The sequence below is a fragment of the Podarcis melisellensis genome, assembly GCF_964234715.1.
Source record: "Podarcis melisellensis genome assembly, chromosome: 13".
Taxonomy (NCBI): Eukaryota; Metazoa; Chordata; class Lepidosauria; order Squamata; family Lacertidae; genus Podarcis; species Podarcis melisellensis.
This window is the reverse complement of record NC_138545.1, coordinates 6,233,985-6,484,451: the sequence shown is the minus strand read 5'-3', so window position 1 is coordinate 6,484,451 and position 250,467 is coordinate 6,233,985. Positions and strand designations below refer to the sequence as shown.

At 48.4% G+C, this 250,467-nt stretch overlaps 11 protein-coding genes across 16 annotated transcripts; 5 read left to right on the top strand and 6 right to left on the bottom strand.

Moving 5' to 3' along the window:
• Nucleotides 1-2,360: 2,360 nt before the first annotated feature.
• Nucleotides 2,361-22,835, top strand: PSME1 (proteasome activator subunit 1). Its single transcript, XM_081887024.1, has 11 exons — nt 2,361-2,625; nt 3,698-3,730; nt 4,440-4,502; nt 7,575-7,676; nt 10,063-10,126; nt 11,772-11,869; nt 13,205-13,273; nt 15,262-15,329; nt 20,988-21,042; nt 21,286-21,372; nt 22,558-22,835. The coding sequence occupies exons 1-11, from the start codon at nt 2,587-2,589 to the stop codon at nt 22,636-22,638; spliced, it is 759 nt and encodes a 252-aa protein (XP_081743150.1). The 5' UTR covers nt 2,361-2,586; the 3' UTR covers nt 22,639-22,835.
• LOC309355894 (ER membrane protein complex subunit 9-like) lies at nt 22,836-24,592 on the bottom strand. The gene is made up of 4 exons (XM_081887120.1): nt 24,505-24,592; nt 23,992-24,061; nt 23,658-23,752; nt 22,836-23,371 (listed from the first exon to the last, which is right to left on the bottom strand). The coding sequence occupies exons 2-4, from the start codon at nt 23,992-23,994 to the stop codon at nt 23,191-23,193; spliced, it is 279 nt and encodes a 92-aa protein (XP_081743246.1). The 5' UTR covers nt 23,995-24,061; nt 24,505-24,592; the 3' UTR covers nt 22,836-23,190.
• Nucleotides 24,593-32,632: 8,040 nt separating this feature from the next.
• On the bottom strand, nt 32,633-37,631 carry EMC9 (ER membrane protein complex subunit 9). 3 transcript variants are annotated; one of them, XM_081886918.1, is made up of 6 exons: nt 37,478-37,631; nt 35,433-35,643; nt 34,301-34,377; nt 33,788-33,857; nt 33,454-33,548; nt 32,633-33,167 (listed from the first exon to the last, which is right to left on the bottom strand). In XM_081886918.1, the coding sequence occupies exons 1-6, from the start codon at nt 37,483-37,485 to the stop codon at nt 32,987-32,989; spliced, it is 642 nt and encodes a 213-aa protein (XP_081743044.1). In that variant the 5' UTR covers nt 37,486-37,631; the 3' UTR covers nt 32,633-32,986. The 3 variants fall into 3 exon arrangements, with proteins under 3 accessions (XP_081743044.1, XP_081743043.1, XP_081743042.1); XM_081886917.1 differs by having other exon boundaries at nt 35,433-35,675; nt 37,478-37,549; XM_081886916.1 differs by lacking the exon at nt 37,478-37,631 and adding an exon at nt 35,909-36,104.
• Nucleotides 37,632-39,601: 1,970 nt separating this feature from the next.
• On the bottom strand, nt 39,602-48,753 carry PSME2 (proteasome activator subunit 2). 2 transcript variants are annotated; one of them, XM_081887041.1, is made up of 11 exons: nt 48,543-48,744; nt 46,488-46,520; nt 46,319-46,381; nt 44,695-44,781; nt 44,199-44,229; nt 43,992-44,089; nt 43,453-43,521; nt 42,559-42,626; nt 42,318-42,372; nt 40,944-41,030; nt 39,602-40,339 (listed from the first exon to the last, which is right to left on the bottom strand). In XM_081887041.1, the coding sequence occupies exons 1-11, from the start codon at nt 48,588-48,590 to the stop codon at nt 40,259-40,261; spliced, it is 720 nt and encodes a 239-aa protein (XP_081743167.1). In that variant the 5' UTR covers nt 48,591-48,744; the 3' UTR covers nt 39,602-40,258. The 2 variants fall into 2 exon arrangements, with proteins under 2 accessions (XP_081743167.1, XP_081743168.1); XM_081887042.1 differs by lacking the exon at nt 39,602-40,339 and adding an exon at nt 40,417-40,438 and having other exon boundaries at nt 40,924-41,030; nt 48,543-48,753.
• Nucleotides 48,754-50,980: 2,227 nt separating this feature from the next.
• Nucleotides 50,981-92,777, top strand: RNF31 (ring finger protein 31). The gene is made up of 22 exons (XM_081887124.1): nt 50,981-51,099; nt 53,785-53,976; nt 54,769-54,915; nt 55,675-55,830; nt 64,299-64,358; nt 66,706-66,781; nt 68,849-69,029; nt 71,110-71,497; nt 72,439-72,720; nt 74,471-74,734; nt 75,823-76,005; nt 77,036-77,248; nt 81,817-81,990; nt 83,519-83,617; nt 85,080-85,169; nt 86,101-86,215; nt 87,033-87,151; nt 87,632-87,745; nt 87,877-87,934; nt 88,667-88,763; nt 90,604-90,778; nt 92,404-92,777. Exons 2-22 carry the CDS (start codon nt 53,794-53,796, stop codon nt 92,455-92,457), a joined length of 3,228 nt encoding a protein of 1,075 aa, XP_081743250.1. The 5' UTR covers nt 50,981-51,099; nt 53,785-53,793; the 3' UTR covers nt 92,458-92,777.
• Nucleotides 92,778-97,211: 4,434 nt separating this feature from the next.
• Nucleotides 97,212-114,597, top strand: IRF9 (interferon regulatory factor 9). Its single transcript, XM_081887126.1, has 9 exons — nt 97,212-97,318; nt 103,418-103,607; nt 104,617-104,803; nt 106,107-106,231; nt 108,698-108,800; nt 110,817-110,897; nt 112,484-112,858; nt 113,382-113,494; nt 114,459-114,597. The coding sequence occupies exons 2-9, from the start codon at nt 103,419-103,421 to the stop codon at nt 114,585-114,587; spliced, it is 1,302 nt and encodes a 433-aa protein (XP_081743252.1). The 5' UTR covers nt 97,212-97,318; nt 103,418; the 3' UTR covers nt 114,588-114,597.
• Nucleotides 114,598-122,577: 7,980 nt separating this feature from the next.
• On the top strand, nt 122,578-146,546 carry REC8 (REC8 meiotic recombination protein). The gene is made up of 19 exons (XM_081886842.1): nt 122,578-123,223; nt 123,327-123,395; nt 125,262-125,404; nt 126,326-126,401; nt 127,317-127,431; nt 127,679-127,760; nt 129,626-129,702; nt 132,141-132,267; nt 133,913-133,976; nt 135,459-135,553; nt 136,819-136,916; nt 137,879-138,022; nt 138,872-138,938; nt 140,118-140,269; nt 142,175-142,223; nt 142,674-142,734; nt 143,357-143,467; nt 143,959-144,065; nt 146,260-146,546. The coding sequence occupies exons 1-19, from the start codon at nt 123,168-123,170 to the stop codon at nt 146,349-146,351; spliced, it is 1,785 nt and encodes a 594-aa protein (XP_081742968.1). The 5' UTR covers nt 122,578-123,167; the 3' UTR covers nt 146,352-146,546.
• Nucleotides 146,547-147,841: 1,295 nt separating this feature from the next.
• Nucleotides 147,842-200,752, bottom strand: IPO4 (importin 4). Its single transcript, XM_081886736.1, has 30 exons — nt 200,362-200,752; nt 196,363-196,449; nt 195,842-195,921; nt 195,656-195,697; nt 194,952-195,081; nt 193,783-193,962; nt 192,806-192,871; nt 191,132-191,233; nt 190,925-191,008; nt 189,334-189,495; nt 186,380-186,433; nt 185,119-185,228; nt 178,556-178,664; nt 175,373-175,502; nt 172,974-173,087; nt 170,994-171,107; nt 169,482-169,605; nt 168,123-168,234; nt 166,958-167,076; nt 165,195-165,272; nt 163,148-163,205; nt 161,133-161,238; nt 158,468-158,661; nt 157,517-157,573; nt 155,730-155,855; nt 153,830-154,038; nt 152,076-152,208; nt 149,711-149,815; nt 148,853-148,922; nt 147,842-148,391 (listed from the first exon to the last, which is right to left on the bottom strand). Exons 1-30 carry the CDS (start codon nt 200,428-200,430, stop codon nt 148,261-148,263), a joined length of 3,255 nt encoding a protein of 1,084 aa, XP_081742862.1. The 5' UTR covers nt 200,431-200,752; the 3' UTR covers nt 147,842-148,260.
• Nucleotides 200,753-202,777: 2,025 nt separating this feature from the next.
• TM9SF1 (transmembrane 9 superfamily member 1) lies at nt 202,778-219,090 on the bottom strand. Of its 3 annotated transcripts, none has more exons than XM_081886833.1 (5): nt 218,783-219,090; nt 213,537-213,899; nt 209,776-210,583; nt 206,629-206,902; nt 202,778-204,639 (listed from the first exon to the last, which is right to left on the bottom strand). In XM_081886833.1, exons 1-5 carry the CDS (start codon nt 218,813-218,815, stop codon nt 204,246-204,248), a joined length of 1,872 nt encoding a protein of 623 aa, XP_081742959.1. In that variant the 5' UTR covers nt 218,816-219,090; the 3' UTR covers nt 202,778-204,245. The 3 variants fall into 3 exon arrangements, with proteins under 3 accessions (XP_081742959.1, XP_081742960.1, XP_081742961.1); XM_081886834.1 differs by having other exon boundaries at nt 218,792-219,090; XM_081886835.1 differs by lacking the exon at nt 218,783-219,090 and adding an exon at nt 217,572-217,671.
• Nucleotides 219,091-219,195: 105 nt separating this feature from the next.
• On the top strand, nt 219,196-238,591 carry TSSK4 (testis specific serine kinase 4). The gene is made up of 4 exons (XM_081886972.1): nt 219,196-219,774; nt 225,824-226,038; nt 228,291-228,654; nt 238,010-238,591. Exons 1-4 carry the CDS (start codon nt 219,568-219,570, stop codon nt 238,295-238,297), a joined length of 1,074 nt encoding a protein of 357 aa, XP_081743098.1. The 5' UTR covers nt 219,196-219,567; the 3' UTR covers nt 238,298-238,591.
• Nucleotides 238,592-240,782: 2,191 nt separating this feature from the next.
• Nucleotides 240,783-248,169, bottom strand: CHMP4A (charged multivesicular body protein 4A). The gene is made up of 6 exons (XM_081887046.1): nt 248,026-248,169; nt 247,322-247,471; nt 246,513-246,690; nt 244,907-245,021; nt 243,138-243,261; nt 240,783-241,925 (listed from the first exon to the last, which is right to left on the bottom strand). The coding sequence occupies exons 1-6, from the start codon at nt 248,054-248,056 to the stop codon at nt 241,858-241,860; spliced, it is 666 nt and encodes a 221-aa protein (XP_081743172.1). The 5' UTR covers nt 248,057-248,169; the 3' UTR covers nt 240,783-241,857.
• Nucleotides 248,170-250,467: the final 2,298 nt, after the last annotated feature.

The following is a 250,467-nucleotide window of genomic DNA, read 5'->3' as shown; positions in this document are numbered from 1 at the left end:
CTACTTGCACTGGTGTGCTTTCGAACTGCTAGGTTGGCAGGAGCAGGGACCGAGCAACGGGAGCTCACCCTGTCACAGGGATTCGAACCGCCGACCTGATCGGCAAGCCCTAGGCTCTGTGGTTTAACCCACAGCACCACCCGCGTCCCTAGACTACCAATGTAGCGGGTGCTTAAGTTTAAAAACTTAATCCCGCGTGCAGGTGGCAGACCCAAACTGTACCACTTCCCATGATGGGACCCCAGGGTCATCTAGTCCAACCGCCTCCAACGTAGGATTTTTTGGGACTCGAACCCACAGCCCTGAGATGTAGGAGTCTCATGTTCTGCCGACCTATCCCAGCTTTAAATAGCCCCCCCCTTACATCTAAAATAGTTTTCCTCTTTTTGTATGCTACATGTTTGTTTTGATTTGTTTTTAATATAGTGGTACCCCGGGTTACAGGGTTACCCAGGCTAACCCAGAAATAGTACCTCGGGTTAAGAACTTTGCTTCAGGATGAGAACAGAAATGGCGCGGCGGTGGTGTGGCGGCAGCAATGGGAGGCCCCATTAGCTAAAGTGGCGCTTCAGGTTAAGAACAGTTTCAGGTTCAGAACAGACCTCCGGAATGAATTAAGTACTTAACCTGAGGTACCACTGTATAGTGTAGAGCAGGAAAGGAAACTGGTGTGTGAGGAGATAATCTAGGCTCAGGAATAAATTTTGTGCGCGTGAGCATATGTCTTTAATCGGAGTTCCTAATCCTATGCTCTTCTACCACCTCACTGAGGACTAGATCCCTGTCAGCCCTCCATTTCCAGTGTTTCCACTGCACAGTGTGCATGCTCGAGTAGTTGCTGAGCATGTACAGAGTTCCATTTGCTTCCCAGTGATCCAGTTTTCACCATTTTAATAAATGATGGAAATGCCAGACCTGGAGCGATGCGCTCAGAAAACCACGTCAACCTGCTAAGAGTCTGCCTGTAGACGTGTCTTAAAAGCTGACTTGGCTAAGTTGTACCAATTTCACACAATGCACACACAGCCTGTGGAACTCGGTGTACCAGGACGTTGTTCAGTGTTAGCATAATTGGGCTTTAATTTTTTTTTTAGAAAACCCAGCCCGCGATATACATTGTTTTAATGTTGGTGGCTAATGTCCCACAACCGGCTGAAAAGCACAGTCCCTGCTGGTTCAAGACAGCTGTGTTTATCAGAAATCAAGCCGCTTCTCTCTCTCTACTGCTGGGAAAAGACACTGGCTGAAAGTGCAAGGTCCCAGCGTGGCAATTTTTAAGGCAGCTGATGCTCATTCACAAGCAGAGGGAGAAAGGCAGGTCCCATACCACCACCAAAATAATAATAATAATAATAATAATAATAATAATAATAATAATAATTCTATTTTTTAAATGGCTTGTTTGTTTTCCCTTCTTTGGCTGGTTGGATTATCTCAAATCAGGAATTATACATCGTTCCTCCTCCTCCTCCACCTCCTCCTTTTTCTCCTCCAGGCCTAAAATACTCCAGAGAGTGAATGTGAGGACCATGGGGTGCAGAAAACCCCCCTAAACTTCATAGAGGCGGGACAAACGCACCCCACAACCTCTCATTTTGAAAGGCAACATCAGCTGGAAAACGCCACAAAGTTTGAGGTGCATCAGACAGCTGCAGAAACTGGTGCATGCTGCAAAGAAGCAGGGGGAGCTCTATACTCGGGAGGCAGTGTGGGCTAGTGGTCGGATCGGGCTGTGCCAAAGGGCCAGAGAAACTGATTCAAACCCCGCACCTTCCAGTCCTCCTCTCTGGGGCTAACCTACCTCACAGTGATCTTAAAATGAAAGCTGGAGACAGAAGAACCATGTTTGTAGCCCTGAACTCCTTGGGGGGTGTAGGTGTGTTAAAAAGTCATTTTTTAAAAGAGTAAAATATATTCCCTGCTGACATTCTTACACAGGATTTTAGGGGGGGCACCTTCCCGTTTCATGCAACCTCTAGGCATGTTCTGCGCCTCACCCTCACCCCCTTTTAAGACATTGCATTAAATATATTAAATATTAAATATATATGTATATTAGCCCAGCAAGCGTTGCCTGCACTGGCTGGCAGCATCTCAGGATTTCAATTGACGACTGAACTTCAGGGGTCCGCCTGCACTGCCCAGCTGATGCTCTCCCCGTCCAATAATAATAATATTATAATAATATTACTATTTATATCCCCCCGCCCATCTGTGTGGCTTTCCCCAAAACGAGCCTTGCTGCCGGCTGAGTTTCTTCGAACCCCGGACGGAGATGTAACAGGCAGGAGGAGAAGCTGCCCCTGTTGAATGGCTGCCTGCCGGGCCCTCCCGCGCCTCCCCTTCCAGCAGTGGGAAGTCCCTGCCTCCTCCTCCTCCTCCTCCGCGCGGGTTGCATCTCCCCATGTCTCTTCTCCTCCCCTTCCCTTTCATTTTCGCTTTGATGCATGACTTGCCCCGGCCGCTCCCAGCCTCCCGCGCCACTTTGCAACTTCGCCTCCCGGGGTTTTTTTCGGGGTTCGGCCCTTCGCTGTTGCAACCCCAAAAAGCCGCCACTCCGGTTTTGCGCAGCCTGAACCCGACGCCATGGCGACTTTGGAGGTTTCCCCGGAGTGCGAGGCAAAGGTAAAGTGGAATAAATTGGGGGGGGGGTCATGGAGAGGCTGGTGTGTTTGTGGGGGGGTCTCAATTTTAGGGGTGTGCTTTTTTTAAAAAAGGGGGGACTACTACAAGAGCAGAGGTAGAATCTGCCCGGAGGAAGCCTCCTTTCGCTTTTCAGAACGCGGCAGGCGGAAATCCAACAGGTGTCCCCCTCACTTTCGCTTTTTTGCGGGGGAAGCCTGGGAAGGAAGAAAGTTCTCTGTTGGGGTTTCTAACCTGCCCATCTTAGGCAAAGGTACCTTTCCCCTGTCTAATGGAGACGGGGGGGCTCTAGGGGGGTTGCCTGAAATGGGGAGCGCAGGGGGGAGAGATTTGGGGGTACTTAAAATCCAAATTGGGAATGAGGTTTGAGTCCTGTCCCCGAACAACACACAGGACGGCAGCTTTGGAGGAAGGGGGGAAAGTGGGTTGGTTTGAATGGGGGGGGGTGCTTGACACCTGCTTGGGAACCAGCACCCTGTTTTTTTCTCTTTTTAAATAATTTTTTAATTAGATTTTCCGCAATGAAAACACAAACCACAAAGCAAAATGATACACAAAAACAGAAAAAAGGGAACAATAAACAGATAAACAATAACAACAAACTTCGCAAACCCAACCTTTTAAACATCTCGGTTGACTTCCTCAAATCCCTCCCTTCTGAGTTTCCTTTTAATTAAAATTAACAGCTTTCCAATATCATTATTCAACCAAAACAATTTCCAGCTATAGTCCATCTGGGTCGCTTTTCTGAACATTCTAAAGCCCATTTATTTCATTATAACTTCGTTTAATCCTAGGCCTGTTTGTTTCTTTCAAGGAATTTCTACTTTTTTATATTACAATATTGATTCAAATAGACCTTAAATTTCCCCGGCACCCTGTTTTCTGCCTCGTCAGGCGGTAGACCAAGCGGTGAGGCCAACAGGTGCAGGGCGAGATCAGGTGACGCTGCCCCAGAGGGTCTGGCATGGGGCCCAGACGCGTCTGGCCATTGTCCTGACTCTACATTTTTTCAATCCATAGTTTCATTTTTTTCTCTTTTTCCACTGTGCAGGTGAACTCCTTCAAGAAGGAGCTGTGTACCCAGGTAAGAGGCTCTCTTTTTTCCCTTTACTATCCCCCAGCACCCCAAAACCCTGTGGCTTTTACTACAGAGACACCCCCAAAGCTTATTCCTTTAGGAAGGGGAATAGGGAAGGCTAAACCAAACTGGATCTCTGTCCCAGAGCCTACCTCTCTGTTGACATGGTTGAACCCCTCACTTAGCCCCTGAGCACGTGCAGAGTAAAATTCCCACATGCTTGGGATTTTGGGGGCCACAGTCCCGTTTCAAAGTGTGTTACCTCTAGGCAAGTTCTGAGCCCACTGCCATGCCTTTCATTTTACATTCCATTTTTAAAAAAATATTTTAAATTGATTTTCAGTGGTTTAACATAGAATTAAAGCAGGAGGAGGAGCTAACACCATCTTCGGTACTTTTCGGTTTCCGAACGATTCTGTTTTTGATTTTGCAACAAAACTGCACAAGATTCTAGTTCCTTTTGAGTAAGCAGAGATCAGCCACCATAATATTGGATATAATAAGCTTTGCTGCTAAGATTTTAGGCCTCCACAGAGTGGAGCTGCTTCCTGTGACTTTGCATTTTATTTTATTTTGGACGGTTGTGCGAATGTGCATCTGTTTCCCTCCCCGCTTCTCTTTTAATCTGCCAGAGTTTTCATTCCAATTATCCTCTGATATTTCTCTTGTCTAAAGCCTTTTTCTCACTCCTCCACAACCTCTTATCTTCCCCAAGGCTGAAGAACTTGTCGCCAGACGCTTCCCAGAAAAGATTGTGGAGCTCAGTAATTTTCTCAAGGTAAAACTTCCTTGCCGGTTTTGGAATGCAGGCAGCGAGGGGGTTGCAAATGGTTTTCTGCAGCCAGCATTTAAAAGAAAAATACTGTAGGAAATTGCTGGAGGCGAAGGGAATTGTCTCAAATGATCAGCTGAGATTTCTCCCCAAGATTTGGGAGAACCAAATGGGATTTTGGACGCTAGAGAGTTAACGGTTCTGAAATCTAAAGGGCTTGGATTGGAACAATGTGAGGGAAGACAAGAAAAAAAAATCAGAATGGTGTTCTATAATTTTATGAAGGGATCAAAACTAATATTTCAAACGGAGGAATGCTTGCTACTGAAAGATTGGGCTTAAATTGACTCCAGCTTGCAATTCTAGACATGCTTTTGTTGTAAACAAAAATGGCCCTTTTCCCTTATGGGGTATCCAAGAGCCCATATAGAGTCTTTACATAGGTTCCCTATTGGTAGGAGAAAATAACAGAGCCAACCAGAGAATATTGAGAAGCAAAGCAGCTAGTAAACCTGATCTTTATTGATCTGTTGCAACAGGGTGCTCCCCTCACACGCAGGAAAGGAGGAGGGACCCAGAAAAATGGCATGCAAGGCCTTATAAAGACTTTTGAAATTCCCACCCTGTAGATCAAGACCACCCCCAGAAACATCACACCTACATCACAGAAAAGGCGGTCTAAAACAGAAATTTGAATATTGTTTTTCTCCTGTAGTTGTTTATCTCCTGTCTGGCAGGTTACTTGATTGGATTGCCTGGGGAGCCTGGCCAGTCTTTTTTAATGATAAATACTTATTTTCTGGGCCAGGTCACAGGCTCACACCCTATTCATATCTTAAATGTGTGAGGATTTGCGAGGAAAGAGACAGTGGGGAGGTTTCCCACTTTGACCTTGCAGAGAAAACATTTGCTCAGTTTAGGAATCAAAATGGTTCCAGGTTGGCCTTCCTGTGCTGATCTATGTATGTGCTTGGTTGGTACACTTATGAACATTACCATATATCTAAGACCATAAAATTCCTATCACACTTTTCCTGGGAGGAGGTCCTGAGGAACTCATTGCGACTTGACTTCTTGGTTGACCTACATAGGATTGGGGTACTAGACCTCATGAAGGAAGCTGCATGGGAAGAGAAGACCAGGAAAATGGCCTCCCTGCGTGAACTGCAGGTTCAAGCTGTGTAGCTCGGATGACTTTGGGTGAATTGGGGGTCAATTACAAATGGTAGCCGGTTAAACCAGATCCCAAACAGCAGATCTTCCTATTTGCCTTCTGTTTGGCAGGAAAAGTGGCGTGGAAATCAAATAAATAATATTAAATGCCGTATTTTTCGCACCATAGGACGCACCGGACAATAGGACGCACCTTGTTTTAGAGGGGGGAGAACAAGGGGAAAAAATTCTTCCGCTCTCTGACCAGTGCCCCTTCAGCAAAGCGGCAGGAAGCACTGCGCAGAGAGTGGGAGAATTTTCCCCCTCTTGTTTTCCCGCTCTAAAACAAGGTGCCATTTAAGGTGCGTTCAGGTGGCTACCTTGGAAGCCTGGAGAGCTAGAGGGGTCAGTGCGCACCGACCCCTCTCGCTCTCCTGGCTTCAGGTTCCTTTCGACCTGCTCTTTGGGGCTGGCGGGGGGAAGCCCACCACCAGCCCCAAAGAGCAGGTCTGGGAACAGTGGAAAGGCGCAGCGGAGAGGCTGCTGCCATACTCACGCGTCACTTCTCCAGCTGGGAGAGGGTCGCGGGGCTATGGCTTCTTTATCCCCGTCCGCGCTCTCCCGGCTGGAGAGGTGACGCACGGCTATTGAGGCTCCTGCCATAGCCGCGCGTCACCTCTCCAGCCGGGAGAGGGTCGCGAGGGGCTGCTTTAGTCCCGCGCGCGCTCTCCCGGCTGGAGAGGTGATGCGCGGCTATGGAGGCTCCTGCCATAGCCGCGCGTCACCTCTCCAGCCGGGAGAGGGTCGCGAGGGGCTGCTTTAGCTCCGCGCGCGCTCTCCGGGCTGGAGAGGTGACGCGCGGTTATGGAGGCTCCTGCCATAGCCGCGCGTCGCCTCTCCAGCCGGGAGAGGGTCGCGGGGGGCTGCTTTAGCTCCGCGCGCGCTCTCCGGGCTGGAGAGGTGACGCGCGGTTATGGAGGCTCCTGCCATAGCCGCGCGTCACCTCTCCAGCCGGGAGAGGGTCGCGAGGGGCTGCTTTAGCTCCGCGCGCGCTCTCCGGGCTGGAGAGGTGACGCGCGGTTATGGAGGCTCCTGCCATAGCCGCGCGTCGCCTCTCCAGCCGGGAGAGGGTCGCGGGGGGCTGCTTTAGCTCCGCGCACGCTCTCCGGGTTGGAGAGGTGACGCGCGGTTATGGAGGCTCCTGCCATAGCCGCGCGTCACCTCTCCAGCCGGGAGAGGGTCGCGAGGGGCTGCTTTAGCTCCGCGCGAGCTCTCCCGGCTGAAGAGGTGACGCGCGGCTATGGAGGCACCTGCCTGAGCCGCGCGTCACCTCTCCAACCGGGAGAGGGTCGCGGGGCTATGGTGTCTTCGCTCCATAGGACGCACACACATTTCCCCTTCATTTTTGAAGGGGAAAAAGTGCGTCCTATAGAGCGAAAAATACGGTAATAATAAGTAGAATGTTGCCCTTGCTCTTTCCTTATCATGTTTCTGACACCTGACCTGTTTTTCCAGGTATTTGGTGATGATGGCTTGCTGTTGACTGGTTGATTTCACAGCTGTTTTTCCCTTGGGGTTCTGTCCGAGGATTCCTTATGAATTCTATTAAATCACCATATTTCCCCGTCTATAAGACGCCCCCATGTATAAGACGCCTCCTATTTTGGGGGACTCCAATTTAAGAAAATGGTGGGGGGGAAATCTATCCGTGTATAAGACGCCCCCAAATTTCAGACTTTATTTTTTAGGGGGGGGGAACCAAGTCTTATACACGGAAAAATACGGTATATAAAGTCCTCCCTTTCTTTTATTTGTGAGGCTAAGGAACACCCCGCTCCAAGACTCGGATGTTGGGGTCAGCAACGAGAAGTGGGGATTTGCAAAGCCTGTTCTTTCATCTCTCTGTCTCTCCCCCCCCCCCCCCAGTCTCCCGAACTGAATGTCTCGGACCTGATTTCGCTCCGCGTCGAGTTGGACATCCCTATCCCTGACCCCAAGAAAGACGAGGAGCGTCGCAAGCAGCGGGAGGTGAGTGGGGCAAGAGATTTGGGTCATAGCTGTCAACTGTCCCGTATTTGGCGAGAAAGTCCCTTATCCCAGTGCTGTGTCCCGCTGCCGTCCCTTACTGATGATGTCCCTTAAATTTCCTGGCTTTCAAAGGAAGCAGCTCCTCTCCCTCCCTCCCTGCCAGGGAGGAGGGAGGCTCCAACTGGGTTGCTTGGCTGCGTTGCTCACCCAATAAGGAGTCTAAGAACGACTGGGGGGGGTGGAGCTTGCATGCCTTGTGCCAATCAAATCGGCCGCGTTGCCTGGGGACTCGCCTTTGCTCAGCGCTTCCCAGCGGAGAGGGGACAGTGGTTTTCCTTGCTGCATCCCCTTTGCCGGGTTGCTGCGCTGTGGGAACCACCGCTTGAGGCTTCGTTTGGCTGCTGGCTGGGCTTTCTGCCTTTGGCTCGGAGGGGCTCAGAAGTTGAACATACCTGTGTTCAGAAAATCCCTTATTTTGGCTGCTGATCCCTTATTCTGGAGGCTGTTGGTCCCTTATTTTCAAATCTGTAAGTTGACAGCTATGATTTGGGTTGGGGGTCTGGACCTCGGGATCGTGGGGCAGCAACAGATCAGATCCCGGCAAATTGCAGATTCCCCCCATTTCTGGTCCTACACAGAAGTTCTTTCCATGTGCAGTATTTTTGCCGCGTTCGAAACCTACTGTATTTTTCACTCTATAAGACGCACCAGACCACAAGACCCACTGAGTTTTTGGAGGAGGAAAACAAGAAAAAAAATATTCTGAATCTCAGAAGCCAGAACAGCAAGAGGGATCGCTGCGCAGTGAAAGCAGCAATCCCTCTTGCTGTTCTGGCTTCTGGGAGAGCTGCGCAGCCTGCATTTGCTCCATAAGACGCAGACACACTTCCCCTTACTTTTTAGGAGGGAAAAAGTGAGTCTTATAGAGCAAAAAATATGGTACGTGCCTCAAACCTTTGCCTTCCTGCCTTCGTTTTTCCAAACTTTCCCATTAAGGCTGCTCTCACAACGACCCTGCGAGGTGAATCAACCTCCATCCTTCATCTCCAGACGTGGCGCCACTTTTCGCCCTAGTTTCCCACATCCAGATTTTATTTTTTGCGCAACTGGACTATCCCAGTTGAGAGGGCGGTTGTGGGTGGGTGACCTCAATATTACGCCTCTCATTTAATTTGTACCTTCCTCTCTTGCCCGGAGGGCTGGAAGGATCCGATCTTAACAGCTGCAATTCCTTCCTTCCTTGCGAAGCAGTTCTTTGAATTTCGTCCTCCCTGCCCAGGGGGCCGTGGGGGTATTTATATCTCTGCCTTCCCCATTCCTTTTGTCACAAAGAGCATAATCTCTAGGTAGATCAACCATCCCTGTAATTACGTTTCTTTGGGTGTCTTCTAGTGTGTGTTAGTTTAGATGCCCTTTGTTGGTGGCTTAAATTAAGATTTTTTTGCTTCTGCCAACTCTGTCGTTCTCTGTTCAGGCGATCCGAAGGGAAGTTATAATAATTTATAATAATAATAATTTATTATTTATACCCCACCCATCTGGCTGTGCTTCCCCAGCCACTCTGGGCGGCTTCCAACAAAATATTAAAATACTGTAATTCATGAAACATTACAGTTGGGACGCTTTCTTGAGAGAAAGGGATATATTTCCTTTGCAGGTCGCTTTTCCCCTTTCCTTCTTCCGCCCAAGGAAATCAGTAAACTCTCAGGCGACAGGGAAACAGTTGTGGACTGGCGGGTGACGGGTTCAGATTCCGCTACCTGTGATGGGCTGGAGGAGGACCTTTTCTCTCCGTTCTGTTGCTAAAAAGAAGGAGGAAGTTCCGTTTCTGTGGCCACATTCGCACCATGCACTGTGGTATCACAGCCATGGCTTCCCCCGAAGCATTCTGGGAGTTGTAGTTTGTTAAGGGTGCTGAGCGACTCCTGTTTCCCACGGATAGCTGCAATTCCCAGTCCGTCGCTCTTCACAAGGAACTCTGGGAATTGTAGTTCTGTGAGGGGGATGGGGTGTGTGTCTTCTAACAGCTCTCAGCACCCTTAGCAGACTACAACTCCCAGAATTCTTTGGGAGGGGAGCCATGACAGTTTGGTACAGCTCTTAACATGTCAACCTGCAACCTCTGGCATTTCCTACAAGGGCATGTGGCCTTCAGGCTGTAAAAAGTCACCCCTCTGTGCTGGGGTAGCTCAGTCGGTGCAGTGCGAGTCTCTTAACTTCGGGGTCACGGGTTCGAATCCTGTGTCGGGCAAAAGATTCCTTCATTGCAGCGGGTTGGACTAGATGACCCTCGAGATCCCTTCCAATGCTTTGCGTACTGGCGGGTGGCTCTCTTTCTGCCTTCTCCTTGTGCATTTTGTGATCTTGTTCCTTTATTCCCGCGCAGAAAGAAGAGAAGGATTCCAAAAAGGAAGAGAAGGACTCGAAAAAATCGGAGGACGAGGATAAAGGTATGCAGGATTCCCTGTGACGTCTGGCAGGGAGACGTTTTGAAGCCTTTCCGTGGAAATGGGGTGGTGAAATGAGAGGTGTCCCGCCTTGAATTGTCCCAGCGGGCCGCATTCTGCGATGTTTTACTAGCCAGGCCCCGTCCGCACTGTGCATTTAGAGCAGTGTCGCTCCACTTTGAACAGCCGCAAAGGATTCTGGGAACTGTAGTTTCTTCAGGGCGCCGAGGAGCCCCCCCCCGTTCCCCTTCGCAGAGGGGTTTAACGGTCAACCCACCTTCCCAGGGAACTCTGGGAAATAGCAGCTCTCTGAGGGAAATGTTTTTAATTTTATTTTATTCATTAAATTTGCTGTTTTATCAAACAGAGGCGGTGGCTTTGGACAATAGGCCTCCGTTGAAAGATGAGGCTAACGATAAAAAGAATGTTTATATTACAACAACAATCTTTATTACGGTCCAGAGACCCTACAAATCAATACACAGTTCATACAGCCTACCTCCAGGTTAATCAAGCATTTTGTTTAGAATATAGGGCTCATTTGTTCTTGCAGCCACCGATAAAAACTTTGCCACTGCTAACGTTCTAGCGTTTGTCCGGTCTTCCAATAGGAACCTGACATAGTGAGCCTCTGATTTTCCTGGGAAAGGTACCGGCAATGGTAGTATCAGTTCAGCCCTGGCTGAACTGTAAAGTCATAGCACATAATGTAAAGTCATAGCACATAATGTTTGTATAGATATGTGTATTTTTAATCAATAAAGAATAATAAGAAAGAGAGAAAGATGAGCCTAAGGAAAGATAATTGGGTTGTATCCAAGTAAACCCATTGAAATGAATGGGCATGGCTGACGTAGGTTCATTCACTTCAGTGGAGAACTTGGTTGGCCACAAGCCACAGTTACCAGCTGAGTAGGCCTGTCCCAGTCCGATTTAATCGAGGTTACCGTATTTTTCGCACCATAGGGCGCACCGGACCATAGGGCGCACCCAGTTTTTTGGGGGGGAAATAAAGGGGAAAAAATTATTTCCCCCCCAGGCGCGGGGCTGGGGCGGGGGAAGCTCGAGCTTCCCCCGACCCCAGCCCCCAAACAGGCAGCTCTCTGCAAGCCGTGGGAGCACTCCCGCTGCTTGCGGAGAGGTCCGCGAAGCCTGGGCGCGCTGAGCTCAGCGCGCGCAGGCTTCGGCATGCAGGCAAGTCTCCGCAAGCAGCGGGAGCCCAGCGCTGGGCTCCTGCAGCTTGAGGAGAGGTGTGCGAAGCCTGGAGAGCGTGAGGGGTCGGTGCGCACCGACCCCTCTCACTCTCCAAGCTTCAGCGAAAGCCTGCATTCGCACCATAGGACGCACACACATTTCCACTTCATTTTTGGAGGGGAAAAAGTGTGTCCTATGGTGCGAAAAATATGCTATTTAAAAAATAAATAAATGCAATTACTCATGGCTGGCAGCCATCTTGGAAGAGCTCTGCCCACCTCCCATTTCTTTTTTACACAAGGGAAAATGCCTCTTCTGCTACTGCTTGAGAGAGGAGGCTTATTTCCATGCTTTCCTCTCTTCTAAGATGGCGGCCGTTGGCATATGTGCCAAGCGCCACTTTGAGGGTGTGACACCTCTGACGTTCTCCTCCTCTTCCTCCTTCTCTCCCCAGCGCCCCCCTGCGGTCCCGTTTGCCACAACGAGAAGATCACCGCCCTGCTGAACCGCGTGAAGCCCGAAATCCAGGGCACGAAGGAGAAGCTGAATTTGGTGAGGGGTCCGGAGGAAACGGGTCTCATGCTCGCCCCTTTGCACAACCAGACGTGCTGACCTAGCGCACTGCTCAGTGTTGGAAGGGACCCCCAAGGGTCATCCAGCCTAATATTATAACTGTTAAGTTGTGGGTGAACATATCAGACGACACAGCGATTCTTCAAACAGCTCTTGTTTATTCACAGGCCAGGACAGAACTGAACTGAAGGGTTCAGCCAGCCTGCTTATATAGAGCTCCACTACAACGCAACAGTAACCATTTTCTGTAACTATCCAATCACTGAACGTCACTTTCGATCCCGTATTTGCATAACTATCTACAGTATCCCCCTGCTGGCCCAGGGTGAGAACTCCAGTACATAACAATTTTTATTTATACCCCGCCCTCCCCAGCCCAGGTCGGGCTCAGGGCGGCTAACAAGCAATAATAAAAACAAGTTGAATGAATACAACTTAAAAACAAGATTAAAATGCAACAATTAAAATATTGGAACATTAAAATATTAAAATGCAGCCTCATTACAGGAGGAGAAAGGAAAAAGAAAAAAGAAAGAGGGGGAGGGAATCGAATTGGCTCCAAGCTAAAGGCCAGGTGGAACAACTCTGTCTTACAGGCCCTGTGGAAAGAAATCAGATTCTGCAGGGCCCTGGTCTCATGAGGCAGAGTGTTCCACCAGGCTGGGGCCAGAGTTGAAAAGGCCCTGCCTCTGGTTGAGGCTAATCTGACTTCCTTAGGGCCCGGGACCACTAGGGTGTTGCTATTTATGGACCTTGAGGCTCTCCGTGGGGCAGATCGGGAGAGGCGGTCCCGTAGGTACGAGGGTCCTAGGCCGTGAAGGGCTTTAAAAGTCAAAAGCAGACCTTAAACCTTAATAATAATAATAATAATAATAATAATAATAATAATAAAGAGTCTCTGGACTATGCAGAATTAGATAAATTAACAAGGAAGGATTCGAAACCTGTGGGATCAGAGATTCTTAGAGGACCGGAGTAAATATATGAAGTATTTGAAAAGTAGCTGTGATGAACAGGCAATGCTAGTAGGTCTGCCAGAAGTTTTGTAAGGTGGATTATCTGAAATATTACAAGAAAGACTATGAAAAGAATGATCAGTTATTACATGCAATATATAAATTAAAAACGCAGAATAAGTGATAAAGAACGAAAAATCATCAAGGTGTTGACGGAAGTCCAAAACATTGTATAAGATGAGAATATATGTTGTATGACTGCTGGAATTGATATGGTAAAAAATTAATAAAAATGTGTATTTATATATATATAAAGAGATTAAGAGTCGCATTCTCTCTTCCCTCCCTCTCTGCCCAGATCTCGCTGTGGCTACAACTCCTGGTCCCGCGCATTGAGGACGGCAATAATTTCGGGGTTGCTGTCCAGGTGAGTTTTGGCCCACCGGTCTCCCAGCTCTCCCTGAACACCTTTTCTCTCTCTCTCTCTCTCTCTCTCTCTCTCTCTCTCTCTCTCTCTCTCTCTCTCTCTCTCTCTGTGTGTGTGTGTTTGTTGACAGTGTTGAAACATGAAGGAAAGGACTGCCAGGGAAAGGACATGAAGGAAAGGACTACCAATAATATAATTATGATGATTCTTCTGAAGACCAGTTTCTGGAAACTGCAGAAGAGGAGAGCGTTCTTGTTTTCGGGTCCCGCTTATGGGTCTCACAGAATGGGAATCTGTTTGGCTGCTGTGAGAACAGGATGTTCTTACGTTTGTGTGGCGTAGCGGACTTTTCTCGGCCCAAATGGGATGTTACCTCTAGCCATAGCTGTCAACTTACAGATTTGAAAATAAGGGACCAGCAGCCTCGAAAATAAGGGATCAGCAGCCAAAATAAGGGATTTTCTGGGCACAGGTATGTTCAACTTTTGAGCCCTTCCGAGCCAAAGGCAGAAAGCCCAGCCAGCAGTCAAACGAAGCCTCAAGCGGTGGTTCCCACAGCGCAGCAACCCAGGAAAGGGGATGCAGCAAGGAAAACCACCGTCCCCTCTCCGCTGGGAAGCGCTGAGCAAAGGGGAGTCCCCAGGCAACGCGGACGATTTGATCAGCACAAGGCATGCAAGCTCCACCCTCCCCAGTCGTTCTTAGACTCCTTATTGGGTGAGCAACGCAACCAAGCAACACAGTTGGAGCCTCCCTCCTCCCTGGCCGGCAGGGAGGGAGGGAGAGGAGCTGCTTCCTTTGAAAGCCGGGAAATTTAAGGGACATCATCAATAAGGGACGGCAGTGGGACACGGCGCTGGGATAAGGGACTTTCCCGCCAAATAAGGAACGGTTGACAGCTATGCCTCTAGCACATCTTGCAACTCCTCAGTGTTACACGGCCAGGTCTTAGTTTTAGTATAGGCACACTGGTGTACAGTGGTACCTCGGGTTAAGTACTTAATTCATTCCGGAGGTCCGTTCTTAACCTGAAACTGTTCTTAACCTGAAGCACCACTTTAGCTAATGGGGGCCTCCTGCTGCTGCCGTGCCACCGGAGCACGATTTCTGTTCTCATCCTGAAGCAAAGTTCTTAACCTGAAGCACTATTTCTGGGTTAGCGGAGTCTGTAAGCTGAAGGATATGTAACCTGAAGCGTATGTAACCCGAGGTACCACTGTATAGCTATGGAATGGGGTTTTCAGTGGCAGACCTCAGCAGTGCCGCCCCAAATTATATAATAATAATAATAATAATAATAATAATTTTTATTTATACCCCGCTCTCCCCAGCGAAGACGGCTAACGCCAAATATAAAAACAATTGATTGAAATACAGCTTAAAAAACAAGATTAAAATACAATGTTAAAATGCAGCCTCATTTCAGTGGAAACTCAATCAAAGTTCCCTCTAAACCAGAGGAGCGGAGGGATTTGAGGCCCTGGATTGCATTGAGCCATTTGGCTCTTTCTGACACACCTGATTTGTAAGTCCAGAAAAAGAGAGAGCTCAGAAGAGACCCTGCCGTCCTTCGGCTCTGCTTCCACCCACCACTGGCTCTGACTCTACCTGCTAGGCAGTACAGCCCCCAAATGATTTTCCTTCAAAGGAAAAAAAATGCTCCCAACTCATCTTCTGCACTATCAAGAGAGCTCGCATTTGGTGCACCACGTACCCCAAGAGATCAGTGGGAGAATCTGAAAGCGGTGGGGTGTGCCACTGAGCATGTGCAGAGTGCATTGCCCTCCTCCACTTAACTGCAGCTACACCCGGGATTAAGAAGACCCACTTTGCTAGCAAAGATGTCATGTAGATGTTCAATCTGTTTTGGGCCCAGAAATTATTCTTGTTCAGCCAAGACTTCCTTGCCATGTTTCCCGTTCCCTTTTCCTTGGACCCTGTCATCGCACTTCCTGCGTTATAACCCTCATCTTTCTCTCCTCTTCCAGGAAAAAGTGTACGAACTGCTGACCTCAGCTCGGACAAAACTGGAAACTTTCCAGACTCAGATTGCCAAGTGAGTCTGAAATCGGAGGCAGACAACTTCCAACTTACCCTTTTCCCTATATTTGGTTTAAAAGGGGAGAAAATACTGAGGAAGAGGGAAATTTGGTGAATTTTCTCCAAAGAGCTCCTCACTCAATCCACACAACAACCCAGCGAGGTAGACTGAGAGGCTGTGACTGGCCCAAGTTCACCCCGTGAGAGCCAGTGTGGTGTAGTGGTTAAGAGCGGTAGACTCGTAATCTGGTGAACCGGGTTCGCGTCTCCGCTCCTCCACATGCAGCTGCTGGGTGACTTTGGGCCAGTCACACTTCTCTGAAGTCTCTCAGCCCCACTCACCTCACAGAGTGTTTGTTGTGGGGGAGGAAGGGAAAGGAGAATGTTAGCTGCTTTGAGACTCCTTAGGGTAGTGATCAGGCGGATACCAAATCCAAACTCCTCTTCTTCTTCATGGCTGAGTGGGGATTCGAACCCTGGTCTCCCAGGTCCTGGTCAGACACTCTAACCCAGGCTTCCTCAACCTTGGCCCTCCAGATGTTTTTGGCCTACAACTCCCATGATCCCTAGCTAGCAGGACCAGCGGTCAGGGATGATGGGGATTGTAGTATCTAAACATCTGGAGGGCCGAGGTTGGGGAAGCCTGCTCGAACCACAACACCACGCGGGCTGCTGGTGCTTGTCTGAGGTTTAGGACTACAAGTTCCATCGGCCTTGGCCAGTAGCCTAGGACAAGGAAGGCGAGAATACAACGTACCGTCATCCACATGGTCGCAAAATTCACAGCTGCAGCACATTCTTAACGCTTTTTTAAAATGCTTTTAAAACAAGAGTAGACGATACGATAATCTTTATTGTCATTGTCCCATACAGAACAACGAAATTGAAAAAATCTACACCAGACATTCAAAAACCAAGCCGCCTGCTATCCCAGCCTAGTTAGCCCCCTAAAAACTCTGATACCCTATAATTAAATACAATATACTCCCACAGAGACTACCTTATACTGCGTTTAAAACCAAAATCACATTTGAGTAGCACCTGTTTCTCAGGCGGCTAGTCCTGGCCTTTATAACCCTGTCCCTTCTTCCAGAAGGCAGAAGCTGAAAGAGATCATTTCCGGGGTGCGCACTACCTGCGCTATCTCTGCAGCTTTCTTACGGCACCTGGAAGCATAGATTTGATCCAAGGTGGGAAGAGTGCACCCAATTATTCTCTCCGCAGTCTTTACAACCCTGGACAGCATTGTTTTTTCCCTGACCGTGCAGCTCCCAAACCACACACAGAGACCATAAGACCATAGAATGTTGTACTTCCTACATGTTTCAGGCTGAAACTCCCCTCACATCCTAGACCTGAGAGGGACTGATTTATTTCTTTATTATCAGCAAGGGGACAGATTGATTCCCCTAGGAGGAAAGGTTACATACAGCATTTGGGGTCTTTTTCAAGTTTAAGGAATATGCAAGTAAGAGATGTTTTGTAAGATTGTGCGTGGGATACAAAAAGTAGATAGGGGGGAAATTCCCTCCCCCCTCAATATGGCTAGAAATCTTGGACAGCCAATCAAGCTGAGTGTTGGAAGTTTGGGGGCAGATTAAAGAAAGGACTTATTCACGCAGGATGTTGTTAAACTGCGGAACTCCCTCCCACAAGAACCAACGGTGGCTGCCAAAATGGATGGCTTAAAAAGGGGATTGGACAAATGGATGGATCCACCAGGTTCTCGTTAGCTTCTTATTGAACAGCATTTATATACTGCTTGGTTGCAGTAAAACCTCTGAGCGTATTGTAATAAATAATAAGATTATCAATTGAAAACAGGCCACACAGGTCAGCGGCCTGGGCCAGCTAAAGAGGCTCACTGAGGGAACTCATTTTACTGCTGAGTTGAGGCACGTTGGTTTCCTCCTTCCCTCCCCCATCTGATGAATGGAGCGGCGCTTCAGAAGAAACTAATTCCTCTTCCACGCAGCTTAAGCTCCCTGACCCGAGATCCAAAGATTGCACGGGTCCCTCCCACGTGAACCAGGTCCTCTAAGCAACAGCCGGTCCTTAAGGAGGTGCTTGTGGGGAGGAGAAGAGGAGGAAACTCTTTCCATCTCATACAAAGGGCGAAAATCCTTCCTTTTGCTAGTTACCGTATTTTTCGCTCTATAAGACGCACCTAGTTTTTGGGAGGAGGAAAACAAGAAAAAAAATATTCTGAATCCCAGAGGCCAGAACAGCAAGAGGGATCGCTGCGCAGTGAAAGCAGCGATCCCTCTTGCTGTTCTGGCTTCTGGGATAGCTGCGCAGCCTGCATTCGCTCCATAAGACGCACACACATTTCCCCTTACTTTTTAGGAGGGAAAAAGTAAGTCTTATACAGTGGCGTAGCGTGGGTTGTCAGCACCCGGGGCAAGGCAAGTAATTTGTGCCCCCTAACCCGTGGATTTGCGCCCCCTAACCCTAACCCCCAGATGTTGCGCCCGGTGCGGCCGGCCCCCCCTGCACCCCCCACGCTACGGCACTGGTCTTATAGAGCAAAAAATACAATATTTTACAGTACTGTGTGTGTGTGTTGTGATGAGGAAAGCTTCACCTGTTGGTTTTCTGCCTGCCCTCCCAGAAGACGGGGAAGCCGTGCCGGAAAACGAGGCAGCATTTTGGCTACTCTTGCTGGACCTAAAACGCTGACCTTGCTTTCCTATGTATAAAATGTCCGAAATGTTCAGATGAAGCCGCCTTCATCTGATCGCCGGGGTCTTATTCAGAGACCTTTCCCATCTCCTGATGTTCCTTTCAACTGGAGATGTTGAGGACTGAATTGGGGGCCATCTGCCCTGCTCCTAGTTTGCAGTTTGTTAAGGCTGCTGGGAATTGTAGTGCTCCGAGGGGTACACTATAGTTCCCAAGTGCTGGTGGTTGGGGGGTGGCAAGAGATTGTGATTTAAATGTAGGGTGTGTCGGATGCAGCTAATTGCTGTGGAGCTGAGCAGATTCCTGGCAGAGAGAGCAAAGGCGAACTCAGCCTGTAAATGTGGGAGCGGCCGAGAACTCGCACTGTGGACTTTGCATGGATGCCCTAAATTGCTTGGTTGCTCAGCAGGGGTGTGAGCAAGCCCAACGATGGAGAGCGTGGATGCAAACACACCCAGAACTCGTTAATTCAAAATCTAGGTCACAGTGCTGCGGACAATCCTTGCAATGCATAATTGAGGTTTTCCCCGTTTTTGAGACCCGAGAAGCAACAGAAATCTTTCGGTGCTCCCTAGCGTGCCGATTTGAAAAGTTTAATTGAAAGTTCCCACCTGTTTGGCTTTCCAACACCCTCCCTAACTTCCTCTCCTCCCCCAAGCCTTTTCACGGGTGCCACCCCCCTCTCACACACACCTGGAGCTGTGCGCTGTCACCACCGCAGGGAAACAGGTGTATAAACAGGTGTTTTGAATCATCAGTTTTTGGGAAAAGGTGCTGTGTCGGAAAATTGGGGGGTTGGTTGGTCCGTCCATTTACGTTTCTTGTCCTGGGGATGGGTTTTGTTTTGGGGTGGGGTTTTTTTTTGGCACGTAAATGTTATTTTGAGTATAATTTTTTTCACACCCCCAAAAAGTCCTTCTGATTCCTGTCTCCCCGCCATTCTTTGTTACCTTTAAAAAGGAAACGATGAATTTCCCTTGTGTGCCCTTTCTCTGCAAATTCTCTTCGTTCCATCCGCCGATTTAGCATAGCAAATTGAAAAGCAGTGGTTTTGCCTTGGGGAGGCGAGGTTGTTCTGAGTCTGCGATTTTGGGAGATTGATAGCATATGACCTAGAAAGGCCTGAGGATCAGGACGGGGAGGACTTAAAGGAGACCTGAAAAGTGATCCGGGCTTCAGGGCAGGGAAGGTGACCTGTGAAATTTGGCCTCTCGTGCAGTTGGTCAGTTCTGGGGTGGGGTGTGTGTGGAGATTTCCTACCGCACTCATAAGGCAGTAAATTGAAATTTACTACCATCGGTGAATCGAAAGCCACCGTTAACAGCCGAACAAAAGGGGGTGACTCTTTCTGCATCTTTGGAGCACAAAACCCCAAACCATCCCACCTTGTGGGGGAAATGAGATGCTTCTAAAGAATAGTTGCTGGAAACGAAAGCAACCATAGTCCACAGCAAGTAGGGTGGGGGGGCGATAAGGTTTTGGACCGCTGACCAGATCCAGATCCAGTTCTCTCCTGGGTCAGCACTGCAAGCAACAGTGTGGAGGATTACACAGGTCAAGGGTGTGTGATTGGGTCTCTCCTCTGCTACAGACCCCCAACAGGTAAAGGGACCCCTGACCATTAGGTCCAGTTGTGGCCACTCTGGGGTTGTGGCGCTCATCTTGCTTTATTGGCCGAGGGAGCCGGCATACAGCTTCCGGGTCATGTGGCCAGCAGGACTAAGCCGCTTCTGGCGAACCAGAGCAGCGCACGGAAACGCCGTTTACCTTCCCGCCGGAGTGGTACCTATTTATCTACTTGCACTTTGACGTGCTTTCGAACTGCTAGGTTGGCAGGAGCAGGGACCGAGCAACGGGAGCTCACCCCGTCGCAGGGATTCAAACCGCTGACCTTCTGATCGGCGAGTCCTAGGCTGTGTGGTTTAACCCACAGCGCCACCCGCGTCCCTGACCCCCCCATAGCTGTCCCCCAAACTCCCCAGAGTGTTCAGGTGATCTGAGCGCAGGGCCACGAACACAGTCTCAACCGTAAAAGCCTCTCCATTTGCTTCCTGACTTGCAACAGCCTGCCAAATACCTAAAGTTCATAGAATCACGGAATGGTTGCGAGGGAAGGGGGGCCCTGGGGTTCATCTAGTCCAGCCCCCTGCGATGCAGGAATCTCAACTAAGGCATCCAGGATGGGTGACCATCCAAACTCTGCTGAAAGGCCTCCAAGGCAGGAGAATTCCACCACTTTCCAAGCGAGTCCGTTCCTCTGTCGGAACAGCTCTTACTGTCAGAAAGTTCTTCCAGATGTTGAGTCGGAATCTCCTTCCTTGTCACTTGAGAGCCAGTGTGGTGTAGTGGTTAAGAGTGATAGACTCGTAATCTGGTGAACCGGGTTCGCTTCCCCGCTCCTCCACCTGCAGCTGCTGGGTGACCTTGGGCCAGTCACACTTCTCTGAAGTCTCTCAGCCCCACTCACCTCACCGAGTGTTTGTTGTGGGGGAGGAAGGGAAAGGAGAATGTGAGCCTATTTGAGACTCCTTAGGGTAGTGATAAAGCGGGATATCAAATCCAAACTCCTCTTCCTCTTCTTCTTTGTTCTGCCCGGACACTGAGGTCCAGCGCCGAGGGCCTTCTGGCAGTTCCCTCGCTGCGAGAAGCCAAGTTACAGGGAACCAGGCAGAGGGCCTTCTCGGTGGCGGCACCCGCCCTGTGGAACGCCCTCCCACCAGATGTCAAAGAGAAAAATAACTACCAAACTTTTAGAAGACGTCTAAAGGCAGCCCTGTTTAGGGAAGCTTTTAATGTTTAATAGGTTATTGCATTTTAGTGTTTCGTTGGAAGCTGCCCAGAGTGGCTGGGGAAACCCAGCCAGAGGGGCAGGGTATAAAAAATAAATTTTATTATTATTATTATTAAAGACATTGGTTTTGGTCCTAGCCTCGAGAGAGGAGACCTTCATTATCTGTATAAACTCATTCCTGCTCTGCCTTCTGTTTCCCAGGTATTACTCTGAACGGGGCGACGCGGTGTCAAAGGCAGCCAAAAGTCCACACGTGGTAAGTTCCTTCCTGCCTTAGTCATGTGGCGGGAACAGCTCAAGGGTTATGTAACCTAGGAAGAGGCCGTTGGGATCCGCACAGTGCCCCATCTCATCCAGCCTCGTGTCCTCACAGTAGCCTGCGGGAGACCTGAGCATGGGCAGGACCTGAGCACGAGAGCACCCACTCCCTCCCTCGCTACTGGTATTCGGGAACGTTCTCTGAATCTCTCGCGTTGACTTTCCCTCCTGTCACTCGCAGGGCGACTACCGCCAACTCGTGCACGAAATCGACGAGGCGGAATATGCCGAAATCCGATACATGATCAACGAGCTGAGAAACATCTATGTGAGTGGTGGCGCTGCGGGGCTATGGGGCAGAGGGGAGCATCTGTGTTGCTGCTGGGCTTTTTGCCACCCGTATCCAAGGAATAAGCAGAACAATGATGCACAGGAAGGAACATGAATGTGCAACGCTCGATTCATTGCGTTGTACAGGCCGACTCACAATCGGTGAGTAGGCACCAGCTAGCCTGCTCTCCACGTAACCTGTCTCTATCGAAAAGTCTGGGCAGGTTTCAGCACAAATAGTTCCAGCCCCCTTCTTGTGCTCATCTCCCATGGTAAAAAGGTAAAGGGACCCCTGACCATTAGGTCCAGTCGTGGCCGACTCTGGGGTTGCGGCGCTCATCTCGCTTTATTGGCCGAGGGAGCCGGCATACAGCTTCCGGGTCATGTGGCCAGCATGACTAAGCCGCTTCTGGTGAACCAGAGCAGCGCACTTTGACATGCTTTCGAACTGCTAGGTTGACAGGAGCAGGGACCAAACAACGGGAGCTCACCCCTCGTGAGGATTCAAGCCGTCGACCTTCTGATTGGCAAGTCCTAGGCTCTGTGGTTTAACCCACAGCGCCACCCGCGTCCCATGGACTGTACCACAAATGACATTTCTTTAAAAAGACAGGCACATCCTGTGACTCTGAGTTCTAGAGGTTAACGGCGCCTCCGATGAAGTTGTGCTCCTGTTTGCTCCGTGTTAAGGTTTTGCAGTGGCTAACTTTTGAGTTAATGGTAATTTGAATGTAGTGATTTATTTACAAACACGGAATTGCAGTACAGTGGGCCCTCTAGTTATGTACCACTCTGGATACGTAACTTTCGGGTTACGAGCGTGGCAAACCCAGAAGTGAATAGTTCTGGGTTTCGCCACGTGCGCATGCAGAAACGCTCAATTGTGCCATGCGCAGAAGCGGCACCTCTGCCTGCAGACTTTTCGGGTTGCAGATGGACCCCCGAAACGAATTTAATTCGTATCCAGAGTGTCCACTGTGTAGCCAATTCCTGTTGCGCTTGCTTTCCTGGATCCAGAGAATATGCTAGCGTGGAAGAGGTTTTTGGGTGGGTGTGCTCAAATGTCTACCTCCTCCTCAGCTTCATGTAGGTGCTCCTTAGTTTTACGCACCTCATGCGGCTGAAGTAGGCCGTTCGCCCCCCCACCCCCAAATACTAGGTTTCAAAATATCTTTCTTCCTAGGCTGTGGTCTACGACATCACCCTGAAGAACTACGAGAAGATTAAGAAGCCTCGCGATGACAACAAAGGAATGATCTACTAAGTCAACTCACCAGGATCAGGCTGGAAGAAGAAGAAAAAACAACTCCTTTCGCCAAGAACAGCCTTGATTTCACACAAGCTGTTCTGGGTTTGTTGTTGTTTTTTTAAATGCTCTAATAAATGATATCCAGTTAACTGGCACTTCCTGCCCACCAGCTTCATTCACTTTCAAAATAAAGAGGTTTTTAAATTTGACAAGTTGTTTTTTTTTATTATTATTATGTTACGAAACTAAATAAATGCAGCAACAACTTTTCATCTCCTACAAGTGCAGGATCTCTCAAGGGGGGTGGAATAAATCCAGGTCTGTATCTAGAAGCAACATGTTTCCAAAATTATCAATTGGACAAAAAAAAAAAAGTTTGAGGGTCCCCCCCCCCTTTTTTTTGCACAACCGTGAATAGTTTTGGCCAGTTCCTTTTCTGCAGGAATTTCAAAAATCCCACCAGCTGCAAATCCAGTTTCTTTACAGCCGTCTCGGAAACAGTCTGAGATTAGCCTCTGATCATCCGACGGCCCTTTTCTTAACTGCTGCGGATGAGCTACGATTCCTTCACGCATTGCCATTGGCCACTGATACCAACTGGGCAATTTTTGTGTTGAGTTGCTGATTGGTCCAGTCCTCTCTGATGTCATCCAGGTGGGCATCAAAATCCACCAATTGGGAGTAAGCTTTGTCTTCTAGGAGGGTCTTGCAGATGTGACGAGAGGATTCCCAGTCGCTCCACATGACCCTAGAAACATAAGCAGAAGAGGGGCATTAAAAATCTTGATACAGACAATTCTCTCTCACTGACACTTCGGGTAAAGAGCTGAGGAGAGCCAGTGTCTTTGCACAGACAGAGTCGGGGAGATCCTGTCCCACCTCTGGACTTGGGCATGTCGCTGTCCCTGCAAGCTCATTCCCAAACCGCAAGATGGAAAAAATAGCAACCAGCTTGTTTTGGGAGGGCAAATGCAAACTGAAATGGTGTTGAGGTTTTTGCAAATAAGAGAAATTATAGACAGCGGTTAACTCACAGGTTCTTGTCTTTGGGGATCCATTGCCGATCCTTCTGCTCCAGAACGATCACCGGAGGGACCCGGGGGTTTATCGTGAACTTGCGGTTATCCAACTGGAGGGAGTAAGCAGATGGTGAAAGCAGTCAGGTTTCTGGAGTTCTGGGAAGAGACATCCCTGCCTTGTCTTTAAGTAAAGCTAGGTGGTAAGAGGCAGAATGTGGAAGGAGTGCTGGATACAGACGGGAAAGTCTAGAAATTTTGAAAGGGGCATCTGGTGGGGGCAGGGACACACAGATTGCCCAGCTCTGCCCTACATAGTCCAGACCCAGTTGGCCCCGATCCCAGCTCTCACCATGATAAGAACGGCATCCTCATACAGCTCAGCAATGCGTCCAACAGTCTTTTGTGCGAGGAAAGAAGCGCTTCAGGGGAACACAGAAAAGAGGGAGAGAACAGGTTAAAGGAGGAGAGATGCCTCTAACCAGTACGTTTCCGAGCACAATTCAAAGTGTTGGTGATGACCTTGAAAGCCCTAAACGGCCTCGGCCCTGTATACCTGAAGGAGCGTCTCCACCCCCATATTCAGCCCGGACGCTGAGGTCCAGCTCCGAGGGCCTTCTGGCAGTTCCCTCCCTGCGAGAAGTGAGGTTACAAGGAACCATGCCCTGTGGAACGCCCTCCCATCAGATGTCAAGGAAATAGACAACTACCTGACTTTTAGAAGACAGCTCTGTTTAGGGAAGTTTATAATGTTTGATGTTTTATCGTGTTGGGAGCCGCCCAGAGTGGCTGGGGAGGCCCGGCCAGATGGGTGGGGTATAATTAATTAATAACTAATAAACCAAACTCTGTTCCCCAGATTTACCTCTTGTCGTCCAGCCCAGAGTTGGCTTGGTAATAGCCAGCAAGGAGCAAATTCAGCTCCGAACTCCAGATGTCAACCTGCAAAAGACATAGAAATTCATAGGAACACGGGAAGCTGTTCAAACCATTGGGGTCCACCTAGCACAATTAATGGACCTAAGGTAACTGCGTCCTTTCATTTCAGTGGATCTGTTCCAAGAATGAGTAGCACTCTGGTACTTTGCTTTTAATTAGCTAACATCCCATTTAAGCATTGTGCATATTGCATCATTCTAGAAAGGTACAAATTGGGACCTGGGGGGGGGAAGGGATTGTGTCTCCTATAAGTGCAAGACACCTTTTGCTTCTAAGAATAAACAGCTGCTTTTATCTCTTGCAACCCTCTTTGAGTCTCTCTTTTTTCATCTGAGCTAGGACTAGTCCTCATTGCACACCTGAGATGCAATCGCTTTTTTAAAAAAATGTCCTGAAAAGCAATCTGGAAAGAAAAAAGAAGCCAGTTCTATGACCTTACATCATAAGGTAAAGGGACCCCTGACCATTAGGTCCAGTCGTGGCCGACTCTGGGGTTGCGGCGCTCATCTCGCTTTACTGGCCAAGGGAGCCGGCGTACAGCTTCCGGGTCATGTGGCCGGCATGACTAAGCCGCTTCTGGCGAACCAGAGCAGTGCATGGAAACGCCGTTTGCCTTCCCACCAGAGCTGTACCTATTTATCTACTTGCACTTGTTTTCAAACTGCTAGGTTGGCAGGAGCAGGGACCGAGCAACGGGAGCTCACCCCGTTGCGAGGATTCGAACCGCCAACCTTCTGACCAGCAAGTCCTAGGCTCTGTGGTTTAACCCACAGCACCACCTGCATCCCTCCTGTAAGGATTTTTTTTTTGGGTGGGGGAGATATTTAGTGTGAGGTTACACTGGGGGGGAGAGACCTATGGCCTTCTACTGTTGCTAGGTTCAACACCCGCCAGTCCCAGCCAGCCTGGCTTCTTTTTTTTTTTTTATAAATATTTTATTAGGTTTTTAATAAACAAATTTCCACTTTCAAATACATACTTCCATAGATCCAATGGACTCCCCCCATCTCCCGAGCACTGCATTCCCTGTGTAACCAAAACCTCAGCAATTTGTTAACTTATTTTATACATAACAATATATCTTCCATTTTATCGTGTTATCTGATGTAAACATTTCAGTACAATTGCATTAATTTTTAATTTCCACACAATAAAAATATTTCATTATCTCACTTCTGTCTTATAGTGTCTTATTTATCAATTCAGAAATTTGCCGATACTGAAGCTATACCTTCCTAGAAAGGAGCATTTTTTAACATTCATACAACTTATAATGCTTTTTCAAATAGTCCTTAAAATTTTCCCAAACTTCCTCCGTTTCTTCTTCTCCCGAGTCTCGAATTCTGCCAGTCATTTCAGCCAACTCCATATAGTCCATCAGCTGCGTCTGCCATTCTTCCAATGTGGGTAGATTTTGTGTCTTCCAGTGCTTTGCCAACAAAATCCTCGCTGCTGTAGTAGCGTACATAAAGAAAGTTCTATCTTTCTTGACCATCCTCTGGTCTACCATGCCCAGAAGGAAGGCCTCCGGTTTCTTAGGTAAGGTGAATCTCAGCACCTTTTTTAGTTCATTATATATCATTTCCCAGAAGGCCTTCACTTTCGGGCAGGTCCACCAGAGGTGTAAAAATGTCCCTTCCTCTTCCTTACATTTCCAACATTTATTATCGGACAGGTGATATATCTTTGCAAGCTTGACTGGGGTCATGTACCACCGGTATATCATTTTCATAATGTTTTCCTTCAAGGCAGTACATGCCGTGAATTTCATTCCGGTGTTCCATAACCTTTCCCAGTCTTCAAACATAATGTTATGCCCCAAGTCCTGTGCCCACTTTATCATAGAGGATTTGACAATCTCATCCTGTGTGTTCCATTTAAGCAGCAAGTTATACATTCTCGAAATTAGCTTAGATTTTGGCTCAAGCAACTCTGTTTCTAGTTTCGATTTTTCCTCCTGAAAACCCACTTTTTTGTCTGCTTTAAAAACTTCCTGGATTTGAGCATAATGCAACCAATCTCGCACCTTGTTTTTTAACTTTTCCATACTCTGTAACCTCCATTTATCTCCAATTTTTTCAATTATTTCCCAATATTTAGGCCAGTGGGCCTCCATATTAAGTCTTTTACGTGCTTTGGCCTCCATCGGTGAGAGCCACCTCGGAGTTTTACTCTCCAATAAGTCTTTATATTTTGACCAGACCATGAAAATTGCCCTTCTGACAATATGGTTTTTGAACAATTTATGAACTTTAACCTTGTCATACCACAAATATGCATGCCACCCAAAAGCATTATCAAATCCCTCCAAGTCAAGGACATCGGTGTTCTCCAATAAAATCCAATCCTTCAACCAGCAGAGGGCTGCAGCTTCATAATATAACCTCAAGTCCGGCAGGGCAAACCCCCCTCTTTCTTTCGCATCTGTTAGTATTTTAAACTTTATTCGGGGCTTTTTGCCCTGCCAGACAAATTTAGATAAATCCCTCTGCCATTTTCCAAAACATTCCACCTTATCCACGATCTGGAGGGCCTGAAACAAAAATAGCATTTTCGGCAATACATTCATCTTTATAGCAGCTATTCTGCCCAGCAAGGAAAGTTTTAATCTTGACCATATTTCCAGATCTCTTTTGATCTCTGACCAACATTTCTCATAGTTGTCCTTAAACAAATTCAAATTTTTGGAGGTCAAATGGACCCCTAGGTACTTTACTTTTTTGACCACATTTAGTTCTGTTTCTTTTCTGAACTCCTCTATTTCAGTAGTTGTCAAGTTTTTTGCTAAAACTTTAGTTTTTTGTTTATTCAGCTTGAATCCCGCCACCCGACCAAAGTCAGAAATTAATTCTAACGCTCTTTTAGTACTAGAGGCTGGCTCCTGTAATGTTAATACCAAGTCATCTGCAAAAGCTTTCAGTTTATATTGTTTCTCTCCGACCACAATTCCCTGTGTCAACCGGTCATTTCTAATCATGTTCAATAGCACCTCCAGGACTGAAATAAACAACAGAGGAGATAGAGGGCACCCCTGTCGTGTCCCTTTTTCAATTTTGAACTCCTCTGTCACCACGTTGTTTACTATCAATTTAGCTTTTTGTTCTGAATAAATTGCTTCTATTCCATTTTCAAACCCCCGCCCTACTCCCATCCTTTCCAAATTTTTCTTCATAAACAGCCAAGAAATGTTGTCAAAGGCCTTCTCCGCATCAATAAAAATCAACACCGCTCTTGTGTTTGAATTAATCTGTAAAAACTCCAAAATGTCAATGATGTTTCTTGTGTTGTCAAATAAATGCCTACCAGGGAGAAAGCCTGCTTGGTCCTTATGAATCACTTCATTTAAGACTTTCTTAAACCTACTTGCCAAAATGTCTGCAAAAATTTTGTAATCCACATTTAGGAGTGAGATAGGACGGTAGTTTTTAAGTTGAGTTTTTTCAGATTCTAGTTTTGGGATCAACGTGATGAAAGCTTCTTTCCACGTTTCCGGTGCCTTCCTCCCCTCCATAATCTGGTTGCAAACTTCCAGCAATGGTTGTATCAATGAATCCTTCAGTACCTTATAATATTTGGAAGTAAGCCCATCCGGTCCCGGAGATTTGCCCAGTTGAAGGTTCTGAATGGCGCATTCAATTTCTTGAGTTGTAATATTACAGTTCAGGATTGCTCTCATTTCCTGGGGTATTTTTTGTAATCCATTAGTTATAACAAATTGGTCCACCTCTGAGCTTTTTTGTGGCCTTTGAGAATAAAGTTCTTTGAAATATCTCTGGAAGGACTTTCTAATTTCGTCGGGTTTCTGAACCATTCTCCCTTCAATCTCTAGATTTGTAACTGTGTTAAGTTTTTGTCTCTTTTTCAACTGCCAAGCCAACAATTTTCCACATTTGTTAGCAGATTCAAAGGATCTTTGTTTCATTTGTTTAATTTTCCATTCCACCTCTTGATTTATCAGTTTCGAATATTGTGCCTGGAAAAACTTCACTTCTCTCAATACTTCCTTTGATTTAGGCCTGGATCTCAGTTTTCTCTCTCCTTCTCTTATTTTCTCCAAGATCTTCTCCTTCTTTTCATTCCAGAGTCTTTTTTTAATCGTGTTCTGTTGTATTAGAAACCCTCTTATAACTGCTTTGCTTGCGTCCCAGATTATTCTTTTTTCCACATTTGTCTTTAAGTTTATTTCAAAATAGTCCTTTAAAACTTTTTGGGCCTTCTTAACAATCTCCTGATCTCTTAACAAAGCGTCATTCATTCTCCATCTGAACGATCCGGTTGTATTTAGTCTCAATTCCATTCTCAAGGCGTTGTGGTCGGAGCAGGTTTTTGGGCAGATTTCCACTTTTCTGGTCTTAGGTGCCAGCCCTCTAGTTATCCATATTTGGTCGATTCGCGTCCATGTCATATGGGCCTCAGAAAAAAAAAGTTCCTTCTTTCCCTAGAGGGTTCTTGATCCTCCATATGTCAATCAAATCCAAATTGTCAGTCATTTCAAAAAAGGTTTTTGGTAGTCTGCCATCTTTCGTTATATTGGCACTTTGTGACTTATCCATATTCACTGAGGCGACACCGTTCATATCTCCCAACATGATAATGTTGTTATAGTCCAAATAGTCCAGCATAATCTCGTGCAGCTTCTTAAAAAATTCCGATTTTCCATCATTTGGGGCGTAGATTCCTAGAATTAAAAACTTTTCTCCTTGTGTCTGGATTTCAATTGCCAAAATTCTGCCCTGTTCATCTTTAAATACAAATTTTGGGGACAAGTTCTCCTTTGCATAAATCACCACTCCTCTTTTCTTAACTTTATCCGATGAAATAAATTCTTGGCCTAACCTTTTATTGATTAACACTTTTCTGTGGAGTCTTGTCACATGCGTTTCTTGCAGGCAAATAATGTCCAATTGTTCTTTTTTCAAAATATGAAATACTTTTCTGCGTTTTTCTGGAGAATTCCCGCCATTTATATTCCAACTAAGAAGCTGTAGAGACATCCCGGCCTACTTCTTGGGTATCACAGTTGGGTATCTAATTTGTCGTCCTTTTCCGGAAGCTGTGGTGCCGGGCCGCCTCCAGATGGTATGGATCCTGGTGGTAATCCCGGTGGTGGAGGCCAGGAATCTGCAGCTCTCTTTTGGAGGTCCTCCTCGTTGTCGTGTAGGAACTTCTGGTGGTCTTCTGGTGTTTTAATTCTTACCTTCTTTCCTCTATAGGTGAATGACAGACCTTGGGGAAATTCCCACCTATAAGGGATTGCGTTGTATCTTAACAATTTGGCCAAGTCTGTGTATGTGGCTCTAAGGTCCAACAAATATTTAGGAATGTCTCTATAAATTTCTGCCCTTTTGCCTTCAACTTCCAGGGATTTTTTAAAATGTTGGCCTAATATCTTGTCTCTTTCCTCTCTTGTTCTCAAACAAACCAAACAGTCTCTGGACTTATCTTTCTTAACCGATCTTCCCAGTCTGAAGGCCGTCACAATCCTGAAATCTTTATCTTCTTCAACCCCCCAAAATTTAGAAAACAACTCCGTCAAGAATTTCTCTAGGTTGCCCCGTTCCAACTCTGGGACAGCCCTCAGCCTAAGATTACATTCCTTACTTTTCAGTTCCACCATTGACAGGTAGGCTTGCTGTTCTCCTACCTGTCTTTTCAAAGGTCTTACTTCCCCTTTGATCTCTTCCACCTTCTTGCACGCTTGCTCAGCTTTTTGATTGGCTTCCGCAGCTAGTTTGTAGTTCTCCGCCGTAGCTCCTTGCAGTTTCTCAATAGCCTGAGTGTGCTGCGAAACCTGATCTGTTAACTTGCTGATAGTAGATGTAGCTCTATCAATTTTAGATGACTGATCGTCCACCTTCTTATTCAGAAGTGCCAGTTGTTCCAAAATTTGTTTCAAGACTGGATCAGTTCCTCCAGCTGCCATTTCTTCTGTAGCAGGCGTTTCAACTTCTTCCTCCTGCGCCGTCAGCACAGTTGGCACCGAGGATCTACGATGATGAATCAAGGTTGTTTGGACAAGCTGCCCAGCTCTCTTATCTTTTTTCTTTTCTTTAGCTTCCTCAGCTAAAGCTTCCTTAGCTTTAGCTGCTCTTGTTTTCGCTGGGCCACTCATTCCCCAGCTGCTGTTCAAGGTCAAATAGTCTTTCAATCCATGAGAAAGGCAAGCCCAGAGTATAAACAATTAAACCACAAAAAATCCCAATAGGATACAGTTCCCAGACCTCAATGCCTCCGCAAATCCACTAGGGGGGGTTTTCATAGGAAAGAAAGTTTCTTTTCCACCATCAAAGCTCCTATTTCAACTGAAGTCCCCAAGTTCAGAAAGGAGGCTTTCAGAAAGTTCTGTTTCAAATTAGTGCCACAAGGTAACGGAGAGGTTTCAATGACAGTATTAAAGCGATAGTGTATCCATCAATGCAACAGTTTATGTTAAGAAAAAAGTTTCAGCAGCCTGACAGTACTCCTTTACAACACTGGCAGTCCAATAACTCGGTTATCCCCTTCAATTCCACATCTTTTCACAGTAAGAGGAGGATTCTCTAACACAATGAACCAAAAAATTTACTTCTTCACTCTTTTCAATTTCTAGAAACACACAGTCTATTAATGCCCCTACTTACTTCTTTCAAAGTCTCTTTTTAGCGCTTCAGCCCGCATCGGGTTCTTTTGCTTTGCTCTGATTAGCAGGACCGGAAGGCGGACTTCCTGTTACTCGCCTCCCGTTTTCAGCCGAAATAGACAAATTTAAATTAATCCTTAATCAGTTCTTTGGTACCCCTTACTCACGGGTAGATTGCAGCCGATTTCGATGTTTTTCAAGAAGAAAGGTCGGCGCTCATCAGCAACAGCAGCGCGGCTTCACTTCCGCGAAAAGAGCGATGAACTCACAGCGCCGCTCCCCCGTTCACGATCCGGAGCCTCTTACGAGGTCCCTTCCTCGCTTCTGGGGGGGCTTCTGGCACCCGCCGAGTCCCACGGCCACAGGCTCGCTCTGCCTGCGGTTTATCTGAATGGGTCTCCGCTTCGCCGTAGCGGACGACCCTTTTTCGCGGAGCCCCTCTTCACTGAGTAAAGAGGACCGCCATTGCCGTTTTGCGCCGCCTCCTCGACCTTCTGATTGGCAAGTCCTAGGCTCTGTGGTTTAACCCACAGCGCCACCCGCGTCCCATGGACTGTACCACAAATGACATTTCTTTAAAAAGACAGGCACATCCTGTGACTCTGAGTTCTAGAGGTTAACGGCGCCTCCGATGAAGTTGTGCTCCTGTTTGCTCCGTGTTAAGGTTTTGCAGTGGCTAACTTTTGAGTTAATGGTAATTTGAATGTAGTGATTTATTTACAAACACGGAATTGCAGTACAGTGGGCCCTCTAGTTATGTACCACTCTGGATACGTAACTTTCGGGTTACGAGCGTGGCAAACCCAGAAGTGAATAGTTCTGGGTTTCGCCACGTGCGCATGCAGAAACGCTCAATTGTGCCATGCGCAGAAGCGGCACCTCTGCCTGCAGACTTTTCGGGTTGCAGATGGACCCCCGAAACGAATTTAATTCGTATCCAGAGTGTCCACTGTGTAGCCAATTCCTGTTGCGCTTGCTTTCCTGGATCCAGAGAATATGCTAGCGTGGAAGAGGTTTTTGGGTGGGTGTGCTCAAATGTCTACCTCCTCCTCAGCTTCATGTAGGTGCTCCTTAGTTTTACGCACCTCATGCGGCTGAAGTAGGCCGTTCGCCCCCCCACCCCCAAATACTAGGTTTCAAAATATCTTTCTTCCTAGGCTGTGGTCTACGACATCACCCTGATGAACTACGAGAAGATTAAGAAGCCTCGCGATGACAACAAAGGAATGATCTACTAAGTCAACTCACCAGGATCAGGCTGGAAGAAGAAGAAAAAACAACTCCTTTCGCCAAGAACAGCCTTGATTTCACACAAGCTGTTCTGGGTTTGTTGTTGTTTTTTTAAATGCTCTAATAAATGATATCCAGTTAACTGGCACTTCCTGCCCACCAGCTTCATTCACTTTCGAAATAAAGAGGTTTTTAAATTTGACAAGTTGTTTTTTTTTATTATTATTATGTTACGAAACTAAATAAATGCAGCAACAACTTTTCATCTCCTACAAGTGCAGGATCTCTCAAGGGGGGTGGAATAAATCCAGGTCTGTATCTAGAAGCAACATGTTTCCAAAATTATCAATTGGACAAAAAAAAAAAAGTTTGAGGGTCCCCCCCCCTTTTTTTTGCACAACCGTGAATAGTTTTGGCCAGTTCCTTTTCTGCAGGAATTTCAAAAATCCCACCAGCTGCAAATCCAGTTTCTTTACAGCCGTCTCGGAAACAGTCTGAGATTAGCCTCTGATCATCCGACGGCCCTTTTCTTAACTGCTGCGGATGAGCTACGATTCCTTCACGCATTGCCATTGGCCACTGATACCAACTGGGCAATTTTTGTGTTGAGTTGCTGATTGGTCCAGTCCTCTCTGATGTCATCCAGGTGGGCATCAAAATCCACCAATTGGGAGTAAGCTTTGTCTTCTAGGAGGGTCTTGCAGATGTGACGAGAGGATTCCCAGTCGCTCCACATGACCCTAGAAACATAAGCAGAAGAGGGGCATTAAAAATCTTGATACAGACAATTCTCTCTCACTGACACTTCGGGTAAAGAGCTGAGGAGAGCCAGTGTCTTTGCACAGACAGAGTCGGGGAGATCCTGTCCCACCTCTGGACTTGGGCATGTCGCTGTCCCTGCAAGCTCATTCCCAAACCGCAAGATGGAAAAAATAGCAACCAGCTTGTTTTGGGAGGGCAAATGCAAACTGAAATGGTGTTGAGGTTTTTGCAAATAAGAGAAATTATAGACAGCGGTTAACTCACAGGTTCTTGTCTTTGGGGATCCATTGCCGATCCTTCTGCTCCAGAACGATCACCGGAGGGACCCGGGGGTTTATCGTGAACTTGCGGTTATCCAACTGGAGGGAGTAAGCAGATGGTGAAAGCAGTCAGGTTTCTGGAGTTCTGGGAAGAGACATCCCTGCCTTGTCTTTAAGTAAAGCTAGGTGGTAAGAGGCAGAATGTGGAAGGAGTGCTGGATACAGACGGGAAAGTCTAGAAATTTTGAAAGGGGCATCTGGTGGGGGCAGGGACACACAGATTGCCCAGCTCTGCCCTACATAGTCCAGACCCAGTTGGCCCCGATCCCAGCTCTCACCATGATAAGAACGGCATCCTCATACAGCTCAGCAATGCGTCCAACAGTCTTTTGTGCGAGGAAAGAAGCGCTTCAGGGGAACACAGAAAAGAGGGAGAGAACAGGTTAAAGGAGGAGAGATGCCTCTAACCAGTACGTTTCCGAGCACAATTCAAAGTGTTGGTGATGACCTTGAAAGCCCTAAACGGCCTCGGCCCTGTATACCTGAAGGAGCGTCTCCACCCCCATATTCAGCCCGGACGCTGAGGTCCAGCTCCGAGGGCCTTCTGGCAGTTCCCTCCCTGCGAGAAGTGAGGTTACAAGGAACCATGCCCTGTGGAACGCCCTCCCATCAGATGTCAAGGAAATAGACAACTACCTGACTTTTAGAAGACAGCTCTGTTTAGGGAAGTTTATAATGTTTGATGTTTTATCGTGTTGGGAGCCGCCCAGAGTGGCTGGGGAGGCCCGGCCAGATGGGTGGGGTATAATTAATTAATAACTAATAAACCAAACTCTGTTCCCCAGATTTACCTCTTGTCGTCCAGCCCAGAGTTGGCTTGGTAATAGCCAGCAAGGAGCAAATTCAGCTCCGAACTCCAGATGTCAACCTGCAAAAGACATAGAAATTCATAGGAACACGGGAAGCTGTTCAAACCATTGGGGTCCACCTAGCACAATTAATGGACCTAAGGTAACTGCGTCCTTTCATTTCAGTGGATCTGTTCCAAGAATGAGTAGCACTCTGGTACTTTGCTTTTAATTAGCTAACATCCCATTTAAGCATTGTGCATATTGCATCATTCTAGAAAGGTACAAATTGGGACCTGGGGGGGGGGAAAGGGATTGTGTCTCCTATAAGTGCAAGACACCTTTTGCTTCTAAGAATAAACAGCTGCTTTTATCTCTTGCAACCCTCTTTGAGTCTCTCTTTTTTCATCTGAGCTAGGACTAGTCCTCATTGCACACCTGAGATGCAATCGCTTTTTTAAAAAAATGTCCTGAAAAGCAATCTGGAAAGAAAAAAGAAGCCAGTTCTATGACCTTACATCATAAGGTAAAGGGACCCCTGACCATTAGGTCCAGTCGTGGCCGACTCTGGGGTTGCGGCGCTCATCTCGCTTTACTGGCCAAGGGAGCCGGCGTACAGCTTCCGGGTCATGTGGCCGGCATGACTAAGCCGCTTCTGGCGAACCAGAGCAGTGCATGGAAACGCCGTTTGCCTTCCCACCAGAGCTGTACCTATTTATCTACTTGCACTTGTTTTCAAACTGCTAGGTTGGCAGGAGCAGGGACCGAGCAACGGGAGCTCACCCCGTTGCGAGGATTCGAACCGCCAACCTTCTGACCAGCAAGTCCTAGGCTCTGTGGTTTAACCCACAGCACCACCTGCATCCCTCCTGTAAGGATTTTTTTTTTGGGTGGGGGAGATATTTAGTGTGAGGTTACACTGGGGGGGAGAGACCTATGGCCTTCTACTGTTGCTAGGTTCAACACCCGCCAGTCCCAGCCAGCCTGGCTTCTGATCAGGAATGCGGGGAGTTGTAGCCCAGAAAATCTGGACAAACAGAGGTTCCCGACCCCTGGGTTGCCCGGTTGGTTCATTCCTTGGTTAAAGTGGCCTGCTGGTCCCCCTTCTGCTATCTGCGTCCCTCCAAGGGCATACCTGGTTGAGAGCCACCTCCAGCATGACTGTGAGCGACAGGTGGCTGTGGAAGAGGGGGATGCAGTCTGCAATACAGAGGCATTCTGGCTGGCCGGCTGTTGCCTGGCGCCTCTGAGCCAAAAGCAGTCCGTTCACAGCAGCGTGGGGGTAGCGGGCAGCATGGAGACACATCTTGACATACGCCCGGGCAGAGATCTCCACTTCACCCATCCTGCCAAGCAAAGGAGCAGTCAGTTCCGCATCCTGAAACTCAGCTGCTCCCTAATACACCGTTATCCCACATACTGGTTAACCCCATCTTTTTCTCCATTCATCGCCTTCTCCCGCAATATCTGAGGATCTCATCTGCCCTTCCCTCAGCTCCCTGCTACCCGCAACATCCAGATCCTGCCCCTGCCCAATCATCTCCAATCTACACACCCCAATGCCCTCCCAAACCCCAATATTTCTTCCACGCAGAGGGCAGGGGCCTGTACCTTTCAGAAATGCCTAGTGGAAGTTCTGGCAAATGCGACATGTCACACACACAAGTGCTAGAGGAAAAGTGGGAAGCTGGGGAGGGCAAGTTCCCTCTGTCACAAAATGATGTCAGCCTGGTGAAGAGAGACCTGATAATTGGCTGTGCTGGCTTCAGTTGATATAGAGCCTCAGCAACACCTGGGGGCCACAGAGTCTCTCCACCTGTGCCCCCCCCCGAAATCTCTGACAAAGGCATCCTGATGCAAGTGAGAACTGCCGCTGCTATTGTACTACTACAACTCTCATCGTCCCTGAGCACTGGTCCTGCTAGCCAAGGACGATGGGAGTTGTAGTTCAACAACAGCTGGGGACCCAAGCTTGAGAGTGTCAGACCGAGGCCTAGAGCAGAGCTTTCCAAACTGCGTGTTGCGACACTCCAGCATGTCAGCTGCAGTGTGTAGTTGCGCAAACACAACACACCTACACACTGTGCTTCTCCCGGGGCTGGAAAGGGGTTAGTTGAACCCCCAGATTGCTGGTAAAACTGAATCGCTGTTTCGCAAAATGATGCGCGTCTAAAACATGCAAAGTTTGGAAAGCTCTGACCTAGAAACTCAGCCATGAAACTCGCCTGGAGACCGGTCCTTGCCTCTCAGCCTAGCCTGCCACGCAGGGCTGTTGTGGGGATTAAATGACGGGTGGGGGAGAGAAGAATCATATCCGCCACCTTGAGGCCCTTGGAGTAAAAGTGGGGTAAAAGGTAAAGGGACCCCTGACCATTAAGTCCAGTCGTGGCCGACTCTGGGGTTGCCATTTCACAGACGTTAAAAAGTTTCTCCTGGCCAAGATCGAGTTCTTGAACTTGAACCCTTTCGAGGCCGAAAAGGCCTAAGGTAAAGGTAAAGGGACCCCTGACCATTAGGTCCAGTTGTGGCCGACTCTGGGGTTGTGGCGCTCATCTCGCTTTACTGGCCGAGGGAGCCGGCGTACAGCTTCCGGGTCATGTGGCCAGCAGGACTCAGACGCTTCTGGCAAACCAGAGCAGCGCACGGAAACGCCGTTTACCTTCCCGCCAGAGTGGTACCTATTTATCTACTTGCGCTGGCGTGCTTTCGAACTGCTAGGTTGGCAGGAGCAGGGACCGAGCAACGGGAGCTCACCCCGTCGCGGGGATTCGAACCGCCGACCTTCTGATCAGCAAGTCCTAGGCTCTGTGGTTTAACCCACAGCGCCAGCCCCGTCCCTAAAAGTGGGGCATAAATGCAATAATCGGAATAATGATGATCACTGAGCCTGTGTCCTCCGTCCCCACTGCTCCCTCTGCCCCAGCCTCCTAAGCTGTGTCTCCGGGGGCCCGGGGCCTGATCCTGCGCTGCTCCCCTCACCAGCCCCATAACCCCCGGGCCCCCTTCTCCGAGTGCCCTCAGCCCCTGCGCAGCTCCCCTCCAGCCCTGAGCCCCACTTCCCCAGGGCTGCCCCTCAGGCTGCAAGGGGGCTCGGAGGAACGAAGTGTGGGGAGGAAGGCGACCCCTGGGAGGGCGCCCCCCCTGCGCCCCCCCCAGCCCCGCGAGCCCCTCTTCACCCACCTTTCCATGCCTGCCCAGGCGGTTGCTGCTCAAAGACCCCCTCCTACAACACCCCATCCATTCCCAGCTCCCCCATTGGCCGCGCCCGCGACCAATCACCGCGCGCTCTTCGCCTACGTCCACTTCTACGCTTCCGATTGGTCGCCGCCCTCCGGCGAGTGCGTTCCCATTGGCCAGGCCTTTTCCTGAATTGAGGGGGAGGAGCCACACTACTGAATTAAACTCCTCCCACTCGGCGCCTTGTGAAATCAGCCGGCTTCCTTCCCCCCCACAGCAGCCTGTGGCGCTTCCGGTCTCGTGTCGAACTAGGCCTCTCCCGCCTTTCGGCAACTCGCGCCTCTATGGTTCCGCCTTCTCCTGTGATTTCCAATGCAGAGGGACTGCCAACCACAGAGTTGCCACGGTTTCTAGAGCGTCGCCGCTCGTCGCCCATAGAGAAGGACTGTATGCCCAATGGCAGCTTTCATCGTTTACCGGAAGCTCGGCTTGTGCCTCTCTAGACTTTTTCCGGCGTCATTGAGCTCGCTGTCCCAGGATCATAAAATAATATGCTAGAGTGGCTCCTGAACTCCCCAAACCCGGAAGTTAGACATAAAATAGTCTCTCATAAGCCTAAAATATATTATAGGGGGTCACATACAAAGCTGCCTCTCCCCCCATCCCTATAGACAGCCTATGCCTTTGATAGTACACAGCCAGAAACTCAACAGATGCAGCTTTCCCATCAGTACCACCAAACTAGGAAAAGCTGCACCTGTTGAATTTCTAGCAGCTCCCAGACAAATACTGGTTACGTGGGAGCTGGTTAAAGTTAAATCCTCCGAAGACAGAGGTCCTTTGGCTGGATCAGGACGATATGGGATTGGGGGGCAACTCCCATCTCTTGCGGGGGCGCAATTAGTGCCAGCATCGTCCGTTAAGAGTTTGGGTGTAATCTCCAACACCTCCCTTTCCATGGAGGCACAGATTACAGCTATAACAAAGGCGGCATTTTTTCATCTCCGCCAAGCTAAGCAGTTGGCTCCTTAACTCTCTCGCCCTGACCTCGCCACTGTGATCCATGCGACGGTCACCTCCAGACTGGATTATTGTAACTCGCTCTACGTGGGGCTGCCCTTGAGACTGACCCAGAAACTCCAGCGGGTGCAGAATGCCGTGGCGAGACTCCTTACGGGGTCCTTGCCACGGGATCACATTCACCCAGTGCTATACCAGCTGCACTGGCTCCCGGTGGGGTACAGGATCAGGTTTAAGGTGCTGGTTTTAACCTTTAAAACCCTATACGGCCTAGGACCCTCGTACCTGTGGGACTGCCTCTCCTGGTATGTCCCACGGAGGACCTTACGGTCTTCAAACAAAAACAAAAACATCTTGGAGGTCCCGGGCCACAGAGAGGTTAGGCTGGCCTCAACCACGGCATTTTCGGCTGTGGCTCCGATCTAGTGGAACGCTCTGTCACAAGAGACTAGGGCCCTGCGGGACTTGACATCTTTCCGCAGGGCCTGCAAGACAGAGCTGTTCCACCTGGCCTTTGGCCAGGGCACAGCCTGACCCCCTCCTTTGGCAATCCTCACAGAACTCTAGCTCAATGGTTGCCATTAATCTGATTTGAACTGATTTTATAATGAACTGATTTTAGAATGTAGTATCATTTTACTGTTGTTAGCCGCTCTGAGCCCGGCTTCGGCTGGGGAGGGCGGGATATAAATAAAATGTTATTATTATTATTATTATTACTGATCCATTATGTTCAGGTGTAACAGCAAAGGAAACCAGTGTGGCGTTGTGGTGTCAGGAACGCCTGGGTTCAAATCCCCAAGTAGCCAAGAACCTTACTAGGTGATCTTGGGCCAGGAAACATGGGTTATTAAAAGCAGGGCTATTAGCATCTGGGGGAGCATTCAGATTGGGGGGTAAAACAACAGCCTATGGGGAAGGTTTCGACATCCCATCAAAACTGGAACACCCAGTAGCTGCTTTAATGGGAATAAAATAAAACTGGGAGATCATTTCAAGGATTGGCCACTCAATTACTGTTTTGCCTCTGATTCAGTTCCAGGATCAAACTGCGAAGAAGCTGGTTTTAATTTCCCAAGTCCCAAAGAAAGAGACGCAGACAGAAAATTAAACAAGGCATGTTTTTATTATTATTATTATTATTATTATGAGACAAAGTAGTCATTTCCAAAGTATCACAAGCTTTCAAATGGCAGAAAACAGCCACCAGGCACAGAAATTCAGAGCACAAAAATGAAAAATATGTTTAAAGGCTCTGCTATATGATTTTCTTAGATGAGTGTGATGATCTTAACAGAGGCTGCAGCAGGCTAAATTAATCTGATTACAAAGCGAGAACTTGGTGCTCTCCAGTCATTGTGGACTACAAGTCCCATCAGCCTCAGCCAGCATGTTTGTAGTGGGTGATGGGAGCTGTAGTTCACAAGATCTGGAAGGAAACCAGCTTGGTGGTGGCTGTGCTAAAGTGAGAGGGTTCACAGTGGTTCTAGATTCAAGCAATTAAAAAAACCATAGCTAGTGAAAACTTGGATTTCTCCAGCTCTTATTATGTTCCATTTCACAGAACTTTTGTAAGAAAGAAAAGGCCACATATTAAGGCATTGTTCAGCCACAGACATTTGTGAATCCACTTTTACTCTCTCTCCACCCCCCAAAAAAATCTTTTTCTTTTTACCCCTATATTGCTCTGGTTTCCCCATGACAGCAAAACACCCAAAGAAAGATAGGAGAACTTGGCAGAGGTGGTTGTCACAGATTCCAGAATCAGTACATGGACGGCTTCTCTTCACCTTTGGGGTTGGTCAATTTCTCCAGGTTTTTGCTCAAGATGTGGTAGAGCTCAGCCTGCAGCGGACGGCAAAACACTTGTAAGTGCTAAGAGATTTTTCTCGGTTGCGCTCCGCTATTTCCCTCTCTTTTTCGACTGCTGTACTTGTTCAGTTTCTGTTAATTGATTCTCATGAAAACTTACAGATTCTGGCTTCACACAATTAACTCAAGGCAGTGTCAATTTACTCTTGGCAGAAAGCCAAGGTCTGCTTGACCTAGAAACTACTTACTCTGATTGGTTAACGACCAGCACTCAACGCTGTTATCTAGGAATGCTAGCACAGTTTGTGTAGAGGGTGTGTTAGGAGTAGGAGTGCTGTGTATGGTAGAGAGAGAGAGAGAGAGAGAGAGAGAGAGAGAGAGAGAGAGAGAGAGAGAGAGAGAAAGGATTTATTTTGCTTTGTTTTGTATGCAGAAACTCTGCTGGTTTTATTTTTCCTTTTAATAAATCCTGTAAATAGTTATTCTGAGTCTAGCTGACTAGTCATTACCACCTCAACTAGCTTCTTCGCTGTGCAGGAAAAACTCTGCTACGTTTGGGCTAAAGCCATTAGAGCTATGCCTGGCACTTCCAAGTTCCATGAGTACTAACTCTTCACCTCCCTCCTAGCATACTCACATAGAACCCACGGATATCGAGCAGCATTGTCTGGATCTCCCTGTACACGGCCTCATCCCGCTCATGAACGAGACACCGGTAATCCATCTGCAAGGGGATCAGTCAGATCACAACCAGGGACACCATTTCAAGGACGTTAAAAAGTTTCTCCTGGCCAAGATCGAGTTCTTGAGCTTGAACCCTTTCGAGGCTGAAAAAGCCTAAGGTAAAGGTAAAGGGACCCCTGACCATTAGGTCCAGTCGTGGCTGACTCTGGGGTTGCGGCGCTCATCTCGCTTTATTGGCCAAGGGAGCCGGCGTACAGCTTCCAGGTCCTGTGGCCAGCATGACTAAGCCGCTTCTGGCGAACCAGAGTAGCGCATGGAAATGTCATTGACCTTCCCGCCAGAGTGGTACCTATTTATCTACTTGCACTTTGGTGTGCTTTCGAACTGCTAGGTTGGCAGGAGCAGGGACCGAGCATCAGGAGCTCACCCCGTCGCGGGGATTCAAGCCACCAACCTTCTGATTGGCAAGTCCTAGACTCTGTGGATTAACCCAAAGCGCCACCCGCGTCCCTCTGAAAAAGCCTAAAGGAAGGCTTAAATCACTCAGCCTGAAGAGCTCAGCTGGTTATTTTGGGTGAGAGTCATTCATTCTCAGAAACAACAATATGTGAGGCGTGAGAAGCTAAGTTGTTTACAACAGGTACAAGGCTATTCTGAAGAATGATTTCCACACATGTGCTGCTTCCGGGCTGGACAGAGAGAGATGTTTAGTTTCAATTCTGCTATCACAGTGGGAAGATGTATATAGATTGGTTTGGCAGCTTTTCGGGTGAGGCTCAGAGCGTTAAGATGAAGCTGAACCTCCATCAGGGATCTGATAAATGAATGTAGAGTTTGTAACTGTGACGCTTAAGAACGACAGTAAAGACTCCTGTTGTACATAGCTGTCAACGTTTCCCTTTTTTTTAAGGGAAATTCCCTTATTCTGAATAGGATTCCTCGCAAGAAAAGGGAAAAGTTGACAGCTATGCTGTTGTACCAAAACACTTCCTGCGATTGATTTCTACACTCCATGCAGGACTTGGGACTCCTACATGCTTGGAAGCTGCATGTTAATCTGCTAAAAAAAGGGGCCCGGTCCTTGGACCCAAGGAAAGGAGTTTTGGTTGCCTTAAAAATTCCAACAGGTTAGAGCGTGGTGCTGATAATGCCAAGGTTGCAGGTTTAGTCCCCATAGGGGACAGATGAATATTCCTCCATTGCAAGGGGTTGGACTAAATGATCCTCAAGGGTCTCTTCCAACTCTACAATTCTATTAACTCTATGATGCTCCTCAACCGATCCCTCCAAGTCAGAGTAGAAGGACTTCTGTTTTTCTGTTACTCACCACATGGGTATCCTTGGAAGCCTTTGCGACGGCATCTCCACGCTCTAAAAAATACCTGGAATGAAGAATGATGCCGATGGTCAGAATGTGTGTTGCCTGCTCTGCGGCTAGACTGTCACCCAGTTAAATGAAGTGAAATGAAACAAAAAGTGCTCCAGAACAAAGTGCGAATACGCAGAACGGTCCTGAGGACAAATTACCCAGAATACCCTGTGGTTACCCTCTCATCTTTTACTCTTACTTGGCAAGGGTGGTCTGGAAAGCCTCTGCCTTGGTCTTCAGGGCTGTGATCCGTTCCAGAACCTTCTCCTGTCAAGAGGAAAGAAACAAGACTAGTTGTGCTTTTGGGGTGGCAAGGGGCGGGCTGTGATCATTTTGATCGTGACTATTTTGTCTGAGAGAGTGGAATTCATGTTGTTCCATCTTTTTAGGTCTTTGTTTATTTATCGCCACAGGGGCTTGTAGTTGTGGAGGTACAATTTATTGGGGTTTCTGGTTATTTGTACCCCTAAGTATCTGAACTTAGTGTGGCAAAGTTTTATCTTGGTGACCTTCGTGAATTCTTTTTGGGTGTGAGGAGGGGTGTGGAAGCACATAGCTTCTGACTTTGCAAAATTTACCTGCAGGCCCGACACCAATGCAAATGTGTTGAGTTCTCTGATTAGGGAGTTTGCTGTGCTTAAGGGGTCTGTTGTTGTGACCATTAGGTCGTCTGCAAAGAGCCCTAATTTGTAGGTTCTGCCTTTTATTTCCACTCCATTGATGTCTGTGGCTGCTCGAATTCGGATTGCTAAGGGTTCAAGAGCCAGGATAAATAAGAAGGGAGACAGTGGGCATCCGTGTTTTGTGCCTCTTTGGATTGCTATAGTGTTAAGAGTCCATATCGTTAGTTCTGCATTTTGCTGAGGCTTGGGAGTATATTTGTTTGAAGATCTGTAGGAAGTTAGGGCCAAATTTCACGCTAGTTAATACTGCTAATAGGTAATTCCATTCTAAGCAATCAAAGGCTTTGAGGATGTCTAGGGACATAATTGTCAGTGGAAGTTGGGTTGCCTTGCTGTGTTCGATGAGGGGGCAGGGTGTGGATCGGGGCCAGGTGAGGGGCGGATTCTCTGAGTGCCTCGCTTCCTCTTACCTGAACTGCTACGCCAAAATCGTTGCCGTCCTCGATTTTGGGAATCATGTATTGAATCCAGGTTGTCACCTGAGGGGAACGAGGAGAAAGGAAGCTGAGGGAGCATCGAGTGAAGGGCTCATTTTTGCCAGCTAGCCCAGATGCACTTCTGGGAAAAAGCACATGTAATTTATGATTTTTAACAGACTAGAGCCTCCAGGCACTTTTTATACAATTTGGCCCTTCCTTTGTTATGTATATCTTCCCCAAGACAAGCCTTGCAAATCTTGAACTACCCGTGGCAACCAAATAACGCTGATATTCTATCTGAAGACAATTTTTATCCTCACCTTTTCCTTTCCTTTCACGATCTGGGCTTTCTGTTGCTTAAGCCACAGGTAACCGCAGGTTTTTAAAAAATTTCGTCTTTTTACAAGCTTTCCCAAACCGATGTGATTTTAGAGTTTCGCTTTTTACGTTTTAATTTCCGCCCATCGCTAGGACCGCGCTTTCTGCGTTGTGCATGTCGTAAAAAAGGAAAAGGGGAACAAAATATTTACCAGTATGCATTTCTCTTTGAACTCCCGGACTTCGGGTTTGACGCGATCCAAAAGCGAAATGATTGCTTCGTTGGCCTTCAGGTAACCGCATTTCGGAGCTACAGGGGGCAGAAAGTGAAAGTCAGTCTCCAAAATGCAATGAAATATTATTTGCGCTCATCCCAAAATCTTATTTCCCTTCCTTCCGACTGAGGACCCCTCTCTCACCTTCCTTGTCCTTCTCCTTTTCTGTTTCCATCTGTATGACAAAAACAAACACCAGCAAATGCTATTACATCCTTAATCAGTGCCGGATTTACATATAAGCTAAACAAACTATAGCTTAGGGCCCCACTCTCTTGGGGGCCCCAAAAAAATTTAAAGGAAAAAAACCACCTGGATGTATATTTCCAAAATATAAGATAAAAAACAAATAAAATAAAACCTACATACAGCAATAGTGTTTTGTGTTGTGTAGGCTCCTATTATGTGCAAATGGCTTTAGATACCTATTAGGTCCATAAATGACCATATGGCATATATTCAACCCCAAAAACAGCGACAATTTGTTGTTGACAAAGGACAGCTGGACATATAAAGGGCCCCATTGCCTTCAGTAGCTGAGGGCCTCATCAGACCTAAATCCGGCCCTGATCCTTATCCTTGCAGGTGGATCTTGGGTTTTCTTGGGGGGGGGTAGAGAAAGACCCCTCAAACAACTCACCTCATCATCTTTGGGAGGGGGGTCTGGAATGGGGATGTCCAGCGGGGCACGGAGGGTCGTCAAATCTTTAACGTTCAGCGCCCCTTCCTGAAAAGAGAACTATGGTTACAGGGCAGCTATGTAAAGGCAGTGTGGTACAGTGGTTGGAGCACCGGACTAGGACTTGGGAAGGCCCCATAACTGCTCACTGGGGCCTAATCTACACTACAGATCTGAAGCAGCGTCTGGTTTCACCCCAGAGTCGTGGAGACCCAGAGCTGGAATTTGCAGAGGGGTTTAACAATTGATCCCTCTCCCCAAGGAACTCTGGGACTTGTAGTTCTCCCAGGGGAATAGGAAGGAAGGAATTGGTTTTAGAGAAAGAAAGGAAAACAGGAAAAAAGTCAGTGTGGCTCAAGTATCCCATCAGGACCTGGGAGTTTGGGGTTCAAGTCCTCACACAGCTATGAAGCTCACTGGACGACCTCGGACCAGACACGGACTCTCACTGTGGCCTACCTCACAGGGTTGTTGTGAGGTTATAATGAGGAAAGGAGAAAAAACATGGACGCCACCTTGACATAGCTGTCAACTTACAGATTTGAAAATAAGGGACCAGCCGTCTTGAAAATAAGGGACCAGCAGCCAAAATAAGGGATTTTAGTCAACTAGCTGAAATATGAAGTTAAAAGGGACCAGATAATTTTGGAGAGCAGCATCGGTTTTTAGCCCTTTGTTTCCAGAGGTTGCTGCTCAAGATACCAGCTGATGAAACACTGCAATTAAAGAACTACAAGCATCAACCACTTTTCGCGCAAAACGAAGTTCAAGCTACGAAGATGCTGCTGCAGTTCTGTATCTTTTCTCTCGTGCTCCATCTGCAGCTCTCAGTTCCATCAGGCGGGGCGGGAGGAAGGGGGGGGGAATAGCGCCCGAAGTAAACCCGCAGATTAGACCATCTATGCTAGTCTACCACTACAAATCTATGGGAGAAGCGCTTGCGGTCCTTCCCTTGTAGCCCTTGGAACACCTGCCCTCGCCTCCTCCTCCTCCTCTTCCTCCTCTCTCTGAACTGCTTTCTCTATGGTTTCCCTCGCTCTCCTCTCAAGGCTCCTCAGCAATTCATAGGCCATGCCAGGCTGCCCATCTCATTCGGGTCCTTCGGTGGCGCAGCCATAGTACGGCCTAGCGGGAGCGAGAGCGGTGGCGACGGGCAAAGGGGAGGCCCCAGTTTGGCGGACGATGGCGGCAGAAGGGCCCGAGGCTCCCGCCAGTCCCGGCATGGAGGGGCTCCCAGGGGCCGAGGCTGGTGAGAGGAGGCCGGAGGGGGGCAGGCTGGGCAGCCAAGCAACCCAGTTGGAGCCTCCCTCCTCCCTGGCCGGCAGGGAGGGAGGGAGAGTAGCTGCTTCCTTTGAAACCTGGGAAACTTAAGGGACATCATCAAAAAGGGACAGCAGCGGGACACGGCACTGGGATAAGGGACTTTCCCGCCAAATAAGGAACGGTTGACAGCTATGCACCTTGAGCTCCTTGGTGGGGTGCAATGTAAGCAAGAAAATAAATAAGGGGACAGGGATGAAGAGAGAAGGGAGAGTTATATAAATTGGTCTGGCCATCCTGAGGGGTCCTGCCGGTGTTCTCTTACCTTCAGGAACTGATCCAACTGCAGTATTTTCCTGGGCAAAAATGTGCAGAGAAATTCTTCGCCCTGCAAGGTGAGCAAGGGGGGTGGGAATTAAAAGAAACAAATTACCTTTTGGAAGAGGAGTATTTTGAGAGATTTGAGGAGCGGGATTATAAAGTGAGAGGCTTACCTCTTGCAAAAGGGATGCTCTGAAAACAGCCATCTAAGGGAGAGAAAGAGAGATTGTGAAATGCAGCCGCTTCTGGGGCTCAGCACAAACATTACGGAACAGCAGCACATAACACACAAGTTCTCTGGAATAGCAATGTTTCCCTGGATAAAAAAAGTCCATATTTTAGGAATCCTGCCAGAAAAATTCCACAAAGCAGTGCATAGACCCCCATCTATACAGATATGTCCAAATATGTTTTAATATTGACTTCAACATGTTTTGTGCAGGCTTTAAAAAAACCCACACACATTCATTTAAACCATATACTGTACCTCCGAGAAACTTGGGAACTGTAGTTCAAAACACCACCCACTGAGCTATAATTCCCAGCACCCTGAACAAACTTCATTTCCCAGGATTCTTGAGAAGCGGAGTGTATTAATATGATTTCATTCTATGGTGTATACATAGCCCAAATAAAATAGCAAGTTATGTAAATCAGGTGTGGCTAACCCTCTCTGATCCGCCACCAAGTGGGTTCCCTTTTCTGCTGTTCCCCAAGATTTGGGCATCAACAAAAAGGGGGGGGGGCAGAATTAAAAGCGGACGTGGCAGATTTTCCAAACTAGATTCCCCCTGCACAGATCATCAAAGGGACTGTTTGCCTTTGTGCATGGAAACCTAGCCAGATGGGTGGGCTATAAACAAAACAAAACAAAAATAAAAATAATTATTATTACTATTATTATGTGAGAGAGTCTGTGTATGTGTGGCCAAACCCATTTTCGGCATGTGGCCCTCGAACATTTTGGAATTTGGCCCTCAAGGCGGAAAACCACCCTTAGCCATGCCTGAGGTAAATAATTAGCAGAAGTGCAGACACGTCCCTCTAAGAATAAACAGGGGATTTCTATAGCAGGGGTGGAGGCTGAAATAAAATACGAAGGACAAGAACGCCGCCCACCAGATGTCAAAGAGAAACACAACCACCAGACTTTTAGAAGACATCTGAAGGCAGCCCTGTTCAGGGAAGCTTTTAATGTTTAATAGATTATTGTATTTTAATATTTTGCTGGAAGCCGCCCAGAGTGGCTAGGGAAACCCAGCCAGATGGGCGGGATATAAATAATAAATTTATTATTATTATTATTATGGTGCCAGTAGAGTTACACCCACCCTTGCAACAAATAGATTCCTCTCCTATTACTGGATTCCTATAGATCCCAGGAGGCACACAGAATTGTATATTTGCAAGCGACCCCCATGGGTCTGCAGTGTGTGAATCTTTTGTCCAATGTGTGTCTCAGACCCACAACCCTGAGATTATAAATCTGGTGCTTTACCAACTCAGCTATCGAGTCTCTGACAACATAGCTATAAATTATAACTGACTCACAAGCTGAAAATAATGGAAATAAGCCTGCCGTCCTCACCCTGCTGATTTGAAAGCTAACCCCCACCAATGTCAACGGGAATGCAGTCCTATGTCTTGTTTTCCTAGGAGAATATAACTGAAGACGCCCCCAAGCATGTGCAGAGGGCCTTTCCGCCCAGCAGTAAGCAGAGGGCCTCTCCAAATCTGGGATGAGAAAGAGGGGGTGTGGCCTAGTGGTTAAGTGTCAAACGAGAACCTGTCAGAGCTGGGTTCGAATCCCCGCTCAGCCAATGGGGTGTGGCCTTGCGCCAGTCACTGCCTAACCTACCTCCCTAACCTACCTACCTTGCAAGGTTGTTGTGGGGGATTAAACGAGGAGGGGGAGAAGAACCACAGAGACCACCTTGAGCTCCTGGGAGAAAAGGGTGGCATAGAAACTATGCAAATAAATGCATTTGTAGGAACTGAAGGTCTGTTCCCCCGGTTGGTCCGTGCCTGAAAACGAGCAATGGTGGTGGGAGGAACGGGCTGCTTAGTTATAACCACTAGCCCTCAGCACATGCTCAGAGGCACTCTCGTTTCTCAGAAGCCACCAGATCCTTAGTCCCCGCACCCTATTTTTAGAGAGCACCTTCCATTTGACCCCCTGCCAGACTTCACCCCGATTTATACCCAGTTTTTGCCCCCCAACTCCGCACCTTTTCACGGGACTCCTTGCTGACTTGGATGGTGCAGGATTTGGCCATCGTGGCGTTGTTGGGGGGTCTCGTTCAGGCAGGGAGGGAAAGAATCCGAACAGAAGCAGCGGAGAACAGCCTCGCCGATCGCCCCTTCCCGCAAGCAGCTCGGCTCCGCACCTTCACTTTCGCTTTCGCATTCACACGTTCCGCCCGCGCGGCCGCCCCCTTTCCCTTTCCCTCCCCCGCCCCCCGCGCATCCACAGGGTCGCCTTTCCTCGCGTTGCACAGAAATAGCCCCGGGAAGGACGAAACCCAACTTCCCAAGGAATGCGAACATTTCGCAAGAGAGAACTTTGCAGGGTCGACGGCGCCCTCGCAGCCACGTAGCTCAGCATCGCGGCACCCCTACTTTAAAAAAATCCCCTAGTGTAATAAGTACAGATCTGAAATTGTTGTTTATGGTGAACACTTTTCTATTTTCTAAATTTCTATTTTTAACTTTTCTTTCTTCTTTTATTCTCTTTTCCCCCCTCTTTTCAAATATTGCTTTACAGATGTGTAAATAATTATGTTCATGTGTATATGTATGAGATTTGTTTATTTCTTTTCTTATTTGATATTCTTTTTTGTATTTAATAAAATTTAATTAAATAAGAAATCCAAAAATAAATAAATTAAGGTCTAAGATATATAATAAATGTTCATAAATGTACCAAGCAAACACGTTCATAAATATATAAACCACATGTCTGGAGCAGTGCAGGAAGACAGTCCTGAAGCCATTTTGACTCCCAAGCTGACCAAATGTTTCTCTGCAAGGAGGGAGGAGGTGGAAAAAACACACCTTCCTTGTTACAGGAATTTAGTAATCACCATTTCAAAGGAGTGGGCAGACTACCAGGAAAGGGAATCAGATGGGGCATTATCAGATAACCTGGAAGACAGGAAAAACAACAACATTCAGATTTCTGTTGTAGACCACCTTTTCTGTGATGTAGGGATGATGTTTGTGGGGGGTGGTCTTGGGTTACACCCCTTCCACTATGTATGTATGATGTATGGAGGGGTGGTCTGGAGCTCCAGGGCAGGGAATTTAAAATTTAAAATAAGGGCAGGCACACCTTGGTTCTGGGTCCTCCTTCTCCTGCCTGTTGCAACAGATCAATAAAGATCAGGCTTACTAGCTGCTTTGCTTCTCAATGTTCTCTGGTTGGCCTCTGTTATTCTCTCCCACCAATAGGGAACCCACGTAAGGACTCTATACGAACCAGAGCAGTGCACGGAAGCGCCGTTTACTTTCCTGCCGGAGTCGTACCTATTTATCTACTTGCACTGGCGGGCTTTCGAACTGCTAGGTTGGCAGGAGCAAGGACCAAGCAATGGGAGCTCACCCCGTCACAGGGATTCGAACCGCCGACCTTCTGATTGGCAAGCTTTGTGGTTTAACCCACAGTGCCACTCACGTCCCTAGCATTGGGATTTGTTGTTGTTGTTGAGTCGTTTAGTCGTGTCCGACTCTTCGTGACCCCCTGGACCAGAGCACGCCAGGCACTCCTGTCTTCCACTGCCTCCCACAGTTTGGTCAAACTCATGCTGGTCGCTTTGAGAGCACTGTCCCACCATCTCGTCCTCCATCGTCCCCTTCTCCTTGTGCCCTCCATCTTTCCCAACATCAGGGTCTTTTCCAGGGAGTCTTCTCTTCTCATGAGGTGGCCAAAGTCTTGGAGTCTCAGCTTCAGGATCTGTCCTTCCAGTGAGCACTCAGGGCTGATTTCCTTCTGAATAGAGAGGTTTGATCTCCTTGCAGTCCCTGGGACTCTCAAGAGTCTCCTCCAGCACCAGAATCCAAAAGCATCCATTCTTCAGCGATCAGCCTTCTTTATGGTCCAGCTCTCACTTCCATACATCACTACTGGGAAAACCAGAGCTTTCACTATACGGACCTTTGTCAGCAAAGTGATGTCTCTGCTTTTTTGAGATGCTGTCTAGGTTTGTCATCGCTTTTCTCCCAAGAAGCAGGCGTCTTTTAATTTTGTGACTGCTGTCACCATCTGCAGTGATCACGGAGCCCAAGAAAGTAAAAACATGGGGATTAGCAGCTAATAAAAGTTTGGGTTCTCTTTTGTAGGGGCTTCCATCTTGTTCCACCTGGTGGCAGGTGGGAGTCCTGTCTCGACAGTCTTCAATAAAGACCAAGCCTACTGGCTGCTGTTTTGCTCTGGTATGCCTGGCTGGTGTCCTTGTTTTTTGTCCAAGGGAGCCCTCGGATTTCTCCGTTAAGAGAGGCGGGGCAGGCTGTTGGTTGGCCAGAGGCGCTCTGCAGATGCTCAGAGGCACGCCGGCCATTCTTTCTTCTTCTTCTTTTTTTGCAATTCCTGGAGAAAGGCGGCTTGTAGTTCTTCCTCCCGGTCTCCTGGGGTCCCCCTCGGCTCCTCCCGGCCTTCCCTTTGCCTTCCAGCCTCGTTTCCTGCTCTCCTCCGCCTTCCTCCTCTGCAACCAGCTGTTGGGCTTTCGCATGACAAGTGAGTGACGCGCCTGGATTTCTCCCTCCTCCCCCCGCCGCCCCCCAAACAAGGTAAGATCCTGCCCCCCACTCCCCCCACACACACTTTCCAAGGGGGCAGGAGGATCCCCTTGAAACCCAACCCGCAAACCCCCTTTGCAACTTTTATTTCCCCCCTTCCCGGGTTGGGGAGGGAGTCAGGATTGTGCAAAAGTGGAAGCTGCAAATGACCTGCTCCCAGCCGCCCCCCCAAATCTGAGATCCTGCACCCCCTCTTCGCCAGCCCCACTGAAATCGGAGGGGCTTTCTCCCGGGTCAGCTTGCACCATGCGAAACGCTGCTTGCAAACCAGGGTTGGAGGGCTGCCCCCCACTATTCTTATTTTTTGCTTTCGATTTGCAAGCTTCTGAGAAGGGCAAGGAGCCGCCCCCTGGTTTCCCACAAAATCGTATCATCGGAGGAATACCCTCCAACAATTTTCGGATGAAAATGGGGGTGTCCTATTCCATCATAATACTGTAATAGTAATAACAATAATTTTATTATTTGTACCCCACCGATCTGACTGGGTTGCTGCTCTGGACGGCTTCCCACATATATAAAAACATAAGATTTTTTCAAAAAAAACCTTCCCTGTACAGGGCTGCCTTCTAAAGGCTGTGTGATTACTTGTCTCTTTGGCTCGGGGTGCATAATTCCATACCCTCCAACATTTCTCCAATGAAAAGAGGGGCGTCTTAAGGAAAAGCGGGACATTTTTATGTTCTTATGTTCTTTGTATACTGTGTTAGTTTTATGATGTTAGCCGCCCTGAGCTTGGCTCCGGCCGGGGAGGACGGGGTACAAATAAAAAGTTGTTGTTGTTGTTGTTGTTGTTATTATGGGATCAAATCAAAAACATGATGGGTGGCCAGATACCCCATAATGGAAAGGGAGCAATATTTTTCTTATAACAGCCATCAAGCCTTTGCTTAAAAACTTCCACCACCTCTTGGTGTCTGCCATTATTATTATTATTATTATTTAGTTAGTTAAACTTATGAGTTACTTGTCACCCGAATGTCTCCAAGCGACTTACAGCAAAGAAAAATATACAATACTTAAAACCATGAGAGTTTGTGTGTGCAATCTGATGGTGGGTAAATGTTAAAATTATTATTACTACTATTACTTTACAACAGATTATCCTTGATGCCAGGCTGGTGGTTAGGATCCATTCTTTGTGAATTTCTTAGCTTTAAGGAACTCCAGCGAGCCCTTCCACTCTTTCTCACCCTGATCACTTGTAAGCATTTCATTCATAATTTAATTCAACAAAAATATTAATGCGGTGCCTGAATGTGGCAACAGTTTTATACCACTCAGTGGGGTTTGCCTGCTTCTGAGTAGGATTTTACTGTAAAATATTAGCAAGTCTTGGCGACTAGAGCCTTGCTCCCTTGGATGTGTGAAGAATTACCCTCAAACTGACAATTATATATTCATATAACGCAAATTGTAGAGGGGAGAGAAAAATCTGGAAGGTGTCAAGGTTAGAGGCTGGTGAAATTTTCAAAAGGCAGCCTATCACAGTTCAGTATTGAAGTTTATTTGTATTCAAAATTCACACCACGATCCTTCGTAACAGCCCTAACAATAATCCTAACATGGTTTTGCTAAATTAAACACTTGTAGGAGAGGGAACCGATGTTTTTATTCATGGCCAAATGGATAGCAGTTCTTTCTTTTTCAAAACCAAAACCAAAACCCTCTTAATTCAGTGACAACTGCTTCTTAAAACATACTCAAGCCGGCTCACAAGAATTTTTTTAAAATGGCAATTGAAAAGTGCATAAAAGTGAACGGTATTGTAACAGAATTCTAAAAGCAGGTGTTAAAAGGTCAGGATGGAGGAAATGATCTCCTTAGAACTCTTCATCTGCCCTTAAAAGGCATTGTCAAAACAAGATTAAGTTTGTATATATGGTTTTTCATGGGCGGCTAAATACTTCCTCATATTTTTCTGAGCTGCATCCAGCAGCGGAAAAAATAGGCAGGTCAAGAATTAACATGTCTCTTGGTAACCGCTCACTCTGGAATAGAGCTGCGATGGAGAAAATTGCGGATAATTTGAGATTTCAACAAGGACTAAAACTTCCAGACGCTTTGTGTATGATTTGCCATTCCTTTATGACATATACAGCAGAACCATCATTTTCAAGACACCCTTCGTCACAAGCCTGGAACTATACTTGACGATACGATAAAGTTGATAATCTTTGCTTGGACTTTGATATTTTAACTCATGTGCAAGCACTCAATTCTACATGCATGTTTTATCATTTTGTTTTTCACCTTTCACTTTTTGCCCATTGATAAAATTGTTTTCTCTGTTTTATATGCATTGTAAAATGGAATACTAATTGGGGGGGGGGACTTTTAAAAAAAAGAATTAACATTGTGATGGTGTGGTAGGATAGAGAATTTGACTTTGATTAAATTCTCAGCAGCGACCTTATCCTACCTCTCAGGGCTTTTTGTGAAGACAAAACAGATTTTCCCCTCTCCCCACCATTAACTCTGCCTTTAGTTCCTTGAAGGAAAGTTGCCGTGTGAATCTGGTAATGCGTGCATGAATAAAAATAAATACATTTTTCGCCCTGATCTGAGGTTATTTTCCCCCTTTGGTGGGTGACGGGAATACTTGGTTAAACCCAACAGATATCGTAGGAGAGAATCTTTCTTTTCTCTTGCATATTTCCTTCTCCTCTTCCTTAGGTAGCAGCCATGGAGGAAGTGGAGCGCAAATTCATGGCTCTCCGGGACGAACTGGTAGCTGCTTTGATCGAGAATCCCTTAGAGCAGAACCCAGAGACAGTACAGCGTCTGCTAGAGATGCCGTTCCCCCCTGCACAGAAATACCTGGAGATCGATGCCAAGGGTATTATACGAGCCAATACCCAGGGGCAGGTAAGGGGACAGTGTTTTGTTTATGTGTGTGTGTGCAATGGCAGGGGTGGGGTGGGGGTCTGGAAAACCAGGGTGGGGATTGAAATTTGGGAGGGGAAAATGGAAAGATTCAGAAGTCAGGCGGGTAAAACTAGTGTGCTTCTCTCCCTGCAAGAGGTCTGATGCTATGGGCAGGTGGGAGCTTCACCTGTGGAATGTCTGCCTGCAATGCAGCTTCCACACAAGGAAGGGAGGGCGGAAAGGAAACAAGGCCTTTTCTAGGTGCATCAGCAAAACTAGCTGTTATGTAAATCGAGCATAGTAAACACAAAGTTTTGTTTTGAGGTGCTGGGATTTCGCCTGGTAGCGGGGCTGGGTCGCGGTGGCGTTTATCGTTTTGCAGTGTGATTCCCTCGCACTGATTTAGAATTGAATAGTTCCTGCCTCATGATCCTCAGGGTCTCCACTGTTTATTTAAAAAGGCCCCCCAGGAACAAGGTTCTAGTCCCTAAGATAAGAGGTAAAGTTTGTGATATGCGTAAGGCGGTGTGAATGCACTGTGAACCCTGCTCATCCTTATGAACACTTGAGAGATGGCAGTGCCAACCGGGGTCTGGAAGGGTCAGAGCCTAGCAAATGAAAACCCCAAAGGAAGGGGATTCTTAGAAGAGTTTAGTACAGTGGTACCTCGGGCTGGGACGCGGGTGGCGCTGTGGCTTAAACCACAGAGCCTAGGACTTGCCGATCAGAAGGTCGGCGGTTCGAATCCCCACGTTGCAAAGAGACAATGGCAATTTTTGAACCCTTCCCCAGCCTCAAAAGGACCTCCGCACCATCTCCACTGCTCTGAACATCTTGGAGAAATATGGCCGCAACCTGTTGAACCCCCACAAGCCCCGCTTCTGGAGGACCGTCAAGTTCAACAACCCCGTTTTCCGGGACACGGTGGACACCATCCAGGTGAGAGAAACATTCCTTACCTGTCTGCCCACCCCTTCCTTTGGCATAGCTGACAACTTACAGATTTGAAAATAAGGGATTAGCAGCCAAAATAAGGGATCGGCAGCCAAAATAAGGGATTTTAGTCGACCAGCAGCCAAACGAAGCCTCAAGCGGTGGTTCCCACAGCGCAGCAACCCGGCAAAGGGGATGCAGCAAGGGAAACCACCGTCACCTCTCCGCTGGGAAGCGCTGAGCAAAGGCGAGTCCCCAGGCAACGCGACCGATTTGATCGGCACAAGGCATGCAAGCTCCACCCCCCCAGTCGTTCTCAGACTCCTTATTGGGTGAGCAACGCAGCCAAGCAACACAGCTGGAGCCTTCCTCCTCCCTGGCTGGCAGGGAGGGAGAGGAGCTGCTTACTTTGTAACCCGGGAAATTTAAGGGACATCATCAATAAGGGACAGCAGCGGGACACGGCGCTGGGATAAGGGACTTTCCCGCCAAATAAGGGAAGGTTGACAGCTATGTCCTTTGGTATCTTTTCAGCACCGGGCTCAATCACTCGGCTCTTCCCTGCTTTTCTATCCTTCTGAGTTTCTATTTTTATTTTGTTTACAACTAATAGCAGGAGCCTGGCGAAAGATATTCCATTGAGAAGGGGGCCCACACAGATAAGGCCCTGTTCCTAGCAGAGGCCGAGCTAAGCTGTGTCCCAGCTGAGCCCCTCCTCCTGTTGTCACCCCAACCCATTTATTGTGTGCTCCACGTTCCTGGCAGGGCGGGCGGGACGTCCTTCGCCTCTACGGATATTCGGAGGAACAGACGGACGGACTTTGCTTCCCAGAGCATCTGCTGGAGCCAGATATCCCTCATGTGGCCTCGATCACCGTGGATGTCATGGTGCTACGGGCTGAACTGAATCTCCTTATATCGGTATGGTGGAACCATGAGACCCGGAAACACTTAAATGTGCCGGAGAAATAATAATAATAATAATAATAATAATAATAATAATAATAATAATAATAATTGTCACGGCCACCCAGGTCTGGTCCCAGCTCACAAGAGACCTCACTCCGTTGCAGCTTATTTACAGGAAAAGTTTATTGAAGATTTCTGCTTCTCATACAGTTCAGCATTGTGGCCGTACGTCTGCCACGTTAGACCGCTGAAGTCCCCTCTGACTCCTCCCCTCTTCCGCACCAACTTAATAGCCTGGCTCTAGACCACCTCTTCCTCTCCTTTCTTTTCCGCAGGGTCTTCCTGCCCCCCTGGGTTCCCTCTCTCCGTGACTCGCCTGAGGCTGAATCCTCTGCCGCCTCTTCCCCCCTCTTTCTGGCTTTAGGGCCGGGCTCCTCCCCTGAGCTCTCTCCACTTCCGCGCGCCTCTACGTTTGAACTTGGCGCGCGTACGTTGCTGCTGACCTTTCTTTCGACCGCTACACCACCCCCTGCTCTGCTCTCCACCCTTTCCGGCTGAACACCCTGCTCCAACCCCCTCTCTCTGTTCTCTCCTAATCCTGCTCCCTCCGAGAGGCTGACGACTCCACCCCCTTTACTCCGTTCCGGCTGAGACGTCTCTTGCTTCCTCTGTCTTCCACTGGGCTCCTCTCCGCTTCTCCCTTCTCCTCCCCTTTGCTTGATTAAGGTAACCCCCTTTTGAGAATCCTCTGACTCGCTGCTCAGACTCGTGGATTCCCTCAGAATTCCGTCATCTTCTTCCTCATCCTTCTGCCCCTCCTCCCACTCGCTCTCCGTCTCCTCTGTCATCTCCTCCTCTCTCCCAGAAACCCTGACATCCATCCCCCCCTCGAAGCCCCCCCTTCCCCCCTCCCGCTCGCCGGGGACCGGTTGTGGAAACTGCGGCTCTTCGGGGGTAGGCTCAGGATACAGGTCGTCTACGTCAATGTTCTCTGCTGGCAGTTCTGTGTAAGTGTATTCGAAGTCGGGTTCTTCCCCCAAATGCTTCTCAGTCTCTGCTTCCATCGCTACTTCCTCCGGTGCTGCCCGCCAAGGACCTATCAGCCACCTCTTACGCCATTCCTCCTCTGGCTGCTCCTCCCACCAATAAGGGGTTTCCGTGTCCACCCCCGAGCACGATCCCCTGGGCGGGCTTGATTCTGGTGTTCTTTCCTCGGGGGAAGAGAAACCCCTGAACGTGCTATCTGACAATGTGGGTGTGAAAAGCCAGTCATCAAAGTACTCAGCTGGCATGGGTCTATGTGGGAAAAGTGCATGGAACTCTTCTTTCAAAAGGGGTTCGTCTAACTCGTAGCCTGGCACCCAACTATTAACAGCGGCTGGTGTGCCCTCCCTGGCGAGAAAATATTCAACTCCCTCCTCCCCCCATCTCGAGTCCAGTATCTCTGTGACCTCGTTAAGAGGTTCTGGTCTTGGCGATTCCCCCCTCTCAGGCGCCCTCCTACGTGGCTCTGGGGGTGCTCCTGACTCTTGAAACCTGTGTGGGGTTTTGTAGGGAGTGAGCACCGACCTATGAAAGACCGGGTGCACCCTGGAACCTTCCGGAAGGGCTATACGAAAAGCCACCGGATTGATCTTAGCCTCAACTTGATATGGCCCTAGCTGCCTGTGTCCTAACTTCTTCTTGGCCAATGACCTGGCCGGCATCGCGTGGGCTGCTAACCACACCCAGTCCCCAACCTGGATGTCCTCTCCCGCCCTCCTGTGCTTATCGGCCTGCACCTTATACGCCTGTTTTGCCAGCTCCAAATGTCTCCGCAGCTCCTCGTGCACCTCTTGCAACTCCGCTGCAAACTGGTCGGCATCTTGAGGCCCCCCCCCTCCTGGTGCCGCAAATCTCGGGAAGGTTCTGGGATGACGGCCATTGTTCGCGAAGAAAGGCGTCACCCCGGTGGAAGCGTGTTTCGTGTTGTTGTAGGCGAATTCAGCCATCGGCAGATAGTCCACCCACGCCGCAGGTCGCTGGTTGGCGTAGCACCGCAGGTACTGCTGCATGATCGCGTTGACCCTCTCCGCTTGACCGTTGGTTTGTGGATGCCTCGCCGATGTCAGGTTGATTTTGACGTGCAAGATGCCCAGAAGCTTTCGCCAGAAAGTGGAAACAAACTGGCGCCCCCTGTCGGACAAGACGGACTGCGGAAGTCCATGCACTCTGAAGACGTGATCGATGAAGAGCTTTGCGGTCTGTTCTGCCGTCGCCACCTTGGCACAAGGGATGAAGTGCGCCATCTTGGTGAACAAGTCCACCACCACTAACACCGCCGTCTTACCTCTGGAGCTGGGCAGGTCTGTAACAAAGTCCAACGCTACCCTCTCCCATGGTTGCTGCGGTGTCTCCAGCGGTTCTAGCAATCCCGCCTGCTTCTGGTGCACTGGTTTGGACCTCTGGCAGATATCACACCTGGCGACGTAGTCCGCCACCTCTCCTCTCATCTGGGGCCACCAAAAGTCTCTAGCCACCAACTCCATCGTCTTTTCTTTGCCGAAATGGCCTGCACTAGGGGCGTCATGCAACTGTTGCAGAACCTTGGCTCGAAGATCGTCGGTGGGCACGTAAAGGGCACCCTTACGAGTCAAAAGTCCATCTTGTAATTGAAACTCATCGTTGTGTCGCGACCCTCCGCGTAGCTCCTCCATCTTAGACTGTGCAAACTGATCCCTTTGCAACGCGCGTCGCACCGCGTCCAGGTCGACTGCGATGGTAGCGCACGTCCACGCCTGCGGTGCGAAAATGTGCTTTGCTGCGATTGGAGCTGCTTCCTCCAAGTATTGCGGCTTTCGGGACAGCGCGTCTGCAATAACATTGGAGTCTCCTGGGATGTATTCTATTTTGAAGTCGAAATCCGCAAAGAACTCCGCCCAGCGCATGTGTCGCTGGGTCTGCAACTTAGCCGTCCGCCAATACTCTAAGTTCTTGTGATCCGTGCGGACCTGCACCGTGTGCTTGGCTCCTATTAAGAAGTGTCGCCACGCTTTGAAAGCTGCATGAATGGCCAACAACTCCCTGTCCCATATGGTATAATTGCGCTCCGTCTTGCTGAGCTTCCGGGAGTAGAACGCACCCGGTCGCCAGTTGCCTTGTGAATCCTCTTGCAAAAGAACGGCCCCAACCGCTCTATCCGACGCATCGGTCTCTACCCGCATGGGTCTGCCGGGATTCACGTGGAGCAGCTGCTCTTCGGAGGCGAAAAGACCCTTAAGCGTCCGGAAGGACCGCTCCGCTTGTTCGGTCCAGACGAACTTCTTCTTCTTGGAACTGAGGGTGTCAGTGATCGCCGCCGTCGCGTTCGCAAAACCTTTAATAAACTTGCGGTAAAAATTGGCAAAGCCGATGAACCTCTGGACCTCTTTCCGATTTCGAGGGCTTTTCCAGTCCAACAGCGCTTGAACCTTAGCCCTGTCCATGGCCAGTCCCTCGTCGGACAACTTGTAGCCAAGGAAATCAACCTCTCTGACATCAAACTGGCACTTTTCCAACTTGGCGTACAGCCTGTGTTCCTTCAGCCTCTGCAGGACCTCCCTCACGTCCTTATCGTGATCCTCCGGCGATTCCGAGAAAATCAGGATATCGTCGAGAAAGCAGACACACTTCTTGTAGAGGAGACCTGCTAGCACGTGGTGCATAAATGCTTGAAAAACGTGGCTGCCATTTTGGAGGCCGAAAGGCATGACTCTGTATTCGTATGTGCCCAGAGGGGTGAACATGGCGGTCTTCCACTCATCTCCTTTCCGGATGCGGATGAGATTGTAAGCTCCACGTAGGTCCAGCTTGGTGAAAATCTTGCCCCTCCTGACGGTCGCTAAAAGGTCGTCAATCTTGGGCATGGGGAAAGCTTTGGGCTTAGTCAAGCTGTTGATGAACCTGTAATCCACTATAAGCCTTTTTTGGGGCGTGTCCTTCTTCTTCACAAAGAAAACAGGGCTGCCTCCCGCTGCTTTAGATTCCTGGATGAAACCGCGCTTGAGGTTATGGTCTATGAACTCCCGAAGCTCTTGCATTTCGTCCTCCGACATGGAGTACAGCTTGGCAGCAGGCAATTGCGCCCCTGGCACTAAATCAATCGCGCAGTCGTAAGGTCTATGAGGCGGCAACTTGTCAGCTTCCTTCTCACAGAAAACCTCCAAGAAGTCCTGGTACTTGTGAGGCACTGTTTGCACCATACCCAGATGCAATGGCTGCTCAGCTTCTCCTCCCTGATCGGTCTGAAAGCAATGCTGAGCACAATACGATGAACAAAAGTTGATCTGCCTCTGGTACCACGCAACCGCGGGACTGTGCCTCTCCAGCCAACTCATGCCTAACACGATGGGTGTGTCCGATAAGTGGGTGACATTGAAACTAATAAGCTCTCGATGGTTGCCAATCTGCATCATCATGGGAGGGGTTTGCTGCACCACTTGCCCCCCCAGCAACTTCCTGCCGTCCACCGTGACCACGTTCAGAGGCGTCGTTGCAGGCAGGAGCGCCATGTTGTGCTGCTTAACGAACTGCAGTCCCATGAAGTCGGCGTTGCTTCCCGAATCGATCGTTATTGGAACCTCGAGGAGTCTCCCATCAGGCAACTGGAGTGTTGCTGTGAGCAGAACTGCCGGTTTGGGAGGCAAAGGGTCCACGCTCTGCAGTGATGCTGGGGGCTTGTCTACAGATCCGCCTGGCTGAGCCCCAGTAGCTCTGCTTCCAGCCAGGCACTGTCGTTTCCCTGAAGCTGCTCCCCTGGTTGCACCTCTGCTGTTACAGTTGCCAGCGCTGCAGTGTGCTTCTGGAGCCTCTGGGGGCACTCTTTCGCCATATGGTGCGCACTGTCACAGATGTAACACTTCCTGGTTCCTCTAGGAGGCTTCGCTTTGGCTGCACCAGGGACAGGGCTCTGGGATGGCTTCTGAGCCCTAGCACCACCAATCTCCATTGGCTCCTCTCTGTCCTTCCCCATTGGCGAGGGGTGCGCACGGCTGAAGTCCCTGTGCCCAAAAGGGAGAGTCCTTGCTTGCGCACGCGCTTGGGGCCCGTCCTCCTCATGCCACGGACGCCCCTCATGTCGAATTCCAAGAGCTAAAGCCCGTTGCACCACGTCTTCTAGGGTCTGGGGTCTGTCCCCCCTAGCGATCTCATCCTTGATGGGGGGGCTCAATCCCTCCCAAAAAAGATCTCTGACCGGTTTACTGTCCTTTGGCCAATCTAAGGCGGTGAGCAATGCAAAAAATTTAGAGTGGTATTGGCGCACAGTCGCTTTCCCCTGCCTCAGCCCGTGCATTTGACGGCGCGCAATGTCCACATCCACAGAGGATTGAAAACAAGAATCCATCGCTTTGATGAACGCAGTTGAATCGCGACGGGCCGGTCCATCTTCGCGCCACAAATTGCGTAGCCAAGCCCTGGCCTCCCCATGCAGGTGCGAAACAATGAACCCCACTCTCTCCTCCTCATCTTTAAAATCGTGACGGAGTAAGTGCAGTGCATATACAACGTCCGCTCTGAAATTGGGATAGTCTTGCAAGTTGCCATTAAAATGCGGAACTAGGGCACCCCCCCTCCGTCCAAGCGCAATGCCCTCCGCTCTGGATCCTGGGGCCCCCGCCTTGTCCGCGCGCTCCCACCTTGCCTGCAAATCCTGGCACGTCTTCTCCAAGTCGTCATTCTTCTTCTGCGAAGCAATGACTGCCGATGTGAGAGCGGTAACCTGATTCCGCAATGCAACCAGCTGCTCCTCAGCGCTCATGGCTGCTCCCGTTCGTGAGCTTCGCAAAAAAAAAAATTTTTGCTTTCAGAGAGGGGACTTACTGTCACGGCCACCCAGGTCTGGTCCCAGCTCACAAGAGACCTCACTCCGTTGCAGCTTATTTACAGGAAAAGTTTATTGAAGATTTCTGCTTCTCATACAGTTCAGCATTGTGGCCGTACGTCTGCCACGTTAGACCGCTGAAGTCCCCTCTGACTCCTCCCCTCTTCCGCACCAACTTAATAGCCTGGCTCTAGACCACCTCTTCCTCTCCTTTCTTTTCCGCAGGGTCTTCCTGCCCCCCTGGGTTCCCTCTCTCCGTGACTCGCCTGAGGCTGAATCCTCTGCCGCCTCTTCCCCCCTCTTTCTGGCTTTAGGGCCGGGCTCCTCCCCTGAGCTCTCTCCACTTCCGCGCGCCTCTACGTTTGAACTTGGCGCGCGTACGTTGCTGCTGACCTTTCTTTCGACCGCTACACCACCCCCTGCTCTGCTCTCCACCCTTTCCGGCTGAACACCCTGCTCCAACCCCCTCTCTCTGTTCTCTCCTAATCCTGCTCCCTCCGAGAGGCTGACGACTCCACCCCCTTTACTCCGTTCCGGCTGAGACGTCTCTTGCTTCCTCTGTCTTCCACTGGGCTCCTCTCCGCTTCTCCCTTCTCCTCCCCTTTGCTTGATTAAGGTAACCCCCTTTTGAGAATCCTCTGACTCGCTGCTCAGACTCGTGGATTCCCTCAGAATTCCGTCATCTTCTTCCTCATCCTTCTGCCCCTCCTCCCACTCGCTCTCCGTCTCCTCTGTCATCTCCTCCTCTCTCCCAGAAACCCTGACAATAATAAAAAAAAATAACAACAACTTATTACTTGTACCCCACCCATCTGACAGGGTTTTCCAGCCACTCTGGGTGGCTTCCAACAGAATATAAAAGAAAACACGATACATCAGACATTAATAGCTTCCCTATACAGAGTTGCTTTCAGATGTCTTCAGAAAGTTGTGTAGTTGTTTGTTTCCTTGACATCTGGTAGGAGGGCGTTCCACAAGGTGGGTCCCACCACCGAGAAGGCCCTCTGCCTGGTTCCCTGTAACCTCACTTCTCGCAGGGAGGGAACTGCCAGAAGGCTCTTGGAGCTGGACCACAGTGTCAGGGCTGAATGATGGGGGTGGAGACGCTCCTTCAGGTACACAGGATCGAGGCCGTTTAGGGCTTTAAAGATCAACACCAACACTTTGAATTGTGAGCCAATGCAGGTCTCTTACGACTGGTGTTATATGGTCCCAGCAGCAGCTCCCAGTCACCAGTCTAGCTGCCACATTCTGGATTAGTTGTAGTTTCCAGGTCACCTTCAAAGGCAGGTGCATAGAGCGCATGGCAGTAGTCCAAGCAGGAGATAACTAGAGCATGTACCACTCTGGCAAGACAGTCTGCCGGCAGGGAGGGTCTCATCCTGTGTACCAGATGGAGCTGGTAGACAGCTGCCCTGGACACAGAACTGACCTGCGCCTCCATGGACAGCTGTGAGCCCAAAATTACTCCCAGGCTGCGCATATGGTCCTTCAGAGGCACAGTTACCCCATTCAGAAAGATAGTGATGGATGAGCTTCGGAGAATGAGTTTTTTCATTTATGTTTAATTTGGTCAGTTCGTTTGTCAACATAAATCTCTAAGCGGCTTACAGATTGCAGCGAAAAGGACTCCATACAAGCAACAAAAAGTATGAAACCTTACGTTGCTATTGCTGCTAATGATAACCGTAATTCCATATTTTAAGTAGCAGAATTAAATAAATCTCTCTAGACATGAGCAAAACACCCAAATAATATGCAAAGCGCTGAAATATATTGGGATACATCAAAATGCAACATAACTACAATATATCATTTTAAAAAATCATAAATCTTAAAACACACCCAATAATACAACCACCGAAAAACATCATTCACTTCCATGTTCACACTACACAAAGGAAGTCTAAATACACAACGTCAACATCACTCAGCAGTTTTCTTACATCAGTTCTCACTTCAACAAAACACCCCAGGACTCAAAATAATAGGGCGTGTCATTTTAGAGAGTGACGCTTAATTTCTGCAAATTTATTCAGTGAGCAGTCTTTAAAATATGTGAGGAATTCAAATGTGCTATTATTTTTGTGACTGGACAACATTTAGGCTGGTAAGTCTACATTTAATGAAGAAGCTTTTGGAAAATCAAAGAATTTTAACTTCTGGAAATATCAGGTAGTGCTAATTATAAGCAAATAAGTAGCAATATAATACAACAGCAAGTACTTGGCAATCATTTTTAACGAATTCCATACAATTTTGCACACATCCTATCAAGCAAAGCTTAAATTATATTAATGTAACCTAATATCTTTTGAATTCCCTAGTCACGTTGCAACTTTTTAGCACCCATCGTTTTTGGAATTGGAAAGTTGAAAAAAAAAAAAACAACCAGGCAGAGGGCCTTCTCGGTGGTGGCGCCTGCCCTGTGGAACGCCCTCCCACCAGATGTCAAGGAAACAGGCAGCCCTGTTTAGGGAAGCTTTTAATGTTTGATGTTCTATCGTGTTTTTAATATTCTGCTGGGAGCCGCCCAGAGTGGCTGGGGAAACCCAGCCAGATGGGCGGGATATAAATAATAAATTATCATAAATTCAACACACCACATACCCTCATGGTTCTTTTTTTTTTTCCTTTTTAGGACAACCACCCCAATCCTCAGGTGTTGCGGGAACTCATGCAGGGCGGGGACAATTTACAGGTGAGTCAGGTGAGGGGACATAAAGCCCCAGGAGCTTAGCTAGCAGAGAGAGAGCTGAGAAGATCTTTGTGTTTTCATCCATTTGAGTTTCAGACGGGCGTTAATGAAGCTGTGGGGCCACCCCAGCCCCACTGGCTGCCTCAGAACCATTTGTGTGTTGGTGTATCATTCCCTCTGTTGTGGTTCTGACAGCAGTCCTCAGATTACCCTGGCCTAATCCTGTTCCCGGGGTGTGGCCAATGTTGCAGGCTGACAATTGCAGGCTGACATCCCGCATGGATCACGTTCGCAACCTGAGCATCCACTGTAGATTAAGGAGGCGCTGGCCGGGGTGTGAGTCATCCCTGAGAATTTTTCTCGCTCTCCTAAGGCAACGATCCCTTGCGATGTCACCTAGCGGACTCAAGGGACAGCCCATGATATCATGTGCTGTATTCACCACCCTCCGTAGAGACTTTCTGTCCGTGGCTGTCAGGCCAGCATACCACACTGTGATACAATATGAAAGGACACTTTCTATTGTGGACGGGTAAAAGGAGTTCATCAGTTGTTCTTTCACATTATTCTTTCGCAAGACCCTGAGGAAATGGACTCTCTGTTGGGCCTTTCTGACCACCTGAGTTATGTTGATTTTCCAAGTGAGATCCTCACTAAGGTAAACTCCCAGGAATTTAAATGAGAAGACTCTCCACACCCCCCCCCCCTGATATACAACAGACAAGTTCCCCTCTCTTCCTCCAGAAGTCCAACACCATCTCCTTTGTCTTACTAATATTTAGGTGCAAGTTATTCTCTAAGCACCATGTCGATACTTTTTGAACCTCCCCCCTGTACGCTGTTTCATCTCCGCCTGCAATTAGGCCCATTATGGTAGTACAGTGGTGCCTCGCAAGACGAAAAGAATCCGTTCCGCGAGTCTCTTCGTCTTGCGGTTTTTTCGTCTTGCGAAGCAAGCCCATTAGCGGCTTAGCGGATTAGTGCTATTAGCAGCTTAGCGGGCTTAGCGGATCAGCGGCTTAGCAGATCAGCTGTTAAGCGGCTTAGTGGATCAGCTGATAAGCAGCTTAGCGGCTTAGCGGATCAGCTGTTAAACGGCTTAGCGGATCAGCTGATAAGCGGCTTAGCGGCTTGGGAAAAAGGGGGGGAGGAAAAAAACCCCGCAGGAACTCGCAAGACATTTTCGTCTTGCGAAGCAAGCCCATAGGAAATTCGTTTTGTGAAGCACCTCCAAAACGGAAAACCCTTTCGTCTAGCGGGTTTTCCGTCTTGTGAGGCGTTCGTCTTGCGGGGCACCACTGTATCATCTGCAAACTTAATAATAACTGTAGATGGATCAGGTGATATGCAGTCATATGTGTACAATGAGTACAGGGAGGGACTTAGCACACATCCCTGTGGGGTCCCAGTGCTAAGTTTCAGGGAGGTAGATGTAACAGTCCCAATCCTCACTGTTTGTGTCCGATCCCTCAAAAAGTCTTTAATCCAGTCACAGATGGGAGAAGAAAGGTCCAGATCCATCAGCTTTTTTTTTTTTTAAATTATTAGGAATTTTAACATAACAAATTGATACACATCATCCTCATTCCCCCTCATTCCCCCCCCCCGAAAAGGAAAAACCCACCCTCCCACCTCAGACTTCCCTCAGCTCCCATCTCTGGTTTTTCAGCGCATGTTATTCTCTGCATATTATAAAATTGTAAAGATCCTTAATTTCTCTATCTATATATTATCAACAAAAAAATTGTGTGTGTTTATTCAAAACCTGCCAAGGAGTCCAGTTCATTTTGTTGTTTCTTTTAGTACTTTGTGAACGGTTCCCGTTCTTCTTTAAAGTCACAGTTGCCCTTGTCACGTAGTTAATTCCGCCAATTCCGCATAGTCCATTAGTTTCCCTTGCCACAGTTCTTTGGTCGGGATTTCTTCATTCTTCCATCCTTGTGCTATTAAGACTCTTGCCGCCGTTGTCGCGTACGTGAATATGTTTTTCAATTTCCTTGGCAGCCCTTTTCCTACAATCCCTAACAAAAGTGCTTCGGGCAGATTTAATAAGAATGTCAAAAAGCTGACGGATCTGGACCTTCCTTCTACCATGGGTCTGAAACTGTAGTTCCCCAACCATTTAAGACATGGATGGGGGATATTTTTCTCTATCCAATGGCTATTTGATCTTCAAGCGGGGGGGAGATGATGTCTTACCAGGCCCTCCTGCTACTCCCGTCAGGAGGTAGGTGCCCGAGTTTCGCACTCGCGACAGCTTCCTAGCTTTCCTCGAAGACGGCTGCAGGTGGAACGTATTGCGGTGTGTCCTTGAGGTCACGAGGGCACAATGTCCTTTTCTCTTTCCCAGGCTGGCCTCATCGCAGACGCCTTCCCTGTTCAAGAAGCGATCCCGCCACCCGCCGTTTCGGCATTATCGCCCACAGGTAAAGGGGTTCCAAGAGGTTGGCGGTGGAAATAGCGTGGGGCTTTTCCAGTTGAATACCTTCCTGTCGGGCGTCGACGTGATTGTTCATGAATTTGGTTCACCATCTTTATTTGTTCTGTAAAGTAGTTTTCGTTTTGTAACGTGCATGGAACAGAGAAGATGGTTATGCCCTGCCACTGGTTCGAATCCTGTCCCGCTCTGGAGGGTAGGACTCGAACCAATGGCTTCAAGTTACAAGAAATGAGTTTGTGACGAAACCTCAGGAAGAACTTTCTGACACAAAGAGCTGTTCCAACAGTGGAACAGTCTCTCTTCGGAGGTTATGGACTCTCCTTCCTTGAAGGTTTTAAGCAGAGGTTGGGTGGCCGTCTGTCTTGGTTGCTTTCGTTGAGAGTCCTGCATTCTATGATCCTGTGACAACAGTTTTTAAAATGAAGAGCAAAGGCATGAAATGGGCTAGTGGAATGAGTCGTTGCAAGTTCTTTAGCTTCCTGAAAACCCAGCGTTCAAGATGTTAGCAAAAGAATAATACAGTGGAACTTCGGTTTCTTTCAAGCGTCTCGAAAGCCGAACGATTTGGAACCCAAACGCCCCAAACCGGAAGTGAATGCTTCCGTTTTTGAACAGCTTCCAAAGCGTGTTTCTCCCATTTTCTCAATGGAATTTGCCGGCCACCCCTTGAGCCTCGGTTGTGGAACGTTTCGGAAGTCGAACGGTCTTCTTGAACAGATTGCGTTTGACAGCCGAGGTTCCACTGTAATAAGCGTATTTCTAGAGCTTGTGGCTGTAGAGAGAAACATTGGCTGTGTGAAATGGTGCTTTTGTCTCCTCCTCAGGTCTAGTAGAGGTACAGCAGATTTTGCAGGCATATATATCAATTGGTGTCTTTTGGGGGGGTAGTTTACTTAGGGGACGCAGGTGGCGCTGTGGGTTAAACCACAGAGCCTAGGGCTTGCCGATCAGAAGGTCGCGGTTCAAATCCCCGCGACGGGGTGAGCTCCCGTTGCTTAGTCCCTGCTCCTGCCAACCTAGCAGTTCGAAAGCACGTCAAAGTGCAAGTAGATAAATAGGTACCGCTCCGGCGGAAAGGTAAACATTATTTCCGTGTGTTGCTCTGGTTTCGCCAGAAGGAAAAACTGTCTGTGGACAAACGCAGGCTCCCTTGGACAGTATAGTGGTACCTCAGGTTAAGTACCGTATTTTTTGCTCTATAAGACTCACTTTTTCCCTCCTAAAAAGTAAGGGGAAATGTGTGTGCGTCTTATGGAGCGAATGCAGACTGCGCAACTATCCCAGGAGCCAGAACAGCAAGAGGGATTGCTGCTTTCACTGCGCAGCGATCCCTCTTGCTGTTCTGGCTTATGGGATTCAGAATATTTTTTCCTTGTTTTCCTCCTCCAAAAACTAGGTGCGTCTTATGGTCTGGTGCGTCTTATAGAGCGAAAAATACGGTACTTAATTCGTTCCGGAGGTCCATACTTAACCTGAAACTGTTCTTAACCTGAAGCAACACTTTAGCTAATGAGGCCTCCTGCTACTGCTTTGCTGCCGGAGCACAATTTCTGTTCTCATCCTGAAGCAAAGTTCTTAACCTGAAGCACTATTTCTGGGTTAGCAGAGTCTGTAACCTGAAGTGTATGTAACCTGAAGCGTATGTAACCTGAGGTACCACTGTAAACCGAGATGAGCGCCGCAACCCCAGAGTCGTCTGTGACTGGACTTAACTGTCAGGGGTCCTTTACCTTTACCTTTTTAAAACAAAAAAAATTCCTTCCAGTAGCACCTTAAAGACCAACTAAGTTAGTTCTTGGTATGAGCTTTCGTGTGCATGCATTCTCCGTATCTGAAGAAGTGTGCATGCACACGAAAGCTCATACCAAGAACTAACTTAGTTGGTCTTTAAGGTGCTACTGGAAGGAATTTTTTTTGTTTTGACTATGGCAGACCAACACGGCTACCTATCTGTAACTTTACCTTTTTAGTTTACTTAGCCTGTAAAGTTCAGGTTTTCTTGGCCTAAAAAGACAGAGGGGCGTTCCTGATTCTCTCTCCCCCTCCCACCCAGGTTACCTGCCCCCAGAATCCTGCTTGCTGTGTGGTTTGGAGCCCCCCTTGCTACACTGCCCCGCTTGTGCCCAGTCTCTGTGCCCAGACTGTGACTGCCTCTTCCACAAGCACCCCTCGCGGACCCATCACAGCCGGGTGCCCATGAAGGAGCAACCATGGCGTAGCCCCCCGGCACCCAGGTTAGCAGAATCGACCCCCGCTTTGACTCCGCTTCCGTCTTTCCATCTTTCTGCCCCCAAACTGCGTTCATAAAGGCTAATGATTTGGCCCCTTTCCTGGGATGGTTTTACTTGGGGTGGACATTTTCTGCCTCTGTTCTGCTCGCTTCATGAGGAGGAAATGGTACTGGACGTGTCAGGGTGTCCTAAAGCCGCTTTGTGTTTTTAAAACAAAAAAAAATCCTTCCAGTAGCACCTTAAAGACCAACTAAGTTAGTTCTTGGTATGAGCTTTCGTGTGCATGCACACTTCTTCAGATACTTTGTGTTTTTAGTCAAGGAAGTGGCAGTTTTGTTTCTGGTGGGCAGAAGCATCATAGGAACGGCAACCTTGACCGTTTCCCTCACAGTTCTGAAATAATAATAATAATAATAATAATAATAATAATAATAATAATAATAATTTATTTATACCCCACCCTCCCCGGCCAGAGCTGGGCTCAGGGCGGCTAACACCAATAAAATTACAATAGAACACAATGGGGGAGAACCAGTTTATTAAAATACAGGTTAAAATATAATTTAAAATGCAGCCTCCTTTGAATAGTAGCCCATAAATCAAATAGTCCACTCCCAAAAGGTGCCTCTTGGCTTAGAATATGTTGTCATCCTGGTCCCGTCAATACCCATTCCTGCAGAATGTGCGCATGTAGTCGAAAAATAGCCTTGAAATGAACCTTGCTTAGTTTTGCCCGGAAAAACAAGATTTCTCCCAGCATCAGCCAGGGTTCCCTTGGCAACAGGCTTCTTTATGAGACATGCTCTGAAGGAGAAGTGAGGCTGTTACTCTGGCCACATGGCTAAAGAGCAAAGAGGAGGAAGAGTTTACCTTACTTCCCTTAGACAACAGTAGTTGTCATGTTAAGTCTTCAATAAATACTTTAAACAGAACTGGAACGGGATGTCCAGGGGTGATTTGCCTTTACCTTTACCTTATTCCCATGTGGGAATTCGCCCACAGATGAGCTAAACTATGAAATAATAAAAATAAATTTATTATTCATACCCCACTCATCTGACTGGGTTTCCCCAGCCGCTCTCGGCGGCTCCCAATGGAGTATTAAAAAGTCAGATAGTTGTTTTTATTTCCTTGACATCTGAGGGAAGGGTGTTCCACAGTGCGGGTGCCACCACCGAGAAGGCCCTGTGCCTGGTTCCCTGTAACCTCACTTCTCGTAGTGAGGGAACTGCCAGAAGGCCCTCGGAGCTGGACCTCAGTGTCCGGACTGAACGATGGGGGTGGAGACGCTTCTTCAGGTATAAGAAGATTCTGGAAGATTTTCTGTGCAACTCTGCTGACTCAAAAGGAACAAATTGCATCAATAGTTTACAGGGCTGGCCTGAGGCATTTTGCCCCCACCAGGGCAAAACAGAAAACGGCGCCATCCCCTGAGGCGACTCGTTGGATCATTTTTTAATTTGCGGGCCGGCCTCCATATGTTTCGCTCGCTGCTGACCAGCGTTTTTCTTTAAAAAAAAAAAGGTTTTTTATTCAAAATTAAAACAAGACATATTATCCTATAACATATCATCCTTGTTTTCGCCCCATTTTTCCTCCCTCCCACACAAAACCCACCTAGCCCCACCCCCCAACTTCCCTCAGTTCCAGTCTTTGATTTCTCTGAGACTGCTGTTTTCTGCATGTTACGAAGTTGTATAGCTCCTCAAACTATTTTGCTGATTATTATCAATGAAAAGTTTGTGAATGTTTATTCAAAGCCAGCCAAGGAGTCCAGTTCGCTTTGCTGCGTCTTCAGATACTTTGTAAAGGGTTCCCATTCATCCTTAAAGTCACAGTTATCCTTGTCCCATAGTTTATATGTCAGTTTTGCCAGTTCTGCATAGTCCGTCAATTTTTCTTGCCATGATTCTTTAGTTGGGGTTTCTTCCGTCTTCCATCCTTGTGCTACCAGAATTTTCGCGGCTGTTGTCGCATGCATGAAGATGTTTTTCAGCTTTTTTGGCAGGTCTTTCCCTACAATCCCCAACAAAAATGCCTCACCAGCGCTTCTCTTTTGCCTCGGTTTCTGCTCTCTTTTCAGCGTGACCCTGGTGACCTCCGACGCCAGCTCCCTGAGGCCTCCGACGGAGCCCCTGATGCCGCCCTGGCACAGCCTGACCACCCAGCGGCTCCCTTGGTGCTGCGCCGCCTGCCGCATGAACAACGACGCCCGCTCCGTCCTGTGCGTGGCCTGCGACCGGCCCCGCGGCTGCAAGACGCCCGTCAACCCGTCGCCCGAGGACGAGCCGGCCAGCTTGGGGCAGCTGGCCCGGGGACGCTGGGCCTGCCAGTCGTGCACCTTCGAGAACGAGCCGGCCACGGTCCTTTGCGCCATGTGCGACAGACCCCGTTTGGCGGGGAAGCCTGGAACGGGAGACGCAAAGCCCCTCATCGCCTGGGGGAAAGAGCCGGGGCCACAGGAGGAAGACGTAAGTGTACCTCTGGGCCAGAGGGCGATTTGGGATTCCTTTAAAAAAAAATTTCCCCTTATACATACTTTTACAATGCAGTACAGTAAATCACGGGGCGCGGATGGCGCTGTGGGTTAAACCACAGAGCCTAGGACTTGCTGATCAGATGGTCAGCGGTTCGAATCCCCGCAACAGGGTGAGCTCCTGTGGCTCGGTCCCTGCTCCTGCCAACCTAGCAGTTCAAAAGCACACCAGTGCAAGTAGATCAATAGGTATCGCTCCGGCGGGGAGGTAAACGGCTTTATTGGCTGAGGGAGCCGGCATACAGCTTCCGGGTCATGTGGCCGGCATGACTAAGCTGCTTCTGGCGAACCAGAGCAGTGCACGGAAACGCCGTTTACCTTCCCGCTGCAGCAGTACCTATTTATTGACTTGCACTTTGACGTGCTTTTGAACTGCAAGGTTGGCAGGAGCAGGGACTGAGCAACGGGAGCTCACCCCGTCGCGGGGATTCGAACTGCTGACCTTCTGATCGGCAAGTCCTAGGCTCTGTGGTTTAACCCCCAGCGCCCCCCGCATCTCTGGTACATGGGTAGATGAGTCTAAAAAGCCCAGGACACAGATTTTTATGGTCCTCTAGCAGCTATATACCAGAAACGATGTATTTAGCGTTTACCTCTGGAAGTGTACACTCAATTCTGACCAAACTAAGCCCCTGGTGTATATTTTGCTCACAAAGTGGGTTCTGTGCAGGGAATTTCCTTTTGCAACCGATCCCAGCCAGCTTTTGCTCTTCTGTCCATCCGCTGACGGGGTGGTGCTGCGTGTCGACCTGCATCTTAACCTTAGGGTCGTGGGTTTGAGCCCCACGTCGGGCAAAAGGATCCTGCATTGCCGAGGGTTGGACTAGATGACCCTCGGGTCCCAGCTCTACGATTCTGCGATTCCTTCCCCTCCAGGTCTCTGGCTGGCAGTGTGAGCACTGCACCTTCTGGAACAAGTGCCCCGGGCGGGTGTGCGAGATGTGCAACTGCACGAGCCAGCGAGGGGGCCCCGAGCCCTCGCGCCCCCACGCCAAGCCAGAGAAGGAAGAGGACGAAAGGTCAAGGAAGGGGATGGCGGAGGTCAAAGCCGATCTGAGGAGTCTGCGGAAGGCTCTGCCCATCTCCCAGGAGGAGGCGGAGCAGCGGAGGCAGGAGAAACTGCGGGAGGACGGGCAGAAGATGGTGGCCATGATCCGGGTGAGAATTCTACCCCCCCCAGGGGGAAATCATCTGACTGTCCAGGTTTGCAAGGGGTGGCTGGGTAAAGTGGACCTGCAGGACTCCCTGCCTGGCCCTCTCCTCAGGCCACACCCCTCACACCCTTATTTACATTCAATGCTCCGCCCACTTTTTGCCCCAGGCACCCAGGAAGAAGGGAACTTTCTCCCCAGGCTCCACTCCCTGTGGGTTAAACCACAGAGCCTAGGACTTGCTGATCAGAAGGTCAGAGGTTTGAATCCTCGCTGAGCTCCAGTTGCTCGGTCCCTGCTCCTGCCAACCTAGCAGTTTGAAAGCACGTCAAAGTGCAAGTAGATAAACAGGTACCGCTCTGGCGGGAAGGTAAACGGCATTTCCGTGTGCTGCTCTGGTTTGCCAGAAGTGGCTTAGTCATGCTGGCCACATGACCCGGAAGCTGTACGCCGGTTCCCTCGGCCAGTAAAGTGAGGTGAGCGCCGCAACCCCAGAGTCGGCCACGACTGGGCTGAATGGTCAGGGGTCCCTTTACCTTTACCCCTACTCCTGGTTTAGATGGTTTTAATGTCGGCATCCCAGACCAAAATGTTTCTACACCTCTGCCCTAATTCTAAAATGGCATTCTGCATTTTCAGCTTGAAAACGGCGGATTATTTTTACACCATGGTGGGGAGCAGGGAGGGTGTATTCCAAAAAGCAGTGTTTAATTTCACAGAGAGAGAGAGAGAGAGAATAATTCAGAGTGCTTTTTGAAGGACTTTTTGGTACAAGGCAAAGTAGTTTTGTGTGTGTGGATTTTCAGCTGAGGAATTGGGACGCGGGTGGCGCTGTGGGTAAAACCTCAGCGCCTAGGACTTGCCGATCGCATGGTCGGCGGTTCGAATCCCCGCGGCGGGGTGAGCTCCCATCGTTCGGTCCCAGCTCCTGCCCACCTAGCAGTTCGAAAGCATTCTTAAGTGCAAGTAGATAAATAGGAACCGCTTTATAGCGGGAAGGTAAACGGCGTTCCGTGTGCTGTGCTGGTGCCGGTTCGCCAGAGCAGCTTCGTCACGCTGGCCACGTGACCCGGAAGTGTCTGCGGACAGCGCTGGCCCCCGGCCTTTAGAGTGAGATGAGCGCACAACCCTAGAGTCTGTCAAGACTGGCCCGTACGGGCAGGGGTACCTTTACCTTTACCTTACACCAAATGGGGGTTCTGCGTATGTCCCCCTCTTTCAGCTGAGACCCCCAAGGTGGCAATTGGGGGCACCACAGTGCTCTCAGACCCCCTTGTTTGCCCATCAAATTCCAAGAACCTTTATTTATTCAGATTTTTTGTGTGGACGTAGTTGTTCATTTGAGGAGGGGCAGTTGCCTCCTTCCCCCTGCCTTGATTTACTTATTTTGAAGTGTTTTACTTGCGGGGTGGGCTTGTTTCTGAGAATCGTCGGTTTTCCTTCTGCAAAATGGGCATGTCTTAGGTTTCCCCTGGGGCCTAAAACGTTTGGGGACCTCCTTCCTTTTCAGCATTTGCTGTTAGCACGATCGAATTTGGGGCAGGGAGGAAGAGAGATCAGAATTGCAGGGGGGGCTGCGGAGACCCCTTTTTCAGGCGCAAGTATCAGGCCTTCCTTCTCCCTCCCGACTCGTGCTCCTGACCCGGCCGACAGAGTTGCTGACCAGCTTGAAAAGCCCCTTGCTGGATTTGACCCAGGCTCGGACCTCCTGCTCTTTTGGACCCGGGCCTCGAACCCTTCCTTCCTTTTCCCCGCAGGAAGCGGAAAAAGTCGGCGTGGCCCCCGAATTGGTGGCGGCCGCCTTGCGCTACTCTGGGGCCGAGCTTCCCCTGGCGTGGCTGAATTCGGAGCTGCCTGGGGTGCTGGAAGGTGTGGCTGAGCTGGCCACACAGCGAGGCGAGCAGGAGCCCGGCGGAGGCCTGGGGGTCTTGACCCGCCAGGAAGTCCAGGCGGCCTGGACAGAGAGCCTGGGGGACGTGGACGAAGCCGTCAGCCGATGCCTCAGCGCGCGGCGCAGGAAGGTCAGCCGGGACGGGACGGGCCTCTGGAGAAAGGGGTTGTGTTGTAGGGGGGAAATATTTTGGGAGAACACACAGCATGGGCTGTCGAGGGTTGTTCCAGGATGTGGGCGGAGCTTGGAAAATGGGGGTGGGCTTGAAGGATGCTCTGGGAAGTGGGGGGGGCCAGGTCAGCCAATCAGGATAGGTTCTGGAGAAAGGGGAGGTGCTTGTGAATTGGGGGAATGGGAGGAGATGATGGACTTTTTGGAGCTGGCCAACCTGACTGGAAGAATTCATGAACAGAAAGAGGAGGAACATTAAGAAGAATGGGAGAAATTCAAGGATTATTTAGCTAGATATTCTAAGATAATATAAGCAGAATTACTTGTCAGTACCAAACTGGACTAGGAGTAAGATATGTTGAATTGTATAACATTATGGATTGGAAACATTAAGAGAAGAAAGAAAGATGTTAATTGAATAAGTTAATTTTATTGGAAAACTGCTACAATGAGTTCTATGGAAACTCTAGGGAGCGATTTGAGGAAGTGATTTAATAATGATAATTAAATTGGGATTTTAGCAGTTAGGATATATGTTTGTTTGCTTGTCTTTTTTATATTGTGTTGTTTTTCTTTTATGTTTGTTATAAATTTGGAAAATTAATAAAATATTTGGGGGGGAAGAGGGGGAATGGGAGGGGCCTATATTTTGTGGGTGGAGCCTCGGGGCAGAATTCGCACCTGAGCCAATGTCTGGAAGAAGTTGGGGAGGCCCGGAGAAATGGGCAGTGAAGGAGCCTGGGATTCATTAAGAATAGGAACAATTTACGGGTGAGAAAGGAAAGAGGGAGGGAAACTGTGCTGAGTTTGGAAAGGGAACGGGCTGCTGGGCTGGAAGGGGCAGGGATAATGCTTGAGGCATTAATGCTTGAGGGATAATGCTTTATTTGAGCTCCCTCAATCTTAGTCCCTGGATGTGCCCCTCCAGGAAAAAAAATGGTAAAAGAGCTCCTCTGAGCATATGCAGAGTGCTTTTGGAAGCCGAGCTCTGCGCTGCGGGCCACCGGAAGGGTGGGATCCGGCTGAATACGCCCTTTTTCCGTGCAGTTGCGGGAGCTGAAGGCGCTGGGCTTTGAGGAGCGTGGCCCCGTGCTGCAGGCCCTGTACCAAAACAACGGGGATCTGTGGCGAGCCTTGACGCAGTTGCAGTGCGAGCGGTTGGAGCCCTTTCTTCAGCGCATGTGGGAATACGAAGACCCTCCCTTCGACTTCCACAGCCCCGACCGACAGGTGAGTGAGTGAGAGTGAGAGAGAGAGATTAAGGCAGGGGTGCCCAAACTTTTTCCAGAGAGGGCCAGATTTGAAGAAGTGAACATGCGTGAGGGCCAACTGCAGATGTTGAGCTTTTTTGAGGATTTAACCCCAAAGTTGTTGAGCTTTATTTTAAAATTTTACTCCAAAGTTGTTGAGCTTATTTTAGGATTGAAGTTGCTTCAATCCCTAGCGCATATATTCATCATCAACAACCTTTATTATGGTCCAGAGACCCAACAAATCGTTACAAAGCAATACACAATTCAGACAGCCTACCTCCAGGTTAAACAGGCATTTTGTTCAGAATACAGGGATCATTGGTTCTTTCAACCACCGATAAAAGCTTTGCCACTGCTAATGTTCTGGCATTTGTCCGGTCTTCCAATAGGAAACTGACATAGTGAGCCTCTGATTTTCCCGGGAAAGGTACCAGCAAGGGTAATATCAGTTCAGCCCTGGCTTGCTTATATTGTGCAACAAAATATGTTTTATGGAATCGATGTCTTGAGCACACGAGCAAAGATTGTCCTGGTAGGGAACTCCTCTCAACCTGCCATCCAACACTGCAGAAGGAAAGACGTTTAGTCTGGCTTTGGTGAAAAGCCTTTGATAATTTGGTACTGTCAGGTTTTTAATGTAAGATGTTAACTTAAAGACATGCCCATATTGCACTCCTACTGCCTGCGGACTACAGACTGCGTGTGATCGAGATCGCAAGTCACTGTGGGCATTGTCCCATAATCTTTGCTTTAACGTCTTTAGGGCGCCTTCATAACCCAGGTAATATAGTTGGGGGGGGGGGTGACAGACCAATAGACGTGGCTTAGCCATGGTTTTGTGTGCATATACTGCCACAGGGGCCAGATTAAATCGACCAGCAGTCCGGTTTAGGCCCCCAAAATGGACTTTGGACATGCCTGGATTAAGGTCTTTCGGAGGTGGCTGGAGGGGGGACACCGCCATTATCTTTCCTGTTGCACTGTCTAACTCGTTCTCCTCCTTTCAGGCTCTCCTCCGCCGCCTGCTGGCCTCCCTTTCCCTGCCCAGCTGGGGCCGAGCGGAGCTGGTGGTCTCCTTGATGCTTGAGCAGCCGAGCGAAGGCGGATGGGAGCTGGCTGACATCGTGGAGGCCGTCAAGGCCTCGCCTAGCCGGGACTTCATCAGGCGTCTCTTGAGCTGGGAGTGCGCTGTCTGCAGTCTGGCCTTGCCCCGGAACAAGGTACGAGACGCGGCTCCTTTGCTGGGTCCTGGGAGAAGGTTCACTCTCTCATCCTGCAGCTCAGGCGGTGTTGCTCTTTAGGAATTACAGTGGTACCTTGGTTCTCAAACTTAATCCGTTCCAAAACCAAGGCACGCTTTCCCATCGAAAGTAATGCAAAATGGATTAATCCTTTCCAGACTTAAACCCCTAAAACAGCAACTTAACATGAATTTTGCTATCTAACGAGACCATTGATCCATAAAATGAAAGCAATAAACAATGTACTGTACTATAAAATAGATAAGACAGTACAGTGGTGCCTCAGGTTAAGAACTTAATTCGTTCTGGAGGTCCGTTCTTAACCTGAAACTGTTCTTAACCTGAGGTACCACTTTAGCTAATGGGGCCTCCCCCTGCTGCGTGATTTCTGTTCTCATCCTGAAGCAAAGTTCTTAACCCGAGGTACTATTTGTGGGTTAGCGGAGTCTGTAACCTGAAGCGTCTGTAACCCGAGGTACCACTGTATTGTAGATAATAAAAATAAAAAATAAATAAATTTCTTACCAGCACTGATGATAGTCATTGTTTGGATGGGGGGCTTTTATCCATTTCTGCAGTCACACAATCAATCAATGAGGTTCCACACAGTCCCAACAACAAATGAACCGAAAAGGCCTCAAAAACAGAAACACAAAATAAATAGCATAAACAAAAGCACCTAACGTAATCCGTTCCAGAAGTCCATTTGTGTTGGGTTGGAATAAACGACAGACGAGGGGTGGTGTCATCTGGGAGGCATGCTCTCGAGCATGTCTCGAGGAGTCTCTTTTATTGAATATTACAGCATTGCTACATATGTGCTCGTTGCTGATTGGTTAACAGAAGTACAAAGCAAGCACAAGGCAAAGGTTATATATAGGTATTAATCACTGATAGACTAAAGGCTGAGAAAGGGAACACAGAACTAGACAGGCATGAAAACCTCCTAATTAAATTATAACTGGTGATTAATAGAACAAGACCTAAAACAATTACTTAATGATTGATAATGTAAGACTTAAAAGGACATATCAATCACGTTCCATAGATGTGATCAACTATGCATTAAGAACAGGTCAGAATGCCATGTTTGTATGAACTAAGTGTGAGCTTGAACATTCTAGGGTGATGAGAAAATGTCTCAAACTAGAACGGTTTGTACAGAAGCAGAAACATTCCTACAGAAGCAAAACCTTCCTACACATTTGACTTCCGAAATGCCCAAAAACCAAGGCGCAGCTTCTGATTGGTGCAGGCGCCCCAGAAACAATAGCCAACAGCTGCATTGGATGTTCGGCTTCTGAAAAACATTCGAAAACCGGAACACTTACTTCCAGGTTTTCGGCGTTTGAGAACCAAGGTACCACTGTATTCCAGAGTCTGAAATACAGAGCACAAAATAGAGTTGGTATACGATCACAGAGCATCAGAACCTTGATTACATCTTAATAGCAAAGCTCGTCATAATTGCGGCTTAATAGCCTGCTGCCTGGTTCTGGTTAGGAGCTCGAAGGGACCCAAAAAATTAGGGTGGTTTTAAAAGGTACAGTCCGGCATCTTCCGTCCGGTTGTGTCCTAGCATAAACTAAAACCTCCTTGATCTCAGGAACTGCCATGCAAAATTTGGTTATGGTACCTTAAGAGGTGTTCAGATGCAGAGAGAGACAGACTTTCCGAAATACAGTGAAATATAAGAATCGCTCTTCAAACTATGATGGCTTACTAGATCTACTGTCACGCAAGTGTAAAGAAAACCTCACCTTTATATTGGCAATTTGTGCATCCTTTTATAACAGTAAGGTAAAGCTGAATCATTATTCTCTCTCTTATGTTCTAGCTTAGTTATAATTAATGCAACAGCCTGCAATAGATTTTGGATAAACTTGCATTTATGTCATCAATGTAGCGCAGTTTTTGCAATGGCTATCAAAGGAGCTCAAATGCAAACAATTGCCTTTTTTTTTTTAAGCATATTTGGATAGAAATTAAACAGTCGTTCTCAAAACCTTGGTTGCTGATTAATTTGTACCTTCTGGTATGTGTCTTTGGAATGTAATGGGATTTTATATTTGGCTCTGGTTTAGGAGACTTTGAGTTTTAAAAATCCTCCCAACTTGCTTATCTGTGGAGGCAGAACTTTCTGTCTGGCGTGAACTGTTTCTCTTTAGTCAAGGTCAGGTCAACTAGCCTGAGACATTCTTATTTCTGCAGAAATAAAAGCTGCACCTTTGTTTGTGTGGATCATCTGCTCTGAGATGATCTCCCATTGCCTGTGCCAAGTGAGTGGGGGTGTCAGTTGCAGTTGCAGCTGCAGTATTTAAATTTTAATTGGATTGGTCTGTTTAAGTCTGGTATAATTGAGTTATGTAGAGCAACTGGGAAATTCTTTGACGCTTTTGGAGGGGGTTGGGGGTCTTAATTGTCAGCCACGTTACTTAAAAGACATCAAATTTGTCCTGTTCAGTTAATTTTCATTTGCAGTATTTTACTTCCTGGGGCTCGGAGGATATTTCGTTTACTTCTTTACTATGTTTGTTATTAATTTTCCTTGTATTTTTGCAACTGGCTTTTGCGTGCAGCAGTTATTTTGATCCTAAAGAGGATGGTGCTCTGTTTAGTTGTTGATTGCGTTTTGTAGAATGCAGAAATTCATTGGCTTTTGGGGGGTACTGTTTGCTGTTTAACCTGTGCTGTAAACCGCTAGAGGTTTGCTTGAACATAAGCAGTATATAAATTGCCCGTTAATAATGCTTAATAGCCAGTGTGGTGTAGTGGTTAAGAGCGGTAGACTCGTAATCTGGTGAACCGGGTTCGCGTCTCCGCTCCTCCACATGCAGCTGCTGGGTGAGCTTGGGCCAGTCACACTTCTCTGAAGTCTCTCAGCCCCACTCACCTCACAGAGTGTTTGTTGTGGGAGAGGAAGGGAAAGGAGAATGTGAGCCGCTTTGAGATTCCTTTGGGTAGTGATCAAGCGGGATATCAAATCCAAACTCTTCTTCTTCTTCTTCTAAATATTAGGGACGCGGGTGGCGCTGTGGGTTAAACCACAGAGCCTAGGACTTGCCGATCAGAAGGTCGGCGGTTCGAATCCCCTCAACGGGGGCCCCTGCTCCTGCCCACCTAGCAGTTCGAAAGCACGTCAAAGTGCAAGTAGATAAATAGGTACCACTCCAGCGGGAAGGTAAACGGTGTTTCCGTGCGCTGCTCTGGTTCGCCAGAAGCGCCTTAGTCATTCTGGCCACATGACCCAGAAGCTGAACGCCGGCTCCCTTGGCAAATAAAGTGAGATGAGCGCTGCAACCCCAGAGTCGGCCACGACTGGACCTAATGGTCAGGGGTCCCTTTACCCTTTACTTTAATGCTAAATATTAGTCTCATATGCACATAAAAAGAGCCTTCAGGATCAGGCCAATGGGCCATCTGGCCCAGCATCCTGTTCTCCCATTGGCCAAGCAGATGCCCCAATGGGAAGGATTGATCCTGAATTCAACAGTGCAATTCCCCCCTCCTCTGGCCTTCAGCAACAGGAACTCAAAAGCATTGCTGCCTCTAGCCAGTGCCCGATTTATGTATAAGCTAAACAAGCTATAGCTTAGGGCCCCGCTATCTTGGGGCCCCCCAAAAGATGTAAAGGAAAAAAGACCTGGATGTACATTTCCAAAATATAAGATAAAAAACAAATAAAATAAAACTGACATACAGCAACAGTGTTTTGTGTTGTGCAGGCTCCTATGATGTAAGTCATGGGTTCCGCTTGCTAGCCTGCTCCCTAAAATATCACTGGTTTGCTGCTATTATTTCATGTTATAGCAAGACTAGATTATAAATCTTTGTAAAATCTGTTTCTAAAGGAACTTTTGTTTTTGCCAAATGCCAATGTGTTTGCATTATTAAGTTTGTTATGAATAAAAAATCATTTTAAGTTAGAGATTAATAATTATTTCACTATTAATATACTTATTCTTAATTGTATTTCACTATTAATATACTTCTTAATTGCATTTCAGTTCAACAATTACTTTGATAGAATACCGGTACATATTTTGTTATGTGCAGATGGCTTGAGATACCTATAAGGTCCATAAATGACCATATAGCATGTATTCAACCCAAAAAACAGTGACAGTTTGTTGTTGACAAAGGACAGCTGGACATATAAAGGCCCCATTACCTTCAGTAGTTTAGGGTCTCATCAAACCTAAATGCGGCCCTGCCTCTAGCTATGGAATCAGAGCACAGCCATCGTAGCTAATAGCCATCGATAGCCCTCTTCCCCTCCAGGATTTTTGCCCAGTCCTCTTTTAAAGCCGTCCAAATCAGTGGCCACCCCTGTCTCCTGTGGCAGAGAGTTCCGCAGTTTAACTAAACACTTGCGTCAAGAAGTAATTTCTTGTTTTTGCTTAAAATATAATTTTTATTAACAGGCCAATCAAATCACATTAATTCCAAATCACATTATCGGTCCTGAGTCTTCCTTCGTTCACCTTTGTGGGATGCACACAGTAGAGTCTCACTCAGCCAGGCTGTTCTTGTGTGTGTTTTTTCAGATGCAGTCTCTGACGTCGTGCGAGTGCACGATTTGCCCGGAATGCTTTGCCCTGCACTTCACCATCGCTGTGAAGGAAAAGCACATCACAGACCTGGTGTGTCCGGCCTGCTCAGAGCCTGAGATCAGCGACGAAGGGGAGCTCATCAACTATTTCTCCACCCTTGATATCCAGGCATGTCCTCTCTGCGCACTCCTACATCCTAGATTGTTGTTGGTGTTTAGTCATTTAGTCGTGTCCGCCTCTTCGTGACCCCCTGGACCAGAGCACGCCAGGCACTCCTGTCTTCCACTGCCTCCCGCAGTTTGGTCAAACTCATGCTGGTAGCTTTGAGAACACTGTCCCACCATCTCATCCTCTGCCGTCCCCTTCTCCTTGTGCCCTCCATCTTTCCCAACATCAGGGTCTTTTCCAGGGAGTCTTCTCTTCTCATGAGGTGGCCAAAGTCTTGGAGCCTCAGCTTCAGGATCTGTCCTTCCAGTGAGCACTCAGGGCTGATTTCCTTCAGAATGGAGAGGTTTGCAGTCCATGGGACTCTCAAGAGTCTCCTCCAGCGCCATAATTCAAAAGCATCAATTCTTGGATGATCAGCCTTCTTTATGGTCCATCTGGAGCAGGAACCAGCAAGCCACTCCAGTATCCCTGCCAAGAAAACTCCATGGACAAAGACAACAGGCATCCTAGATACATTCCCCAAATGCCAAATTTCCACTCCGTGCTAACGTCTCCTTCTCCGTAGAAACGCAGCCTACGTTTTAACAAATGGCGACGTCCCTTTCAACAGGTCCTTGGTGCCCCTATTAATTTTAATTTTTTAAAGCAAGGAGGGAGGAAAAGTGTAGATTGAACTGGAGGTGTACCTGACCTTTTCTTACTTGCCAGCCCTCCTTTTCGTGTAAGGGTTGGGCCCAGCTAGGAGGGGGAGTTTACAAGGACCTTCCTTCCAGCCCACCTCTAGGGGGAAAATAGTTGCCATGTACAGAATCAAGGACGCGGGTGGCGCTGTGGGTTAAACCACAGAGCCTAGGAGCCTGCGCCTCTCCTCAGGCCACACCCCTCACACCCTTATTTACATGCGATGCTCCGCCCACTTTTGCCCCAGGCACCCAGGAAGAAGGGAACTTTCCCCCCAGGCTGAAAACAAGGCTTCTCCACTTCCTGTGGGTTAAACCACAGAGCCTAGGACTTGCCAATCAGAAGGTCGGGTTCGAATCCCCGCGACGGAGTTAGCTCCCGTTGCTCAGTCCCTGCTCCTGCCAACCTAGCAGTTCAAAAGCACGTCAAAGTGCAAGTAGATGAATAGGTACCGCTCCGGCAGGAAGGTAAACGGCGTTTCCGTGCGCTGCTCTGGTTCGCCAGAAGCGGCTTAGTCATGCTGGCCACGTGACCCGGAAGCTGTACGCCGGCTCCCTTTGCCAATAAAGCGAGATGAGCGCCACAACCCCAGAGTGGCCACAACTGGACCTAATGGTCAGGGGTCCCTTTACCCTTTACCTTTACAGAATCAGACCATTGGCCCACCCTCCTCACTACCTACCACGCAGACTGAATGTCAAAACAGAAAGAATTTTATTGGGGAGGAAAGTTGGCCAAAGGAAGAGAAAGGGAGGGCTGTAAACACAGACTAGGAAATAAAAATTGTATAGCCAATCCAACACCATTTGTCTGTTTCCCATATTCTGCTTCCTTTACCTCCCCACAGCTACGCGGCTGCCTGGACCCCGAGACCTATGAGCTCTTCAACAAGAAGCTGATGGAGCGCGTTCTCATGCGCGATTCCAAGTTTCAGTGGTGCACGCATGTGAGTAAAGGACTGATTGGGGGAGGGGAAGAGTTTATCAGAGAGGGAGAGGCTCGATGTAAAAAAGGGCCTTCTCCCGAAAGAGAAACAATGAATCGTCTGGACTTGGAAACAAGTTGAAGTGTTTCATATATTAAAAGTCTGCCGCCTTGGTCACACTCTAGCGCGACTGAGAGACGAGGTGGGGCTTTGGCGGTGCCTTAAGGGAGAGGTGAAATCGCTGAAAACCTGTCCCCCTCCCCACCTTCAAGTTCATTTTTGTGCATTTAGGTCTCGCCCACCTCTGAGGTGCTGAAGATGATGTTCTCGGCTATTCTTAGTTACAAGAAGCTGCCCAAGGGGTAGCCTTGGGCTGTCTAGCTCAGGACTGCCTGCACTGACCGCCAGCAGCTCTCCAGGATTTGGGTCAGGGAATTTCTCCCACCCCTACCTGGAGATGGCAGGATTTGAACCCGGGACATTCTGCGCTTAGAGCAGATTGCTCTACCCCAGAACTACGACCCTTCTCACTACAGTGGTACCTCTGGTTGCGAACGGGATCCGTTCCGGAGGCCCGTTGGCAACATGAAAAGAACACAACTCGCAGTGGCGCATTTGCGCATGCGCGTGTTGCGATTCGCCGCTTCTGTGCATGCGCGTGACGTCGTTTTGCGCTTCTGTGCATGCACGAGCGGCGAAACCCGGAAGTAACTACTGCAACGCACTCTACTTGGGGCTACCTTTGAAGGTGACCCGGAAACTGCAATTAATCCAGAATGTGGCAGCTAGACTGGTGACTGGGCGTGGCTGCCAGGACCACATAACACCGGTCCTGAGAGATCTTCACTGGCTCCCAGTACGTTTCCGAGCACAATTCCAAGTGTTGATGCTGACCTTTAAAGCCCTAAACGGCCTCGGTCCTGTATACCTGAAGGAGCGAGCCCACCCCCATCGTTCAGCCCGGACACTGAGATCCAGCGCCAAGGACCTTCTGGCGATTCCCTCCCTGCGAGAAGTGAGGTTGCAGGGAACCAGACAGAGGGCCTTCTTGGTGGTGACGCCCGCCCTGTGGAACACCCTCCCTTCAGATGTGAAGGAAATAAGCAGCTATCCTATCTTTAAAAGACATCTGAAGGCTTTTAGGGAAGTTTTTAATATTTAACGCTCTACTGTTTTTAACACTTGATTGGGAGCCGCCCAGAGTGGCTGGGGAGACTCAGCCAGATGGGCGGGGTATAAATTATAAATTATTATTATTATTCTGCATCGCCACGAGGCGTACCCTGAAAGAACGTAACATGAAGCGGGCGTAACATGAGGTATGACTGTAATAGGCTTGTTTATTCCCCACCTGTCACCACCTCCTCAATTGTGACAAGTGTCCAGCTCTTCTAAGAGCCTGGGGTCGGGAGAAGGGACTCCCAGGATGCCTTGCGATCGCTTCTCCTCTTCGCTTCTCCCTTTCTTTTCCTCCTCTCTCTAGTGCTCCTTCGGCTTCATCTATGAGTCTGAGCAGTTGGAGGCCAAATGTCCACAGTGTCGCAAGAGCTTCTGCGTCCAGTGCAAGCGTCAGGTGGGTGAGGCCGCTTCCTGCGGGGTGGTTGTGGAGCAGCGAAGGGGCTGCCATCGTGCTGGGAGCTGTTGTCCCTTGTGAGCATAGCTGTCAACCGCCCCTTATTTGGCGGGAAAGTCCCTTATCCCAGCGCTGTGTCCCGCTGCCGTCCCTTATTGATGATATCCCGTAAATTTCCCGGGTTTCAAAGGAAGCAGATCCTCTCCCTCCCTCCCTGCCGGCCCCATTTTACCTCCTTTGCTTCTCACTCTACGTGGGGCTGCCCTTAAACTGACCCAGAAACTCCAGCGGGTGCAGAATGCCGCAGCGAGACTCCTTACGGGGTCCTCGCCGCAGGATCACATTCACCCGGTGCTATACCAGCTGCACTAGCTCCCGGTGGAGTACAGGATCAGGTTTAAGGTGCTGGTTTTAACCTTTAAATCCCTATATGGCCTAGGACCCTCGTACCTACGGGCCCGCCTCTCCTGGTATGTCCCACGGAGGACCTTACGGTCTTCAAACAAAAACATCTTGGAGGTCCCGGGCCACAGGGAGGTTAGGCTGGCCTTGACCAGAGCCAGGGCTTTTTCGGCCATGGCCCCGATCTGGTGGAATGCTCTGTCACAAGACACTAGGGCCCTGCGGGACTTGACATCTTTCCGCAGGGCCTGCAAGACAGAGCTGTTCCACCAGGCCTTTGGCCAAGGCACAGTCTGACCCCCTCCTTTGGTAATTCTCACAGAACTCTAGCCCAATGGTTGCCATTAATTTGATTGTGAATTGATTTTAGAATGCTGTGTTACTTTTATTGCTGTTAGCCGCTCTGAGCCCAGCTTCGGCTGGGGAGGGCGGGATATAAATAAAATTTTATTTATTGTTTTAAGGAAGAGAGGGCAAATGTTGGCGCCCTCCTCAATTCTTCCTCCTCTTTTTCCCTTTCCTGGGCCAGTGGGAGCCTCAGCACCAGGGTCTGACTTGCGACGAGTTCCTGGAGTGGAAGCGGACCAACGACCCCGAGTACCAGGCCCAGGGCTTGGCAGTCTACCTGCAGGAGAATGGAATTGGTAAGGGTTCCTGTTTACTGGAAGGTTGGCTGTTCAAGCCCACCCAGGGGCACCTGTGGGCAGGATTCCTCCATTCTGAGGAAACCAAAGCACTAGGAAGCCCTAGAGTCTCCCACCGCATGGAGATCAGAGTGGCATGTATCAATAGATCAGAATCATAGAATCGGAAGGGACCCTGTGGGTCATCTAGTCCAACCCCTTGCGATTCAGGAATCCTTTGACCAACATGAGACTCGAACCCAGGACCCTGAGATTAAGAGTTTTGGTTGCTGCGTCCTGGCAGCGGCAGAGCCTTTCGTTATCACCCAAAAAACCCACCAGCCGGCAGACAGAGAGCGAATAAAGTCTAAAAAGGTAAAGGGACCCCTGACCATTAGGTCAAGACGACTCTGGGGTTGCGGCGCTCATCTCGCTTTGTTGGCCGAGGGAGCCGGCGTACACCTTCCGGGTCATGTAGCCAGCATGACTAAGCCGCTTCTGGCAAACCAGAGCAGCGCACGGAAACGCCTTTTACCTTCCTGCCAGAGCAGTACCTATTTATCTACTTGCACTTGTGTGCTTTCGAACTGCTAGGTTGGCAGGAGCAGGGACCCAGCAACAGGAGCTCACCTTGTCGCGGGGATTCGAACCGCCAACCTTCTGATCAGCAAGTCCTAGGCTCTGTGGCTTAACCCACAGCGCCACCCGCGTTTAGCCCTCATTAAAAGATTGGCCAACGTCATAATTCTGGTGACCTTCAGCAGAAGGGACGAGAGCAGCAAATCTCCATTTCTCTCTTCCTCCTAACCCTCCTTCTTCCCTTTCTTCCTCCTTCCAGCGTGTCCCAAATGCAAGTTCTCCTACGCTTTGGCCCGCGGAGGCTGCATGCATTTCCAGTGCTCCCAGTGCAGACATCATTTCTGCAGCGGCTGCTACAGCGCTTTCTATGCCATGAACGTAAGGGAGCGCCGAAGGGTACTTGTCGAGGGGTTGCTAACTGGGGGGAAGGCAGGCCGGATTCGACTCATGGACTTCTCGTTGCCGATCCCCTGGACCCAAACGCTCGTCCTTGTTAGAGGACCAGGGCTAAGGAAACATCTTGGGTACATTTATTTGTGGTGTCTCATGTTAACGGAAAAATCCGAGGGCTCCCTTGGACAAAAACAAAGACACCAACCAGGATAACTTGGAGCAAAACAGCAGCCTGTAGACTTGGCCTTTATTGATCTGTTGCAACAGGGTGCTCCCCTCACTTGCAGGAGAGAGAAAGGACCCAGAAAAATGGTGTGCAAGACCTAAGAAAGACTTTTGAAATTGCCACCCTGTAGATCACCCCCAGAAACATCATACATACATCACAGAAGGGGTGTACCCTAAGACCACCCCTCAGGTACATCACATCACCCACACTTTCTCTCGCCCTCCCGTCTCCAGCAGAAATGCCCCATCGCCGAGTGCCCTATAAGGCGGTCCCTCCACGGCCACCACCCTCGCGACTGCCTCTTCTACCTCCGCGACTGGGATGTGCCTCGCCTGCAGCGCCTCCTACAGGTCAGTGTAAGAGCAATGATGGGTCAGGCGCAGGAGGGAAAAGCAGAGGGCGGGGGGGGGAATATTTGTGGGTGGGGAAGGCCGCGCGAGGTGTCCCTTTGGAGTTCACGCTTGACATCTCCCCATCGCAGGACAACAACATCGTGTTCAACACAGATCCTCCAGCCGGGACCCGCGCCACCCCTGGAGGTGAGTGCTAAAGGGCTCCTGCATTGCCGGGGTAGGACTAGATAGCCGCCAGGGGTCCCTTCCAACTCTATAGCTTCTCTGACTGGTAGAGAAGCCTGGCTTGCTGAGAGCATGTCTGCGTTCCCCGTCCTTACTTGCTGATCGATAGATTTTTTGATAACCTAATTTGCTGGGGGGGGGGTTTGCAAAGGCTTGTGGGTAATGTGGCATGTCAAGGAGGGAAGTGGTTTCCTGTGTGGCGGAGACAAGAGACGAGGGCCCTGCGGGACTTGACATCTTTCCCTAGGGCCTGCAAGACAGAGCTGTTCCACCAGGCCTTTGGCCAAGGCACAGTCTGACCCCCTCTTTTGGTAATCCTCACATAACTCTCGCCCAATGGTTGCCATTAATTTGATTTTGAATTTAGAATGCGTTTCAATTAATTGATTTTATGTAAACTGCATTACTTTTATTGTTGTTAGCTGCTCTGAGCCCGGCTTCGGCTGGGGAGGGCGGGATATAAATAAATTATTATTATTATTATTAGTCTTCTCTTGGTGTGAGTTTTTATCTCCCGCTATATTTTGCTTCTTAGTTTGGGGTTCCCTTTTTTTAAAACTCATTTTCTCCTGTATCGCTTACACATTGTTGTCGGTGTCAACCCCCTTGGTTATTTCTGCGAAATGGCAGGGATGGACAAACAAACGCTAAACTTAATACGGCGATACCGTCTTCCCCCTCCTCGAATTTCAGGCGGATGTCGTGTGATGGAGCAGAAGGAGACCATGAACGGGCTGAAGGACGAGCCTTGCGGGAAGGAGACCCAAGCTGGCTACGCTGGCCTTTGCCAGTGAGTGATGCCATTTTCGTGATGCGCTGTGGGAAACTGTAGGCGGGTTTCTGTAGTTGCACATCCCTCTCTGGGAGAGTGTGGGGTGTTGGGGGGGATAGTCCCTCTGGTGGGGGGGACACATGGTGCTCCTTCTGGGATATTTTGTCCACTTTTGGTCCCTACCCTGCACTCGTGTCTCACCTGTGGCTCCTAAAAGCTGTCAGGATGCGACAGCAGCCACATCCCTGAAACGGCTTCGACTGGCCGGCTTAACCAGATGTGGGGAGCCGGTGGGTCTCAAACCCTCGGGGAGTTAGGGGCTTCCCCTACACGCAAAGACAGGCTCTGGGAGATTGGGTCTAATGGTCAAGATGGCCGTTTCTGCACGTAGAGCAGGCTGCCTCAGCCTCAGCCCTCCAGATGTTTTGGGACTACAACTCCCATCATCCTTAGCTAGCAGGACCAGTGCTCAGGGATGATGGGAATTGTAGTCTCAAAACATCTGGAGGGCCGAGGTTGAGGAAGCCTGATTTAGAGGAAAGTGAGGGGCAGATGGGGCTCGTCCACCTGGGAAGGGAGTTTATCTAGGAGAAGAAAAGCTCTGATCCTAAACCTCTTATCACTTCGTTGCTGCTAATGCAGCCTTTTAAGTTGTTTTTAAGTTGTATTTTAATTAACTGTTTTTATATCTGGTGTTAGCCGCCCTGAGTCCGGTCTTGGCTGGCGAGGGCGGGGTATAAATAAAATTATTATTATTATTATTATTATTATTATTATTATTATTATTATGACTTCACCCCCAGAGGTGCAACTCACTGTCTCTCTTATCCTCCGTCTGGGCAAGTGAGAGGAATTGTCACAGGCCCAAGGACAGATTCATTACCATATTTTTCGCTCTATAAGACGCACCAGACCACAAGACGCAGCTAGTTTTTGGAGGAGGAAAACAAGAACAAAAATATTCTGAATCTTAGAAGCCAGAACAGCAAGAGGGATCGCTGCGCAGTGAAAGCAGCAATCCCTCTTGCTGTTCTGGCTTCTGAGATAGCTGCGCAGCCTGCATTCGCTCCATAAGACGCACACACATTTCCCCTTACTTTTTAGGAGGGAAAAAGTGTGTCTTATAGAGCAAAAAAGACAGTAATTGTTTTTATATCTGGTGTTAGCTGCCCTGAGCCCGTCTTGGCTGGCGAGGGTGGGGTATAAATAAATTTATTACTATTATTATTATTATTATTATTTTGACTTCACCCCCAGAGGCGCACTCCATTGTCTCGCGAGACAAACGGATGCCAACAACGTCCCTCTCTTATCCTCCGTCTGGGCAAGTGAGAGGAATTGTCACAGGCCCAAGGACAGATTCATTACCGTATTTTTCGCTCTATAAGACGCACCAGACCACAAGACGCAGCTAGTTTTTGGAGGAGGAAAACAAGAACAAAAATATTCTGAATCTCAGAAGCCCGAACAGCAAGAGGGATCGCTGCGCAGTGAAAGCAGCAATCCCTCTTGCTGTTCTGGCTTCTGGGATAGCTGCGCAGCCTGCATTCGCTCCATAAGACGCACACACATTTCCCCTTACTTTTTAGGAGGGAAAAAGTGAATCTTATAGAGCAAAAAATACGGTAACACTTTGGGCCCAAAGCGAGACGGTGTGACATGGGGGGGGAACCTCTCGGGGCCAGATAGAGAAGATCGTAAGCATTAACGTTCCCAGTTCCCGTGTTACGTGATCGTCGAGGGACTTGGGGGGGGGTGGACACGGAGGGGTGGTGTGGCAGAGAGAAAGGGGCCGATTCATTGTGCGGCGTTAGCGTGGCCGGAGCGCCGCAGTGATTGACGTCCCCCCTGCTCCTAGGGCACACTATAAGGAGTACCTGGTCAGCCTCATCAACAGCCACTCCCTGGACCCAGCTGTCCTCTACACCTTGCAAGAAGTAGAGAATGTCTGCCGGCGACACTCCCCTGCTGCGACGCTGCCACCTCGGGCGCCGGCCGAGGATGACGAAGCTTATCGAGGGCGTTTGGTCAAGGTGAAAGGAAATTATCTGAGGCTGGGAGGGGAGTGGATCCCTGGAGTTTGTGCGGGAAAAGCTTGAGAGTTCCTTTCTTGTTGTAACTGACTCATTTTTATTACAGTGGTACCTCAGGTTAAGTACTTAATTCGTTCCGGAGGTCCGTTCTTAACCTGAAACTGTTCTTAACCTGAAGCACCACTTTAGCTAATGGGGTCTCCAGCTGCCACCGCGCAGCCAGAGCATGATTTCTGTTCTCATCCTGAAGCAAAGTTCTTAGCCCGAGGTACTATTTCTGGGTTAGCGGAGTGTGTAACCTGAAGCGTATGTAACCTGAAGCGTATGTAACCCGAGGTACCATTGTATTTGTAAAATTATATCCCACTTGATTATCAGAATTATAGGGTTTAAAGGGACATCCAGGTTATTCTAAGCCAACCCCTTGCAGGGCGGGAATCTCTACTAAAGTGGTACTTCGGGTTACATACGCTTCAGGTTACAGACTCCGCTAACTCAGAAATAGTACCTTGAGTTAAGAACTTTGCTTCAGGATGAGAACAGAAATCGCATGGTGCAGCGGCAGCAGGAGGCCCCATTAGCTAAAGTGGTGCTTCAGATTAAGAACAGTTTCAGGTTAAGAGCGGACCTCCGGAATGAATCAAGTACTTAACCCGAGGTACCACTGTATTAGAATTACCCCCCCCCCCCCCAAAAAAATAAGAGTTGGAAAGGGACCTGGGGGTCATTTAGTCCAACCTGCTACAGTGCAGAAATGTCAACAGGCAGGGAGTTCCATCTACACATGAAATCTATTTCTTACAAACGAGCGGGTATTATGCGGCACTTGCCGGTTCTGCAGATCGAAGCGGTCGAGGGGGAATATTGGGGTTCGGCAATCTCAAAGGGGAACTGGCCCCAAGTGGCTTTAGATACTAATCGTGACACCATGAACTCGAACCCAGTACATCTAAAGCGCCAAAGGCCAGGGCCAAGAGCTTGGGCGCCAGCATAGGGTGAGACCTGCGTCGCCAAGGTTCCTGACCCACCTCTGTGGGGAGGGAGCCCCACAACTTAGGGGCTCCTTTACCTTTTTTTTTTGTATAATAATTTTTATTAAGTTTTCCATTTAACAATCCAATCATATCACATTGATTATTCCAAATTATACCAATACATATCATAAAGTCCAAATATTTTGCCAAATTATAAATTTTTGTTGGGAGTTCCCATGTTTTGAGTTCAGTAAGGGTCCAATCATCTCATATTTCTGCTGCTTTTAGTGTTTGCCAGTCCCATCTTTCAATCTTCTTGTTGTTATCCTTTTTCTTCTTAATAGCCTCTGAGTTGTTTCCACAGGCGAGTTAAAGTAAGCCAATATTATGCTTCTGTTTGAACTTTGTAAGGCTCTCCCTTTTTTAAAGTCTTTTGTTTGCAACAAATCCTCAAACGCGGATCCAAAAGTCCTCCTCGGGTGGCAGACGCCATCTTTCTCAGTTCCGATGAAATAAAATCTAGGCGTTTGCTCATTAATTTTCCCAGACAAGTTGCACCATAAATTAGCCTTTCCAGGGAAGAATTGCCGAGTCGAACTTAGAAGAGCCTTTACCTAACCTCCCCTCCCTTTTGTTTCCAACCTGCTACAGATTCTGATGGAGCAGGAGCCTCTGGGGCCCCAAATCCCGCGCCGGAGGAAGTAGGCGGCCCTTGCCGGCGCTGAGAAGAATCGGGAGGCGTGCGGCTGCAATCTGGCTCCCTTTTGGGGAGAGTTTGTCTGGGGAAAGCAGGCCTTGCGTCTTCCGGAAAAGCCTCCTCGCAGGGCAGGAGGAGAAATGTTAATATTTCTTAAAAGTTTTTTCATTTGGAGTTTCCGAGGTGCCTTTCTCAACGCTGTCTTCCTACTGCTCAGGGATGGGACCGGCCGCGTCTCCTTGTGGTCCGAGACCCGACCCCTTCCCCTTCTCTCCTTCTCTCCCCCATCGCGACTCCGAATAAACCGTTCTGTGTTTTAAAAGAACAATTGCAGTGTGACGCTCCTTTTTTTTGTGGATCCGGGCACTGCCCTTCTCGGTGCCATCCTTAATGCTTTCCCAGTTCCCTTAGTTTATGTACCGTATTTTTTGCTCTATAAGACTTACTTTTTCCCTCCTAAAAAGTAAGGGGAAATGTGTGTGCGTCTTATGGAGCGAATGCAGGCTGCGCAGCTATCCCAGAAGCCAGAACAGCAAAAGGGATCGCTGCTTTTGCTGTGCAGTGATCCCTCTTGCTCTTCTGGCTTCTGAGATTCAGAATATTTTTTTTCTTGTTTTCCTCCCCCAAAAACTAGGTGCGTCTTATGGTCTGTATTTACTACAGTGGTGCCTCGCTAGACGAAAATAATCCGTTCCGCGATTCTCTTTGTCTAGCGGTTTTTTCGTCTTGCGAAGCAAGCCCATTGACAGCTTAGTGGATTAGCGCTACAGCTGTCTAGCGGCTTCTAGCGACCAGCTGTTAAGCGGCTTATCAGCGGAACAGCTGATAAGCAGCTTAGCGGCTTAGGAAAAGGGCGAAAAAATCGAAAAAAACCCGCGGGGGGATGCAAGATTTTTTCGTCTTGCGAAGCAACCCCATAGGGAAATTCGTTTTGCGAAGCGCCTCCAAAACGGAAAACCCTTTCGTCTAGCGGGTTTTCCGTCTTGCGAGGCGTTCGTCTTGCGGGGCACCACTGTATTCCTTTAGAGCAGCACATCCAACTCCCAAAAGATAGCAATCTACTCACAGTATTCAAATCCTGACTGTGATCTACCCATTGTCCTTGCCAGGCAAACTTGTTGAGCTGATTTTCTTGCTTAATAAAGTTTATTAAAACAATAGTAATCTTAAAACACACACACAAAAAACATACAGTACAAGCATTCTAAAAGAAAAAAAGAACTTAATTACATACAGAATAAAAAATAGTAAAAGAAAATAAACTCTCAACTAAACCCATTGTACTATTTTGCATTCAATTTTTAAATACAGAGTTTCTTATTAATATTTTTCTATATCTTAGTTTAAACTTTTTCTAACACTTCCCTTTTTTCTAGGGGAACCAATGTTGTTGAGATGTTGTTGTTTTTTGCATATCTTGGGACGATCGTTCAGGATTGCCCCGCAATCGACCGGTAGATCGCGATCGACCTGTTGGACATGCCTGCTTTATAGCATTTGTATGTCGCTCTTCGGCCAAAATGAGGCTCCCAGAGCATAGCTGTCAATGTTTCTCCTTTTTAAAGGGAAATTCCCTTATTCCAAATAGGATTCCTCGCAAGAAAAGGGAAAAGTTGACAGCTATGTCCCAGAGCAGCTTACGCACAGTCAGTTGAGACAAGAGGGTCCCTGAAAATCTGAGAAACCACGACACGCAAGGAAAAACGGACAGGGAGGGAAGAGGAAAACAAATCAAACTTGGTCCCCGATTCTTAAAACAACCATTCTTATAAAGGGCAGCCGGCACAATTCAGGGACAGGAGGCGCCTGACGGAACTGGTCTGTCTCTCCCCCTGAGACAGCAACTGATTTTCAGAAGCACTGTCTCTAACAGGGGAGGTATATTTCACTATTGGCCCCCGACGCTCGAGGAAGCTCCGTCCTGTGTTTCTAGAGGGTCGGTTTGGTATTCGGCAGGAGGGTCTCTTAAGAACAGGACAGTCTCGGGCGGGAAACGGTCTCATTCCGGTTGCCGCACTTCAATAAGGATATCACAGAGCTGGGAAGGGTTCAGATATCACAGAGCTGGGAATGGTACAGAGCTACAAATTGATCAAGGGGCTGGAAGCGGCTCCTCCCTGAGGAAAGATGATAACATTTGGCACTTTTTAGCTAAAGCTAAATACGTTCCCCCCCCCAATTTTTTTTATTGATTTTCCACATTTTTCACACAAGAAAAAGCAAAAACAAACAAAACACGCAAGAAAGACAATAAACTAAACACGCCAAAAATTATTACTTCAAATACTTAAATCTCTTAACATTGTTAAAAGCTATGTTAAACAATGTTAAAAGCTAAATACATTTAAGGCACATGGCTCCCCCCTCAAAAAAAATAATTGTGGGAACTGTCATTTGCCCCTCGCAGAGCTACAATTCCCAGCACCCATATTGAACTACAGTTCCCAAGATTGTTTGGCAGGAGTTACGTGGTTTCAATGTACAGTGTGTATGGAGGCTTAGGAAAGATGCATTTAAGGGGAGGTGGGGACATGACAGAGGGATATAAAATTTGGTGTAGTGAAAGTGGCTAGAGAGATATTTTTCTCTCATAGTTTTGAGATTCAGTGGGGTCATCCAGTGAAGATCAATGTTGGAAGAGTAAAGGGAGGCAAAAAGCAGAACTTATTCACACACACACAAATCTACAGGTGAAACTCGGAAAATTAGAATATCGTGGAAAAGTTCGTTTATTTCAGTAATTCAGCTTAAAAGGTTAAACTAATATGTGAGATAGACTCATGACATGCAAAGCGAGATATATCAAGCCTTTATTGGTTATAATTGTGATGATCATGGCGTACAGCTAATGAAAACCCCAAATTAGCAATCTCAGAAAATTAGAATATTAAATGAAATCAGCAAAAGAAGGATTGCAAATAGAGCAATATTGGACCTCTGAGAAGTAGAAGCATGCAGTACTTGGTTTGGGTTCCTTTTGCATCAGTTACTTTTTCATCATATTCTAATTTTCCGAGTTTCACCTGTACACACACGACGTTAACTGGTGCAATTCCCTACCACAAGCTGTTGGGGTGGCCGCTAACTTTGGCCGCCAGACATTCGAAGCAATGTTATACAACATTAAAGAGCTATGGATCCCGCCCCCCATAGAATCCTGGGAACTGTAGTTTTGTTACAGGTGCTGAGCTACAATTCCCAGAGTGCTTTAGCAGTCATTAAAATTCAGAGACGACAGTACATGAAAACTGCCACATTACTGCAGCAGTGCAGTTTCAATGTGGCTTTGGGAAGGTTTGTCCCTCACAGGGCGACAATTCCCGGCACCCTCAACTGAAACTACAGTTCCCAGCATTCTTTTTTCAGGGTGGGGATGAACTTTGAAGCATGCAAACTCCATCAATTAACATCTATATGAAGCCACTGGGAGAGATCATCAGGGGTTATGGGCTGGGTGTTCATCAGTATGCAGATGACACCCAGCTCTACCTCTCCTTTAAATCAGAACCAGTGAAGGCGGTGAAGGTCCTGTGTGAGTGCCTGGAGGCGGTTGGAGGATGGATGGCGGCTAACAGATTGAGGTTGAATCCTGACAAGACAGAAGTACTGTTTTTAGGGGACAGGAGGCGGGCAGGTGTGGAGGATTCCCTGGTCCTGAATGGGGTAACTGTGCCCCTGAAGGACCAGGTGCGCAGCCTGGGAATCATTTTGGACTCACAGCTGTCCATGGAGGCGCAGGTCAATTCTGTGTCCAGGGCAGCTGTTTACCAGCTCCATCTGGTACGCAGGATGAGACCCTCCCTGCCTGTGGACTATCTCACCAGAATGCGGCAGCTAGACTGGTGACTGGGATTGGCCGCCGGGACTACATAACACCAGTCCTGAGAGATCTGCATTGGCTCCCAGTACGTTTCCGAGCACAATTCAAAGTGTTGGTGCTGATCTTTAAAGCCCTAAACGGCCTCAAAGGCCCCGTATACCTGAAGGAGTGTCTCCACCCCCATCATTCAGCCCGGACGCTGAGGTCCAGCTCCAATGCCCTTCTGGCGGTTCCCTCCCTGCGAGAAGTGAGGTTACAGGGAACCAGACAGAGGGCCTTCTTGGTGGTGGCGCCCGTCCTGTGGAACGCCCTTCCTTCAGATGTGAAAGAAATAAGCAGCTATCCTATCTTTAAAAGACATCTGAAGGCAGCCCTGTTCAGGGAAGTTTTTAATATTTAATGCTGTACTGTTTTTAACACTTGATTTGAGCTGCCCAGAGTGGCTGGGGAAACTCAGCCGGATGGGCGGGGTATAAATAATAAATTATTATTATTATTATTATCCACCGCCATGCATTTAAAACAGATCTCCCTCCCCCAATAATCCTGGGAGCTGTAGTTTGTCAGAGGTGCTGAGGATCCTAACTGGGTGGGGTGAACTATAGTTCCCGCACAATTTATTCACTTTTCTGGAACAGGAGGGAGGCATTTGCTGTAAGGGTGCTTTAAAAAATTGGGGGTGTGCATGTTCCCTCTCTCGTGGATCTCTCCGTCTCTCGATAACTAGAGATCTCTCCCAGAGATCAACGTTATGAAACTAGATCTGCTTTTCCCCTGTTTGTTTTGGCGGCGGCGGAGCCTGAAACCGGCGCGCCCTCCTCTCTGCTGCCCCCTGGAGGCCGGAGAGGCGGCGGCAGCGATCACGTGATTTACGGGAAAAGAAACGGACCCGGGAGAAATGGGCGAGGGAGGGCGGGGCAGAAGGAAAGGGGGCGTGGCGAAGCCCAGAGGGGGCGTGGCGAAGTCCAGCTCAGCTGGAAGGTGAAAGCGCTGCTCGGTGTGTTTTGCGAAGAGGACTTCGCTGCAGGAGGGAGACTTGGAGATCAGAGGTGGGACATATATATATATATATATCACATTATATATATAAAAATAATAATATTTTCCTTTCCTTTATCATTCAACTTCCCTGCCTTAATTTTCTCCTGCCGCCTCCCCGAGCGCGTTTACTCGGGAGTAAGCCCCCGTTGAGTCCAGTGGGGCTTTACTCCCGTGCAAAAGTGCTGGCGGAGGATCGCAGCCTTCCTCGCTACTCCGCTGCTGCAGAGAAGAGTCTTTGCAGCACCCAAAAGTGCTTTATTCTTGCTATTATTGTTACTGATCGTGCCGTAATCCGGGCGTTGGAGCCGATTTGATTTGATTATTTGTCTTACTTTCAAGGAGGCCCATTGCAATCGACGGGGCTTAACGGGAGCCGTGGCCAATTTTTAAGTTCCGAGGGAGGCGAGGTCTGGATTCCCTTTAGTGAGCAATCCTGCGCGCCGCTGTTAATTGCGTTCAACTATTGTTTTTATTAACAAAACTAACCAAGGAAGAATAAGGAAAAAGAGAGGGGGAAAGAAGGGATAATAGAGAAGGACACCCTCTTCTGCCAGCCCAGTCTCTTAATCTCAGGGTGCAGAGTTCGAGTCCTACTTTGGGCAAAATATTCCTGCACTGCCGGGGGTTGGACTAGATGACACCCTGGGTTCCCTTCCAACTCTATGATTCTGTGAAAAGGCAATAAATAGCCAGTGATCCATCTATCTTAATTTAAACATGTTGTCGCACGCCACCCCAGTCTCTGAGAGGCAGTGGCGTAGCATGGGTTGTCAGCACCCGGGGCAAGGCAAGTAATTTGCACCCCCTAACCCGTGGATTTGCGCCCCCTAACCCGTGGATTTGCGCCCCCTAACCCCCAGATGTTGCGCCCGGTGCAGCCGGCCCCCCCTGCACCCCCCACGCTACGCCACTGCTGAGAGGTGCAAGAATCCGGGTGTTCCAGGTACACATATATATATACAACCTGAGCCTACGATGGAGGGGTTCACAGCCCTGGCGGATCCCAGAGAATCTTGCTTCAACAGCCTTGGATCCCAGCAGAGATCAGGCATTGATAGCTCTCTCTCTCTCAGCTGGCCAGCTGCCTTCTAGCACAACTCTGGCTTTTGCCTTTCTAAGTAACAGAGAGTTGAGAGAGGGGGACCAATCCGTTCGCCCTGTGGCACAGAGCCACTTTCTTTGTTCCCTTAAGGCACCATACCCAGAAACTCCCCCCCCCCTTGCTATTCCAGCCATTGAATCCTTGCCGGATCCAGGAATTAGGAGGGACTCAGGCTACTCCCCCCAAAAACCCCTCACAACAATAAAATTCAATATATGCCATCCAGATGTTCAGACAAGCTACCCGCACAAAATGGCCGTTTAGAAGAAATCTGTAGTGCTGCACGACTCCAGACCGTTGTGCAAGAAGGTGATGCATGTTGGAAGATTCTTTGATGTCCTCGCTTTAACACGGTTTCCCTTTTCTCTTCCACGTTTGCACCCCACCTTTCCTGCTAGAAGCTGAAGGTGGCTCACGTGGTCCTCCTCTCCCTCCTCCCTTTTGCCCTTACAACGCCCCTGCGAGGTAGTTTAGGCTGAGAGGCGGCGACTGGCTCCACTGAGCTCCATGTCTGAGGGAGGATTTGAACTTTGGTCTCCCAGGCCTTAGTCAGACGCTCAAACCATTGCACCACCCTGCCTTAGTTTCCTGTTTGCATCTCTCTCGTGCTAACTCCTTCCTTCCCTCTTTCCTTTTTAATGCGCGCAACTTGTTTCTTTCCTGCAATACTAATATGCTCTAGTCTTTTATTTTACTTGGCTGTTTTGTCCTTCCCCGGGGGGGTGGGGGTTCCTATGTCTCTCGTTCTCCCTGGCTACAGAAAGCAAAAAAAAAGCACCATTAAACAGGCCTAAAGTGGTGCGAGATTATTATTAAATGGTGTGTGCGTGCGTGTACACCTGGGGGACGGGATGGCGGTGGTGTAATGGCAGATCCCGAAGGATCTGGTGCTGTCCGCATTATCTGAGCAAACTTTTGTAGATTTGCAGACTGGTCCGACGCTGGTCTAGGGACATGAGTGGCGCTGTGGGTTAAACCACAGAGCCTAGGACTTGCCGATCAGAAGGTCGGAGGTTCAAATCCCCATGATGGGGTGAGCTCCCGTTGCTCGGTCCCTGCTCCTGCCAACCTAACAGTTCGAAAGCATGACGTGCAAGTAGATAAATAGGTACCACTGTGGCAGGAAGGTAAACAGCGTTTCCGTGCGCTGCTCTGGTTTGCCAGAAGCGGCTTAAGTCATGCTGGCCACATGACCTCCGCGGAAGCTGTACGCCGGCTCCCTTGGCCAGTAAAGCGAGATGAGCGCCGCAACCCCAGAGTCGGCCACGACTGGACCTAATGGTCAGGGGTCCCTTTACCTGTACCTTTACCTACGCTGGTCTACTCTGAAGCAAGCCCCTTTGAAGACGAATCGGGGAGCTGCTTCGATTGCCATGGGAATCTCTAATTTTAGGGAGGCGAAAGATCCAAAAGCATCTGGAGGACTGCAGTTTGAGGAGCGCAGCGTTGTAGATTTAGGCAGAATCACGAGATCCCAAAGTATGCATAGGGATTAGGCCTGGGCTGGTGCTGTGAGTGACAATAGCACTATTTATATTTCTCTCTGACACTATGAAAACACAATATTGTTATGCCTATTTACAAATGTACAGGTTGAGCCTAGATGGGACGTACACAGCTTAAACGCTCCCAGATGCTTCTGGTCTTCAGGGACAAAGCGAAAAGGCTGCAGCTTAGAGGCAGTAGCACCTGCCTTGTATAAAGAAGGTCCTGGGTTCGAGAAACGCCCTGCCTGAAACCCTGTACAGTGGTACCTCAGGTTAAGTACTTAATTCGTTCTGGAGGTCCGTACTTAACCTGAAACTGTTCTTAACCTGAAGCACCACTTTAGCTAATGGGACCTCCCGCTGCCGCCGGAGCACGATTTCTGTTCTCATCCTGAAGCAAAGTTCTTAACCTGAAGCACTATTTCTGGGTTAGCAGAGTCTGTAACCTGAAACATCTGACTAATCTGACCCAGTATAGCGCAGCTTCCTAAATTTTGATGTTTACAATCCCTTCTCTCAGTCTGCCTCAAGCCGCCTTCGCAATTCATCCTCCCAGCCGCCCGGATCACATCATCCTTTAGCTTGGGGCGTTGGCGGGGAGAGTTTCGGCGATTTCCCAGCCTCCTAGGAGGCTAGCTATCGACAGCAACCAGTCAGCCTCCCTTAGGACGGTAGCAAACTGGGCGAGCGTGCCAGAATTATTATGAAGGCGGTTGCCAGGATCCATTTACTTTCCCCTTTCTGCTATCGTCCCGCCTTGCAGCTATATTTCATTCTGCAATTTGACGTTGTTAATGTAATAACAAAAAGGTTTGTTTCCCACCCGACGGACACGCTTTCTTTTCCAGAAGCCACGGCCGCGCACGATAAGACGATAATTGCAAATTGTCTGTGCAGTGTAAGGGAAGCTGTTTTCGAGTGTGTGTGCCTCTAAGTGTTTCTGAGATGTTTTCCAAGTTACGGAGGACTACAGGATAGCAGCCTTGTTCAGAGTGAGGCCCTCGGGTTCTAGTCCAATCCTCAGCAAGGCCCCATAAGCCCCAGCGAGCGTGGCCAGCGGCGCAAGGATCATGGGAGTTGTAGTACAGCAACAACCAGAGCAGCCTTTCTCAACCTGGGGGTCCCCAGATGTTAAACTACAACTCCCATCCCCTCTAGCTAGCAAGGCCAGAGCTCAGGGATGATGGGAGTTGTAGTCTAACAACATCTGGTTGGACTACAACTCCCATCCCCTCCAGCTAGCAAGGCCAGAGCTCAGGGATGATGGGAGTTGTAGTCTCACAACATCTGGTTGGACTACAACTCCCATCTACAACTCCCATCCCCTCTAGCTAGCAAGGCCAGAGCTCAGGGATGATGGGAGTTGTAGTCTCACAACATCTGGTTGGACTACAACTCCCATCTACAACTCCCATCCTCTCTAGCTAGCGAGGCCAGAGCTCAGGGATGATGGGAGTTGTAGTCTCACAACATCTGGTTGGACTACAACTCCCATCTACAACTCCCATCCTCTCTAGCTAGCGAGGCCAGAGCTCAGGGATGATGGGAGTTGTAGTCTCACAACATCTGGTTGGACTACAACTCCCATCTACAACTCCCATCCTCTCTAGCTAGCGAGGCCAGAGCTCAGGGATGATGGGAGTTGTAGTCTCACAACATCTGGTTGGACTACAACTCCCATCTACAACTCCTATCCCCTCTAGCTAGCGAGGCCAGAGCTCAGGGATGATGGGAGTTGTATTCCAACCCACAGGGTGAGAACCGGGGGTCAAAGGCCACGTCTGAGATGTTCCTTCGCTGCCCAGATCTTCAGCTATGGAACTGACCCTTCGCCATTTTTTCCTTTCTCTCTTCTCCTTTTACAGATGCCCTTTTCCCCCAAACAGGCATCTCCTCTTCGAAAGCTCACAGAAGCCTCTTTAAATTTTATTTTGAACGATCAGACTTCCTTGTAGCAGACGTTTGCACCTGCTGGTTTTTGTCCCGCCCACCCCATTCAAAATGACACAAAACAGTACGAGGAAAAACCATGGGTGTCAGTCAATGGGCACAAAAGCGGTTTCAGTATTAAAAGTTTAGCCACGCAGCCGGAAAGAGTCGTCGGCTGCAGGGGGCCGGGGCCCTGACAGAGTTAACGCACGAAGTAAATATGAAACAATAGGCCTCGAAAGTGTCTTTGTGGGTTTAGCCACATATCGCATTACAGTGTTGTGTGGGTTTGTCAGCCAAGACCAAGTGCCAATTGTTTTGTACGAGCCTCGATTCTTGCGCTCCGTTCCCAGAGCTCTTCGCAGAGCTACAATTCCCGGCGCCCTCAGCAAACTACAGTTCCCAGGACTCTCTTTTTTTTGGGTGGGATCCTTTGTGTGGCGTGTACACAGCCTGCATCCCCCCAAATTACTTTTGGCAAGAGCCGGCTTTATTTTATTTTTCCCCAAAAATTTTATTGGTTTTCATAATATTATAAACAAACAAACAAGCACACAAACAAACATAAATCATAGCCTTATTGAAAATTACACTTATTAACTTTGTTAAATGACTTCCTCGCTTCCCCTTGGTTGAATTTCATTGCATGTCCTTTAAACGGTTTTCCAAATCCCAATTCATATGGAATTTAACTTAAACATTAACATCCTTAAATCTTCACCTTATGGAATCAAACATATTAATTCATCACTTAACATAAATAAAATCCTAAGCCAATTAAGGATCTGTAAGCTATTTTCAGTTAATCCAACTAAATAATTGTTAAATTTATTCCACTCTTCCTGATAATCCTGATACCCCAGGCCTGCTCATCTTGCTGGAACGAGGTACCTTCTTCCATAAAGGCCATTTTCCGAATTTCAAAATGGTGCCATTAAAAGCGGCGGGTTAAAATAGGTGGGTGGGACTTGCGATATCAGGCAGTTGGCAGGCGGCCGCCCCACACACTAGCCAAAGCCAGGTACGCAGTGGTGGGACCCAATAAGGATTCCAAAAGATCCCCCAAGCCAGACTTCCTCAACCTCGCCCCTCCAGATGTTTTGAGACTACAATTCCCATCATCCCTGACCACTGGTCCTGCTAGCTAGGGATCATGGGAGTTGTAGGCCCAAAACATCTGGAGGGCCAAGGTTGAGGAAGCCCGTCCCAACCCATGGGTAGGCAAACTAAGGCCCGGGGGCCAGATCCAGCCCATTCGCCTTCTAAATCCGGCCCGCGGGTGGTTCGGGAATCAGCGTGTTTTTACATGAGTAGAATGTGTGCTTTTATTTAAAATGCATCTTTGGGTTATTTGTGGGGCATAGGAATTCGTTTTTTTCCTTCAAAATATAGTCCGGCCCCCCACAAGGTCTGAGGGACAGTGGATCGGCCCCCTGCTGAAAAAGTTTGCTGCCCCCTGCCCCAAGCCTTTAATTTTTTCCAAACGAAGTATCATAATTAGACTCTCTCCTCACACCTTCCAGGCGATCCCTCCTCCCCGCCTGTGGCTGATCTCTGTATTCCGTCTCTCCCCCCCCCCCGCCGTCAAGGATGGCGACGTCTCGGCGCGGGGTTCGAAGGACGCGCAAGCTGCGCCAGTGGACCGTGGAGCAGGTGGAAAGCGGTCAGTTCCCGGGGGTGGTCTGGGACGACCCTCCCCACAAGACCATGTTCCGCATCCCGTGGAAACACGCGGGGAAGCAGGAATTCCGGCACGAGGAGGACGCCGGCTTTTTCAAGGTACTGTACCTGCGTTTCGGCGGGTTGAGCTGGATGACCTTTGAGGGTCCCTCCCCATCCTGCAGCTCTGGGATTCTGGCACCCACGGGAACGGGGCAGCATTAGTGGGAAAAGCAGAGACTTGCCGGCAGTGTGAAGATCGTTCAGAAGCGTTTGCGGCGTTCTGCCTCCCCTTCTTCCTGGTTCATTTGTCAATCTATTTATTGATTTTGTGCATAGCTGTCAACCGTCCCTTATTTGGCAGGAAACTCCCTTATCCCAGCGCCATGTCCCACTGCTGTCCCTTATTGATGATGTCCCTTAAATTTCCCGGGTTTCAAAGGAAGCAGCTCCTCTCCCTCCTTCCCTCCCTGCCGGCCAGGGAGGAGGGAGGCTCCAACTGGGTTGCTTGGCTGCGTTGCTCACCCAATAAGGAGCCTAAGAACGACTGGGGGGGTGGAGCTTGCATGCCTTGTGCTAATCAAATCGGCTACGTTGCCTGGGGACTCGCCTTTGCTCAGCACTTCCCAGCGGAGAGGGGACGGTGGTTTCCCTTGCTGCATCCCCTTTGCCGGGTTGCTGCGCTGTGGGAACCACTGCTTGAGGCTTCGTTTGGCTGCTGGCTGGGCTTTCTGCCTTTGGCTCGGAGGGGCTCAGATGTTGAACATACCTGTGCTCTGAAAATCCCTTATTTTGGCTGCTAATCCCTTATTTTCGAGGCTGCCGGTCCCTTATAAATTATTATTATTATTATTATTATTTTCAAATCTGTAACTTGACAGCTATGGCCAAAGCACTGCAAAATATCACGCTTCTGAGTCGCCGTTCTCACCGAGGTTGCAAACCTACGTCCTGCCTGCTCTGTTTTGGACTGCGATGGGGCGTGCTCCCGTCATGGCGGGGGTTGGGGGGGGGAATCCCCGCAGGTAGAAAAGCAGTATCTCAGGGGAAAGTCTGGGCTGCAGAGGAGCGTTGTGGTTGAGATGCAGTTGCAAGGAGGCTTGACCCTGTGTCTCTGTCTCTTCCCCAGGCCTGGGCCGTCTTTAAAGGAAAGTACAGGCCGGGCGAGCCCCTTGACCCTGCCACATGGAAGACGCGCATCCGCTGCGCTTTCTCCAAGAGCCCCGAGTTCGAGGAGGTGCCGGAACGCTCCAAGCTGGGAACCGCAGAGCCCTACAAGGTGTACCGCCTGGTGCCGCTGCCTGAGCAGGGCTTTGGTAAGGACATTGGCCTCCATTTCCCCCACGTCCTTCAAGTTTCTATACATCCTGCGCCCCAAAAAACTGCGTTTCCCTGTGAGGTAATGTGAGGGGGCGCCCCATATAAGCCCACCTTTTCTCAGAGGAAGGAAATTCATACGCCGTCTAAAGTGGGGGGTCCCTCCTCCCCACCGGTGAGGTTTAACAACCGAACCCTCTTCCCAGGGAACGATGGGAGTTTTAGCACTCTGAGGGGAATAGGGGTCCCCTTGTCAGCATCGCCCTTGAGCCAGTGCCGCCAACTGGACTCATCCACTTCAGCCCCGACTGGGCTAGGCGAGCTGGGTAGCACTTCCAGAGACCACCTTCTGCACAGGAACAGGTCAAAGTGCTGTGGGCTCACAGCTTAGAGTTGTGAACACCGGATTCACTCCAACAAGAAGACAGTCGTCGCACAGCAGAGTATAGCAGAGTATAAACGACTCGGAGAGCAGCTCTGTAGAATATCTTCTTTATTCTATCTACAACTATAATACACAAGTACCGTATTTTTTGCTCTATAAGACGCACCAGACCATAAGACGCACCTAGTTTTTGGAGGAGGAAAACAAGAAAAAAATTCTGAATCCCAGAAGCCAGAACAGCAAGAGGGATCACTGCACAGCGAAAGCAGCAATCCCTCTTGCTGTTCTGGCTCCTGGGGTAGCTGTGCAGCCTGCATTCGCTCCATAAGACGCACACACATTTCCCCTTACTTTTTAGGAGGGAAAAAGTGAGTCTTATAGAGCAAAAAATACGGTATATACAGAGCTAAATGAGGTCTAAACAAAAATGCTGAACTGCACTGAGTGTCTGTAGCTGCTCTTAGCAGCAACCTTATCTATACACACGATCTCTCTCTAACACTCAGTCTCTCTCTCTCTTTGATGTGAGGCTGGAGCGGAATAAGTAGAGAGCAGAAACCGCCCCTCCTCTCTGGAGAATCAGCAGAGAACATCAGCAGATTCTTGGATATGGGAGGGATGAAATCTCCTCACCCCTAAGAATTCTCAGCACCTTTATCGAACTACAGTTCCCAACAGGGTGGATTAACTTATTAACCCTCACAATAATTTCATTATTATCTGTCTGTCTGTTTCCAATAGTATAACCAGATCAGTGATTTATGATGTAACTGTAAAAACTACTCTGGAAATTTATTATTCCAAAAATGAAACATTCATCTGGTTGTAAATATTAAGATGATAACGGCAAGAATGAGTCTTTCTGTGAAAAAAAAGACTTAAGTCAAGTCTTACTAGTAATTTAAATCGATTTCAAGGGACCCCGCCCAAACCAAGGAAGACAAAAGCGCCCAGGCCAGAACCTTCCAGCGGGTCCTCAGAGAAGGAAAATGGTGATCCTGATAGCAGCCTCCCTCAGCCTCCAGCCGCCGTCTACAAGATGGTGAGTGCCAAAGGAGTGAAAGGATGAGATGCAATAGGAACGCTGGCATCTGGAGATGTCGCCAGGATTCGAACGCGGAGCATGCCGCATGCAGAGTAGAGGCTCTGTGCTCCAAACTGCAGACCTTCCCCCAAAAAAGTGGTTCGCAGTGGTGACAAGCGGAAGGGAACAAAACGCCGTGAACACAATAAAATATTGCATATCAAAATCTTTCATTTATTTTTTTTAAAACCCACATTGCAGAAATTCTGTCATTTAGTATAATGCAGTCAGTGAGAATATCAAAGTAAGCCTAGGCAAATGAAGGAATTTCCATTCGAAGTTTAAAACCTCCCAACTCTGTTTCTGGAGGGTTTCGATGGGGGATTAGTGCCACAACCACCCACCCCCCCAAAAAAATTCCCTCCCAGAGGTTTGTACCCCTCAGACTTCCAGCAGGGTCTCCTCTGATCAATTCCCCCCCCTCCGCCATTTCCACTGAAGCAAAATCTCATTATTTTTATTTTTAACTTCCTGGCTACTATCCCACTCTCCCCCATTTGCAATTTTCACACACACCCTGTAATTCCCCTATTCTCTTAGGCGAGCCTTTGCCAACTTGCAATTTCCATAAGCCCCGACCAGGACTTTGAGCGCGAGATCATAGAATTATAGAGTGGGATGGGGACCCACAAGGGTCATCCAGCCCAACCCCAGCCACGCAGGAATCATTTAATAATAATAATAATAATAATAATAATAATAATAATAATAATAATAATTTTTTTATTTATACCCCGCCCTCCCCAGCCAAGGCCGGGCTCAGAGCGGCTTACAAGCAATAATAAAAACAAGATGAATGATTACAACTTAAAAACAAAAATAAAATACAACATTAAAATAATGGAACATTAAAATATTAAAATGTAGCCTCATCGCAGGAGGAGAAGGAAAAGAAAGGGAAAAAAAGAGAGAGAGGGAGGGAATCAAATTGGCTCCAAGCCAAAGGCCAGGCGGAACAACTCTGTCTTACAGGCCCTGCGGAAAGAAATCAGATCCTGCAGGGCCCTGGTCTCATGAGACAGAGCGTTCCACCAGGCCGGGGCCAGAGTTGAAAAGGCCCTGCCTCTGGTTGAAGCCAATCTAACTTCCTTAGGGCCTGGGACCACTAGGGTGTTGTTATTTATGGACCTTGAGGCTCTCCGTGGGGCATACCAGGAGAGGCGGTCCCGTTGGTACGAGTGTCCTACGTGGGGCTCAAACCCATGACCCTGAGATCAAAAAAGCTCTGTGCTCTGCTGATGGAGCTATCCCAGGAGATATGAAAAGATTAGATGTAACAGGAACATCGGAAGCAGGCCCAGTGGCGTAGCGTGGGGGGGTGCAGGGGGGGCCGGGCGCAACATCTGGGGCTTAGGGTTAGGGGGGCGCAGATCCACAGGTTAGGGGGCGCAAACCCACGGGTTAGGGGGCGCAAATTACTTACCTTGCCCCGGGTGCTGACAACCCACGCTACGCCACTGAGCAGGCCTTTTTAAAATGTATCAGCAATATTTCGGAAGAGAGGAGCTGGAAACTGCTGCATCGATATAGGGGCAGCTAGATTATAGACCCCCCCGGCGTTCTGCACCCCCCTGCTTGAAGCAAATTGTGGTATTAGTGGGGTGCTTGGGTCTGTATTAAAAAGGACAGGGGAGCAATACAGTGGTATCTTGGTTCTCAAACAACTTGGAACCCAAACACTGCAAACCTGGAAGTAAGTGTTCTGGTTTGCAAACTTTTTTCAGAAGCCGAACATGCTCTGTTTTGAGTGTTACGCATCCAATTTGAGTGCCACACTTCCCTTTTGAGTGTTACACTGAGGTCTGTCTGTTTTTGCTATTTATTTCGTCTTTTTGTTTCTGCAGCTCTTTTTGTTCTGTTTTTGTGACTGTGTGAAACCCAGTTCAGCTACTGACTGATTGATTGTGTGACTGCAGTACAGTGGTACGTCAGGTTACATACACTTCAGGTTACAGACGCTTCAGGTTACAGACTCCTCTAATTCAGAAATAGTACCTCGGGTTAAGAACTTTGCTTCAGGATGAGAACAGAAATTGTGTGGCGGCAGCAGGAGGCCCCATCAGCTAAAGTGGTGCTTCAGGTTAAGAACAGTTTCAGGTTAAGAACGGACCTCCGGAACGAATTAAGTACTTAACCCGAGGTACCACTGTACATTGATTATTACTTTCATTTTATGGATCAATGGTCTCGTTTGATAGCGAAATTCATGTTAAATTGCTGTTTTATGGGCTGTTTTCCAACGTCTGGAACGAATTGTTCCACTTTGCATTACTTTCTATGGGAAAGCGTGCCTTGGTTTTGGAACGCTTTGGTTTTGGAACAGACTTCCGGAACGGATTAAGTTTGAGAACCAAGGTTCTACTGTATACCACAGGGTGGTGTGTGTGTATGAACACACCCTAATATCTCTTCTTCCCCCTCCAGGAATCCAGCTCCATGTTCGAAGCCATCGCTAGCCAGGCCCCAAACGCATTCGCCGCTTTGGTCGTCCCAAATGGGGAGATGAAACCTGAGTCCATGGAGTCAGGTGGGACAATTCGCATTTCCCTCTGTTTTGTGGCTCTGATTGCGGCGTGAGGAGATCCCCATTTCTCTCCCTGTTCACCCTTAATAAAACCTCCCAGAACAGGAGACCTGCTTCCTGGAAAATAAGTGTTCGCTTGAACCGAGAGAAGATATTCGACCTCTCGCTCCGTGGAAAGAAAACAGTGTGCCGAAATGTTTGATGCACCAAAGAAGCAGGCATTTAATGCAATGTTTGTACCACTTTAAACAGCTTCCCCCAGAGAATTCTGGGAGCTGTAGTTTGTTCAGGGTGCTCACAGAGCTACAGTTCCCAGAGTCCCCTGGGGGAGAGAAAATGAGTTTAATAGGTATCGCCGTTCCCAGCTCCTGGCAACAGAAATTATAGAATAGGGTTTACAGATTGACTTACTTTCCCCCCTCCTTTCCCTGGTCTTCTTGCAAATTAATTGCAGAAGGTCCAGAAAGGTAGGCAATGGATTATGGCGCCGTTTGTTCATTTCTAAGGTGCTAGCCCTCATTGCTGCTGTCTTAATTCCAGGTGCGTACGGGGAACTGGCTGTGGTGTATATCTGATTACAGGCATTCTCTTCCTCGTTAACATTCTACTTTTTCCAAATATTCCCCCCCCCCCACATTTTTATTAAATGTTGCAGTTTCAACATTCTCTCTCAAATTTGCAAATGCTTTAAAAATCAAAAACACACAAGCAAGCAATAAACAGAGCAGGTATGAAGGAATATATAATCTTGGGAAAATACGTGATATCAAGTACAGAGGAACTGTTGTGGGCTGTCAAGGTACTAAGACCATTATAATTTTAAATCTTTTTTCCCCTCCTTGTTCATAAAAACCCACAGTGCATCAGGAAGAGGCTAGCCACGCTCCTTTGTTCGTAAATATAACAAAATAATGCCACATTTGCCAAAAGCAAATGATTTCTACAAAATTGTAGTGATCAGGTGGGATTGCTGTGAGGAATTATAACAAATATAGAGTAAGCCATCTGTGTCAGCAATGAAAGCATTGCATTGACTGGGTTTAAACTATTTTGATATGATTCTTGATCAATCCACACCTCTGCATCCCTGTTCCATTTCTCTTTCTTGACACAGCCCAGTTGCACTTGAGGCGTTCTCAAAGTAAAGGAAGGATTGAACTCTGAGTAATAAGAATACACACAGAGGCTTGAACCAGCAAGACTCTGGGAAGGGTGTGTATAATGTCCACCCCCTGGCCCAGGTCGTTTTATTCACAAAAGAACTTTTTACAGAGTGTTTGTAAGAACCAATCAGATTTCTTCTGAGCATTTCAACAAACCCCAGGTGGGGACAAAGTTAAACTACGAAAACTAATTAAGCACACATATTTCTGGGGTAAACAAAGAACAGAACTACAAGCAATATATCTAAGAAGGATGGCCAGGAGGACAGTGATCATTATCACCTTCATGTGAGATCTGTTTCCTGGCCCTAAGAGCAACGGCCTGAGATTAACATATCGGAAAGGCTACTTCAAAGAAGCTGCCCACTATCTTTCACAGCCCAGGATGCAGGAACTGGCACCTGGCTGTATACATGACTTGTCAAGCAGGAGAAATGGAACAGGGATGCAGAGGTGTGGATTGATAAAAAATCATATCAAAATAGTTTAAACCCAGTCAACACAATGCTTTCATTGCTGACACAGATGGCTTACTCTATATTTGTTATAATTTTCATAGCAATCCCACCTGATCACTGCACATAATCTTAAACATGTGTCCATTTCTCAAGTAATTCTGTCTCCCAGTCCCTGCGGTACAAGGAATCTGTAGTTATTCCAGGCCCCCAAATAGACTCTGCCGTTGATTCCAGAAAAATGTGCCAACTGGGGGCCATTGAACGCTCCTGTCCCCGTGGTGTGGGCATCTTGGCATGGGAAATACCATTTTTGAGTTAATGTCTTAGGAAATGATTCCTTTATTCTGTGGAAAGGCTGGTTCCTCATTTCCTCTCCCCTTTCTGCTTTTCCACACTAGCGCTGGCTGTGAATGAGATTGCTGCCTTCCACCAGAAGCCAGAACCTGACCAGGCTGTGCCCATTTCAGAGACTGTTAGAGGTGAGTTGACGGAAGCTGGTGTCTTAGCTGTGCAGCTGCCTTGGAAAGGGTCTATAAAGAAGGCGCTGGGCTCCGTTCTTGTAATAATCACATTGTATGCAATATCAGCCTGCTCCTTCAATTCCCTGTGCTTTTAAAAATGTTGATAATTGGTTTTTTAAAATGATATTCTGCTGCTGCAGCCCTGGAGTCGCTGCTAAGAGACAACAGAGCAGCCTTTCTCAACCTGTGGGTCCCAGGATGTTGTTGAACTACAACTCCCATCACCCCTAGCTAGCAAGGCCAGAGCTCAGGGATGATGGGAGTTGTAGTCCAACAACATCTGGGGACCCACAGGTTGAGAACCGCTGCAATAGACTTCCAGGCATGGCCAAACCTGGCCCTCCAGATGTTTTGGGACTACAACTCCCATCATCCCTACCTAACAGGACCAGGGGTCAGGGATGATGAAAATTGTGGTCCCAAAACATCTGGAGGGCCGAGTTTGGCCATGCCTGCGACGGTCTCTGAATCTAAGCGATAAATAATATTTTACTTCAGTGTGTCAGAGGTTAACTCCTCCTGCTTTTATTGGAGGCGGGGCTATGCAAATGATATTGTGGGCAGTCCCCTTCAGTGGGATGAGTACTGTTTTTCAGGGACGGGGTGGGCGGGTGTGGAGGACTCCCTGGTCCTGAATGGGGTAACTGTGCCCCTGAAGGACCAGGTGTGCAGCCTGGGAGTCATTTTGGACTCACTGCTGTCCATGGAGGCGCAGGTCAATTCTGTGTCCAGGGCAGCTGTTTACCAGCTGCATCTGGTACACAGGATGAGACCCTCCCTGCTCGCAGACTGTCTGGCCAGAGTGATGCATGCTCTGGTTATTGCATTCTACTTGGGGCTAGCTTTGAAGGTGACCCGGGAACTGCAATTAATCCAGAATGCGGCAGCCAGACTGGTGACTGGGAGCGGCCGGCGAGACCACATAACACCGGTCCTGAAAGACCTACATTGGCTCCCAGGATGTTTCCAGGCACAATTCAAAGTGTTGGTGCTGACCTTGAAAGCCCTAAACGGCCTTGGTCCAGTATACCTGAAGGAGCGTCTCCAGCCCCATCGTTCATCCTGGACACTGAGGTCCAGCTCCATGGGCCTTCTGGCGGTTCCCTCCCTGTGAGAAACGAGGTTAGAGGGAACCAGGCAGAGGGCCTTCTCAGTGGTGGCACCCATCCTGTGGAACGCCCTCCCGTCAGGTGTCAAGGAAACAAGCAATTATCTTACTTTTAGAAGATATCTGAAGGCAGCCCTATTTAGGGAAGCTTTTAATATTTGATGTTTTATCGTGTTTTTAATATTCTATTGGGAGTCGCCCAGAGTGGCTGGGGAAACCCAACCAGATGGGCGAGGTATAAATATTATTATTCTTATTATCCTCTTACAGATTCTACCCTCACACAAACAGGCCGGGAAAGGCCCTGGGGATATTATGCAGACTGACACCCCGCCAAAAAACCCTATAACAGCTCTCATAATCCTTATTATTTGTACACATCGTGTCCAGAGAGGCAGTAGCTGACCCTCTCATTTTCCTTCTTCTCGTCTTCCAGGCAGTCCAGGGAACTTCTTCGTCATCCTGTCCGTCTCCTACGGCGGCAAGGAGGTCCTGAAAGAATTGCTGCCAGAGGGAGAGTTCCTGGTCACTTCCGCCGCAGCACCTCTGGGAACGTCCAGCAACAGCATGCTCCGGGTCGTGCTGCCGCCTGCCTCCAGTCTCGAGGACGCCCAGAAGGAGGCCGGCATCTGCCGGCTGCTGAAGGACCTGGAGAAGGGCGTCATGGCGGCCAGCAACGCGGAGGGGATTTTCGTTCAGTGCCGGGGCCGAGCCAGCATCTTCTTGCGTGGTCCGGGGGGCACCCAGCCCCACAGGAAGCTGCCCAGCAATGCCTTCCTTCAGCTTTTCAGCACCAAGGCATTTAAGTCAGGTGAGGCTGAGCCAAAGGCATAGCTGTCAACTGTCCCTTATTTGGCGGGAAACTCCCTTATCCCAGCGCCATGTCCCACTGCCGTCCCTTATTGATGATGTCCCTTAAATTTCCCGGGTTTCCAAGGAAGCAGCTCCTCTCCCTCACTGCCTGCCGGCCAGGGAGGCTCCAACTGTGTTGCTTGGCTGCGTTGCTCACCTAATAAAGAGTCTGAGAACGACTGGGGGGGGGGAGCTTGCATGCCTTGGGCCAATCAAATCGGCCGCGTTGCCTGGGGACTCGCCTTTGCTCAGCGCTTCCCAGCGGAGATTTGATGGTGGTTTCCCTTACTGCATCCCGTTTGCCGGGTTGCTGCGCTGTGGGAACCACCGCTTGAGGCTTCGTTTGGCTGCTGGCTGGGCTTTCTGCCTTTGGCTCGGAGGGGCCGCTGGGAGTCTATTGCCATATTCATTTGACAAAGCCCGATTTGGTTCTGGTACTTCCCGCTGTATCATGCTGCTCTCTTTTCATTTTCCGCCAACAGCACTGCAGGAATACTACCTGGGCCGTGGGCCTAAGCCTGAGCACCAAGTCACTCTCTGTGTCGGGGAGGAATTGGGGCACGACTGCGTGGACAGCAAGAGAATCGTCATTCAGGTGAGATTTATTAAGTGTCGGCAAGGTGGACACACATTGTTCAGTTCAAAGTGTTGGTGCTGACCTTTAAAGCCCTAAACGGCCTCAGTCCTGTATACCTGGAGGAGTGTCTCCACCCCCATCGTTCAGCCGGGACACTGAGATCCAGCGCCGAGGGCCTTCTGGCGGTTCCCTCATTGCTAGAAGTGAGGTTACAGGGAACCAGACAGAGGGCCTTCTTGGTGGTGGCACCCGCCCTGTGGAACGCCCTCCCTTCAGATGTGAAGGAAATAAGCAGCTATCTTCTCTTTAAAATACATCTGAAGGCAGCCCTGTTTAGGGAAGTTTTTAATATTTAATGCTGTATTGTTTTTAACACTCGATTGTGAGCCGCCCAGAGTGGCTGGGGAAACCCAGCCAGATGGGCGGGGTATAAATAATAAATTATTATTATTATTATTATTATTATTATTATTATTATTATTAGTTGGGAAGAAGCCTGCCAAGGGTGGAGACACAAGACATGCCATGCAGAGAATGTAAGAAATAAATGCATTTTGGGCCAACAATGCTAGGGAGAAGGGCAGAAACACATTGCGAGTGCAGGACGCCGAAGTAAACCTATTTATTCTGTCAGTTTTCTAAGCTTTGAGGGCAGAGGTGCATTCTGCGTAGCGCATGGGGAAATCACAGCAGAGACTCAATCTGGGTAGATGGAAGAGACGTGAGTTATGGCATCTGGGAGGTGGATAAGTCATATTTGGAGGAAACTAGAGCAGGGTAGTAGGCAGAATTTGGAGCGGAACAGCATTCAGGACCAGCGTGCCCAGTCGATTGTGGCGCAAGACGTGTTGGGAAACGGTGGCGGGTTTTTAGACGCGAGTGATGGGAAGGACGCTGGTCCAAACGGTGAGCGGCCTATGCAGTCATTCAAAATTTCTGGAATCATTTCAATGGTTGCTTTCCCCCTCTTCTTTGCTCACAGATGGAGCAGATATTTGCTTCGGCCGCAGTCTCTCCTCCCGTGGTACAAGCACCTGCCCCCCAGGTCCTCTTGGTCGTTTCGGAGGCCTCCGCGGGGAAAAGGGATGCTCCCGGGGCACCTGAATGCTGAGATGGCAAAGAAATCACCTGTCCTGTCCTCTGATTTTGGGGGCTGCTGACCTACTTGTGGTACAGACCCATCCAGGGTCTTGGAAAAGTTCCTCGGAGCGGCGCCTCCTATTCCTGCCTTATTCTCTCGGGCGGGACTTCCTACTTTACTCATTCCTGCAAGTCGGAACAACTTCTACCTGTAAACTTGGCATTATGTAGAAAAAGTGTGAAACACTAGAGCAGAAACCCTGGTGGGAATTATTTCCTGGTGATATCCTGAGATGAGAGCGATCGCTTTTCCTCTCCTAATTAGCACCGATAAGCTCCTCCTCCTCCTTTTCCCAGCTGAGGAATGGCTGGGAAGTAATACAAAACCTTGTGGGGAAAAAAACCCCTTTTTTTTGCCTCCCTCATTCCCATCCCTACTGAGCTCATGCCTTCTTGCACTTTATTAGTATCTAGGAAAATGTGCGCTTAGACTATCTTTCACGCTTGCTGTGTGGATCTGAAAATATTTGTTTAAATAATAAAGTTTTATTGGATATGGACGCTGGAATCTGGTGTGGGAGTTTTGAATCATGTGGCAGAGAATCCCACAGGTTTCACGTTTTGTGAGGTAGTGTTTTTTTCTTTATTTTTTGTCTGCTTGAATCCTGACTTTCAGATAATCCTGATCCATAGCTATAAGTAAAGGTACCCTTGCCCGTACGGGCCAGTCGTGTCCAACTCTAGGGTTGTGCGCCCATCTCACTTAAGAGGCCGGAGGCCAGCGCTGTCCGGAGACACTTCCGGGTCACGTGGCCAGCGTGACAAAGCTGCTCTGGTGAGCCAGCACCAGCGCAGCACACGGAAACGCCGTTTACCTTCCCGCTAGAAAGCGGTACCTATTTATCTACTTGCACTTAAAGGTGCTTTCAAACTGCTAGGTGGGCAGGAGCAGGGACCGAAAGACGGAAGCTCACCCCGTCGTGGGGATTCGAACTGCCAACCATGCGATCGGCAAGTCCTAGGCACTGAGGTTTTACCCACAGTGCCACCCGCTATAGGCACCTTAAAAAGCCATTTTATCCAGAATGCAACCAGAGAGGGGGCCGCTAGACAGATTCCATTGTGTTCTCAAGTAACACATCCCAGGGAACACTCTCATAGGCATCAATTAAGCATTTTCCTTTCACTGAACTGAACTCTGCAGCCTTTTCCCCAAAATTCAAAAACGATAATGGAAATTCACTTAAAACAAACAGAATCCTTGGGGTTTCTTCTTTCGATCTCTTGCTTTTCAATATTGATCTGGGCGTTTACTGCTTTGAGTTTTCAAAATGTGCATGCCAGGAACAGGCAGAAGTCAATTAATTTTCTTTCTTAAATTGTTCCCCAACCCATTTGTTCCTCTCTTTTACTATGTTCTTGTCACTTTTTATATGCCGTCTCTGTTGGAAATACGAGGAGAGGAGCTTTACAAAAAGAGAGAGAGAGACCATCCTCTCCTCCAGCTGTAGTTGCCCTTTTGAGACCTTGAAGTTTTCACAATAGGAAGTGAAAGTGAAGTTTTTACAATGGGAAGTTAATTCAGTTCCCACATCAAAAAAGCAAATACCTAGCCCAAGATCCATGCCCAAATTGACCAGTTACACCCCTTAGTCCTAATAATCCTTTACTTGGAAGCACATTTCATTTAGTTTGGTCAGATTCTATGTAAAGGGCTCCCTAAAAAACGAGTATGATTCTGTGTTACGTAACTCTGGCGCTGGACTCTTCTAAGCCTCACATGTGGTTGATGAGTCACCCTTATTTTCCCTGTGGTTTCCCTGAACCGATACTCTGCTTGTTTGCTGATTCATGCATGTGTGCTCATCAGTCATCAACGGCTGCAAAAGCTGTTCAGTGGGAATAACCAGTTTACTCTTGAAATAAAAAAATTAAGGTTTTATATATATATATATATATATATATATATATATATATATATATATATATATATATATATATATATATATATATATGCAGGTTTTGGTGTCCTCGGGTGTCTTCCCGTGTAAAAGTTGGGGTGTCTAGGCGACGTTTCGACGAGGTCTCACTCGTCATCTTCAGGCTGGTGCTTTCGGCTTCTTGTTACTGGAACAGAGCAGGATCTCAGTGTTTGAGTTCCTATAAATACTGTTGAGGGGGTGTGGTGTATAGCCTCCAATGTTCTGGGCAGAGAGGAAGTTCCCAGGCTAGTGTGCCTTTTCTTCTTTTGTTCCTTAATTACTTGAGGGATATCCTGAGTGATTTCTTGAGTGATATCCTGAGTACCACTTAGGTGGGTCATTCGGTGTGGATTAGTTGCTAAAGTCTTTGTGTCTTGACCTCTTGAACTTTGTGAAGAGTTTTTCTGAGAAGATGGCTGTACTGCACTTAGTTGTGCTCTGGCTTGGCTTCGTGTATAGGGGCGAGCTGTGGTTTTGTGGCTTGTGTCAGCCAGATCTGTGTAGGGATTGCAGGGGGTCTATGAAATACCCTGCAAAGTCTGCCCAGCCACGTACATTGGACAAACAAACAGACGAATAAATGCACGTATCGCAGAACACAAGAATGCCGTCAAAAAAGAAGAAAAAACTTCCTCTCTTTTCCAACACATGAAAGAAACAGGACACGAAATTAATTTTGCAGATTCCAAATTGCTCTTTAACATGGAACATCACCACAAGAGAATAATCATGGAAGCCATCGAGATAGAGAAACACCCTCACAACATGAACAAGCGTGACGACACATCCCGCTTGCCAGACATCTGGAAATTAGCCCTCCCCACAAAAACTGACACCAGATCCAGAGGCACACAGAACGCCATCACCAATCAACCACACCAGACCCAAACCCAGACCCTCTCCACAGATAAATTACAGACACCATCCAGTAGCCAAACCATGGAGGCACCTCCGGATGCTGCACCCCCCTGCAATCCCTACACAGATCTGGCTGACACAGGCCACAAAACCACAGCTCGCCCCTATACACGAAGCCAAGCCAGAGCACAACTAAGTGCAGTACAGCCATCTTCTCAGAAAAACTCTTCACAAAGTTCAAGAGGTCAAGACACAAAGACTTTAGCAACTAATCCACACCTAATGACCCACCTAAGTGGTACTCAGGATATCACTCAAGAAATCACTCAAGATATCCCTCAAGTAATTAAGGAACAAAAGAAGAAAAGGCACACTAGCCTGGGAACTTCCTCTCTGCCCAGAACATTGGAGGCTATACACCACACCCCCTCAACAGTATTTATAGGAACTCAAACACTGAGATCCTGCTCTGTTCCAGTAACAAGAAGCCGAAAGCACCAGCCTGAAGATGACGAGTGAGACCTCGTCGAAACGTCGCCTAGACACCCCAACTTTTACACGGGAAGACACCCGAGGACACCAAAACCTGCATTCCTGTACCCGTGAAAATCTACGAAAGCATATATATATATATATATATATATATATATATATAAAATAAATGTTCATAAATGTACCAAGCAAACACGTACATAAATATATATACCACTTGTCTGAAGCAACACAGGAAAACGGCCATGAAACCATTTTGACTCCCAAACTGACCAAATGATTTCTCTGCAAGGTCAAGGAAAATGGAAAAGCTTCCCCATTGTCTTTTCATTCACAAATCCTGTCTTAAGGGTATGTCTGTGTATGAATAGGGTGAGCCTGTGACCTGGCTCATGAACTAAGTATTTATCATTACAAAATACTAGCCAGGCTCCCCAGGGTATCCAATCAAGTAAGCATTAACAGGTAACCTGCCAGACAGGAGGTAAACAATGCACTCAGATTTCTGTTGTAGACCGCCTTTTCTGTGATGTAGGTATGATGTGTCTGGAGGTGGTCTTGGATTCTAGGGCTGGCAATTTAAAATATCTATATAAGGGCGGGCACACCTGGGTTCTGGGTCCTCCTCCTGCGTGTGAAGGGGGCACCCTGTTGCAACAGTTCAATAAAGATCAGGCATACTAGTTGCTTTGCTTCTCAATAATCTCTGGTTGGCCTTTGTTATTTTCTCCGAGCGATGGAGAACCTACAAAGGACTCTATAAGAGCTCTTGTGTCCCCCATAAGGGAATAAGGGCAGATTTTTGTTTATTACACTCTCATTGCTACCCTAGGCTTCCAGTGTTTTGTGTCTCCCATCATTTAAAAACAAAACAAACAAACACAATTGGGATCGTAATGGCGTCAGCGGTTTTTGTTTCAGATAAGAACTCTGCTGGATCAAGACCAAAAGCCTATCTTTTCTGGCATCCTGTTCTCCATAGCGCCCAAGTGAGAAGTCTGCAAACAGGACTTGAGGGCTGAAGTGTATTTCTTATTGATCTGGGATATTTTCATCCCATTTTAATTTAAGATGGTGACAGCAGTCACAAAATTAAAGGACGCCTGCTCCTTGGGAGAAAGGCAATGGCAAACCTAGACAGCATCTTAAAAAGCAGAGACATCACCTTGCCAACAAAGGTCCGTATAGTTAAAGCTATGGTTTTCCCAGTAGTGATGTATGGAAGTGAGAGCTGGACCATAAAGAAGGCTGATCGCCGAAGAATGGATGCTTTTGAATTCTGGTGCTGGAGAAGACTCTTGAGAGTCCCATGGACTGCAAGAAGATCAAACCTCTCCATTCTGAAGGAAATCAGCCCTGAGTGCTCACTGGAAGGACAGATCCTGCAGCTGAGGCTCCAAGACTTTGGCCACCTCATGAGAAGACTCCCTGGAAAAGACCCTGATGTTGGGAAAGATGGAGGGCACAAGGAGAAGGGGACGACAGAGGACGAGATGGTGGGACAGTGTTCTTGAAGAGACCAGCATGAGTCTGACCAAACTGCGGGAGGCAGTGGAAGACAGGAGTGCCTGGCGTGCTCTGGTCCAGGGGGTCACGAAGAGTCGGACATGACTAAACGACTAAACAACATTTTCATCCCATTAAAGGCTTGCACAACATACAGTCACTTAAAACCATAACCCAAAAGGCAAGGCACAAAAGGAAAACAGGATGGGGAGGGAATTGGAAGGGAGTTGGAAGGGTCCCTGTGGGTCACCTAGTCCAACCCCCTAAAATGCAGGAAGGAGGGGAGGGGAAAAAACAGTTCCTAAAGTTATAAACAGAGGTCTGTATGATGGACAAGCACTTTCGGGAGAAGATTTGCTCTCAGCAGAGTGAATGTACACCTCTCCACCTGCTGCAGTTTTTTCATTTTTTGGCAAGGCCAGGAGTGCAGTGCAAAAAGCCGCCTGGCCAATTAGAACAATCTGTACGTAAAAACTTGAAACCCAGTTTGCTTATTTCCTCCTCCCTCTCAATCCATATTCCTTTTAGATGGTAACCCTGGGGAGCCTTTAAAAAAACCCCAACAGTAATCTGAAGCTGCTCTTTTTTCCCATTGCCCTGTAGCCTTATGAGGCTTTGCCCTCGGGTGGGAAATATATTGCGCCTGGGAAAGGGAAGTGGGAGTCAAGAGACACTCAAGGAATAGTTTCGGAGAAAAGGCTTTTATTTCTACCATCCATGAACTTGTTGAAGGAGCAAGTGTGATAAGTCACAAAAAGCATGCACGAAATTCACAGTCCTGTGCACAAGCACAGTTCCCTTTCCCTTTCCAGTTCCCTCCTCCTTTCTCCTCCTTCCAGAGTCCTGCCCCATGAGTTCCTCTGAGCATGAACAGAGAGCTGTCTTGGGACTATTGGGACTCTTGGCGCCCTTCCCAGGAAAGGGGTTTCAGAGTGTTCAGATCTGTTTCAATCTCTTGTTCTGGCATGGTTCCCAGACAGAAAGCAAGTTGCAATGTGGTTCTTTAGCAAGGCCAGAAGGCATGAGAAAGGTCTGAGAAACAATGGACTGTTCTCTACCTTTTGTTACAGCAGAGCCAAATGTTTCTGATGCTTAGCTGCTGAGAAAATGATTTTGAGAAGCTTTGAGCCTGCTTTGGTGGGGGGTGACTTCGGGCCTAGGTGAGGTCACCTGCCCTCACCTTCCTTCAACCCTAGCTGGACAAAACAGAGAGTGAAATCAATCAATCACCTTGAAATAATTGAGGAGAACTTGCCCTTATTTTTCTGGCAACTGATCTGCATTTTTTTAAAAAAAACCCTGTCAGTTTAATGACCATTACGTTTTAATTGTTGTTAGCCGCCCTGAGCCCGGCTTCGGCTGGGGAGGGCGGGATATAAATAAAATTTATTATTATTATTATTAATTATCCATTCACACATATTGTGCCGCAGTTCCATTTTTGGGGCTGATGAATACACTCTAATATTGATGCTTGAACACTCTTGTAAAGGGTTCAAAACTCTTTTTGAGTTGGGAGTTAAATTAAGCTATAAATAAATGCAAAATCCCCCGAACCCAGAAAACTCTTGGTGATTTATTACATCCTGTTTCTGTGTTGGCTTTCTTCCAAGGAGCTTGGGGTGACTAAATTTGGTCTTCCTCCTGTTCCCCTTTTCCCTCACAACAGCCTTGCAAGGTAGGCCAAGCTGTGAGAGAACTAGGGGCCCAGGAGGGCTGCCTGGGGCTTTAATTGCCTTTATTTCTGATAATTCTGCAGTGAGTGAGTGATTTTTGTATATACAGAGACACATATGGAGACTACTAGGCTCCTATTAACTGATACATTAATGGCGTCTGGAATTTCTGAAGAGCAAAGGGACCTAGAACTTATTTTGGCGGGAAAACCGCCCCTTCTCCATGATTGGACAGTATTCCGGTCACGTGCCTTGTTTTCATTGGCCAGGCTTGGGCAATAGGCGAGTTGATAGGCAAAGAAAAGTTCAATAAACAAGGTCAACTGTTTCTTAAAGGAGGAGGCCCTTGCGTCGATCTTATTGGCTAGAACTCCGTGAGGAGCCTGCCCATTGGACGAGCTCAGTTGAGGGCAAGGAATTGAGAACATGGGCGGGGTAATGAGATGCGCATCTGAACAGGCCAAGTGCAGCGGAGCGATTTGATTGGTTAGAACTCTGCCACGTAATAAGAGGAGGGCTGGTCAAGAGAAGAGAAACAAAGAGATTTGATTGGTTGGAACTGGAGAGAGGAGAAGAACGTGTCTCCAAGCTTGGATAGAAGTGTTCGCAGGCTTCGCCTGCAGTGATTGGTCGAAATAGTTAAAAGAGGGAGATGTTTTCATTGGTCAGAACGTCAGGAAACAGCAGGGATTGGTCGCAGGTGTTTCGTTTATTGACAATGCTGTTGCCTGTGTCTCTCACTTTGGTCCTAGCCAGTGGCTGCAGAGGGTTGAGGGCGGGTGCTTTGTTACACTGTCCGCTTTTATTTCTAATTTTTAGCACATTCGCCTTTTAGAATCATTGGCCTTTATTAACAGTAGCAGCCAGTGGTGCTGAGTCCAAGTAACCCCCCTGTTTAATTATTGTATTTGCAGCCCAATTAATTTACTATGTCTTCATTTAGTGCTAGGAATCTTAATAATTCCTAGCACTAGGAATTATTTAATAATTGCCACTATTTCTTAGTTCTTACTGCTATTTCTTAAAATATAAATTCAAGCTTATCTTGGCCAGACAAAACCAAAAAAAACCAAGCCTTTCTTCCCACCTGATCCCCCCCAACCGCTATGTACGGTCGTTACTTTTAAAACAATCCATGCCCAATTACTATAAGTAATTATAGTAATTAATTACTATAAGTATTAATCACATCTCATTCTGTAATTAGCCTCTCAGTAATATTTTTACGGCTACCTTGTTTATTAAAAGCACACAGGGTTACTAAACCCTCTTTAATTTCTGGGTTCTCTTGTATCACCCTAGTTTTAACTGTTCTGATTACCGTAATTAGACACGTTCAATGGTAGTCAGTGAATTATTGCTTCAACATTTAATGGTCTGGGAAGTGAATCCCTGTTTGTTACTTGCTTATTAATTTTTCCAGTTCCTGTTAATAATCTGTGTTAGTATTCCTAGCTAATATTCTTTATTTGCTTCCCATTAAAAAATATTCTTAACTGATCAGTTGGGAATTTAGCTGTCCCCACCCCTGCACCATACATTTTATACATTTGGTATGAACTTACTTATTGAGTGCTAGAGAATTTTGAGATTACACCTCACAACTCATCATTTGAACGAATATTGTCACCAAATGGCACATCCTCTAATAGATTAAAATCCTTTTGTCTGCTTTTTCTCTTCATTTTTCTCTTGTCTTCAAACTGTCTTTCATTAAACTCACCAGCAAACACAGCTCTCATTCCTGGCAGTTCGCTGTTTACCATCTCATCTCCCTTAATTAATCAGATTTGGGAATCAAACTGGCACAGCCGTTGGCTTTGTGATAAAATTATCCCAAATTAGTTTTAGGAAAGAACAGGCCCCATCATAATCTTTTGCCTCCAGCAGTGAGTCACTGAATTTGTGAGGTCTGAAGGATCGACTGCATTTCTCAACGTTTTGCCGCTCACTTGGGCTGTTAACAAATTGGGAAAGGGGGTCCTTTTACTCTTGAGATACAACCGGGCGATAATTTGCAGAAGAAAAGCTCCCAAGAGATCAGGAGTATCTAGAAGTCTCAGAACCTCCATACTAGAAAAGTGGAAACTCTCTGAAATGTTCTATTACCCAAACGTGTTGCAACGTCATACGGGATGTTTTGCTACGATCTGGTAAGGACTTTGCTCTAAGAGTGTGGCTGGGGGGCAGTGGAAGGTGCTGTCAGCTGCCTGCCTGCCCCCACCCCAACTGATCATTCCTCCATCTCTTTCCCAGGTTGGCAGCAACTGGAGCAGCCAAACTCTTGAAGCGGGAGTACCTAAAAGTCAACGTCCCAAGAACCTGGTGAGTAGAGGCACAAATGAGGGATGGAAGAAACAAGAACAATAAAAAAAAATATTTGTATTCCGTCCTCCCCGGCCGGGACTGGGCTCAGGGCGGCTAACACCATATATATAACATTGGTATAAAATCAAACAATATTTAAATTACCTCCCCAAAACAAGTGAGGATCAAATTAAAATCTAATTTTATGCAGGATTAGGGTTGGGAACAGTGAAAATGCGTATATAAATTAGGACTTGTGAAAGGATAGTGGGTTGGCAGCCGTGTGCCTGTCTCTGGACAAATGTAAATGGATTTGTTGTGCCTTTGCTATGGCCCAAAGACTGGTATTGAGGCACTGGAAAGATAAACCTGTGGCCAGCTTCTGCCAATACAGTGGTACCTTGGTTCTCAAATGCCTTGGTACTCAAACAACTTGGAACACAAACACTGCAAACCTGGAAGTAAGTGTTCTGGTCTGCAAACTCTGTTTTGAGTGTTACACTTCAATTTTCAGTGTTATGCTGAGTTCTGTCTGTTTTTGCTATTTATTTTGCGTTTTTGTTTTTGCAGCTCTCTTTGTTCTGTTTTTGTGACTGTGTGGAACCCGGTTCAGCTACTGATTGATTGATTGTGTGACTGCAGCACATTGTTTCTTGCTTTCATTTTATGGATCAGTGGTCTCCTTAGATTGTAAAACTCATGTTAAATTGCTGTTTTAGGGTTCCAAAGTCTAGAACCGATTACTCCATTTTGCATTACTTTCTATGGGAAAGCGTGCCTTGGTTTTGGAATGCTTTGGTTTTGGAATGGACTTCCGGAACGGATTAGGTTTGAGAACCAAGGTACCACTGTAGACTGAAGATACGGCAACACTCGCAGCTTATGAACGGGATGTTTACAGATGTTGTGCAAACAATGATATTTGGAGCACGTCTATTAAAAAAAAATATAGTCAGTTATCAATCTCCATATATGTATTAGGGTGATAATGCATTAGACAAGCATATATGAAATGGCACTTGCTCTGCATATACAGTGGTACGTCGGTTTACGAACCTAATCCGTTCCGGAAGTCCGTTTTTAAACCGAAACCATTCTTAAACTGAGGCACGCTTTCCCTAATGAGGCCTCCCGTTGCCGGTGCCCTTCCACTATTCAGCTTCCGTTCTTAGTCTGAGGTAAAGTTCGCAAACCGGGACACTACTTCTGGTTTTGTGGAGTTCATATACCGAATACAGTGGTACCTCGGGTTAAGAACTTAATTCGTTCCGGAGGTCCGTTCTTAACCTGAAACTGTTCTTAATCTGAGGTGCCACTTTAGCTAATGGGGCCTCTCGCTGCCACCACACGATTTCTGTTGTCATCCTGAAGCAAAATTCTTAACCCGAGGTACTATTTCTGGGTTAGCGGAGTCTGTAACCTGAAGCGTCTGTAACCTGAGGTACCACTGTAGTTCGTAAATAGGGCTGTTCTTAAACTGAGGTACCACTGTATAGCGATACAGTGGTACCTCAGATTACATACGCTTCAGGTTACAGACTCCGCTAACCCATAAATAGTGCTTCAGGTTAAGAACGTTGCTTCAGGATGAGAACAGAAATCGTGCTCTGGGTGCACGGCGGCAGCAGGAGACCCCATTAACTAAAGTGGTGCTTCAGGTTAAGAACAGTTTCAGGTTAAGAATGGACCTCCGGAACGAATTAAGTACTTAACCTGAGGTACCACTGTATACTGTGTGAGGCACCCGCCTGGCTGCAGGGCTGAAAGGATGCTGGAGGAGGCGGGCCTTTGGCCTGATCCTGCGGGCGTGCATTGCGTCCAGAGCCGAGTGCAGACCAGGCGGGTGCTGTGCAGGTGACGTCTCTTGTCTCCCTCCTGTTTCAGCGAGGAGATCATGGCCTTCATCCTTGTCCAGGTCCCGCCTCCCATGCCTGGGGCTCCCAAGCCCCGCTTCTCGCTCTACCTCTCCGCTCAGCTGCAGTTTGGGGTCGTCCGTGTCTACACCCGTCAGTGCCAGTACCTTGTGGGTATGACCTTTTCCAAACCAACCCCCACCCCCGTTTGTCCCTTTCTGCTGTTTTTTCCAGACCTTTTTCTCTTCCTCTCTTTTATACTTTCAAATGCATTCCGCAGAACCCCAGGTCATCTGTTCCAACTCCCTGCACCCGTAGCTAAACCTATGACATACATACATAATTCCCTCCATAAAGGTAAAGGGACCCCTGACCATTAGGTCCAGTCGTGGCCGACTCTGGGGTTGCGGCGCTCATCTCGCTTTATTGGCCGAGGGAGCCGGCGTATATCTTCCGGGTCATGTGGCCAGCAGGACTAAGCCGCTTCTGGCGAACCAGAGCAGCGCACGGAAACGCCGTTTACCTTCCCGCTGGAGTGGTACCTCTTTATCTACTTGCACTTTGTGCTTTTGAACTGCTAGGTGGGCAGGAGCAGGGACCGAGCAACGGGAGCTCACCCCGTCGCGGGGATTCGAACTGCCGACCTTCCGATCGGCAAGCCCTAGGCTTTGTGGTTTAACCCACAGCGCCACCCACGTCCCTAATTCCCTCCATACGCAGTGCATTTTCCTCCCAAGTCTGCCGAAAGGTCAGGGACACACACCCCAAACCCCTCAGCACCTGACATTACAACAGCCTTTCGATATGAAAGAAATGGCTGCTTGAGCGCGCTCACTTTCCTCATCCCTCAGCCTCCTCCTTACCTTCTGTGCCATCGCTTTTTTGGATTTCGGTCCCGAGGGGCAGGGTCTGCCTGTGTGCTACGTATAATATTGGCTTGTAAGTTGCTCTCCGAGCTTTCCTGGCTAAAAAGAAAGTAAGCCATAAAGGCTTTGAATGAACGAAATGAATGGCTTGGGTGGGGGGGCGGGCGGAGAGGTGGTTCTCCCGAGTCTGGCTGACTCCCCCTCTGCCTTCCCACCCTGCCATTTTCAGAGGAAATCCAGCACATCTTGGAACACCTCAACCGGGCCCGACAGCAGATCCGCATTGACCTGACAGACCTGGAGCAGTGAGTGATTCGCATTCGCCACCTGGGGCGGGTTTGGAGGGCGGCTGCGGAGTTTCCATATCTGCTTGGCCTTGGGACTCCTGAGTGATCCTTGAGCGAACAGATCTCCTTTTGGATTGTTGCGGGGGGGAACTACTGAGATACCAGTATCTGAGGCATATAGGGAAAAGATCAGAGTAGGTTTGGGGGGGGGGCATATGTGATAGGAATTTTATGGTCTTAGATATATGGTAATGTTCATAAGTGTACCAACCAAGCACATATATAGATCAGCACAGGAAAGCCAACCTGGAACCATTTTGATTCCTAAACTGACCAAATGTTTTCTCTGCGAGGTCAAAGTGGGAAACCTCCCCACTGTCTCTTTCCTCGCAAATCCTCACAAATTCATTTAAGATATGAATAGGGTGTGAGCGTGTGACCTGGCCCAGAAAATAAGTATTTATCACTGCAAAAGACTGGCCAGGCTCCCCAGGCAATCCAATCAAGTAACCTGCCAAGACAGGAGATCAACAACAACAGGAGAAAAACAATATTCAATTTTCTGTTTTAGACTGCCTTTTCTGTGATGTAGGTGTGATGTTTCTGGGGGTGGTCTTAATCTACAGGGTGGGAATTTCAAAAGTCTTTATAAGGCCTTGCACACAATTTTTCGGGGTCCCTCCTCTCTCCTGCGTGTGAGGGGAGCACCCTGTTGCAACAGTTTAATAGAGATCAGGCTTACTAGCTGCTTTGCTTCTCAATGTTCTCTGGTTGGCCTCTGTTATTTTCTCCTACCAATAGGGAACCTATGTAAGGACTCTATATGGGCTCTTGGATACCCCATAAGGGAAAAGGGCAATTTTTGTTTACAACAGCATAGAAGTCCCTTACTTCTTAGTAAGTCTAATCTTTTCTTTCTTCTCCTAACCGCAGGCCAGGCTTGCTGCTCCCAAACCAGCTGGCCATCATGGAAATCCTAGAGGAAGCTCCCGATCCATTTTTTGGGATGATGGAGCCGGTGCTACCCAGCCCTATGTCCATTCCCTATGTAAGACAGCCTCGCGCCCTTTTTCCCAATCTCCCTGCTCTTGTCCTGTGGTGCTGGTGGGGGGGCTGCTGGTAGGGCATAAGGCAGGGAGCCAGACAGTAGGTGGCGCCAGAGTCCTGCTTCTCTCTCCAGCCTCCTCTTCCCCGCTGAGGTCTGTGTCTCTCAGCTGTAGCTGGCGGCTCCCTGGCAATGATGGACCAGAGAGAAGGGGGTCAGATTCTGCCTTTCCCCCCTCCGTCTTTCCCAGGTCCGATCCATTCTGGAAACAGCCACCCCTGAAAGAAGCCCCCCGCAGCGCCTTCCTCCATCTCCCTGGGACCAGAGGCCAGGTGGGTCAGAAACTGGGAGCCCGGGAACCGCTGATAAATTTCATGCTTTCAGAAACCCCGTCTTTCCAGGCGGAGAGTTTGGCTTCTCCGTGGGGCAAAACCAGAGTTTGTGAGTTGTTAAGAAAATAGTCGCTGCCATTATAGAAGATACGTTCAAAAATACAATAATAGTTTTTACTCCGTGCTAGCATTTGAGTGACAAAGGAACTAAAAGGAGGTGGATAACAATTAAGGATTTATTATGTTTTCACAATGTATTAGAAAAATTATATAGAAAGGTTTATTGTTTTGTGTACATTCAAGTGTAAGGTAAAATATATGCAAAGGGACTTGACAGGAAGTTGAAGAAAAGATTTTGGAAGATAAAAGGGGGAAAATATTTACTTTCATTATTATCATTTTGTGTCTGCACATATGTGTGTTGTTCTATGCAATGTTTGGGAGGAAATAAGACGGTAAATAACAAATAAACTAAATATTGATATATGTTATTTTTATTTCTTAATTATATTAAGTGGTAGTATGGTTGTATTGTTTTTTGTAACATAAAATCATTAAAAAAAATTATTTAAAAAAAGAAAGAAAATAGTTGCTGCCCTGGTTACCCCACCTTGTACCTTTGAGATAGGCTGTTTGCTCCCTTCCTTGAAATGGCATCTCTAAATTAGCCATCCTTCCCACATTTCAGGGGGCTGGGCTACATGACCTCTGGGTTGCTTCCAGTTCTCCAATTCTTTACAATCCCCATTTTCTCTGTGGCCTCCGATTTCTCCTCTTCAGCCTCGTTCCCCAACCCTAACCCAAGGTGTTAAGTACATGTAGCAGCAGATTATTTTATTTATTCCTTATTAATGTGTTTTTTTAAACAAAAATCTTTTTAAGTGGTGCATTAAAAAGTAAAACTGCAAGTAGCACATCATTTGCTCACATTCTCCCTCTTCCTCGGCAAACCGCAGTAAGAAAGCAAGCAAAATTAGATGTGTACTAGCATTAGATATAAAACGAATCCTGAAAGTTATTTGGACCTCAAAGTAATGAGAGAAAAAGATGTTTCATGCTCTGCTTTACTTTAAAAAAAAAAAACAGATTGGAACAAAACTCAGACATCATGATAGTTTTTTAGTATTTGTAAGATGTATTTTGTGCTCTCGTTTTGCATTTTTATGTTGGGATCCACTCTGTGATCTTTGGATGAAGGGCAGTGAAATATACTCGGAGTCGAGAGTGGATTTCATGCTCTTTATTCAGCTCATAGTGGTGAGGAATCAAAGTTTCCCCAAAGTATCTGCTTTATATACATTACAATGGGCTGCACATGATTGGCTAATTCCGGGATTCTCCTGTAGGCCAATCAGGTTGTGGATTCACTTCCATCTGGAGCTGGATTGGGTGGTTTCTGCAGACCAATCATTCTGCTGCATTGTTCTAGGACCAGACTGCTGCATTCTGAATCCTATTGTTCTAGGACCAATCAGACTGCTGCATTCTGAATCCTATTGTTCTAGGACCAATCAGACTGCTGCATTTTGGATCCTATTCAACTTAGTACACAACAGGCAACGTACAATTTTAATAACTAATAAGAGTGTTGTGTCCTCGCTACCTCTTTTCGATTGTAAGCTCCTTGAGGTCAGAGAACCATCTTGGTTGCCTGTGCAGCTGTCAAGGGCAGCGGGCACAAAACAGTGCCGTGACAGCTCAGAAGAACCGCCTCTGCGTTTTTATTGTTTGACATTTTTAAAAGGCGGTTTTCTACTATTGTCTCGTTCCTGCATTGCACTGCTTTGGCACCTTGCTTTTGGCCGAAAGGCAGGGCGGGAATTAATTAAGGTACTAATCGTCTCCCAATTCTTTTTGCTCCGAAGGAGCGCTGCCCATCACAGTCTCCCCGGACACCATCACTCTCAAAGAGGCAGAACCCATCACTTTGCTGCAGATTGAAGTAGGTTTTTGGCTTTTGGGAGGTCAGAGGTGTTGGGCAGGAAGGTGGGAGTGGATTTTTAAGGGCAGCGTTTTTGGTTCTGAGGAAACTCATCACCACCAGGCCTGGATTCAGATATCCAGCACCGAGGGCCTTCTGGCAGTTCCCTCACTGCGAGAAGCGAAGTTACAGGGAACCAGGCAGAGGGCCTTCTCGGTGGTGGCACCGGCCCTGTGGAACGCCCTCCCACCAAATGTCAAAGAGAACAACAACTACCAGACTTTTAGAAGACATCTGAAGGCAGCCCTGTTTAGGGAAGCTTTTAATGTTTGATGTATTACGGTATTTTAATATATTTTTTGGAAGCCGCCCAGAGTGGCTGGGGAAGCCCAGCAAGATGGGCGGGGTATAAATAATAAATTATTATTATTATTATTATTATTATTATTATTATTATTATTACCTGCTTAGCAATAATCTCAGAATTTCTCTTTGAAAGAACGAGTCTACACCACGATCAAGCATAAGTAGATTTATTCTTGGTAGACACAGTGCTGTGGGAAAGGAACCCCCCCCCCCAGCTCCTGCTGGAAAGAAGGGATCATTTCTACCCTAAGACAGCTCAAATATCCCTCCTACAATTCCTGTTGGTTAAGAAATTGCGGTTTACAGGCTTCCCGATCCGCCCACATGTACCCCTAACAATAACACAAATCCCATGTCCATTCAGATTAGCAGTTTTTACAATAGGGATGTGTTTTATAATATTCATGAAGCATTTGAGCAAGAGTACTAGTTCTTAAAGGGACGCGGGTGGCGCTGTGGGTTAAACCACAGAGCCTAGGACTTGCCGATCAGAAGGTCGGCGGTTCGAATCCCTGCGACGGGGTGAGCTCCTGTCGCTCTGTCCCAGCTCCTGCCAACCTAGCAATTCCAAAGCACATCAAAGTGCAAGTAGATAAATAGGTACCGCTCCGGTGGGAGGGTAAACGGCGTTTCTGTGCGCTGCTCTGGTTCGCCAGAAGCGGCTTAGTCATGCTGGCCACATGATGGGGAAGCTGTACGGCGGCTCCCTCGGCCAACAAAGCGAGATGAGTGCCGCAACCCCAGAGTCGGCCATGACTGGACCTCATGGTCAGGGGTCCCTTTACCTTTACTAGTTCTTAAACTATCACCTGCTATTTCTCCTTGTTATCCCGGGTCTCCTCTAAACTATAAATCTATCCCTCTTTCAAGGCTAACAATCTGCTTCTAACACATTCTTTACTTAATTGTAACATTAGCCAGGAAAAGAGCCTCTTAGGGAGTCAAGATTGTGAGTCCTAACATTTGCTTTGTCTCTGCAGCTCAGGTTGTAAGACATGCAGATAAACAGTTCTGCAAAGCGGCCCTCCTTGGGGCTCCTTTGAAACTCTTTGTTCACAGAGTCGGTCTTAAGGCAGGCATGGTCATCCTCAGCACGCCTTCCCTAAGAATAAAACTCATTTTCATTCATTTATTCCACATTCACCATTGAATTCAGTACTGAGCTGATAATGCCAGGTTTGTGAGTTTGATCCCTGTGCAGGACAGCTGCGTTGCAAGGGACTGGATTAAACCTCCATTCCCTTCCCAACTCTACGATTCTGAGGTTCTAAATATGTAAAAACCCATCCTTCAAAACTTATTTCCTGAGCACAAGAATACTCTACCTGCCGTTAACAAGGGCCATCTCATCAGGTGCTGAGGTGCCCTTTTAAAACTTGTTTTTTGCCTGGCTGGGTTGTGTAACTTTGATGAGGCCTCTCCAGTGGCGTAGTGTGGGGGGTGCAGGGAGGGCCGGCCGCACCGGGCACAACATCTGGGGGGGGGGGCGCGCTCGCACTCGCAGCTCTCTGCCCCTACCTGGCTCACTCACTATCTCTCACTGCAGTGCTGGCTGTGTGAATCCGATCCGAGCCGCCGGGTCGCCGCCCACTGTGGAGGGGGTGGGAGCCAGGCATGCGGTGCGGAGAGAGAGCGAGGGACTTTTTTTGGGGGGGGGACAGTGCAGCGGCCGCCCAGCACAGCGCTGAGCGCGGGAGAGAACCACACCAGACCAGACCAGGCAGCAACAAGAAGAAGCTGGCAGCGGCAGCAGGTTAGGGGTTAAGGGGTGCAAATTACTTGCCTTGCCCCGGGTGCTGACAACCCACGCTACGCCACTGGGCCTCTCGCTTGTCCAGATGAAGGGTAGTAGCCCAAAGGGTGTGTCTCTAGAAACTAGCCAAAATGATATTCGCCGCTCCACCCACTTTCGCCCCAGGCCCCGCCCACCGCCACCATGTGGCCCCCGAAAGGTTGTTCAGGAGGGAATGTGGCCCTTGATCAGAGCAGTGTTCCCTCACCCCTGGGTTAGAGGGTGGCAGATACACAGCAGAGGCCGTGAGTCTGTTTCCACGAGACCTGTGTCCCCACCTTCCTTTTCCCACCCCCCGCAGGGCGAGCGAGATCTGCCTGAAATCACAGTCCAGGAAATCGACATGCTGATGGATCAAGGGGAGTTTCTGGTGTCCGGGGAAGATAAGCCTCGCCGGGTTTCCTCCAGAAAGAGGCGAGCAGAAGAAGGTGAGCAGACGAGGGAGAGGCCAGACTGATCTGATCTGCGTGTCTGTCCTCTTCCAAGGACACAGTGCATTATAATCCGCAAACTGGGAAGGCCAGAGACCTGTCCGTCCTTCGGGATCGTCTCCTCCTCCTCCTCTTGTCGCCCCTTTCGCTCCCTGGGATCCGTGGGTAGGGTGGCAGAGCCGACAATTTGCAGGCAGGAAGGTTCGGTCCCTGAGTTTTATTGTGGCTGGTGCCCATTGGGTGGCATGCAGGGAGGCCAACAGTAGGGGGAGCCAGAGAGCCAACTGGTTCTCGGTTTTTGTCCCCATCGTCCTCCCTGCTGAGTTCTGCAAGGAGCGACTAAGTGACATGGACTGGTTGAACGAGGAGAAATGGTAGGGGGTCAGGGAGGGAAGAAGGCTCAGAGCCCGGGGAATGGTGGTGGGACGACGATGAGTGGTCAGAGGGAGAAGGAGGTGAAGAGGCAACAGGACTTCGTGAGCGGGGAGAGTCTGTGACAGAGAGAAGTCCGGAATCAGAGGCAGAAGCTGAAGAAGGAGAATGAGTTGAGGGAGGCCAAGAGACAGAGTCAGGCTGCTGAAGAAACAAGGGTGTCTCCTCTTCCTGCTCCCCTCCCCACTGGTCTCCCCCTGCTCCCAAGTCCACCCCATCAGTTATGGAACATTTCCCTCCTGCTCCAGCAGACTCACAGACACCCCAAGCGTTTCCCGGAAGCCTCTGTTATAAGAAAAAAATGTTCCTATGTCCCTTATGTGGTATCCAAGAGAGGCCTTAAGTAGGTTCCCTATGGATAGAATAAATAACAGAGGCCAACCGGGGTTTTACATTTATGAACGTTGTACATTTATGAATATATATATATATATATATATATATATATATATATATATATATATATATATGACCTAGACAGCATCTTAAATAGCAGAGACATCACCTTGCCAACAAAGGTCCGTATAGTTAAAGCTATGGTTTTCCCAGTAGTGATGTATGGAAGTGAGAGCTGGACCATAAAGAAGGCTGATCACCGAAGAATTGATGCTTTTGAATTCTGGTGCTGGAGGAGACTCTTGACAGTCCCATGGACTGCAAGGAGATCAAACCTCTCCATTCTGAAGGAAATCAACCCTGAGTGCTCACTGGAAGGACAGATCCTGAAGCTGAGGCTCCAAGACTTTGGCCACCTCATGAGAAGAGAAGAAGACTCCCTGGAAAAGACCTTGATGTTGGGAAAGATGGAGGGCACAAGGAGAAGGGGACGACGGAGGACGAGATGGTGGGACAGTGTTCTCGAAGCTACCAGCATGAGTTTGACCAAACTGCGGGAGGCAGTGGAAGACAGGAGTGCCTGGCGTGCTCTGGTCCAGGGGGTCACGAAGAGTGGGACACGACTAAACGACTAAACAACAACAACAACAACATATAAAACCTTAGAATTCCTATAACACCTCCATAACCAAAGTTATGGGAAATAAATAGAAGAAGGCACTCATTGATTTTCCAGCTCTGTGTTTGGCATGGCCAGATCCCAGAAGACGCCCCCGGCTGTTACAGCCAGCCAATTCCCCCCTTTGCTTCCCCTCTCCCTCTTTGGACCCAACAGGCCTCTCATCTCTACTTTTGCCTCTATCTCCTTTCCCAGAGTCTGCTGAGGGAGTCAGAGAACAAGAACCGTTGGTCTCCGCTGGGCTGTCGCCTCCCACAAGGTAAACTGAAATATACTCGGAGTCGAGAGTGGATTTCATGCTCTTTATTCAGCTCATAGTGGTGAGGAGGGATGGAAGTTCCCCCAGAATATCTGCTTTATATACATTATTTACACAATGTGCCCGACATGATTGGCTAATTCCGGGATTCTCCTGTAGACCAATCGGGTTGTGGTTCACTTCCATCTGGAGCTGGATTGGGTGGCTCTTGTGGACCAATCAGACTGCTGCATTCAGGGTCCTATTATTCTAGGACCAATCAGACTGCTGCATTCTGAATCCTATTATTCTAGAACCAATCAGACTGCTGCATTCTGAATCCTATTATTCTAGAACCAATCAGACTGCTGCATTCTGAATCCTATTATTCTAGGACCAATCAGATTGCTGCATTCTGAATCCTATTGTTCTAGGACCAATCAGACTGCTGCATTTTGGATCCTATTCAACTCACTACATAACATAAAGAGAGGGGTTTTGGGCTTCTGGATCTCAGATTCTGAGCTGCATGTTTGTGTCGGGGTGAAGAAGATGGACTGGGGCAGGAAGGTGGGGCACAGAGGTCTGCTGGAGGCATAGGTACGCGACCCTTATTTTTTTGCTAGAGCATCAAACTGCAGTTTGGTAAGACGGGGTGGAACAACTCCCCTAGTGGGAGAAGATGCAACATTGTGGGGCTTTGGGTTTAGGAAAAAAGGGCAGGGGAATTATAGTTGTCTTCATGTGGTTATACAAACTTTACTATAATTATTTAGATCTGAATTCTGCCTTCGGGTTGGGCAAAACGGGAGAGTTGGAGAAGGGTGTTAAGCTTGTTACTTTTCTCTTTTCAATAGGTAACTCAAAGCAAAATAAATAAATAAATTGCAAGTGTGAAACTCCACAAAAGTAAACACTGAATAAAATTGGTTGGGAAGAAGGATCGCGGTATCCTGTTAAGGTTAAATAGGTTTGGCAGGCACATGGTCTTTAAAAAAAACCTGCTGGAGCTGTTTGAGCAGAGGCAAAATTTGGAACACAAGAAGGGTGTTTGCGTATGACAGGGAGGGGTTCCAACCTCCCAGCATCCTTGACCATTGGCCATGCCATCTGTGGATAACAGGAGTTAGTATTCCACCCTATTAGCAATATCCCCAGACTAGGAAGAGTTGTTGTCCTGCTTTCCTAAGCTCCATGCCCTGTGTCTCATTGAAATCTAGTTTGCAGTCTCCTTGGGGCAGTGACCTTCTCTCCCCCCGCACCCCACAAACGCTTCTCCCTCTGTAATGTATCATAGACATCACACATGACTATCGGCGACAATAAACACATCAGGGTCCTTCCTGTGGTGGCCCCTTGGCTTCTAACAAAGACCATTTCCCACAAGCCTTTGCAGTTTGTGGTGCCCAATCCGGTGTGTGAATTGTGCCATGAGGAGTTTTAAAAAAACAATTTCCGCCACCGTCAACAAAAAGGAACCTGGCCACATTTATTGTTCCACAGGGTTGGGGAAGAGCCGCCTACTGCGAGGGAAGCAGGAGCATCTCTGTTGACGGACAAGATCCAGCTGCCAGGAGAACCCCCTCTGCTGCCTTCGGGTTAGTGGGGCGCTGGGCACGGGAGGGGGCAGCGGGTGAAGGCTGGCCAAGAGCACAAGGACCCTGCCAGGCTAGACACAAAGGGGCACTTACACGACACACAAGGAAAAAGGATCAGGGAGGGAAGAGGAAGAAGTCAAACTCAGGGACCAGTTCTTAGACCTTTGTTCTTAATAATGACCAACTGGGGGCTGGAGGGGCCTGGTGTCTCAGCAAAGGGGACCTGCCTCCCCTATCTCTCCCGCCAAGGCCACTTGAGGGAATGGGGTGGTGGGTCAATAGAGGGAGACGAGGCCAGAGAAATCTGATGGTTATCTAGCACCCTTTCCCATAGGCGCCGACTCCATGGGGCCTGAGGGGGCCCGAGCCCCCTCAAAAATTCGTTTGGGGGGGTTCTGCCCCCCCCCCCAATAATTTAAGAAAATGATTACCGTATTTTTCCCTCAAAAAGGGGAAGCGGCTGCTTTCCTGCATTCTGCCTCAGGGTCTTACTGCCCACCCTCCTCTGTTTCCTTGCTGTGTTTGCTCAAACGGAACAAAGAGCAGGGAAAGCCCCTCCCCTCCAGCCAAGCAGGCAGGAGGGAGAGAGCGTGCGAGCTGTCTGGCTTGGGTGGGTAGGTGAGGGAAAACTTTTGCCTTCCTTTCCTCCTTGCGGTTATACCCCTCCCCTGCATTCTTAGCCAGCTGCTTCTCTGCACACCCCTCTCGTGCTCCTTGTCCGTTCTGTGTTTTTCCTTCCCTCCCCACTTAAAATGTGGTTAAAAAGCATGGATCCACATGGATCCTCAGGATCTTTGCATTGGGTCACCCCAAATTCACCATCAGATCACATAGCATGTCCATGGCTACAGCCTGCCCCCCAAAAATCACGCACCCACTGTTGCCTGGGGCTGCAATGGTGCAAAAACGTGGTTACAAAACATGGATCCACAGGGATTCTCAGGATTTTTGCATTGGGTCACCCCAAATTCACCATCAGATCACATGTCTGTGGCCACAGCATGAAGCACAAAAATGATACATCATTAATATTCACCGCCCACGGCGGCAGCCAACCTCACAGGTTCACTTAAGGTCAGGGCAGCCCGGGGCTCGCCCCTTTCGTTCCCCCAGCAGCAGCGGTTTGGAGGTCTTGGGCCCCCCCAATATTTTTTATAAGTCGGTATGGGCCCCCCCAATATTTTTTATAAGTCGGCGCCCCTGCCCTTTCCCCTTCTCTCCCTGCCCTTTTCTCTAACCCCCAACCCTTGCTGGTTCTGCTGCAGAGGCGACCCCCCTCCAAGAGGGACCCAGGCTGCTGCCTTCTCCCCAACTGACCCCTCTCCGCCCCCAGCTGAAGCAACGCTCCCCTCCGAGCCCCAAGGTAAGAGGAAGGGAGGCGGGGAAGGGGGGCCAGCCTTCCAACCGAGAGCCGGGAGGGGGCCGGGACCCTCTGGCTCAGTGCAGAACGCCTCGGGTTCAAGCCTAGCATCTGAAACCCTATCATCATCATCATAATTTATTATTTATACCCCGCCCATCTGGCTGAGTTTCCCCAGCCACTCTGGGCAGCTCCAAATCAAGTGTTAAAAACAATATTTAAATATTAAAAACTTCCCTAAACAGGGCTGCCTTCAGATGTCTTTTAAAGATAAGATAGCTACTTATTTCCTTCACATCTGAAGGGAGGGCGTTCCACAGGGCGGGCGCCACCACCGAGAAGGCTCTCTGCCTGGTTCCTTGTAACCTCACTTCTCGCAATGAGGGAACCATCAGAAGGCCCTTGGAGCTGGACCTCAGTGTCCGGGCTGAACGATTGGGGTAGAGATGCTCCTTCAGGTACACAGGACCGAGGCCGTTTAGGGCTTTAAAGGTCAGCACCAACACTTTGAATTGTGCTCGGAAACATACTGGGAGCCAATGCAGATCTCTCAGGAACGGTGTTATGTGGTCCCGGCGGCCGCTCCCAGTCACCAGTCTGGCTGCCGCATTCTGGATTAATTGTCAGTGCGGACTGTACTGATCTAGATGGGCCAAGAAATCTGACTTACTATAAGCCAGCGTCCCCCACCTTCCCAACAGGTTCGTAATTTAGAGAAAGGCTGCGGCTCAGCAGCAGAACGTCTCCCTCACGTTCAGGGAGGTTCTGGGTTCAAATCTCAGCCTCTCCAAGTCGGGCTGGGGAAAGGCTTCCTGCACAGAGCCCCGGAGAGATGCTGCCAGCCCGTGTCTGCGATGCTGAGCCAAGTGGTCTGAGTCGGTCCAAGCAGCAGCCGTTCGAGAGCCTGAGGAGTTTAGGAAGGAGCCGCGGCAGAACATCCGGAAATTTCTCTTGTGCTTCCCCAGCTCCAGCTTCCCGCGTATGAGCCATCCTTCCTGCAGCCCAGCAGGCGGCGGAGGCAGCTGCGCTTCCTGGATCCGGTGACCCAGATTTCCCGGGAAGATTTCCAGAAGCAGATCTTGGATCCCCAGGGACAGTGCCAGCCCCTGGTAGGTGTTGGAATCGGTGAGCTTTGGGGTGCCCACCAAACTCCGATTTTTTACGTTTTTATTAATTTTTTAACATATTAATTCCAACATTCATACAACATAACTTCTCTTTTTTATATAAAAGGTCCCTTCCAGCTCTATAGCTCTGTGATTCTAGGCTGCCTTTTTAAAAAAATCAGGTTTCTAGCCCTCAAGACTACAAATACAGGCTTGCGAGTGTTAAGTCCCTGGGAAAAGTGTGGGGCTGAGAGGGGGAGGCTTGCAGCAGGCAGGAGGCCAGGTTGCATGCCCCACAAAGCCCTTTGCCCCTCCCCACAATAAGCAGGGGGAAAGCAAGTTATGCACAGCGAGGCTATGTATGCAAACTGGAGGCTTGGTGCAATAATAATAATAATAATAAATAATAATAATGGAAAAGGCAGTTGAAATTGGACTGTTCAAAATTTCAGCTTTGTGACTGGACTGCAATACGCCTGGCAGTTCCAACCCCGATAAGTTGGAATCTTTGTGGGCATTCCATGACATCACAGCAACCTTTTTTTTCCTTTCAATTTTTTATTAGTTTTAACATAACCATTTCAAACATTAAAATACAAGGTCCTTTTGAACCTTTGGACCTCCTTCCCTCCCTCCATGGGTTTAAGATCAAATTTGCTGCACCTTTTACCATTATCCATCTGTTATATAACCGTAGTGATGATCAATAATTCCGCATCACAGCAGTCCTGGCCAATCAGTGCTGGGCAGGGGCGGGGCTTTGCTGCTGCCAGGATACAAAGCAGCACTTGACTTTGGCAGGCCACTCCTAATGGACGCCTGTCATGCCATTTCCTGCTTTCCTCTTCTCAGGAGACAGTGCTGCTGCCTCCGAAGAGGTTGAAGACTGCGGAGGAGCTCTTGGGAGCGCCAACTTACGGTGAGGACCCCTCCCTGCCCCCATATCCCCCTCCCCAGAGGGTCAGACCCAGGTGCATTCATGCTTTCTCACCCCCTGGCTCAAAGGAAAAAGCAGATTTTAACCCCAAAAGGTGAAAAACAGCGTGAAGAGGCTGGATAATTTTTTTATCCCTTGCACTTTTTCGATAACAGATACCAGGACATGCCCCCTATACAGTGGTACCTTGGTTCTCAAACTTAATCCGTTCCGGAAGTCCGTTCCAAAACCAAAGCGTTCCAGAACCAAGGCTCGCCTTCCCATAGAAAGTACAGTGGTACCTCGTGTTACATACACTTCAGGTTACAGATTCTGCTAACCCAGAAATAGTACCTCGGGTTAAGAACTTTGCTTCAGGATGAGAACAGAAATCGTGTTCCAGCGGCGCAGCAACAGCAGGAGGCCCCATTAGCTAAAGTGTTGCTTCAGGTTAAGAACAGTTTCAGGTTAAGAACGGACCTCCGGAACGAATTAAGTACTTAACCCGAGGTACCACTGTAATGCAAACCGGATCGATCCGTTCCAGACTTTTAAAAACAACCCCTCAAACAGCAATTTAAACATGAATATTACTATCTAACCAGACCATTGGCCCATAAAATGAACACAATAAACAATGTACTGCAGTCGCACAATCAATCAATCAATAGCTGAACTGGGTTCCACACAGTCACAAAAATGAAAACGAAAAGAGACGCAGAAACAAAAATGCAAAACAAATAGCAAAAACAGACTCCAACGTAACACTCAAAACGGAGCACGTTCGGCTTCCGAGAAAAGTTCGCAAACCGGAACACTTACTTCTGGGTTTGCAGTGTTTGGGTTCCAAGTTGTCTGAGTACCAAGGCTTTTTTGAGAACCAAGGGACCACTGTAGTTCTTGTCATCCCTGACCCATTGGCCAGGCTGTGTGGGGCTGATGTGCAATGGCTTCTGGGAGGCCCACCCCACCCCGGCCTAGGCAGGAGGTGTGAGTCTTTGCCTGCTGTTTGCAGAAACTGGGAAAGGCTTTTCCACGGCCACCGACCTGTTTATCTCTGCATAAGAACCCAAGACAGGCCCCTGCTTTTAGGTAGGATAGACCCCCCTGCTGCACACCTCCCTTTCCACCCGCCTCCAGAATTTTAACCGTTCCCTTCACCCCCTCGTTTCCTGGTCCTAGGATGGCTGCACCCCACCCTCCAGGGCCTCTGGGCCCGCTGCGCCAACCGCCAGCGCGTGGACTACGCCAGGAAGCGAGCAGTAGAGGAAAGACGGAGGAGGAGGGAGGAGGAGGAGGAAGTGCAGAAGGCCGAGGTTCCCAGTGAGCTGGAGGTAAGGGGCTGGAGCTGCAGGAAACCCACGAGGCGTTTGATGGCGGTTTCAAAGCATGAAGACTCCCGACAAGAGATGAATGGCAGATCAAGTTGATGGATTATGCCGAAATGGCAAAAATGGCCGGAGAATCAGGAATCAGGATGACCAACATTTTAATAAGGAATGGGGACAATTTATAATTTATCTTAGAAACCAATATAGACAGTTAAAACCAGGGGTCACTAAATTTTTCCAGTTATAGATAGGTAGCCGTGTTGGTCTGCCATAGTCAAAACAAAATAAAAAAAATTCCTTCCAGTAGCACCTTAAAGACCAACTAACTTAGTTGGTCTTTAAGGGGCTACTGGAAGGATTTTTATTTAATTTTTTTAAAATTTTTCCAGTAGGGGGCTGGCTCACTGTTTCTCAGACCTTGCAGGGGGCTGGACTATATTTTTTTTGGGGGGGGGGGAATGAACGAATTCCTATGCCCCACAAATAACCCAGAGATATATTTTAAATAAAAGGACACATTCTACTCATGTAAAAACATCAGGCAGGCCCCACAAATAACCCAGAGATGCATTTTAAATAAAAGGACACATTCTACTCATGTAAAAACACCAAGCAGGCCCCACAAATAACCCAGAGATGCATTTTAAATAAAAGGACACATTCTACTCATGTAAAACCACACTGATTCCCGAACCGTCCGCGGACCGGATTGAGAAGGCGATTGGGCCTCATCCGGCCCCCAGGCCTTAGTTTGCCTACCCATGGTTAAAATCGTTAGTAGGATTGGAGTAACACTTGTCGTTTAATGGTGAATTTGGATTATAAAAAAAAAGACGCGGGAGGAAATGACTCACAAGAGGACCCACAAAGGGGAGGAGAGATGTCCAGGAGATTCCTTGGAATCTTGTTTTTACGATTTATGTTGGTTATGAGGTTGTAAAACTTAAATTTGAAAAACCAAATAAATAAATAAAAATTTAAAAAAGACTCGGCGGTTCCCAAACTTTTGTGGTCTGCCACCCCCTTGATTCCATAAGCTCATCCCCAGTTGCGCCCTATAAAAAGCTATATTCAGAATAGCGTTATAAGAATTCTATGGTATTGTAAAAAAAAAAAGGAATGTTCTTAAGTGCACAAGATAGACAGACATGCATAATAAGAACATGGACCACATGTTTTAAATAGTAAAGGTAAAGGGACCCCTGACCATTATGTCCAGTCTTGGCCGACTCTGGGGTTGCGGCGCTCATCTCACTTTATTGGCCGAGGGAGCCTGCATACAGCTTCTGGGTCCTGTGGCCAGCATGACTAAGCCGCTTCTGGCGAACCAGAGCAGCGCACGGAAACGCCGTTTACCTTCCCGCCGGAGCGGTACCTATTTATCTACTTGCACTTTGACGTGCTTTCAAACTGCTAGGTTGGCAGGAGCTGGGACCGAGCAACAGGAGCTCACCCCGTTGCGGGGATTCGAACCGCCGACCTTCTGATCGGCAAGTCCTAGGCTCTGGTTTAACCCACAACCCCATCCGCGTCCCTCTGTTTTAAATAGTGCAGGAGAGCAAACCTTAATGACTCCAAATATTTGTCTGCAGAAGGAAATACCGTATTTTTTGCTCTATAAGACTCACTTTTTCCCTCCTAAAAAGTAAGGGGAAATGTGTGTGCGTCTTCTGGAGTGATGCAGGCTGCGCAGCTATCCCAGAAGCCAGAACAGCAAGAGGGATTGCTGCTTTTACCTCGCAGCGATCCCTCTTGCTGTTCTGGCTTCTGAGATTCAGAATATTTTTTTCTTGTTTTCCTCCTCCAAAAACTCTTGTGGTCTGGTGCGTCTTATAGAGCGAAAAATACGGTATATTGTGGAGACCTCTGCCTCCCAGGGGCTCAGCCCCAATTTTCCCTCTTTTGCAGGAGCTTCGAGCAGCTGAGGAGCCAAGCATCCCTCCTGTCGGCTCGTCAGGTGAGCAGGTGAACAAAGACAGGAGCTTCCGCTCTCCTCCAGCTTTGAGGGCGGAGGCAAAATGGCGATAAAAATAACCACGGGATTGAAGAGTTGGGAGGGGCATGAGGGTCATCTAGCCCAGCCCCCTTCAACGCAGGGCTCTGACGGTGTCGGACAGGACAGCCAGGTGCCCCGGTACAGGGTGCGAATTCCCCTCTCCCCAGTCATCAGACGGATCACTTGAACAGAGGCGGAGTGGATCGGCCGCCGGATCCCGTCAGCTTTTCTAAGCTTCTGGGCAGAGCGGTCTGAATAAACCTGCTTTCAGCAGGCGCCGAAAAGGCTGCAACAGGGATGTCAAGAGGCAGGGAGTTCCAAAGGTGCCGCCACACTAAAAGGCTGGCTCCTTGCAAAGGCGAAACAGGTATAACGTGGCTGCCGGTTATCTCTTTCCATTTCCTCTTGCAGAGATTTCCCTCGAGACGACCGAAGAAGAATCTCGGCCGAGTTTTGTGGTAGCAGAGGAGAGGTGAGAGGCCTGGTTGTCCTTCCCCCAAAAAAGTTTTTGATTGAGTTTCCACTGGAATGAGGCTGTATTTTAATGTTTTAATGTTGTATTATTATTATTTTTACAATAATATTTAGTATTTTCCATACATAAACATAACAAAAAAAGAAAAAGTTGACAATAATAAAGGAAAAAGAATGAAACAGGAAAAAAAGAGAAAGAATATAAAACATACAATACAACAAATCCTCACTTGACTAACAATTAATTAATTAAGATCCATCTTCAGAAGCGTATTATTTGGCTTCCTCATACCTCTTCCATCTGAATCTCTTAGTAATTATATATATAGCAGTTTCCAATATCATTACTTCATAAACCATTTAATGTTGTATTTTAATTTTGTTTTTAAGCTGTATTTCAATTGTTTTATATTTGGTGTTAGCTTCCCCTTAGCCCGGTCTTGGCTGAGGAGGGCGGGGTATAAATAAAAAATTATTATTATTATTATTATTATTATTATTATTATTATTATTATTATTATTATTATTATTATTTGCTTTCCTTCCCTGGGCAAGTCTCTGCCTCCGTGGGGAAGGGGCGACCCTCTTCTCTTCCACTCCCCCCTTTCCTCTCCCCACAGGGTCCTCCTAGAGCCAGAGGAAGCAGCTCTGCCCATCGTTCCTGAGCTCCCGGAAATAAGTTTTGAGCTGCCTTTGGATAAGAACATGATCACGGTGGACTACGTTCAAAGGTGAGGCCTCAGAAGCTGTTTCCTTCCTCTTTGCCAAGCAAAAAAAGGTTAAGGGACCCCTGACCATTAAGTCCAGTTGCGGACGACTCTGGGGTTGCGGCGCTCATCTCGCTTTATTATTCCAGTTCATGTGGCCAGCATGACTAAGCCGCTTCTGGCGAACCAGAGCAGCGCACGGAAACACCATTTACCTTCCTGCCACAGTGGTACCTATTTATCTTCTTGCACTCTGACGTGCTTTCAAACTGCTAGGTTGGCAGGAGCAGGGACCGAGCAACAGGAGCTCACCCCGTCACAGGGATTTGAACCGTCGATAGGTTGCTGTTATTTTCTCTTTGACACTAGAAGATTAGGGTTGACAGGTGAAAATGCAGGGAGATGCCTGTGTGTGATATGTCTGCGAGTGAATGGTCTGGCAATGCACAGCACCCATTTCCCTGGTAACAGAAGGGACACCCGATGGTCATATTTCCTGTTTCCTATTCTTGCAGGTTGATCGCTGCCAAACTAGAACAGGCCAGAGTCACAGAATTTGACCAGCTCTTGCCCCGGGCGGCTTCACGGGGTGTTGCCAGCCGGTTTTTCTTCACATGTTTGGGTAGGTAATGGGAATTCAATGTGTGTGTACAAGACTTGTGACTGTCCTTTTTAACCACAACTTTTTCTGGAGCGGGGAGGGCCAAGCAAAACACCACAAAGCAGTGGCGTAGCGTGGGGGGTGCAGGGGGGCCCGGCCGCATCGGGCGCAACATCTGGGGGTTAGGGTTAGGGGGTGCAAATCCACGGGTTAGGGGGTGCAAATTACTTGCATTGCCCCGGGTTCTGACAACCCACGCTATGCCACTGCCACAAAGGGAGTTTGTGGGGAAGGCCAGTTTCTCATATGAAGAGTGTCTGGATATTTTGCTGTGTATTTCGGGTTTCCCTGCACCATAACATTTAAAGCCAGAATCATACCACTTTAAAGCATCATGGCTTATCCCAGAGAATCCTGGTAACTGCAGTTTGCAGAGATTTATTAGAAGACTGCAGTTCCCAAAGTTCCCTAGGGAAAATAAAGGATTGACTGTTAAACCCACTACAGGGGGCAAACAGGTCACCTAACAACTCTCAGCCAACGCTGGGCTTGCAAGTTTCTGCAAGAGGGTCAAGAGCGGAGTAGTGTCCTTTGGCAGAAGCGTTTTCCCTTCTCCCAGCCCCCAACCTTATATATTTTCAAGCTGGTGTGACGGTCCTGTCCTTGCAGGCATTTGGGTCTTAACTGAGGTGGGGGGGTAGAGTCATGTCATATCGAGCCTTTGTTGGGTGTTCCATCTTTTAGCTGAGCGAGGTAGGATTTGACCCCTTCTTATTGTATTACTTCTAAGTAAACACAGTGGTACCTCTGGTTGCGAATGGGATCCGTTCCAGAGACCCGTTCGCAACCTGAAAAGAACACAACCCCCATCTGCGCGGGTCGCAATTCGCCGCTTCTGCGCATGGCATCATTTTGTTCATCTGCACATGCGCGAGTGGCGAAACCCAGAAGTAACCCCTTCCGGTACTTCCGGGTCGCCGTGGGACACAACCTGAAAATGCGCAACCTGAAGCAAACGTAACATGAGGTATGACTGTAATGTTCTTTTTGTATCTTCAATTGCCTTGGGAAATCTCGCGCTTAAGCGACGAACGGAGGCGTAAATAAATTTATTCAGTAATAAATACGAACGAACCGCTGGAGGCAGCGATGCTTCTGCATATGTTTCTGGAAAACGCAGGAGGGGAAGGGAGTATATGCGCTCTTGTGCCCAGATCCTGCTTGTGGATTTCATCCAGGCCTGTTTGGCCACCGTTACGCTGGACTCAATGGGCCTTTGGGCCTGATCCAGCAAGGCTCCTTTTACATTCGTATGTGTCAGAGCTGCCCAAGGTCCCAGCTCACAGAGGACCAACGCCAGTTCTTGTTATATACAAAAGTCTTTATTAAGGTTCAGTTTCGATTCCAAAGCCGCGGCGCGCAGCTCTACGTCTCAACCCTAGACCGCTGAAGCTCCGTCTGAATCTCCTCCCCCAGACACCAGTTCAAGACCCTAGCCTTGCTCCACCTCCTCCTTTGCTCCTTTCTCCTCTGGGTCCTTCTGCCCGCTGGGGTGTTGCCCTTTCTGGACTCTTCTGATGCTGATGCTGACGAGTCCCTGGATTCTTCCCCCTGTCTCCGGCGCGCTTTAGGACCTGGCTCCCAGTCTGCGCTCCCGGCTGTCCCGCGCGCCTGTGCATTTGAACTTGGCGCGCGCGCCCAGCCGGCAACCTTCCTCCTGACCGTTACACTGCTCCTGTCACTGCTTCCCCCTTCGGGGGGGCTAGCTGGGTCTGACTTCCCCTCCGTTCCCTCACTCTCCGAATGTAGCGTGGTCAGCCCTGACTCCTCTTCTCTCCCTGCTGGAGGAGACGCTGGCCCTGATGCATGGGACTCTTCCCCCCCGCTACGCTCTGGTGGGGAACTTGGTCCCGATCTCCAGCTGCTGCTCTGGGAGTCACCGCTGGTTCCTTGCTTCTGGTGCCTCCCTCCCGGGAACCCCCTTGCTCTGGCTATCGGTGCCCCCTTCTGTGAATCTTCCGAATCACTGGACAGACTCATGGAATCTCTTGCCCCACTGTCTTCCTCACCTACACTGCCCTCGGATTGTTCCCCTTCGCTCTCCGCTTCCTCCTTCCCCTGTGCCTCCACTCCTGAGCCCCTGACAGTATGCAATAAAGAATAGTGAGTTACTGCTCAACACCCGCTTCTTTTCTTTTCCTCCGCTCCTCCCTAGTGCTGGCTGCAGCCCAGTTCGTACACCTGGAGCAAGCAGAACCGTACGGACGGATTGTCATTACACCTGGAGCCCGTTTCCACCAAGGCTAGCGAGACCCTGTTGTTCCTGCTACGGATCTTGCCCTGTGGAGGGTGCTGTTGGTGTCCCAACGTGGGGGGCACACCTCTAGAAGTTGGAGAACTGCTTCCTTTGTCAAACAGTTGTACAGGTTTTTTTTTAACACCCCGGTTGCCAAAACCCTCGTTTTCCAATTGAATAAAGCCATTGTGTTTTGGTTTTTTTAACAGCATTTAACATGACAATCATTCTTGATTTAAGTCAGATTTAAGAGCGCAAGTGTCACATGCTGGTCTTGGGTTCAATCCTGGCGTCTCCAGGTAAGGGGTGGAGACCCCGTCACGAGGATTTGAACCGCCGACCTTCTGATCGGCAAGTCCTAGGCTCTGTGGTTTAACCCACAGCGCCACCCGCGACCCGTTCTTATGATACCCTTAATAAGCATACCTTCTCTCACACACTTCTTAGTTTCAACGTGTCTTTTTATTAGAACATAACACAATATAATCTCTTCGTTCCAGAAAAATACCAAAACCCAGGTGGTTATATAATCTTAAATACAAACTAGGTGGGGAAACAGCTGGTTCGATGGGCCCAGGTGAAAACCTACAGCAGCCTTGCGAAAATAAATTACCACAAAATCCTCTCAGAGACTGTTTGGGGAAACACGAACTTTGGCAAACAAAATTCATTTGGAATAAGCCCCCCGCAAAGAACGGGAGGGAGGCGGCACTTAAAAGCGCTGAGAATCGCTCCCAACAGGGAAAGGGAGGCAGGGCAAATTTGGCTCAAAAAACAGCCGCCTCCCTCGACAACCGTTGGAAAGAGATGAGAAACTGTGGGAGGAGGAAGAAAATAAGAATCAGAAGGGGCTGCGTCTTGACTTCCATTAATGGCAGGACTCGCATCAGCATATATCTGAGGAAAACTTAATACTGCTGAACTTTCAAGTGTGACCTGACCCGAAATCTTTGGCTTGGAGATCAAACAGAAAGTGGGTCTCTCGATGACTAAAACTCCCTCCCCACACTGCCCTCGTTTTTGCTTAGATTTCAAAGAAAGATAAAATACACACTTCCTGGTGGTAGGAGGTTATAGCAACCGCAACAGGGGCAGGCCGAACTCAAGCCCACATTTCCTCCTCCTGTAATGGTCGAGGAATGAGGGGTTTTTTTTGCAGTTTACATGCTTATGACATGCAACACTGCTGGTGTTCTTGAGTGCTGCTGAAAGCACTCCTCAGCCCTCGAAGGTCCATCTCGAGGAAGAAGGGAAAACCATGAGGACTAGCGCCCCCAACTGCACCAATATCCTCTCTCCTTTCCTCCTTGCTGCCCTACTAAAAGGGGCTCCCATAAAATATATCCACCCATCCCAAGCCTGCTGGGCTCTTGTCTCTGCACAGAACTGGCTACGACAATTTCCCCTTGGCAAATGAAGCGTGCTGGTTGAGGGCGTCATAACTGGGTAGCAAAAAAAGGCAAAAATTTGGCAGGAGGGACTTTGAGGCCCCCAACGGCCCCTGAAGGTGTTAGGCAGAGAGCCTCCCTTGGGGAAAGGCCTGGGAAGAAAAGAGGTTTGGGGGAGTGGGGGTGCTACATACTTCATGCCCCTGCTGATGCTGCGTGAAAAAAGGCCGACTGCCCGCCCCCCCAAGACCCGGCTGGCCCCCAGAAATGTCAGCACCAAGGGACACGTGTGGCAAAAAACGAACAGCCGTCACAGGTAGGTGGCACGACGGTGAGGCGAGAGAAGCCTGACGAGAAACGGGGAAATGAAACCGCAGGGAGAGTCGCCTGGTGTCAACAGGCGGAGGGCAAGTCGGCCACAAAAACTTGGAAGGGTTAGTCCATACAGAGCCAAGAAGGGTGTCCGGTGGGAGGTGGGGGGGTCGCCTCAAGCACCCTTCCGCTTGCACAAAGTTGGGAGCGCGGCCGCTCCTCAAACAGAGCTGACCGCCGCGTTGACCAAGGAAGCGGCTTCCGAAGGCAGCGAGCGCACCACCGCCTGGAACTCGGACGGGCATCGGGCGGAGAGGTTGCGCAGCAGGGAGACCAGGGAGTTGCGGCCTTCTGAGCAACGAGAACACACACACACAGAGGAAGAGAGCGGTTAAGCTGGCCAAGAAGTGGCGGTGACGTCTCGGATGCTGGGCAATACCTCGCTCAACCTTTCCGTTTCCCCTTAGCCGCCAGCCGGATGTTTGTGAGGCAGCAGGGGCTGTGGGGCCTAGTGACCATTACAATCGCTGACACACCCAGGGCCTAGGCCGGCGCTCTAACCACTACGCCACACTGAGTATTGTTATGAGTTGAATTGTCAGGCGCCCTGGGCGGGTGTGAATATCAACCAGTGACCCCGAGAGCACCACATGCCACGTGGCACTGATCGCACAACTAAGTCGCGTTCTTCTCAACACCAACACCCTCTCCCAAAGTGGTTGGGCAGTAAAAATGGGCAGGGGAGGGGAGGGGGAGAAGTTGGTGGGCAGCTGCCCAATGAAGAAGGCCCGCTGCCCACCCAGAGCGCATACCTGAGGGGATGTTCTCCTTGGCCAAGATGCTGCCGCTGACTCGCACAAGTTCACCAATCTGCTGCAGGACCTGAAAGAGAACAAGGCCTTCTCAGGGCCGCGGCAAATCCCCTTTCGTGTGTGGGGAGCAAAACACAGAACATGTGGGGATGTTGTGGATAGTAAGGTAAAGGGGCCCCAGACCATTAGGTCCAGTCGTGGCCAACTCTGGGGTTGTGGCGCTCATCTCGCTTTATTGGCTGAGGGAGCCGGCGTACAGCTTCCGGGTCATGTTGCCAGCAGGACTGAGCCGCTTCTGGCAAACCAGAGCAGCACACAGAAACACCGTTTACCTTCCCGCCGGAGCAGTACCTATTTATCTACTTGCACTTTGACGTGCTTTCGAACTGCTAGGTTGGCAGGAGCAGGGACCGAGCAATGGGAGCTCACCCCGTCGCGGGGATTCAAACCGCCGACCTTCTGATCGGCAAGTCCTAGGCTCTGTGGTTTAACCCACAGCGCCACCCGCGTCCCTTTTTAAAAGAAATAGCATCTCTCAACTCCCCTCTTGTTACAGGGAAGCTTTGCTCGATCCAAATGAGCAGAAAATGGATGTCCGCCTGGGCGGGGGAAGACTTGCCGCCAACTCTGGTACTGGGCAAGGAAATGGGTACATGCAGCATGAACCGGGAGGGTGCCTTTTGCAGCCCTGCGCCAAGTCGCTTGTGCCACCGCTCCCGGCTGCTGGGTCTGGCACTCCGACTACAACACTAGAGACAAAGTTCTGCCAAAGCAGAGGGGTTTTTTTTGGGGGGGGGGGAAATCTCTCGGGTCGAAGCGATAGGTTGCGAGGGAGGGAGGGAGGCTGGGGGAACCTACCTGCTGGGGATCGTGCTCATATATAAAGTTGATGCAACAGAAAACCGTTTTGTATTCCTCCAAGTCGTCCTTCAGGGGGAGATTGTGGATCAGGACGGGGAAAATCTGTGGAAAGGGCGGGAAGAAACAAGGCGGGAGGGAAAGATGCTTGATGAAGGATCGTCGCAAAGTCCTTAATTGTAGGCCTTGCTGCTCCAAAACGTCTGCAGGTCCCCAGGCTGCCAAAGCCTGTCCTATAGACTCTCAGCCAGAGTTGAAGAGCTGGGTATTTTACTCCCCTTTTGAGGCAGCACTGAATTAAAAAGCGTGCCAACCTCTCTGCCCGTCCCTGGGTGCCGTGAGGTGGTTATACGGCCACAGATTTGACCATAGCTGCCTGACCCAAAGGAATTCTTCTGCGCAGAGAGAGAAGCAGCCCAGGGGTCCTCGATTCTGGTCGAAACATTGGAGGATGGATAGCGGCTAACAGATTGAGGTTGAATCCTGACAAGACAGAAGTACTGTTTTGGGGGGACAGGAGGCGGGCAGGTGTGGGGGACTCCCTGGTCCTGAATGGGGTAACTGTGCCCTGAAGGACCAGGTGTGCAGCCTGGGAGTCATTCTGGACTCACCGCTGTCCATGGAGGCGCAGGTCAGTTCTGTGTCCAGGGCAGCTGTCTGCCAGCTCCATCTGGTACGCAGGCTGAGACCCTACCTGCCCGCGGACTGTCTCGCCAGAGTGGTGCGTGCTCTAGTTATCTCCCGCTTGGACTACTGCCATGCACTCTACGCAGGGCTACCTTTGAAGGTGACCCGGAAACTACAACTAATCCAGAAGGTGGCAGCTAGACTGGGGACTGGGAGCGGCCACCGAGACCACATAAAGACCTACATTGGCTCACAGTACATTTCTGAGCACAATTCAAAGTGTTCATGCTGACCTTGAAAGCCCTAAACGGCCTCGGTCCAGTATACCTGAAGGAGCGTCTCCACCCCCATTGTTCTGCCCGGACACTGAGGTCCAGCACCGAGGGCCTTCTGGCGGTTCCCTTATTGCGAGAAGCCAAGTTACAGGGAACCAGGCAGAGGGCCTTCTCGGTAGTGGCGTCCTCCCTGTGGAACACCCTCCCATCAGATGTGAAGGAATTAAGCAGCTATCTTCTTTTTAAAAGACATCTGAAGGCAGCCCTGCTTAGGGAAGCTTTTAATGTTTGATATATTACAGTATTTTAATATTTTTTGGGAAGCCGCCCTGAGTGGCTGGGGAAACCCAGCCAGATGGACAGGGTATAAATAATAAATTATTCTTATTGTTGTTGCATTCCTTCGTTAATCGGGGCTGGGGAAAATGGTGACCACCCCCCTTCCACACCGCTTGGCTAAGGAGATCGGACTCCCCACATCACCCAGATGCATGGGGTGTAGGAAAGTCTGCCCCTCTCCTTCCCCTTCCCCATACTCTGCTGGGGCAGTTAAAAAGAACACGTTAAGATAATCTACTATTCAGAACGGAGGGTAGCTATTGAACAAAACCCAGTGGTAAAGGAAGTGCTTTGCAGAGCAAAAGTTGCATGTTTAATCTCGACCTGAAAACAACTGTAAAGGGTCAGGGATGTTCCTGAAACCTTGGAAATCTCCTGGGAATTCGAGTCAACAGCACTTTCCTCTCCCCTCCCCATTCCTTTTTCCTTTCATGTCGTGCGCAGCAAATTGCAACGCCCGTGGACAGGGTTTGAATCTCTCTGTGCAGCACGCAGAAAATGTTAAGCACTTAACATAAATGCTAAACGTAATACAATATTACTTTATTAAGTAATAGTGATGATGATGACTGGAAATCAATCAACGGCCCGGGCTTCAGGATCCGGTAATTCTATAGGCTTAAAGCCTAGGTTAGTTTGGATTTGTCTTATCAGAAATAAAAACCTCTTTTTTTTTAATTAATAAAAGTTGATTGCCAAAACCCATTGGATAAGCAGAACGAAAAGTAGGTATTCAAGATCAACCAAGCCGGAATTAAAAAAAGAAGTGGTGGCAAAGATTAACTGTTTCCAAAAGCATATACAGTGGTACCTCGGGTTACAGACGCTTCAGGTTACAGACTCCGCTAACCCAGAAATAGTGCTTCAGGTTAAGAACTTTGCTTCAGGATGAGAACAGAAATGGTGCTCCGGCAGCAGGAGGCCCCATTAGCTAAAGTGGTGCTTCAGGTTAAGAACAGTTTCAGGTTAAGAACGGACCTCCGGAACGAATTAAGTACCCGAGGTACCACTGTACATGCTGAAGCTAGGTGCCTCCAATATTAAGGAGGTGGCAGAAGATTCCCGATCTGCACCTGCGCTATGGGGCCTTGCATACCAAACAGGATTCGCACTCGGGCTCTCACCTGTCCGATGGGGACCCCTCCAGGATTGGCCATCACCATCCTTGCGACGGCCCCGCATACATTGTCGGCCACCCGGTTGTTACGCTCCTGAGAGATTATGTTGGACAGAAGCCCCAGGACCTTGGGGTAGTGTCTGTAGCAGAGCAAGCAAGGGGGTTAAGGAGAAAAAGGAAGAGTCGGGAGGGCGAGGGCCTGACGTGCTGCCAGGAACTGGAGAGAGAGCGAGAAAGGCCAAAGGACTTTGCTGGGTTCCCACCACCAGCACCGTTGTTTTATTATACACTGCGTAACTGGCAAAATGGCTTCCAATCAGCTTTAAATATATATAATCAATTCCTATACAAACGAAAACAAGTAAACAATCTCACGGTCGCAATCAAGTTGTACAATAAAACAATAGTCAGGAGGCTTGTCTAAACAGGTGGGTCTCATCGGGGAGAGACCAGGCCACAACTCTGGGGCCGTCCGTGGAAAAGCTGGTCATGGATTCACTTGACCGGTTTGAAGGACAGAATTGGCATTATTATTACGACCGGTGCCACACAATCCCCGTTCCACATTTGTAAGAACTCGGTTGTTTAGTGTGGCAATGTCTGCACTTTGGAACTCCCTGCCGATTGAGATCAAGCTGGCGTTTTCGCTGCTTGACATTTTCGGCACCCTCTAAAAACATTCCTGTTTCAGACATGCCCGCCCAGACGCTTTAAAACGTTGAGGCAAATTTAATCCGTTTCAGCATTTCAGCTTTTGCACGTTTCAAAGTAGGGTTCTGAATCTGCCTCAGTTTTGCCATTTTATATTTTGTAGGCCGCTTTGAGGGTGGTTTTTAAATATATATATTTATACCCACACACACACACACACACACACACACACACACACCACCCTCAAAGCGGCCTACACTTATTTATATTTATACATTTATACTCTGCTGGATTATATATACATATTTACACACACACACAATCTAGCAGTGTATAAATTCTATGAAATAAATGAATTAAGTGACTAAGTGATAACCCTATCCCTTTGGTGTTTTCACTTTGTATTTTCATGCTGTGATTTTCAGATGAAGGGCAATATACTAAATGAATGAATAAGCCACAGGGATCTCGGCAGGCTGCTTTTCATTTTGATTACGCATACACAATTGATACATAATTTGTTTTTAATAGCTTAGTATTTAAGCAACACATTGCCTTTCTCATAGGCCCTGAGGGGGGCCTTTTACAACAACATGCTGGGAGATATAGATGATATATAGATATATGTGGGTGTTGGTGTCCCTTTTTTCGCCAGGACCTTGAGAAATCCGCTCTGATTCTGCCTTCAAGGTACAGGTGAAACTCCAAAAATCAGAGTATCATGGAAAGTTCATTTATTTCAGTAATTAAACTTAAAAGGTGAAACTAATATATGAGATAGACTCATGACATGCAAAGCGAGATATATCAGGCCTTTATTTGTTATAATTGTGATGATTATTGGGTACAGCTGATGAAAACCCCAAATTATATCATGTATTAGTTTCACCTTTTAAGCTGAATTACTGAAACAAATGTTCTAATTTTTCGAGTTTCACCTGTAAAACAATTCCATATTCTGTCTCACTTCAGCCCAGGCTTCTATCAATGGCTTTTCTTCGTTTCTGTGGGGAATTGACGGAAGCTTCCGGAACGCGTGCGGACTCTTCCTCGGGGGGCCGCGCCGGGAACCCGATCCCGGCCCCCTCCCCCTCACGAAGCAAAGGATACTCGTGCATGGCTTCCCCGCCGTGCTCCGCCAGCACGCCCAGCCCGAAGACGGCGTTGCTGCGCACCTCCCGGTTGGCGTCGCGCGCTGCCCCCATCAGCACCGGCAGGAGGCGCGGCACGAAGGCGCTCGAGGCGCGGCCCAGACCCTGCACCGCTTCCGCCATGGTGCCCACCGCGAAGGACCTGTCTGTGGAGGAACAGCTGGGCTTCTGCGGGGAGGAGGAAGGGGGCAAGATGAAGTGGAGGCGCAAAGATGAGGGAGAAACCCACAGGAAGGAAAAAGACCCCCCTCCCTGCTCCACCTTTGGGGCTGTGGGAGAAGGTGGGAAGCCATATAAACTCTGGTAGAAATGTCCCAGGAAAGCGTTACAAGGGTGCAAGCAGGGGGGTCAGACATGGCGGCACGGAAATACTTTACCAAACTAAAAAAAACCACCCCTGTGAGGTAGGGTTAGGCCCATAGCTGTCAATTCAATTCAATTCAATTTCCTTTATTAGGCATAGCACACCACACATTAACAAACATCATATACAGACTGTATAAAATATGGGCTCAGCGAACACAATTTATCCCAGTCCTATTCTTAACTCCAAGAAATAAATCGATGTACATAGATAATATAATACAACACAGCAACATCACCTACCATTAAAAACCACTAAATCTCTTTATCATGGCCCATTCTTTCTTCATGGACAGCACTTAAAAATTCAGCCGCTATTAAAGTAATTTGATCATCGCTGTCCGCCAGCAGGTCCAGAACAGTTGGTTGTGTAAAAATCTGTCTATTAAATTTTAGGGCCTCAAATAATTGTCTTCTGGCATAACTGCCAAAATCACAGGAAAAGAATATATGCTCTAGAGTATCGGGTTCCTGCTTTCTGCATTTGCAGAGACGCTCTGATTCTGGGATAGCTAAGTATCTTCCTCTCACTACCACCGAGGGAAACATGTTAAATCTGGCCAACATAAACAGCCTACACGATTCATGTTTCTTCAGATTTCTCATGTATCCCTTTTGGAAATCTCTACACAAAGGGAGATTTAAGTGGATAGGAGAGCAGGTGCTGTGCTTTGCAACCTCAAGCATGGCGAGAACACTTTTTTCTGTGAGAGTCTTCCTGATAATTTCCCATGTATCTTTGGGATCAGAGATTTCAGAGTCAGTTAGAATGAGCCCTATCGAATCCAGTTTTCTCCTACAAATCAATGATAGATTGTAGATTACACTATCACTTAACAGATCGTAAAGTAGAGAATTAGGGGATAGGGCTCTATAATGGAGGAAGATCCAATATTTCAAGGTCCTCAGCCATGCTCTTACTGATAAAGGCAATGCCCATAGCTGTCAACGTTTCCCTTTTTTTAAGGGGCATTCCCTTATTCCAAACAGGATTCCTCGCAAGTAAAGGGAAAAGTTGACAGCTATGGTTAGGCCAACCTTTCTCAACCTGTGGGTCCCCAGATGTTAAACTACAACTCCCATCACCCCTAGCTGGCAAGGCCAGAGCTCAGGGATGATGGGAGTTGTAGTCCAACAACATCTGGGGACCCACAGGTGGAGAACTGCTGGGTTAGGCCTAGACCAGGCATTCCCAACCTGCGGCCCTCCAGATGTTTTGGCCTACAACTCCCAAGATCCCTAGCTAACAGGACCAGCGGTCAGGGATGATGGGAATTGTAGTCCAAATAGCTGAAGGGCAAAAAGTTGCCTATGCCTGGTCTAGACACAGCGACAGGCCCGAGGGCTGAATTTTAAAATTTTCACTTGAAAGCTGAACAGCATGGCACAAATGCCCTTAAGTAGATAAATAAGGGCTGAGGTGTCCCGGGACCCGGGCTAAAGTAAATGGGAAGCCACAGGAAGTCTCGGAGAGGGATGGGGCATGTGTCACTCACCATCTTATTCAGGAGCAGTGGCAGGAAGCCGGCAAAATACGGAGCGAAGGCTTCTCCGCCAGCCGCTTCGGCCAGAGCTGGGATCACCTCACCGGCGTACTCGATCAGCATGGAGTCATACTCTGCCTGGTTTTGGGAGGCAGAGGGAGAAAGGAGAGACACAGGGCAGGGAGAGGAGGAAGCAGAGTTTTAGAAGGCAGGCTGCAACTCAGAGGGAGGGAATCTGCAATGCATATCACAGGTCCCGAGTTCAAATCCTGGGGGCACCTGCAGGCAGGGCTGGGAGAGAAAACCTGGAGAGCCACTGCTGCCGTTCAGGTAGACAATGCTGAGCTAGTGAAGGAGGTGAGGACAGATGACCCCACCTAGGCCCAAAGTCACTGTCCAAAATTCCTTTTCTCTCTTCTAAAAATCCACAGCTAACGTTTTCCGCTGCTTTTCTCACAAGATGCTGTGCATAGGCAAACCGTTACTTTTATCAGTAGGAGAAGGCTTCAAAAGGCTAATGAATAGACTCTGTCAGAGCAAGCCTGAGAACTGACTTTTATCTCATTCTAGTTGCAACATCTTGGACACGCTGAACCGCAAGGCTCCTCGACCCCCTTGGCTTCTCAACCCCTTTCCTGGGAAGAGTCCAAAAGAGTCCCAAGACAGGGGAGCTTTCTGTTCATGCTCAGAGGGCAGGACTCCTGAGGGAGGAGAAAGGAGGAGGGAACTGGAAAGGGGTATATATGCTCTGTGCAAATGACTGTGAACCCGTGCTTGTTTTGTGAATCTATCACACCTGCTCCTTCTACCAGTTCATGGATGGTAGAAATAAAGCTTTTTCTCCGAAACTATTCCTTGAGTGTCTGTTGACTCCCACTCCCTCTCCCGGGTGCAATACTTTTTCCCACCCGAGGGCAAAGCCTCATAAGGCTACACTAGGAGGACCAATGATTTGTCCCTAAGCTACTGTTTACATCAGCTGCTTCTCCTGAACCAATCTTAAAGACTACAAGGCCCATAGCTCAGTGGCAGGGCATCTACCTTGTGTTCTTGTAGGAAAGGAAAAAAGAGAGAGAAAGAATTGAGCTGAGGTTCTCCGTCTTCCTCGCTTGCAGGCTGAGGAGCGGGTATGTTTTTCAAGGAGGAACGGATTGCTTTCAGACGAAGATTGGACAAGTATAATGATACTGTGGTGCCTTGGTTCTCAAACGCCTTGGTACTCAAACAACTTGGAACCCAAACACTGCAAACCCGGAAGTAAGTGTTCTGGTTTGTGAACTTTTTTTGGAAGTCGAACGGGCTCCAAAACTTCCGTTTTGAGTGTTACGCTGAGGCCTGTCTGTTTTTGCTATTTATTTTGCCTTTTTGTTTTTGCGGCTCTTTCTGTTTTGTTTTTGTGACTGTGTGGAACCCAGTTCAGCTACTGATTGAATGACTGATTGTCTGACTGCAGTACATTGTTTACTGCTTTCATTTTATGGGTCAACGGTCTCGTTAGATAGTAAAATTCATGTTAAATTGCTGTTTTAGGGGTTGCTTTTAAAAATCTGGAACGGATTAATCTGTTTGGATTACTTTCTATGGGAATGTGCACTCTTGGTTTTGGAACGCTTTGGTTTTGGAACGGACCTCCGGAATGGATTAAGTTTGAGAACCAAGGTACCACTGTACTTGGAGTGCATTTATTGAAACCATAAAGGCTAGTGAGGGAAATATATATCAGGCTGCCGCGTCTGTTCTCAGAAGCCCACAAATTACAAGGGGTTCTGGGGTCTGAGGCTGCTGATTGCTGGACTTACCACCTCGTCACAATCTTCATCCTCGTCTTCATCCAGGCTGGGGTCCTGACAGACTGTCTGCAAAGGGAACACAAGGAAGAGAGCGTTTTTGAATAGGATTGTTGCATATACTGGCCTAAATGTGGCCTAGGACCCATGTACCTACAGGACCACCTCTCCTGGTATGCCTCGCGGAGGACCTTAAGGTCCACAAACGACAACACCTTGGAGGTCCCAAGTCGCAAGGTGGTTAGATTGGTCTCAACTAGGGCCAGGGCCTATTCAGTACTGGCCCCGATTTGGTGGAATGCTCTATCACAAGAGACTAGGGCCCTGCAGGATCTTTCCGCAGGGCCTGCAAGACAGAGCTGTTCCGCCTGGCCTTTGGTTTGGACTCAGTCTGACCCTTATGTTTCCCTCCCCTTATAGTTTTGATCTATGGGCTCCTTTTAAAATGAGGCTGCATTTTAAATTGCATTTTAACCTGTATTTTAAATTGCCCCCCCTATGTTTTTACTGTAATTTTACTGGTGTTAGCCGCCCTGAGCCCGGCTCTGGCAGGGGAGGGCGGGGTATAAATAAAAATTATTATTTTTATTTTTATTAAATACTCCTCTAACAAAAAAGCCCCACTTCCACCCCATTTGTGTATGTCCCACCGCTTCCCAAAAATGCACTGCACTAGTTTGATATTTTTTATACTCATATAAAGCTTTTTGGGGGGTGTATCTCACCCTGACGCTCCGCCCCCCCCCCCCCCGTGAAGCCGAATCTGGCAGGAGCTGCCGGATCCACAGTCCGGTCAGCGGAAGTCACCGAGGCCAAGCTTGAGTAGTGGAAAAGACTGGCCCCCCGAGGGGAAAAAGGGGGTAGAGCCCTGTAGAAATCTCTGCCCCAGCCTTCGCCAACCTGGAGCACTCACAGGTATTTTTGACCACAGCTCCCCCTGCCTCCCCCCCCCCGAACACTCACTTTTTTCTCCAGGACCTCCCGGATGACCTGGCACAGGTCCGTCAGCTGCCCGGGTGCGAGGAGGGCCTCTTGCCGGCAGGTCTTCAGCACCCTCGCCAGGCTCTCCAAAATCTCCATCACCACCTGGCGCTCCTTGTCTTCCCGGATCCCTTTGATGTAAGCAGGCAGCACGGTGCACAGCAGCTGGAGGCGAGCTGCGGAAGGGAGGAGGAGGAGGAGGAGAAGGAGAGCTTGGATTTGATATCCCGCTTTATCACTACCCTAAGGAGTCTCAAGGGTAAGCGGGTGGCACTGTGGGTTAAACCACAGAGCCTAGGACTTGCCGATCAGAAGGTCAGCGGTTCGAATCCCCGCGACGGGGTGAGCTCCCGTTGCTCGGTCCCTGCTCCTGCCAACCTAGCAGCTTGAAAGCACCTCAAAGTGCAAGTAGATAAATCGGTACCGCTCCGGCGGGAAGGTAAACGGCATTTCTGTGCTGCTCTGGTTTGCCAGAAGCAGCTTGGTCCTGCTGGCCACATGACCTGGAAGCTGTAAGCCGGCTCCCTCAGCCAATAAAGCGAGATGAGCGCCGCAACCCCAGAGTCGGCCTCGACTGGACCTAGTGGTCAGGGGTCCCTTTACCTTCACCTTAAGGAGTCTCAAAGCGGCTAACAATCTTCTTTCCCTTCCTCCCCACAACAAACACTCAGTGGGGCTGAGAGACTTCAGAGAAGTGTGACTGGCCCAAGGTCACCCAGCAGCTGCATGTGGAGGAGCGGGGAATCGAACCCGGTTCCCCAGATTAGGAGTCCACCGCTCTGAACCACTACACCACACTGGCTCACGAGGACTAAGAGGGGCTGGATCCAGCGTCCTGGCCCCACCAGATGCCCCGCCTGGAAGGAGGGCACGAGCGCAGCTGTGTTTTTAAAAGCAGGTGGGTCAGAGCTTGGTTGGTGGAACAGACGGCGCCAGGTTCGATTCCCCCCATGGCAACTCCAGCTAAAAAAACTTGCTGCCTGAAATTCTGGCAGTCGGTGCAGACAAGATGGTCTGGCTTCATAGATGACAGCTTCCTACATTACTGTTTACGCGAGCCCCTTCCTTCAGATCCAAGAAGACTAGAATCTTGTTTTACTCTTAACTCAATGGCAGGGCCCGGGTTCAGTCCCCGATGGCACCTTCACGTACGGCAGGGAAAGATGCCGGGCCGAATATCCGGACAACCGTGGCAGCAAGTCAGGGTAGGCGAGACAAGATGGACTTGTTATAATAAAATTCCGGGGTTGGCTTTTACAGCCCAGTTCCCCATCAAGGGACTCCTAAGCCTATTATGGGTCAGAGGATAATGGATGGAGGCAGGATCCAGCAAAAGGAAAGGCAGGTCTTTATTTCCCTGATGCCACGGAGTTCCCTCCCTGCTTGCAAGGAGGGGAGGACCCAGAACAAAGGTGTGGAAAGCCTTTAGAAATTGCCCAACCCAAAGAGCACCCAAAAGCACCATACAGCCGTCACATAAAGAAGCAGAAATCTGAGTGTGTGGCTTGTCTCCTGTCTGCCAAGATACCTGATAATATTTGTCAGTTGCCTTATCTTGGCCAGTCTGGGCCATTCTTTTAGGATGGCAATTATTTTGGTTTAAGAATCCATTTCACAGATCAGCCTCATTCATACATAAAAGCTGCTCTTTTGACTCGCACTGAAGGATAGTTGCTGGCAGTGGCCCATTCACTTCAGTAAATTTCTCAGTTTACAGGGATTTATAAGCGAAAAGAAAGGTTTTTCCAAGACACTTCCTTCTACTGCAGAGAAAAATAAGAGAGCCAAGGTGGCTTTTCGGGATTGCTCTGTGAGCTCAAATCGAGTGACCCCACCCCCGGAATATTTTCTACCGTCTTTTTCGCTCTATAAGACGCACCAGACCACAAGACGCACGTAGTTTTTGGAGGAGGAAAACAAGAAAAAAAATATTCTGAATCTCAGGAGCCAGAACAGCAAGAGGGATCACTGTACAGTGAAAGCAATGATCCCTCTTGCTGTTCTGGCTTCTGGGATAGCGGCGCAGCCGGCATTCGCTCCATAAGACGCACACACATTTCCCCTTACTTTTTAGGAGGGAAAAAGTGAGTCTTATAGAGCAAAAAATACAGCAATTTTTTAAGGGTGAAAGGTTGGTTTTCTGGGGAGTGTGTGCTCCTATGTGTGTGCACCTTGAAATTTGTTACAGTGGTACCTCGGGTTACATACGCTTCAGGTTACAGACTCCGCTAACCCAGAAATAGTGTTTCAGGTTAAGAACTTTGCTTCAGGATAAGAACAGAAATCGGGCTCTGGCGGTGCGGTGGCAGCGGGAGGCCCCATTAGCTAAAGTGGTGCTTCAGGTTAAGAACAGTTTCAGGTTAAGAACGGACCTCCGTAACAAATTAAGTACTTAACCTGAGGTACCACTGTATAACAGATCAACAGTCTAGCTCTGCACATGGCCACTTCCTGTGTTGCTGCTAACCTTCCAAGCTATATATTGTCCTTCTGAGCCTTCTGCAGTTTGTGTCCCATCCCAATTTGCGAGCTCCTCTGCTCAGTTTGCTAAGATACGATCTCCCTGCTCCAAAGTCGTGCTTCCAGGTCATCTCCTCGGACCAACCCAGTTAAAAAAACCAAACACAACATCCCTGAGGTCACTCACCGGCGCTGTGAGGTTCGGACGGATCCCGCTCGCAAACCCGGTGCAAGGAGATGCAGAAATGTCCCAGGGTGTTGAAAGCGGATTTCCGGACGTTGATGTTGGGATGCTGGGAAGAGAAGGAGGAGTCAGGCCTTTTGCTGCGGCCCTTACATCTGCTTTGCTACTGCTAACAAAGAAAAAATCCTGCACAGCTGAGGATCAGGCTACCCGAGAGACAGCACCCATCCCTTACAGACCCTCTGCAGGAGACATTCTCCTTAAAGCCCCCCAAAATATCAGAAGCCTGTGGCACAGTTAACACAGAGCAGGGCCTCCAGAGTGGCAGCCCCTGTTCTGCACAATACCATCCCTACCGAGATACGACAGGCGCCCCCTAGCTGCACTGTCCGGAAGCAACAGTGCGCATTTTTGCTTCAAGCTGGATGAAAATGTTATCCACCTTTGGTGCTCTCGTTCTGTACTGCTTTTGTACCGCTCTTAAGCTGTGGAGCTTTTTAAGGTACTGTTTAGCAACCCCATTTCAGCTGTAAATCATCCTTTGATGAGTGCAGAGGGTCATACATCTGTGAAGAATTATAACCCACCCACTTGCACTTATTCCAGGTCCCTAAATTTAGGGCTGCCGTACGTCCGAACATATCCAGGATTTGTCTGCCAGAAATAGTGTCCAAGCAGAAGTTTTCGAAATCAGTTCAAATGTCTTGGAAAATCTGACAGTTGGAAGATGATTGTTTGGCGATTTTCCTAAAAAACGTTTTTTTGTGATTTCACAACAACTTTGGCCAAAACAAAAAAAAAGCTCAACACTTCTCTGCTACACCCCAGATAGCCTTTGACTGAGGGTTCCTCCCTCACTGCTGTTATGAGAAGAAGGTCCCCCCCACATTCATATACCCAGATCAAGGGAAGTAATAAAGGTAAAAGGACCCCTGACCATTAGGTCCAGTCGTGGCCGACACTGGGGTTGCGGCACTCATCTTGCTTTATTGACTGAGGGAGCCAGCGTACAGCTTCCGGGTCATGGGGCCAGCATGACTAAGCTGCTTCTGGCAAACCAGAGCAGTGCACGGAAACGCCATTAACCTTCCCGCCGGAGCGGTACCTATTTATCTACTTGCACTTTGACGTGCTTTCGAACTACTAGGTTGGCAGGAGCTGGGACAGAGCAACGGGAGCTCACCCCATCGCGGGGATTTGAACTGCCAGCCTTCTGATCGGCAAGCCCTAGGCTCTGTGCTTTAACCCACAGCGCCACCCGCTGGGAAGTAATAGTCTCACTCTATTCTGCCTTGGCCAGACCACACCTGGAATACTGTGTCCAGTTCTGGGCGCCACAATTTAAGGAGGATATTGACTAGCCGGCAGGTGTGCAGAGGAGAGCAACCAAGACTATAAAGGGTCTGGAAATCAAGCCTGATGAGGAACGGTTGAGGGAGCTGGGTAAGAGGAGGCTGAGAAGGAGATATGATAGCCACATGGAAGCTGCAGCCAGCTTGTTTTCTCCAGCTCCAAATGCTAGCTCCCAAAACAGTGGATTCAAGTTACAGATAGGTAGCCGTGTTGGTCTGCCATAGTCAAAACAAAAAAAATTCCTTCCAGTAGCACCTTAAAGACCAACTAAGTTAGTTCTTGGTATGAGCTTTCGTGTGCATGCACACTTCTTCAGATACACTGAAACAGAAGTTTCCAGACCCTTCTATATAGTGAGAAGGTGGGGAGGGGTATTACTCAGAAGGGTGGCGGGAATGGGTGATTGGCAGATAGCTGTGATGAGCCTGTGGATTCAAGTTGCCGGAAAGGAATTCCGACTCCACATCAGAAAGAACTTTCTGACAGCAAGGGCTGTTTATCAGCTGCCTAATTCAGCATAACGGAGCTTCTGTAAGGGACTGCTGCCCTACAGGTGTCCAGAAAACACCTCCCCCCTCTTTCCAGGTCCTTCCCCCAGCCAAAGTTTGCCCCCTGCCCCATTTTTCCCAAACACACTCCCCCCCCCCCTTTAGCCCACCCATTACCTCCAAGAGCACAAAGACTTCCTGGAAGCATTTCTCCAAGAAAGGCAGGAAGACCACGCTGAGATGGAGACAAAAAGAGTTAGGTTAAGCAGAAATGATCTAAAAGATTAGGTAAAAATTGATTTTTCAACTGGTGAAAGACGAGAATGTAAAATTATAGTACATGAAGATAAACTATTAGGACAAAAACCAAGCTGGAAAGGATTTGCTGAAATATTTAATTGAACTAGAATACAAAAAAGGGAGGTGTGAGGAGGTCAGGGAAATAAGTAAATGAAAGACAAGACATGGAAAGATGGAAATGTTTTTAATTGTTCTTATTTTTCTGTATTTTGTATTTTCTGTTTCTTTTTTTTTCTTTTTCTTTCTTTTCTTTTTCTTTTTTTCTTCTTCTCATTTTTGTAACTTTTTTGAAACTTTAATAAATATTATTATTATTATTTTAAAAAAGAGTTAAGTATTGTTGGCAGGGACATCCCGAATGCCTTTGGGGAGGTATTTTTATATGCAACGGCTGCAGCTCGGACTTTGGTGGCAAAGGGGTGGAAGGAAGAAAAAGCCCTGACAATAACAGACTGGCATAACAAGCTACAAGAGTTTCCTGAAATGGCGCAGTTGACAAATAGCCTGAGAGGCAATTCAGAACAAAAATTTAGGGAAAAGTGAGATAGATATATGTTCAAAAATACAGTAAAGGTTCGCTATCTATGCTAGCATTCGATTGACGTTGGAGAGAGACTGAGTTGAGAAATAAGACCAAGGGTACATACTGATATAGGGATGTATGAGATAAAATGTAAAGAAATATGCAATAATAAGAGTACATTCATTTGTAAAAAAAAGGAATATACAACGGGATGGACGGGAAATCCAAAGTGTTGGTACATATATGATTTTGGAATAGTTTTTTGTCCTTGCTTCTTTTCTTTAGGTATATAAACTTTGTATACATGCTGAAAATTTTATTAGAATAAGTCTTGTGATGTAATATGATAATGTTTACCGAAGTGACATAAGAACGTTAATAAATAAATAAAACTAAAAAAAAAGAAGAGATGGAGACAGAAAGAAAGCGGGAGGAAAAGTTAGCGTGAGATCTAAGCTCTCATCTCTACTTGGGGAGAGCTCTGGGTGGGGAGTATCTGCCTCACCGGACAATGCCGCTGGACTCCAACTCCCATCAGCCCCAGTCACAAGGGGTCAAAGGGCAGGGGTGGCGGGATCCAGGTAGACACATGGCCTTGCCCTGCGCTGAAGGAACTGCACTCATGTGAGGATACGAGGATACTTGACGGAGCACCCTTCCCTGTGCAGACCCCTCTAATCCCACTGGTTTCGCATAAGCAAAACCAGATTTTTTTTGGACACCCCAGGACACCAGCTGGGATCTGCTCCAAACATCTGCTGAACACACTTCTGTTTGACAACACAAGCCAGTTTCAGATCGCCCTGCTGTGTGTTTTCCTCTTGATATTTTGTTGGGCTGGATATAAAATCTTAAAACTATTTAAGGTGGAGGGGTGGGTGTCCCTGTTGCTCCCCCTCCTCCCACCATCTGCCCTGGAGGGGCTCTTCAGGTTTTTATTTATTTATTTATTTATTTAAATTATTTAACATAATTATTACAAAATGCAAGCAAAATACATATTTGATAAGCACACACATATAAAAAAGAACAAAAAAGGAAAAAAGGAAGAAAAGTAAAAAGAAAATGAAAAAATAAGAAGAAAAACTGGAAGAATTTCTTCCAAATTTATTCTACAAATATTTCAATAATAAAATTACATTGATTGACTTCCATTGCTTACACTGCACTTCCTGTATACATTTTAAGCAAAAATGCTCTTCAGGTTTTTAAAGGGCAGAAGCTTCTCCCCCTGTCGCCATTTCTGGAGAAGGGCTTGCATACCCCAAGGTCTGTTACTGATGGGTCAGTCACACTGGTGGTCTCCAAGCCACTCCAGCACAAAATGAGAGTCTCTCTCTCTCTCTCTCTCTCTCTCTCTCTCTCACACACACACACACACACACACACACACGGTCATACCTGGCGCCGGTGGCAATCTCTCCCAGAGCCACACAGGCGTCGTCCTTTTCGTCCATGAAGGCGCTTTCCACGTTCAACCTGCAAGAGAATCGGAAGCGGGGGGAGGGGGGGTAGAAAAGGAAATTGGGGATCAGCCTCCTCACAAATGACAAACTCAGATATTCAAGTCCCAAGACAGAATCTCACGCCTAGAGCATTCTCCAAGGCCTAAATTACCGTATTTTTCGCCCTATAGGACGCACTTTTTCCCCTCCAAAAATGAAGGGGAAATGTGTGTGCGTCCTATGGAGCACTCCCGCTGCTTGCGGAGAGTTGCCTGCATGCTGAAGCCTGCGCGCTGAGCTCAGTGCGTCCAGGCTTCGCGTACCTCTCCGCAAGCAGCGGGAGCCAGCGCTGGGCTCCCACGGCTTGCAGAGAGCTGCCTGTTTAGGGGCTGGGGTTGGGGGAAGCTCGGGCGGGCTTCCCCCGCCCCAGCCCCGCGCCTGGGGGGAAAATAATTTTTTCCCTTTATTTCCCCCCCAAAAAACTAGGAGCGCCTTATGGGACGGTGCGTCCTATAGGGCGAAAAATACGGTATACTTAATTACAGTGGTACCTCGGGTTACAGATGCTTCAGATTACGGACGCTTCAGGTTACCGACTCTGCTAACCCAGAAATAGTACCTCAGGTTAAGAACTTTACTTCAGGATGAGAACAGAAGTCGCACGGTGGCAGCGGGAGGCCCCATTAGCTAAAGTGGTACCTCAGGTTAAGAACAGTTTCAGGTTAAGAACGGACCTCCGGAACGAATTAAGTTCTTAACCCGAGGTACCACTGTACTTGCATCCTGCCCTCAGTCTCGCAAGACATCGTGGCGGTGGGCAGCAATGTAAAAACCTCTCAAAGAAATGCAAAACGATAGCTAAAACGAACTGGCTGCTCAAGAAGAAATGTCAGCTGTGTAGGCCTGTTGGCGTAAAAACGTTCTCAAGAGACGCCTGGGAGTCAAAAGCAAGGGCAGCCTGCCAAATCTCTGCTGGAAGAGCTTTCCACAGCATGGGAGTAGAGACACTAAATGCTTGCCTTCTGGTTGAGGACAACTAACAGTGCTCCTCCGGACGATTTCAGCGATCTGGCTGGGATATAAGGGGCTCAGGTGGCTTTTAAGAAGCCTGGGACCCATTCTGAAGGGGATCAACCTGAATTTGAGGTGCCCCACTTTATAGATTGTTTTTTGGGGGGCTCACATGTTGGGTTGAGCCTCCATACAATAAAAGCTCCCAAATAAATAAAAACCACTGCATGCACAAAATTAGTGTCAGGAGAAAGGTTGCTACACAATCTTGGGGACAGCGAGACCAAGCAGACAGGCCACCACCAACGACTTCAGAGATGGCCTCTCTAAGTTCGAATTCCTCAACCTTTACGCCTAAATCCATCGCTCCAGGCCCATAAATCTCCCAAATCAAATTCCATCAGTCTTCAGAGAGCTAACATCTACATAAAGGGTTTTTTTTAAAAAAATGCCGCCAAAATGGCCTTTTAAAAAACTTCCACCTTTGTTTAAAGAGTTAAGTTTCCAGTCCACATGGATGCCAAGGAAGGATTCTGAAACACGAAGGGCTCATCCTGCGGCCTGTTACCGGCTATGAAACCAGAGGGTTTTTGTTTTCCTGAGGCAGGACCGTTTAAATATGGCTCTGTGCCTCTCACCTGGAACATCCACTCCCAAAACAAGGGAGTTGCCGGCCTTCCTAAAATGCCTCCCACAAAGGTCACCTACCCCGAAAGCTCAGAGATGTCGTCTTCGTCTTCATCCAGGCTCTCCTCTCCTTCCACCTCCGCCTCGTCCTCTTCCTCATCGTCAAACAGGAGGAAGGAGTTTCCAGTTCCGCCGTGAGACTGGGCAGAGCAGACGACAAATGGGGGAGAGGCGAGGAGGCGATTAAGAGACACAAGAGGCGTCATTTTGAGATGTGGGAGAATATGAACTCTCTTGCAACGCTCATCGTTCAACCCTGCAGCCACCCAGGAGCTCAGGAAGTCCAGAGAAGCCACAAAACTGGGCAGCGGCAGCAGCCGCGATACTGAGCGCCACAAGCTTCTCGGCTTACAGGTCACAGCACTGAGGTCTCCAAGTTTACAACTCCTCTCTCTTGCACACAACACAGGTCATTTGTGCCCCTTGGGACCGGTGGGGTGGAAAGTAGGGAGACAAATGGCAGGGGACGCAAGAAGGCAGACTGGTGGGGCAGGGGAATAAGCCAGGATCAATGGGGAAGTGGTCCGTTTGCCCCAACAGACCAGTTTCCAATGCCTCCCCTGCCCCCAGGAATATGAACATATTTAGGTTTTAAGCATGCAAACACTTAAGACAGTAATGTGTATTAATAATGTATGCTGGGATTATTTTACAGCATTGTAGCAATGGGCAGGGGATGCGGGTGGCGCTGTGGGTTAAACCACAGAGCCTAGGACTTGCCGATCAGAAGGTCGGCGGTTCGAATCCCCGTGACGGGGTGAGCTCCCATTGCTGGGTCCCTGCTCCTGCCAACCTAGCAGTTCGAAAGCACGTCAAAGTGCAAGTAGATAAATAGGTACCGCTCCGGCGGGAAGGTAAACGGCATTTCCGTGTGCTGCTCTGGTTCGCCAGAAGTGGCTCAGTCATGCTGGCCACATGACCCGGAAGCTGTACGCCAGCTCACTTGGCCAATAAAGCGAGATGAGCGCCGCAACCCCAGAGTCGGCCACAACTGGACCTAATGGTCAGGGGTGCCTTTACCTTTACGTAGCAATGGGCAAAGTGGCTTTATACCCTTTAAATTTGTTTGAAGCTTATTGTTATGACTTTTAAAAAATAAATAAAAATGGGATGGGGTGGGGGGAGTATACACCGACTTCTGATGACGGGAGTCCCAGCCCACGAAAGCAGCTGCCAAAATACTCACTTCAACGCCCTCTGTGGATTTGAGAGAATAGATCATAAGAGTGGTGATGCGAGGCAGGTACGGCTCAATGGCGTCCTCCAGGACGGTCGCGAGAGACCCAAAAAGGCTGTACCTGGCGTAAGAAAGGATTCTTTTGAGCTCCTGTGTGTCTCACTGGCCTCCATTTTAAAACAGGTTGAGGTGGCAGATGCAAAGCTTGCCTCTCTTGGCCAGAAACCCCAAAATTCACTGCTAAGAGTGGTTTGTTTTTTGCCAGCCTCCCAGATATTTTTACGACAGCTCCAATCATCCCCCAACATCCCAAGGGTGTATGATCGATAGCGGCAGAGTCTTCTCCCAAGAGGGGATAAATGCATCTATAACTGTATAACCCCAGCTGTGCTGGCTGGAGGATGATGGGAGTTGTAGTCCCTAACATCTGAGGCGAAGGCCGGCTTGTGCCATTTATCACATAACCCTGGCTCTCGTGGCCTTCCCACGTGGCTGGGGAAACCCAGCCAGATGGCCAGGGTACAAAATAATAAAATAAAATTCTTCTTCTTCTTCATCTTCCCAGGCTTTCATTCTCACTTTAAGCCTCAACTTTTTGCCTATTCCCCTCAGAGAACTACAATTCCCAGAGTGGTTCGGCCGTCAATCCCTTTTCGCAGGGAACTCTGGGAAATGTAGTTGTGCGAGGAGAACGGGGGGGGGGGGGCAGGAATCTCCTAACAACTCTCAGCACCCTTGGCAAACTACAGCTCCCAGAATTCTTGGGGAGGGCAGCCATGATCTTGCTTTAAACGTATGACGTGCAGGTGGCCCAGATGACATCTTCTGCAATGTTTTTGCTCTCCGCATTCCTCAATCTACTTTCTAAGCTGCTTCCTTGCCCTCCGCTCTTCAAAGTTTTGCACTTTGATAATAAGCGGGAGTCTGTCAGCAACGCTCTGGCTGCCTCTTGTTGCGGAAAGGCGGCAGATAAATACCGTATTTTTCGCTCTATAAGACGCACCAGACCACAAGACGCACCTAGTTTTTGGAGGAGGAAAACAAGAAAAAAAATATTCTGAATCTCAGAAGCCAGAACAGCAAGAGGGATCGCTGCGCAGCGAAAGCAGCAATCCCTCTTGCTGTTCTGGCTTCTGGGATAGCTGCGCAGCCTGCATTCGCTCCATAAGGCGCACACACATTTCCCCTTACTTTTTAGGAGGGGAAAAGTGAGTCTTATAGAGCAAAAAATACAGTAAATCTGAATTCAACTCTCAAGCAACAGGCCCCTTCCCCAAAAACCTTCCACTACAAATCAACGTCAGCTGCGAGGAGGATGCTGGGTCCTAACGTTCGCATCGGGAGCGGACGCCGCCTGGTTTGACTTACGTGCACCGCCTCAAGTCCGGATCGTCCACTTTGTCGCAGAGCTCCAGCCCGAGCTGGCAGCATTTGTTGGCCAGCGGCAGAAAGACCTCCCTGTCCATGACACTGGCGAGGACGGCCAGAGTCTCTGCGGGGGAAGCAGAGGGCGAGGCGTGAGCAGCAGAGGCTTCTGGGAAATGGCGGGGTTCCCCACCTGCTCCGCATTCCCCCGTTAATAGCAATTCTAGCGATTTATACCCAACCCTGTGCCTGCTGACCGTCGAGGCAGCGTTCGTGAGGTAAACTAAATGACCAAGCTATTCAAGTGGCCGCTTTGACAGGTTTGCCATCTCGACTCTCAAGGCAGGCTCCTGGGGTTTGTTATTTTTAGCAGCTGTGTCGTAACATCCCGAAATTCAACCGGGAACGCTTCCTGAAGGCAGCCCTGTTTAGGGAAGCTTTTAATGTTTAACAGAGCACAGTATTTTAATACTTTGTTGGAAGCTGCCCAGGGTGGCTGAGGAGACCCAGCCAGATGGGCAGGGTATAAATAATTTATTATTATTATTATTATTTTCCTTGGAAGGAAGCTCTGCCTGTTGAATTTCCGTATCATGTAGCTGCTTAAGAAACCCTGTTGAGAGCAATTTCAAAAGCTCAGAGGAGACCTCAGAAATGAGCCAGCAATTAAATAGAGCTTTAAAATGCCCCCTTCTTGGGCAAAGAGAATGAGCACAGATTTGTCGAGTCAGAAGGGACCCCCAAAGGTCATCGTGTCCAACCCCCGGGAACGAGGGAAGCTTTCCGCTGAAGTGAAGCTCGAACCCAAGCCCAACCCTCGGGGTTTATTGACTGAGCTCAACCTGTGCAGAAACAGACCCTTGTTTATTTCTCTTTTCCTTCATGATCCCTAAAGCGGGTTGGCTCAGAAGCCAGTCACAACGAGTTCAACAGGACCGCAAAGTGTGACCAGCTCAAAATTGCAATGGCAAACCTAGACAGCATCTTAAAAAGCAGAGACATCACTTTGCCAACAAAGGTCCATATAGTAAAAGCTATGGTTTTCCCAGTAGTGATGTATGGAAGTGAGAGCTGGACCATAAAGAAGGCTGATCGCCGAAGAATGGATGCTTTTGAATTCTGGTGCTGGAGGAGACTCTGGAGAGTCCCATGGACTGCAAGATGATCCAGCCTCTCCATTCTGAAGGAAATCAGCCCTGAGTGCTCACTGGAAGGACAGATCCTGAAGCTGAGGCTCCAATACTTTGGCCACCTCATGAGAAGAGAAGACTCCCTGGAAAAGACCCTGATGTTGGGAAAGATGGAGGGCGCCAGGAGAAGGGGACGGCGGAGGACGAGATGGTGGGACAGTGTTCTCGAAGCTACCAGCATGAGTTTGACCAAACTGTGGGAGGCAGTGGAAGACAGGAGGGCCTGGCATGCTCTGGTCCAGGGGGTCACGAAGAGTTGGACACGACTCAACAACAACAACAAACTTTGAAGAGAGAAAGGGGGTGGGGGGAAAATCTTGCTTACCCACAGACTGGATCTGGACCGGCCTGAGATCCTCCCGGGTGGTGAGCAGGTATGCCGTCAGGTGATCCATGATCGCTTGGAAGTATGGCAAGAGGGATCCCCGGGCGGCCTGGGCTGGAAAGAGAAGGGTAAGCTTTGCGCCCAGGGAACGGACCCAGAATTTCCAGGTCCTGCCAGATCTAGGCTGTCTTTGTGTGGCAAAGCGCCACCCACTTAATTCTGATAGGAACCCAAAATACCCCTCTAGAAAAGCAAAGGTTGGCAACGGAACGGCTTGCACAAGAAGAAAAATGTGCAGCAGCGCGTAGACCTATATTAAGAGAAGTTGATAATCCATGTGGATCCGTGCTTTGTAACCACATTTTTGCACCATTGCAGCCCTAGGAAACAGTGGATGCGTGATTTTTTTGGTGCAGGCTGCAGCCATGGACATGTTATATGATCTGATGGTGAATTTGGGGTGACCCAAGGTAAAAATCATGAGGATCCATGGGCTTTTACCTCCCCCTTCCCAGGCAGCCTCCTTTATCGCTAGCGTCCCTTATCTCCCTTCCCGATCAGCTGTTTCCTTTCAACACTCCCTTCCCTCTTGTTTGCCTTAGTGTCTTTTCCTTAGCTGGAGCAGTTTTTTGCTCCTCCTTTTCTGCTAATTTCTCTCCTTATTGCTTTAGTCTTCCTGTGTCCTCTCCTTGCAAGCTCGCTGTCTTTACCTCCCTCCTCCCAGGCAGCCTCCTTTATTGGTAGCATCCCTTATCTCGCTCCCGATCACTTGCCGATCAGCGGCTTTGTTTCAACACCCACTTCCTTCTTTCAAAAAAAAAGTATGATCTGCTTTTTGCCCTGGGCAATTCAGCTCCAGGGACCACGCATTCGCTCCATAAGATGCACACACATTTCCCCTTACTTTTTAGGAAGAAAAAAGTGTGTCTTATGGAGCGAAAACTACGGTAATTTGCCTACAAGAGACACATATAGCAAAAAAAAAAATCAAAGAGTCCTAATAAATAAAAAGTTAGGCATGGATTTTATCACTGCTGACGATACCAAAAAATGAGGTGTAGTCTTTTACATTAAACCAGCACTAGAACCCAAATTGATTAAAAAAGACAAAAAAGGGAGAATGTTACTGGTCCAAATTAAACTTCAGGGGGAGAATATGTATTTGGTAGGAATTTATGCGCCTGGCGCATAGCTGTCAATTTACACATTTGAAAATAAGGGACCAGCAGCCTCGAATATAATGGATCAGCAGCCAAAATAAGGGATTTTAGTCAACCAGCAGCCAAACGAAGCCTCAAGCGGTGGTTCCCACAGCGCAGCAACCCGGCAAAGGGGATGCAGCAAGGAAAACCACCGTCACCTCTCCGCTGGGAAGCGCTGAGCAAAGGCGAGTCCCCAGGCAACACGGCTGATTTGATTGGCACAAGGCATGCAAGCTCCACCCCCCCAGTCGTTCTTAGACTCCTTATTGGGTGAGCAACGCAGCTGAGCAACACAGTTGTAGCCTCCCTCCTCCCTGGCCGGCAGGGAGGGAGGGAGAGGAGCTGCTTCCTTTGAAACCTGGGAAATTTAAGGGACATCATCAATAAGGGACAGCAGCGGAACACGGCGCTGGGATAAGGGACTGTCCCGCCAAATAAGGGACGGTTAACAGCTATGGCCTGGCGCTCTCTCTCCATCACCTGCTCCTGCGACGATTAATTCTGCTCACTACCTGGGCGGACCAGACATTTCCACACCACCACAGGCCTGGACAAATGGCACCCAGGACTGCCCTTCCGACAAAGCTCAGGGTTTTATCTTCGTGAGCCCACTAGCAACTCCCTCCGCGCTCTCAAGGATCATTGGCTGGTGGTGGGTGCAATGAATGGGGCTTCCTTCTTCCAGGGACACTAACCCCCCCCCCCAATTATGATACAGCGTCTGATCCGTCTTCTCCAAGATTCAAGGCCAAGGGTCCATCTCCAGGTGTGTGCATACCTATGGCACCAATGGCGCTAACCGCCAGCTCCTTGACGCGGGGGCTGCCGGGGGAGCTCAAGGTAGTCAACATCCGCTCCATCAGGGCCGGGAGGTAGGGGGAGATCTTGCCTTCTGCAAGGAAGAAGGAGGAAAAAAGGACCAATGAGAGAGAGAGAGAGAGAGAGAGAGAGAGAGAGAGAGAGAGAGAAATGGTGGCAGGGTGATAGGGGAACATAGAATCATGGAACTGTAATAATAATAATCAATTTTATTTATACCCCGCCCTCCCCAGCCAAGACCGGGCTCATGGCGGATAACAACCAATAATAAATAAGTTGATTGAAATACAACTTAAAAAACAAGATTAAAATTCAACATTAAGATGCAGTCTCTTCACAGGAGGAGAAAGGAAAAAAGAAAGAGGGGGAGGGAATCCAGGCGGAACAACTCTGTCTTACAGGCCCTGTGGAAAGAAATCAGATCCCGCAGGGCCCTGGTCTCATGAGGCTGAGCGTTTCACCAGGCAGGAGCCAGTGCTGAAAAGGCCCTTAATCTGACTTCCTTAGGGCCCGGGACCTCTAGGGTGTTTCTATTTATGGACCTTAAGGACCTCCATGGGGCATAATGGGAAAGGCAGTCCCGTAGGTACGAGGGTCTGAAGAGACCACGAGGGTCATCGAGTACAACCACCCGCAAATTATTATTATTATTGTTATTATGTATTGAATTTATATACCGCCCTATACCCAGGGGTCTCAGGGCGGTTCACAGAATAAAATCAAGATATAAAACCACTAAATACATAATTATAATAATAATTACAACAACCCAATAGCCTCCCCACCTCACAAAAAAACACAGTTTAAAAAGGCATAGGATGTAAATCAGATCAACCAAAGGCCTAGTTAAAAAGGAACGTTTTTGCCTGGTGCCTAAAGGTGTATAATGAAGGCGCCAGGTGAACTTCCTTGGGAAGAGCATTCCTCAGATGGGGAGCCACTGCAGAGAAGGCCCCGTCGTGTTGCCACCCTCCAGACCTGCAGAGATCTTTCTGGGTTTCTGGGGGTTTTCCTGTTGTTATTCTGTCTCTCACAGCAACAATAAACCTACCATTAAAATTATGGACTGGTCATTTCTTTGTCAGAGGGCAAACGGGCAAATTTAGCAGGAGATCAAATACTTTTCCCCCTCACTGTACATGTCGCCAGCAGCAGGGACTGAGGATTTAAAGCAGCCTGGTGGCGCCCAGATGTTGTTGGACTACAATTCCCACATCACCAACCGCTGGGTGTGCTGAGGAAGGGCGATGGGAGTGCCACAACATCTGGGAGGCGGCAGGAGAAGGGGGAACGGATCCTGCACGCCCTAAGAGGAGAAATGTGTAGCGACAAGGCAGGGTGGGATGGTGGGCGAGGGAGGAAGCTGCTCTGGGGCTCCCCATGGAAAAAAGCAGGCAGTGTCAGGCAAACGGCCAAAGAGATGGAGCCGGGTTCAGATCCTCCCTCAGCCACAAAGCCCAGCCAGGGAGGCCTCAGGCAAACCATTCCACCAGAGCTTTCAATCTACCTCGTAGGGCTGTTGTGAGATTTAAGTAACTCCACGAATGAAAAATGATGATAAAATAAAATGCAGTCCAATCAAAAGGGTCTGTTCCAAATTGCAAAGATTACCGTATTTTCTGCTCTATAAGACTCACTTTTCCCCTCCTAAAAAGTAAGGGGAAATGTGTGTGTGTGTGTTATGGAGCGAATGCAGGCTGCGCAGCTATCCCAGAAGCCAGAACAGCAAGAGGGATTGCGGCTTTCACTGCGCAGCGATCCCTCTTGCTGTTCTGGCTTCTGAGATTCAGAATTTTTTTTTTCTTGTTTTCCTCCTCCAAAAACTAGGAGCGTCTTGTGGTCTGGTGTGTCTTATAGAGCGAAAAATACGGTAATTCATCAATTAAGCTGGCCTGGGAGATCTTCCCTGCATTGGCAGGGCCAGCTGTGGTCACTCAGAGCCCATCGAAATAAAATAAGGCCACGTCTGTTTAAAAACGCCCTTTTAAACAGCCCTGGTTCCACCCCTCAAAGAATCCTGGGAACTGTAGTTTGTTAAGGGTCCTAAGAGCTGTTTAGTGATTCCCTGCCCCACAATTCCCCTCACAGAACTACAATTCCTAGAGCGCTCTGGGACGAGGGACTGATCATTAAACCCCCCTGGGAACTGTAGTTCTCGAGGGGAATAGGGGGACTTCCCTTTGCGCCCTTGACAAACTACAGCTCCCAGAATTCTTTGGGGGAAGCTGTGGCTGTTTAAAGTGGCACGACAGTGCTTTAAATGCAAGGGGCGAACGTGGCCTCAGTTATGGGCTCTGCATGCTCAGGGTGGGGGGATGGGGGTGGGAGAAGCCGGCCCAACCGGTCAGGAATCCTCACCCAGGTTCTCCACAAAGTTCTCCAGCGCGTAGTAAGCTTTGGCCATGTGACTTGTGTGGGCCAACTGGACGCCTTCCAAGTAGCGCAGAAGTAGAGGCATGATGTCATCCGAGTAACGGGCGATGTCGGGCTTGGGGGAGAGAGACAGGAGTGGAAAAACAGAGGGAAAGGTTGCTCCTTTCCCCCCCTTTTAAAGACACACACTGGTTCTCTCAGTAACCTCAGAAACCTGATAATTTTTCCTTTAAAACTGGGTGGTGGGGAATGTTAGTTTTTGTTTGTACATCTCCAGCCAATTTGACCACACTGATAAACTTCCGTTCGGAGTAAAGACGCAGCTACTGCAAAAAGCGGAGTGCATTTTTTTATTCGGGGTGGCTTTAAAATTTATTTTTAGCATCGGCAAATCGCTGGGATACAGAAGCACAAACTCTCAACCTATGAAATAAAAAGCTGATCTACTCTTTCATCTCAGTTGTTCAGCCAAGAGTTTTCGCAATACAGTGGGACCTTGGTTGTCGTACTTAATCCGTTCCGGGAGTCCGTTTGAGTCCCGGAACCGTTCGAAAACCAAGACACGGCTTTCCAACTGGCTGCAGGATCAATTGGAAGCCGCATCAGACATTCAGCTTCCAAAAAACACCTGCAAACTGGAAGACTTACTTTTGGGTTTGCGACGTTTGTGAGCTGATTTGTTCGGAAGCCAAGACATTTGACAACCAAGGTACTACTGTAAATGGGCTCAGGGATAGAATTTGCCAGTTTCCAGGCATGGGGCTCTGCCACCGTCTGAGCAAAGTTTTCTCTTAAGAACGGGTGACGGGAGGCACACTCTGTTGTCTCAAGAGAGAGGCGGATGCCAACGGTGTCTTAAAGGGACCCCTGACCATTAGGTCCAGTCGTGGCCGACTCTGGGGTTGCGGCGCTCATCTCACTTTATTGGCTGAGGGAGCCGGCGTACAGCTTCTGGGTCATGTGGCCAGCATGACTAAGCCGCTTCTGGCAAACCAGAGCAGCGCACGGAAATGCTGTTTACCTTCCCGCCGGAGTGGTACCTATTTATCTACTTGCCCCTCAAAGTGCTTTCGAACTGCTAGGTGGGCAGGAGCAGGGACTGAGCAACGGGAGCTCACCCCGTCGCGGGGATTCGAACCGCCGACCTTCTGATCAGCAAGTCCTAGGCTCTGTGGTTTAACCCACAGCGCCACCCACATCCCTAATGGTGTCTTGGGTGTGTGTAAAATTTCTTCCTGACCAGCGGTGGGCTGCTGCCCATTGGGACGGAAAGCAGGGAGACCACCAATGGCAGGCAGAGGAGGGACAAGAGCTGTTGACAGGCACAGCCAGAGTCAATGACAGGTGTGTGAAAAATACCTGGATTACAGGGCCTGTTTTCCTGCCAAGACGAGGCAGAAGCAATGTCTGCTGCCTCCGGTGGTTTGTTTATTTTGCTGTACATATAATAAAGCTGTTTAGATTAGACAAACAGCATATGGACTCTGTGTTCTGCACATAGCTGTCAACCTTCCCTTTTTTTGTGGGAAATTCCCTTATTCTAGCGCCGTTTCCCGCTGCTATCCCAGATTGTTAGACTGGTGAGGCTGCTGATTCCTTATTTTTGAGGCTGCTGATCCCTTAAAGTTCACAGCTATGCTTCTGCATGCTTACACACAAAGCAGCACACGCTGTGCTCGCTCTGCTACAAGTCCGGGAAGCTGAGAGCAGTGGAAGTGTACCGGACCTCCACAAGTGGAGCCAATACACCCAACTTTGGGCGCATCTTCCCCTCTGCCGAGTTGCGCAAGAGCCACAGGGTGACTAAGGGGGACGGAGCAGACAGGGTCCACCCCGCACCCTACCTGCCAAGCTGGCTGGAAGTAAGAAGGCTGGCAGGTGGGGGCCTGGCCATGGTGGGATACTGCCGGGAAGACGGGGGCCTCAGGCAGGAGCCCAGCTGGCTTCAGGCACCGGCCGGCAGCCGGTCTACCTTGGAACAGCTTCAATTAGCGACACGAGCCTCAGATACGTTTAGAGATCCGTCCACGCTCTACAGTGGTACCTCAGGTTAAGTACTTACCGTATTTTTCGCTCTATAGGACGCACTTTTCCCCCTCCAAAAATGAAGGGGAAATGTGTGTGCGTCCTATGGAGCGAATGCAGGCTTCTTGGCTTTGCCGCGACGCGCCTGTCCTGGAAGCCAGAGGAACAGAAGGGTCTCCTGTTCCTCCTCCCGCTTCGCAGCAACGCGCCTGTCCTGGAAGCCGGAGGAGGAACAGAAGGGTCTCCTTCTGTTCCTTCTCCAGCTTCGCTGAAGGGCGCTAAGCCTTCTCCCTCTCTGCGCAGAGCCTCTCCTGCGAGAGAGAGAGAAGGCGCAGCGCCCCTTCAGCGACGCGTCTGTCCTGGCTTCTGCTTTAGCCCTGCGCAGCCTCTTTGGGCAGGGGGAGCCTTCATCCCGCTGCCCTTAAGAGGCTTGGCGCGGTTACCCCAGAAGCCAGAACAGCCACACGGTATCCCAGAAGCCAGATCCCTCTTGCTGTTCTGGCTTCTGGGGTTCAGAATAAATTTTTCTTGTTTTCCGCCTCCCAAAACTAGGTGCGCCCTATCGTCCGGTGCGCCCTATGGTGAGTAAAATACGGTAATTCGTTCCGGACGTCCGTACTTAACCTGAAACTGTTCTTAACCTGAAGCACCACTTTAGCTAATGAGGCCTCCTGCTGCTGCCGCGCCGCCAGAGCACATTTTCTGTTCTCATCCTGAAGCAAAGTTCTTAACCCGAGGTAATATTTCTGGGTTAGCGGAGTCTGTAACCTGAACGTATGTAACCTGAGGTAACACTGTATCAGCAGAGCACGTAAATCTTCTCGCAGTAGAATAGGCGGACAGAGAAATGTGTAGGTATAATGTACAGCATTTCATTAAGCCTAGTTCAGGAACAGAGCAAAACATGTCTGCTTCCCTTTGTCTCCAGCAAAACAGCAGTATACCCAAAGCAACATACAATGGAAGTTCCCAGCAGACTGTGCTGGAAGTAAACAGGCATGTGATGCAGAACAGTCATGCCTGACCCTTTTAAGGCGAAATGGAACTATATCCTAACAGGCCAAGGGAGACTGGTGGGGTCCTGTTTGCCCTGAGCTCCTCCGATCCCGGCCCCCTACCCAGTGATCCCCGAACGTGACTCACCTGCAGGTTCTCAGAGAACTGGCCCAGGGCAAAAAGGGCCGCATTGCGCACCACCTGGCTCTCGTCCGACAGCGCCCGGCACACCACTTGCAGCATGGGCTGGAGGTGCCTGAAAGGGGACGGTTAGTTCAAGGTTAGTAGTGGTTTGCTTAAGTGTCAGCTGAGATCTGCCTTGAGGCTCAAATACAGTGGTACCTCGGGTTAAGAACTTAATTCGTTCCGGAGGTCTGTTCTTAACGTGAAACTGTTCTTAACCTGAGGTACCACTTTAGCCAATGGGACCTCCCACTGCCGCCACACCACCACCACCACCGCGCAATTTCTGTTCTCCTCCTGAAGCAAAGTTCTTAACCCGAGGTACTATTTCTGGGTTAGCAGAGTCTGTAACCTGAAGCGTATGTAACCTGAGGTACCACTGTACACACACACACACACACACACACAGAGAGAGAGAGAGAGAGAGAGAGAGAGAGAGAGAGAGAGAGAGAGATATGGGAGTGTCAGGAATTCAGCCTACACTTGAGTAGGACCCTGGCAGAGACACATGCCCGACTGGCATGTTCCCTCCCTCCTGGTCAATCGTTTGGGAGCTTCATAAGCTTTCTTCAGCCCGAACATCACAGCGACCGATGCCAACCGACACCGGCACACTTAGGGATGTGCAGAGTTTGCACATCATGCCCGTGACAGACCTCAGCATTTTGGCTAATCTACTTTATTTACATATAAACACACACACAGAGCACTGCAACATGGCTCCCTATCTCTCTGGCATCAGACAGCAAAGAGAGGAAAAAAACCAAAGGACAATAGTCCCGCTTCACGGAACACAGTAACACAAACCTCCTGTCTCCATCACTTCTCACTCTGTGGAGTCAAAACATACACCGTCATGTGAAAGATAAAAATCCCATGACTGCAAGCATAGAGCATGAACTCTAACAGGGAGATCTGTGGCAGTCCAGATTCAGACAGAGAAGCATTAGCACAGGGCAGGCTATCTGCATTTCAGAGGAAGAGTGAGAGGAAGCTTAAATCCCCATCACACGATTCCCCCCCCAAAGAATCCTGGGAACTGTAGTTTGTTAACAGTGGCAGTGAGTTCCACAGTTTAACTGTGCACTGTGTAAAGAAGTAATTTATAATGATTTGGGGGGGGGGGAATTAAAAGTACTTTTCTAAAAAACAACCCCAGACTCACAGACTTAAACTGCACAACTCACAGAGTTTGTTATTCTAAAGCAGCAATGCGACAGCAAGCAAAGGCTATAGCAGCCAAGTCTGCTGCTTGTGGCTGGAAAGCCAAACAGGAAGTTTGTGACTGTTGCCATGGGAACAAAGGGGCAGTCCATTCTGTACTGAGCACCGGATGTTAGCTCAGTGGGTTTGTCATATGACCTGTACAGGATGTACATGGGTGGAGCAGGAGTTTTCTCTCTGTTTGTTGAAGAGAGCAGACATCTTTACTGTATGACTGCTAAAAGGCACAAATAAAGACATGTAGATACGTTTACTGTCTGTGTCTGATTCCCCTCCCTGGGGACATGCAGGGAACAGGGAGGAGGAGAAGCAGTTGGTGTGTTTTCCTCACAGCCTGAGGAAAATCGCCGGAACGGACCTCGAGTATGTTTTATCCTGCCGGGAGTCGCCGGAGGGAGGTCTAAGGAATTCAGCCGGTGCCTGAACAGATAGGCACATACCTCAAGCTGGGCCAGAATTCCAACAGTGGTAGCAGAGGATGGTTGCTGTTTTCATCGACCTCTGCATCAAGAAGTGGCCTCCATGGAAGCCTGAGGTGAGAAAGCTGATTCTCTGCAGCCAGAAGCTGACCAGAGGAAGCTGAAAGCAAAGCAACGGAGCCCAGGTATGAGATTTTCGGGCTTAAAGGAGTGAATGCAGATTGAGTTATTCTCTGCTTCACGGGGAGCAGTAGATGGGAAAAACAGCTCCAGTCAAAAGAGAAACCGCATTCCACACATTCCTGTGGTTAATCCTGTCCAAGGGATGGAATGCACTGTTGCTAAGCGACGCCCTTCAGTGAAGGCCATGCCTCAGAGAGGAGAAGTGAAAGTTAAAATGGAATGTTTTGTCTTCAGAGTCTGAAGAGCTCTTGGAAATTTCCAACGCAGCCAGCGTTGAGAGCTGCCAGGTGCACAGAGTGTAAACAAGCCAGCTATTGGATTTTAGAGGCTTGTGTTTGAGAGTCAATGCAAGGACTCAAAATGGATGCCAAGAGGGGGGGAGGCCTGCCTACTCCAGACCTTCTGACCAGTGACAATTATGCATCTTGGTCTATTAAGATGAAGGCCCTGCTGCAGAATCAGAGACTGTTTGGGGTGATTGAAAACCCCATTCCAGCAGCACCAACGCGTGCTTGGGAGTCACAGGATGTGAAGGCCAGAACTGCTATAATTCTGTGCGTGTCAGATTCGCAGCTGATCCACATACAAGATTTACTGCACGCGAAACATGTTTGGGACACGCTGAGAAGGACACATCAGAGAGATGCAGGTTCTTCAGCGTTGCTGTATTTTGAGAAGCTGACCAACCTAAGGCTTGCGCCTGATGGAGATGTTCAAGCGCACCTGACAGAAATGAAATTTCTGCGTCAACAAATGGTGGAACGCAACTTCTGTCTGCAGGAGGAAGTGTTTTGCTTCATGGTGATCAACAGCCTGAATCGGACTTACAAAACAGTTGCCAGTCAGCTGGGGTCCCTCCCAGCGAATGATTTGACTTCGGAGAGGGTCTTTGCCGTGGTTCTTTGTGAACATGACAGGCTTGCCGCCCTGGAAGTCAAGGACAAGGGGAGACAAGAACGGAGTTCTGACACCCCCACTGCTGAAGCTACTGGAGAAAATGCTGTAGCTTTGAACGTTGTCCGATGCTACAATTGTGACCAGACTGGGCATCTTCAGCGGTACTGCAAGAAGCCACGTAAGAACAGAGGAGCCAAGGCGAGCTCCACAAAGTCTGAAGCGTCAGACAAAGGTCACACCAAGCCAAAGGAAAAGACTGCAAAAGCTTTGATGTCGCTAAAAGCCACACCAGAAGCGGGGAACTTCTTTGTCCTAGACACGGGCGCGACGGTTCACATGACAGGACACAGAGGACTATTTTCTACGTTTGAGAAGCAAAGCTTCGCTGTGCAACTAGCCAACGGTCAAAAGCTGGAAGCGACCGGAATTGGGACTGTGTATCTTAAAAGTCTGAACTTGACTATAAGCAATGTTTATTTGGTTCCAGAGTTGAAGTACAATCTGCTCAGCGTTTCACAGATTGCCAAGAAGGGACTAAAACTGTCCTATGATGATCAGAACTGCGAGATCTACAAAGATGGAGAGTTGTATCTTTCTGCCAAAGAGAAAGATGGACTGTATTTGTTGACTTTTGATCAAAGTGATTACATGGAATGTAATTCTTCTGATTCTAACATGATCTCTTTTACAGGTGTAGCCAAGAAGAACACCAAGCAGGTGACCTCGAGGGTCGACAGGGCATTTCAGCGGGTGTATGCTGATGTGATTGGTCCTTTAGCACCATCTAGAGGCAATGCAAAGTATTACCTAATATGTGTTGATTCTTTTACAGGTTTTGTCTGGATTTATCTTTTGGAGAGACCGAAAGAAGCCTTAGAAAGGTTTAAAGAGTTTTGTGACAAGGTTAAAAACATGCATGATGCTGACATAGATTGTCTTTGCACAGATGAGAAGCCAATTTTTCTTTTACAGGAGTTCCAGAGGTTCCTGAAGAAGAAAGGGATAAGACACAAAACTGCTAGTTCCGAAGAAGCTTGGGACAGATGTGTTTGTGTAAGGGTGAACAAAGAATTGCAAAAGGGAATGGAAGCGCAATTGCTTAGTTCACATCTGCCACATGAGTACTGGGCTGAATCGCTAATGTCATTCTGTTATACGTGGTTGAGAAAGTTTTCAAAAGAGTTGGGAAGTTCTCCTTTTGAGAAACTGTTCCACAGAAAACCTTCTGTTGCCCATTTCAAGGTTTTTGGGTCTCATGTGAGAACAGAAGCTCCAGGTGGAGTAAAGAATGCCAGAGGCATTTTTGTGGGTTATGAAAAGGGTCTCTACAGAGTAATTTTGTCCGAATCTGGTCAGGTGATTCTCACAAAATTTCTAGAGAGTGCTCCTGAACAGGAGAGAGTGATTGTTCACACATTTCCCACAGGTGATGATGATTCTGATGATGATGATGATGATTTTATTGAGTTCAGTAGTACTGATGATGACAGCGATAGCTCAGACAGCTCAGTTGTCACAGTCATTGAGAGGAAATCTCAGATAATGACTAGATCCTCAGAAGAGGAGGATGAACCACTGATTAAGCTTAGTACTGGTTCTCCAGAGAGTTCAGAGGCTGAACCAGAAATTAGAGAAGAGCAGCACCTCTTACGTAGGTCTGAGAGAGCAACGAAGGGTGTACCACCAAAGAGGTATTCACAAGAGTTTGCTAACTTATGTGTTGCTGTTGTAAACGACCAAGGTCAAATTGAAGCTGTGTCTGAGTCAGAGACAAAGGCACAACAGAGAGTTGCTAACCAAGGTAATGCAGAAGCACTCATTCCTTGGAAGTCACACAACCAGAGAGGTACATTGGTAAAACCAGTGGCGGGTAGTTCCAAGGGTGGAACTGAAACAACAGGGGAATGTTATAAGTATAACAACTGTTTGTTTTCTTCTCTGGATGACGCTTTGCTCGCAGCACGCATTGATACTTTAGGGGGAGTATGTTATTCTAAAGCAGCAATGCGACAGCAAGCAAAGGCTATAGCAGCCAAGTCTGCTGCTTGTGGCTGGAAAGCCAAACAGGAAGTTTGTGACTGTTGCCATGGGAACAAAGGGGCAGTCCATTCTGTACTGAGCACCGGATGTTAGCTCAGTGGGTTTGTCATATGACCTGTACAGGATGTACATGGGTGGAGCAGGAGTTTTCTCTCTGTTTGTTGAAGAGAGCAGACATCTTTACTGTATGACTGCTAAAAGGCACAAATAAAGACATGTAGATACGTTTACTGTCTGTGTCTGATTTCCCTCCCTGGGGACATGCAGGGAACAGGGAGGAGGAGAAGCAGTTGGTGTGTTTTCCTCACAGCCTGAGGAAAATCGCCGGAACGGACCTCGAGTATGTTTTATCCTGCCGGGAGTCGCCGGAGGGAGGTCTAAGGAATTCAGCCGGTGCCTGAACAGATAGGCACATACCTCAAGCTGGGCCAGAATTCCAACAGAGTTAACATATAGAATAAGAGAACAAGAAGAACATACATTTAAAGAAGATTGGAAAACATTTATTCAATATATGGGGGGAAATTGTGTACACTTGAAAATGCTGGCAGCATTAAGATAAATTCAACAGTGTAAATAGATTTTGATGGGTGCAATAATGGAATGCTGAATGGTTTAGTTTATGTAAAATATGCAGGGATTAATGCTATGCAAAATGAAGCGTGGAAAGAGAAGAAGGGAAGTCACTGATATTTTAAGGTTGCTTAAAGAAATATTCTAAATTGTAAAACAGAAAATTTAATAAAAAATATTTTTATATAAAAAAATAGATTCTTTTACATGGCTGTCCTGATAAGCCCCCAACGTTCAGTTTTGCTTGGGGGCCCAGCGTGTTACGAGAGAGGGAGAAAAACTTCCCTCCTTTCCCGCTCTCTCTCTGTATGCCACATGTACCATATTTTTTGCTCCATAAGGCGCACCTGACCTTAAGACGCACTTAGTTTTCAGAGGAGGAAAACAGGGAAGAAATATTCTGAATCAAATGTTGTACTAAACTACTTAATAAACTACTGCTATATCAGAGTGAGACTGAGAGGGACAGGAGCTATATGTTTGTTTAGTGTGCATGCTCAAGGAGCCAGCAGATCAGCTGAGACGCTGGGGGATTTGCGTAATTTTTCCTTCTCCCTCATCCCCTGCCCTCCAGTCCCCAGCAGCCTTCCTATTTTACCTCCTGACTTTCACTGCGCTCGTGGCTCAGAGCTCGAGGTTGGTGGTTTCTTTGTTGTTGCTGGTTGCTTAAATTTTATCCTTCCCGATCCAAACCCTCCTGTGCCCTGCCGTCCCTATGCAGCCTCCCTGCTCCGTTTAGGGAGCGTGCGGATCTTTGCTAGCTGAGGCTGCTGCAGCTGTTGCTGGCGACGCACCGCTTTTAAAAGCGCCCGCTGGCTCTGAATTGCCTGCCTCCTCCCGGCTCGCTGTAAAGCAAGCAAAGGGAGACCCGCGCAAAGCGGGACTGAAGCCCTATAAGTGGCTCTCGCTTTGCTTGACTGACGGGAGCCATGGCTCCGGCCCAGTGCATTCGCTCCATAAGACGCACAGGCATTTCCCCTTTCTTTTTAGAAGGAAAAAAGTGCGTCTTATGGAGTGAAAAACACGGTAATTTGCACAGATCTCTCTATCCCATCTCCTTTAACACGCCTTTTCTCTAAACCGAAAAGCTGGGGAGGCGAACCCCAACAGTTGAGAGGGAACAGCAAAACGAAACCAGCAGGAGACTCAGCGGTGAAGCACCCCCCAAAAATGTCACCCCGCAGTACGTACTTGTGTCGGATGTGATCCCCGCAGCCTTCGGCCAGGACCGCCAAGCACATGAGGCCAGCTTTGCGGTGGTAAGGGTTCGTGCTCAGAAGTGCCGGCTCCATCAGAGGTGTCTGGGGAGGAGGAAGGTGTGAGTTTTAAAAATACCGCCTCAAAATTCTGCCCTTTTATTTCCAATTTCTCTCTCTCTATATATATACACCGTATTTTTCGTTCTATAGGACGCACATTTTCCCCTCCAAAAATTAAGGGGAAGTGTGTGTGCGTCCTATAGAGCGAATGCAGGCTGCGCCGCTAAGCCCAAAGCCAGCGCTGCGGAGGGCTCCGTCTCGCTGCTCTAGCTTGGGGACGACTGCCGCACAGCCTCTCCAGGGCAGCGGGGCGCTGCGCTCCAAAGGCTTCAGGGATCTTTGAGGCCGGCGGTGGGGGAAAGCAGCGCTTCCCCCCACCGCCAGCCCCACAAGCTCTGGTGAATGTACCTTTAACGCACCTTGTTTTAGAGGGGGAAGAACAAGAAAAAAATATTTTCCCCTGTTCTCCCCCTCCTATGGTCTGGTGCGTCCAATGGAGCGAAAAATACAGTGTATATATATTATTAGCAAAGACATACATAACAAACAAAAATAAAGATAAAGTAGTCTTACAACAGGCATAGACAAACTCGGCCCTCCAGATGTTTTGGGACTACAACTCCCATCATCCCTAGCTAACAAGACCAGTGGTCAGGGATGATGGGAATTGTAGTCTCAAAACTTCTGGAGGGCGTGTTTGCCTATCTCTGTCTTACAGTACTTGTCCTTATACTGACCTAGATCTTGACTTATGTATAATGAAATTATTAAGAAATCTTAAGATTTATATACTAATGCAGTTATACAATGCAATATCTAAAAGAAGAATAAAACAAAAGGGGGGGGGGAAATCACAGCTAAGTCAAAATAACAGCCTGGACAATATAAATACCTATCTATTGATAAATAATACTGAATATAGTTCAAACCAATGTTGGTGTTGTTTATACATTATATTTTTTGTTTGGGGTTGAATCCTTTTTCAATTTATTGCGTTGTTGACTTCCTTCCACCTCATTACGGTTTCAGTTCGAGTATTCCTATTTTTTTACCCTGTATTTGATTAATTATCCTCATCTTGGAATGAAGAGAAAATATTTTACCATCTGCGAAATTACTCAAAACACAGCCAAGCCTTCTTGTTGGAACCTTGTTTTCCAATTCCGCTCTTAACGTTGCCAGGAACAACTCACCAGCTGGGGGAAGAGCTTCTCCGGGGGAAGGTGCAATGCCAGCATGTCCACCACCTGTTTAGAGGAGAGACAGGGACAACATGAGAAGAGGGGGATGCTGGGAGAGAAAGGAGGGCAAGGGGTAACCCCAATAGGGGTCTCTCCTGAGAGGGCAAGGCAGGACCAGCCTCAGGAGGGAGAAGCCCAAGGCATGCTGGGAGGCCAGAGCGAGCCCAGGGAATTCTGGGATTGAACGTGGAAGAGGCATGCCGCCCACTGAAGGGAGAAGCCCAAGGCATGCTGGGAGGCCAGTGAGCCCAGGGAATTCTGGGATTGAATGTGGAAGAGGCATACCGCCCGCTGAAGGGAGAAGCCCAAGGCATGCTGGGAGGCCAGAGTGAGCCCAGGGAATTCTGGGATTGAACGTGGAAGAGGCATGCAGCCCACTGAAGGGAGAAGCCCAGGGCATGCTGAGAGGCCAGAGTGAGCCCAGGGAATTCTGGGATTGAACGTTGAAGAAGCATGCCGCCTACTGAAGGGAGAAGCCCAAGGCATGCTGGGACTTGGTCTGAAAACAAGAGGCACGTCCTTGTCAAAGAGAAGGTAAAGGTGAAGGGACCCCTGACTATTAGGTCCAGTCGCGGACGACTCTGGGGTTGCGGCACTCATCTCACTTTATTGGCCGAAGGAGCCGGCGTCCTGCTTCCGGGTCACGTGGCCAAAAAGACTAAGCCGCTTTTGGCGAACCAGAGCAGCGCATGGAAATGCCATTTACCTTCCCGCCAGAGCGGTACCTATTTATCTACTTGCACTTTGACGTGCTTTCGAACTGCTAGGTTGGCAGGAGCAGGGACTGAGCAACGGGAGCTCACCCCGTCACAGGGATTTGAACCGCCGACCTTCTGATCGGCAAGCTCTAGGCTCTGTGGTTTAACCCACAGCGCCACCCGTGTCAAAGCTGGCAGCAAATCGCATTGCCAAAGTTGGGGATTGTTAGTACAGTGGTTCCTTGGTTCTCGAATGGCTTGGCTCCCGAAGAAATCAGCTCCCGAATGCCCCAAACCCAGAAGCGAGTGTTCCGGTTTGCGAACGTTTTTTGGAAGCCGGACGTCCGACACGACTTCTGCTTGAGTGCAGGAAGCTCCCGCAGCCGATCAGAAGCCGTGTCTTGGTTTTCCGACAGTTCCGGGAGTCGAACTGACTCCCAGAATGGATTAAGTTTGAGAACCAAGGTTGTTGTTTAGTCGTTTAGTCGTGTCCGACTCTTCATGACCCCATGGACCAGAGAACCAAGGTACCAGTGTGCAAACATAAATCTTCGCAGGCTTGGCTGAGCGTCAGGCCTAATGGGCACAGCAGCACATCCCTAGGAGGTATGGTCTCACGAATCCGTTGCCAAGACGGAAAATCCCTGCCTTCCCACAGCCGTCTTAAGTGCCCTCATCTCTGGAGCTTTTTTCCAAGCAATCTGAGACTATGGCCTGCCCCTGCCCTGCCCATTTCAGCTCTCTTCTGGTTCTGGGAGACCCTCGGGGAGGGAAGCTTGCTGCAGCAGCAGAGGGAGACATCCATGGCTCTTCACCAGCCTCTTCCATCTCTGCCTCTTGGCCTCCCTTCCTCTCCTGCTTCAGCTTCTACCTCCGATTCTGCACTTCTTTCTGCCACAGACTCTCCCAGCTCACTAAGCCCTGTCGCCTCTTCAGTTTCCAACACCTCCTCTTCCCAGTCTGCTCCCTCTTTTCCCTATGACCGTGCATTGGTCCCTTACCTTTCCCGCCCTGACCTGGCCACAGTGATCCAGTGATGATCACCTCCAGGCTTGACTACTGTAATTCACTCTATGCAGGGCTGCCCTTGAAGCTGTCCCAAAAACTCCTCACAGGGTCTCTACCATGGGAGCATATTCACCCAGTGCTTTTCCAGCTGCCCTGGCTCCCAGTGGAGTACAGGGTCAGATTTAAGGTGCTGCTTTTGACTTTTAAAGCCCTTCACAGCCTAGGACCCTCGTACCTACGGGACCGCCTCTCCCGGTCTGCCCCACGGAGAGCCTCAAGGTCCATAAATAGCAACACCCTAGAGGTCCCGGGCCCTAAGGAAGTTAGATTAGCTTCAACCAGAGCCAGGGCCTTTTCAACACTGGCTCCGGGCTGGTGGAACGCTCTGCCTCACGAGACCAGGGCCCTGCAGGATCTGATTTCTTTCCGCAGGGCCTGTAAGACAGAGTTGTTCCGCCTGGCCTTTGGCTTGGAGCCAATTTGATTCCCTCCCCCTCTTTCTTTTTCCTTTCTCCTCCTGTGATGAGGCTGAATTTTAATATTTTAATGTTTCAATATTTCAATGTTGTATTTTAATCTTGTTTTTAAGTTGTATTCATTCAACTTGTTTTTATTATTGCTTGTTAGCCGCCCTGAGCCCAGCCTTGGCTGGTGAGGGCTGGGCATAAATAAAAACTATTATTATTATTAAGTAAAAAGAAAAGAAGGGTTGAAAATTAAATGAAAATTAAGGGAGAGGATTTGCTGAATTAACAATTAGAAATTGGAATACAAAAAGCGGAGGTATGAGGCGGTCGGGGAAGTAAGTTATAAGAAAATAAGGGAATGAAACTTTACTTGTTTTTAAATAATTTTTAGTTTTGTACTTTGTTTATTTTTTATATTTGTTATTTTTTGTGTTTGTGTTTTGCTTTTATTATTATTTTTATGTATAACCTTTGAAATTTCAATAAATATCTTTTTTAAAAAGCAAAAAAACTATTATTATTGTCGTCCCACCACCGCTCCCTGGGCTCTGAGTCTTCTTCCCTTGGAGGTTCCCCAGCTGGCAACCCCCACCATCCTTCTGCATCCAACCAGGACACCTCAGCAGCGAAACAAGGCCAAAACAGGGGGCCCGAGGGAGAAAGGGAAATATTATGCTCAGGAGGCAAGGCCAGGATCATGCTGGGACCGAAGAAGCCGTCACCCACGGAGGACCTGGGCTGCAAAGTGCTTGGGAGTCTGGACTTCGGCCCTGTCCTCGATGTCCTCCTCCGTCTGCTCGTCCTCCGCGTCCATCTGGCCCGGCGGCGGCTCTGCACTCATGATGGGGAAGAGGGCATTCAGGATGGGAGTGAGGAGCTTGTGCTTCAGGATAGCCTGGGCAGAGAGGAGGAAGGAGTGGGTCTTTTTTCCTCCTTCCAATAAAGTACAGCAGAGAAGTTGTCCAAATATAAACAGCTAACCTATTAAACCTCATTTCATAATTATCGGTCTGTGTGTTTCTAATACAATAACCAAATCAGTCATTTTTGATGCAGCTGTAAAAACTGCTCTGAAAAATTATTATTCCAAAAAGGAAACCTTCACCTGGTTGTAAATACCGTATTTTTCGCTCCATAAGACAGTTGGGATTTGCAGGATAATGAGTAAGTCTGCAGGCTTCAACAGGGTGATGCAATACTCTGTGAAGTGCTGGGTCGGAGTGACTCAGCAGGAGTGTGATTAATGTGATTGGCTATCATCTGTTTTAAAAGGAAAGCCTGTTCAACAGTAATTGTGGTTGTGGTGGTTGTGCTGTGGTGTGGTGGTGCTGTGGTGGAGAGTATTTGTTTGCCTTAAGGAGCAGGAACTCTGTATGGACTGTTTTTGTAAATACCTGTATACAGCTCACCTTAAAAAGACTGCACTGGAAAACCCTGGGACTCTGAGCGTTTCTGCTAAAAGCGCCGCGAGGAATTCGCGACAAAGACACACTTTCTCCATCCTAAAAAGTAAGGGGGAATGTGTGTGTGTGTCTTATGGAGCGAATGCAGGCGGGAAAAGCCCCCAAGAGCTGCACACACGCTCCGCGCGGCTCTTGCGGGCTTTTCCCCGAGGAGGGAGAAGGGCAGCCCGTCACTCACAGGCTGTCCTTCTCCCACTTCCTAGAAAAGCCTGCAAGAGCCGCACTCCCTTTAAAGAGTGTGCGGCTCTTGGCTGGCTTTTGCAGGAGGTGGGGGAAGGGACAGAGGGCAGCTTAGCTGCACGCAGACCCTTCCTGGCATGGGGAGCCTTCATCTTGCTGCCTGGAAAGGCTTCGGTGGCTATCCCAGAAGCCAGAACAGCAAGAGGCTATCCCAGAAGCCGGATCCCTCTTGCTGTTCTGGCTTCTGGGATTCAGAATATTTTTTTTCTTGTTTTCCTCCTCCAAAAACTAGGTGCATCTTATCATCTGGTGCGTCTTACAGAGCGAAAAATACGGTATTAAGAAGATACCAGCAGGCATGAGTCTTCCTGTAAAAATAATAATGATTTAAATCAAGTCTTGCTGACGAGCGATTTAAATTGTTATGTAAATCGATTTGATTTAAACCAAAACCACCCTGGCCAGAAGCAGGACTGAGCCCATGGACCAGCTGTGGGTGGGACCACCCTCCTGTCAATCGCCCAGTATCGCCATGACGCCAGGAGATTGACAGGGTGCCGGTCCCGCCCACTGCAGGGTCAGGGCGCAGGCAAAGATCTGCTGGAAATGTTCCCCCGCACGGGTGGGGAAGGGGAGCAGGCAACCCAGGCAGAGTCGCCCCACTCTTTCGCTCGCACTGACCTTGCCCTTGAGTTTGATGAGGAAGCTGATGCAGGACAAAGCCTTCACCCGGAGGTTGTCGCCCAGTGATGGGTTGGAGGCCACCTGGGAGCGAGGAAAGAGATTTGGGTCCTTTTGTTCCGAAGCTCAGTTCTGGCTCCAACCTGAAGGGGGAGCCAGAGCACAGGGGAGGAAGGGGAGCTGGACCAGGCGCATCCGCTCACTGACCTCCAGGCAGAAGCCAACGACCGCCGAGAGATGCTGCACGATGATGGACACTTCGGTCTCCATGAGCTCGTCGAAAACCTCCATCACTTCGCCAGCGTGGGTCTAAAAAGGTAGGGGAGTCATTGATATCTTGAGGATTTAAAAGGAGCATTTTAAAGTGTAAAGCAGAAAATAAAAATTATATACACAAAAATAAAAATAAAAAGGATGCGGAGTGAAGAGAAACAAAGAAATGAGAGAGCTATCGGATGCCAAACGGACACATGGAGGCCACAAGGCCCGACATCTCGTTCTTTCAATATGTATTGCACTTTATGGCCACAATCTGAGGCTGAAGGGCAGGTAAGAAATAAGCAAACAAACAAACAATTTTGGTACACAGGTCATATGTACGAGATGAGCTCAGCTGCCTTACACAGGGTCAGACCCCTGGGTCCAGGTAGTATCACAGGAGGAGAAGAAGAAGAGGAGGAGGAGGAGGAAGAAGAAATTATTTATACCCCACCCACCCCACTCTGGGCGGCTCCCAACAGAATACTGAAAACACAAAACAGGGACGGTCAACTCCCACGAGTCTGCAATCTCCTCACAGTACAGTCATACCTTCGGTTACAGATGCTTCAGGTTGCGTTTTTTCGGGTTACGGACCCACCGAAACCTGGAAGTACCGGAATGGGTTAATTCCGGGTTTTGGGGGTTGTGCGCGCGCAGAAGCGCTAAACTGCGCTTTGTGCATGTGCAGAAGCGCTAAATTGCAACCCGTGCGTGCGCAGAAGTGCCGCTGCGGGTTGCGAATGTGCATCCGGCCCGGATCACATTCTCAACCTGAGCATCCACTGTATAAAAAAACTGGCAATCATCTACCCATTGTCGATGGACTAGAGTTGTTGAGCTTTTTTTAGGCAGCTAGACTGGTGACTGGGAGTGGCCGCCAGAACCACATAACACCAGTTCTGAGAGATCTGCACTGGCTCCCAGTACGTTTCCGAGCACAATTCAAAGTGTTGGTGCTGACCTTGAAAGCCCTAAACGGCCTCAAAGGCCCAGTATACCTGAAGGAGCGTCTCCACCCCCATCGTTCAGCCCGGACACTGAGATCCAGCGCCGAGGGCCTTCTGGCAGTTCCCTCATTGCAAGAAGTGAGGTTACAGGGAACCAGGCAGAGGGCCTTCTCGGTAGTGGCACCCGCCCTGTGGAACGCCCTCCCTTCATATGTGAAGGAAATAAGCAGCTTTCCTCTCTTTAAAAGACATCTGAAGGCAGCCCTGTTCAGGGAAGTTTTTAATATTTAATGCTGTATTGTTTTTAACACTTGATTGGAAGCTGCCCAGAGTGGCTGGGGAAACTCAGCCAGATGGGCAGGGTATAAATAATAATCTTTAAAACACAGAGCAGCAAAGTGCATCTCTCTCTCTCTCTCTCTCTCTCTCTCTCTCTCTCTCTCTCTCTCTCTCTTACACACACACACATTATTATTATTATTATTATTATTATTAGGAAGCCAAAGAGTTGTTGAGAAGTTGTAGGGAAGTTTTTCATGTTTGATGTTTTATCGTGTTTTTATTATTCTTTTGGGAGCCGCTCAGAATTGCATCTCTCTCTCTCTCTCTCTCTCTCTCTCTCTCTCTCTCTCTCTCACACACACACACACACACACACACACAGAGCACCCACCTCATTAACAGAGATCAGCTCCCGGATGGCTGCAATCACCTTGGGCATCATGGAAGACATCAGATTCTGAGAGGGGAAGGAAGAGCAGGAGACGATCAAGAAACAAAACAGTGAATCCTTAAAGTGAATCCTTAAACACTGAAAAATAGCTAAAGAAATAGCAGCAGACCTAGTGATACATTGGCAATAGATATTGGTCATAATATAGACAGGGAAGCATGGGAACGATTGTGGAATATGGATAGAAAATTTACAGCATGTTATGGTCTAAGAGAAAATTATATGAAAACGATATATCTAACACCGAGTAAATGTGCAATCCAACTCAAATAAGTGTTGGAAATGTAAAGAGAAAGAAGGTTCTTTTTATCCTATGTGGCAGTCTTGTAGTAAGGTTAAAGCTTACTGGGAAACGATATATAATGAATTGGAAAGGATGTTTAAAATAACATTTGTAAAGAAAACCCTAGAAGCTTTCCTTTTGGGAATTATAGGGATATTAACTACCGAAACTGTAGAGAAACTTAATCATGTACTCGACTACAGCGGCAAGAATGCTACTTGCCCCAAAATGAAAATAAGCAGAAGTCCCAGCAAAGGAAGAATCGATACAAAAATATACAGAAATGGTGAAACTTACGGGGAAGAATAAGAAATCAAGACAACAAACTTTTTATAAAAGAATGGAAATGGTTTATTGACTATTTACAAATAAACTGCAAAAGAATATTGGCAGCATTGTTGTAATAACCTGAAGTTTTATAAGAGTATATATTTTAAGTAGATGAATAAATGAGCAAATTAAATGAATTAGGATATGCAGAAAATATTAAACATAAATTTAAGGAACCGCAGAAAGAGGGGGAAGGAAGTCGAGTTTTGAAATGTTAAAATGATTGTAAAATTAGTGAGATGGATAGATCTGAAAAGCATAATTATTATTTTATTTTTTTAAGAAGAAATAGCGAGGGACTCACCATCTCGTCGGAGCCCAGCACAGGGACCATGGTGCTGAGGCTTCGCAGGGAGTAGTAAAGGGTGGCTGGCTGGGTGCGCTGGTTGAGTGTCTGGTGAAAGAGGCGCAGGAGTTCCTTGAAGTGCGGAGCGAACACCTCGGGATCCAGTTCCAGGGCGGAATGCAGAAGCAGCAATCCCACCTGCGGCCAGAAAGGGGTGCAAAAGTCCCTTTAGGGCTTATTACTGTATTTATTCAAGTCTCATGCGCCATCAAATCTAATGCGCGACTCTGTTTTCAGAACCTTGAATTCCCCCCCCCAAAAGTATTTGCTGGGGAATGCAAATGTGCCGCCGAACCGAATGCGCACCTTAATTTTCGCATAATTTGGGGGGCGGAAGGTGTGCGTTAGATTCAAGTAAATACGGTATTATTATTCTAAGGAAATCTGAGAGCTGCTAGGAATGCCTAAATTTGACGGTGGATTTTTTTGCGCTCAAAGGATACTTGATTCTTATTATTTTTACTACATTTTCATAGCCATCCTGTAACAGAAGCACTCCAAGCAGCTCCACAGGGAAAAAAGACACATAGAACATTAAATTTAAAAAAATATGAAACAATAAAGTACATATTTTATTTTAAATGCCATTTTAAAAAAACAACACTAAATCTGTGCCAATGTTTTCCCATAGCCCAAACCTATTTCTAGTTATCTATCTACATCCACACTCACATACATATACAGTGGTACCTCGGGTTAAGTACTTAATTCGTTCCAGAGGTTCATACTTAACCTGAAACTGTTCTTAACCTGAGGTACCACTTTAGCTAATGGGGCCTCCTGCTGCCGCCGCGCTGCCAGAGCACGATTTCTGTTCTCATCCTGAAGCAAAGTTCTTAACCCGAGGTACTATTTCTGGGTTAGCGGAGTCTGTAACCTGAAGCGTATGTAACCCGAGGTACCACTGTACATGCAACTTGTTTTTAATGTTTGCTTTTGTAGCTTTTCCTCATCGATATTCTACACTGTATTCTGCAAAGCGCTTAAGAGGCCTCTTGCATTTGAGTAAGCGGTACCCAAATTTTGTTAAATAAACCAGCCTACAAGCCTGTCTCTGCCAAACCACAGCTGGGGGACCGAAGCTGAGAGAAGGGAGCAAGACCCCTTGAAAGCCCCCCACCCCGTACCTCACACTGGGTGGGGTCCTGCGAGCGCGCACCCCGCTGGATGAGCTGGAGCATCTGTGGCCATTTCTCCAGCTTCTCGTTCTTCAGAATGACGGCAGCCAGCTGGGCCAGACTTAGAGAGACCTTATGGCTGGAAAAGAAGATATTGGGGGGTGGGGTGGGGCACGGAGAAGAGAGGCTGAGAATGCGGCAGCCAGGCTGGGGACTGGGAGCGGCCGCCAAGACCACATAACACCGGTCCTGAAAGACCTACATTGGCTCCCAGTACGTTTCGAGCACAATTTCGGTTGTTGGCGCTGCTGACCTTGAAAACCCTAAACGGCCTCAGTGGCCCAGCTTACCTGAAGGAGCGTCTCCACCCCATCATTCTGCCCGGACCCTGACGTCCAGCTCCGAGGGCCTTCTGGCGGTCCCCTCGCTACGAGAAGCCAAGTTACAGGGAACCAGGCAGAGGGCCTTCTCGGTAGTGGCACTCGCCCTGTGGAACGCCCTCCCACCAGATGTCAAAGAGAACAACTACCAGACTTTTAGAAGACATCTGAAGGCAGCCCTGTTTAGGGAAGCTTTGAATGTTTAACAGACTATTGTATTTTAACATTTTGTCGGAAGCCGCCCAGAGTGGCTGGGGAAACCCAGCCAGATGGGTGGGGAATAAATAATAAATTATAATTATAATAATTATTATATTATATATAAACACTCACTCTGTTTCCTTTTGTAGGGTGGACAGCACCAGCGTCTTTAACCTGGAAGAGAGAAGATTTCAGGGTTGGAGTTAAATTTTAGCTTGTGAGTGGGAGTGAGTTGTGAACCAGGAGCTGCTCCAAGTCAACCCCACACCCGTCTTTCCCTTCTACACCCCCCAGAATGCCTTCCTCCCCCAGACTTACATGTCTTGGTCGGACGCACTGATCTTCCGCCAGTGTTTGGTTAGGCGCCTTCTCACCAACACGGCAGCAAACTGCCGGATCTGAGGGTGGAGGAGACAAGAGGCAAATGGGAGAGGCCGGTGAGGACACAGGAGGAAGGGCGGTGTGGTGTGCAGAATGGCTCGCCCCCAAGGGCCGCACTCCCTTTAAAGTGCTGCGCAGAGTTTCTGTGAGGTGGGAGAAGGGACTGAAGGTCTGCCCTTGTCCCTCGTCGGGGAAAAGCCCCCAAGAGCCGCACACATGCTCCACGCAGAGCCTCCCACCTGCATTCGCTCCGTAAGACGCACACACATTTCCCCTTACTTTTCAGGAGGGAAAAAGTGCATCTTATGGAGCGAAAAATACGGTACTTAACCTGTGGCCTTCCGGGTGTTGTTGGACTCCCATGACCCCCAGCCAGCACACCCAATGGTGGGGAGTTTGTAGTCCACGAAGGAACCCCCAGATCCCCCATCTCTGGGCTAAGCCCTGCAGGGTCTTACCTGCGGGTTCTGAGAGCTGGACATCACCTGACAGAGGTGGGACAGTGCCAAAGGATGCTTCAGGGCCTCTTTCAACTGGGCTGTAGCCTGAGGAGGAAGAATGACAGAGTCGGAAGGGGTCCCGGAGGGTCATCTAGTCCTACCCGCTGCAAAATCCTGCCCGCCGCCGTCCCTGGGGGACTCGAACCACCAAAGTTCTGGTCAATAACCAGATGCACTGACCCACTGCGTCACGACCTAAAGCTTCAGTTCAGTCACCGCAGAGTATAGCTGCGCCGTTTCTCTATTTTCATATATATAATTTTTATTACATTTTCAGTTTTACAATTTAGAATACTCCTTTAAGCATCCTTAAAATATCAAAGACTTCCCTTCTTCTCTTTCCATGGTTCATTTTGCATATCACAAACCCCTGCATATTTTACGTAAACTAAACCATTCAGTATTCCACGGTTACATCCATCAAAACTTAATTTACACTGTTGAGTTTATCTTAATGCTGCCAACGTTTTCAAGTTTACACAGTTATTTGCCATATATCCTGAGACCTCCGGGTGTAGGGCGGTATATAAATTTAATATATAGTAATATATTCAATAAACGTTTTCCAATCTTCTCTAATCGTATGTTCTTGTGCTCTTATTTTATATGTTAAATCCGCAAGCTGAGCATATTCCATCAGCTTAAGTTACTATTCTTCTTTAGTTGGGACCTCACTTGTTTTACATTTTTTGGGCTAACAAAACATGGGGCGCAGTAGTGGCGTACATAAATAACCATGCCATGTTATTTCTCATGCAGCATGGGTTTCTGCTATACCCAGAGGGACAGGATGCCCTAAACTGGTCCTAAAACCTATTTTTGTTTTATTTTTATTTTTAAAAAATCAATGGCTTCCATGCAAAGGAATTTGTATTTCACAAGAGCTCCGAAGGGGCAGCTGCTGTGATTTGCCATTTTACAAATAGCATGACTGAGGTAGCAAGCCACTGGCAACTCCAGAGTCCATAGACAAGGAGCTGTTTCAGATCTAGGGGTCCTAAGGTAAGGCTAGTAAAGGTAAAGGGAGCCCTGACCATTAGGTCCAGTCGTGGCCGACTCTGGGGTTGGGGCGCTCATCTCGCTTTACTGGCCGAGGGAGCCGGCGTACAGCTTCCGGGTCATGTGGCCAGCATGACTAAGCCGCTTCTGGCGAACCAGAGCAGCGCACGGAAACACCGTTTACCTTCCCGCCGGAGCCGTACCTATTTATCTACTTGCGCTTTGACGTGCATTCGAACTGCTAGGTTGGCAGGAGCAGGAACCGAGCAACGGGAGCTCACCCTGTCGCGGGGATTCGAACCGCTGACCTTCTGATTGGCAAGTCCTAGGCTCTGTGGTTTAAGCCACAGCGCCACCCGCATCCCGTAAGGTAAGGCTACCCACCAGCAAAATTTCTTCCAAATGAGTGGGGAAAATTTATGTCGTATATAGGAAAGATGAGATGAAATGGTGAAACCAGTAGAATTGGGAATGAACCTCATAATGGGAAAGATTAAGAAAAGTGATGGATAATGAAAATAATATGAAGCAAAATGTATAAGGAGATTAATATAACTAACAGTAGTTGTAAATAAATACAGACAGACAACCAACAAGAATTGTATAGACAAAAGGATTTATTTGTTTATGGATATACTACGGACAAATATGGAAAATGAGTAACAAAATACAAAATGGATGAAAATAATGTGATAAAATTATATGTGTTATAAAAAAACCAGAAGATGGAAGGAGGGAAGTCAGCGCTTAGGAGCAAGTATAAATGTAAAATGCAACACATTATGTGTATGTGGAGTATGTAACCGGAAAACTAATAAAGATTATTTGGAGGGGGGAAATTCCCCCTGCCTATTATACTAACTGACTTGGAGAAGGTGAATTGGGATATTCTGTGACGGCCGCCCCCCCAATAAGACCAGTCTCTATTTCAGATGCCTCTCTCAGAACAATTAAACTGAAGGAAGTTGTATGTAGGGAGATCCAGGACAGATGAAATAAAATCCTTCTTTGCACAGCGAATCGTTAAACAATGGAACTCCCTCCCACAAGACAAGAGGCAGTCATGGACCCCCAACTTGGATGGATTTAAAAGAGGATGAGGCAAATTCACAGGAGAAGGACTACTTAGCCACAGTGGCTATGCTCTGCTGGCACAGTCAGAGTCAGCAAGGCTTCAGAATACCAGTTGCTGGAAACCGCAGGAGAAGAGCGGTGTCTTGCGTTCAAATCCTGCTTGCGGGTTTAAGGCATGCAAGTTGGCCATTTTGAGAACGGGATGCTGGACTCGATGGGCCGCTGGTCTGATCCAGTAGAGCCATTACAGTGGTACCTCTGGATATGAACGGGATCCGTTCCGGAGCCCCGTTCGCATCCTGAAGTGAATGCAACCCACGTCCGTGCGTCTGCGCGTGTCGCGATTCGTCACTTCCGCGCATGCGCGTGACATCATTTTGAACGTCTGCTGCGCATGCGCGAGCGGCGAAACCCGGAAGTAATGCGTTTTGTTACTTCCGGGTCACTGCGGAGCGCAACCCAAAAGTGCTCAACCTGAAGCAATTTCAACCTGAGGTCTGATTGTACAGTGGTACCTCGGGTTACATACGCTTCAGGTTACAGACTCTGCTAACCCAGAAATAGTACCTCGGGTTAAGAACTTTGCTTCAGGATGAGAACAGAAATTGGGCTCCGGCGGAGCAGCAGCAGCAGAAGGCCCCAAAAGCTAAAGTGGTGCTTCAGGTTAAGAACAGTTTCAGGTTAAAGAACGGACCTCCGGAACGAATTAAGTACTTAACTCGAGGTACCACTGTATTACGCACCCCCCAAATCAGTTCTCTGCATCTTGCTGGACCTCAACGTACAACTCCCAATCCGAAACCTTGACCTCCCCTATTTATTAGCATTTTGCCCCATTCCTATCCTGCTTATTATTATTATTATTATTATTATCATGGGCAGGGTATAAATAAATTATTATTATTATTATTATTATTATTGAGTTTATATACCGCCGTATACCCAAAGGACTCAGGGCTGTAGTAGTAGTAATAATAATAATAATAATAATAATAAAGATTTGGGTCATCATCATCATAATAATTTATTATTTATACCCCGTCCATCTGGCTGGGTTTCCCCAGCCACGCTGGGTGGCGCCCCACAAAAGATTAAAAACACATTAAAACACCAGTCATTAAAAACTTCCCTAAACAGGGAAGATCACAACATATATAATCAGAATAAAAACAACAACCCAAAAACACTCCCTGCCCCCCCCCAGAAAAGAGCCACATTTTAAAAGGGTATAATTTATGCCCACATGGTCTGCTAAGCAGCTTACGAGCGCAGATACCAGTTGCACAAACATCCGTAATCAAAGCATGCGAATTAAAACCTCATTAGAGATTGCATAGCAGCGCCCACTATCTGTGCTTTCCAGAAACATCTGAAAACATTAAAAAAAAATTTTTGCCTGGGAGAGTTTTTCCAGCCGGGTGAGGTGGTCCCTCAGGGTTCATTTCCCAATAGCTGTTATAATAATAATAATAATAATAATAATAATAATAATAATAATAATAATAAAAAATTTTATTTATATCCCGCCGTCCCCAGCCTTAGCCGGGCTCAGGGCGGCTAACAACAATAAAACAGTACAAAAGTACAGCATAAACATCACTCTAAAATCATTCATTATAAAATTAATTAATTATAAAATGACACTCCTGGCTCTTTCGTGTGCTATTTCTAAGGCTATTATTTTGGTGGCATGAGAGATGCAAAAATAACAACAGGCTGTTCCTAGATTACACTATAATACTACTTTTCATTTATTTCTAAAGACTTGGGTTGCTCCAAGCCCTAACCACTCACATGCCCGCCTGGATCTCACATATCCTGCTCCCCCTTGATCCTGATGCTTTTTCAAACCCAGCCACCCCACACTTTCCTGCCCAGCTCTACCTGTTGGATGACGGCATTGTCAGGCTGCAGCAAATCTGACAGTATCTTCTCCAGCTCCTCCGTTGCCATTGCGCTGGGAGGCGAAGGATATGGATATGGAGATATATATATATATACCCGAGGGAGGGGAAAAATAAAAAATAATAAAGTTATAGGGGGAAAGGAGCCCCACTGAAAAGTGGGGCAGGGAGACCCCTGGCTTCTATGGGGAGGGGAAGCCCCACTAGGGGTGAACAGAGGAGATATCAGGGCCCCCCACCCCCCAAAAAGAGAGAGAAATGGGGGGAGAAGCCTCAGCCCCACAGGCGAAGGGAGGCAGCCGCCAGGCGAAGCCCAAGTAGCTGTTGGTTACAGAACTCCCAGCACATGTGGAGCAGACAAGGCGGGCGCTTCCGGGGGACAGAGGGGCTCCGCCACGCGTGCTTCCGGCGCCTCGGGCTCCCCCTGCTGCCCTGGGAGGACCTACTGGCCACCCTCTGTTCTGAATCTGGGGGTGGGTGGTGGGGTTTTTTTTTTACGCGCGTTAAACTATTTCTGTTTATGAAATATGCTCGGAGTGGAGTGTGGATTTCATGCTCTTTTGAAATATAGTCGGAGGCGAGAGTGGATTTCATGCTCTTTATTCAGCTCATAGTGGTGAGGAGGAATGGAAGTTCCCCCAAAATATAATAATAATAATGATAATAATAATGATGATGATGGTAATAATAATAATAATAATAATAATAATAATAATAATAATAATAATAATAATAATATATTATTTGTACCCCGCCCATCTGGCTGGGTCTCCCCAGCCACTCTGGGCGGCTTCCAACAAAGATGAAAGATACACTAAAATGTCACATATTAAAAACTTCCCTGAACAGGGCTGCAAAATATCTGCTTTATATACATTATTTACACAATGGGCCCCACATGATTGGCTAATTCTGGGATTCTCTTGTAGGCCAATCAGATTGGGGTTCACTTCCACCTGGAGTTGGATTGGGTGGCTCCCGCGGACCAATCAGACTGCTGCATTCTGGATCCTATTGTTCTAGGACCAATCAGACTGCTGCATCTTGGATCTTGTTCAAGTCAGTACATAACCTCTTTTTTCAGCTCAGAGTAGTGAGGAATGGAAGTTCCCCCAAAATGTCTGCCTTATATACATTATTTACACAATGGGCCCCACGTGATTGGCTAATTCTGGGACTCTCCTGTAGGCCAATCAGATTGGGGTTCACTTCCACCTGGAGTTGGATTAGGTGGCTCCTGCGGACCAATCAGACTGCTGCATTCTGGATCCTATTATTGTTGTTTTTTAAAAAATGCTTTTTTAAATAATAATTTTTGACTTTACAGATATTAAATTAGAACCATCCTAATTACAAATATTTAAGTGATAAGGCGGGTAGTGGTGGGAAGTAGGGGAAGGAGAGAGAGGTGGGAAAATATTGTTTAAAAAGGTGTTTGTTGTTTAGTCGTGTCCGACTCTTTGTGACCCCCTGGACCAGAGCACGCCAGGTACTCCTGTCTTCCACTGCCTCCCGCAGTTTGGTCAAACTCATGTTTGTGGCTTCGAGAACACTGTCCCACCATCTCGGCCCCCGTCGGCCCCTTCTCCTTGTGCCCTCCATCTTTCCCAACATCAGGGTCTTTTCCAGGGAGTCTTCTTCTCTTCTCATGAGGGGACCAAAGTCTTGGAGCCTCAGCTTCAGGATCCGTCCTTCCAGTGAGCACTCAGGGCTGATTTCCTTCAGAATGGAGAGGTTTGATCTTCTTGCAGTCCATGGGACTCTCAAGAGTCTCCTCCAGCACCAGAATTCAAAAGCATCAATTCTTCAGCGATCAGCCTTCTGTATGGTCCAGCTCTCGCTGGGAGACTTGTGTTCCAATCCCGACTCAGCCATGAAGCTAACCGGGTGACCTTGGGGATCAGTCACTGCCTCTCAGCCTGGCAGCCTGGCCTACCTCACAGGGTTGTTGTGGGGATTAAAATGAGAACAGGGAGACCCATGTACGCCACTCTGATCTCCTTATAATAATAATCATTTTTTATTTATACCCCACCCATCTGGCTGTGTTTCCCCAGCCACTCTGGGCAGCTCCCAACAGGATATTAGAAAGACAATCAAACATCAAACATCAAAAACTTCCCTAAACAGGGCTACCTTCAGATGTCTTCTAAAAGTCAGATAGCTGTTTATTTCCTTGACATCTGATGGGAGGGCGTTCCACAGGGCGGGCGCCACCACCGAAAAGGCCCTCTGTCTGGTTCCCTGTAACCTCACTTCTCGCAAGGAGAGAACCGCCAGAAGGCCCTCGGAGCTGGACCTCAGTGTCGGGGCTGAACAATGGAGGTGGAAACGCTCCTTGAAGGAAAAAGTGGGGTGTAAATGCAAGAAAGAAATAAAGAGACAGCCAGAGAGTCTTGCAGCCAGGTTTTTTGGTTTTTCTTTTTAATTAATAAAGTTTAATTTCAAGATCTGTAAAAAGAAACTGCTGGAACGAAACAAAAATCAAATTAAAAAAACAAAACAAAACCCTAGCTTCGATCCTTGCTAAATATACATAACTCCTCATATATATAATTTCCATATATAATTATAGGCATTTTCTTGACTGTGGCAGAAGGCGAAGAGACAGCTTCTTCCCCCACCCAGACTATAATAACCCCAGGCACCTTGGGAGTAACAAAGGAGGCAATGTAGGAGAGGGAGAGAGAGCAAAGGTATTGGGAATGCAGGGAGGCCTCTGACTGGAGGGGAACTACCTTGTCCATGACGTGGCGGCGGCTGGTGGAACAAATCTGCTGAAGAGGCTGGATCCCTTGCCAGATCCCCTTCTGAAGGGGTCGACCAGTGTTCTCCAAGCCGGAAGATGTTGGACTACAACTCCCATCATCCATGACCGCTGGCGAAGCTGGCAGTGGACGATGGGAGTTGTAGTCCAACAACACAGGGGATTCCCAAACACTGGTACAGCCTATCCCACAACGTGCAAATAGGGGGATCCTTAGAAAGCTGCAGGGAAAGGTCCGCCAAGGCTCTGTCCCCCTCCAACATGGAGAGATCCATTTTAACCTAGCCCCCTCGGAAGGTCTCTGGTCAGCGGAAACCATTATCCAATCCTTAGCCCGCCAATTCTCTCCCGCATTAAGAATCCCATAGAGGGGGAAACCCCGAGGGACAAGGTGGTGCCGGTCGCTGGGGCCATTTCCATCTGCAGGGCCGGCCCTGCCGGTCCTCATAGGGGCCAGTTTTTATTTGGAATACGATTGGCTGGGACCTGTCACCCGATTGCATAAAAGCTCCGAAGGAAGCAAATCGAGGCAGAACAATCTTCCCCGTTTCCCGGCTGGTCAGCCGCCAAGAGCCCGACTTCCCTTTGGAAGGGAAGGAGAGCAATTGGCTAACTGAGCCCGGAGTTGGTCAGCTGACCAGGCCGCCCAGCCAATAGGAAGAGAGCATACCCGATTGGTCACATTTCAACCCGTTTAAAGGGAGTAACAAACCATAATTCCCACCCCAAAGCGCACAAACTGCAGTTTCGACCAATTTTTTTTTTATAAAAGAAAGAAAGAAAGGAAATTTGTTGCAGTGCCCACTAATTGGCCAGATTGACAGGTTCGCTGATGGGCTAGCGGCCCTGACCAATAGGAGAGGAGGGCTTAATGGATCCTGTTTCCTGCTGCAACCGCCACTGTGGTGAGCTGGGGAGCTCTCGGAAACCAATCCCAGCTGACGAGAGAGACGGATCGTTTAAAAGCCCGGTTTCCCCGAGCTCGGGCCGATCTCCCAGCCAACCAGGAGGCCCGGCCTTTGAGCGGCGCCTGTCCTAGCCAATGGGGAAGCAGAGCTTGATGATGGCCAATGAGAGCGCAGGGAGGGGGTGGGCGCTCAGTCCATCTTGAGGTTGACGTATATGTAGCGGATGAACTTGAGGGAGGCAAAGAAGGAGATGGTGCCCAGCATGAGGAAGAAGACGTAGCCGGTCAGGAGGGAGTAGCCGAAGAACTCCACCGTCTGCACCGCGCCTGACATGTTGGAGCGGCGGGAGTAGTAGAAGACTGAGTAGAGGAAGATGAAGAGGCCGGTGGAGCCCGCGCTGAGCACGGAGCGCCACCACCAGCGGTAGTCCTCGCCCGAGAGCTGGAAGTAGGTGAGGGCGATGGAGATACAGGCGCCGACGCTGAGAAGGATGGCGAAGACGAAGAAGAGGATTCCGTATAGGGTGTACTGCTCCCGGCCCCACACCGTGGCAAAGATGTAGTAGAGCTCCACAGAAATGGCGCTGAAAATAATAATAATAATAAAGATAATAATAGGCATATTTGTACCTCACCCGTCTGAGCTGAACCCCTAATTCTGGACACAATGGAGATGTCAAAAATTTGGGTAATCATCATCATCATCATAATAATTTATTATTTATACCCTGCCCATCTGGCTGGGTTTCCCCAGCCACTCTGGGCGGCTTTCAACAGAACACTAAAATACAATAACCTACTAAACATTAAAAGCTTCCCTAAACAGGGCTGCCTTCAGATGTCTTCTAAAAGTCTGGTAGTTGTTGTTCTCTTTGACATCTGGTGGGAGGGCGTTCCACAGGGCCGGTGCCACCACCGAGAAGGCCCTCTGCCTGGTTCCCTGTAACTTGGCTTCTTGCAGCGAGGGAACTGCCAGAAGGCCCTCGGCGCTGGGCCTCAGTGTCCGGGCAGAATGAAGAAAAGATGCAGGAGGAAATTATTAGGAAGCAGACCCAACAAAGGGGAGGATGGAAGTTCAGGAGATTGCTTAGAATCTCGTTTTTACATGACTGCAAAATTTCAATCTGAAAAACCAAATAAAAACACTCGTGCCTTGGATACCAAACGCCCTGGAACATGGGCGTTTTGGCTCCCGAACGCCGCAAACCCTGGTTTGTGAACGTTCTTTTGGAACCCCAAATCTGATGGGGCTTCCGCGGCTTCTGATTGGCTGCAGGAGCTTCCTGCAGCCAATCAGAAGCTGCGGTTTGGCTTCCAAACGTTTTGGAAGTCGAATGGACTTCCGGAACGGATTCTGTTCGACTTCCAAGGTACGACTGTAAATTTAAAAGCCAAAAAAATAGAGTTGACCAGCTACTGTGGGCGGCTTCCAAAGTTTAGCTCCGTAGGATCCCCACGAGTTATAAGAAAATGTTCTCTAAGCGCTCTCTCTTTTGCAAACCTTTATCAGGTCACTTCCTAGTTGACTTTTCACTTTTATTCATTTATTTCTCCGCAAGAAAAGAGCAAACCAATCAAAACAAAAAATAAAGAGAGGGAGAAAAAAGGGGGGAATGTATAAAGTCCTCCTTCCAAGGTAGATCCTAACTTGTCCCACACAGAAGAAAGGTGAACTTTCCTAGCTCTCACCTGGGAGCACCCCCTTCTCCCCCCCACCTGGGAGATCTTCCCTTCCCTGCCTCCCACGCTGGCTCCGTCAACAACGAAGCATCACCTTCAATGGCATGTTAGCCGCTCCTTAACCCCGAGTCGGGGGACTGCACTCTGCATAACCCCTCATCCTTATTTCAGACATCGGGATATATCAGCATATTGCTGTGTTTAGCTGGTAATGTTCTCGGTGTTGAAAACCAGGCAATAATAAAAGAAGCGAGGAAAAGAAGCAAAAAGAAAAAAGAATGATAGAGAGAGAAAAGAAGAGAGGAAAAATCGAAAGGAAACAAAGACAGCAAAAGCAATATCATTTTTGGATATTGTATAATGATTTAATACAGTGGTACCTCGGGTTAAGAACTTAATTCGTTCCGGAGGTCCGTTCTTAACCTGAAACTGTTCTTAAGCTGAGGCACCACTTTAGCTAATGGGGCCTCCTGCTGCCGCCGCTGTGCGATTTCTGTTCTCATCCTGAAGCAAAGTTCTTAACCTGAAGCACTATTTCTGGGTTAGCGGAGTCTGTAACCTGAAGCGTATGTAACCCGAGGTACCACCACTGTATTTCTTTTCTGTTATGTATTATTTCTCTTTTTTTACTAAATTGTATAATGGAAAATCTAAATAAAAATAAAATAAAATAAATAAAAATAAAATAAAATAAAAATAAAATAAAAATAAAATAAAATAAATAAATAAAATAATAAAATAAAATAAAATAAAATAAATAAAATAAAATAATAAAATAATAAAATAAAATAAAATAAAATAAAAATAAAATAAAATAATGGGCAGCTCAGAGCCCAGGAGGGATAGAGAAGGATGGAGGCAGCTTTAGACCCAGGCTCTGCACCGACTCTCACCTGAAGGGGAGGAAGCCCCCAATCGTCATATGAACCAGTGTGGACTTGTACCAAGGCTGGGGCGGGATTTCCCGGGCGATGTTCTTGGTGCGGCAGGGGGCGTCAAAGGGCCCCGCCCGGTTCTTGCCGAAGATGCCGCCGATGACGGTGAGAGGGAAGCCCACCAGCAGCCAGACGGTCAGCAGCAGCAGGATGGTGGTAGCCGGCAGCGCCTGTGTTGACCCGTTGGCCCAGTGCACCGAGTTGACCACACTCCACGTCAGGAAGAAGGGAGCTGGGCAGAGGCAGGGAGAGAGAAACACACACAGCAGCGTCAGCAACAAATAGCGGGCTGTATCCATCTCGGGCAAATTGGACCCGCTCCTTTGTGGGGATCTTGTTAGTACAGTGGTCCCTCGGGTTAAGTACTTAATTCGTTCCGGAGGTCCGTTCTTAACCTGAAACTGTTCTTAACCTGAAGCACCACTTTAGCTAATGGGGCCTCCTGCTGCCGCCGCCGGTGCACAAGAGCCAGTGTGGTGTAGTGGTTAAGAGCGGTAGTCTCGTAATCTGGGGAACCGGGTTCGCGTCTCCGCTCCTCCACCTGCAGCTGCTGGGTGACCTTGGGCCAGTCACGCTTCTCTGAAGTCTCTCAGCCTCACTCACCTCACAGAGTGTTTGTTGTGGGGGAGGAAGGGAAAAGGAGAATGTTAGCCGCTTTGAGACTCCTTCGGGTAGTGATAAAATGGGATATCAAATCCAAACTCTTCTTCTTCTGTTCTCATCCTGAAGCAAAGTTGTTAACCCGAGGTACTATTTCTGGGTTAGCGGAGTCTGTAACCTGAAGCTTTTGTAACCTGAAGCGTATGTAACCCGAGGTACCACTGTATTGTAATGGCTCATTCTCACATTGCATTAAGTTGCGGGTTGCCTTTAATTACAGTGGTACCTCGGGTTACATACGCTTCAGGTTACAGACTCCACTAACCCAGAAATAGTACCTCGGGTTAAGAACTTTGCTTCAGGATGAGAACAGAAATCGTGCTCCAGCGGCGTGGCAGCAGTGGGAGGCCCCATTAGCTAAAGTGGTGCTTCAGGTTAAGAACAGTTTCATGTTAAGAACGGACCTCCAGAACTAATTAAGTATTTAACCCGAGGTACCACTGTACTTAATTGATGTATGAGTACGGGAACTATTTCAATGTCTCCTCCCTCTCTGCTCTGCTCCTCTGTTGAAGAAGAAGGATGTGAGAGTCGTCCTATTGTTTGGTTGTTTGCTTTATAAATAAAACCTTTGATGTTACCATTCCAACCATAGTTGCTGCTGCTGCATTCTGCTGTAAAGGACTGAGTTTACTAGCTGCAAACGGGCGTTTAATGCTCACAGATCTAACACGGCCCCTGAGAAATCTGCTCTCGTTTTACAAAGAGCAGCATGTTCCTAGTCCTCATGAGGTGCAAACGAATTGGAACATGTGGCAGCAAGATTATCCAGCAGAGGAACAGAACTGAGTTCACAGGCCTCCCACCCACAAAACTCCACATCAAGTTACCCTCCCAGAAACTTTCTTCATTGCAGCAGTGTAATGGGAGGAGAGATTTTGTTGCTGCACAACTGGGAATCAGAAATCCTTGCTGATCTGCTTAAAACCACCAGAGATCCATCAACAGGTAGCGATATACCTTCTGTTCACTCCTGCCCTAGACCACCCCCCTCAAAAGATTCCATCATCCATGTCTCCGGAAAATTTTACACATCATCTGGGAAGACAGGCGAACTAATACTGGCCGAAGCAAAGATCACCAGTGTCAAAGCAATGATTCTTCAACATCAACTTCATTGGACTGGTCATGTTGTGCGATTGCCTGATGACCGTCTTCCACAGCAACTACTCTATTTCCAATGTAAAAATGGAAAGCGTAATGCTGTGGTCAACAAAAGAGGTTTAAGACTCTCTCAAGGCAAATCTTTAAAAAGGTAGTATAAACACCGACAACTGGGAAACACTGGCCTGTGAGCGCTCCAGTTGGAGAACAGCCTTTACCAAAGGTGTCATGGGATTTGAAGACACTCGAACTCAGGATGCAAGGGAGAAACGTGCTAAGAGGAAGGCACGCTTGGCAAATCCACACCGCGATCAACTCCCACCTGGAAAACTATGTCCCCACTGTGGAAGGACGTGTGGATCCAGAACTGGCCTCTGCAGTCACTTACAGACTCACTGTTAAGACCGTGTTTATGGAAGACAATCTTACTTAGCTACGAGTGATCGCCAGAGAAGAAAAAAAGAAGACAGGAGTGGGGAACATAGAGGAAACTCGTGAAGACTGCCACTAGCAGGGACTAGCAAGACCCAAATGTACAGAAGGAATATCTACAGAGGGACCAGATTGTCCCAATCCTCTGGGCAAAGCCCTATACGGCCTAGGACCCTCGTACCTACGGGACTGCCTCTCCTGGAGGAACTTGGAGGTCCCAGGCCACAGAGAGGTTAGCCAGGGCTTTTTCGGCTGTGGCTCTGATCTGGTGGAACGCTCTGCCACAAGAGATTAGGGCCCTGCGGGACTTGACATCTTTCCGCAGGGCCTGCAAGACAGAGCTGTTCCACCAGGCCTTTGGCCAGGGCACAGCCTGACTCCCTCCTTTGGCAATCTTCACAGAACTCCAGCCCAATGGATGCCATTAATATAATTTGATTTTGAATTGATTTTAGAATGCTGTGTTGCTTTTATTGTTGTTAGCCGCTCTGAGCCCAGCTTCGGCTGGGGAGGGCGAGATATACCGTATTTTTCGCTCTATAAGACGCACCAGACCACAAGACGCACCTAGTTTTTGGATGAGGAAAACAAGAAGAAAAAAATTCTGAATCTTAGAAGCCAAAACAGCAAGAGGGATCGCTGCGCAGCGAAAGCAATGATCCCTCTTGCTGTTCTGGCTTCTGGGATAGCTGTGCAGCCTGCATTCGCTCCATAAGACGCACACACATTTCCCCTTACTTTTTAGGAGGGAAAAAGTGAGTCTTATAGAGCAAAAAATACGGTAAATAAAAATTTATTATTATTATTAAAGGAGAGGCAGCCGAAGAGCTCTCTCCTCCAAGGACAGGTTCCTCTTGCTCCCAATGTTTGCCCTGACGCACAAGGACTGAAAACGCCGCCGGGCCTCACCAGAGAAAAGGCTGGTGGTGAGCAGGATGTTCCAGACCCAACGCTCGCCTCCAATCTGGCGGTAGAAGTTGCTGGAGACATAGCCGGAAATGCAACAGGTGAGGGCATAGAGCAGGATAGCAGCCGAGTTGATGGCGCCGTGTCGGTGGACGTTGAACATGCCCAAGAGAGCCATGACGATGATCCCCGTGCCCAGGGCTAGGAACTGGCTGCCCACCCCCAGCACGGCGCAGAGGAGGCTGCGGCAGGGCGGGAAGCGGAAGACGTCCGTGTGGATGATCTTCCAGCCGTTGTCGCCCTGGTCGAAGTCATCGCCCGAGGACGAGGTGGAGGCCTCCTCGTCCAGGTTGTAGCGCGCCAGGTCGTTCTTGAGCACCCTCATGAGGATGACGACGACAAAGCCCACCAGCAGGAAGACCAGGACCATGGAGTTGATGATGGAGAGCCAGTGGATCTCCAAGGTGCGGGGGAAGAAGCCGTCGTCCCCGCTGCGGCTGCCTCGCCGGTCACCTCGCCGCTCCAGCGCGGTCTCGGACCAGCGGACGCTGTAGGTGTGGGCCACGGGGAGGCCGCTGCGGACGTCGTCCAGGCTGGTGGGCTTGACGTTGCGGACGCTGACGTTGGCGTAGATGATGCGGTCGCCGTTCCACTCCAGGTGGAAGTCCAGGTGGGTCCAGAGGCCGATCTTGTGGGTGTGGGGCAGGAAGCCGCTTTCCTCCATGTACCCCACAAAGCCGCGGAGAGGCAGGTCGTCCACCACAAACTCAAAGTAGTACAGCTCTTCAATGGCTTGCCGGAGACGCTCCACCTGCCAGGGAGGAAGGGAACCGTCAGGACAGAAGGGAAAGAAAGATTTATAATGAACTGAAAAAGATGTTGAAATATACATTTGTTAAGAAACATGAGGCTTTTCTTTTAGGAATTGTAGGAAATGAAATATGTAAAAAAGATTGTAAACTTCTCCAATACGCAGTAACAGCGGCGAGAATACTCATGGCCCAAAAATGGAAACAGGAAGAATTACCGACGGTCGAAGAATGGAGATTGAAATTGATGGACTTTGCAGAACTGGATAAACTAACGGGGAAGATTCGATATTTGCGAGACCAGAAGTTCACCGAGGACTGGGGAAAATTTACAGATTATCTGAAAAGTATATGTGATGAACAGACAACGCTTGTAGGTTTTCAAGACGTTCTGTGAAAATATGAGGAATATTGTAAAAAAGGGAAGGAGATTGGGTAGGTTGTATTTCAAAGGCAATATTAAAATTAGAAAATGCGTGAATAAATAAACAAAACGGAAGATTGGCAGAGAAACTGGGGGGGGGGAGAAGATTATGTGATAAATTCTGATATTGGTTATATAAATTTGTATTTGAAAATGAATAAAAAATATTATAAAAAAAGAAGGGAAAGAAACCAACACACCCCAAACGGTGCTTGAGTCGTAGAACTGTAGAAATGGAAGGGACCCCAAAGGTCATCCAACCCCCTGCAATGCAGAAATCGTTCGCCCAACGTGGGACTCGAACCCACGACGCTGAGGTTAAATGAGACTCATGCTCTACTGACTGAGCTTGGTCTTACCGATGGCTTTCTTCCCCAAGATTTCAAAAGCCCGAGGAAGAGATGCAAGGAAACTGATCCAGGATGCATGGGATTCAGTATATGCGTCTAATCTGAGAGTGCACACTGTTTTATTTTCATTTCATTTATTGATTTTATATACAGTGGTACCTCGGGTTAAGTACTTAATTCGTTCCGGAAGTCTGTTCTTAACCTGAAACTGTTCTTAACCTGAAGCACCACTTTAGCTAATGGGGCTTCCCGCTGCTGCTGCGCCGCCAGAGCACGATTTCTGTTCTTATCCTGAAGCAAAGTTCTTAACCCGAGGTAATATTTCTGGGTTAGCGGAGTCTGTAACCTGAAGCGTATGTAACCCGAGGTACCACTGTACCACCCTACGCCCGGGGGTCTCAGGGTGGTTCACAGACTAAAATCTAGATATAAAACCACAAAGCACCCAATAAAAATAAAATAGCAACCCAATACACCCCCCCAAAAAAACCACACATTTCAAAAGGGCATAGGATGTAAATCGGATCAACCAAAGGCCTAGTTAAAAAGGAATGTTTTTGCCTGGCGCCTCAAGGTGTATAATGAAGGCGCCAGGCGAACTTCCCTGGGGAGAGCATTCCACAGATGGGGAGCCACTGCAGAGAAGGCCCCGTTCTTGTGTTGCCACCCTCCAAACCTCTCGAGGAAGAGGAACACGAAGGAGGGCCTCAGAAGATGATCTCAGGGTCCGGGTAGGTTCATATGGAAAGAGGCGGTCCTTGAGGTATTGTGGTCCTGAGCCGTTTAAGGCTTCATAGATCAAAACCAGCACTTTGAATTGGGCCCGGAAACTAATTGGTAGCCAGTGAGGTCGGACAAGGATCAGTGTAAGATGCTCAAATCGTCTTGCTCCGATGAGCAACCTGGCCGCTGAATTCTGCACTAGCTGAAGTTTCTGAACCTATGGAATTTGCTGCCCATGAGGTGTAGTGACAGCAACCAACTCGGACAGCTTTAAATGAGGATTAGACAAATTTGTGAAGGAGAAGGCTACCAACGTCTCCAACGAAAGAAGCAGGATGCCCTTCAATTTAGAGTGCTGTTGTGGGGGCTTCCCATAGGCATCTTGTTTGACAGGCTAAAAACAGGATGCTGGCTGAACACGTCTGATGTTCTAACCCAACAACGTCCAGGTTAGATTCAGAACCAGAAATAAGACACACACACAAAATCCCGACAAAGGAACAGTGGCAAGAGAAATTGATGAACTATGCAGAATTGGCTAAATTGACATACAAGCTGCGAGATAAGGACAACTGTGACTTTAAGAAGAATGGGAACTTTTTACAAAGAAAACAAAATGAATTGGACTCCTTGGCAGGTTTTGAATAAACATACACAAATTTAGTGTTTAGTAACACGGTAGATAGATAATATAAGGATTGAAATAATTTTATAATATGCAGAGAGTGACATGTGCTGAGAAATCAGAGAAAGGAGCTGAGGGAAGTTTTTTTGGGGGAGGGGTGTTTGATGGGGAATGGGAAACAAGGAGGGGGGGAATAATGAATATGATATGTTTTGATATACTGCTATGTGGAAATTGTTCATAAAAAAACTATTAAAGAAAAAAAGGAGTAAGACACACCCACAAACCCCAATATCCTGGAGCCCAAGCTGACCAGAAGAGGAACATGTGTTGGGTTACCAGACTCTGAAAACAATAACAGGAATCAGCTGCCAAACATGAAAGCCAAATTTGGGATAATAATAACAATAATAATAATAATTTATTATTTGTACCCCGCCCATCTGGCTGGGTTTCCCCAGCCACTCTGGGCGGCTTCCACAGAGACCAAAAATACACTAAAATGTCACACATTAAAAACTTCCCTGAACAGGGCTGCCTTCAGATGTCTTCTAAATGTCATGTAGTTGTTTATCGCTTTGGCATCTGATGGGAGGGCGTTCCACAGGGCGGGCGCCACCACCGAGAAGGCCCTCTGCCTGGTTCCCTGTAGCTTTGCTTCTCGCAATGAGGGAACCGCCAGGAGGCCCTCAGCACTGGACCTCAGCGTCCGGGAAGAACAATGGGGATGGAGACGCTCCTTCAGGTATGTCCCGCAGAACCAAGAACTCAAGAGGTAAACACCAGCTCCATGAAACAGACCTTGGAATCCAAGCTTTTCTGGCTGGGCTTACCTGCTCAGGTGTGAGCTTCATTTCGCAGAGGACCTTCTTGTCAACGTTCTCCCGGAAGCGGATCTCGTACATCGACTCGGCCATGCGGTCTCCATCTAGCACCTCCCCCAAGGTAAGGCTTTTGTGGCGGATATTCTCCGGGGAGCACACGGGGAGCTGGTAATAATGGTAGGTCTCCTGGGGGTTGTGGTAAGGCCCCACTTTGTTGACGTAAAGCATCACTGGGTCCCCCCGCTGGTAGTGGGTCTCTGAAGAGGCCGTGGATAAGAGGGAAAGAGGGAAGAAGAGGAGGAGGACAAGAAACGGGGGGCGGGCCATCATGGGGTGGTAACAGGAGAAAGGGGGGTGGGAACTGGGCCGGGGCTTTGGGAGGAAGAACAGAAAAGCATTATTCAGCGAGGCACGATTTCTCTGGAATCACATTATATTTATAGTTTTGGGGACACCATCTCGGCCGATGCCAACTTAAGGTCTTAGTATTGGGTCACATTCACCCCACAAACTTTGAGATCACTATATTACAGCTGCAAACATGGCTTCCCTCAAAGAATTTTGGGAGCTGTAGTTTGGTACCGGTGCCGAGAGTTGTGAGGAAGCCCCTGTTCCTCACTGAGTTACGGTTGTGAGGAGACGGATTGATTGTGAGAGGAATAGGGTTCTCCTAACACCCTCAATTAAAGATGCGGGTGGCACTGTGGGTTAAACCACAGAGCCTTGGACTTACTGATCAGAAGGTCGGCGGTTCGAACCCCCACAACAGGGAGAGCTCCCGTTGTTCGGTCCCAGCTCCTGCCAACCTAGCAGTTCGAAAGCACGTCAAAGTGCAAGTAGATAAATAGGTACCACTGTGGCGGGAAGGGCGTTTCCGTGTGCTGCTCTGGTTCGCCAGAAGCAGCTCAGTCATGCTGGCCACATGACCCGGAAGCTGTACGCCGGCTACCTCGGCCAATAAAGCGAGATGAGCGCAGCAACCCCAGAGTCGGCCACAACTGGGCCTAATGGTCAGGGGTCCCTTTACCTTTAACACCCTCAATGAACTACAGCTCCCAGAATTCTTTGGGGGGGGGAGCCATGGCTATTTAAAGTGGTATCATGATGCTTTTTAAACACATGATGTCAACTGTGTTCTTGGTGGCTTCCTCGGTGCATGTAGAGTTTGGCATCACTATGCCAGACTTAAAGAGCTTTCATTCTTTACTATGGGAGCTCCCAGAAACCAACCGTTTTGAGGGCACCATTCTGTTGACATCAAAGCACCTGAGAAACACCCCTTCGATCCCTATAGTCCATTGCTGGGTCTTCCCTGCCCCCAAACTCCAAAAAACAACAACCCCATAAACCTATGAGCATGCGCCACCTTTCCAACTCATGAGAACCTGGGCATTTTTTGTGCCCTCATAGTACCACCAGCTGTGGCTTTGGGGGAGAGGGAGAACGAAGGCCCCGCCAGGAATCAGGCTTCAGGAAACCGCATGTTGGAAGATTCAGGACAGATAAACTAAAGTCTTCCTTCACGCAGTGCATAGTCAAACTATCGGACTCGCTCCCCCAGGAGCCAGCGATGGCCCCCACATGCAGGGCTCTAAAAGAGGATTAGGCAATTCCATGGAGGAGAGGGCTATTGATGCTACTGGCCAGAACTGATGCTTTTGAATTATGGTGCGGGAGGAGACTCTTGAGAGCCCCATGGACTGCAAGGAGATCAAACCTCTCCATTCTGAAGGAAATCAGCCCTGAGTGCTCACTGGAAGGACAGATCCTGAAGCTGAGGCTCCAAGACTTTGGCCACCTCATGAGAAGAGAAGACTCCCTGGAAAAGACCCTGATGTTGGGAAAGATGGAGGGCACAAGGAGAAGGGGATGACAGAGGACGAGATGTTGGGACAGTGTTCTCGAAGCTACCAACATGAGTTTGACCAAACTGTGGGAGGCAGTGGAAGACAGGAGGGCCTGGCATGCTGTGGTCCAGGGGGTCACGAAGAGTCAGACACAACTAAACAACAACAAGCCAGGATGGCTCTGCTCTGTCTCCACAGCTGGAGACAGCAACACTTCCAAACACCAGTTGTGCTGGAAACCACGGAGGCATCTCTCCCCTGCTCTGATCCTGCTCCCTGCTTTCCCCAAAGGGAACAGGATGCTGGGATCAGGATGCTGGGCCATCAGCCTGATTCACCAGGTGACTCTTAATGCTCCTTATCAAACGATGGTTTGGAGATGCAGTTTTTGGGGGGTGAGAGGGAGTGGGGGGTGTGAGAGGGAGAGGCTCAAGCCGCAAGTATTCATTCCTTCATTCATCCACATACAAGTGCCATATCGGGTCACGCCAGTCTTGGACCCTTCCTTAAGCAGCCATCCCCTTAGGTCCACGGTTTGGGGGATGCCCACTCTGAATGCCACACTGCAGGGGGGGAGGCTGTACTCCATGGTCATAGAACCACAGAATTGCTGAGTGGGAAGGGACCGAAGGGTCATCTAGTCCAAACCCCCTGCGATGCAGGAATCTTTTTGCCCAGCGTGGGACTCGAACCCCTGACCCTCAAGTTAAGAGTCTCATGCAATGACGGCAGCAAGAATATCATCGGCACAAAAATGGAAGCAAGAAGAATTACCGACGAAAGAAGACTGGAGGGTGAAACTGATGGGACTATGCAGAATTAGACAAACTAACAGGAAGAATTCGAAACCAGCAGGACCAGCGATTCACTGGTGTAAATTTACGGACTATTTGAAAAGTAATTGTGATGATCAGATGTACGTTTGTAGGTCTGCAGGAAGTTTCGCGAGGTGAATAATTTGAATGATTGCATAAATGGATAAAGAGGACGATGTTAGTTAAGATAATTTAATATGAATTTAAGAAATGATAAAAATGGGGGATCATCAGAGGTGCGGATGGAAGTCCAAAAAGACTGTATAAGATGTGAAGTTGGTGGTATGTAGGACAATTAATAGGTTTAAAAATTAATAAAAATGATTATAAAAGAGAGTCTCATGCTCTACCTGCTGAGCTATGTTAGTCTATCTTATAGGGGGGGTCCTTTTGCAGGTGCAGCAATGGCAACCTAGGAAGACCCTCCTGCACCCACCCTGGAAGCCTAACCTGGGTGCCTCGGGGCCTCCCACCACCTGAAGCAGAGGAGCTGCCCCTCTGCCGCCCCCAAAAATACCCCCAATGCCCCCCAATGCCTCTCCAGCACCCCCTCCTCACCTCTCTCTCTAGGGCTGCCCCTGGCGCCGCCTGAGGGTCTTGCACCTCCTTCTGCCGGGGGCGGGGGGAGAGGACGCGGGGTCTCCAGGCGCCGAGGGTGGAGGGGAGCGCGCCTCTCAGCCCCAGGGGCTTCCCATGCCCGCGCCTGACCCCACCGCTCCCTTCAGCCCGGCTCCCAGCCCGCTCTCTTCCCAACGCCGCTCTTCCCCGGCTCGCTGCCAACGAGGAGGCGCGGCGGCTAAGGGCTGTGGCGGATCCTTCGAGGGGCCGGAGGCTCGCGACGCCTCGGGGTCCTTCAGGCGATCTCCGAGGGCAGGCCCGGCCACGTCCGTCGGCTGCTTCCGCCCTCAGCAAGAGCGCGGGGGGCCTGGCTGCCCGCACGGTGACGTAATTCCGAGTTTGAGGGACACGGCGGCGGGAAGCGTAGACTCCATAGAGACGGGGAGAAAACACACACACACACCCGTTCGTGCGCATGCGCGCGTTCTTCCGCTCTTGCCCCGCCCACCTGTTAAAGGGGCAGGAGCGAGCTGGAGATCGGGAAATTGAAGCCGGGAAAGGCTCCATTTCCCAGAAGGCAAAACTGAGGCAGGAAATAAAGACGGCGGGGGTGGGATGCCGGCTCTCCTTAGTTCCCCCCAAGTGGAGTGCAAAGCGCTGGAAAAGGGCGGGGTGACTCTGATCATGCTAAGAGTGCATTTTCATTGCGTGGCTGGATGTTTGCCTACTTTGCAGCAGGCAGAAATCCAACAGGGGGAGCTACTTCCGCCGCCACCAGCCACAGCTAGGGAAAAAAAAGAGTATGGCAATAAATCCAGGGCTACCCTTTAGCCTTAGCAGCAGAGGCACCTCACAGCATTTCTGCCCAGGGCTGTTCTTGTTTCCAAAGCTTCGTGCGTTCAGGAGAAAGTGAGAATTCAAGTATTATTACCTAAAAAGAGAAAGAGAAAGAATTATTAAGACTTCATGCTGCAGTAAGGAACCGGGACACTTTTGACACCTAGGTGTATATTTCTGGATCCCTCTTATTTTTGTAATTGCAAGGTGTTGGGAACCGGTTTAGGTGCAGCAATTAAAAGCAAAACAAAATGCTAGCCCGTTTGCAAAGCTAAGCAAGGTCCGGTATGGTTTCAAATAGGATGGGGGGGGGGCACGTCTTGAGGATGTCAGAATAGAGGACCCTCAGGATTCTTTCCAACTCTGCAATTCCCTCATTCTGTTGTATTTTAATGTTGCAAATCACCCTGGGAACCTAAGGTGAAAGGTGAATAATTAACATAATACAATAAAACAGTATCATTTTATAACTTGCAGCTTGTGGACACTCAGCGACTGAAAAGGAAAGGCCTATAAATCTCATTGACAAGCCTGTGTTAGGCGATGGAGACTGAGGCCCCTGGAGGAACACTCTGTGAACATTTAGTTTACTTTGAGGTCAAGGTGCATGAGGTTGCTTTGCAAATCCCACAGACCTGTCGCTCTTCTTTTTTTCCAAAATCAAGCTTCAAAAATACATGTCCATACAAGCTGAATGGAGCCTGTCAGCTCTGATGATAAAGATTATGGTATCGTATTGTATCACATAGCATCCCTGAAAACATTGTGTGTTTCCCATTTGCTGGAGCTATGGGGAAACTGGGCAGCGGAGTCTGAGATCCCACATTATTATAGAACAAATTGGGGTTATTCTTTTGCAACCCAACTCTGCATCGAGAGCTTTCAGTGACCCCTAAGTCCGTAAGCTGGTCAAGGGGGAAATGTGTGGAGGTAGGAACCAGTAGAAGGAAAGCAAGGGAGATCTTTGTTTGTCTGTTGCATCACAGGCCCCCCTTCCCCCCTTGCGAGGACCCAGAACAAAGGTGTGTAACAGCTTTTAAAGACTAGAAATTGCCCAACCCCTTAGCCAAAGACCACCCAAAACCATCATGCAAGCCTCACAGAAAGAGGCGGTTTGCAACAGAAATCTGAGTGCATGGCTTGTCTCCTGTCTGTCAAGATACCTGAGGAAAAGGAATGGGGTGTGTGTCGCAAGTACCTGACATACCACAAAATCGACAGAGGGCTGCATTGAATTTGGTGACCCATGACCTAATGTGGACCTTGGTTCAAGGAGCTGTGTCTGAATATCTCCCCTTTAATCCTGGCTACCCCCATGTATATGTCCTCAACTCCTATCCTGAGCCCAATTTGGGAAGTTCCGTTCAACGCATGTTTGCGGCTGAAGGCCCTGCAGTGCTGCGAGATTACTTTTCGGCAACTGCGTTTTTGTCTGAGGCGAGGAATCCTGACGCAGCCCGTGGGTGGGGCAGAGCCCGCACCCTTTGTCTCGAGACAAACCCCCATTGCCAGCCAAGGAACCGGAACCCCTCCGACCAATGGGCGCGAGCGGAATGTTGGGACGTGGCTATGACATCATCGGAATCCCGGGGGGAATCCAGGTTGGTGGAGGGCGGGGGGCCAAGGTGTTGTTGTCGGGGGGCCCGGAAGGCTGGATCTTCTCACCTCCTTTGAAGCTATCGCAAAGAAGGGTGCCAACTTGGATTCGCCCATCCTGGACACAAGTAGGGTGAGATCCACTGGATCTCACCATCGTTGAGGCAGAAAAACGTGCCACCCAGTTCCCTTTCAGCTGGGCTGTGCGGTGGGAGAAATTGACCAGCCAGCCTTCCCACACCAGGTTGGGTCTCTTGCCGTCCCATTAGACACCACCGACCTAACCATTATTTGCAGTATCGAGCACCCTCCCCGTAGACCTTGAGCTGAAGCAAGAAGCCACTGGCTGGTTGAAGGAGGTTTGAGGCAGCACACAAGACTTCAATCATGGTTGAACATTCGGCCTCCACGCCTTACGTCTCTGTGATGGACCAGTATGGTTACCAGGTCGGCAAAGTGATCGGCCACGGTTCCTATGGGACCGTCTACGAGGCGTATTTCGCCAAGCAGAAGACGATGGTGGCCATCAAAATCATCTCCAAGAAGAAGGCCTCGGAGGATTACCTCACCAAATTCCTGCCGAGGGAGATACAGGTTGTTATTCTCACGGTGCCGCGTGAATTCTCCTTCCAGCCCTGAGCTTTTCCACAGGGCACTTTGCTATGGGCTTGGGCATGTGTGTTTTGAGCGTCCTCGTGATGTCTCCATCCCAATGCTGCTCTGAATTTCTTGCCCCCCGTTTAATCCAGATTTGCTGTGTCCCTTGGGAAATCTAAGAGATTGGTGGGTTTGTTGTTGTTGTTTAGTCGTGTCCGACTCTTCGTGACCCCATGGACCAGAGCACGCCAGTCACTCCTGTCTTCCACTGCCTCCTGCAGTTTGGTCAGACTCATGCTGGTAGCTTCAAGAACACTGTCCCACCATCTCGTCCTCCGTCGTCCCCTTCTCCTTGTTCCCTCCATCTTTCCCAACATCAAGGTCTTTTCCAGGGAGTCTTCTTCTCTTCTCATGAGGTGGCCAAAGTCTTGGAGCCTCAGCTTCAGGATCTGTCCTTCCAGTGAGCACTCAGGGCTGATTTCCTTCAGAATGGAGAGGTTTGTTCTTCTTGCAGTCCATGGGACTCTCAAGAGTCTCCTCCAGCACCAGAATTCAAAAGCATCCATTCTTCGGCGATCAGCCTTCTTTATGGTCCAGCTCTCACTTCCATACATCACTACTGGGAAAACCAGAGCTTTAACTATACGGACCTTTGTTGGCAAGGTGATGTCTCTGCTTTTTAAGATGCTGTCAAGGTTTGCCATCGCCTTTCTCCCAAGAAGTAGGCGTCTTTTAATTTCGTGGCTGCTGTCACCAACTGCAGTGATCATGGAGCCCAAGAAAGTAAAATCTCTCACTGCCTCCATTTCTTCCCCTTCTATTTGCCAGGAGGTGATGGGCCCGGTAGCCATGATCTTCGTTTTTTTGATGTTGAGCTTCAAACCATATTTTGCACTCTCCTTTTTCACCCTCATTAAAAGGTTCTTTAATTCCTCCTCACAAAGAGATTTGTGGGAGGAACTGCAAAATGGCAAATCCAGATTAAACAGGGTGGGCAATATGGGATGGCGTTTTGATGAGGACATTGTGAAAAATTTGCGCAAGCAGCACCGAGTTATAAATAAACTGCTGGCGGGGAAGACAACCGACTTTTCTGGTGACATCTTAGAGTGGTTCCCAAACTTTCTTCCCTGTGGACCACTTGAAAATTGAGGAGGGTCTTCCTCACAGACCACCTTATTTTTTCCCTGTTTCTTGCAGCAGTTGTAATGAGCTGTGTGATAGATGCAGTACAATTTTTATTATTATTCTTTTATTTCTTAAGCATTTCCTGTTCTGCTGTTTTACACTTTCGGCCCTCGTAGAATTCAAATTGCAACACGAAACGGAGAGATTAAAAAATGCAGTTAAAAATCCACATGACTACCGTATTTTTCGGTCTATAAGACGCACCAGACCACAAGTCGCACCTAGTTTTTGAAGGAGGAAAACAAGAAAATAAATATTCTGAATCTCAGAAGCCAGAACAGCAAGAGGGATCGCTGCGCAGTGAAAGCAGAGATCCCTCTTGCTGTTCTGGCTTCTGGGATAGCTGCGCAGCCTGCATTCGCTCCATAAGACGCACACACATTTCCCCTTACTTTTTAGGAGGGAAAAAGTGAGTCTTATAGAGCAAAAAAATACAGTATTTTGTGTGAGGGCTGTGCCGTCTCCTGTCTTTAGCTGCAAATGCCGCAGACGAGCCACGGACCACCTAAAGTCCTAACTGAAGTTTGTAGGCCACTGGAGGAGGGGCGGAGTTGTGGGCTGCAATTTTGAGGACACATCAGAGGAGTCAAGAGATGTCAATCTTTTCTCGGTGCTAAATCTCTGTTATCAAGAGAACAGAATAAACCCCAAATTCTTACTAGTGCGAGCCTGATCTGAAATCAGAAACCCTTCCCAGCTGCCCCTGGCTTCAGTGTAATGTTGACTTTGGGCTTTATGGCTTTGCATATGTTAATTTCCTTTCCCCTTTTGAAGAACAAACATTGCTTATTGACAGATGCCGGGTGCCTTCAATCCTAGAGGTCGATAAAAGGCTCTGGCTGGATAGTTTTCCATTTGCTGGAGCTATAGGGAAACTGGGCAGCGGAGTTCGAGATCCCATCTGTGCTGCACATTGTTCTAGAACAAATTGGGGTTATTCTTTTGCAACCGAGCTCTGCATCGAGAGATTTCAGTGCCCCTAAGTCTGTTTACGGTCAAGGGGGAAATGTGTGGAGGTAGGAACGAGTAGAAGGAAAGCAAGGGAGATCTTTATTTGTCTGTTGCATCACAGGCCCCCCCTTCCCCCCTTACAAGGACCCAGAACAAAGGTGTGTAACAGCTTTTAAAGACTAGAAGTTGCCCAACCCCTTAGCCAAAGACCACCCAAAAGCATCTTGCAAGCCTCACAGAAAGAGGCGGTTTGCAACAGAAATCTGAGTGCATGGCTTGTCTCCTGTCTGTCAAGATACCTGATAATGTTTTACTGACATTCTTTTAAAATGACAAACACCCAAGTTTCCGAAACCATTGTCGTACACCTCTCCTATTCGTGCACAAAATGTGCTTTTTTCACTGGATTTCTAAGTGAAAAGAACTTATTGGGAGAGGTTTTTCCAAGATGTTTCCTTCTGCGGAGAAATATTTGGGGACATTAAGAGTCAAGATGATTTCTGGAGTGCTCTCCTGTACTATTTCAGACATGCGGATTACAGTGGTACCTCAGGTTACATACGCTTCAGGTTACAGACTCCGCTAACCCAGAAATAGTACCTCGGCTTTGCTTCAGGATGAGAACAGAAATCGTGCTCCAGCGGCGCGGCAGCAGCAGGAGGCCCCATTAGCTAAAGTGGTGCTTCAGGTTATGAACAGTTTCAGGTTAAGAACAGACCTCCGGAACAAATTAAGTACGTAACCAGAGGTACCACTGTATGTACTTATGGATGCTTTCCCCATTTCCTTCCTCCTTGCAAGGAACTACAGTGGTACCTCGGGTTAAGTTCTTAATTCGTTCCGGAGGTCCGTACTTAACCTGAAACTGTTCTTAACCTGAAGCACCACTTTAGCTAATGGGGCCTCCTGCCGCTGGAGCACAATTTCTGTTCTTATCCTGAAGCAAAGTTCTTAACCTGACGCAATATTTCTGGGTTAGCGGAGTCTGTAACCTGAAGCGTATGTAACCTGAAGCGTATGTAACCTGAGGTACCACTGTATTTGAGGTCATTTTGGGAGAGTCAAAATGGCTCCAGGGTTGCTCTCCTGTACTGTTTCAGACACTATACTTATGCATGTGTGTTTGCCTAGGACATTTATGAATATTTATTTTACAGTATATCTTAGACCTTATAATTCTCATAACAATGGGAACTCTGGGAATTGTAGGTCTGAGAGGGAAATTGGGTCTTCTAACAATTTTCAGCACCCTTAACATACCACATTTCCCAGGATCCTTTGGGGGAAACCATGAACTATTAATGGGCCAGGAGGCTGCTTTGAATACATAGGGTACACTATGTAGTTTTAAAGCACACCCCAAAGAATTATGGGAAGTGTAGTTTCTTCTGGGTACTGAGATTTCTAAGGTAACCCCTTCTCCCCTTCAGGGAGCTACAATTCTCAAAGTGGTTCAACAATTGATCCCAGGGAACTCTGGGAATCGTAGTTCTGTGAAGGGAATCAGTCCCAGACATGTTTCAATCTGTCCGTAACTTTTTCTGCTAATCCATTTCACAAGACTTTGGCGCACGATCTGTTCACGGAAAGTCCAGCCTTAGTTTTCTAACATTTGCTGTTTCATTGTCTCACTGCCACCATAAAATATATTGTCAGGTCATTGCCAAGCCACCATAAAATATATTACTGTTGCCTTCGGGCAGAAGATATAGGACAATGAAAACACGAACCACTTGCCTTCTGAATAGTTTCTATCCAAGAGCTCTGATTGCACTAAATAATGATCTCAGGGCCAGTTGCAAGAAATAGCAAGCAGGGAGTAGGAAGGAATGAGATAGGTTTTAGGTTATGTTATGCCTTTAATAGGTTATGTTATATTCTGGATTATGTTATGTTTTATAGATTATGTCTGAATAGGATGAGAGTGTTGGAGATACGTGCAAATGTGTATGTGAACCCGGTCTTTGGGTGTTTGATTTTCGTTGTTGTGTATACTGTATATATACGGACAATGACAATAAATTTATCTTATCTTATCTTATCTTATCTTATCTATCTTATCTTATCTTATTATCAGTTCATTGCCGAGGCAACTTTGAGTTGCTTCCGTCAACCAAAGTATATAAAGCTAATATGCTTGGGCGTCAACATTTTTTACTATAAAACTTCTTGCCTGACTAGCCCAGGATGCAACCCCAATAATAAATGTTGAAACATGCAACTCTGAATCCCCCAAATGAATAAAGGAATATTTGTACAACCTCAGCAGGCATAATATCGTTCAGCCTGAAGTTTCACAAGAACTGGCAGGGGGAGCAGTGAGTGGAAGGGGCACAATGGTGTCAGGTGTGGGCAAATCAATCCCTCCCAATATAACAAAAAGCAAACAACACCATAAAAACAATCCTATTATTATTATTATTATTATTATTATTATTATTATTATTTGAATTAATATACTGCCCTATACCTGCAGGTCTCAGGGCGGTTTACAGAATAAAATCAAAATATAAAACCACAAAAACAAGAATCCAAAACAATAACAACCCAAACCGCTGCTTCCCATATGACTAGAGATGTAAAATTTCTGGAAATTTTGAAGCTACAAGGGGGGGAAATGTTTCCCCCCAGAAAAAATATATTTTGGGGGGGGGGATTTAAAAGTTCAGTGTGGAGTAGTTTTACAAATTGCGTGAAACGCAGTGTATATAAAAGTATTATGCCTGCAATAAAACAGATAACCAACCCCCTTTCCCTCAAAAGCAACAAAAAAAGCAAGAAACCGTCAGCATAAAAAAATAATCAGGTTTGCCCCTTGGCACCAACAGCAAATAAAGTTCAGGTCCACCTCAATATTTAAGCTCCATAGAAGGTCTACCCTTTGAGTAGTGCTTGGGGGGGAAAAAGAAACAGAAGAAAGCGTTCAACTTCCAAAACGTTCAAAAACCGAAGTGTGGCTTCTGATTGGAAGCTCCTGCAGCCAATCGGAAGCTGCACCGGACATTTGGCTTCCAAAAATCGTTAGAAAACCGGAACACTCACTTCCGGGTTTCGGTTGTTTGGGAGCTGATTTGTCTGGGAGCCAAGGCGTTCGAGATCCAAGGTACGACTGTATATTAACATAATAAACCCACATGTCCAAACAGATATTGAAACAAGACTGAGGATTGCAGGATATACATGGAGAAGGTGGTCAGGTGGTCAGATCTTCAGGCCAATGAGTAGTCGATGTTGTTGTTGTTCAGTCGTTTCGTTGTGTCCGACTCTTCGTGACCCCCTGGACCAGAGCACGCCAGGCCCTCCTGTCTTCCACTGCCTCTCGCAGTTTGGTCAAACGCATGCTGGTAGCTTCGAGAACACTGTCCCACCATCTCGTCCTCCGTCGTCCCCTTGTCCTTGTGCCCTCCATCTTTCCCAACATCAGGGTCTTTTCCAGGGAGTCTTCTCTTCTCACGAGGTGGCCAAAGTATTGGAGCCTCAGCTTCAGGATCTGTCCTTCCAGTGAGCACTCAGGGCTGATTTCCTTCCGAATGGAGAGGTTTGATCTTCTTGCAGTCCATGGGACTCTCAAGAGTCTCCTCCAGCACCAGAATTCAAAAGCATCCATTCTTGGGCGATCAGCCTTCTTTATGGTCCAGCTCTCACTTCCAAACATCACTACTGGGAAAACCATAGCTTTAACTATACGGACCTTTGTTGGCAAGGTGGTAGTCGATAGTGGATATTTATTCCTCCAGCCTCATAATATAACTTTTTGTGACCATAAGAGTTTGCAGGATCCACTTCCATTTCCCATCTGTTAGTCTCTAGGTTGTAATGTGAACATCTGCATACATCAAGGGTTTTTCTGAAACAAATTTAATCCGGATCCTTTCTGACAAAGCGCATGTTTCGCCTTGCCCTCCAGGTGATGAAAACCCTGCGCCACAAATACGTGATCAGTTTCTACCAGGCTATCGAGACCACCTCTCGCCATTACATCATAATGGAGCTGGCACCCTGTGGCGACGTCCTGGAGTGGATCCAGAAATCGGGCGCCTGCTCCGAGGCCCTGGCCGGGAAGTGGTTTTCTCAGCTGTCTCTGGGGATCGCCTATCTGCACGGCAAGGGCATCGTGCACCGGTGAGTAAATGGAGGAACTGGCGATAGGCCAGGAAAAGAGGCTGTCAACTTACAGATTTTTAAATCAGGGACCAGCAGCCTTGAAAATAAGGGATCAGCAGCCAAAATAAGGGATTTTCCAGGCACAGGTATGTTCAACTTCTGAGCCCCTCCAAGCCAAAGGCAGAAAGCCCAGCCAGCAGCCAAACGAAGCCTCAAGCAGTGGTTCCCACAGCGCAGCAACCCGGCAACGGGGATGCAGCAAGGAAAACCACCGTCACTTCTCTGCTGAGAAGCGCTGAGCAAAGGCGAGTCCACAGGCAACGCTGTCGATTTGATCGGCACAAGGCATGCAAGCTCCACCTCCCAGTCGTTCTTAGACTCCTTATTGGGTGAGCAACGCAGCCAAGCAACACAGTGGGAGCCTCCCTCCTCCCTGGCCGGCAGGGAGGGAGGGAGAGGAGCTGCTTCCTTTGAAACCCGGGAAATTTAAGGGACATCATCAATAAGGCACAGCAGCGGGACACGGCGCTGGGATAAGGGACTTTCCCGCCAAATAAGGGACGGTTGACAGCTATGCTCCTTGGAGGCTGAGAACAGCTATCCTGGCTCGTAGCCATCCACAGCCCTCGACTCCTGGCTGGCTCGCCAAATTGTTATAAGAAGAAACTGCTCCCTTTTCCTTATGGGGTACCCAAGAGCCCGTACAGCAGGGGTAGGCAACCTAAGGCCTGTGGGCCAAATAAGGCCCAATCGCCTTATCAATCCAGTTCACGGACAGTTCAGGAATAGGCCTATTTTTACATGAGTAGAATGTGTTGCTTTCTTTAAAATGCACATCTGGGTTATTTGTGGGGTCTGCCTGGTGTTTTTACATGAGTGGAATGTGTACTTTTATTTAAAATGCCTCTCTGTGTTATTTGTGGGGCCTGCCTGGTGTTTTTACATGAGTAGAATGTGTACTTTTATTTAAAAAGCGCACCTGGGTTATTTGTGGGGCATAGAAATTCGTTCACCCCCCCAAAAAAAATTAGTCTGGCCCACCACATGGTCTGAGGGACGGTGGACCAGCCCATGGTTGAAAAACGTTGCTGACCCCTGCCATACAAAGGTTATGTAGGTTCTCTATCAGTAGGAGAAAATAACAGAGGCTGACCAGAGAATACTGAGAAGCAAAGCAGCTAGTAAGCCTGATCTTTATTAAACTGTTGCAAGAGGGTCCCCCACTTACCACACGCAGGAGGGAGGAGAGAACACAGAACAAGCCCTTATATAGACTTTTGAAATTGCCCACCCTGTAGCCCAAGACCACCCCCGCAAAAAAATCACATCCATCCATCGCAGAAGGAGGTGGTCTACAGCAGAAATTTGAGTGTGTTGCTTCTCTCCTGTCTGCCAGGATACCTGATCATGCCTTACTTGATTGCCTTTTCTGGGAAGCCTGGACATTCCTTTGAGATGGTCAATACTTAGTTCCTGAATCTCTCATGCATATTGATAACAGATACTTGCCAGACTGTATTTGAAAAGGAAGGTGTAAGGCGCTACAGTCAAAAGACAATTGGAAAGCTTTCCCCGTTTCCTTCCTCCTTGCAGAGAAATATTTGAGGTCAATTGGGGAGAGTCAAAATGGCGTCAGGATTGTTCTCCTGTACTATTCCAGACACGTGGCTTATATACTTATGTGTTTGCTTTGTACATTTATGAACATTTGTTTTATATCCGAGACCTTAGAATTCTTATAACATCCTTCTTTTTATCTGTCCTGAACATTCAGCTTTGTGCAATGTCTCCAGGACTCCAGACTTCCTTTGTAGTGGAATTCCCCCCCCCAAAAAAAAAATCTCTCTGGTTGTCATTTTCTGAACCTTCTCCAGAGATCCAGTGTGGTGTAGTGGTTAAGAGCGGTAGACTTGTAATCTGGTGAACCGGGTTCGCGTCTCCGCTCCTCCACCTGCAGCTGCTGGGTGACCTTGGGCCAGTCACGCTTCTCTGAAGTCTCTCAGCCCCACTCACCCCACAGAGTCTTTGTGGTGGGGGAGGAAGGGAAAGGAGAATGTTAGCCACTTTGAGACTCCATCGGGTAGTGATCAAGCGGGATATCAAATCCAAACTCTTCTTCTTCTTCTCCAACTCTGCAATATCCTTTCCATACTGGAAACTGAAGCTGGGATTTCCCTATTAGAAAGTCCTGCAGGTTTAACCCACTTCCCCTAAGATCCCCACCCAATTCCCTGTCTCCTTTTTCTCCCCGCTGCTTTTTCTGACCGCAGGGACCTGAAACTCGAGAACCTTCTCCTGGACAAGCGTGAAAACATCAAGATCTCAGACTTTGGCTTCTCCAAGATGGTGTCCACCCAGACGCAGCCTCCCCCGACGCCGTCCTACCGCATGATGAGCTGCTTCTCGCACCTGAGCCAGACCTACTGCGGCAGCTTCGCCTACGCTTGCCCCGAGATCTTGCTGGGCCTGCCCTACAACCCGTTCCTCTCCGACATCTGGAGCATGGGGGTCATCCTCTACACCTTGGTGGTGGCCCACCTGCCCTTCGACGACACCAACCTCAAGAAGCTGCTGCGGGAGACGCAGAAGGAGGTTAGCTTTCCCAGCCACCTGCAGATCAACGAGGAAATCAAGGTGAGTGGCTCGACACCTAGGAGCCGTACCCACAAAAGCCACCAGGGGGCGCCGTGCCAATACCACTGAGTGCCACTAGGGACGCGGGTGGCGCTGTGGTCTGAACCACTCAGCCTCTTGGGCTTGCCGATCAGAAGGTCGGCGGTTTGAATCCCCGCAACGGGGTGAGCTCCCGTTGCTCTGCGCCAGCTCCTGCCAACCTAGCAGTTCGAAAGCACGCCAGTGCAAGTAGATAAATAGGTACCACTGCAGCGGGAAGGTAAATGGTGTTTCCGTGCGCTATGGTGTCCGTCACGCCAGAAGCGGTTTAGTCCTGCTGGTCACATGACCTGGAAAGCTGTCTGTGGACAAACGCCGGCTCCCTTGGCCTGAAAGCGAGATGAGCGCCGCAACCCCATAGTCGCCTTTGACTGGACTTAACGGTCCAGAGGTCCTTTACCTACTCATGGGATAACGGTGTGGTGCCCATACCCCAGTAGGGGGTGTTGATGTGGGGGTCCTGTATCCAGGCCCTCAGAATCCCCTATGGGGTACTTGTACAATGGTGCCCATACCCTCAAATGCCACTAGGGGGTGCTGCTGCATGGGTGCTACCTCAATACCCTCAAAAGCCACTAGGGGGCAGTTGCGGGGCGGTGGTGCTTCTATGCCTGCCCCCTAAAAAGCTACTCAGGGGTCCTCATGTAAGAGGTGTTTTCCCCTTTCCCCTTGCCCTCAACTCACAGCTTCTCTTCCTTGGGCTTTTTTTTTTTTAAAAAGTTTTTATTATTAAAATAATTCAACATTAATACACACATATTGTGAATATACAAACATACATTTCATACAGTCCTTAAAAATGTTCAAACATACCTACACTCAATCCCACAGATACTTCCTTTTCCCATCATCACCCCTCACCCCACCTTTGTGTTAGACTTCCAGTCTACTCAATTGCAATTTATTTCCACTTCCATTACTTTCTATCACACACCTTTAACCTAATTCCATGCTTCTTTTTCTATTACACATCGTTATCCATCTTATTTAGTATTCCAGTATTTAAAACGGAACTTGTTTATTCTAATAGGAGTTCTGATTTTTCAATATGGCTTTGCAAGTATCCTTTAAACACCTTCCAGTCCCTGTCCGTCTTCTCTTTTGAGATCTCCTCCTTGGGCTTTTAACTGGGTTGGAACAGGCAGAAATCCAACAGGTGCGGTTTCCCCAGCCAGTGCCATTCACACGTCAGCCTGGCTGCAGCGCCAATACTGTTGAGTGCAGCAGGCGTAGTTACTGTGAGGCTGGCCCTGCATAAACCTCTCCACCCACCCAGCACCCCGAGGCTGTATCACGGGGGTGGCAGGAATGCCAGCTACACCCTCACTGATCACCTGGTTCCTCCAAGCAAGGACAAGAGCTGCTCCCCGACTCTCACGGCGCCTTCCTCCTGGTGCCTTCCTTCTCCCGACGTCAGCAGCTTCCAACGATTGTCAAGACATGACTGACCAAGGAAGTGGGCACCCAGCTCCTGGGAGTTCAGAAAAGGGCGAAAAATACCAGCCGCAGGCAGAGTTGGGAGCTCTTTCCCGCCCACGGCAGAAGTCCAAATTTATTGGGGCTCCTAACTAATTTGGGGTAGCCTTGTTGGCTCTTGCGGGCTGCAGCAAGAGAAATATGTCACCCAGATCTGAGGAAACAAGCTCTAAAGCGAGATGCCACTGTAAATCAGTTAGAACAGGAGTCCTCAAACTTTGTGAACAGGGGGCCAGTTCACTGTCCCTCAGACACTGTTGGGAGCCGGACTATAGTTTGAAAAAAAAATGAATTCCTATGCACACGGCACATATTTTATTTATAGTGCACAAAAACAGGAAAAACAATACAATATTTAAATTGAAGAATGGTTTTAATCAACATAAACTTTTAAGTATTTCAGTATGGGCCTTGCTTTTGGCTCCTGAGATGGTCAGTATCCGGTTTCATATTTGTCACTAGTCGTAGCAAGTGTTTATCAGTTAGTCTGGATCTGGTTGGAGATTTCACATGTTTCATTCGGGGGAAAGTCTGTTCACAGACATAGGTAAAGGGTGAAGGGACCCCTGACCATTAGGTCCAGTCATGGCCGACTCTGGGGTTGCGGTGCTCATCTCGCTTCACTGGCCGAGGGAGCCGGTGTACAGCTTCCGGGTCATGTGGCCAGCAGGACTAAGCCACTTCTGGCGAACCAGAGCAGCGCACGGAAACACCGTTTACCTTCCCGCTGGAGTCGTACCTATTTATCTACTTGCACTTTGAGGTGCTTTTGAACTGCTAGGTGGGCAGGAGCAGGGACTGAGCAACGGGAGCTCACCCCGTTGCGGGGATTTGAACTGCCAACCTTCTGATCGGCAAGTCCTAGGCTCTGTGGTTTAACCCACAGCGCCACCCGCGTCCCCATTCACAGACATAGGTGCTGCCAAAGATGGTTGCGATTTTGAGTGCACGGTTCCTGAGATTAAGCTATGCCTCAGAGGGGAGAGATGCATAGAAATTAGCGAGGCTGCTTGATTTGAAGGCGTCTTTCAGAGAGTCACAGTTCTGTAGATCGGCCAATTCCATTCGGTAAATCGGCTCGACAGTTTCAATGTCAACAGAAAACTCTCAGCCACAGACCACAGAAAGAGAGAATGCAAAAGCACCGGCCAGCCTGCTGCACATGCGCAGGATCACACCATCCCTCCTCTTGCACACACACTACCCTCCTTCCCCACAACCAACCATCCACTCGAAGTATCAACAACGTCGGATGCAGAGGTCGTGCTGAGGCCAGTGGCGTAGCGTGGGGGGGTGCAGGGGGGGGCTGGCCGCACCGGGCACAACACCTGGGGGTTAGGGTTAGGGGGTGCAAATCCACAGGTTAGGGGGCACAAATTACTTGCCTTGCCCCGGGTGCTGAAAACCCACGCTACGCCACTGGCTGAGGCACAGGATGCCATACACCCATTAGACAGCGGCAGGTTCTGCAATTGCGGGGCAGGCCGGTTTTAGGACTGTGGCAGGCCTGATCTGGCCTGCGGACCGTAGTTTGAGGACCCCTGGGTTAGGAGGACCGCAAGATGCCTCAAAAGGTTAAAGTTTGTTTTTTGATCCCGGAGGGAAACGAACACGGCTCCCGTGACTCCTCTCCTCCTTCCTGGGAGCCCGATTTTGTCATCTCCTTAGGTCAGCGTGCAGAGTTCACATGCCAACTCCCCGAACCTTAAGAACGTAAGGCCCGATGGGGCCCTTTTACTGGGGCTTGCAGGTAACACACTCCCAAGGTCGTTTTCCGGGCTTCTTCAGTGGTCTAATCTCAAAGACTTGATACGTATATTGATATTCAGTTTCATAAACAATAATAATAATTTATTATTTGTACCCCGCCCATCTGGCTGGGTTTCCCCAGCCACTCTGGGCGGCTTCCAACAAAGATGAAAGATACACTAAAATGTCACATATTAAAAACCTCCCTGAACAGGGCTGCCTTCAGATGTCTTCTGAATGTCAGGTAGATGTTTATCGCTTTGACATCTGATGGAAGGGCGTTCCACAGGGAGGGAGCCACTACCAAGAAGGCCCTCTGCCTGGTTCCCTGTAACTTGGCTTCTCGCAGTGAGGGAACCGCCAGAAGGCCCTCGGAGCTGGACCTCAGTGTCCGGGCAGAACGATGGGGGTGAAGATGCTCCTTCAGATATTCTAATTCTTGGCTTAAGCTTAAGAGCCCGATTTGCTTAGCAATCAGCGGCCTCACTTGGACTGCCAGGGCGAAATAGGTGCAAAACGCCGGTACCCTGTCTACAACCTCATGAACAATCATCTACAACTTCACTAGCATCTCTCAGTATTGTGAACAACACCGAACTTACCCTTTGTTGGTATCTTTATGAACTCACTTAAAAAGATAACGAAAGCAAAGGACTGAGTCAAGCATTTGAAAAATCTATTGAAATTAGACATTATAAGTTCATCTTAGGTTGGGTAGTTCGTAAGTTTCTGTGGTTTTGCACAAGGTTTTGTATTTTTCTCAGAAGATCGATAAAGAATGTATAATTATTTTGGTAATTAATGGTAAAGGTAAAGGGACCCCTGACCATTAGGTCCAGTTGTGACTGACTCTGGGGTTGTGGTGCTCATCTCACTTTACTGGCCGAGGGAGCCAGTGTCCAGCTTCCGGGTCATGTGGCCAGCATGACTAAGCCGCTTCTGGCGAACCAGAGCAGCGCACGGAAACGCCGTTTATCTTCCCGCTGGAGCGGTACCTATTTATCTACTTGCACTTTGTGCTTTCGAACTGCTAGGTTGGCAGGAGCAGGGACCGAGCAACGGGAGCTGACCCCATCACAGGGATTCAAACTGCCAACCTTCTGATCAGCAAGCTCTGTGGTTTAACCCACAGCACCACCCGCATCCCTTTTTTGGGGGGGGGGAGAGGTAATTATTGTGTGTATATTAGTCGCCAACGTGTTGCATAAGTCGTACTACAGCAGCACAGGTTGCATTTTTCTAGCATTAGTTGTTAAGCAGCAACAGCATGCATGATGGTTTGCGGAGTACAAAAGGCCAGGCTGCGTCCTCTATGGTTTACGGTCTTCCCCGCAAGATGGCTGTTGCTAAGGTGTGTTTGTGAGAGAGAGAACTTGGGTAAATTCAGAAGCGGATTAGAGTTCAAAAAATTGGAGGGAGAACTCCCTTCCTCTTCACTGAGACCCTTGCTATGTTTTGCTACAGACATAGCTTTCATTAGGCTTTTTTGGAGGGGGGTGGAGAAACGTGGTCAGATGAACTACTGTGTTTCCCCCCCCCCCCCAAACACCCTGTTACCAAGACCGTCCCAGTTTGCACTTGGGCAAAAAAAATGAGAGGCACAAATACAAGATGGGCGACACCTGGCTTGAGAGCAGTACATGTGAAAAGGATCTAGGAGTCTTGGTTGACCACAAACTTGACATGAGCCAACAGTGTGACGCGGCAGCTAAAAAAGCCAATGCAATTCTGGGCTGCATCAATAGGAGTATAGCATCTAGATCAAGGGAAGTAATTGTGCCACTGTATTCTGCTCTGGTCAGACCTCACCTGGAGTACTGTGTCCAGTTCTGGGCACCACAGTTCAAGAAGGACACTGACAAACTGGAACGTGTCCAGAGGAGGGCAACCAAAATGGTCAAAGGCCTGGAAACGATGCCTTATGAGGAACGGCTAAGGGAGCTGGGCATGTTTAGCCTGGAGAAGAGGAGGTTAAGGGGTGATATGGTAGCCATGTTCAAATATATAAAAGGATGTCACAGAGAGGAGGGAGAAAGGTTGTTTTCTGCTGCTCCAGAGAAGCGGACACGGAGCAATGGATCCAAACTACAAGAAAGAAGGTTCCACCTAAACATTAGGAAGAACTTCCTGACAGTAAGAGCTGTTTGACAGTGGAATTTGCTGCCCTGGAGTGTGGTGGAGTCTCTTTCTTTGGAGGTCTTTAAGCAGAGGCTTGACAACCATATGTCAGGAGTGCTCTGATGGTGTTTCCTGCTTGGCAGGGGGTTGGACTCGATGGCCCTTGTGGTCTCTTCCAACTCTATGATTCTATGATTCTAAATCATAAAATTGTAGAGTTGGAAGGGATCTAGTCCATCTAATCCAATTGCCTGCAAGTCATCTAATCCAATTGCCTGCAATGCAGTAATCTTTTGCCCCATGTGGGTCTCAAACCCACAACCATGAGATTTAAAGGTCTCGTGCTCTACCGACTGAGCTACCCCAGTTCCCAGACAGAAGCTTTTCCATTTCAAGTATTGTTCAATGCAAAGGACGGTGGTGCACACCTTGGTCTCTGAGCAGCGAGAGACTCTGGCGCTTACCTGCAATTTGGTTGCATTTCCTTGGAAATGAAGGTCTGTGGAGACTGCAGTGTCCTTAGGATATACATATTACACAGATATACAGCATCAACACTCCAGCAGATCTTGCCTGTTCATGAGTATGAGTCCAGCACAAATCAAGACAAGCCCCTGTCTCTCCAGCTTCCAGCGTCAGCCAAAACTCACAACCAACTTGCCTGGTTCCAACTTCCTAACATCATGTGGCATCCAGCCAGGCGAAGCATCTCAAGTAGTCGCTATGGCAACATATCTCTTCCCAGTTAATGCCTTAAGATGCTGATGAGGCCGGCCAAGACCATCACCTGAACAAAGGAACTGGTTTCCTCTTGCAGATTCTAACCTTGCAGGTGTTGGATCGCAGGTTTGGGACCCCTGGGCATCATCCAAACTGACCCCCGCAAAAAATCTATTGCTAGAATCGAAGATTGTTGTTTAGTCATTTAGTCATGTCCGACTCTTCGTGACCCCATGGACCAGAGCATACCAGGCACTCCTGTCTTCCACTGCCTCCCGCAGTTTGGTCAAACTCATGCTGGTAGCTTCAAGAACACTGTCCAACCATCTCGTCCTCTGTTGTCCCCTTCTCCTTGTGCCCTCCATCTTTCCCAACATCAGGGTCTTTTCCAGGGAGTCTTCTCTTCTCATGAGGTGGCCAAAGTCTTGGAGCCTCAGCTTCAGGATCTGTCCTTCCAGTGAGCACTCAGGGCTGATTTCCTTCAGAATGGAGAGGTTTGATCTTCTTGCAGTCCATGGGACTCTCCAGAGTCTCCTCCAGCACCATCATTCCAAAGCATCCATTCTTCGGCGATCAGCCTTCTTTGTGGTCCAGCTCTCACTTCCATACATCACTGCTGGGAAAACCAGAGCTTTCACTATACGGACCTTTGTTGGCAAGGTGATGTCTCAGCTTTTTAAGAAGCTGTCTAGGTTTGTCATCGCTTTTCTCCCAAGAAGCAGGCGTCTTTTAATTTCGTGACTGCTGTCACCATCTGCAGTGATCATGGAGCCCAAGAAGGTAAATGACAGGAGTAATTTTTTTGCAGAGGGCTCCTGCTCGTTTGTTGCACTGGTCTCCCATAACTCTGAGCAGGGATGGGGAAGCTGTGGCCAAACAGCTCATCATAACAGCTACAACAGCCGGCTGCCCCAAGGCCTTTGGCCACACTGGCAGGAGATGGATTGGAACTGGAGTCCAAAAAGACCTGGCAGGGCACACCTTTCCTCCTACCAGATCTAGTGAAGGCCTCTTTATAAACAATTCCTCCTGCAACGCACAAGGGAATACAGTAATCCAAAACCGAAAGCAAACCTGCTTTTCCACTTTGGAACAATTGTTTTCACCCAGTTGCAAATTCAGTTGCTTAATCGGGTGCCTCTTGTACAGTGAAGTTCTTTTTTGTTGAGAGAGGGCACTACAATTCCCTGAATTCCCCAGGAAGAGATTCGTGCTTAAAGAAGATTGGAAGAAATTTAAAGATTATCTACAGAAATACTGTAAAATTAAGGAATGTTAGAAGGATGTTGGAATGAAGTTATGTGGTTTTAGCAGTAATGTTATAAAGGGGTATGTAAAAATGGATTGTTAACAGGTGAGAATGTAAAGCTACAATATATTAAGATAAACTATTAAGATAAAGGGAAAAATGGTAAGGATTTGCTGAAACAACTATTGAACTAGAATACAAAAAAGGGAGGTGTGAGGAGGTCAGGGAAAAAAGCAAATGAAAGACAAGACATGGAAGGATTGACTTGTTTTTAATTGGTTTTACTTCTTTGTATTTTGTATTATCTATTCTTTTTTGTTTTGTTATTTTTTTCTATTTTTTCTTCATTTTTATGATTTGTTTGAAACTAATAAATATTATTATTTTTTAAAAAAGGAGATTTGTGCTTAAAAGCTGCTCCAAGGAATCGTGGCTCCGTGAAGAGGATAGGGGTCTCTTAGCAACTCTCAGCACCAGTGATGGGTTTACGTATAAGCTAAACAAGCTATAGCTTAGAGCCCCACTCTCTTGGGGGGCCCAAAAAATTTAAAGGAGGAAAAAACTGGATGTACATTTCCAAAATATAAGATTGAAAACAAATAAAATAAAAGCTACCTACAGCAACAGTGTTTTGTTTTGTGTTGCGTAGGCTCCTATGATGTAAGTCATGGGCCCCGCCTGCTAGCCTGCTCCCTAAAATATCTCTGGTTTGCTCCTTTCTATATAGAGGGTGCCTACATTCTGCACGGACTGGTTGCATGGCAACAGGGGCAAATGGCTTGAGATACCTATGAGGTCCATCAATGACCATATAGCATTAATCAACACAAAAAACAGTGACAATATGTTGTTGACAAAGGACAGCTGGACATATAAAGGGCCCCATTACCTTCAGGAGCTTAGGGCCTCATCAAACCTAAATCCGGCCCTGCTCAGCACCCATAACAAACTAGAGTTCCCACAAGCTTTTTTGGGGCGGAAGTTATGGCTGTTTAAAGTGGAGTGACACTGCTTTAGAGGTGTAATCCATGAAGGAACTGTGCACTTCTGAATTTGCCTGTGCACTACTTGGAAAAGGTTTTGTGGATGGCTACCAGCCAACACGGGACGCGGGTGGTGCTGTGGGTTAAGCCACAGAGCCTAGGGCTTGCCGATCAGAAGGTCAGCGGTTCAAATCCCCGTGATGGCGTGAGCTCCTGTTGCTCAGTCCCTGCTCCTGCCAACCTATCAGTTCAACAGCATGTCAAAGTGCAAGTAGATAAATAGGTACCACTCTGGCGGGAAGGTAAACGGCGTTTCCGTGCGCTGCTCTGGTTCGCCAGAAGTGGCTTAGTCCTGCTGGCCAAAAGACCCAGAAGCTGTACGCCGGCTCCCTCGGCCAGTAAAGCAAGATGAGCACCGCAACCCCAGTCGGTCACGACTGGACCTAATGGTCAGGGGTCCCTTTACCTTTTACCAGCCATGACGGCTGGGCTCGGTGTCCGCAGCCATGTTTCTGAACACCAGTTGCTGGGAACTGCAGGAGGGGAGAGGGCCCTTGTGTTCGAATCCCGCTTGCAGGTTTCCCACAAGCCCCCTGGGAGAACAGGCAGGCGGATTTAGCGGCGCTGTGGGTTAAATCACAGAGCCTAGGACTTGCCGATCAGAAGGGCGGCGGTTCGAATCCCCGCGACGGGGTGAGCTCCCGTTGCTCGGTCCCTGCTCCTGCCAACCTAGCAGTTCAAAAGCACGTGCAAGTAGATAAATAGGTACCACTCCGGCGGGAAGCTAAACGGTGTTTCCGTGCACTGCTCTGGTTCGCCAGAAGCGGCTTAGACATGCTGGCCACATGACTCGGAAGCTGTACGGCGGCTCCCTCGGCCAATAAAGCGAGATGAGCGCCGCAACCTCAGAGTCGGTCACGACTGGACCTAATGGTCAGGGGTCCCTTTACCTTTACCTGGCCTGATCTGGCAGCCTCCTTCTTTGTAGCGGTTAAACCGCCTGCCTCTCTCGCCCCTGCAGGAACTGGTCCACCGCATCTTGCGCCCAGCTTCCAAGCGTCTGAACATCCTGGAGGTGCTCAAAGTCCCTTGGGTGCTCAAGTTCCTGGCTGAGAAGCCGACCACCGAGATCAAGGCCCTGGAAGCGATCTGCGGACCCCGGGCAGCCGACACCAGCAAGAACGCCACCACGCCCAGCACCACCAAGTCCCGCTCCCTCACCTTCACGCCGGACAAAAAGAAAGCCGCCAGCCGGACCCGCAGCACCGGGCAGATCAAGGGGACTAAGACCCAGGAGAAGCCCATCTGAAGGAGGGGAGACATCTTGGAACAAGGGGAGGGGGGAGATCTCAGGCTGGAGTCTCTCACCTGCAGTGACCGGGCGATATTTTCTTGGGGGGGGGCGAATGTCCAGGGGGTGGGTGGTCTAGGGTGTGCACAGGGACCGTAGGGGGGGAAAGGAGGGCAGGGAACAGCCAGAAATAGCATCACAGCCCCTTCTCTTCATCAGGCCTAAAAAAACCAACAGCAGCAGCAAGTTTCGGAAAATGACGTTTGGGTGCCATCTCTGAAATGCGAGATTAAAACCGAAAACGGAACAGTCCTTTGGGGGTTCGCAGAAGTCAATTTGGGAAGGTGGTTAACGGACCTTTACGCTCATCCCTTCCCTGGAGATTCTTTTATTAACGTGCACCCACAAAACCAGTGGCTGGTTTTGAGAGCCAGTGTGGTGTAGTGGTTAAGAGCGGTAGTCTCGTAATCTGGTGAACCGGGTTCGATTCCCCGCTCCTCCACATGCAGCTGCTGGGTGACCTTGGGCCAGTCACACTTCTCTGAAGTCTCTCAGCCCCACTCACCTCACAGAGTGTTTGTTGTCGGGGAGAAAGGGAAAGGAGAATGTGCGCCGCTTTGAGACTCCTTCGGGTAGTGATCAAGCGGGATACCAAATCCAAACAAACCTTGAACCACCATATACAGTGGTACCTCGGGTTAAGAACTTAATTTGTTCCGGAGGCCCGTTCTTAACCTGAAACTGTTCTTAACCTAATGGGGCCTCCTGCTGCTAATGGGGCTAACAGCTAATGGGGCCTCCCGCTGCTGCCACACAATTTCTGTTCTCATCCTGAAGCAAAGTTATTAACTCGAGGTATTATTTCTGGGTTAGCGGAGTCTGTGACCTGAAGCGTCTGTAACCCGAGGTACCGCTGTATATACTTTCCCCGGGGTTATTGAGCCAAAAGGCTGCGATTCTAGATTTCGCAGAATGGTAGCGCTGGAAGGGACCCAGAGTGTCATCTAGTCCAACCCCTTGCGACGCAGGGATCTCAACTAGATCCCTCCACGACAGGTGGCCACCCAACCGCTTGCTTAAAAACCTCCAAGGAAGGAGAGTCCGCAGGCTTCCCCATTTCACTGTCGAACCGCTCTTCCCATGAGAAAATTCTTCCTGATGTTTAGCTGGAATCAGTGGTGTAGCAGAGTTTGCCAGCCTCCAGGGCACAGAGGGTGAAAAGAGCCTGCTGTGCTAACCCAGGCCTTGCCACTGCCGCCCCCCCCTTCCGGGAACAAAATGGGGTTACGCTGTGCTGCCTGTCAGCCCACATGGGGGGGGGGGTGACAGCCGGCCGACACAGCCTTTGGTGGTTGTATTCCCCGGATGTCCACGGAGAGGAGTGCCAGGCTGGGCTGTGCCCTTGCCCGCCTCCCTCAGCCTCCGCCCGCTCGCTAAGTGCAGTGCGAATGACCCTCTGTTGTGTTCCCGAGTTCAGCTCCTTCCCCAGCGAGGAAATTTGGAGTTTGCAAAAAAGCCACCTTAGTGACAGCAAGCGTGGCAATGAACAGCATGCGGGGTTTCAGCAGGATCTAGGAAGCGGAGGACCAAAACACAAAATCGTTGGTCTGTGCTGTACAGTCCGCAGTGCCTTCCTGTGTTTCAGAAAGCAGACCATTTCAGCCCCACGTGGCTCTTTGAAAAAGGTGCCATTTTAGCGGGTGGCGGTGTGGGTTAAACCACTGTCTAGGACTTGCCGATCAGAAGGTTGGCAGTTCGAATCCCTGCGACGGGGTGAGCTCCCGTTGCTCAGTGAGCTCCCGTTGCTCCTGCCAACCTAGCAGTTCAAAAGCACGTCAAAGTGCAAGTAGATAAATAGGTACTGCTCTGGTGGGAAGGTAAATGGCGTTTCCGTGCACTGCTCTGGTTCGCCAGAAGTGGCTTAGTCATGCTGGCCACATGACCCGGAAGCTGTACGCCGGCTCCCTCGGCCAATAAAGCGAGATGAGCGCCGCAGCCCCAGAGTCGGCCATGACTGGATCTAATGGTCAGGGGTCCCTTTACCTTAAAAATCAGGCAGGGCAGTGTATGTGGGGAAGCTTATAAAAGATGCAAAGTGAGTAGCAAACACGCCCAGCAAACACCAATGAAAGTGAAGGCCGGGTTCAGAGTATGAGAAAATCTAAGTGCTCTCACTCCACCCAAAATACTTTAAATTAAGATGTAGCGATGTGTGCTGACAGCTTCCAGTGAGGAATCGGAACAGAGGTCTGGTGGTCGCTCTTACCTGCAGTAATTGAGCAGAGCCTCCAAGCTCAGGGGCAGTCTACCTAAAATTGCGCGGGAGAGGGCCCAAGAAGGGCGGGCAGTGGCTTCTTTGGGCACATCTAATTGGGCAGCGTGCGGAACAGAGGGACACTCTGTCCAATCCAGGAGGGCATAGAGAGAGCCAAGAGGGGAGGGGAGGACTTGCAGAGCACCGCTTCCCTCCCCAGCCCCGTTCTTCGAACAACGAAACAGCAGAAAAATTTCCGGCCACGTTTATTTTCAGAGTTCTCGTCGTAAAGGCCACTGCAGCATGTGCGTGTGAGAGGGGGGTGCGGGTTGGGGCGGAAATCCCTTCCCTCCCCCCTCCGAATTCTTGGCCACGAGGAGATACAAAAAGAAGAAGAAGAAACTAACGACGGAGACGAAGACGAGAGAGAGAGAAAAGTTTCCGAAAAGTTAGCGGGTTAGCACAGATCCGAGTGCAAATAACATGTAAACGCCACCCCAAGCCACATTTAAACAGACACGCTGTCGATAGGAACAGAGAAAGAGAGAGAACGTACCTGTTTGCATCAGACCCCCACCCACCCTCTTGGCACAGTTCCACCCACCCTGCTGGGTTGGCATCATTCATCATCATCATTTTTTTAAATTCACATGCTGGTGGGGAGAAAATCTGTAGCATTGGTAAAGTTAAGAGGCTGGGGGGGGGGGAGAAACGACCAAGGCATGAGGCATGGAGCCCCCCCCCCCGCCCAGCACACAGGAGGAGCAAAGGAACACTGAACCCCCACAATATGACACAGGCCCCAATCCCCCTCGCAGCGAGTGCAGGGGGAAGAACTTAACTCCGTGGAAACCCCTCTGCCTCATTTCTGGGGGAGGGGGGACTCGCCCTCCCCTCCCCACCGAAGCCCCCTCACATGTTTACAACCTCGGAGAGGGTCTCGGGTTTGAAGGGCCAAGCACCAAGATAACGCTTGCAAAGTTTGGTCCTCGAGTTTTACAGAGGGGTAACGCGAGGGGGTGCAGGGCCGGTCTCCCGTTCCCGAGGCAAGCCCCCTTTCCCCTCCCCACGATACAATCTGTTCATATATATATATATATTTCATATATATAAATCTGTCTATATAAAACTCTTTACATTCGGCACGTAAGGTTATTTCAGGCAGGGGCGGGGCGGAGGGGGTGGGGGCATCGGTGTTCACCACCCCTCCCCGAATCTGGAACTGAAGGAGGAAGGCGGAGGGGGGGGAAGGTCCTCCCCCGTCTCCCAGCCCTCCGAGGAACGGGAGGGAGGGAAGGAAGGAGGGCGGTTTTCCCACAATGCATCACGACACCCAGGCGGCAAGCTGCTTCATTTCTTCGTCGTCATCATCCACCACGGGCACTTTTGAGGCTGTCAAAATAATAATAATAATAATAATAATAATAATAATAATAATAATAATAATTAATAATATATTATTTGTACCCTGCCCATCTGGCTGGGTCTCCCCAGCCACTCTGGGCGGCTTCCAACAAAGATTAGAAGTACATTAAAATGTCACACATTGAAAACTTCCCTGAACAGGGCTGCCTGAACGGAGGGAGGGAAAGGATGAAAATCAAAATGTAGCAACGGCGTCCCAAAACTTCAACCCTCTTCCAAACGCTCCCGCCTTTACTTAACGCCTTGCCTCGGGGTGCCCATTTATTTACTGGATTTATATGGGCTTTGAAGACACTCGAACTCAGGACGCGAGGGAGAAATGTGCTAAGAGGAAGGCACGCTTGGCAAACCCTCACTGTGATCAACTCCCGCCCGGAAACCTATGTCCCAACTGTGGAAGGACGTGTGGGTCCAGAATTGGCCTTGCTTACGGACTCATTGTTAATGCTGTGTTTATGGAAGACCATCTTACTTGGCTACGAGTGATCGCCAAAGAAGATACAGTGGTACCTTGGCTGTCAAACTTAATCTGTTCTGGGAGTCCGAAAACCAAGGCTTCCAGTTGGTTGAAGGATCTCCCTGCACTCAATCAGAAGCTGCGTCGGACGTTTGGCTTCCAAAGAACGTTCACAAACATTCACAAACAGGTTTGCAGCGTTCAGGAGCCAAAACGTACGCGTACCAAGGCGTTCGAGAACCAAGGTACGACTGTAGTGTTTTCAGGCAGACACCACAAAGCGGTTTGTGTAAGGTTACGACAAGAATAACACACACACACACATACAAAGGGCCTTCTCTTTTAAAAAAGTCACAATATCCAGGCTGGATTAAGACCTTTGGAGATCCTTAAAAGCTTTTGGTGCCCCTATACCTATTCAATTCAAAACATAAGCCGTAAAATAAAATTATTTCCCCCCGAAATGAAGCAGAACCTCCATTCAGATGGAAAATGATGCCTATTTTTGTACGCTTCTACTTTACATCCACCCACTTCTCCAGATTTGTTGGGGCTCCCGCCCCACACCAGCCGGAGGCATGATGGGAGTTGTAGTCCAGTCACACTTGGGGAGACCCAGGTTGGCCAAGCCAGGACTTTTGAGGGGAGCTGAAACAGCAGGCGACGCCATCCCAAGACCCAGGGGCTTGTGCCCACCTCGCTGCCTCCCCACGCCCCCTTACCTGGCACGCTGGGCAGGCGAGAGGCTGGCACGCTGGGCAGCTCCGGGGTCGGTTCCCCCACATTCAACAGCTCCTTGTCCAAGTCTTCCTGCTCCATCTCCTCCAGCTCAGCTAGCAGCTCATCCTGAGGGCAGCAAAGGCAGGGGGATGAGTAGAAACACCCATTGCCACTTCTCCCCTCCAATGCCCACTGCCCCACTACTCTGGGGCTCAGCTGGAGAACTGTAACCGAACTCCCTCCTCCACTTTTCAGGAGGGAGACTTCCCCCGCTTTTAAAATTATTTTCCTTAAAGATTTTCTTGATTTACAAAAGTGTGTGCAATCTCTCTCTCTCTAATATATATACGGTGGTACCTCGCAAGACGAAATTAATTCGTTCTGCGAGTTTTTTCGTCTTGCGAATTTTTTGTCTTGCGAAGCACGGATGCAGCCTGGGTATTAACGGTTTTAAGAAAAAGGAAACAAACTCGCAAGACGTTTTCGTCTTGCGAAGCAAGCCCATAGGGAAATTCGTCTTGCGAAGCAACTCAAAAAACGAAAAACTCTTTCGTCTTGCGAGTTTTGCGTCTTACGAGGCATTCGTCTTGCGAGGTACCACTGTGTGTGTGTGTGTGTGTGTGTGTGTGTATATATATATATATATTATATTTCCATGTAACATTTTTACAAGTCTGTTTCATTTGTTGAGACATTGGGAAGAAAAGGGGGAAAGAAGTGGAGGGGGGGAAGATGAGTGGGGGTGGGGAAGGGTGGCGATGTTTCTACAGTGGTACCTCTGGTTAAGTACTTAATTCGTTCCGGAGGCCCGTACTTAACCTGAAACTGTTCTTAACCTGAAGCACCACTTTAGCTAATGGGGCCTCCTGCTGCCGCTGCACGATTTCTGTTCTCATCCGGAAGCAAAGTTCTTAACCTGAAGCACTATTTCTGGGTTAGCAGAGTCTGTAACCTGAAGCGTATGTAACCCGAGGTACCACTGTCCTTTATGTGGGGTTTCGTGTCAGCGTTGCTTGTGCTGGTTCTTTGCTGTTTGCTTGTGTTCCTTTGGTGGTGAGAGAGGTTGGGGTTGGCCTAGGGTGTGGTTGTTCATTTGCGATTGGCTGTGTTGAACTTTGTTTTCATGTGTGTGTGAGTGGGGTGGGTGTTTTGGATCAGGTTAGCCATATTGATTTGCATGCCGTTGGTGGATTTTTGTCATTGTCTTGTTGGGCTGTGTATGTGATAAAGGGGAGCCATACCGGGGTGAAGGTGTCTTCTTCTATTTGTCCCCGTGTCAGTTTCAGTTGACAGTGGTACCTCGCAAGACGAATGCCCCGCAAGACGAAAAACGTGCAAGACGAAAGGGTTTTCCATTTTTTGTCATTCCGCAAGACGAATTTCCCTATGGGCTTGCTTCGCAAGATGAAACGTCTTGCGAGTTCTTGCGAGTTTGTTTCCTTTTTCTTAAAGCCGATAAGCCGTTAATAACCGCTAAGCCGTTAATAGCCGCTAAGAGCCGTGCTTCGCAAGACGAAAAAACCACAAGACGAAGAGACTCGCGGAACGGATTAATTTCGTCTTGCGAGGCACCACTGTATTAATTTTGTAGGGCTGTTTCCCATACTATTTGGTACCCTTGGTCCACGCTTACTGACTGACAGGTCTCTCCAGTGTCTCGCTATGATGCTTCTGGCTGCTGAAAGTAAGTGGGTTATGAGTTCTTTGTGGTGTAAATGGGCATTATTGCCTTGGAAGGTGTTTAGTAAGGGTCCCCCGCTTTTGACGTTACCTCATCTACATCGTCCCCAAAGCCGACGGGCTTCGAGATGGCATCCGAGATCTGTTGGGCGATATCCTGCTGCTCTGTGATCTCAGCCATCAGGTCGTCCACTTTGTCGATGTCCCTGGAGAGACGGGGTGGGGGAAGAGGGTGAGACACAGCGGAAAGGGCAGCTGGAGTGGGGGGCCGCTTTTGCCGTTGCACCAAAGCGCAACTAAAACAAGCTCCACCTTGAGTGATATGGTCTTTTGAAACTGATATTTGAAACTGCTACATATAATTACTAAGAAATTCGGATGGAAGAGATTCGAGGAAATCAAATACTATGTTTATGAAGATGGGTGGTACTTAATTTTAATTAATTAAGTGGTAACATGCTGTATAGGGATGTGGGTGGCACTGTGGGTTAAACCACAGAGCCTAGGACCTGCCGATCAAAAGGTCGGCGGTTTGAATCCCCGTGAAGGGGTGAGCTCCCGTTGCTCAGTCCCTGCTCCTGCCAACCTAGCAGTTCGAAAGCACGTCAAAGTGCAAGTAGATAAATAGGTACTGCTCTGGCGGGAAGGTAAACAGCGTTTCCGTGCGCTGCCCTGGTTTCGCCAGGAGCGGCTCAGTCATGCTGGCCACATGACCCGGAAGCTGTATGCAGGCTCCCTCGGCCAATAAAGCGAGATGAGCACTGCAATCCCAGAGTCGGCCACGACTGGACCTAATGGTCAGGGGTCCCTTTACCTTTACCTTTAATATGCTGTATGTATCTTTTTTCTTTTTTCTCTTTTTCTTTTATTTTTTGTTTGTCTTTATTATTGTTAAGCTTTTTTTCTTTACTATGTTTATTTACTGAAAATAATAAATATTATTTGGAAAAAAAGGAAAGCTCCGCCTTGAGAGAAGCAGGAGAGGCCAAAGGAGCTGGAAGAGGGAGCAAATCCGAGATCCAGGTCCGAAAATGCGAGCAGCCGCCACGAGACAAAATCCACAAGGCAGGGCTACCATGGCAGGATTAAGAAGGATGGAGCCAGATTTTGAAAGGGGAACCTTTCTTTAGCCAAGGGCCGCAATCCCACCAGGACACCTTTCTGGGGGCCACAGGTCTGGACACACGCAAGCCTCTCCATCCTGATTTGACCCCAGTTCAAAGACACAGACCAGCCAGTTAAGCTTACTGGAGGGGGGCTCAGAGATGGCCCAACAAGGGGCGTGGCCTGGGCAGAGGATTCTGGGAGTTGTAGTTCGTTAAGGGCACCGAGTGTCGCTAGGAGAGCCCTATTCCCCCTCACAGAGCAGCCATTCTCAGAATTCCCCGGGAAGAGAGTGGCTGTTAAACCGCCCCAATAACCATAGCTCTTGTGAAGGGAATAATGGGGTCTCTCAGCACCCTTATCGGACTACAGCTCCCAGAGTTCTTTGCAGGAAGCCACACCTGCCAGCACTGTGTTTTAAATAGAGGGCATGGACATGGCCAGAAAGGGTCTCCTCCTTTGAACTTGGGGCTTGCTGCTCCCTCGGCCTTCTCTTTTGCCCTTTCCAGGCTCCACAGCACACCCCACCTCCCTCCCTCCAGGCAGGGCAGGGCAGGATCCTGCCCCAAAGGCCCCACAGCCTCGGGACCCACATGTGCTGATGGGCTTCCTTCATGGCTCGGGCTGCGTCCGACATGGTCTTGAGCACTTCGGTGTTAGTGGTGGCGTTCTCGAGAGCCTCGCGCTGGAACTCGATGGTGGAGAGGGTCCCGTCGATCTGCCCCAGCTGCTGCTCATAGCGTTTCTTCCGCTTGAGGGCTTGCAGGGCAGCTGGATCGAGGAGGGAGGGAAACAGCCAGTGCGTTATTCTGTTTTTAATATTCAGTTGACAGCTGCCCAGAGGCTGGGGCAAGCCAGACAGATGGGTGACATATTATTATTATTATTATCATCATCATCATTATCATCATCATCAGGCATCAGTTCCATTTGCTCTCTGCCACAGCCCACCCCTTAAACTTCACAAACGCTCTATTTCCTCTCCTAAGGCTACAGGGTTCCATTGCTCAGAAATGTAGGATGTGCTGGAAGCAGGCACACAGCTCCCTAAAATCCCCCAGCTTCCGTTTTGACACTGCTAAGTTTCTTTTTTTTTATTTTGTGTGTGTATAATTGAATTTAAATATCACATCACAAAAGTAAAAAGAAAATACACCACTTTATTTTATTTACATGTAACATTTACTTTCTGGTAACATTTTACTTTCTATATAACATATTTTTGCTAACCGGCGAGTGGTGTATTTCCTTTCCTTTTCTTTTAACCTGGCTAAGTTTCTAGTCCTTATGAAAGCAAAGCCCCCTCAAAGCTGCTGCTTTAGGGATGAAGGAAATCTCCATTTTAACCGGCCCCCTTCCTGGACCCCACGTTCCCCATCTCTCCCTCCACTGCTCCATTCACCTCTTTTGTTTTTCGTCCCATGTTTCTTGGCCGACTGAAGCTCCTGTTGGATCTTTTGCTCCAGGAATTCTTGTTTCTTGACAAGCACCTCCTCCGTCTCCCGCAGCTTCTGGATGGCCTCCTGCGGGGTAGGGGCTTTGGCCTTCTTACCTGAAAGGGTCCCGGCCAGAGAGGGTGGGGAAGGGAGAGAAGGAAGAAAACCAGAACGCCCATTAATCCTCCAGCATCAATCCAACCTATTTGAGAGCCAACAACAACAGGGACTAGAACCATTGTTTGGGAAGGATGAAGCTAAAGGGAGACTGGTCAGCCCACCAAGAGGTACCCCAAGTGAATTATGGGCTTTTCCCAGCAGCCATCCTTCTCCTCCATGACTCCCTTGCCCTGCTTCAAAATGGTGGGGGGAAGCTGCCGCCCTACACCCAGAAACTGAGCACTGGGGAAGAAGATAAGTTAACCCCCCCCAAAATAGAGCTTTTTGGAAATATGGTACAGTCCACTCCCCCCCCCCCGAAAAAGCTTGGAATGAACCCTTCCTTTAATACGTTTCCCTCCTTTGTTTTTCTCCCTCCACCAAGCCAGAGTCTTTTCCTCTCCTCCCCCCCAAGACACAAATGGTTTCTCCCAGCTGTCCGTGATCCCCTATGGCGAGTGGGCGATACCACCCTCCTTCAGGGTGGGGGAATGTAAATGTAGGGGCTCACCCTTCCCGAAGAGCTTTCCCAAGCCACTCATCTCGCCTGGTTGGTAATTCACTGGACTTCCTCTTCCGGCTTCATCCACCTCCCAGCCTTACACCGCCTCCATCCCCCCCCCCCACCAATCACATGACAATAGGGAAGGACCAGGGCAAAGGGATACAGTCTTCGTAGTTCTTTATAGAGACATCAGGTTCCCAATTTGAACTGGCTACACTCATGTGCGGGGAAATGGGAGTGGAATTGCATTTTTTTTTTAAAAAATGGGTTCCACCGAGACTCATTTATTAATTGCAGTTAATTCCCAATGAGGCTAATTAATCGTGGCCCAAGTCCTACTAATGTAATTTGGGATCCAGTGCAAATAACTTACTCTAGAAGACTGGGACCAACCCAGTGATTTTTTATTATTATTAAAAACAAACAAACACCATGGCTGCTTCAAAGAGCAGCAACGAAATGAGAACCTCTCGCCCTGTTTGGATTTTGGCAATTGGGATTTGTTTTTAGCCATAGATTCCGACGTCGCTCCACCACATTTGCCCCGCACATGGGAGGCGGTTTACAATGGAAACCGGAAGTTGGGGTTGCGGGGAGCGTCCAATTAATGGTATCTCTTTGGACCAAATCTGGGCACGGGACAAAAACGTGGGCAGGGAAATCATATGACGTGATGTCTCTCCCTCTCTTCCCCCCTCCCTCTCTTAAAGGAGCCGCGCCGCCCTAAAGAACGTCTTTCCAATCCTCAAACAGAATTTTGTAGTCTCGAAATTAAATTATGAAGATCCATTTCGTACAGGGGCCATATGATCTACCTGGTTTTATGGGACTGAGTCCACATTAATCATTTTGCCTGCAGTTTGAAGGTCTCCACCCCGAGCTGCCCCACCCATCCCATAATAGCGCCCCGATCTCGAAAAAGCTGCGGGAGATTTAACAATCCAACAGGTATAGCTTTCCACTGTGGAGGAGAGAATTAGGAGAGGAGCTCCCCTCCTTTTAACACTGATTTTCCATGTTTACTATACCGGATATGCAGATCCATTGATTCTCCTCTGTTTTAAGACTCTATCTCCCATCATCCCTGTTTTATTGGCTGAGGCTGACATCCAAAAACACCTAGAATCTAGATCAGTGTTTTTCAACCTTTTTTGGGCAAAGGCACACTTGTTTCATGAAAAAAATCACGAGGCACCCCACCATTAGAAAATGTTAAAAAAATTAACTCTGTGCCTATATTGACTATATATAAAGTAATTCTCTTGAATAGGAATCAAATAAACACAAAGAAAGTATTTTATAATTACTTTATTATGAAATAGTAAGTAAACAGAAATATGAAAAATGATAAAATACTTTATTTTTAAATCTTTTGAATTTTTCAATTTTCCCCACGGCACACCAGGCAACATCTCGCGGCACACTAGTGTGCCACGGAACAGTGGTTGAAAAACACTGCCCTAGATGTTAAAAGCACTTCTTTGTAATCTGGCTGACATGTCTCTTCCCACTTGGCTCTGGGCATTCACACCTTTTCCTTAATGTATTATTGTTGTTTAAATAAAATATGAATTGAAGATGTGATAAGAATTTTAAAGTCTTAGATATATAATAAATGTTCATAAATGTACCAACCAAGCATGTACATAGATCAGCACAGGAAGACCGACCTGAAACCGTTGATTCCCAAACTGACCAAATGCTTTCTCTGCAAGATCAAAGAAAAATGGAAAAGCCTCCCTATTGTCATTTCCTTCACAAATCCTGTCTTAGGGGTAGGGCTGTGTTTGAATAGGGTGAGCCTGTGATCTGGCTCAGGAACTAAGGCTCCCCTGGGTATCCAATCAAGTGAGCATTAACAGGTAACCTGTAAGACGAGATAAACAACGCACTCAGATTTCTGCTGTAGACCGCCTTTTCTATGATGTATCTGAGGGGTGGTCTTGAGCTCCAGGGCAGGGAATTTAAAATGTCTATATAAGGACAGGCACACCTTTGTTCTGGGTCCCTCCTCCTTTCCTGCGTGTGAGGGGAGCACCCTGTCGCAACAGATCAATAAAGATCAGGCTTACTAGCTGCTTTGCTTCTCAATATTCTCTGGCTGGCCTCTGTTATTTTCTCCTGCCAATAGGGAACCTACGTAAGGACTCTATATGGGCTCTTGGACACCCCATAAGGGAACAAGGGCAAATGTTTGTTTACAACAAAGACAAACATGTCTCTGGCCATGTGCAAAGTACACCTTCGCCAGCAGTAACTGCAGCTCAGCACTGTGAGCATATTGAGGGTGAAAGACTGTATGGCTTGGCCATTGCTTTTAATAATAAAAAATTGGGGGGGGGGAGCATTGGGCCTGACTGACCTGATCCTGGATATTGCATTTAAGAAAAAAACAAAGCAAAAACAAACCCACACTACTCATGACTTTTAGGAGATGCATTGCCTGAT

What these genes read in the sequence shown, in the direction of transcription:
- REC8 (XM_081886842.1), top strand. Translation starts at nt 123,168, where the DNA reads ATGTTCTATTACCCAAACGTGTTGCAACGTCATACGGGATGTTTTGCT. An exon ending in CTTGGGAGCGCCAACTTACG is followed by an intron (nt 138,939 to 140,117) that starts GTGAGGACCCCT and finishes TCCTGGTCCTAG; the next exon opens with GATGGCTGCACCCCACCCTC. An exon ending in TTTGTGGTAGCAGAGGAGAG is followed by an intron (nt 142,735 to 143,356) that starts GTGAGAGGCCTG and finishes CTCTCCCCACAG; the next exon opens with GGTCCTCCTAGAGCCAGAGG.
- TSSK4 (XM_081886972.1), top strand. Translation starts at nt 219,568, where the DNA reads ATGGTTGAACATTCGGCCTCCACGCCTTACGTCTCTGTGATGGACCAG. An exon ending in TCCTGCCGAGGGAGATACAG is followed by an intron (nt 219,775 to 225,823) that starts GTTGTTATTCTC and finishes CTTGCCCTCCAG; the next exon opens with GTGATGAAAACCCTGCGCCA. An exon ending in GGCAAGGGCATCGTGCACCG is followed by an intron (nt 226,039 to 228,290) that starts GTGAGTAAATGG and finishes TTCTGACCGCAG; the next exon opens with GGACCTGAAACTCGAGAACC.
- IPO4 (XM_081886736.1), bottom strand. Translation starts at nt 200,430, where the DNA reads ATGGCAACGGAGGAGCTGGAGAAGATACTGTCAGATTTGCTGCAGCCT. An exon ending in TCATCAAACTCAAGGGCAAG is followed by an intron (nt 189,496 to 190,924) that starts GTCAGTGCGAGC and finishes CTCTCTGCCCAG; the next exon opens with GCTATCCTGAAGCACAAGCT. An exon ending in AATCCACAGAGGGCGTTGAA is followed by an intron (nt 167,077 to 168,122) that starts GTGAGTATTTTG and finishes TGCTCTGCCCAG; the next exon opens with TCTCACGGCGGAACTGGAAA.
- TM9SF1 (XM_081886833.1), bottom strand. Translation starts at nt 218,815, where the DNA reads ATGCAGCCCTCTGTCGATTTTGTGGTATGTCAG. An exon ending in TGAAGCTCACACCTGAGCAG is followed by an intron (nt 210,584 to 213,536) that starts GTAAGCCCAGCC and finishes CCTCCCTGGCAG; the next exon opens with GTGGAGCGTCTCCGGCAAGC. An exon ending in CACCACCAGCCTTTTCTCTG is followed by an intron (nt 206,903 to 209,775) that starts GTGAGGCCCGGC and finishes GCCTCTGCCCAG; the next exon opens with CTCCCTTCTTCCTGACGTGG.
- RNF31 (XM_081887124.1), top strand. Translation starts at nt 53,794, where the DNA reads ATGGAGGAAGTGGAGCGCAAATTCATGGCTCTCCGGGACGAACTGGTA. An exon ending in GAGCCAATACCCAGGGGCAG is followed by an intron (nt 53,977 to 54,768) that starts GTAAGGGGACAG and finishes ACCCTTCCCCAG; the next exon opens with CCTCAAAAGGACCTCCGCAC. An exon ending in GACCCGCGCCACCCCTGGAG is followed by an intron (nt 87,935 to 88,666) that starts GTGAGTGCTAAA and finishes CTCGAATTTCAG; the next exon opens with GCGGATGTCGTGTGATGGAG.
- EMC9 (XM_081886917.1), bottom strand. Translation starts at nt 37,534, where the DNA reads ATGGGGTGTTGTAGGAGGGGGTCTTTGAGCAGCAACCGCCTGGGCAGG. An exon ending in TGGAGGTGGCTCTCAACCAG is followed by an intron (nt 34,378 to 35,432) that starts GTATGCCCTTGG and finishes TGTCTTTTGCAG; the next exon opens with GTTGACATCTGGAGTTCGGA. An exon ending in ATCCCCAAAGACAAGAACCT is followed by an intron (nt 33,168 to 33,453) that starts GTGAGTTAACCG and finishes TTATGTTTCTAG; the next exon opens with GGTCATGTGGAGCGACTGGG.
- PSME2 (XM_081887041.1), bottom strand. Translation starts at nt 48,590, where the DNA reads ATGGCCAAATCCTGCACCATCCAAGTCAGCAAGGAGTCCCGTGAAAAG. An exon ending in GCAAGGAGTCCCGTGAAAAG is followed by an intron (nt 46,521 to 48,542) that starts GTGCGGAGTTGG and finishes TCTCTCCCTTAG; the next exon opens with ATGGCTGTTTTCAGAGCATC. An exon ending in TCGATATCCGTGGGTTCTAT is followed by an intron (nt 40,340 to 40,943) that starts GTGAGTATGCTA and finishes CGTCCGCTGCAG; the next exon opens with GCTGAGCTCTACCACATCTT.
- LOC309355894 (XM_081887120.1), bottom strand. An exon ending in ATCCCCAAAGACAAGAACCT is followed by an intron (nt 23,372 to 23,657) that starts GTGAGTTAACCG and finishes TTATGTTTCTAG; the next exon opens with GGTCATGTGGAGCGACTGGG.
- PSME1 (XM_081887024.1), top strand. Translation starts at nt 2,587, where the DNA reads ATGGCGACTTTGGAGGTTTCCCCGGAGTGCGAGGCAAAG. An exon ending in CGAAGGAGAAGCTGAATTTG is followed by an intron (nt 11,870 to 13,204) that starts GTGAGGGGTCCG and finishes CTCTCTGCCCAG; the next exon opens with ATCTCGCTGTGGCTACAACT. An exon ending in ACGAGCTGAGAAACATCTAT is followed by an intron (nt 21,373 to 22,557) that starts GTGAGTGGTGGC and finishes CTTTCTTCCTAG; the next exon opens with GCTGTGGTCTACGACATCAC.
- IRF9 (XM_081887126.1), top strand. Translation starts at nt 103,419, where the DNA reads ATGGCGACGTCTCGGCGCGGGGTTCGAAGGACGCGCAAGCTGCGCCAG. An exon ending in CAGCCGCCGTCTACAAGATG is followed by an intron (nt 106,232 to 108,697) that starts GTGAGTGCCAAA and finishes TTCCCCCTCCAG; the next exon opens with GAATCCAGCTCCATGTTCGA. An exon ending in GCAAGAGAATCGTCATTCAG is followed by an intron (nt 113,495 to 114,458) that starts GTGAGATTTATT and finishes CTTTGCTCACAG; the next exon opens with ATGGAGCAGATATTTGCTTC.
- CHMP4A (XM_081887046.1), bottom strand. Translation starts at nt 248,056, where the DNA reads ATGAGTGGCTTGGGAAAGCTCTTCGGGAAGG. An exon ending in GGGAAAGCTCTTCGGGAAGG is followed by an intron (nt 247,472 to 248,025) that starts GTGAGCCCCTAC and finishes GGACCCTTTCAG; the next exon opens with GTAAGAAGGCCAAAGCCCCT. An exon ending in TCGCCTGCCCAGCGTGCCAG is followed by an intron (nt 241,926 to 243,137) that starts GTAAGGGGGCGT and finishes TTATTTTGACAG; the next exon opens with CCTCAAAAGTGCCCGTGGTG.